Source organism: Heterodontus francisci, chromosome 2 (assembly GCF_036365525.1).
Source record: "Heterodontus francisci isolate sHetFra1 chromosome 2, sHetFra1.hap1, whole genome shotgun sequence".
In the NCBI taxonomy this organism is placed as follows: Eukaryota; Metazoa; Chordata; class Chondrichthyes; order Heterodontiformes; family Heterodontidae; genus Heterodontus; species Heterodontus francisci.
In genome coordinates, this window is record NC_090372.1 from 206,530,599 (window position 1) to 206,814,608 (window position 284,010).

At 44.0% G+C, this 284,010-nt stretch overlaps 3 protein-coding genes across 4 annotated transcripts; 1 reads left to right on the forward strand and 2 right to left on the reverse strand.

Moving 5' to 3' along the window:
• The first annotated feature begins 3,378 nt into the window (after positions 1-3,378).
• Positions 3,379-112,593, forward strand: LOC137350534 (WD repeat-containing protein 48). Its single transcript, XM_068015197.1, has 19 exons — positions 3,379-3,452; positions 27,844-27,984; positions 39,773-39,851; positions 42,463-42,545; positions 43,585-43,714; positions 50,025-50,113; positions 50,607-50,708; positions 52,406-52,630; positions 54,772-54,846; positions 57,037-57,139; positions 66,981-67,078; positions 69,968-70,075; positions 74,113-74,209; positions 103,359-103,454; positions 105,829-105,934; positions 106,271-106,358; positions 107,028-107,104; positions 110,031-110,223; positions 111,257-112,593. The coding sequence occupies exons 1-19, from the start codon at positions 3,405-3,407 to the stop codon at positions 111,350-111,352; spliced, it is 2,034 nt and encodes a 677-aa protein (XP_067871298.1). The 5' UTR covers positions 3,379-3,404; the 3' UTR covers positions 111,353-112,593.
• An 11,294-nt stretch (positions 112,594-123,887) lies between these two features.
• On the reverse strand, positions 123,888-228,725 carry LOC137380242 (uncharacterized). Of its 2 annotated transcripts, none has more exons than XM_068052097.1 (11): positions 228,487-228,725; positions 181,657-181,795; positions 172,211-172,364; positions 166,886-167,120; positions 166,651-166,739; positions 164,306-164,604; positions 152,937-153,098; positions 150,582-150,718; positions 148,256-148,362; positions 138,261-138,533; positions 123,888-124,106 (listed from the first exon to the last, which is right to left on the reverse strand). In XM_068052097.1, exons 1-11 carry the CDS (start codon positions 228,593-228,595, stop codon positions 124,080-124,082), a joined length of 1,731 nt encoding a protein of 576 aa, XP_067908198.1. In that variant the 5' UTR covers positions 228,596-228,725; the 3' UTR covers positions 123,888-124,079. The 2 variants fall into 2 exon arrangements, with proteins under 2 accessions (XP_067908198.1, XP_067908188.1); XM_068052087.1 differs by having other exon boundaries at positions 138,130-138,533.
• Positions 228,726-245,832: 17,107 nt separating this feature from the next.
• LOC137350545 (Golgi reassembly-stacking protein 1-like) lies at positions 245,833-280,851 on the reverse strand. The gene is given in 10 exon segments (XM_068015207.1): positions 245,833-249,430; positions 249,432-249,664; positions 250,368-250,526; positions 251,491-251,620; positions 255,951-256,140; positions 260,620-260,750; positions 263,543-263,629; positions 264,941-265,144; positions 269,794-269,874; positions 280,728-280,851. Coding segments are annotated over 10 exon segments (1,308 nt in total). The 5' UTR covers positions 280,776-280,851; the 3' UTR covers positions 245,833-249,385.
• Between the last annotated feature and the right edge of the window lie 3,159 nt (positions 280,852-284,010).

Sequence of the window (284,010 nt, forward strand, 5' to 3'; positions counted from 1 at the left end):
GTTAGTAAATGCAAGGTAATGATGCTTTAATCTATGTGGAACTGTCTACGATTCCTTAACAAAATGCACGCTGCATTTGCAGTTTTCAAAACTGTTAGGGAAGATCTAGTAAAAATTGATTATGTTTCAATTACCATGTTAGAAACAGTCATTCACTGATTTTTTTCATTGTGAATTGGATTAAAGGACACGTTTTACAAGTATGTTAAAGATCAATAACTACGATGTGAATCATGTACTATGCAGTCTGAGGCAGATAACCTGAGTGGCCAAAGTCATTTGAAAGTTGTTTGTATCATATAATTACATCATGTTAAAAATGCACTTTTGCTAACAGGTAAGAGAATTGGCTTGGACATAAATTGGTTAGTCTGGAGTACAATCTTATAGATAGTGACTGAATTAGAATTAGAATTAGAATTAGAATTAGAACATTACAGCGCAGTACAGGCCCTTCGGCCCTCGATGTTGCACCGACCTGTGAAACCATCTGACCTACACTATTCCATTTTCATCCATATGTCTATCCAATGACCACTTAAATGCCCTTAAAGTTGGCGAGTCTACTACTGTTGCAGGCAGGGCGTTCCACGCCCCTACTACTCTCGGAGTAAAGAAACTTCCTCTGACATCTGTCCTATATCTATCACCCCTCAACTTAAAGCTATGTCCCCTCGAATATTTTGTAACTGAATAGTACATGCAGTAACAACCGCTCAACCTTTTGCAGAAAAGCATTTTGATAATAATTATCTTGTCAAAGCTGAATCAGAATCGACAGTGAGAGTGAGAGTGATGTAGACATACGTGAATTTAAGAGAATCACTTTATTGGAGGAACTGAAGGGCGCACTTTATTTGTAATTGTGTTTATCTAATTTTGTCACTAGCTTTGATGAGTAAATGACATTTTGTCCATGAGAGGTTCTGTTGTTTCTGTATTTTAGAATCCAGGACCTAGTTTAACAGCCTGCCAAGATGAATAAACTAGTCTTGGCTCCCTACCATTAATCTCTCTGTCCCTTCCTGATCCACTCTGCTTTTCTGTTTTACATAACTCTTCTGAAGTGCTACCTGCTCCATCCTATATAATTCTCCTGATTTGGAAATCACTGCCCTTTTGTTGGTGGCTGTGTCTTTAGACACAAATTACTAGCTGGTGGAGAAGTTGCATAAACAATGACCATCATGGGTTAAATTGTCTCGTGACAATAGCACTGTGAGAAATGGTCTGTCTTCCTATTGCTGATGTTTCAACTGCCTCTCCTCAATAACCACAATAACAATCCTCTCCTTGAGTTCCATGCTTTATTGGATGAATTTGCACTCCTGACACAGTGTAAATCCACAGAGAGCATCCGATAAGGTCCATCTCTGTGATATGGTGTAGCTAGCTCTATTCCGTCTTCAAAAGTAATTTGCAATGGTATTGCATATCATTTTGCTTGCTAGCTAGCTAATACAGTTGTGCTGGTCTCCATTGATGTTAGTATATTTAGCTACTTTATCTATAGGGAGAAATGAGTCTTAAATCGGACTGTGTTTTGATGGCATTAGATTGGAATATACACTTTATATGCAGATTAATTGTCCCCATGTAGACCTTGCCAACGCATTCGACACTGTGAGCAAAGATGGACTTTGGAAAATCCTGGCAAAACTTCGATGCCCACCCAGGTTCCTAGCAATGGGGAGGCAGTTTCATGAAAATCAGTACAAACAAGTCAAGCAAAACAGTGACCTCTCAAGTCCCTTCCGTATCTCCAATGGCGTGAAGCAGGAATGTGTGCTCGCCCCAACCATATTCACCATCTTTTTCAGCATGATGCTGCAGCAAGCAACGGAAGATCTTAAGGAGCGAGATTATGTTCAGACTGAGGGAGGCCTTTTCAACCTCAGGCGTCTTCAGGCTCACACAAAGACACAAGAAAAACTCATCCGTGAACTTCTTTTCGCCGATGACTGTGCTCTCCTGGCCCACAGTCAGTCAGACCTGCAACGTATAACAACACATTTTTCCGAGGCGGCATAACTCTTCGGACTAAATCAGTCCTGCATCAGTCTGCACTCCAAGAAGAATACAGACCACTAAGCATTGTCATCGAGGGAACCGAGCTGAATGCCATCAAGTAATTTACTTATTTGGGGAGCATCATCTCGTTTGATGCCACCATAGACAAGGAAGTGGACAATTGACTCTCAAAAGCAAACAGTACATTCGGCAGACTCTACAAACGTGTGTGGAGCAACCACAGCCTCAGAGCATGGACCAAACTCAAAGTGTACAAAGCCATCGTCCTCACCACCCTTCTGTATAGCATCGAGTCATGGGTCCTATACTGGCGTCATGTACGCCTTCTGGAGCACTTCCATCAGTGCTGCCTCTGCAGCATCCTCAAGATCCGCTGGCAGGACTGCATCACAACCATTGAAGTACTGGAAACAGCCAACATCACCAGCATCGAGGCCATCCTCCTGCAAAGCCAATTGCATTGGACGGATCACATTGCCCGAATGGACGACAGTCGCCTGTCCAACATTGTGTTGTATGGAGAGCTGACCACAGGTAAAAGGAACAGCGGGGCCCCTTGCAAACATTTCAAGGACTCCCTGAAGAAGTCCCTCTCTGTGTGCCACATCGACCATCGCCAGTGGGAAGCACAGGCCATAGATCGTGATGCCTGGAGATGCTACATCAGGAGGGCTACAGACACCTTTGAGACTGAGCAAAGAACCATCATGAAAGAGAAAAGGAGAAGGACAGATCCAATTGCCCCCAGCAGGGACTACACCTTGTACCCACTGCGGGAGAATCTGCCGGTCACGGATCGGCCTGACTAGCCACCAGTGGGCCTGCAACCAATACCCTTCCCAAAATCTTTGTCCGTGAAGAAATGCCAAGTGAATTGCCCCCATGTCCGTGGTTGAGTCAATAATTTTTTCAAATGTCCGTGGTGCAACATGCCTATCCCTGAGTGGGACTTCCAGGTGGGTGGAAAAATTCAGCCCACAATGTTTCAGGTCGATGAACTGGAAGAAGTGAGATATTTAACAGATGGTAAGCAAGGGCAGAGACAGGGGCTGGAGGAATGAACTCCTGGGGTAATGGTTAGACTCTCTCCTGGAGATAATCACTGCCTGGCACTTTGAGGCACAAATGTTACTTGCTAGATCTACAGTAGTCTGGAGAGACAGGAATGATTAAATGACAAAACAGATGATAGTGGAGGACCTTTCTGCATGCATCAGGTAAATCCTGGTTCTGTGTGCGCGCTCCAGGTGTTCATGTGCTGACCCCGCCCCCTCCCACCAGCCTTCTCTGATTGGTGCATTCCTCCCAGCCAGTCCCCGCCCAACCACTTCCGCCTCGTCACAGGAAGTGACGTCGTGCTGTCAACATGCAAAATGGCGGCTCATCATCGGCAGAATACCGCGGCGCGAAGGAAAGTTCAGGTAAGGATTCGCCTGCCACAGCCGGCGGCCTGGGCCTGCCTTCCACTCCCCGCTTTTGGAGGCCGTGGCGCCGGCTGCTTGGAGCTTCCGTCCGCCCCACGGGGTCTCTCTGCAGTCTGTTCAAAATTCAGTGCCTGCAGCTGCTGAAAGCAAAAGCGTCGGGGGTTCGCGGCTGGATTCCTCTCATCTATTTATATCTTTTTACATTTTAATTATCAACAAATGAAGTCAATTTTTTAAAAACTAAAATTCTTCCTCTCGATTGAATTCTTTATGACTTATTATTTGGAACCCGCGGTTCACTTGTTTAAGCTCATTCGCCATCTTCCATGTATTTTCTAATCTGTTCATTTCTGTTATAAAGTATGATAACTCTGCAGTTGTGTAACTGTCTCCTTGGTGATTTTCACATTTGTGCGGCGATAATTATGAATCGTGCCAGTCAACTTTTCCAATTTTGTCAGCAGGCTTTATCCAGTATTGTTGGGGAGTTGATGTAGAGAGGGTGGAGGCTCATGTAGTAAAGTATAAACACTGACAAAGACTGGTTGGGCTGAATGGCCTGTTTCTGTGCTGTAAATTCTAAGTGCTTACAGTTTTATATGGCATATTTGTGTAATTTCTGTAATTCATTGGCTCAAATTGCTCATACCAGTAGCCCCACCAACAATACTCCTGTAGTTACTTTATTCTGGTGTTCTACTCAATTTTATTTTCCAAAAATCTACTTTATTCATAAAATTTCATGCAGGACATAATACAACTGTTTTTTCAGTTAAGTGACCACCTTATTAAAGTTTTACACGCTGGCATTGTGATCCACTATTATCCTAATGGCACCTTGTGGTAACACCCTTTCCGTAGAAAAGCTGATTACTATGTGAAGTTCTTGAATAATTGAATGCACATGATATTAAGCCAATCGCAAACGTTGTATTCTTGTCAAGTTTTATGTGGAGGGTTGTTAGAACATGGTATTAATTGTCTCAGAAATTGATTGAAGCAAAGTGCATTGCATCTTTAAGGGAAATTTGTACTTATCTTTGAAACGGAGTAACATACATGGCAATGGGGCACAGGTGGTATACTGATTAGTTTTAAGTTTCTCTCACAAAAAGGCAGTACAACTTCATGGGCCATATATGGCCTCCTGTGCTGTAAACTTCTATGGTTCTTTTACAGCCACAAGATAGAAAGTTTGGTGAAGTTAGTGCAATGCTGTCTGGGTGACTGGTCTTCTGTGGCTGACTTCATTAAACCAAATAATGAAGAGTAACATTGTTTTTGTTTCCTTTTCTATCCACTTAACAATGGTGTGTAAAAGTAATTATATTTGTAGTGAGTTACTGGCTGCACACAATCCTCTGGGGTCCAGTGGCATTCACAAATTTTTGAGCTCTTGTCAAGCAGTTTGTGATTTTTATCTCTACTACTGAATTTGTTAGAATCCTGCAAGCTGCTTAGCTGGTCACTGTTCCACATTCAGAAAATTCACTGATTGCAAGAACAAGGAAGTCACGCTAAACCTTTCCAAATCACTTGTTTGCCCTCAGCTGGAGTATTGTACTAGACAATTCTGGACACCACACTTTAGGAGCATGTCAAGGCCTTGGAGGAGGTACTAAGACTTACGAGGATGATACCATGGATGAGGGACTCCAATTATGTGGCGAGATTAAAGAAGTTGAAATTAAAAACACAAAATGCTGGATATACTCAGCAGGTCTGGCAGCCTCTGTGAAATGAGGAATAGAGTTAATGTTTCAAGTTGGTGACCCTTTGTCAGAACTGAAGAAGGGCCATCAACTGAAAATGTGCTCTGTCAGCCAGACCTGCTGAGTATTTCCAGCATTTTCTGTTTTTTCAATTTCAGATTACCAGCATCCGCAGTACTTACGAAAAGCTAGGATTGTTCTCAGTGAGAGAAGGGACAGCTGGTATTCAAGATTATGAAGGGTTTTGATACAAGTAGTGAGAAATTGTTTCCTCTGATAGATGGATCAGTAACCAGAGGTCATAAATTTACAAAAGAACTAGAGGGGGAATGAAGTTTTGAATCAAATTCCATAGGAATTTTAAAAGGCAGTTGGACATGTACTTGAGAGCTGATTTGCAGGGAATGGGAAAAGGCTGGGATGTGCGACTAAATTGGACAGTTCTTTCAAAGAATGCTCATGACAGGCCAAATGGCCGCCTCCTGTTCTATAAGATTCTATGCTATGTTGCTGTAACATTTTTATTTATGCAGTCAGACAACTGTGGATCTGCTGATGCCACTATTCTTTCTTAGCTGTGTGCCTGAGGTTTTCATGTGGTGAGGTTTAAGTACTGCTGTCACAGCTGAAACTGAGTCTGAAACAGTTTGTGGTGTGCTTTTTATCTATTGTTAGTGACGAATACTGTATATCACTACAGAAAACAGCCTTGCAGTACCCTGCTTGTGACATTGTATCCCCTTGTGTTGTCAGTGTGCTGCTTGCACTACACAATGCAGTACTACTAATCCAGTATGCTACTGATCTTATCTGAATTATGAGAAATAAAATTACAATTTTAAACTAATTTCACACTGTGACCACTTCAACACTGTTAGACAAGAAGGCTAGCATTTGAATCAACAATATAAATGAAGACCAGTTTATAAAGCTCAGGATGTACAGATATATCTATTTTACACAGTAGTAGAGGGTATATAATTGGAAGAACAATTTAATCAATGCACCCAAGAATTCTAAGTGTATTATATTTCATTCTAAATAAGTGATTTTCCTTATTTGGTTGGTGAAGGTTAGGGTTTGAATGGAAAGATGGGTAAATTTGATGGATGTGACATTTTTGGCAAATCAACTATATAGTACAACCAAGCTGCTAGCTTGTCTCTGTGTACTAACATGGGATTATACCAAATATATCTATCTCACACAATGTCCTAACTCTTAAGTTGTACTGTGTAATTCAGAATGCAAAGGATATGTTGGAATGTTGTGTTACTGAGTTAGTATAGCTCATTGACCCTGAACTAGGGTCCAAAAAACAAAACCAAGCATAATGAGGAATTGAATCAAGCTTAAAAAGCTAAATACTCTGGTGTTGCTCGAAACAACTTGGAAAATGTATATCAGTTGCTTAAAATGATCTTTAAGCATTCGATGCACATAAAAAGGGTAATTATATTTGCATGAAGTGCATTTTTTTTGTTGTCCCAAACTCTGCAAAGTCATGGAAGGGGAAATGAGAAGTTGATGTATTGCATGGAAGTGTTATACAGAAACTCTGGAACGCTTCTGCAATATTTTTCAGGTAGTAACCCCCACCCACTGCAATCTTGGAGCTTCAGGTATTATAGGGGGGGGGGGGAGAAAGCAAAATACTGCAGATGCTGGAAATCTGAAATAAAAACAAGAAATGCTGGAAATACTCAGCTCTGGCAGCATCTGTGGAGAGTGAAGCCGAGTTAACATTTCAGGTCAGTGACCCGTCATCAGATCAGAACTTTTCAGAACAGTTCTGATGGACGGTCACTGACCTGAAATGTTAACTCTGCTTCTCTCTCCACAGATGCTGCCAGACTTGCTGAGTATTTCCAGCATTTCTTGTTTAAGCATTCAGCATAAAATAGGCTGAAATGTAATTCTTCCGAAAAGCATATTAAGGTAGAGTATGGATGACAATGGTCATGCTTCTCTGTTGTTCCCACTTATTTGTTTTTTCTCTACTTTTTAAATTCATTAAAACACACTGAGTTGAAATAGGTTAAGTTACAGACATTTTCCCTATGTTTCAGTTTTGATGCAAATGGCATTTATTTTTGCTTTGTCCTAAATAGTTTTTTTAAAAACCCTCAAAATGGTAGTTGCTTGAGTCCCAAGGTTTAGCTGCAGGAAGACTGGATGTCAGGCAAACAGTTTGATAACACAACCAGTGGATGGGTCAAGTGAGGTAGTGGAGTGGTAGAGTTAAGTGTCATTAGCACACAACTGAAGTGGAACCCAATGGATTTGGACAGTATTGGCAAAAGGCAGCATGTCGATAAAGAGGAGACTAAGGATGAATGCTTGGGGACATCTAGAGGTGATGGGCTGGGACGAGAAGCCATTGCTAGAGATGGTCGAGCTATGATGGAATAATTAAGAGTGGAAACAAGTAAAGGCAGTTCTATGGATCTGGACAATGGATAAGTGTTGGGGAAAGGGCTCCTCATTGGAGATAATCAAACAGGGGCAAGACAGGTGGGTATGGAGCTGGTAGGACCCAACATGTTCAAGGACATTGGGGAGGAAAGAGGATTGAAATGTGACAGTTAGTAAGGATAGGAGTCAAAAGCAAGTTTATTTTTTGAAGAGGGGCTGATGATGCCAGTTTTGACAGGGGTGCAGTCTTTGAGGAGACCAACCATTCACAATAACTGCTAAAGTGAGGGGTAGGAAGGAAATTTGGGGGTTTGGTGAGAATGAATCAAGAGAGGTGGGTCTCCTGAATGAAATGAGGTTGGAAAGAAGATGGATGAGAAATTGGAGCAATTGAGACCAGTTGTTCAGCTGCTGCTTCTGCTCCCTCCTTTTTTGGCCCTGCATCCACATTTTTCTCTTGTATCTTCGAATTTTTCTTCCCACACATGCACTCATCTCGTCCATAAATCCACATGCTGCTCCCTTGACCTCTTCTCGTTAATCTGTGGCTGGCATGCTGGCTGATATTGTAAATGGTTTCCTCTCCTTGTACAAAGAACAAAGAGCAGTACAGCGCAGGAACGGGTCATTCGGCCCTCCAAGCCTGCGCCGATCTTGATGCCTGCCTAAACTAAAACCTTCTGCACTTCCGGGGACCGTATCCCTCTATTCCCATCCTATTCATGTATTTGTCAAGATGCCTCTTAAATGTCGCTATTGTACTGTCAACCTTCCTTTCATAACCATCATTATTGTGTCTCCTCAAAAAAACCTGCCCATCTCCAACCTTCCTCTAAATTCTGAAACATATCACTTCTCATCTGTGGCCAGCTTTCCAACAACTCCATGTTTAAATCTCTCATCATGTTTCTGTTCCTGTCACAGGATTGAAACAGCTCTAATCAAAGTCACAAATGACATTCCCTGTGATCACCACAGCTGTTAAGTCCAATTATCCATCATTTTGAAAGTTCCAAGCTAATTCATAATTGTCTGTACAGTTTTCAGCATGTCTGTTTCACTGTTAACCTTGCCTGTTATATATCTCTAGAGGTCTGCTGTTGGTACTTTGGTGAACGGTGCATTACTGTAGATATCCCCAAAGGTTTTGACAGAAACTGGCACTGTAAATACTAGATTCAGATATGCCCTATCTCCAAACTATGTACATAGCTTTCCATCCTCATCTTAAAATTGCTCCATCTGCTCAGTTAATGTTTTATCCTGCTTTTCTCCCCCCACCTTTTAAGCTAGGTTCATTATGCTATTTTCCCATTCTGTTGCTTTTTCAAATCAATTACTTTTTTTTCCATTCAACTACCACACTATCCACTCTGTTCTCCAGCATCATTCAGATTGCCTGTATGAATGGAAAAATTGCCAACATTTATGTTCTCTTGTGCACTTCAGTGGAACCCTGAAAGTCATATTTTTTAAGACTATTTGTTTCTGTCTTTCGGATCTAGCCATCAGCTGCACCTAATGCTTTCGATGGCTTTCGACTAGGCCCATTCACTTGTAGATATTCTTGGTTTTAGTCTCTTTAACCTGCCGCACCATCTTTATTTCTAAGGCTGCCACTAAGAAGCTTGGTTCCCTTTTTCTGTGACAAACACTTTTTAGCCTTCTCAACTTTTAACACGCTAAACCCAAGGCCCTACAAGACTTGCATATTGTACCTACATTTAGAGAGGCTCCTTTTGTACCCCTTGCACACTCTTGGCTGGGTTGCAGCAAAAGCTTGTTTAATGGAATACCCCACTTTCACCCCACCATCTGAATTCTCTTACTACTTTCTTGCATTTTTTTAACATTTGCTGTGCTCAATGTTTCTTTGAGCTTTCTTGGTCCTTCTAAATTCCAAATGTGCGGCAGTCACATTCTTCCCCTTCCCTCTGTCCTGCTGCATTGAAATCAAGACTCGTCAAATCATCCATTACTTATTACCTCCTAGGAACTTTTTTCTCCCTGTAGCTTTCCTTCTTGAAATCTTAAGGTTTTTAAAAACACAAACTTGGCATCATCTAACTGCTAATTTCTGATTTATCAAGTCTTCTCACTTTTTTTTTTGAACCAGTGCAGATGTTCTGCACTAAGTCTGTTGGCCTTTTGCCTTGTTCTCAATTTAAAGGATAACCAGTATTGTATTGAATAAAAAGTGCCCCCACTACTTCAGTTTTGTTATTTCTTTCCTAAAAATGCCTCCCACATTATGGAGGAAGAGTTGATTTGAATATTATCCAAGTTTTGCTTTAATGCATGTTGGAATAGTGCGTTTATAATCTATGAAAAGTTCACTACCAAGGAACTAAAAGCTTTTAGTAGCTCCATGGCCAATAAAAATTATGGATATACCTGCATTTGACTTGGCAGACAATTCACATTATTAGTGAACAAATTGGTCTTGGGTGGTTTGCAAGGCATTTGGTGTTTCATTGAGCTGATGCATAATATCTCAGTGGTTGTCAATATCCAGAATAAATGTGTAAGCTATTCCATATGTTGCAGATCTCCGTTTTAACATCTGTACCTGCTTTGAGAGTTCAGACAAAGCAGAGATCAAAATATGCATAATTTAAACATGGGTGAGTCCAAAACTTTGTTCACTGGTATCTGCCAATCTATAATGTTGAAAGGCCAACAGTTCTGTTGGATAATAAAAAATTTAAATGTGGTCCAGTGGACTACCTAGTGGTTTTTTAGACTTTCTAATCTTTGAAGTTTTAAGCAGTTTGCTTTGAAATATAGCTGCAACTGATTGATTAGAAATGATGAGAGCACTTCAAAAAGGTAGCCTTGCACTATTTTGATTTCAATCAATTCAAACCGATTAACTGCCTTGAGCTGCAGATTCTGCCAGTGCAGTGTGAAAACTGTTAAATTAGTGCAGGCCCTTCCATTTCGAAAAACTTGATTGTTGTGGAAGCATTCTGTATTCATTTAAAAAAAAATTGTTTTAAAAGTGGCGAGTGCTGAGAATGTGGAACTCGGTGCGACATGGAGTGGTTGAGGTGAATTTAACGGGAAGCTAGATAAGTGCAAGAAGGAAAACCGAACAGGAGGGTATGTTAATAGGGTGAGATGAAGTGAGGTGGAAGGCCTGTTACTGCGCTGAAAATTTAATCTAATGTCATAGTTATTACGGCAGAGAAGGAGGTTATTTGGCCCATCGCATCTATGCCAGCTCTCCAGTGCAATCCAGTCAGTCCCATTTCCCCCAGTCTATCCCCATTGCCCTGCAAGTTTATTTCCCTCAAGTGCCCATCCAATTTCCTTTGGGTATCATTGATTGTCTCCACTTCCAGCACACTCATAAGCAGCAAATGCCAAGTCATTACAACTCCTTCCTCATATCCCTCTGGCATCTCTTGCCCAAAACCTTATCTCTGTGTACTCTAGTCCTTATACAATGCAAGTATAAAAATAACTTACACTGCATGCACCTGTACAAACATTTCTTGGGTATGTGTAAAGGCATTCTGCATTTTGCTTCAATACTGTGGAGACCAATGTTTTGAGTCTTGAGCCAGCTGCCATAACCAAAGCTTCTCAGTGCAAAAATACTTGTATTTAGAAGGATACAATTATTCAAGAGATCAGTCTTCCAGTTATTGAAAGGATGCAAATTAATCCTATCAGAATGTAAAGTATATCAATAAAAATAAACAAGTGATTATTGGAGATTTACTTCCTAAATGTGAAGGGCAGGTGAGTTGAATTAGTATCAGTGCAACGTGTTTTTATATCCCATAATTGTGTCCTGAGCTGTGTATGATCTACATCACATTAATATATTTGAATGGTTTTTCGGCTGATTTGTAAACATTATGCCACTAAATGGTTCGGATTTTGTTTTCAGCGACAAAGGAGCAGCTTTTGCTGTTCACCTCGAGTATAGTTGCCCACAAATTTTTCGCAAGCTTGTCAGCTGAGACCTACAATGTCTGTTTCAGTGTGATGCCTTCTACAGAGGATCTGTGGTGTCTCTGAACAGGGCATGCAGCAGCCAGGCTTTTCAATCAATCAGACTGCAGTATCCTCACTGAAACACGCAGAGACAAAAGTAGGAAATACAAATTGTATTTAAACCATGTATAGGAAGTGAAATAAAGATTGGGAAATACAGTTGGGATTGAGAGAGAGATAAGACAAACAGAAAAGTTAATTATTAAATCTGCAATATTAATTTCCTTGAAGGAATGAGACTGCATATGTAAAATTAATTTTTCAGAGCCAGAGAGGTTGTTGAGAAGTAATTATCCTTTATTACACCATCTCTTACTCCAAAATGAACCAGTCCTAACTTTTTCAGCCATTTTTGTGGGTAAGTACCCAAAATGTATGCCATTAATGATTTCACTGCCAAATCTATTGGCGAGGACAATAGCAGTGCACCCTGTGTAGAAGTGGGAATCTCTGATCTTCTAACTTTAACCGCACACGGAGACAGCAAATGTTGCTGTCCGACTTAATTTGAAATAACAGCAAACACTGATAGCTTTGTCTTTATTACAGAAAAATCCAGGCCGTTATCTTCTGGTGGGGTGGTTACCCTGTGGAGAACAGTTAAGTGCTCCATTAATATGAAGTGCTTTCTAAAGCAGTGCTTGGATGGCACTTCTCAGTGAGGAAAAAATAATGGCACCCTTTAAGAATAGGATGATTTATTAAAGATTAAATCATTTTAAAAGTAAAAATGGGAAATGGAAGGATTCAGAGCAAGCAACAACAATCCAAGCAACAACATTGAAAGATTTGAAAACAAAAGCAATTGATGGTCTAGATTTCCCCTCTTGTCTGCAGATTGCCTTAGAGAGCAGCAGCTGAAGGTATGGTAGTTTGTACAACTAGCTGGCACTTGTTTTCTTAAACAAAAGACAAAGACTTTCTTGCCCATTTCTTTCCTTCGACTCTAACCAGAAAACTAGGTTCTGCTGTCGGCTTTTAAAATAAAAACCTTTGCACAACAAGGCAGTTTCTTGCATTGCTAAGATATCATTCAGTTTTTTAAAAAAACTCCCCTCCGTCCTGAGTTGAATAGTATGATTTTGTATTTTAAAAAAAAAGTAACTTTTCTCAAGTTTATGTTCTTGACAACAACTGGAAATCCTTTTAAATTTACAGCAAAGTATCTGCTTCAATGAAAAGTATCAAAAAAAAGAATGTGATTAACAGCAAAGTTGTATTTTCAGTTCCAGCATGGATATGCTGGGAGGTGAATACCACAGGATATTTCCGAATGATGCTCTGTGCTAACTTGTTGCACAGGCTTACATTTATGTATGTTAATTTTGCTAAGTTACTTTAATATTCCAAACTTATGCTGAGGATTGATGGCCTAACAGAAAGATTGTTGTAAATATTTCTGCAGAGAATATATATATTTACTTGCAGTTAAAACTGTTTACATAAGTTTAGAATTGCCTGGCATGTGCATTGTGAAGCGTTGTTCCCCTGTACTTCCCAAATATATACAGCATTTAGATACACATCTTTAGAGTAGTCAGAGGGAAGGGAAAATACTGTAAAAGCACTTGGGTAATATATGATCTAGTGGCAGAGCTAATAGGTGTTCAATGAACAAAGACTTTTTTTATTTATATAGTGTCTTCCATGATCTCAAGATGACCTCGCACTTTCTAGCCACTTGTAGTGTGGTCACTGTTGTAATGTAGGAAAACATAGCAAGCAGCCAAATTGTGCGCAGCAAGGTCCCATAAACAACAATGTGATAATGACCAGATAATCTGTTTTAGTGGTGTTGGTTGAGGGAATAAAAACTGGCCAGGACACCGGGACAAATCCCCTTGCTGTTCTAAATAGTACCGTCTGATCTGTTATGAGCACTTGAGAGGGCAAATGGGTTCTTGGTTTAACATCTCATCCGAAAGATGGCACCTCCAACAGTGCAGCATTCCCTCAGTACTGTACTAGAGTGTCAGCCTAGATTTTGTGCCCTAGAGGTAAGCAAGTGCTATAAGGTACTGAAATTTTGTCGCAGTCCAAATTAAAGTGGGTGGGGTGGAATGCTAGTGGTTTCAACATTGCTTTCATTTTTGGCACTCAATTAGGAGTACTTGGTATGGGGTACTTGGTTTCCACACTAAGATACAGCAAAAGCCTGTGACCACCAGCTATGTGTCTGAATTTCCAAATTCAGGAGAGTTCCCTCCATCCTCCCTGTCTCCCCAGTGGCCTTGTATAAATGAGATTTGCAGTAAATGCCAGATTATGGGCAGGGTATAATGTTGGAACCAGCAGGAGCTTGGCATAAAACTTTCAAGGACTAGATAGGAAGTTGCATAGTCAGTCTCAGCTGGATTCGCACCCAGGTCCCAGAGGTGAAAAGGCTCTGTTCTTGATCATTGCATCTCCCCAGCCTTCCCTTTTTTTTTTTAATATAGAATCTGCCACTGATAGTGTAAAGAGGTGCATTGACCGTATAGCAGAACACCCTATCCTCCTGCCTTAACGTTTAAAATATTACATGAAGAGTAGCATTGTAATGCAGCATTAAAGTTTTTGAATAGTTTTTGGAGTCGCGCAATAGAATCAGTGAAGTGCCATCTTAGTTCGTCCATCTGGAAAGGCCCTATGATTCTCTTTTTCACCCCACTGATCACAATATCCAATTGTTAAATAAAACTATAATTTTTCTTTGCACTATGTAAACTGCATGTGGTGATCATTGTGTGAAGAACTTCCTGGTGTTCTGTCACTGGCGGTCAAAATGCATAAATGGTCAAAACGTCCAAACTTAATTTGGAGACATCAAACTTGGCATCAGTTCCTTGGTATGGCTAGAATGCATTTTAGTTTCGTGATACTAGATTTGAAACTCCAGCTACTTTAAATACTTTATATCAAGTGTCTCAGCAATGACAGATTGTACAATTAATACCCTTAGTAAATGTTACTACTGTATAAACTTTTACTAATTACTGATAAAATACTGTCAACGCTATTGAATAATGGGGGAATGGTCTAAATTTAACAACTGATTCCTGAATCTAGTATTCTCATTTGTATTTATTTTCAAACTTAAAAATCCTTTTAAGCATTTTTACCCCATTTTAGGTTCCTCATTTTTCTGCCCTCTTTTAAGCACCCCGAAATGCACGATTGCCCAGCTAAACAGGCAGCCAAGCAACTTCCTTCCAGGGCTCTCTGGTGCACTGGGCTTGTTTATTTTTCCATCTGCTCTCGTGTAACCCCCAGAAACACAGCAGAAGTGGGAGGTCATAATGCCCTGTGGAAAAACAAGCAGGGAGCTGCTATCACTAGAGCAAGATAAATCAAAACACTTAGCAAGCGCATGATGGTTGCAGAACTGCACTTTTGTCATTGGCCGCACTTTTCACATAAGGTAAAGCACCTTAATTAGCTGCTAGGACTTGACCATTCCTGCTCTGTTGCAAATCTTCCAAACCTCACTGGCAAACCCTACATCTTTCTTTTCATTTCTTAACATTTTTCTTTTCTTTGATTAAAGTTAATGACCTTATTATCTTCAGTAATTATAGAAACCTTTAATATCGACATTGATTCCGATTTTTAACAATTGTTTCGCATTAGAAAATACTTGAGTATTGACAGATTTTTAAAAAAAGTGAAAGCCCTTATTCTAATCCTGGTACCAAAAATGTTGCGATCTATAATGCTTGAGAAATCCTTAAATAGTTAAATACAGATTCTTCTGTGTTTAGTATTGCCTTCATAAAACTAATTTAATGTCTGTTGAGCAGTAAATTTAGGTTATTTCTCAAGTCTTGATCTGAGAAAAGATTGCTGTCATCCATGTGGCACCTTTTCAGGGCATTCCAAAGGAGTACTTTTGAAGTGTAGTCACTATAGGAAACGCCACAGCCAATTTGTGTACAACCAGCTCCCACAAACAGCAGTGTGATAACCGGATAACCTCACTTAGTGAAGTTGGTTGAGCGACTAATATTGAGCAGACACCGGAATCCCCTACTCTTCGAAATAGTTGCATGGGATCTTTTACATCCACTTGATAAACCAAGGTCCTGTCACCTTCAACAATGCAGCACACTCTCTGTACTGGCACTGGAATGTCAGCCAAGATTTTTGTGCTCAAGTCCTGGAGCGGGCTTGAATCTACAACCTTCTGACTCCGAGGCAAGAGACTTACCGACTGAGCCACGGATGCATGATCCTAATACTCACTCAAATTTTTAGCAAAAACCTACCTTTCATGTGCAGTACAAGTTGAATTTGCAGGGTTGGTTGTTAGAAATGCTGCCGATCCCACACAACGAACACCGACCCGTCGTTGCAAAAGAGGGGACCTTTTGATTCGATTCTGTGCTTGGTGTTAGCCTGCTTGTACCTTTTTTTCTACTCTGTGCTGCCTGTTTATTGTCAGGCACTGGATTGGCATTGGTATGCTGCCTCAATGTCTGTGTAGCATGAAGTTGGCAGCATTGTGTTGACATTTCCATGTAACAATTTCAGGTTGTGATTTTTTGTTTTCGTTTTAATATTGTCCTTTCCTTCCTGTAAGATCTGTGTTGCTTCTGGCTAAGCCTGATTATCTTGGTCTCAGTAGGATTTCAGTGAAGTATGTGAATTTTTTTTTTTGTTGGCAATTTGAACTGTGGAACACATCTCTGGATGCATTTTCCCTTTCCAACTTGATTTGTGCCTGGAAGGTGCATCTTGAACTGTATAACTACCGGTGATGGAGGTGGTGTGGACAGTTTGAGCTGATGAATTAAGTTAAGCGCAAAAGGTATTTTGGGACAAAGTAACAACCTCCCTCCCCACCCCAAAAGAGTTCCCCACTCCGTCCTGCAATCGCTGCTTTCTCTTCCCTGTTCCCTGCGGCGCCTGTCTGCTCGCCGTACCCCCCCGAGCGACTACTTGCCGCTCCATCCAGCCTTTTGCTCCCGACTGCTTGTTGCTCCGTCATGCCATTTGCTTCCAACTACTCGTTGCTTGTTCCCCGCCTTGCCGCTTTCCTGCCTCGCCACTCGCTTCCCATAACCATCGCTCAGGGCTTGGTCACGTCATTACATGCAGACATTATGTGGTGACATCTGCATACGCATGCACTGACTCATACTGGCTAGTGTTTGGATGCACTGATTACATCAGCGATCCTTCTGCACATGCTCTGTGTTGTCAGGAGGCACTTCGTTTTATATAGCAAAAAAAGCAGTGGTCCGAGCACTGACCCTTGGAGAACAGTACTGTCTACCATCCTCCTGTCTGAAGAACTGGTGAGTTTCATGCTGCAGCATTCACAGCTCTAACATTTATGCCACTAAAGTGTAAGGCAATGACCTTCTCCAATAAGAGCGAATCTAACCATCTCTCCATGACATTCAATGGCATTACTATTACTGAATCCCCTACATCAACATCCTGGGGGTGACGCTTGATCAGAAACTTAACTGGACCAGCCAAATTGTGGCTACAAGAGCAGGTCAAAGGCTGTGAATGCTGCGGCAAGTAACTCATCACCTGACTCCCCAAAGCCATCTACAGGGCCTAAGTCAGGAGTGTGATGGAATACACTCTACTTGCCTGGATGAGTGCACCCCCAACAAAACAAGAAGCTGGACATCATCCAAGACAAAGCAGCCTGCTTGATCAGCACTCCTTCCGCACCGGCGTACAGTGGCAGCAGCATATATTGTCCACAAGCTAAAGGCCAGCTCGGGTCTGCGAATGAGCCTGACACAACTACATCTGATTTGGCCCGAATCCTTTAATTTTGTCCCGTGCCCGGCCCGACCCGACTCGACCAGCAGTTAATCTAACTTCCGTTTTTCACTTTGTTGCTTATCTGCACAAGCTTAAAAAAAACCTGTAACTGAACAACCTTTCGAGTCCAAAAACTACATTTAACATTGGAGCCATGTGCCGGAGCTGGTAGAGCGTGTCCGACCCGAGCCCGAATGCAGGACCCAGAAGAGCGACCTGACCCGAACTCAACACGTCGTCGGGTCCTGTCTGGTTTGGGTCGGGTAGCTATGCTCTACTACAAGCTAAGGCTCCTTCGATAGCATCTTGCAAATGTGCGACTCTACTACCTAGAAGGACAAGGGCAGCAGGTGCATGGGAACACCACCCCCTGCAAGTTCCCCTCCAAGTCACCGCCATCCTGAGTTGAAATTATATCATTATTCCTTCATTGTCGCTGGGTCAAAATCCTGGAACTCCATTACCTAACAGCACTCGGTGCACCTACACTACATGGACTGCAGCAGTTTAAGGCAGTGGCTCACCACCACTTTCTCGAGGGCAATTGGGAATGGAGAATAAATGCTGGCCTTGCCCGCAATGCTCAATCGCTTGAAGGAAAAAAAAAAGTCGAGGGATGTTGGAATAAGAAAAAAACCTGACTTTCAGCAGATTTTGAGTTGGCATGCAGTAACATCATAAATGCAATGTCATGTCAAAGCCCTCAAATTGTGTGGTGGCTATTGCGATCGACACTGCAGAACCCCTTATGACCAATTCGTTGGAAATGTGATTATGGGAAAGTTAAAAGTCTTGGACCCAATTTTCTGCAGCATGTTGATCTAGGGAGGAAATGACCCCATTATATTTTAGCCATGCAAGAAATGGGAAAGCTTCCATTCTTAAAAAAAAAAAAATCACTCATGGTGGTAGCTGTTTCATGAACTATATATTGAAGCCTAGAATATATAGGTTCAAAAGTGACCCTCCACATTTCAGAGAGCAGTGGGAGAAGTTTGTGTTTTCACTTGCTTTGATGATAATTATGGTCGGGGATCATGGACATTGTCGTGACGATTGTATAGTTAGTTTCTGGTGTCTTATGCATTTGTACCTACAGAAAATCAGTGATCAAGGGTTTTGTTTGAATTGAATATGAATCGTCCACAAATGCACCATTCTGATTGGGAGGTAAAAGCTGAAACTATACACTTATGTTCCTAAAGCTATGCATTAGAAATGTGGGGGAAGCAAATCATTTACCAGCTCACCACAGAAAGATATGTCCTTTTTTTAAGCACATGTACCCTTTCAACTATATGACAACTCTTAACTACTGACAATCTCTGGCACTGGAAATTAGTAAAAGTGTGGAGTCTTGTTCCTTTAAGCATTAATTGATGGAGGGTTTTTTAAAGTCAATTTTTTTTTTCACTTTTCCTTTTTCTTCCCTGTCTCTAAATCCAATCTTTCCCCCTCTGTTTCTCTTGTGCCTGATTTGACATTGAATTCACACTCTAATTTACATTTCTTTCTCAGTTCTTGCAGTGTTAATTTCACAATCCTTCAATCTGATTGGTTAAGGAGATATACAGTTGCTTGCTCTGTATGCCCGGTTTCCCTCACTGCAGCGATGTCAGCTCACTTCCAGCAATTTGCCATGCTAAAGCTTTAAAAACCTAAACATGCAAGTAAAAGTCTAATGGCAGATGTCATTAGATGTCCGGCTACACCAAATTATGGCCCCATGTTTTTCCAGACCCCACCACCCCTTGTTTCATGGCTAAAATTCGAACCAGCTGATTTTCTCTCAATGCCTACAATCCATTGCACCCTACTGCACCTCCCTTCTAAGTACCTGAACTAGATGTGTAGTGTGAGGATTTTTTTTTTTTGGTTGTCACTACACCTTCTCCCGGCACTGTTCCACACAGGCTCTGGCTCAAGAGTTGAAGACCTTCAAATGTTCAGGACTGCATGGCTGTGGTAATAGAGGGCATTCTAGGAGATGTTTTATCGTTTGGGATGCTTCTCCACAGTCACAATTGGCAGAATTTGGTTGACCGTATCCCCACTTCTGCATGAGGTGTAGTGTTGTAGAAGGATGCACAGGCTAAACAAAGCTTGCCTGGGACCACAACATGAATGCTACATCAGTGGACCCCAGTACCTGTTAACCAGTGCAAAATGAGTTTGTCTTTGTTCAGTTTTGTCAGACACTTTGCTTAAATTAGTTTTTTTTTAAAAATCAGCATGATATAATTTTATTGGATAATTGTGAATTGGTTTCTACTTTGGAGAAACAATTGTTATTTAATTTGTTAGTTTCAGGAGCAACCCATTTAATTTGTTTTTAATGTCTTCCACAGCACCATTTTTTTTTTTTTTGAAAGTGCAATTTGTATTTATCAACCTAGTAATGCAGCAGGTAATTTCAGCCTCTCCGTTTAGCAGATGGGTGATTACTTGCTCTTTTGCATTGTTACCCTTTCCTAGTAATGTTTGTCAACTGACATCCTTATTACTTAAAATTTCAACCTGCAGGCCATCAGCACCTTTATAAGTACTAGAAACTATTTTCCTGTAACTAGTTGTGTTTTGAATCCCTGCCATAAACTAAGGCTGGACAGCTTTCACAGAATGCCCACTCATTGCTCTGGACATATGTGTCAACTGTAGTGGTTTGTACACTCTGGCTCTGCATTTGAACAATTTCGCTTCGGTATTTACCGAAGAGAACAAGTAGACATAACATTGTATGATGAGCTGAGTAATGAGATGTGTCTTTCAAATAAAAATGAATAAACTAGTCAAACTCAGAGGATGAAGCCCCTGGGTGGGATGGATTGCAACCATGCATTTTAAAAGAATCTAGGGGAGAGATAGTAGAGGCATTACTACACATATTTAATAATTTCATTAAAAGAAAAGGTGTAGTATTAGAGGACAAGTGGATAGCTAATGTAATTCCTATATTTAAGAAGGGGCCAGAACATGCCCAGGGAAATATAGACCAGTTAGCTTAACATTAGTGGCAGGAAAAAATAATGAAATTCCGACAAAAGGAAGGAACGAAAGAATATCTAGAAAAGAAAAATACAATAACGCTTAGCATGGATTTCAAAAGGGAAACTCTTGCTTAACCAGTCTTATTAAAAAAATTTTTATTCATTCATGGGATGTGGGCGTCACCAGCCAGGTCAGCATTTATTGCCCATCCTTAATTGCCCTAACTGGCTTGCTGGGCCATTTCAGAGGGCATGTAAGAGTCAACCACATTGCTGTGGGTCTGGAGTCGCATGTAGGCCAGACCAGGTAAGGACAGCAGATTTCCTTCCCTGAAGGACATTAGTGAACCAGATGGGTTTTTACAACAATCGACAATGGTTTCATGGCCATCATTAGACTAGCTTTTTTAAATTCCAGATTTATTAATTGAATTCAAATTCCACCTTCTGCTGTGGTGGGATTTGAACCTATGTCCCCAGAGCAATACCCTGGGTCTCTGGGTTACTAGTCCAGTGACAATACCAGTACGCCACCACCTCCCCCCCTATTGAGGAGATAAGAGAGAAAACAATGGGAATGCAGTAGGGCGGCGCAGTGGTTAGCACTGCAGCCTCATAGCTCCAGCGACCCAGGTTCGGTTCTGGGTACGGCCTGTGCGGAGTTTGCTAGTTTTCCCTGTGACCGTGCGGGTGCTCCGGTTTTCTCCCACAGCCAAAGACTTGCAGGTTGATGGGTAAATTGGTCATTGTAAATTGCCCCTAGTGTAGGTAGGTGGTAGGAGAATTGAGGAAAGGTGGGGATGTGGTAGGGGACATGGGATTAATGTAGGATTAGTATAAATGGATGGTTGGTCGGCACACTCGGTGGGCCGAAGGGCCTGATTCAATGCTATATCACTCTATGACAAATGACTACTCCCTAATTTCCTATTTGATTTCACCCTTCCACTTCCTACGCTGCTCTCTACTTTCTGTAGTATTGACTTCTCCATGTTGGACATACACTTTCCTTTTCTGCCTTATCTTGTCTTGTAAGCTCCTTGATTTCCATGGGGCTCTAGATTTGGCTGTCCCACCCTTTTTCTTTGTGTGAACATGTTTACTCTGAACCCCTTCAATCTCTCCTTTGCCTCCCACTGATTTGCCTTCAAGTAGCTGTTTCCCATTCACTTTTGCTAAATCACTCCTCAGCTTAGTAAAATTGGCCTTTCCCCAATTGGGAACTCTAACTCCTGTTCTATCCTTGTCCTTTTACATAATTGTTAAAACTGACTGAATTATGATCCCCGCCACCAAAATACTCTCCCACTGCCACTCCTTCCAGCTTCCCAGCTTTATTTCCTAAAACTAAGTCCAAACTCTCTCTCGTTGGACTTGCTACATACTGGCCAAAAGTGTTCTCCTGAATGCACCTCAAGAATTCTGCTCCCTCAATTCCTTTCACATTAAAACTATCCCAGTTAATATTGGGGTAGTTAAAAATCCCGTACTATTACTGTCCTAATGTTTTTGCTCTTGAAGATTTGCCTACGTATCTGCTCTTCTATCTCCCTCTGACTGTTTGCGGGTCTATAGTACACTCCCAGCAGTGTGATTGCGTCCTTTTTTTTGTTCTTTTACCTGATCCATATGGCTTCATTTGATCCTTCCCAACACATCATCTCGTCTCACAGATGTAATTCTTTCTTCGACCAAAATTGCCACCCCACCTCCTTTCTTATCCTCCTCCCTATCGCGTCTGAAAATTCTGTAACCAGGAATGTTGAGCTGCCATTCCTGTCCCCCCTCAAGCCATGTTTGTCATAGCTATGATATCATACTGCCACGTGTCTATCTGCGCTCTCCTCTCATCTGCTTTATTTGCTCCATTCCTTGCATTGAAGTAGATGCCCTTGAGCACTGCCAAACTTTTGTTTTCAATTTTCTAACCTTTGTTTCCTCTGCCTTCCAGACTCGTCCACTAATTGTTTGCCTTCCTTTTTCATTTCTGATTTTGTCCCAACTGAGTCTACCTTCAGGTCCCTATCCCCCTGTCAAACTAGTTTAAACCCTGCCCAACAGTACTAGCAAAACGTCCCACAAGGAACTCTGTCCTGGCTCTGTTTAGGTGTAACCCATCCGGTCCCATCTCCCCCACAGCTGGTGCCAGAGTCCCAAGACTCTAAAGTCCTCCCTCCTGCACCAAATTTCCAGCCACGCATTCTTCTGTCTTTTCTTCCTATTCCTGTACTCGCATGCAGCAATGGTAGTAATCCGGAGATTACTATTTTTGAGGCCCTGCTTGCTAATTTTTTGGCTAGCTCAGTAAACTCTGCAGAACCGCATCCCTCTTTCTACATATGTCTTTGGTACCAAATGTGGACCACAACTGCTGGCCACCCTCCCCACTCAGGATGCTCTGCAGCTGCTCAGTGACATCCTTGACCTGGCACCAGGGTTGCGATGATGGATTTAGATGAGGAATGATGGAAGGAGGCTCGAGTGGCACATAAATGCCAGCATGGATCAGTTGGGCACAATGACCTGTTTCTGTGTTGTATATCCTATGTAGTCTTATGTAAAAATACAAAAGTCAAAATTTTAAGATGGCACATTTTAGCAGTCATGAAGCAATATTGAAGTTTTTAGTAGTAGACGGTGATTTCCTATGTTTATTTCAAGTTCAGTTACTCCTATGTCTATTCCAAACCCGGGTATCATTTTTTTGTTTCTGTAAACCTGACTGGGGAAAAATGAACATGCGGTGAACTGCACAAACCAAATGCAATTGTTTCCCTGAAAATTGCAAATAATTCAATGCACCTGTAGTGGTTAAATCCAACAGTGAAGCTGTAAAACTGCAAGTTTCACTCCTGAATTGACTCTTGAGGTTAATCAGTTTTTTTGCTCTTGGATGCTTAACTGCTTAGATCAGGTGTTGGGAGTAAGAGTAAAGAGAAAAAAAGGAAGACTTGCGTTTATGTAACATGTTTCACAACCACTGGACATCTCAGCGCTTTACAGCCAATGAAGTACTTTTGAAGTGTAGTCGTATGAAATGTGGCAGCCAATCAGCGCACAGCAAGCTCCCACAATCAGCAATGTAATAATGACCAGATAATCTGTTTTTGTGATGTTGATTGAGGGAGAAATATTGGCCAGGACACTGGGGAGAACGCCTTGCTGTTCAAAGTAGTGCCATGGGATCGTGTGTGTGCGTGCATGCCTCGGCGGCCTCCAGCACTGTAATGGGAGGGTCCACACCATCATGCCCAGCCCGTGGCATCAGCATGCTCCTTTGTCAGTGCCACTATCAGCGTTTACAAGCATAGTACGGCACTACAGAAGGCCATTAGGCCCATTGAGACTGTGCCAGCTCTTTCAAACAAACATCTATTGTCCCACTTCCCTGCTCTTTGTCCCATATCCCTGCAATTATTTTCACCCTCATGTGGATCCAATTCCCTTTTAAAGACTACTGTAATCCTCTATATCCTCTCCCACACTCTCCAGTCTTCACATTATGACTAGGTGATTTGGCCACTTTGTCCCATCATTAGCAGAGCTGCTTTGAACCTGCTGTCCCTCTCTAAATCCCCCTCTCCCCTATTTTTATCTTTTTAAATGTTTCTCACCTCAATTTCAACCAACCTTTTAGTTGCCTCTCCTGACTTGTCCATTATGGCTCACTATACATTCCTTTCTTTTATGTTTTCTCCTGTCTTAAGCATATTGGCACGTTTTGTATGTTAAATTTTATAACAAGTAGTCATTATTCACACATTCCTCACACTGAAGAGTGCCTGCAGAGTCTCATCGACAGGTTTGCGGATGCCTGCAATGAATTTGGCCTAACCATCAGCCTCAAGAAAATGAATATCATGGGGCAGGACGTCAGAAATCCTCCATCCATCAATATTGGCGACCACGCTCTGGAAGTGGTTCAAGAGTTCACCTACCTAGGCTCAACTATCACCAGTAACCTGTCTTTAGATGCAGAAATCAACAAGCGCATGGGAAAGGCTTCCACTGCTATGTCCAGACTGGCCAAGAGAGTGTGGGAAAATGGCGCACTGACACGGCACACAAGTCAGAGTGTATCAAGCCTGTGTCCTCAGCACCTTGCTCTATGGCAGCGAGGCCTGGACAACGTATGTCAGCCAAGAGTGACGTCTCAATTCATTCCATCTTCCCTGCCTCCGGAGAATACTTGGCATCAGGTGGCAGGACCGTATCTCCAACACAGAAGTCCTCGAGGTGGCCAACATCCCCAGCTTATACACACTACTGGGTCAGCGGCGCTTGAGATGGCTTGGCCATGTGAGCTGCATGGAAGATGGCAGGATCCCCAAAGACGCATTGTAAAGCGAGCTCGCCACTGGTATCAGACCCACCGACCGTCCATGTCTCCGCTATAAAGACGTCTGCAAACGCGACATGAAATCCTGTGACATTGATCACAAGTCGTGGGAGTCAGTTGCCAGCGTTCGCCAGAGCTGGCGGGCAGCCATAAAGGCGGGGCTAAAGTGTGGCGAGTCGAAGCGACTTAGCAGTTGGCAGGAAAAAAGACAGAGGTGCAAGGAGAGAGCCAACTGTGGAGCAGCCCCGACAAACACATTTTTCTGCAGCACCAGTGGAAGAGCCTGTCACTCTAGAATTGGCCTTTATAGCCACTCCAGTCGCTGCTCCACACACCACTGACCACCTCCAGGCGCTTACCCATTGTCTCTCGAGATAAGGAGGCCAAAGAAGAAGTCATTGTTGAATAAATAATGAAGTTTATCGCTACTTTTGCTGGGAATATTTCTCATAATCATTTGCCATGTCTGTAGTTACTTAGATGTTCAGCTTGATGTATGCTGAGTGTAGAAGCTGCTAGGTTTTACATAGTTAAGTTCCAGCATTGCATACTTGAGCTTCAAAAAGCCTTGCCTGATCCTAGTAAGAGAGAAGAAAAGAATTTACATTTATATAGCAGCTTTCATGAGCTCTAGAAGTTCCAAAGCACTTGAGTCAATTGAGCAGCTTTGAGATGTGGTCACTGTTGTAATGTAGGAAAACATGACAATTGATTTTACACAGCCAGTTCCCACAGACAGTAACAAGAAAAATAACCAGATTATCTGTTTTACTATTGGTTGAGGAATATTAGCCAAGGCACTGGAGAACTCCTCTACTCTTTGAATAATGCCGTGGGATGTTTTACATCCACCTGAGAGGACAGACGGGGCTTCCCTTTAACATCTCATCCGAAACACTACACCTCCGGCAGTGCATCACGCTCTTGGCACTGCACTGGAGTCTCAGCCTGGGTTATGCGCTTAAGTCTTCAGACTGAAAGTTAAATTTATGACCTTCTGACTTGGTAGGCTAGTCCAGAAGGTTCGAATATGTGGGATCCAAGGTGAGCTAGCAAATTGGATACAAAATAGGCGTGGTGATAGGAGACAGAGGGTGGTCATGGAGGGTTGTTTTTCAGATTGGAGGCTGGTGACCAGTGGTGTGCCGCAGGGCCCTCTGTTTGTCATATTAATGACTTGGATGTGAATGTAAAGGGCGTGATTAGTAAGTTTGCAGATTACACCAAAATTGGTGGTATAGTGGACAGTGAAGAAAGTTGTCTAAGGTTACAACAGGATATAAATCAACTGGGAAAGTGGGCAAGTGGAATTTAATGCAGACAAGTGTGAACTGATGCATTTTGGGAAGTTAAACCAGGGCAGGGCGTGTACAGTGAATGGCAGGGCCCTGGGGAGTGTTCTTGAGCAGAGACCTTGGGGTGCAAGTACATAGTTCCCTGCAAGTGACAACCCAGGTAGACTGTGGTGAAGAAGGCGTATGGCATGCTTGCCTTCATCCGCCGAGGCACTGAGTACAAGAGTTGGGACATCATGTTACAGTTGTACATAATGTTGGTTAGGCTGCATTCGGAGTACTGTGTGCAATTCTGGTCGCTGCACTACAGGAAAGATGTGATTAAGCTAGAGAGGGTGCAGAAAAGATTCACAAGGATAAAAGCAAAATACTGCGGATGCTGGAAATCTGAAACAAAAACAAGAAATGCTGGATTCACTCAGCAGGTCTGGCAGCATCTGTGGAAACAAGGATGTTGCCTGGTTTGGAGGGCTTCAGTTATAAAGAGATTGGATAGGCTGGGTCTGTTTTGCCTGGGGCGAAGGAGGCTGAGTGGGGACATGAGAGAGGTACATAACATTGAGAGGCATAGATAAGGTAGATAGCCAGTGTCTGTTTCCCATGGTAGGGGTGACTAAAACTAGAGGGCATAGATTTAAGGTGAGAGGGAGGAGGTTTAAAGGGTATCAAAGGGGTAAATTTTTCACACAAAGAATAGTGGGTATCTGGAATGAGCTGCCTGAGGAGGTGGCGGAGGCAGGAGCAGTAGCGACATTTAAGAGGCATCTGGACATATACTTCAATGAGCAAGGCATAGAGGGATATGGAATTAATGTAGGCAGGTGAGATTAGTATAGATGGGCATTGTGGTCGGCATGGACACTGGGCTGAAGGCCCTGTTTCTGTGCTGTACGACTGAGTCTATGACTTGGCCCAGGTTATTATCACTGAGCCAAGGTGGGCACCAAATATGTCCCACTTCAAGTTGTTCATTTTACTATGCTGCTGTCAAAGTTGGAGTTATGATCTGCAGTCTGTTGCCAGACTTTGCTCTGTTCCTCTGTTTTGCTCAAAATGGATTTTACGACCTTCGATGGTCTCTCCTAAAACGATCAATGTTTAAACAACATTTAAACCAAAGTACAGCATTGAAGATCTAGTCTGGAGTAAATGCCATGAATGTTGCATGGCATAGATTCCATCCTCCAGTCATCATTCTTTCAGAATGCTGTTACAGTTGAAATATTTTATTTTCTAGCAGAGCTGTGTACTTGGCGCACCAAAAGGTTTTTTTAACAGGCAGTGCAATTTTACAATGTACTCTTAGTTTTTGTTGGCGGTATAAAATATTGCTTAGGTACCAATAGCCAACTTTGTGCAACAATTGGTGGTTGGAAAGGTTAGTATTCAATCATGGATCAAAGCTTAAGTAACTAGTGGGGAAGTATCAACCTTAACCCACTGCCTGTAAGCCAGAATTTTAGAAACTTTTATCCTCCTTTTGAGATTTCAGGAGGTTCCAGTGAGTTTTACTAAGTTAAATGCAGTGTGTAGATACAAATTATTTTTGTTGAGCTGTGTGAATCATATTTGCTCCTCAGTTCCAGTGCCTGGCCTGGTTTGACAGAAACTGACATAAGATTGAATTTGCTGAATATTTAATGTCATTCAACAAATGATCAAAATGGGAGAGGGGGTTCTGACAAGTAACCTACTTTAGCTCGTGCATGAAGAAATTAAAACAACACTGGTTGCTGCAGCTTTAATTCACCACAAAAAATTATATTCCTATAAATAGTCATTACAAAATTCAGCCTGCATGTCATATTTCTTGTCTTTTATCGTGTTGTGATGTGACTGTGGTAATGTTATTGGCTGACATTTTTACTTCAGGTGTCATACGTTGTTCGAGATGAAGTCGAGAAATATAATCGGAATGGTGTTAATGCACTTCAACTAGATTCCACATTGAACAGACTGTTTACAGCTGGTCGAGATTCGATTATCAGGATATGGAGTGTCAACCAGCTCAAGGTAAGAAATTTGATCTAGAATCTTTGTCTTTGTAAGACTCCTACTGTGTACAATCAGAAATTTCTGTATATTTCAGAATCTACACTGGGAAAATGTTGGGGACCCATTCAGTGATGCAAATTGTTGGTCATCTATAAATAGAGCTCCCACCAATCTCTCCTGTACCAAGATGCAAAACACCTGAAGAGGTTATAATTCTGAAATTATAAGCCTTCAGTCTTTCTGAATCTATAGTTTGATTTATGAGCTCAGAATTTTGTGGAAAATTCATCTTCAGGGATAATTGTATCTTTCGAAAGCTGCCAAAAGACGTCTGGTCACTGAGGCTTGATGAAACACTCTGTCTTTTCATGATCTTAGTTATGGAGACAGAAGTATAGTGGTTATTGTCCTGGTTAGCAATCCATAGGTCAAATTCCACATTGAAATTGAATTCAGTAAATCACAGATCATTTATAGGCTAACGCCGGGGGGAGCCATTGACCATAAAAGCTGTTGAATTGTCGTACCAGCCTGAAGGGTTCACTATTTCTGTAGATTTATTGTTCCCTAAGCAACCCAACAATTTGTTGCTCTCTGTTCCAGCCCCCTCCACCCACCCCGCACCCAAAACAACCTGACCACAGAGCCATTCTAGTTCTGTCTACAGCGGACTCTTCATCCTTAAACCAACTCGCATCCCTAACCCAAGGAGAGGAGAATCTTGCAGTGTTGCTTGCACTGTCATAGTGGCCAGAAAATTCCTCACATCTGGTATTTCACTGCCGATACTTCACCAGTGGGAACCTCGTTTGCATATGTAAACCTGATTTCTGCTGCGCTTCCAGACAAGTAATGCCAGTGAAGTGGGAGCAGATCCGAGGAATTTTCTGGCCACTAAGTTCTAATCATGTGATTGTACTCATAAGGGTGAGAGCAGAATTAAAACAGCTAAAATGACCAAAATGCTGAAGTATTCTTGGTTACCTGTTGTATCTGCATTAACATTGTGCACAAATACCATCTCTTGGGAGAGGACGTTACACGGGACATGAATCTCCAAAACAAAACTCAGCAAAACAAAAGGTTTAGGAATCTGTTAGGTAAATGACTGACACCTGCTTGCTGCTGCTTCAAAGTAGAAGTGATTGTGGGTGAGGGATTGCAAGTACAAACCCTTGCACGCACTCTCCTTCCAATAGGTTGAGTTGATGCTCTTACAAAGTATTTGGCCCAACAGGTGCAAGCCAGTGTTTATTCTCCACACAAACTCTGCCCACCCTTCTTCATCTATCTCCAGGAGCATATCCTTCTATTCCTTTCTTCCTCATGTTTATCTAGCTTCCCCTTAAATGCATCTGTGCTATTCTTCTCAACCACTCCTTGTAGCGTGTCCACTTCTTCTACTCTGTGGGTGGAGAGGTTTCTCCTGAATTCCCTTTTAGATTTATTGGTGACTATCTTGTATTTATAGCCCATTGTTCTGGATTCTCCCACAAATGGAAACATCTTCTCTACGTCTACTCGATCAAACCCTTTTGTAACATTAAAGACCTCCTATCGGGTCACCCCTTACTCCCTTTTGTATATAGAGAAAAGAACCCCAACCTGTTCAACCTTTCCTGATAGGTATAACCTCTCAGTCCTGGTATCATTCCAAAAAATCTGATTTGTACCTTCTCCAGTGACTGCAGATCATCTGTCTAATTTTTATTATTTGTTCGGGGTATCTGGGCATCCCTGGCTATGCCAGCATTTATTGCCCATCCCTAATTGCCCTTGCGAAGATGGTGGTGAGCTGCCTTCTTGAACAGCTGCAGTCCTTGGGGTATAGGTACATCCACAGTGCTGTGTGGGGGGGGGGGGGGCGGTGGAGTTTCAGGATTTTGATCCAGCGACAGTGAAGAAACGGCGATATAGTTCCAAGTCAGGATTGTGTGCGCCTTGGAGGAGAACTTGCAGGTAGTGTTTCCATGCATTTGCTGCCCTTGTCCTAGGTGGTTAGAGGTCATAGGTTTGGAAGGTGCTGTCGAAGGAGCCTTGTTGAGTTGCTGCAGTGCATCTTGTAGATGCTGCCACTGTGTGTCGGTGGTGGTGGGAGTGAATGTTGAAGGTGGTGGATGGGGTGGCAATCAAGTGGGCTGCTTTGTCCTGGATGGTGTCAAGCATCTTGAGTGTTGGAGCTGCACCAATCCAGGCAAGTGGAGAGTATTCCTTCACACAGTATTGAAGAGTCAGGAGATGAGTTACTTGCCGTAGAATTCCCAGCCTCTGACCTGCTCTTGTAGCCACAGCATTTAAGTGGCTGGTCCAGTTCAGTTTTTGGTCAGTGGTGACCCCTGGATGTTAGTGGGGGATTCAGTGATGGTAATGCCATTGAATGTCAAGCGAGATGGTTAGGTTCTCTTGCTTGAGATGGCCATTGCCTGGCACTTGTGTGGTGAGAATGTTACTTGCCACTTTTCAGCCCAAGCCTGGATGTTGTCCAGGCCTTACTGCATATGGGCACGGGCTGTTTCAGTATTTGAGGAGTCGCGAATGGTGCTGAACATTGTGCAATCATCAGCGAACATCCCCTCTTCTGACCTTTATGGAGGGAAGGTCATTGATGAAGCAGCTGAAGATGGTTGGGCCTAGGACAGTAATGTCCTGGGACTGAGATGATTGACCTCCAACAACCACAACCATCTTCCTTTGTACTAGGTGTGACTCCCAACAGGCAGTGTTTCCCCCTGGTTCCTATTGACTCCAATTTTGCTAGGGCTCCTTGATGCCATACTTAGTTAAATGCTGCCTTGATGTCCAGGGCAGTCACTCTCACCTCACCTATGGAGTTCACCCCTTTTGTCCATGTTTGAACCAAAGCTGCGATGAGCTGGAACCTGGCAGAACCCAAACTGAGGGTCAGTGAGCAGGTTATTGCTGAGCAAGTGCCACTTGATAGCACGGTTGACTACCTCTTCCATCACTTTGATAATCAGGAGTCGACTGATAAGGTGGTAATTGATCGGGTTGGATTTGTCCTGCTTTTTGTGCGCAGCACGTACCTGAGCGATTTTCCACATTGCCAGGTAGATGCCAGTGTTGTAGTTATACTGGAACAGCTTGGCTAGGGGTGCAGCTAGTTCTGGAGCACATGTCTTCAGTACTATTGCTGGAATGTTATCAGGGCCAAAAGGCTTTGCAGTATCCAGTGCCGTTAGCTGTGTCTTGGTATCATTTGCAGTGAATGCGATTGGCTGAAGATTGGAATCGGTGTTGCTGGGGACCTCAGGAGGAGGCCGAGATGGATCATCCACTCGGCACTTCTAGCTGAAGATCGATGCAAATGGTTCAGCCTTGTCTTTTGCACTGATGTGCTGGGCTCCCCTATTGAGGACAGGGATATTTATGGAACAACCTCCTCCTGTCAGTTGTTTAATTGTCCACCATTCAATACTGGATGGGGCAGGACTGCAGAGCTTTGATCTGATCTGTTGGTTGTGGGATCGCTTAGCCCTGTCTATTGCATGCTGCTTCTGCTGTTTGTCATGCAAGTAGTCCTGTATTGTAGCTTCACCAGGCTATTATCTCATTTTTAGGTATGCCTGGTGCTGCTCCTGGCATGCCCTCTTGCTGCTCCTTGCACTCTTCATTGAACCAGGGTTGTTCCCCCGGCTTGGTGGTGGTAGTAGTAGAGTGGGAGATATGCCGGGATATGAGGTTAGAGATTGTGGTTGAATACAATTCTTCTGCTGATGGCCCACAGTGCATCATGGATACTCAGTTTTGAGTTGCTGAATCTGTTCGAAATATATCCTGTTTAGTACGGTGATAATGCCACACACACCCTGGTGGGTGCCCTCTGTGTGAACAACAGACTTCGTCTCCGCAAGGACTGTGCGGTGGTCACTCCTACTAATACTGTCATGGACAGATGCATCTGCGACCGGTAGATTGGTGAGGACGTGGTCAAGTAGGTTTTTCCCTCCTGTTGGTTCCCTCAGCACCTGCCGCAGACCGAGTCTAGCAGCTGTGTCCTTTAGGACTCAACCAGCTCAGTCAGTAGTGGTGCTCACAAGCCACTCTTGGTGATGGACATTGAAGTCCCCCACCCAGAATGCATTTTGTGCCCTTTCCACCCTCCGTGCTTCTTCCAGTTGGTGTTCAACATGGAGAAGCACTACTTCATCAGTTGAAGGGGGGTGCGGTCGGTGGTTTCCTTGCCCATGTTTGATCTGATGCCATGAGATGTCATGGGGTCCAGTCAATGTTGACTTCCAGGGCAACTCCCTCCCAACTATATGCCATTGTGCTGCCACCTCTGGACCTGTAGTGCTGGTGGGACAGGGCATACCCAGATATGGTGATGGTGGTGTCTGGGACATTGTTTGCGAGGTATGATTCTAGGAGTTTGACTGTGTCAGACTGTTACTTGACTAGTCTGGGGGACAGCTCTCCCAATTTTGGCACAAGCACCCAGATGTTAGCAAGGAGGACTTTGCAGGGTTGACAGGGCTGTGTTTGCTGTTGTTTCTGGTGCCTAGGTTGATGTTGGGTAGTCTGTCCCATTTCATTCTTGGACTTTGTAGCAGCTTGCTACAACTGAGTGGCTTGCTAGGCCATTTCAGGGGGTGTTTAAGAGTGAACCACATCGCTGTGGGTCTGGAGTCACATGTAGGTCAGACCAGGTAAGGATGGCAGATTTCCTTTCCTAAAGGACATTAGTGAACCAGATGGGTTATAATATGGAGACCAGAACTTTTCACAGTACTCAGCAACTCACTCTGGTACTATACAAGTTAAACATAATTTCTCAGTTTTCAATGCTATTCCTCTGGAAATGAACCCCAGTGCTTTGTGTGTTTTTTAATGGCCTTATTGACCTGCATCGCTACTTCTATGATTTGTGCATATGTAGTTCCAGATCCCCATATTCCTGTATCTCAGGCACTTATTTTCTAAAGACTGTGGCCTCTTTATTCTTCAACCACAATGTACTATCTCGCACTTATCTATATTGAAGTTCATTAATGCACTACACCACATGAAGTTTCATCAGACTGTGCAAATAATTGGGAGAAGCTGTCACTTCTTTAAACATTACGTGTGAATAACCGCGTAGGAATTGGATTTCTGTTTGTTACATATGCCCTCTGCTATTCATGATCTGTACTTGAATTGGAAAGAGCACAATTGATCTTTCTAAAAAGAAATACTGTTTTTCTTCCTCCTCCACCCCCTCAGCACTGTTCCAGGCTACTGAGTCCTGTTATTGGTAATAGAGTTGGAAATGTCAAGAGATCTTCAGGAATAAGTACTGAGAATTATCGAAATTTATAATGCAGAAAATGTCATTGTGGATTTATCAAGAAATTGAAATGATAATGGGTCATTTGGTCCATCAAACTCACTCCTCCCATAACCCATTCATAACTGTATCAATCATAAACCCACTTGGCCCCCAAGAAATCTTGTATTCCATTCCAGCCTCCATGTGATCTACCTGTTAACACTTTATTTCTACTGCCAGTCTGACACCATAATTGAAGAATGAAAATAATTTAATCTTACAGCACAGGAGGCTATTCGACCTGTTGTATCCGAGCCGGCTCTTTGAAATAGCTGTCCAATTTAGTCCCACATTCCAGCCTTTTCCCAAATTACCCTAAAACTCAGTCCTCAAGTGCCTGTCCAGTTGTTTGAAAGTTCCTATAACATCTGCTTCCACCACCATGTAGTATATTCCAGATTTTTCCAACCCTGTGTGTGAGAGGGGTGGGGGAGAGTCTCCTCATTTCCCCTCTACTACTTTGGCTAATTATTTTAAATCTGACCTCCATTTACCAACCCACTTGCCAGAGGAAACAGAGCAAGTAGGGAGACCGTTATAATTTTGAATATTTCTGTTCGGTTTCCCCTTAACCTCGTCTGCTCTAAGGAGAGCAATTATAGCTTCTCCAGTCTCTCCACATAAGTGAAGTCCCTCGTCCCTGGTATAATTCTGGTAAACTGCCAAAATGCCCTTTCCAAGACCTTGACATCCTTTCTAAAGTATGGTGCCCAGAATTTTGCACCACCCTCCAGCTGAGGTCTAACCAGAGATTTGTAATGGTTTAGCATGACTTGCATGTTTTTCTATTGTGTCCCTATTCAGAACTATCCAAGTATTCCATGTGCTTTTTTAATCATATCATGTTACCTTGCCACCTTCAAAAGTTTGTGAATGTGCACACTCGGGTCCCTCTACCCTGCACCCTTCTCAAAATAATACCATTTAAATTATACTGCCTCCATGTGTTTATCCCAGAGTTCATCACTGTACAGATTTGGTCCATGTAGCCAAGGAAGGCTATACTTGTCTCAGAAGAGGTACAGCGAAGGTTCCCCGGATTGATTCCTGGGATGAAAGGGTTGTTGTATGAGGAGAGATTAAGCAGAATGGGCCGATATTCCCTAGAATTTAGAAGAATAAGAGGTGATCTCATTGACGTGTGAGATTCTGAGAGCACTTGACAGGATGGATGTTGAGAGACAGTTTCCCCTGCCTGGAGAGTCTAGAACTAAGTAACATAGATCAGTACTAAGGGATTAGTACTGAGATGAGAAATTTCTTCAGAAGGTTGTGAATCTTTGGAATTCTCTACCCCAGAGGGCTGTGGATGCTCAATTGTTGAGTGTATTCAAGGCTGAGATTGATAGATTTTTGGACTCTTCAGAAAATCTAGGGATATTGGGATAGAGTGGGAAGGTGGAGCTGAAGTTGAAGATCAGCCATGATCTTATTAAATGGTGGAGCAGACGTGAGGGTTTTTTTTTTCATATTGGGAGCAGATGTAGGTCATTTGGTCCCTCTAGCCTGCTCTGCGATTCAATCAGATCATGGCTGACCTGTTTGTCTCGAATTCCACACACCCATCTACCCCCGATAACCTTTGATTTCCTTTCCTAACAAGAATCTATCTATCCCCGTCTTAAAATTATTCAATGACCCTGCCTTCACCAACTTCTGAGGCAGAATTCCAAAGTCGCACAAGCTGCAGAGAAAACTTCTCCTCATCTCTGTCCTAAAAGTGCAACCCCTAATTTTCAAACAGTGCCCCCTAGTTCTGGACTCCCCCGCAACAGCAAACACCCTTTCCACATCCACCTTGTCAAGGCACTTCAGGATCTTATATACTTCAATCAAGTCTCCCCTCTTCTAAATTCCAGTGAGAACAAGCCCAGTCTGTCCAGCCTTTCTTCATAAGACAACCTGCTCATTCCAGGTATCAATCTAGTAAACCTCCTCTGAACTGCCTCCAACGCATTTACGTCCTTCCTTAAATAAGGAGACCAAAACTGCACGCCGTATTCGAGAGTGGTTCTACCGATGCCCTGTATAACTGAATCATAACATCCTTTTATTTTCAGTTCTTCCTGTAATAAAGGTAGATGTACTGCAGCAACACACCAAGGCTCCTTAGACCGCACCTTCCAAACCCACGACCTCTACCAACTAGAAGTACAAGGGCAGCAAATGAATGGGAACACCACCGTTTGCAAGTTCCCCTCCAAGTCACACACCATCCTGACTTGGAAGTATACTGCCGTTCCTTAACTGTCGCTGGGTCAAAATCTTGGAACCCCCTAACAGCAAAGTGGATGTACCTACCTCGCATAGACTGCAGCGGTTCAAGAAAGCACCTCACCACCAACTTCTCAAGGGCAATTAGGGATGGGCAATAAATGCTGGCCTAGCCAGCGACGCCCACATCCCTGAATGAATTAAAACAAAAAAAATTCCATTAGCCTTCAACTAACTGTCAACTCCGGCTCTATTTCTAGTGTTTTTATGTTCACGCTTATCCATATCAGATTGCATTGGCCATTCTGCCAGTCTGTTCATGACCTCCTGAAGTCTGCTACTATCCTGTTTGCTATTCACTACTTTAAGTTTTGTGTCATCTGCACACTTCATATTTGTGCTCTCTGTACCCAAGTCCAGATCATTTATATATAAATCAAGAGAACTAGTAGTCCCAATACTATCCCTGGCGAGCCCCATTGTGTACTTCTGTTGTCAGAAAAGCATCCATTCACCACTACTGTCCTACCCCTTAGCCAGATATGTACCTAAGTTGCCACTGTCCTTTTAATACCATGTGCTTTTATTTTCCAAATACGTCTGTTATGTGGTATTTTATCAAATGCTTTTTGAAAGTCTATGATGTATCTATACATCACCTCCATTACTTTCATCAACCCTCTCATTTCATTAACTCAATCAGGTTGGTCAGACACTATTTGCCTTTAAGTCTGTGGATGTCCCTTATTAACCTTCGCTTCTCCAACTGAGAATTAATTTTGTCCTTGAGAATGGTGTTTAGTACTTTTCCTATCATGGACACAAGAACACAGTGGTGCAGTGATTAGCACCGTAGCCTCACAGCTCCAGCGACCCGGGTTTGGTTCTGGGTATTGCCTGTGTGGAGTTTGCAAGTTCTCCCTGTGACCGCGTGGGTTTCCTCCGGGTGCTCCGGTTTCCTCTCACGTGCCAAAGACTTGTGGGTTGATAGGTAAATTGGCCATTGTAAAAAAAAAAAAAAAAATTGCCCCTAGTGTAGGTAGGTGGTAGGAGAATTGAGGGAAGCTGGGGATGTGAGGGAAAATGGGATTAATGTAGGATTAGTATAAATGGGTGGTTGATGGTCGGCGTGGACTCATTGGGCCGAAGGGTCTGTTGCAGTGCTGTATCTCTCTATGACTCTAACACAAAAAATAGGAGCAGAGGTAGACCATGTGGCCCATCGTGCCTGCTCTGCCATTCAATACTGGCTTCAATTCCACTTTCCTGCCTGCTCCCCATATCCCTTGATTCCCTGCATGACCAAAAATCTATCTATCCCAGCCTTAAATGTATTTGATGGAGCATCTACAACCCTCTGGTATAGAGAATTCCAAAGATTCACAACCCTTTGAGTATAGTAATTTCTCCTAATCTCAATCCTGAATGATCGGCCCCTTATCCTGAGACTGTGCCCCTGCGTTCGAGATTTCTCGACCAGTGAAAACAATCTCTCAGCTTCTACCTTTATCAAGCCCTTTCAGAATCTTGTATGTCTCATAACACAAGACTGATTAGCTTTTTTGTAATCCTCAAGTCCTCTGGCACCACTCTCATATCCAAGGAGGATTGAAAAATTGTGGTTAGAACTTCTACCATCTGCACCATTGCTTCCCTCAGCAACTGAAGCTGCCTCCCGTCTGGACAGGGTAACTTGTTAACTTTCAGTGAAGCCAGCTTATTTAGTCCCTCCTTTCTATCTACTTTTATCTTATTAAATATCTTTGCTCCCCCTCCTCTACTGTGACATTAACCTCATCCTCTTTTGTGAAGACAGTTGCAGCATACTCATTCAGTACCTCAGTCATTCCCCACGCCTCCACAAAAAATTCCTTTTCTGTCTCTAATCAGCCTCACCATTCCTTTTAATTTGTCGGCTGTGCCTAAGTTGATAGCACTGTTACCTCTGAGTCAGAAGGTTGTGGGAAGTCACACTCCAGGGACTTGAACATAAAAATTCAGGCTGACATTCCAGGGCTGTCTTTTGGATGAGTTGTTAAATCTGCTTTCTCGGGTGGTCATAAAAGAGGCCATGGCATTATTTTGAAGAGCAAGGGTGTTCTCCCCAGTATCCTGGCCCATAGCTATACCTCATTCAACATCACAAAAAACAGATAATATGGTCATTATCATATTGCTGTTTGTGGGAACATGCTGTGTGAAATTGTTTGCTGCATTTCCCTATATTACAATAGTTCAAAAGTACTTAATTGCCTGCAAAGTGCTTTGAACTGTCTTGAGGTTGTAAAAGGCACTTTTATATATCTTTCACTTTTTATGTTTGTTTGTAAAAGATTTTTTTGCATTCCCTTTTGTTACCTGCTGACCTTGTCTCGTTCTCTTTGCCCTTGCTAAATCTTTTTTCAACTTCCCCTAGTATGCTTTGTATTCTGTCTGTTTTCGATTTGTATTCTGTACCTAGTATTTATCATAAACATTTTGTTTTCTTGTTTTATTTTTAATCTCTACTTCCTTTGACATCCAGAGAGCTCTAGTGTTGGGTGCCTCATCTTACCTCATTATGGGAACGTGATTTGTTTGTACCCAAACTATCTCTGGCTTGAAAGCCTGCCATTATGCATTTACACTTCCTTTGTTTCTTGTCTACCTGTGCTATTCCTTTTCAAATCACCTGAAATTGGCTGTCTTCCAGTTGGATATTTTTACCTTTTTTTTTATTTTCCTTTGTCCCATTCCATAACTAAAACTCAATTACATTATCACTCTTACTCAGATGTTCTGCCACTGAACCACATTCAACTTACCTACACAGAAGTAGATTTAGCACTGCTTCCTCCTTTGCTCGGCTTGAAATATATTATTTAAGGAAGTTCTCAAGTACAGATTTTAGGAATTCTGAACCATTCTTGTCCTTTACTCTTTTTTGTTTTCCCCAGTCTAAATTGGAGTAATTGAAGTTCCCTACTTTTTTTTTTACACTTCTCTGAAATTTGCTTACAGCTTTGCTCCTTTATCCTCACTACAGCTCCTAGTTTGTTCCTTAACTCTAATCAAATAGATTCATTCTTTCAGCTCTCAAGTATATCATCCCTCTTGTAGAACTGTAATATTCTTGATCACTGTGGCCACCTCTTGGCTCTTTCCCTTCTCTGTCTGTCCTAAATATGTTGTAACCAGGGATATTTAATTCCCAATCCTGCCCATTCTGGTAGTACCTGAATTATATTGTTTAGCACCAAATCAGATTCTCAGAATGTAGAACTTAAGCGCAGGAGGAGGTCATTGGCCTTCGAGCCTGCTCTGCCATTTGATAACATCATGGCTGATCTGGTTGTGGTTTTAACTCCACTTTCCTGTCTGCCCCCATAACCCTTGAATCCCTTGTCTGTCAAAAATCTGTCTAACTCAGCCTTGAATAAATTCAATGACCCAGCCTCCACTACTTTTCTGGGAAGAGAATTCCACCAGACTAACGACCCTCTGAGGAAAAAAAAATTCTCCTCTGTCTTATAAGGGAGGCCTCTTGTTCATAAACTATGTCCCCTAGTTCTAGTCTCCCCCACAAGAGAAAACATCCTTCCTTCCATCCACTCTGTCAAGTCTCTTCAGGATCTTATATGTTTCAATAAGATCACCTCTCATTCTTCTTAACTCCAACGTGTATAGGCCCAACCTGTTCAACCTTTCTTCATAAGATAAGCCCTTAATCCCCAGAATGAGTCGAGCGAACCTTCTCTGAACTGCTAATGCAGTTATATCCTTTTTCAAATGAGACCAAAACTGTACACAGTACTCCAGATGTGGTCTCACCAATGCCCTGTACAGCTGCAGTAAAACTTCCCTAATTTTATATTTGATCCCCCTTTCAATAAATGCCAACATGCCATTTGCCAGGAGAGCTCAGCATGAATGTGTTTTATGTAAGCTCAAAGCTCTGCTCCCAGCCAGTCATTTTTAAATATATGAATAGAATGAGGAATTGTCCAGACTGTAAACTGAAGTCATTGTTTTAAATGTTTCCAAATATTTCCAAAATGCTTCTAAGGAAACCCCTACAGATTTTTAAAATATGACCATCCATTGCCTAGACCTAGGTTAATTTCACTTCTCTCAACACAAGAGAGTTGCACTCCATGTAGTATCAAACCCAAGCAGTTTGAGACTGCTCTTCTTGAGGATCTTCATTCTGGAACAGATTATGATTCAACTTTGAAGTTGCGCTGCCTGTTTAATGTCAGTCTAATTTCTGTTTTTCTTTTTCAGCAAGATCCTTATATTGCCTCCATGGAGCACCATACTGACTGGGTGAATGATGTGGTATTGTGCTGTAATGGAAAGACCTGTGAGTAATTCAGCTTTACTTCATTGAATCAGGGTCTTATACACTGAAATGTTTAACAATAGAATCATAACGCCCAGTCTGGTTCCCGATGCACACGTGCTCAAGCAGCTGAGCAGCTTATTAGTGATGCCGTGTGATTATTGTTTTATCCAGTTTACACCAGGGTGTAGGTGGACCTTGTGGCAATACTGTTATCAATCTCTAGCATTCATGCTCCTGACAAAGTGCTTCCCCCACCAAAATCAGTCAGAATTGTTTTAGTGATGTCTTGCTCACTTGTGTTTTTTATTAATTCTATAAGGCCAGCATTCATTGTCCATTCCTGTTTCCCCCTAAGAAGGTGGTGATGGCTAGTCTTGAACTGCTGCAGTCCATGTAGTGAAGGTACCTCCACAGTGCTGTTAAATATGGATTTTGACTGGCAACCTTGAAGGAACAGCAATATATGTCCAAGTTGGGATTCTGTGCGACTTGGAGGGTATCTGGGAAGTGGTGATCCCATGTATCATCTGCCCTTGTCCATCTGGGTGGTGAAGATAGTGTTTGGGAGGTTCTGTCAAAGAAGGTTTGGAGAGTTGTTGCAGTGTATTCTGTAGGTAGTACACACTGTAGTCACAGTGTGTTGGTGGTGGAGGGAGTGGATGTTTAAGGTGGTGAATAGGCTTTCGATTAAACAAACTACTTTGTTCTGGGTGGTGTCTAGCTTTTCACTCTGATAGTTGTAGTGACAACAACACTTGAGTGCAAATATTCCATCACACTCCTGACTTGTGCTTCAAAATTTGCTGATACCACACTTGGAATGTGACAAACTGTGAGGATGGTATCAATTGACTGCAATTGAACATAAATAAGACAGCAGAATGGGCAGCCAAATAGCATATGGAATTTAATAGAGAAGTGTGAGGTAATTCTTTTTGGCAGAAAGGATGGGAAGAGGCAATACGTACTTAATGGCACAGTTCTAGAGAGAATGCAGGAACCGAGGGACATGGGTGTTTGGGATCTCTGAAGGTGGTAGGGCATGTGAGTGTAGTTAGCAAAGCATGAGATCTTGGGCTTCATAAATAGAGATATTGAGTATAAAAACAGTGAAGTTAATGCTGAACCTTTACAAAGCTCTGGTTAGGTCCCAACTAAAGTATTGCATCCAATTCTGGTCACTACACTTTAGGAAAGATGTGAGGGTCCTTGAGAGGGTGCAGAGGATATTTACCAAAATGGTTCCAGGTATGAGTGAATCTAGCTACATGGTTAGGCTGGAGAAGCTGGGGTTATTCTCCTTGAAGCAAAGGAAGTTGAGAGGAGATGTGCAAGATGAAAGGTTTAATAAGCTAGACAAAGAAAAGCTCTTATTAGCTGATGGTACAAGGGCGAGGGGACATAGATTTAAGGTTTTGGGCAAGATATAGAGGGTAAAATGAGGAAGAACTTTTTGACGCAGCCAGTGGTCATGACCTGGAACTTGCTGCCGACAAGGATAGTGGAAGCATAGACAATTAATGACTTCAAAAATAAATGGCACTTGAGGGAAATAAAATTGCAGGACTACAAGGGTAGAGTGGAGGAATGAGACTGACTGGATTGCTCTACAGAGAGTCAGCATGGACTCAATGGGCCAAATAGCTACGTTCTATACCGTCATGATTCTGACTCATAGCTGGTGGGGTGACTTTGGGGGATCAGGAGTTGAGCCACTTGCAGAATACCAATCCAGTAGCCCTATTGATGGTCCATTTCAGTTGCTGGTCAGTGGCAACTCCAGTGTGTTGTTGGAGGAATTCAATGTTGAATGTCATCATTTTTCTGGACGTAAACCCTTTTTTCTCTATTGTCTTTATCTCATCCTTTATTGTTGAGGTGATGTGAGTGTGACTGCCCTTGACATCTAGGCAGCACTTGACCGAGTATGGTATCAAGGAGCCCTAGCAAAACTAGAGTCAGTGGGAATCGGAGAAAACTCTTTGGTTGGAGTCATACCTAGCACGAAGGAAGTTGGTTGTGGTTGTTTGAGGCCAATCATCTCCGCTCCAGGATATCACTGTTGGAGTTCCTCAGAGCAGTGTCCTAGGTCCAACCATCTTCAGCTCCTTCATCAGTAACCACCTCTCCATCATAAGATCAAAAGTGAGGATGTTACTGCTGACTGAGTAGTGCTCAGTACCATTTGCAACAAATCTGATACTGAAGCAGCCTGTGCCCACATGCAGTGAGACCTGAACAGGAATCTGGCTTGGGCAGATATCTGGCAAGTAACATTTGCCCTATTACCTTTCTTACTCTCATTGACCCTTCCTGACCCACTCTGCTTATTTTTACCTTGACATTTCTCTTGCTTTTGAATTTGCACTTTTCTGAATCCTTCCACCCTCCCTTTATTAGCTTTAAACTAATTCTGGTGCAGTAAGTCTACTCTCTAGTCCTAGAGGGTGACTACTAACCTGGAAGTGTAACAAGATCATACAGTACCCTGATGAATCTTTGGTTCTAGTGAGAGTTTACTTAGCGGAATGGTATTATATGGTTTATATGAGATCCACTTATGTAGTGATTCTATACTAAAGTTATATGCAGACATCTGCAGTGTTCACAATTACTTTTTATTTTGTAGTGATATCGGCTTCATCTGACACTACAGTGAAAGTGTGGAACGCTCATAAAGGATTTTGCATGTCTACGTTACGAACTCATAAGGTAACATTTTTGTAATGGAGCAGACTGCATGTTGCTGAGGAGACTATTTTTTGTGACAATATTAATGCTTTTATAAAGTTTTTTCCCCCCTTAAATGGTGAACACTGTTCTAAATTAGTCTTTGATGTGAAGTGACCTATTGGGTAAAACAATTAATGAAGACATCTTTCCTCATGCTCCAAATTATGCATATGTTCTAGAACATCTTGCCTCAGTTTTGAGAATGTAAGAATAAAATTAGCCTATATGTCAAAAGCTAGAATTATTCATTTTATAACCAGTTAATTTGAAGAATGAAAATTTAAATCCCTTGCTTTTAGTAAATGAGAGCTAAATTCACTGAAGTAACTAACCACCTTTGTAGTTAACTGAGATGCTTGAGGGGATGTATCACAGGAAATATTTCATCTGTAAAAACATCATGGCTTAGTCGGCATCAGTTTTGTCTCCTAAGTCGGAGCTTGTGGGTTCAAACACCATTCAAGCAGGATTTGGATGTATACTCATGCAGTGCAATACTGAAGGAGTGCTGCATTGTTACAGTTGTTTGTTCATTGGATAAGGTATCAAACCCAATTTTTCTGTTTGCTTGTTCTGTAGCTCAGGTGCACCTTATGGAGCTCCCTCATCGAATTGAATCTAAATACTTGTAACCCAAGAGTGTTTAGCGAATGTCCTACTGAAATTGATTTTAATAATTTAAGATTTGTGCAATAAATGTGCTTTGGGCTAGTTGTAATATAGAAATAGTAAACTTCCATCTATAACATTTTTCCTGTTGTGGAGCTGAGCCATGCAAACCAAGGAGGAGGAGAATCTGTCTGCTTTCTAACTCAATTTCTAGCTCAAAACCATTGCTAAGAAAGTGCACTTGTTTAATGAGGACAGTGTCACACTCAGTGATACACTCAATGCTGGATGCTCACTGTCTAGTTGCACGTGTGGAAATGAAATAAAATTGCAATGTACGTTAATGGCTTTAGAGAGGAGGGAGAAAATTGGGTGAAAATGAATGATTGCACTTTTTCTTTTTGTGTAGGATTATGTGAAGGCATTGGCTTATGCGAAAGATAAAGAGTTGGTGGCTTCAGCTGGGCTGGACAGACAGATTTTCCTCTGGGATGTAAATACTCTTACAGCACTGACTGCCTCAAACAACACTGTCACCAGTAAGTCCCTGATTTAAAATGGAAAGGGTGGAAAATACATATGGAGCCTTTATCATAATGGAGTAAATGCTTGGGAGATTTATAAAGGCATCGTGATTTGTTTTGTGCTTTTTAATTTGTTAATGGGGTGTTGACAATACTGGCAAAGATACATCTTGTGACTACAATTACCCTGAAAAAATGATTGAACTGAGGCTTGCTGGGTCATTTCAGAAGGCACATAGTAAGGAACTGGACTCGTAGGCCAGACTGGATAAAGCTTGACAGGCTACCTTCCTTGAAGTGCGTTAGTGAACTAGTTGTGTTTTCAGGACAATTAGGTGGCTTTAATTTTCTGATGCAGGATCAGAATGAAGTATGCAGTGCATTGTTGTCACAAGATTCTGGTAAAACTTAATGGGCTTGCAGAATTTTCATACTGTGTCCAGTTGAATTACAAAAAAAAAAAGTTGGTTTGTATTTTCTTCTAAGATAGGGATGGGTTAATATGGGGTAATTTGAGTTTATTTAACACCAGAATGAAGTGGTTCTAGTGGGAGCATTTGAGGTGTTCAATTCTAGTGTTATGGGGGAATGGGTATATTTGAGTGTATCTTCATCCATAATGTTGGAATTGAAAAGGTGCATGGCAGACTGTCTGGGAGCTCAAATATTGTCAAAGTAAAAGAAGGATGAAAGTTGCTGGCTTCAACACTTTCTCACAATTAGTTATGCCCAAGAAGTGTAACTTTTAGCAAAGAACATTGGTAGCAATGTGCTAAATCTAATGACAACGCAGGTAGAAAAATCAGTGGCAGGAGTGTAGCTTTTTTTGTTCTCTGGTAAGTATTAATTTATATAGTCTGCAAACACTTTTTTTGTACTGTAATTATACCTTTTTATTGGTCTAAAGTATTATTGCAACTCTCTTGTAAGAATGTTTTGAATCTTTTGATCTCTGCACAAGCTGTACTGCAGGTTATCCAGGGTTCAAACCTTGACAAAATTAACTAAGAATGAAAACCACTGTTTGTAAGGCTTTCTTATAACAATTGGGTTTGAGGTCATGTCCATATCATTGGAAATGTATATCATTTTGGTGTGGGGAACTAGCAAAAAATATAGAGCTGCATTTGCTCTCCCCCCATGCACCCTATACTTTATGGAATCGAACATCTTTCAAGTGTATTGATTAAGAAGTGAAGACTTCACAGAATCTCAATTGTTACAGCGCAGAAGGTGGCCATTTGACCCATCGTGTCCGCACCGGCGCTCTGAAAGAGCTGCTCCCTCAGTTTCATTCTCCTGCCTTCTCATAACCCTCCACATTCTTCCATTTCAAATAACTGTTCTAATTCCCTTTTGAATCTTCAATTGAACCTGCCTCCTCCATGTTCTCAGGCAGCACATTCCAGACCTTAACTACTCGCTGCGTGAAAAAGTTTTTCCTCATGTCACTTTTGCTTCTCTTACCAAATACTTTAAATCTATGCCCTCTCCTTCTCGATGCTTTCACGTTTGAACAATTTCTCTCTATATCTACTCTGTCCAGACCCCTCATGATTTTGAATACCTCTATCAAATCACCCCTCAGCCGCCTCCTCTTCAAGGAAAATAGTCCTAACTTCTCCAATCTATCTTCATAACTGAAATGCCTCATCCCTGGAACCATTCTCGTGGATCTTTTCTGTACTCTGTCCAATGCCGTCACGTCTTTCCTCAAGTCCGGCTCCCAGAACTGGATGCAATACTCTAGCTGAGGCCAAACGAGAGTCTTGTACAATTTCAGCATAACTTCTTTGCTCTTGTACTCTCTGCCCCTATTAATAAAGCCCAGGATACTGTATGCTTTGTTAACCGCTCTCTCAACCTGTCCTGCCACCTTCAATGACCTATGCACATAAACACCTAGATCCCTCTGCTCCTGCACCCTTTTAGAATTCTACCCTTTATTTTATATTGTCTCTCCATGTTCTTCCTACCAAAATGAATCGCTTCACATTTCTCTGCATTGAATTTCATCTGCTGCCTGTCTGCCTATTCCACCAACTTGCCTATGTCCTTTTGAAGTTCTACACTATCCTCCTCACAGTTCACAATGCTTCCAAGTTTCGCACCATCTGTAAACTTTGAAATTGTGCCCTGTACACCAAGTCTAGGTCATTGGAAAAGCAAGGGTCCCAACACTGATCCCTGGGGAACTCTACTACAAACCTTCCTCCAGCCTAAAAAACATCCATTAACCACTACTTTGTTTCCTGTCACTCAGCTAATTTCGTATCCATGTTGCTACCGTCCCTTTTATTCCATGAGCTACAAGTTTGCTCACAAGTCTGTTGTATGGCACTGTATGAAATGCCTTTTGAAAGTCCATTTACAGCACATCAACAGCATTGCCCTCATCAGCCCTCTGTTACCTCCTCAAAAAACTCCAGGTTAGTTAAACATGATTTTTCCCTTAAGAAATCCATGCTGGCTTTCCTTACTTAACTCGCATTTGTCCACGTGACTATTGATTTTGACCATAATAATTTTTTCTAGCAGTTTTCCCACCACCAAAGTTAAACTGGCCTATAGTTTCTGGGCTTATATTTGAACAAAGAACAGTACAGCACAGGAACAGGCCATTCGGCCCTCCAAGCCTGCGCCGATCTTGATGCCTGCCGAAACTAACACCTTCTGCACTTCCGGGGCCCATATCCCTCTATTCCTTTCCTATTCATATATTTGTCAAGATGTCTCTTTAAACGTCGCTATCGTATCTGCTTCCACCACCTCCCCTGGCAGCAAGTTCCAGGCACTCACCACCCTCTGCAAAAAAAAAAAACAAAAAAACCTGCCTCGCACATCCCCTCTAAACTTTGCCCCTCGCACCTTAAACCTATGTCCCCTAGTAACTGACTCTTCCACCCTGGGAAAAAGCTTCTGACTATCCACTCTGTCCATGCCGCTCATAACTTTGTAAACCTCTATCATGTCGCCCCTCCACCTCCGTCCTTCCAGTGAAAACAATCCGAGTTTATCCAACCTCTCCTCATAGCTAATGCCCTCCAGACCAGGCAACATCCTGGTAAACCTCCTCTGTACCCTCTCCAATGCCTTCACATCCTTCTGGTAGTGTGGCGACCAGAATTGCACGCAATATTCTAAGTGTGGACTAACTAAGGTTCTGTACAGCTGCAACATGACTTGCCAATTTTTATACTCTATGCCCCAACCGATGAAGGCAAGCATGCCGTATGCCTTCTTGACTACCTTATCCACCTGCGTTGCCACTTTCAGTGACCTGTGGACCTGTACGCTCATATCTCTCTGCCTGTCAATACTCCTAAGGGTTCTGCCATTTACTGTATACCTCCCACATGCATTAGACCTTTCAAAATGCATTACCTCACATTTGTCCGGATTAAACTCCATCTGCCATTTCTCCGCCCAAGTCTCCAGCCGATCTGTATCCTCTGACAATCCTCATCATTATCCGCAACTCCACCAACCTTTGTGTCGTCCGCAAACTTACTAATCAGACCAGCTACATTTTCCTCCAAATCATTTATATATACTACAAGCAGCAAAGGTCCCAGCACTGATCCCTGCGGAACACCACTAGTCACATCCCTCCATTCAGAAAAATACCCATCCACTGTTACCCTCTGTCTTCTGTGACTGAGCCAGTTCTGTATCCATCTTGCCAGCTCACCTCTGATCCCGTGTGACTTCACCTTTTGCACCAGTCTGCCATGCGGGACCTCGTCAAAGGCTTTACTAAAGTCCATATAGACAACATCCACTGCCCTTCCTTCATCAATCATCTTCGTCACTTCCTCAAAAAACTCAATCAAATTAGTAAGGCACGACCTCCCCTTCACAAAACCATGCTGTCTCTCGCTAATAAGTTTTTGTTTCCAAATGGGAGTAAATCCTGTCCCGAAGAATCCTCTGATAATTTCCCTACCACTGACATAAGGCTCACCGGCCTATAATTTCCTGGATTATCCTTACCACCCTTCTTAAATAAAGGAACAACATTGGCTATTCTCCAGTCCTCTGGGACCTCACCTGTAGCCAATGAGGATGCAAAGATTTCTGTCAAGGCCCCAGCAATTTCTTCCCTTGCCTCCCTCCAGTATTCTAGGGTAGATCCCATCAGGTCCTGGGGACGTATCTACCTTAATGCTTTGCAAGACACCCAACACCTCCTTTTTGATAATGAGATGACTGAGACTATCTGCACTCGCTTCCCTAGGCTCATCATCCACCAAGCCCTTCTCCTTGGTGAATACTGATGCAAAGTACTCATTTAGTACCTCACCCATTTCCTCTGGCTCCACGTATAGATTCCCATCTCTGTCTTTGAGTGGGCCAACCCTTTCCCTGGTTACCCTCTTGCTCTTTATATATGTATAAAAAGCCTTGGGATTTTCCTTAATCCTGTTTGCCGATGACTTTTCATGACCCCTTTTAGCCCTCCTAACTCCTTGCTTAAGTTCCTTCCTACTGTCTTTATATTCCTCAAGTGCTTCATCTGTTCCTAGCCTTCCAGCCCTTACAAATGCTTCCTTTTTCTTTTTGACTAGGCTTACAATATCCCGTGTTATCCAAGCTTCCTGAAACTTGCCAAACTTTCCAAGACTCCCACATGTCAGATGTTGATTTACCCTCAAACAGCCAACCTAATCTAAATTCTTCAGTTCCTGCCTAATATTGGTATAATTAGCCTTCCCCCAATTTAGCACCTTCACCCGAGGACTACTCTTATCCTTATCCACAAGTACCTTAAAACTTATGGAATTATGGTCACTGCTCCCAAAATGCTCCCCCACTGAAACTTCGACCACCTGGCTGGGCACATTCCCCAATACCAGATCCAGAATGGCCCCATCCCTAGTTGGACAATCTACATACTGTTTCAAGAAGCCCTCCTGGATGCTTCTCTCAAATTCTGCCCCATCCAAGCACTAAGTGAGTCCCAGTCAATATTGGGGAAGTTAAAATCACTCACCACTACAACCCTGTTACCTTTTACATCTCCAAACTCTGTCTACATATCTGCTCCTCTACCTCCCGCTGGCTGTTGGGAGGCCTGTAGTAAACCCCCAACATCGTGACTGCACCCTTCCTATTCCTGAGCTCCACCCATATTGCCTTGCTGCATGACCTCTCTGAGGTGTCCTCCCGCAGTACAGCTGTGATATTCTCCTTAACCAGTAATGCAACTCCCCCACCCCTTTTACATCCCCCTCTATCCCGCCTGAAGCTTCTAAAGCCTGGAACATTTAGCTGCCAATCCTGCCCTTCCCTCAACCAAGTCTCTGTAATAGCAACAACATCATATTTCCAAGTACTAATCCAAGCTCTAAGTTCATCTGCCTTGCCTGTTATACTTCTCGCATTGAAACAAATGCACTTCAGACCACCAGTCCCGCTGTGCTCAGCGACACCTCCCTGCCTGCTCTTCCTCTTAGTCCTACTGGCCTTATTTACTATGTCCTCCTCATTTACTTCACTAACTATCCTACTGCTCTGGTTCCCACCCCCCTGCCACACAAGTTTAAACCCTCCCGAGTGACGCTAGCAAACCTTGCAGCCAGAATATCAGTGCCCTTCCAGTTTAGATGCAACCCGTCCTCCTTGTACAGGTCCCATCTGTCCCTGAAAAGAGCCCAATGGTCCAGATATCTGAAACCCTCCCTTCTACACCAGCTGCTCAGCCACTTGCTTAGCTACACTATCTTCCTATTTCTAGCCTCACTGGCACGTGGCACAGGGAGTAATCCAGAGATTACAACCCTAGAGGTCCTGTTTTTTAACTTACTACCTAACTCCCCCTGCAGGACCTCATCACTTTTCCTGCCTATGTCTTTGGTACCGATGTATACCACAACCTCTGCTGTTCACCCTCCCCCTTCAGAATGCCCTCTGTCCGTTCAGAGACATCCTTGACCCTGGCACCAGGGAGGCAATATACTGTCCTGGAGTCTCTTTCACATCCACAGAAGCGCCTATCTGTGCCCCTGACTATAGAGTCCCCTATAACTATTGCTCTTCTGCGCTTTGTCCCTCCCTGTTGAACAACAGTGCCAGCCGTGGTGCCACTGCTCTGGCTGCTGCTGTTTTCCCCTGATAGGCCATCCCCCCCGACAGTATCCAAAACTGTATACTTGTTGGAGAGGGGGATTTGCACCCTTTTTTGAACAAGGATGTAACACTTGCAATTCTCCAGTCCTCTGGCACCACCCTCAAGTCTAAGGAAGACTGAAAAATTAATTTCGGTGCCTCTGACTTTGCTCAGAAAAACTACTTTTACTAGTATATACTTTTTTTGTAACAACAGCATCATCATTGAGTGGAAACAAAGACTCCATTTATAGCCTTGCAATGAACCAGATGGGAACAGTAATTGTTTCTGGATCTACTGAAAAGGTAAGATAAGTTATGATGATCGCTGTGCTTGATTGGTTCCTGTAATCAAAAGACACCTATTCAGTTTTGATGACCTATTTTCAGAAGTGTTTGATTTACTTCAACTGTTAAACAGTACTTGGACTTATTATATGTGCTTTATGACTAACTACAATATTTTTGGATGCTTCCATATAATTGCAGCTTAGAAAAGCAATTTATGTATTACGTTTCTCAATTTAAAAGGTTGTACAAATGTCCTGATTAGGAAAATTACATTTTGCAGTTGAATTATTTGCCAAATACAAAGGAACTAGTGACCAAGATCAGTTTCTTTAAATTTGTTTAATCTACTGTATAGTTTCTAAGAATTTTCACGATGTAACTTTTTTCTAATTGATTTTGACGGGTAGTTGACAAATGGTATTAGAAGAGGGATCTTGCCTGTTTAATAGCAAGTGCTGTTAGTCCCAACATACCTAAAGTAGTATGAGGTGTTGGTTGTAATTAACAGGTTCTGAGAGTGTGGGATCCCAGGACGTGTGCAAAGCTGATGAAACTTAAAGGTCACACAGATAATGTGAAAGCTCTACTGTTGAACCGAGATGGCACACAGGTATTTCACATTTCTTACTACTAATCTAGAGAGGTCATTTTGTATTGTTATACATGTCAGCCTTGGTTGAGGGTGCTATATAAATTCAAGTTCTTCCCTCTTTTGTTTTTGTGTCTATCTATTTCTTGCTTTTAACTCTTCCTCTTGCCACTCTCTTGCTCACTTTGACCTCACTTGCTTGTTCTTGCCTTGCTTTCTCTCGCCCCTCTTTCTTTTAATATCAAGTTACATAAAATTGCCTCATTTTTGAATCCATTGTCATAAAATGAATAGGATTCAGGTTTTGGAGGTAATGGATGTTGTATTTCACCAAGGCATCTGTTTAATTGGTGGCAATAGAATTCAGAAGAATCAGTTACCTTGGCCCTCTCCCCAATAACTGTTTCTGGTACATAGTTTGCAAATTGTCCTGAAGTTTCAATTTTTTTCCAATCTATTTTACTCCAGTTTTTTTCCTTTTTGTGTTTTTAGACTACTCTTGTATTTGAACCTAATCCCCTCTATCACAGTGGTTTTCCATGCCTTGGTAATACACAGAACCCTTTGCAGATTATTTCAACTACTAATCTGATCCCTTGTCTTCAGATGGTAACAGAAGAATATTGCTCTAGACTTTATCTTGGACTCTAATTACCGTCCCAAGTTAATAGTGGAACAAGTGAATAAAAGCATATTTTACTGTAGTCATCTTGGTTAGCTCATTGCATAGTTTAAGAAAATATAATTTGCAACTGTTGTGCTAAACTATGATTCAAGTAATTTCCTTACCTTGGGGATCTTTTCCTTTATAGTCTATTTAATTTTCCTCAAGATTTAGGCAGAGATCCTGATTTAGGAGAGACTCAAACAAAAGTCACTGGAGCTCAGTGTATTTAAATAACTGTTTAATAACTGTTCTTGAATTCAATCTGAAAAATATAAACAAACACATTGGTCAAGTTGCTTGTTTTTTGAACTGAATAGCTTGGTTCCTCCTGTGGAGACCTGTCTTAAGATAACCGCACTAATGTTGCAATAATTGTAACATAATGAGCTGGCACATTCTGAGTGAACCTAATCTCTTGAGTGTCATCAAATTAAAATAGCCAATACCAAGCTAAATCTTTGACGAGTTGCTTTATTTTTTTGTCACAGTGGCAGAACTGAGAACAGCTCAGAGAGCATTGAGATTTCCTGTGCTACTGAAGCATATTCTTTCACTAAGTTACTGATCTTCGCCATACTGTTGTGGCAGGTTGCCAAGCAAAGGCCGAATGTTCCACTGACAAAGTTGAGGAGTTGGGGAAAAAAAACTTATACAAAATTGCTTTTGAGCTTTTTTTTTAAAAAAAGTAGAATTTTAACATAGGAAGTATTTTTTTCCTGTGTTAAGAGTGAACTGTCACCTTGTATATGAAATATATTCTAACTGCATTGAAAACTGGCTTGATGGCAGAGAGGCAAGAAGTTAGAAATTTTACCTGAGCGACACACTTGATTTGAGCAGGATGGAAGAAAGAGAAATGGATGTACTCCTTTTTATGCCAACTCAGTTTGCAGTACTCGGGGTGGGGGTTGGGGGAGGGGGTGAGAGAGACAGAGTCTTTCCAGATCAACCCACTACGATTGCCTTATTGTCCTTAATCCTAAATAGATTTGTACATATTTTGAAGCTTGGTGCAGTTGACAACCTATTTTTCCATTTTTATCTCCATTAGTGTTTATCTGGTAGTTCTGATGGAACCATTCGCCTTTGGTCCTTGGGACAACAGAGGTGCATAGCAACATATAGGGTCCATGACGAAGGAGTTTGGGCGCTGCAAGTCAATGAAGCTTTTACTCACGTCTACTCAGGAGGACGAGACCGAAAAATCTACTGCACAGACCTCCGGAATCCAGATATTAGAGTTTTGATCTGTGAGGAAAAAGCACCAGTTCTCAAGGTACAGCCATAAAAATTGGGCGCAACTTTTTGTTTCAAATCTTTTACATAAAATATATTCAGAGCTACAAACAGACCAAAGGTGAAGCTGTGAGAATAGCAAACAGGGTATTAGTAATTTTTTTTTAAAAAAGCGGTACCCTCTGAACTAACAAATAGAAGCAAAGTAGTCAGTCAGCAGATAGGAAGCTGAAACCCTATGGACATCAGTGCAACAGTATCATGTGACATGAAGCTCTCTCTGCCTTCAGGTCATCACATGTCACTTGCAAAGCATTGTAGAATGATGAATGGATGTGAAAAAGGCTATTCAGGAAGAATCCAATTTCAGCGAGGCAACCCAAGCAGTATTTAAGGATAAAAAGAAGAAACCAATCTGAAATGTACATGAAATACATCAACTACTTATTAATATAGCACCTTTAACATATTAAAACATCCCAAGGTGCTTCACAGGAGCATTCCAATTGTAAATGCTGCTCAGTGAAGGGAGGCAGAACTTCCTCGTAGTGAATTTAAACCATATATGACCCTTTTGCGATTAATTTGACAGCTTTTTTTTATTGGCTCACCAATCTTTTTTTTTCCCTTTGCTGTTCCTCTCCTGAAGACATTGTCTGATTCTGTAGCTGTAAATGGCCATGTTTCCATCCTGTGCAGAAGTTGCTGGTAAATGGCTCAGCTATGGGAGGAAAGCACGGCTGGGCCCAGCCCTGGCCCCACCAGCTGTGCATGTATTTGGTTTAACCAGGATGGAAATAAATGAGCGGTGTTTGTCACCATCCTTCGGCTGACTTAATTTGTATACACAACCGTCTACTCCTTCATCTGCACCCCCCCCCCCCCCCCCCATAATAACTGGGAGAGGGGGAAAAAAGTTGTAGTCAGTTCAGAATTTCTTTGTCAAAAACTGCTCTGACCCCTTGTGGGTGATCAGGTGTCCAGGAAGTTCTAGAACTAGCACATTATTTTCTGATTAGTTTGCCTCTGCTGCGAAAAGCTAATTTTTCAGAAATCCACAAAGCTCCTTCTTGAAAGATTTCACCACCCTCTAGAATCCTGTTTGAGGAAAATAAAACTCCCCCTCCAATTTTTGTTTGTGAGGTTGGGCCCTAGTTCTGTTTGAATCCATCACTCCAAACGTACAATGTGTTTACATGATATTCCTGTCCTTAATAACAAAATAACTGGGTCAGATCGCCTCTAAATCTCTGCCTCTCTCTGAAAGGAATATTTGAATTCAGGAAAGATAATTCCAATTGCCGCAGGCAGTACAGCTGCGGCTGAGATCCGTATCATTCTGAACGGACCAGTTTCTTCTGTGTGGCTCAAGTATTTATGTCCTCTTTCTTGTTGCTGTAGATATACAGCAACATTATGATTTTATGTTCAGGTGGTTAGATATTCTGTGATCTGTTCTGGTTGACCACAGTCACCCAGCTACTTTTGGTCCATACCAGTGCCCAAAATACACAGCCATTGCTGATGTCAAAGCACTGATCTTGCTCCCCTGTTTGTGCTTGCCAATTTCTGGACCAGGTTGACCTTTGACTTCACCTTCTCTGCCACCTCCAAGTATTTGTGGAAGGTTAGCGTGCAATCCAGCTTCAGTCCAAGATAGGTTAGAGTGCAGTCATGTTGCAAGGTATTGCTGCAGAAGGTCACTTTCATGTTTGCCACTGAGTGATGAGGATAGTCATGATATGAAATGCTTCTTGAATTCCTTTTTACAAAGGTGAGCTAAATCCATTTCAACGAGATGCCATCATATTAGTTTGTACAGAATTTGATGTACTGTAATATAAATCCTGTTCTATGTTCTAAGTCCTGGATTGCGAGAGATTTGAGCATTCACTGAATCTTTTATCCCTTAAGAATGTCTTTTCAAAATCAATGTATCCACATATTGTGTTGCTAGGCTTGCCCAAAAGCCATATGTCACATAGGGGATTAACTTAAAATCGGGAACAGTGTGGTTCAAATCAGCTTTAAAATTTTCATCTGCCTGAGTGTTGCTTTCATTTCTGCAAGAAATTCCCAGCATGTTGGCTCTGTCTTGCTCTTGATTGATCTTTTGTTCTGTTAGTATTAAGTAAACTTGTTCCACCTTTTAATTTCTCTGCATTTTAACTTAATTGGCAGATGGAGATTGATCGATCAGCTGACCCAGCTCCAGCTATTTGGGTGGCCACCACAAAATCGTCAGTAAATAAATGGGTAAATATGTTTATGCTTGTGCAGTCTACAGTGTACTTATTTAATGCCATAGCCCGATCTGTTAGTTGCTTTGTATACTTGCATCATATTTGCTAGTTGTGAATGTTGAATAGTTCAGTTTATTACCGTATTGATGCACCAATAGTCTAAACCACAAACGTGAGCACATTTTCTTGCCCATCCCTCTTTTCCTCACTCCCCCTGCTCCTTAGTCTGAAATAATAATTTTAAACAGCATTGGCCAAATGGTCTTTTCCTATTGGTTTCTACCTTGTGAAAAGCCCCAACTCAAACTGATTATCTTCCTTTTAAGAGAAAAAAATGCATTGCAACATAGCCAACATATAGCTGCAACCTTGAACAGTCTTTTTTTTTCCCGCTATGTTTCAATTATTACCGGCTAAGGAATTTACGGTTTAATCAGCGTGCTCATTTGTCTTTAACAAAAACCTGCAATCTAAGCTTTAAAAGTTTTCGTTTTTAAAAGAAAAATCCTCCTTCAGGTCCTTTTCTGTTTCCTGGATTTGGAACAGTTTCACAAACTGCGGTGGGGTGGGGGGAGGGGGCTATGTTGGTGGAAAAATAAGCTGGCATTAGTCTGCTTGTCTTTCCACCCAACGTGGGATTTTTAATTACTTCAGCCTTAAATTGTCCTTCTCGGTTGGCTATTTTAAAATAGGTGGTTGCGGGGGAAGGAGAGGAGAAAATATTTTGTCAAATCTTTGCAGATATCCTAACGTGCTGTGTGTGTCGTGATGTTTTTGCATGTACAGATACACATATCTACTTTAAAACCTACTCTGTTGTCTTTTGGCACTAAGAACAGTGGGACAACTGAAGAGACAACCAGGCATCTTCAGTGGAAAGTGGACAGAAGTTGCGGTCTTAAATAGCTCCCTACTGTCAGTATTTTACGATGAAAGGCCTCTCTTAAAATATTGAGTTTTGTTAACTCCAAACAGTTTAAATGTTTCCATAGAAGAAATGGAAGCCCAGTGTTTTTTTTTTTCCTGTGATGTGATTTTAAGTTTGCGGTGTAGGCATTGTAGCAACAGCACTCCTACCTCAGATTTACAAATGTGTTATGGATTTATATTTTAAACGGTGCATTGCTGCTGTAGCATCATGACACTGAGACAGTAACAAAATAGGCAGCCGAGCAGTTTATCATCAAAAGTTTATTCAACGAGATAAACATTTTATAATTAATTCTTTAAGGTCCTAGGAGGTCTGGACATTCTCCTCTTTCTGCACCACCACCCTTCGCCCCCCCCCCCCCCCCCAACACTGCACCCCCTACCATAGCAGCTATGATCCTTCAGCCAAAGGACTAGGTAAGCAAAATCCAGCTAATGGCCTTAACTCTTACAATTAGGTGAGCAGAAAGCACTTGTCTACCCAAGTCAATGCAATTATTAGGAACTGAGATAACCATCTTTGCCTTGACAATTTTTGTTGAGAACTGATGTAACTTATGAATTTAATGTTTTTTTTGGATTAATAAGCTTGGGACTTAAACAAATCTGTTCGTGCTTCTATATTTTACTTGTAAAAGAGAAATATTGAAGGGCATCGTGAGCAAGCAAGGAAGTCTAGGTGGCACAGGAGAAAGCTCCACACAGACTACAGTTCTTGATACAACACAGAAGGAGGCCATTCCACCCAATTATGCCTCTGCTAGCTCCCCAACTACTTCCCAACTCTTGCCCATTGTCCTGCAAAATTTTTCTCTTCAGATATTTATCCAATTCTCTTCACCTATTGAATCTGATTCCACCACCCTTTTATGCATGCCAGATCAATTTTTTTCTCCTGTTGCCTCTAGTTCTTTTGCCCGTTAACTTAAAACTGTGTTCTCTAGTTACCAACCATTCTTCCACTGGAAACTGTTTCTCCTTGCTTACTCTATCAAATCAGTTCATGATTTTGAAAACCTCCATCAAATATTCCCTTAATCCAATGCAATGCAGAGAAGGTTAAGGGATATAACCTAATATAGTCAGGGAAGCATTAAAACATGGAAAATCACTTGAACCATTGCTCTTTTTCCCCCCCCCCCCCCACCCAAAACATCAGCTTTGATGTAGCTAGGCCTATATATTTGCAATTTTAAAATGTTCCCATACGTGATGAAAATATGTGTATTCTGTGTGGATGTGACAGCTAAAGTTTTGATAATTTGTTTTGCAGTCAATGAAGGGTATTCAGAATTTCAGGGCATCTGGTGATTATGATAATGATTGCAGTGCGCCCTTAATTCCACTTTGCACACAGCCAGAACAAGTAATTAAAGGTACGTATCACTTACCTAGCATTGTATTTATTTGCTAGAAAATGGAATAATGATGTGCGGTGCTATTTCTTAGGACATTCATTGGCCCAGTTAGTCTGGGTGAGGTTCCTGAAGCCAGTCCAGTACATTTCCCTGCAGAACTCTGGGCAGTGACTGAAAGTCTGTGGGCATTTCCACAGTGGCACACTATCACAGCCAAACCAATCCTATTATGCCTAGGTGGCCAAGTAGCAAAAGCAGAAAGAGGTAGAAACAGTCAGCAGCAGATTAGGGACTGGCAGCAACTGGGATTTTCCCACAGATGCTGCCTCATGTGCTGAGTATTTCCAGTTTATCCTTGTTTTGCTTTCAGCTTTCTAGCATCTAAATTTGGGGCGGCGCAGTGGTTAGCACTGCAGCCTCACAACTCCAGCGACCCAGGTTCGGTTCTGGGTACTGCCTGTGCGGAGTTTGCAAGTTCTCCCTGTGACCGCGTGGGTTTCCGCCGGGTACTCCAGTTTCCTCCCACAGCCAACGACTTGCAGGTTGATAGGTAAATTGGCCATTGTAAATTGCCCCTATGTAGGTAGGTGGTAGGAGAATGGTGGGGATGTGATGGGGAATATGGGATTAACGTAGGATTAGTATCAATGGGTGGTTGATGGCCAGCACAGACTCAGTGGGTCGAAGGGCCTGTTTCAGTGCTGTATCTCTCTGACTAAAGTCTTGCATTTATATATTGCCTTTCATGACCCAAAGCACTTTACAGCCAATAAAGTACCTTTGAAGTATAGTCACTGTTGTATTATAGGAAACATGGCAGCCAATTCATGCACAAGCTCCCACAAACAGCAATGTGATAATGACCAGATAATGGGATTTTTTACGTCCACCTGAGAAGGGCAAATGGGGCCTCCATTTAACGTCTCATTCAAAAGACAGCACTCCCTCAGCACTGCACTGGAGTGTCAGCCTAGATTTCTATGCTCAAATCCTTTTTTTAAAAGATACCCTTAGTGTTTTGTTTTGCATGTCATCCTCTCTTCCCCCTCTTCACCATGGGGAGACGAAGGTATGGAAATTAAAGTAGTAATAAAAAGACTTCAGATTAATCAAAAGGAAATTAAGTCCCAGGAAATCCGATTTAGGAAATGGTATTTTTTCAGTTTATTATGACAATAGCTTTAGCTGGAAATTATGCCCATTCGTAACTTGCTGGTGTATTTTTATCATGTTATACATATTATCCATTTTATTTAACGAGAAGATGAGCATTAAGATATTTTAGACATACCTGGGTAAAAGAATTGTTTATCTATTGTGAATTGTATCCAGGTGTTTTCAGTGTAAGTTAATGATTTGTTGCATTTCAAGTAGAAAATCTATTCAGTAATTCAAAAGCAAAGGTTTTTGAGATATTCTGAGCAACTTTTGTTTTCTGGTGTGTGTGAAAAGAGGTGGTATCTAATCTCAAAGCATTATAGCGATGGAGTTGAATTTAAAAATAATCTGAAAGGAAAAATCTTGGGTCAGTGCCACTCTGACTGTGACTTGGAGCTATTTAAGCCTCTATCTGTGGTGTTCAGCAGACCTGCTGATCTATGCCTTTGGGCCTCCATTTACCAGATACCTCACTCAGATGTTGACCAAGCTGAGATTCAGTACTATGCAGCAATGGCATATTAGGAGATATTCATAGAATCATAGAAAGTTTAAGGTCACAGCAAGTGGCCACTTGGTCCATCGTGTCTGTGCTGGCCGAAAAACGATCCACCTATTCTAATCCCACCTTCCAGCATTTGGCCCGTAGCCCTGCAGATTACGGCACTTGAGGTGCATATCCAGACTCCTTTTGAATGAGTTGAGGGTTTCTGCCTCAGCTACCCTTTCAGGCAATGAATTTCAGACCCCCAGCACCCTCTGGGTGAAAATGTTTTTCCTCATCTCCCCTCTAATGTTTCAACCAATCACTTTAAATCTATGCCCCCTCGTCACTGACCTCTCTGCTAAGGTGAATAGGCCTTTCACCTCCACTATCCAGGTCCCTCAATTTTGTACATTTCAATCTGATCTCCACTCAGTCTTTGTTCCAAGGTGAACAACCCCAGCCTATCCAATGTTTCCACATAACTGCATTTTTCCAGTCCTGGCAACATCCTCGTAAATTCCTCTGTATCCTCTCTAGTGCAATTACATCCTTTCTGTAATGAGATGACCAGAACTGCACACAGTACTCAAGTTGTGGCCTAACCATTGAGTTATACAGTTCCAGCATAGCCTCCCTGCTCATGTATTCTATACCTCGGCTAATAAAGGAAAGGATTCCACATGCTTTCTTAACCATCTTATTGACCTGTCCTGTTACCTTCAGGGATCTGTGGTCATTCACTCCAAGGTCCCTCACTTCCTCTACACTTTTCAGTATTTTCCCATTTATCGTGTATTCCTTTGCCTTGTTTGACCTCCCCAAATGCATCACCTCTCACTTCTCCAAGTTGAATTCCATTTGCCACTTTTCTGCCCATCTGACCAGACCATCAATATCTTCTTGCAGCCTACAGCTATCCTCGCAGTCGACCACACGGCCAATCTTTGTGTCGTCTGCAAAGTTCATGATCATGTGCCCTACATTAACGTCCAGATCATAAACATATATCTCAAAAGGCAGGGGACCCAGTACTGAGCCCTGAGGAACACCACTGGAAACAGCTCTCCAATTGCGAAACACCGTCAACAATTGTCCTTTGTTTCCTGCTGCTAATTTTGTATCTGCCTTGCTGCATTTCCTTGGATCCTGTGGGATTTTATTTTTTTAACCAGTCTGCCATGTGGGATCTTGTCAAAAGCCTTGCAAAAATCCATGTAGTCCACATCAACTGCACTACTCCCATCTATCTTCCTTGTTACTACTTCAAAAAATTGTATCAAGTTGGTCAAACAAGATCTTCCCTTAACAACTCCATGCTGACTATCCTTGATTAACCTATGCCTTTCTAAGTGACAGTTTATCCTGTGTCTCAGAATAGATTCCAATAATTTGCCCACTACTGAGGTTAGACTGATGGGCCTGTAATTATTCAGTCTATCCCTCGCTCCCTTTTTAAACAGAGGTACAACGTAAGCAGTTTTCCAATCCTCTGGCACCGCACCTGTATCCAGTGAGGACTGATTCTGTGGTCAGAGGGCTATTCGAATGTCGTGCAGTAAATGAAGGGCCCTTATTAAAGTGGCATTTAATTACGGTGCTACAGTTTTGATTTGTGTTGATGCCTGGCCTCCTCTTAGCAACTACACATTATTATTGAAATCATAAGTTTTTGTGGTGATTCACAGGGACAAATCAATATTCAGTCACTCTGATGTGTATTGTTGTAACATTCCTGAGGGTGACTGTTGAACAAGACACTGATTTGGGGTGGTGCCCCTTGACGGAAGCTTTTTTTAAAGTTCCCTTGTTTTGATGAGGTGCATTTTCGTAGACTCCAGTTGGACTTTTGCTTTCTCGCCCAAGTGCCTCGATGCTGAGTATTTTCTGGTTGATCGCCCACAGTGGGCACAACTGTTGTGTCCTCACTCAACGCCTGTGCATATATGCTTCCACCAAGGTTTGCTACTTTGAGCAGAGTTGCTATCTCTGATTACTGTCATTGGAAATACTAAACTTGACAATAGCATTGCCCTCTCCAATTCAATGGCATTGAGGTCAATTTTATTACTACGGTTGCCTTGGCTGAATTCAGCCATCTCAGCTCAAACTGGGGACCAAACCCAGAACTGTTGATCTGTATAGCTCAACTACTCGATGGATAAAATCACCAAGCCAGATGGGGAATGGTATCAACAAATGGTAAACAAAGCTGTTCTACGATGCTTTAAAATAGCTTGGAATAACTTGCAATGAGTACCATGTTGTCTGAATGCTGTAGGTATGTGCACAAAGTTTTCTGTTAATCTAATTGAAACATGTAGTTGTGGTGCTTGCTGTCATTTTTTTTTTAAAGCAAAACTGGGGAAGCTTGTAGCTGTACTGAAATTCACTCAAAACAATTGTTTAATCCAAATTTAGTTTGTGTTTCTTCTGTGGAGATGGAAACGCTGCAAACCTCAGGTCCCCTATCTGCACTAATTCAACTTTAGTTGGCTTATAATGAAGCAGAATTGATGTTTGCTGTTGAACTCTGATAGTATGCTTTTTTTCTCCCAGCCTTTGCTGTTTTGAAGAAAATATCTACCATAAGGTTTGGCTCTTTTGAGAGGTCAAGTTCAGCACTTTCAAACAGAAAATTATCTTGATCTCAAAATTATCTGTTATGGTTTGGGCTTTCTCCCAATTGTTTTGTTTTCTCAGTGAAGAGGCAGTTTCCATACATAGAGGGGGGAATTTTATGCAAGAGCTGCATTTGTGGCGAGCAGGGTGCTTTAATTAAGCTTGAGCTGATATTTCAATTTCCTGATGTCAGTTTATTTTCTTGACATCAAGTCAGTGCCATATCAGCGTTCACCCTGTCCTGTGGCAAATTCAAGCTTTCTATACATTTGCATAGCATGAATACTCATTATCTTATCGTTACTTCAAATTAAGCCCTACCTGACACCTTAAGTCAGCGGTGCACAGGAATCTTATGGCACTGTGTTCATTTAAAGGTGCTGTGCACTAGTTGGCTTTTTGCAGTTGTGTCTGATGTCAGTGGTTTTATTTCTTGGCCTTCCTTGTGCCAAAGAGTTCAACATTGGAATAGATGTTTGGCTCCAGGCTCGAGACCAGCAAGGGCGATTCTGTTGTGGTGGTGGTGGGGAAGGCATAGGGGGTGGGGTACAGGTTGGATAGTTAGGTGGGTGGAGGTGTGGGAGAGGGTATGGTAGAGTTCAGGGTGTGTACTAGGTGTTTTCTTTGCTGCTAGGTGGTGGAGGGGTTGGTGATGGAGCGATGAGTAAAGGAAAGTTGGAATTTGTTGGGGTGCAAGGGGGAAAAAAAGGATGAGATAGGGTGATATTAATATAGCTTGACTCATTTTTCTTAAGTCTGTGCAAAGGGAAAGAGAGAATGCAGGCTGGTCAGCATCCATGCTTGCAGTGCGGAATGCTTTATAGCCCTAATGGTACTTTGCAGAGTGCTGGAAAACTCCACCAATGGGACGCTGTCCCCACCACATGATTGCATGTCTTCAGTGTCTGCTACTAGAACATAAATTTAGATGTGATTGTGTGGGAGCTGGCAAAAACTGCAGAAGCAGAAATGCTGCGAGATGCATAAAATACCGCCTGTAGTCTTTTAAAAACCAAAACTGCATCCTTAACCATGTCTGAAGTGGGACCATATGCCCAGGGACATTCAATTATATTATATCGCACTAGAAATCAATCAGAATCACTGCCATTTTCTGCTGTCTGCTCCAAAAGCCAGTAAATATCGCATTGCTGGACTTGTACTCAGGATAACAGATTTATGTACAAATTTGATATTACACAGAGGCAGAAAGGCACAACAAGAATACTGATGGTGCAAATACTTAGAAATGTCACCAGCTGAAAACTGAATTGTAATGCAGACCTGCACCTGTCAAGAATGAGGCATATTAATTTTGTCATATGCACATTGATTTTAAATTGTTGCTGGAGTGAAGAAAGGACTTGTTTTTAAAAGAAAAATCACCAGACACTTGGCTGGAAAAACATTTGCATAATAACCGTGCTTGGAGAGACAAAGGACTATTCCTTGGTCCACTTAACCCAAAGTGGGCTGTGATCACCAGACGTTGAAGGTGAGGACGCTCACATTCCTGGATGACTGCTAAGATGGCAGAATCCACAAACAGAAGAGGTCAAACCAGCTAGTCACATGACTAACCTGCTGGGCAGCCTGGGGTTTTTTGAATTGTGCCACAAAGAAAGAGGCAGATATCAGTTGAAGCTGGAGCAAGGAAGCTTCCTGCTCTCGCGTGCTCTCACCCCCAAGTCCACGGAAGACCCATAAACCTCAAATGGGAAAGGACTTCGACCTCGAAACAAGTTGAAACGTGCACTGGGCCCCAAAGAATTGCAAGTCTGACCGGCAACCAAAGACTTCACAGCACACTCAAAGGACAGTAAAATAGAAACCCATCTAACCTCAAACTTTTCCCCTTTTATTATTTTCTATTTTTCAGTCTCTATCTGCGAGTGTGTTTATCGCGTATACATGCTAGCGTAGTCACGTCGCATATTCATAGTCGTTAACCAGATTAGAGTTTGATTAATAAACTTCTACCTTTCTTGTTTAAAATCTAAGCAAACCTGTCTGATTTGATTTCTTTGCCTTACAATTGGAAAGCGGTGAACAAGGATGCAGTAAGGGGGAGCTAAACATTTTTTTTTAATTAAACCCTGTTACGGTTGAACCAGGCAAAGGCTGAGAGGGAACCCTTAGAGCCCTCTCTCCTGGTCGTAACAGAATGAAACCAGAGAACCTATATTAATGTCTATATGCCAAAAGAAGTCATTCACGTTACTAGTTTTAATGTTAACATTATCTATTTTCTATAAAACTTGCTTTCTGATGCTCAGCAGTTAGAGATACTAAACTTAACCAAAGCATTGCCCGTTTTCCTCTTTGTAAGAGCACAGCGCTTGCTTCAGGTACCAAACAATAACAACTTGCATTTATATAGCAGCACCTTTTACTGTATTAAAATGTCCCAAAGCATTTCATGGGAGCATTATCAAACAATATTTGACAGGGTGAAGAATAAGGCAATATTAGGGCAGATGACAAAAAGCTTGGTCGAAGAAGTAGATTTTCAGGAGCACCTTAAAGGTGGAGAGGTTTAGGGAGTGAATTCCAGTGTTTAGGACCTATGCAGCTGAAGGCACAGCCATCAATAGCAGAGCAATTAAAATTGGGGGTGCACAAGAGACCAGAATTGGAGGAATATCAAGATCACCAGAGGGTTGTTCGAGGTCATATCGATAGGAAGGGGCGAGGCCATGGAGGGACATGAAAACAAGATGAGAATTTTAAAATTGAGGTATTGCTGGACTGGGAGTCAATATTGGCCAGCAGTCACAGGGGTGATGGGTGAATGGGACTTGATGCAAGTTAGGATTCAGACAGCAGAGTTTTGGGTCAGCACATGTTTATGTAGGTTGAAGGATTGGAGGCCAGCCAGGAGTGCATTGGAATAGTCACGTCTAGAGGTAACAGAGGCATCAATGAGAGTTTCAGCAGCAGATGAACTGAAGCAGGGGTGGAGTCAGGTGATGATACGGACGTGGAAGTAGATGGTCGTGGGAGTGGTCGAAAATTCATCTTGGGATCAAATATGACACTAAATTGACCCTAGTATAGGTAGGTGGTAGGGGAATTGTCGGGATGTGAGAGGGTAATGGGATTGATGTAGGATTAGTACAAATGGGTGGTTGATAGTCGGCACAGACTTGGGCCGAAGGGCCTGTTTCAGTGCTGTATCTCTAAATAAAAATTAAAAATAAAATAAAGTTGCAAATGTCCTGGTTCAGCCTCAGGCAGTTGCGAGGGAGAAGGGTGGAGTCAGTGGCAAGGAAATAGTTTGTGATGGGGACAATGGCTTAGATCTTCCAATATTTAGTGGGAGGAAGTGATTGCTCATTCAGGACTAGATGCCAGACAAGAAGTGACAATCAGACAGTGGAAGGGTTGAGCCAGGTGATGGTGAGTGTAAGTGCAAAACCTATATTTCGGATGATGTCGTCAAGAGGCAGCATGTAGATGAGAAATAGGAGGGGGCCAAGGATAGATTTTTGGTGGGGGGCACCAGAGATATTAGTGTAGAGGCCAGAAGAGAAGCCATTGCAGGTGATTCTATGGCTATGACTGGACAGATAAGAGTGGAACCAGGCAAGGACAGTCCCACCCTGCGGAATGACCAGCATCTAGTTCCTCTTGTGAATTTCCCTGGGTATAACTCCGATGAAATCAGGCAAGCATCCATAGAAAAGCAGCAGGGATGTTCTTTAAAATTGCTTGGGCTTATTGGCCACGGTCAGACCACAACATCTTTCTATACAGCCTGTATTTGCCCAATAATACATATTTTGCCTCTATATTTTATAAGTACAGAGGCAACCCATTCTTTGCGTTCGGATTCAGTCCTATGATGACAGCATTGAACTGGATGAAGCTGCTACGTTTTATGCGGGAGTGCAACCTCCTACACCATTATAAAGATATGGCCAAACTATTGGTCTTCTATAAATCATGACCAAAGCAATATTATAAGAATTGTTAATGTTTAAACCAGCACCTCTATGCCAGAAGCTGGTGTATCTCGCCAATTTGCATCATGAAAAACCCACATGGAACATTAGCTCTGAAATTTTACATGCTACCTCCTTTGCTTTAGAACCCGCTCCCAGATGTTGCATGTAATTCCGGCCCTTTTGCATACAAATTTAAATGCTGATTTAGTTTTCACCTGCAAAGTGTAAGTTTGGCAACATTTACATGGCCAAAGAGAAGCTCCTGGGCTTGCTTGTTGCTATTGCAGCAGAAATTTACTGGGTCTTTTTTGCTCTTAGCAAGTACCAAGATCTAATTTAAGCGACACCTCCCCTCCTTGCCTTCAGTTGTGCTGTTATACCATTTATTATGCCAAGGAGAGAGGCACCTATAAAAAGGGGTGAGTGATGGGGGAGAGAGTGACCAAATTTCTATCGTGTCTAAGGTTTTTAATTAACTTGTATCTTTGAAGATTAATCTTCTAACTCAGTGTTTGGCCAAGGTTCACTGTTTCGGAACATAAATTATGGAGGATGTTGGAGGGCCAGTCATATCCAACTTGACGACAGTTGACATGGTATGGCTGACTTTGTTAATCTTTAATGTACCATAGAAAAGATAACTTTCAATTTCCTTCCTGCCTTGATGTAAAATTGATTCGGTTGCATCCATTGTGCAAGCATGTGAGAGTTTTGGCTGTAAAAGCTTATCCGATCACTCAATTTTGCTCTTGTGTGTAAATAGACAAATAAAACTCTTTACTAAGGATGCTGGCAATTATAGGCTAGCATGGTCTTTCTCGTCTTGACTGGTGTGGCTATAGGGTTGTTGCAGTTGACTGCAACGCTCCTGGGGTGGGGGAGGAGGGTCTTTGATTGCTGTCCGCTGAACTTAACTGAGATTATGTGTACACGTCTGTAGACCGGATGATAGCCTAGATGTCCTATATCCCTGGAGAAGAGCCCACTATCCTATCCCTGCCTGGACTTGCAGTTAAAGAATTACCACTTTGGGGTGTTGCTGCCATCTATGGATGTTCTTCCCCAGGATTGAGAAGAGGAGAAAATTGGAGAGAAACTTTAAAATAAAAAAGGCTTGTTATAATATAAAATGTATTGATCAAAAATTGGATGGATGTTGGATTAATAAGTGAAAGAAAAGAAAATAGTGAGGTGTGGTGGGGGTGGGGGGGAAATTGAGTAAAATAAGTTTCAGGTTTTGTATGATTTACATTCCAGCAATGACATGTTTTCAGCATTGCACATTATGGGTTGCAAATTGCACAGAAGAATAAACCGATGCAAGAATAGTGGAACTTCCCTGATCTACCAGCAGTCTAAAGGCTAAGTTATCCACTCTTGAAAAATGTCTGCACACCTACAAATCATTTTTCCCAAATATTTATCTTTGCAAGTACAAATTAACAAACCGAGGCCTTAGTAAGTAGTCTGGATGGAAATGCTTGTAAAAGGAGACTTGTGTGGAGCTGTTGGGCTGAATCACTTTTTTCTGTGCTGTTAATGCTGTGTTATACTCCTAGTCTCTTCCACCCCTCCACCACAATGTTTAAAAAATATACTATAATTACAAAATTCATTCTCATCTGTGAAATATTTTTATATCCTCTAGGGGGTGCTAGTATCATCCAGTGTCACATACTGAATGATAAGAGACACATCGTGACCAAAGATACGAACAGCATTGTGGCATTTTGGGATGTGCTGAAGGTGAGTCAGATTTAAGTTGGGGTTTTGCTTAGAGGGTATTTACAGCCTCATGGCTTTACCTGAAGAACAGATTATGAATAAACCTTCCCTCCTGCCCATCGCTATCAAATGCAATGGGAAAGCAGTTTGGTGTGTATTGACCTGATTTGTCCAGTTTGTCTGATATTGGTGAACAACATGAATTGTTTCAGTGTGGGAATGAACATTAAGGGAATTCCTTGGCTCCCTTTTGAACAGGTTACCAATGTAGCTTTGAATGCTTTTGGTTTGGGTTTACCAAATAGTCTGCTAGAGTGCTCAGTATTTGCATTCTCTACCAATGATGTTTTCAAAGCTTTCACTTTTACATATGGCAGATGTGGAATCTTGCTGTCTGAATTTTTGTTCTGATTTTGGGGGGTGAAGGGGAATTAATAATTTTTTTATTTCTTAGCATATGAGCATCGCTGGCAAGGCCAGCATTTGTTGCCCTTGAGAATATCTGTGTCTGCTTTGGTGACTTGATCTGTGAAACATGGCTGAGGAGTTACTGACATATATTAACTGGATATAAAAGCAGTTTACCCACTTTTTTTAAAAGACTATTTTTGCGGAAACTGTTCCCTCACACATTCCGTGCTCCAAACTTGTTGAGCTAGTTGTTCCCGAGTGACATCGCTAGCTTTTGTCATTTGAACATAAGTATTCAGGTCATAGAAAGGCAGGTTAAGTTATGTTTAATCATAGTTTGAGAGGTCTTTTAAAATTCCTCTGCTTCACTCGCCACCCCCACATCTGCCCCCCCCCCACCCTCCAACAGTGTCCTTTTGGACTAATAGCCAGGGATTGTCCAAGAAAAGCAACATTAAATGATGCACTCATTGCAGTGAATGCATTTTAAAGAAGCTCAGTTTCAAACAGGCTGGAGATTTTTGTGGTGGTATGGTGTGACTCATCTCAAATTGGCAGTGTATTGGCTGTGACTGGAGTGATATTCAGTTTTATTTTGTAGGAAAATGGTATTAGATTAGATTAGAGATACAGCACTGAAACAGGCCCTTCGGCCCACCGAGTCTGTGCCGAACATCAACCACCCATTTAGACTAATCCTACACTAATCCCATATTCCCACCAAACATCCCCACCTGTCCCTATATTTCCCTACCACCTACCTATACTAGTGACAATTTATAATGGCCAATTTACCTATCAACCTGCAAGTCTTTTGGCTTGTGGGAGGAAACCGGAGCACCCGGAGAAAACCCACGCAGACACAGGGAGAACTTGCAAACTCCACACAGGCAGTACCCGGAATCGAACCCGGGTCCCTGGAGCTGTGAGGCTGCAGCGCTAACCACTGCGCCACTGTGCCGCCCTGATATGTACATCTATATCATCTGAATTGGGACCACTTTGCTATTTATATATAAGTTGTAAACAATAGCTCAGTATTGATTGATGTAGTGTTGTATACTGGGCTCCTGTGGAACATAAACACTGGCATAGACCAGTTGGGCCAAAGGGCCTGTTTGTGCTGCAAACTCTATATAAAATGCACATCACTGCATACTACTGGACAATCCGAATGGCATTGCAAATTTTCATTCAGTTTCAAAGATTTGTTATACAAAAAATATAGATTGAGGATATGTCTAATTTTCACTCAATTCAAATGATCCTGGACGAGGCCAGTGGTTTTCCATTTTTACAACAAAGTTGATGGAATGCAGTCCCCAAAGCAATGGCTAAAACTCCTGGAATCACATGCAATAGAAATGAACTTGACTTATTCAGTTCCCATAAACCAATGACACCACCACCACCACCTACCGAGAGCAGCATTCTTCAAGACATCTGTTTCATCAATTGCATTGTCCTCTGTGCTACAGCTTTCTCTTAAATTTAGGGCATTGCCAAAGATACACACTCCACATGAAGGTAAAACTAAAGCTTGGTAGAATCGAGGGAGCCAGTGTTTAACTATAATGCATTGCCTGTTGACAGAAAGACCAATGTCTGCTTTTTCCCAGAGAACATGAGCGTTTCTTCATACAGAATTAATAATTATAGTCCATGGAAAAAAAAAATGTATTCAATTATCAGCAGCCTCTGACCAACAAGCAATGGCTTTGGGATAAGGTGGGACAGTGAATTACTTTTACAGCTCTACAGTTCTGTGGAAGAATTAATGGACATTCGAGAAAGCGACAATTTCATAATACAGAGCACATTGGCAAATCAGATACCACTTTCCATTACAGTCAGATATTTAAATAAAACTTGCCTTGCACGACCATCGGACATCCCAAGAGACTTTACAGCCAATTAAGTATTGTAGTCACTGTTGCAATGCAGGAAACATGGCAGCCAATTTGTGCACAGCAAGCTCCCACAAACAGCAAGGTGATAATGACAAGATAATCTGTTTTTGTGATGTTGATTGAGGGATAAATATTGGCCAGGACACCAGGAATGAGTCCTCTGCTCTTCGAGAGAGTGCCCACCAGAGAGGGAAGATGGGGTCTCGGTCTAACGCCTCATTTGAAAGATTGCATGGAGTGTCATATAGTGTCACTCTTGCTCTGTAAAGCATGACCTGGCAGTTGGTTTCAGTTTCTCCCTTGGAACATATTGCTTGAAAATGCTCCCATTTTGTGGAAATTCCATTGTCGCACATAATCCAGTTGCTGAATTTTGGGCAGTTCTGCCCTCTCTCTTTACACAAAGTGGGACCCTAAGATCTGGTACTAATCATCAAAGGGGGAAAAAAGTCCTTTTCTGAATGATTTTGACCCATAATTTAGAAAAAGAACAACAATGATTCAACACAGTGTGACTCCCAGTGACTGCAGTAGCTGGTCCATTAAATAGATATTAAAATGCTTCAACAGCTCATACATTCTCTGACAGGCTTGCAAGGTGGAAGACCTTGGAAAAGTAGAATTTGAAGAAGAAATCAAGAAACGGTTCAAAATGGTGTACGTGCCAAACTGGTTCTCCGTGGACCTGAAAACTGGGGTAAGTTTTGATCTTGTGTTTTTTTTTTTAGCTGTGACAAAATCCTGTGATTTTTCATCATTTCTTCACATGATGAGCCATCACTAGTTGCCCTGTGAAGGTGCTGGGCCTTCTGGAGCTGTTACAATCCTGGGACTTTCACAGTGGTGTTGGGTAGGGAAGTCGGGATTTTGTCCAGCTGAGATGAAGGAATGATGTATGTCCAAGTTCGTATGGAGCCTTTAAGAAGTGATCTTGGAAAAGATATAACTAAATGTTTGCGTATTAACTGTAATGCTGTCAGAATGAGTATTATGCAGAGGTGATGTGGCTCCCATCTCTGAGGGCGGTTTTCTCCACATGATTGTTTGAGTCGCATTATCCTTGCTGCTGAAGTATTGCGTAACTTTTAGAGCACTACTTTGCACCCAGGCACATTTGTGCACATGAAGGCTAAAAAAAAATGCTTATTTTGTTTACCAACGTCTATCAGCGTTTCTTGTAGTAAAAATAGTTTAGTCTCTTTGACTTTTCTTCATAACTTAATCCAGTAAGACCTGGAGTGCTCTGGGCCACTCTTTCATGAATCGTTCCTTATTCGTCTTTAGAGAGTTTGGCTGACTGACCTACTGCAAATTTCCACTATTTATATTTCAGATTACCAGAATTCAGGGTTACTTCCCGTGCCCTCACCCCATATGAAATTAATGACCGCACAGGATATCTGCTTGAAAATCAGTTTCTAATTTGTACTGGTTGAATTGCTGAAATGTGGGAAGGTTATGTATGATTTTGTATTTGTTGCTCTGGTCCATTCTTCTCGTCTTCTCAGCTGGATGCGTGGAGTGGCATTGCAGGTCTGCAGCAAAGAATCTCATAGGTGAGAGCGATTATAGAACAAAGAACAGTACAGCACAGGAACAGGCCATTCAGCCCTCCAAGCCTGCGCCGATCTTGATGCCTGCCTAAACTAAAACCTTCTGCATTTCCGGGGTCCGTATCCCTCTGTTCCCATCCTATTCATGTATTTGTCAAGATGCCTCTTAAACGTCACTATCGTACCTGCTTCCACCACCTCCCCCGGCAACAAGTTCCAGGCACTCACCACCTTCTGTGTAAAGAACTTGCCTCGCACATCCCCTCTAAACTTTGCCCCTCTCACCTTAAACCTATGTCCCCTAGTAACTGACTCTTCCACCCTGGGAAAAAGCTTCTGACTATCCACTCTGTCCATGCCACTTATAACTTTGTAAACCTCTATCATGTCGCCCTTCCACCTCCGTCGTTCCAGTATTATAGAAAAAGGGGGAATAAAATAATTCAAAGTTTGCGCCCAGAAGTGGGTCGTTCATTTAGTAGAGAAATAAATGTTTTTGACTTTAGGAATCGAGTAATTGTAAAACCATAAATTGCCTTTGACTGAAATGGCCTAGCATTCCTGAAGACGTTGAAGCCACCATATAATTTTGGCCTTCGAACTGTTCGTTATGATAGGGTCATCTGTGTATTTTGTTTGAAAGAATTTGAGTTGATATTAATAACTTTAATGTAGGGTGTCCATTTGAAGGGTGCAGCAGTGGCAGCTCATTTACTTTGTAAGTGAATCCAAGAGCATGACACTTCAAATTCAGTTTGGCAAAAAGTTGGCTTAAGAAGACTGCATTCTTATTTTTTTGAAAGTTGGAACGTTTCATACACCTTTCTTTATGCCAATGCTAAAGCTGTATTGCTAATTTTCAAAATGTATTCTTTTCTAATGTCACTTTTTAGCAGTTTTTCTTCAGTTTTTTTTGCTAACTGCACTAGTTTTCCAGGAGAACTAATTGATTACATTTTCTGAAATAGGTAATTGCTCGCCAGCTCTCTCTTCAGTTGCATTGACTGACAGGACTTTTATTTGTGCCTCATGCCTGTGTTCTGAATTGCAATTTCCTTAGAAAAAAGATCTGTTTGTTTAGGAGCCTGCAAATATCTGGATTGTAGTGGTCCCAGAACACTAAGTTTGTAGATAACCTATTTCCCTGGTGACTAATTGTTTACTGAAATGCTAGTTGTACATTTTAATGCATTAGGTTCAGTAGCAATGACATAGTGAGTTTATTATGTGAGAAGAAAATGTAAGAAAGAATTCACTGAGGATAAATTACACAAGTAAATCTATCCAGTACGTTATTAAGCAGTCAAATGTGAAAGAGCTTATCTGTAAACTAATTCAAATATGCATATTGGGGAGGTGGTGGCATAGTGGTAATGTCACTGGGCTAGTAATCCAGAGCCCAGGCTAATGCTCTGGGGACCTGGTTCGAATCCCACCATGGCAGATGGTGAAATTTGAATTCAATTAATCTGGAGCTGAAAAGCTAGTTTAGTGGTGACCATGAAACCATTGTTGATTGTTGTTTAAACCCATCTGTTTCACTATGCCTTTAAGGAATGAAATGCAGTCCTTACCTGGTCTGGCCTAGATCCACAGCAATGTGGTTGACTCTTAAATGTCCTCTGAAATGGCCCAGCAAACCACTCAGTTCAAGGGCAGTTGGAGATGGGCAATAAAGCTGGCCTAGCCAGCGATGCCCACATCCCACAAAACTAATTTTAAAAAATTCTTGTAACTTTATTACATTATAATGATTATACTAAAATTAGAAATTTCATGTCCTTTCATGTCTATTTGCTCATTTTCTCATTTGTAGAAATAAAACCACCAAATCTCCTCCCAGCCACGCAGCATTGATTTTAACCTCTTGGTTACTAATTGATTGTTACTAATGCTCTTTCTGTCATCTAGTGGCCATGTTTGATACTACACTTGAGTTACTTCCTCAAGAATTGAAGCTTTCTTTTTTAAATTTGAGACTGACTCCATGTTGAACCTTTTTTATCAGTCCTACTGCCAGTCGCTCAGTTAGACTTTGACCTGGGACCCAACCCACAAGAGAACCCTTCACCCACATCTGACCTGGGACCCATCAATTTTGTTATGTCCAACTATGTAGCCTTCATCTTGGCCTCAGCCTGTGCTTTCTACCCAATCCAACACCTCCAACTCGACTCCAGTGTAGAGAAAAGTGGAACAGTAGGACTGATTGCAAGCAGTCATCTACATGAGGTGTCTCTCCACTTGCCTGGATGAATGCGGCTCCGGCAACACTCGAAGCTCGATGCCATCCAAGACAAAGCAGCACTCTTGATTGGCACACCATCCAGCACCTTCAACATTCACTCCCTCCACCAACACACACTGGCAACAGTATGTACCACCTACAAGATTCACTGCAGCAGCTCGCTAAGCCTCTTTCGACAGTACCTTTCAAGCCTATAGCCTCTACCACCTAGAAGGACAAGGGCAGCAGACACATGGGAACCCCAACAGGTTCCCCTCCGAGTTCCAGACTATCCTCACTTGGAGCTATATCGCCGTTCCTTTACTGTCGTTGGGACAAAAACGTGGAACTCTCTCCTTAACTGCACTATGGGTGCACCTAAATGAAATGGACTGCAACAGTTCAAGAAGGCAGCTTACCATCACCATCTGAAAGTCAATTAGCAATGGGCAACAAATGCTGGCCTTGCCAGTGGTGCTCACATCCCAACAAATTTAAAAAAAAGATAACTTAATCAGATCATGCAGGTTAGGAGTGTCACTGGATTTCGAAAGAGCATTTTCAAACTTTGTAACTCGTCTCAGTTTCTCTGATATTTGTTTTTAATTTGCTTAGCAGCTCTATTCAGTTTTCAGTTGATGTTTCGGGGCTGTATTCAATGTAGATGATCACTAACATGTGCCAAGTTCTTGGGTTGTGATAAAGTTCACACGACAAGATTAATGACTATGACGTCATTACTTTTAAGTTTATTGAGAAGTAGCGTGCAATGGCTTACCAAGAAATCCTGTGGCCATGGAACATTATTAAGAAAAAATGCCTAGACAGGAGATAACAAGTGAGAATGAAGTTTGGTTATCGGCGCTTCTCTGATAGCGGTTAAGCTGTGGAGTTTTCCATTCGCCCAATTAGTCGTGTCTAAATTTGTGTTTGTGTTCTGTTTCTTTCTGGTAGATGTTGACAATTACTTTAGACGAGAGTGACTGTTTTGCTGCCTGGGTGTCGGCAAAGGATGCTGGATTTAGCAGTCCAGATGGATCTGACCCAAAACGTAAGTGGCTAATGGTAAGGCTGAACTTAGGGTAATGTACAGTACCACTTTATCTCCAGTCTTTGACAGTCAGGATAACAGCTGGCTCTGGGTTTCTGCAAAGTGGACATTGGGATGGTAAGCCAATCTGCAGAGAGGAGTAGAATCGCAGGAGAAAACTATAACTTGATATTGTAACACTCATTCCAACAGTATTGCATTGCATAAAGTGGAGACAACTATTTTTGAAAACCTTTTCTTTACAAGACCATTTGGTCCAAACGACTCATCCCATTAGGCCCACGTAATGCCTCAGCCCATATCTTTCCTCCATGGAACCTGCAGTTTGGAACTTAATGAAACAAAACTGCAAATGTCTTAAGTTCCTGTTGAGGGGGTGCTGACACTGCTTAAGTTTTATGTCCAGTCTTTGGGAGTCTGAGCTGATAAACATATTTTAAAGTGTAATGCAATGAATAGTATGTCTGTATTCTTCTTGCAGTACTGATTTTGATTAAATTTCTTTCCTCGCTGTTCTCGAACGCACTTTAATTTTCTTGGCCAACCTCTCATTTGAAGCTGATGGATGCTCCGTTCTATCTGAAGCCTCTAGTTTTTTGCTGGTAATTATTAGTGTCATTGAAACAGAGGCTGCTGATGAATACAAAGTCATACCTCTTGCTGCTACCAGCAACTTGTATTCAACCTTGCAGATTTTGTTTTCTAGTAACGGCCTGCTATGTTTAATTTGAGCTACTTTCACCATGACTGCTTAAAAGGGCAAAGAAATAATTAACTGACCAGGCTGTCCGATCTGACCAAGTTCCAAGTTGCTCTTTACATAGGTAAATGCGCAAACTTGGGTGGAGTTTAGTTCAGAAGAGGGAAGGAAGAAAATTTAGTTTTCATTATTTTACACAAAGTGGTAAAGATGTACAACAGACTGCTGGAGAGGCAGTGGAGGTGGCTATCCCCAAATGTTGAGGGGGACTAGACAGATAATTAGCAAAGGAAGTCTTTGAGCAGCGTGACAGGAGTAGGTTTTTAAAAAAATTTTAGGAGTGGCCAGATGGGCTGAAATGATCTGTCACTTTGCTTATTTTAATGAGCTTCCAAAAGAATCTGCTCTGTTGGAAGTCTTTTTTGCCATTCCGTATATATTTCCATCCTCTTTCAAGAACATAATTTACACTTGAGTCACTTCAAAATTAGTAGCTATTTGCTATTCCAGAAGTGTGATCTCTAAGCACTCCATAAATCCCAGCATCTGTTAGAGCTGGTGTAGACGGAATGATACCTGTGTGTACAATTGAAAGCAACACTGCCCTACAATTCCCAATAACTTGGATGATGGTTCATGCTGATGAGTAGCTTGAAGTGTGGTGCATTATATACTAAATGAAGTATGCTGATTGAATAATTTAAATTTCCCTTTTGGTTATTTTCAGCGATAAAACTGCATCGTTTTGGTGCTTCATTAACCTAGAGGCAAAATATACTGGCTTGGAGGGCTGAAACCAAAATGAAGAACTGGGTTTGCATAGGGATTACAATTTCTTTTTAATGACTTTTAAGTATGCCAAACCTTTCCATTTTAATCTCTTGTTCTTTGAATTATCAGTGTGCCATTCGTGCTAACTACTGCAATCCTATCTGTAGACTGTAGTCCTTGTTCAGTAACAAATGCATTGTTGCAGTTATCTTTCCCTTTTGTTGTTTTTAACACCAAACAGTGCTATGATTTTATTTACAATTAACTTAAGTCATAGAGTCATAGTTATACAGCACAAAAACAGGCCCTTCAGCCCATCGTGTCCGTGCTGGCCATCAAGCACCTATCTATTCCAGTCCCATTTTCCAGCACTTGGCCCATAGCCTTGTATGCTGTGGTGTTTCAAGTGGTCATCTAAATATTGAGGATACCTGCCTCTACCACCCCTCCAGGCAGTGTGTTCCAGATTCCAACCACCCTCTGGGTGAAATTTTTCTTCCTCAAATCCCTTCTAAACCTTCTGCCCCTTACCTTAAATCTATGCCCCCTGGTTATTGACACCTCCGCTAAGGGAAAACGTTTCTTCCTATTTACTCTATGCCCCCTCATAATTTTGTATACCTCAATCAGGTCCCTTCTCTGCTCCTGAAGAAAACAGCCCTAGCCTATCTAGTCTCTCTTCATAGCTGAAATGCTCCAGCCCAGGTAACATCCTAGTTAATCTTCTCTGCATCCTCTCCAGTGCAATCACATCCTTTCTATAGTGTGGTGACCAGAACTGTACACAGTACTCCAGCTGTGGCCTAACTAGCATTTTATACAGCTCCATCATAACCTCCCTGCTCTTATATTCTATGCTTTGGCTAACAAAGGCAAGTATCCCATATGCCTTCTTAACCACCTTATCTATCTGTGCTGCTGACTTCAGTGATCTATGGACAAGTATGCCAAGGTCCCTCTGACCCCCTGTACTTCCTAGGGTCCTACCATCCCTTGTATTTTCTTTTGCCTTGTTAGTCCTCCAAAAATGCATCACCTCACACTTCTCAGGATTAAATTCCATCTGCCACTGCTCTGCCCACCTTACCAACCCATCTATATCGTCCTGTAATCTAAGGCTTTCCTCCGTATTGTTTACGACACCACCAATTTTTGTGTCATCTGCAAACTTACTGATCATACCTCCTGTATTCACATCTAAATCATTAATGTACACTACAAACAGCAAAGGTCCCAGCACCAATCCCTGCGGTATACCACTGGTCACAGGTTTCCAATTGCAAAAACAACCCTCGACCATCACCCTCTGCCTCCTGCCACTAAGCCAATTTTGGATCCTATTTGCCAAATTGCCCTGGATCCCATGGGCTCTTACCACCTTAACCAATCTCCCATGCGGGACCTTATCAAAAGCCTTACTGAAGTCCATGTGGACTATGTCAACTACTTTACCCTCATGTACACACCTAGTCACCTCCTCGAAAAATTCAATCAGATTTGTTAGACACTATCTCCCCCTGACAAAGACTATCCCTGATTAATCCCTGCCTCTCCAAGTGGAGATTAATCTTGTCCCTCAGAATTTTTTCCAATATTTTCCCACTGATGTTAGACTCACTGGTTTATCCCTACTAACCTTTTTGAATAATGGTACCACATTCACTGTCCTCCAGTCCTCTGGCACCTCTCCTGTGGCCCGAGAGGATTTGAAAACTTGTGGCAGAGCCCCTGCAATCTCCTCCCTTGCCTCACATAGCATCCTGGGATAAATCTCATCTGGGCCTGGAGATTTATCCACTTTTTTAAACCTGCTAATACCACCTCCTTTTCAATGCTAATTTGTTCAAGTATATCACAATCCCCCTCCCTGATCTCTACACCTACATCGTCCTTCTCCATAGTAAACACAGATGAAAAGTAATCATTCAAAACCTCAGCTATGTCCTCCGGCTCCTCATACAGATTGCCACTTCGGTCCCTAATGGGCCCTACTCTTTCCCTGGTTTTCCTCTTGCCCTTAATATACTTATAAAACGTCTTCGGATTTTCCTTTATCTTGTCCGCCAGTGTTTTTTCATGCCCTCTCTTTGCTCTCCTAATTACTTTAAGTACCTCCCTATGCTTTCTGTACTCCTCTAGGGCCTCCACTGTTTTCAGCACTCTGAATCTGCCATAAGCCTTTTTTTTTTGCCTTATCAAATCCTCAATATCCCTTGACATCCAGGGTTCCCTTCCCCTTAATGGGAACATGTTGGCCCCGAACTCTCACTATTTCCTTTTTGAATGACTCGCACTGGTGTGATGTAGACTTTCCTACAAGTAGCTGCTCCCAGTCCACTTTGGCCAGATCCTGTTTTATCCTATTGAAATTGGCCTTCCCTCAATTCAGTACCTTTATTTTGGGTCCATCTTTGTCCTTTTTTATAACTACCTTAAATCTTAGCGTTTTGGTCACTATCCCTGAAATGCTCCCCCACTGACACTTGTACCACTTGTCTGGCTTCATTCCCTAAAATTAGGTCCGCTACCGCCCCTTCTCTTGCAGGACTTTCTACATGCTGGGTCAAAAAGCTCTCCTGGATGCAAATTAAGAATTCTGCCCCCTTTAAGCCTTTTGCACTAAGACTATCCCAGTTAATATTGGGGAAGTTGAAATCCCCTAGTATTACCCTATTATTTTTACACCTCTCTGAGGTTTGTCTACATATCTGCTCCTCTGTCTCTCCCTGACCCAATGGAGGCCTGTAGTAGACTCCTAGTAAAGTGATTGCCCCTTTTTTTAAGTTCTACCCATATGGCCTCATTTGAGGAACCTTCTAAGATATCATCCCTCCTTACTGCAGTAATTGACTCCTTGATCAATAGTGCAATGCCATCTCCTCTTTTACACCCCCTTTCTTCCCCCTCCACCCTGGTCACACCTGAAGATTCTATACTCTGGGATTTTGAGCTTCCAGTCCTGCCCTTCCCTCACCCATGTCTCTGTGATAGCAATAGTATCATAATCCCATGTGTTAATCAATGCCCTCAATTGATCTGCCTTACTTGTAAGACTCCTTGCGGTAAAATAGATACAATCCAACCTTGCATTATTCACTTGTGCCTTAACAGGTCTATATTTGCTCTGCCTTTCAGACTGACTTAGTTTCTCTTCTATATTTAACTGTGCATCACCCCCTACTGTGCCTCCACTCTGTATCCCACCCCCTGCCAAATGAGTTACAATGACCTCCCCCCGCATCCCCCCTCAGAAACCAACAGCACTAGCAAACCTACCTGCAAGGATGTTGGTCCCGTTCCAGTTCATGTGCAACCCGTCCGACTTGTACAGGTCCCACCTTCGCCAGAAACAAACTCAGTGATCCAGGAAACTAAAGCCTTCCTTCCTGCACCATCTCTTCAGCCACGCATTTATCTGCTCTATCTTCCTATTCCTATACTCACCATCACGTGGCACTGGGAATAATCCAGAGGTTACAACCTTTGAGGTCCTGCTTTTTAATCTGCTACCACCTCCCTAAATTCTTGTTGCAGGACCTCATCCCTCTTTCTACCTATGTCGTTGGTACCAATGTGAACCACAACCTCTGGCTATTCACCCTTCCCCTTCAGAATGTCCTGCGGCCGCTCCGTGAGATCCTTGACCCTAGCACCAGGGAGGCAACACACCATCCTGGACTTGTGTTTGCGACCACAGAAATGCCTATTTGTACCCCTTATGATAGAATCCCCTATCACTATAGCTCTCCCACTCTTTCCTCCCCTCCTGTGCAGCTGAAATACCCGTGGTGCCACAGACTTGGCTCTTGTTGCATTCCCCTGAGAAGCCATCTCCCTCAACAGTATCCAAAGTGGAACATCTGTTAGAGTGGGAGATGGACCCAGGGGACTCCTGCACTACCTGCCTAGTTGTTCTACTCTGCCTGGTGGTCACCTATTCCCTTTCTGCCTGAGCAGTCTTTACCTGCGATGTAACCACCTCCCAGTGCATGCTATCCATGATGACCTCAGCCTCGCGGATGCACCACAGTGTCCCCAGCTGCTGCTCCAGATCCGAAACGCGGATTTCGAGTAGCAGCTGGAGACGCTTACTGCACACGTGTTCGCCCTGGACATTGTAAGTGTCCCTGACTTCCCACATTGTACAGGAGGAGCACTCCACGCTGCCGAGCTGCCCTGCCATGACTTACCCTTAATTTACTCCTTTAAATTTCTCAAATTAGAGATTATTTATACTAGGGACCTAGATTTGCTTAAAAAAAAACTTGCTGTATTTAAAAAAAACTGTGGACCTTACCTTTCTCTTTTTACTTTAGTTACTAACCCAGCTATTTAGAGTTATTCCCTAACAGCAGTTACTCACCAACCAATCACCTTGCAGCTTTCCTGTGACATCACTCCTCACTTTGTTTTCAAACACTCTCTCCCCTGGTCTCTTTATGCTCCGGCTCCGCTCTCTCTGTTTCCCGCTTCGCTGAGTGGCAAGCCTGAATGCTATTATTCTGTGGGTGTGGGTCCTACATAAAAATAAGATACATGTTATCTTATGCAGAGAAAAATAATTGGTAAATGCTAGCAGCTGTAATAAGATCAGGAAACAGCAACTTGTATTTATATAGCTCTGTAATAAAAGGTCCCAAGCGCTTCACTTGACAGTCATAAAGCAAAATTTGGCACCAAGCCACATAAGGCATTATCAGCTGTATAATTATTTAAATGGAGAGAGATCACAGAACTCTTCGGTACAGAGGGATCTGGGTATCATGGAACATGAGTCACAAAAAGTTAGTATGCAGGTACAGGAAGTGATCAGGAAGGCAACTGTAATGTTTATCGCAAGGGGAATGGAATATAAAAGTTGGGAAGTTTTGCTACAATTGTACAGGGCATTAGTGAGACCACATCTGGAGTACTGCATACTGTTTTGGCCTCGAGAGGATGTAATTGCATTAGAAGCATTTCAGAGAAAGTTCACTTGACTGATTCCAGGGATGAAGGGGTTATTTTATGAGGAAAGGTGAAGCCTGTATCCATTGGAGTTTAGCAGAATGAGTGGTAATATTGAAACATATGATCTTGAGGGGACTTGATGGGTGAATGCTCAGAGGATGTTTCTCCCTTATGGGAGCGACTGCAACTAAGGGACACAGTTTAAAAATAAGGGGTCCCATTTAAGACAGAGGTGAGGAGAAATTTTTTCTGAGGGTCGTTAATCTGTGGAATTCTCACAGGAAAGTAGAGCTGAGACCGCAATCAGATCAGCCACGATCTTATCAAATGGCAGAGTGGACTCGAGGGGCCAAATGGCCTATTCCTGCTCCTAATTCATATGTATTAGGGCAGATGCCAAAAGCTTGGTTACAAGTAGGGTAGATTTTAAGGAGCCTCTTAAAGGAGGAAAGAGGCATAGCATAGTGGAGAGGGTTTAGGGAGGGAACTCCAGAGCTTAGGGTCCAGGCAGCTTAAGGTGTGGCCACCAATCGTTGACCAATTAAAATCAGGGATGCTGAAGAGTCCTGAATTAGAGGAGCACAGATATGAGGATTGTGGGTCTGGAGGAGATTCTGGAGATGAGGAGGAGTGAGGCTATGGAGGGATTGGAAAATAAGGATGAGAATTTTAAAAGAGGTGTTACTTAAACGGGAGCCAATGTAGGTCAGCCAGCGCGAGGATAATGCGTGAAGAGGACGTTATGCGTGTAGGGACGTTGGCAGCAATGTTTAGGGTGACCTCAAGCTGAGGGAGACCAGCCAGGAGTGTGCTGAAATAGTAAAGTCAGGAGGTTGCAAAGTCTGGAGATCTGAATGAGGGTTTCAGCAGCAGATGAGCGGAGACAGGTGGAGTCAGGCGATATCATGCAGGTGGAAATTGACGGTCTTAGTGATAGTGTGGATGGAAACTCATCTCTGCGTCAAGTATGACAGCAAGGTTGTGCACTGTCTGGTTCAGCTTCAAACAGTTGCCCAGGAGAGGGATGGAGTTTGTAGGGAGACTAAAGACAATGGCTTTAGTCTACTCAATATTTAACTGGAGGAAATTGCTGCTGATCCAGTGCTGGATGTCAGGCAAGTAGTACAATAATTTAGCAATAGTGGAGAAGTCGCGAGGTGGTGAAGTGGAGCTGGGTGTACTTGTGAAAACTGACACTGTGTCGCCGAGGGGCAGCATATAGATGAGAAATAATAGTGGGGGGGGGGGGGGGGTCTAAGGTTAGATCCTTGGGGAATGGGGGGTTGGGAATGCCAGAGGTGCAGGAGTGGGAAGAGAAGCCATTGCAGGTAATACTTTGGCTGCAATTAGATTGGAACCGAGGGAGTGTAGTCCCACCCAGCTGGATGACGGAGAGGCATTGAAGGAGAATGGTGTGATCAACCATGTCAATGGCTGCAGCCAAATTGCAAAGGACAAGGAAGGCTAGTTTACCTTTGTCACAGTCACATAGGATGTCATTGATGACTTTGAGAACCTTTTCGGTACTGTAGCAGGGGTGGATTGAGGGATTCAAACATGAAATTCTGGGAAAGATGGGCACGGATATGGGAGGCCACAGCATGTTTAAGGACTTTGGAGGGAAAAGGGTGGTTACAGATGGGGCAGTAGTTTGCAAGGTTGCTGGGATCAGTGGTTGGCTTTTTGAGGAGAGGGGTGGTAGATTTGAAGGAGGGAGCAGAGTACCTGAGGAGAGAGAAGTTAATATCCGCTAACATAGGGGTTTTGGAAAGGAAGTTGGGTGGTCACCAGTTTAGTGGGAACAGGGTCGAGGGAGCAGGAGGTGGGTCTCCTAGGCAAATTGAACTCGGAGCATGAGGGCATATAGAAGTAAAACTAAAGAACAATGCAAGTTCAGGGCTAGGGCAGGGGGAAGCTTCAAGAGGAAGTTTGACCCATTGGGCTCGGTGAAGGGAGGAAAGTGGCAACTCATCAGAGCGTCTCAATCTTAGTGACAAACAAGTCCATGAGCTTCTCGCACTTATTGTTGGAAGTGGAGGAGACAGAGGACAGGAGTTAAGATGGTTTGTAGTATGTAAAAGAAGCTGGGAAATGTTGAAATGACACCAGGTGACTGGATGAAGTGAGAGGAATTTCCATTGCACTGAAATACTCAGAGGGCAAGGCCAGCATTTATTGCCCAATCCTAGTTGCTCTCGAAGGTGGTGGTGGGCTGCTGCCTTGTTCATGGCACCACAGAGTAAAAGCATGGGTTTGTACTTGTGATTTCTCCTCTTGTCTTCCCTCTCTACCACTTATCAATTCTCAAGCTCAGCCAGGCCACTCTGAAGCCATGTTTACAGTCAAACGAGAGGCAATCCAAGGGCAAGAAGTCACTGGCCTGATTGTATGTGGACTTGTTTTGGAGTGGGACTGGATATTGCCAATGGATGGTCGATGCATGTTTAGGGGAGGCACTGGAGAAAGAAGAGGCAAAATTGGCTTTTAAATAGAGGAGTTCATTTACTGGGTTTCTTGAACTGTTGAGTATTCCCTGCTGCTTTAATTAGGGATAAAATATTGTGATGTAAGACTGACAGCAGAAATGTCTTACTAAAATTATTGTGGCTGTTTTGTAGACAAATTGCTATTTTCCTGTAATTGATTTTGGACAGCATGTATGGGTTAAACTGACCTGACACATTTGATTAATCATTTCCGAATAAATCCACCACCTCTAATAGCTCACCAAAAAGCGCTCTCTGCCGCATTTAGTGTGACATTTTCTTCAAGCAGTAAATATAGATTTTTGTCATAGATTTTTTTTAAAAGAGCAATACTCAAATGGTCACTGTCAGCCTATTACAGGAAGCCAATTAATCATAGAATAGAAAGAGCTACAATGATGTGCATAAGGGTTGAAAAGCTGATTTTACCGTTGTGATGGCTCTTTTTAACTGATTTCAAAGAGAAAAATTATTCTTTTTATTAAAAAAAGTTACTCAAATGTCAGTCTTTTCTTTTTGGGCCTCCTTATCTCGAGAGACAATGGATACGCGCCTGGAGGTGGTCAGTGGTTTGTGAAGCAGCGCCTGGAGTGGCTATAAAGGCCAATTCTGGAGTGACAGGCTCTTCCACAGGTGCTGCAGAGAAATTTGTTTGTTGGGGCTGTTGCACAGTTGGCTCTCCCCTTGCGCCTCTGTCTTTTTTCCTGCCAACTACTAAGTCTCTTCGACTCGCCACAATTTAGCCCTGTCTTTATGGCTGCCCGCCAGCTCTGGCGAATGCTGGCAACTGACTCCCACGACTTGTGATCAATGTCACACGATTTCATGTCGCGTTTGCAGACGTCTTTATAACGGAGACGTGGACGGCCGGTGGGTCTGATACCAGTGGCGAGCTCGCTGTACAATGTGTCTTTGGGGATCCTGCCATCTTCCATGCGGCTCACATGGCCAAGCCATCTCAAGCGCCGCTGACTCAGTAGTGTGTATAAGCTGGGGATGTTGGCCGCTTCAAGGACTTCTGTGTTGGAGATATAGTCCTGCCACCTGATGCCAAGTATTCTCCGAAGGCAGCGAAGATGGAATGAATTGAGACGTCGCTCTTGGCTGGCATACGTTGTCCAGGCCTCGCTGCCGTAGAGCAAGGTACTGAGGACACAGGCCTGATACACTCGGACTTTTGTGTTCCGTGTCAGTGCGCCATTTTCCCACACTCTCTTGGCCAGTCTGAACATAGCAGTGGAAGCCTTACCCATGCGCTTGTTGATTTCTGCATCTAGAGACAGGTTACTGGTGATAGTTGAGCCTAGGTAGGTGAACTCTTGAACCACTTCCAGAGCGTGGTCGCCAATATTGATGGATGGAGCATTTCTGACATCCTGCCCCATGATGTTCGTTTTCTTGAGGCTGATGGTTAGGCCAAATTCATTGCAGGCAGACGCAAACCTGTCGATGAGACTCTGCAGGCATTCTTCAGTGTGAGATGTTAAAGCAGCATCGTCAGCAAAGAGGAGTTCTCTGATGAGGACTTTCCGTACTTTGGACTTCGCTCTTAGACGGGCAAGGTTGAACAACCTGCCCCCTGATCTTGTGTGGAGGAAAATTCCTTCTTCAGAGGATTTGAACGCATGTGAAAGCAGCAGGGAGAAGAAAATCCCAAAAAGTGTGGGTGCGAGAACACAGCCCTGTTTCACACCACTCAGGATAGGAAAGGGCTCTGATGAGGAGCCACCATGTTGAATTGTGCCTTTCATATTGTCATGGAATGAGGTGATGATACTTAGTAGCTTTGGTGGACATCCGATCTTTTCTAGTAGTCTGAAGAGACCACGTCTGCTGACGAGGTCAAAGGCTTTGGTGAGATCAATGAAAGCAATGTAGAGGGGCATCTGTTGTTCACGGCATTTCTCCTGTATCTGACGAAGGGAGAACAGCATGTCAATAGTCGATCTCTCTGCACGAAAGCCACACTGTGCCTCAGGGTAGACGTGCTCGGCCAGCTTCTGGAGCCTGTTCAGAGCGACTCGAGCAAAGACTTTCCCCACTATGCTGAGCAGGGAGATTCCACGGTAGTTGTTGCAGTCACCAAATGTCAGTGCATTGATGAAAAGTGCTAAAACCAGAGCCTGAAAGATTATATTTTTGGGACTAAACAAGGGACTTAATTGTAATATTCAAAAGATCTTTTGTCAATTTTGTTTCGTGCAAGTAGTACTTTATGGTTTGGTCAGTATGTTATTTAAAATCTGGAAAGTGCCAGTCTCCTTTTTATAATGTGAATTCCAAGTTTCTGTTATGCTGCTTGCTTCATTTATTTCTGGTTTTTGAATGATTTTGTTTTCTTCCTACCCTCTTGTACTCTTCTCAGACAGCAACTTTTTTTTCGGCCTGTTCATCTTTGTGTCGCACTCCCTAAATGATTGACATTCAACGGCATTACCATCGCTGAATCCCCCACTATCAACATACTAGGGGCCACCATTGACCAGAAACTGAACTGGAATAGCCACATAAATACCGTGGCTACAAGAGCAGGTCAGAGGCTGGGAATCCTGAGGCGAGTAACTCGCCTCCTGACTCCCCAAAGCCTGTCCACCATCTACAAGGCACAAGTCAGGAGTGTGATGGAATACTCTCCACTTGCCTGGATGGGTGCAGCTCCAACAACACTGAAAAGAAGCTCGACACTATCCAGGACAAAGCCGCCCGCTTGATTGACATCTACAAGCATTCACTCCCTCCACCAGCAAAGCACAGTGGCAGCAGTGTGTACCATCTACAAGATGCACTGCAGCAATGCACCAAGGCTCCTTAGACAGCACCTTCCAAACCCGCGACCTCTACCAACTAGAAGGGCAAGGGCAGCAAACACATGGGAACACCACCACCTGCAAGTTCCCCTCCAAGTCACACACCATCCTGACTTGGAACTATATCGCCGTTTCTTCACTGTCGCTGGGTCAAAATCCTGGAACTCCCTTCCTAACAGCACTGTGGGTGTGCCTACCCCAAATGAACTGCAGCGGTTCAAGAAGGCAGCTCACCACCACCTTCTCAAGGGCAATTAGGGATGGGTGATGAATGCTGGCCTAGCCAGTGACACCCGCATCCCTGAATGAATCAATAAAAAAAAAAAATTTAGTCTTTGATTAAATCTAATATTTTAGAGGTGGAGAGAGGAAGAAACAAGTTAACTACAGACCTGTCAGTTCAACATTTATGGGAAGATTGCTGGAATCTGGAGTGACTGAGCAATTGGACAAGTATGAGCTGATCAAAAAGAGTCAACATGAATTTGTGATGGATATGTCTTGTCTATCTAATCTAGTTGAAATGTTTTGAGGTCACTGCCATGTTGGATAGAGGACAGTCTGTGGTTGTATCTGTACGGACTTTTAATAAGGAATTTGATGAGGTTCCAAGCAAGATTATTAGCAAAAAATAGAGTGCATGGAATATGAGGTAACCTTATGACAAAAACAAGAAATGCTGGAAAAACTCAGCAGGTCTGGCAGCATCTGTGGAGAAGCAGAGTTAATGTTTCAGGTCAGTGACCCTTCAGAACTGGTAATTATTAGAAATGTCAAAGGTTATAAGCAAGTAAAGCGGGGGTGGGGCAAGAGATAACAAAGGAGGTGTAGATAGGACAAGATCACAGAATAGCTGACCAGAAGGTTGTGGAGCAAAGGCAAACAATATGTTAATGGTGTGTTGAAAGACAAAGCATTACTACAGATAGGGTGCTAACGGACTGAAAATTGAACAGCCGCAAGTACAAACATGAAAAAAAAAAGTGGGTAAGCAAACTGAACAAACTAAGATGAAATAAAATAAACACAAAAAACAGTGGCGCAGTGGTTAGCACCGCAGCCTCACAGCTCCAGGGACCCGGGTTCGATTCTGGGTACTGCCTGTGCGGAGTTTGCAAGTTCTCCCTGTGTCTGCATGGGTTTTTGCCGGGTGCTCCGGTTTCCTCCCACATCCAAAGACTTGCAGGTGATAGGTAAATTGGCCGTTGTAAATTGCCCCTAGTGTAGGTAGGTGATGGGGAATATGGGATTACTGTAGGGTTAGTATAAGTGGATGGTTGTTGGGCGGCACAGACTCGGTGGGCCAAAGGGTCTGTTTCAGTGCTGTATCTCTAAATAAAAATAAAATGGGGGGCCCGTCCTGCTCCAGCATGATTGAACTCAATGTTCAGTCCGGCAGACTGTAGTGTGCCTAATCGCTAAATGAGATGCTGTTCCTCGAGCTTGCGTTGATGTTCACTGGAACACTGCAGCAATCCCAAGACACAGATGTGAGCATGAGAGCAGGGGGGGTGTGTTGAAATGGCAAGCAACCGAAAGCTCGGGGTTCTGCTTGCAGACTGAGCGGAGGTATTCCGCAAAGCAATCACCCAGTCTGCATTTGGTCTCCCCAATGTAGAGGAGACCGCATTGTGAGCAGCAAATACAGTATACTACATTGAAAGAAGTACAAGTAAATCGCTGCTTCACCTGAAAGGAGTGTTTGGGGCCTGGGATAGTGAGGAGAGAGGAGGTAAATGTGTTGCAGGGGAAGGTTCCATGGGAAGGGGATGAGGTGGTGGGGGTAATGGAGGAGTGGACCAGGGTGTCACGGAGGGAACGATCCCTTCAGAAAGCTGACTGGAAGGGAGGGGAAGATGCGTTTGGTAGTGGCATCACGCTGGAGGTAGCGGAAATGGCGGAGGATGATCCTTTGGATATGGAGGCTGATGGGGTAGCAAGTGAGGGCAAGGGGAACCTTGTCACAGTTTTGGGAGGGAGGGGAAGGGGTTTCTCTGATTTCTCAATTTCTCTGCCCCCCTCACTCACTCTACCCTGTCCCCCTCTGAACTTGAGGCACCCCGTTCCCTCAGGTCTAAGCCCGACATGGTTGTCAAACCTGCAGACAAGGGTGGTGCTGTTGTTGTATGGCATACTGACGTCTGCCTTGCAGAGGCTCAGCGCCAACTCTGACGCTACTTTCTACCTCCCTCTGGACCATGACCCCACCACTGAACATCAAGCTACTGTCCACAGGACTGTCATTGACCTCCTCTCCCCTGGAGATCTTCCCCCTACAGCTTCCAACCTCATAGTCCCACAAGCCCGGACAGCCCGCTTCTACCTCCTTCCCAAAATCCACAAACAGGACTGTCCTGGCAGACCCATTGTGTCAGCCTGCTCCTGCCCCACTGAACTTATTTCTTCCTATCTTGACTCTATCTTTTCTCTGCTGGTTCAGTCTCTTCCCACCTACATCCAGCATTGAGTTCAATCATTTCAGAGCATGACGGGGCCCCCCATTTTACTTTTATTTTTAGTTTTTTTTTTTGTTTTATTTTATTTCATCTCAGTTTGCTTACCCACTTTTTTCATGTTTGTACTTGCGGCTGTTCAATTTTCAGTCCGTTAACACCCTATCTGCACTAATGATTTGTCTTTCAACACACCATTAACATTGTTTGCTTTTGCTCTACAACCTTCTGGTCAGCTATTCTGTGACCTTGCCCTATCTACACCTCATTGTTTGTTATCTCTTGCCCCACCCCTACTTTTCTTGCTTATAACCTTTGACATTTCTAATATTTACCAGTTCTGAAGAAGGGTCACTGACCTGAAGTGTTAACTCTGCTTCTCTCTTCACAGATGCTGCCAGACCTGCTGAGTATTTCCAGCATTTCTTGTTTTTATTTCAGATTTCCAGCATCCAGTATTTTGCTTTTAATTTAACTTTGGCAAAAGTTGGAAATTGGTTGAGCGGTTAGCAACAGAGATGGGGTAAAAGTTATGTACTCTGGTGCAATGTTGACAAGTGGTATTCCCCAGGGATCTGTCCCAGGGTCTTAGCTTTTCACTATATGTATATTAATATTTGAATAAATGTATAGAGTTGTATATCCGATTTTTGCTGTGATGACACTGTTAGGCACATTAAATTATGTAGATTGGAATGGGAAGTAAGTGGGCAAAGCTATGACTGATGGAATTCAATATGGGAAAGTATGAGGTCATCCACTTTGAATCTGAAGACAAATCATTATATTTGCTTAATGGGAGACAAGAAACTGTGGAGCAAAGGGATTTGGGTGACAGGGTACACACATCACTGAAAGCTACTTGCACAGGTATGAAAAGTAATTACAAAGGTTATTGGAATGCTGACCTTAAAATGGAGTGTCTCCTGACAACACAACCAAGTGCCAATATCATCACTCTGATCCAAACTGTGCACATGCGTGGAACTCATTCATCTTTGCACACGCGCAAAATGTACCCAAAGTTTGCCAGCTTGCCAGTGCTAATACGTCATCGTGCAAAGGGATGTCTGCCCCCAGCGCAAGTTTTGGAAAACAGCCTCAGTCGCCACTTCTCTTCCTGCTCCCACCCACCATTCTGTCCGGCGCCCACCTGCTCACTGCTCCATTTCGCCGCTCCTTCCTGCCTTGCTTGGATTAATACCTGGGAGTATGATATTGCTATTACTGAGACTTGGTTGAAGGAAGGGCACGATTGGCAACTAAATATCCCAGGATTTCGATGCGGGATAGAGAGGGAGGTAAAAGGGGTGGAGGAGTTGCATTACTGGTCAAAGAGGATATCACAGCTGTGCTGAAGGAGGGCACTATGGAGGATTCGAGCAGTGAGGCAATATGGGCAGAACTCAGAAATAGGAAGGGTGCGGTAACAATGTTGGGGCTGTACTACAGGCCTCCCAACAGCGAGCGTGAGGTAGAGGTACAAATATGTAAACAGATTATGGAAAGATGTAGGAGCAACAGGGTGGTGGTGATAGGAGATTTTAATTTTCCCAACATTGACTGGGATTCACTTAGTGTTAGAGGTCTAGACGGAGCAGAATTTGTAAGGAAAACCCTCCTGGATGCTCTAGAGCAGTATGTAAATAGTCCAACTCGGGAAGGGGCCCGGCCAGGTGGTTGAAGTTTCGGTAGGGGACTACTTTGGGAATAGTGATCACAATTCCGTAAGTTTTAGAATACTCGTGGACAAAGACGAGAGTGGTCCTAAAGGAAGAGTGCTAAATTGGGGGAAGGCCAACTATACCAAAATTCGGCAGGAGCTGGGGAATGTAAATTGGGAGCAGCTGTTTGAAGGTAAATCCGCATTTGATATGTGGGAGGCTTTTAAAGAGAGGTTGATTAGCGTGCAGGAGAGACATGTTCCTGTGAAAATGAGGGATAGAAATGGCAAGATTAGGGAACCATGGATGACAGATGAAATTGTGAAACTAGCTAAGAGGAAAAAGGAAGCATACATAAGGTCTAGGCGGCTGAAGAAAGACGAAGCTTTGGAAGAATATCGGGAATGTAGGACCAATCTGAAACGAGGAATTAAGAGGCTAAAAGGGGTCATGAAATATCTTTAGCAAACAGGGGTAAGGAAAATCCCAAAGCCTTTTATTCATATATAAGGAGCAAGAGGGTAACTAGAGAAAGGATTGGCCCACTCGAGGACAAAGGAGGAAAATTATGCGTGGAGTCAGAGAAAATGGGTGAGATTCTAAACGAGTACTTTGCATCGGTATTCACCGAGGAGAGGGACATGACGGATATTGAGGTTAGAGGTAGATGTTTGATTACTCTAGGTCAAGTCGGCATAAGGAGGGAGGAAGTGTTGGGTATTCTAAAAGGCATTAAGGTGGACAAGTCCCCAGGTCCGGATGGGATCTATCCCAGGTTACTGAGGGAAGCGAGAGAGGAAATAGCTGGGGCCTTAACAGATATCTTTGCCGCATCCTTAAACACTGGTGAGGTCCCGGAGGACTGGAGAATTGCTAATGTTGTCCCCTTGTTTAAGAAGGGTAGCAGGGATAATCCAGGTAATTATAGACCGGTGAGCCTGACGTCAGTGGTAGCGAAGCTACTGGAGAAGATACTGAGGGATAGGATCTATTCCCATTTGGAAGAAAATGGGCTTATCAGTGATAGGCAACATGGTTTTGTGCAGGGAAGGTCATGTCTTACCAACTTAATAGAATTCTTTGAGTAAGTGACAAAGTTGATTGATGAGGGAAGGGCTGTAGATGTCATATACATGGACTTCAGTAAGGCGTTTGATAAGGTTCCCCACGGTAGGCTGATGGAGCAAGTGAAGTCGCATGGGGTCCAGGGTGTACTAGCTAGATGGATAAAGAACTGGCTGTTCTTTGGGTGTTCAGGTCCATTGTTGCCTGAAGGTGGCAACGCAGGTCAATAGAGTGGTCAAGAAGGTATACGGCATGCTTTCCTTCATCGGACGGGGTATTGAGTACAAGAGTTGGCAGGTCATGTTACAGTTGTATAAGACTTTGGTTCGGCCACATTTGGAATACTGCGTGCAGTTCTGGTCGCCACATTACCAAAAGGATGTGAATGCTTTGGAGAGGGTGCAGAGGAGGTTCACCAGGATGTTGCCTGGTATGGAGGGCGCTAGCTATGAAGAGGGGTTGAGTAGATTAGGATTATTTTCATTAGAAAGACGGAGGTTGGGGGGGACCTGATTGAGGTGTACAAAATCATGAGAGGTATAGACAGGGTGGATAACGAGAAGCTTTTTCCCAGAGTGGGGGATTCAAATACTAGGGGTCACGAGTTCAAAGTGAGAGGGGAAAAGTTTAGGGGGGATATGCGTGGAAAGTTCTTTACGCAGAGGGTGGTGGGTGCCTGGAACGCGTTGCCAGCGGAGGTGGTAGACGCGGGCACGATAGCGTCTTTTAAGATGTATCTAGACAGATACATGAATGGGCAGGAAGCAAAGAGGTACAGACCCTTAGAAAATAGGCGACAGGTTTAGATAGAGTATTTGGATCGGCGTAGGCTTGGAGGGCCGAAGGGCCTGTTCCTGTGCTGTAATGTTCTTTGTTCTTGCCGCTAGCACCCTATTCACTTTTTCCCCCCCCCCTCCCCCCCCAACCCACCACTTCTCCGGGCGGCGAGCAAGCGGCGGGAGGGTACAGCAACCAGTTGGGTGCGGGAGAATGGCGGGATGGAGCGGCAAGCAGTCTGGAGCAGCGGGAGAGAGCTACGAGAAGGAGGAAGCAGAAAACTGAATGCAGCGATTGCTGGAGGGAGCAGGAAACGAGTGGGTACCGTTGGGGGGTGGTGGAGGTGGTGATTGTGGCCAGTGAGAGGTTTTGTGTTAAATTGAGGTTATTACTGGCAGCTGCCTGAGATGTTGCTGACAGTGATGTGTCTTCTCGATAAGGCTGCATTTGCACATGTGCCAGTACTGACGCCACTTAGTGGTTGCGTTGTCAGCAAACGCAGCCTTCTTAAGAAGGTTCGAATACAATGGGGTCAAAGTTACACTTCAGTTGTACAGATCCTTGGCCAAACCCTAGAGTCCTCCATTCATTTCTGGGAATCACCTCTCAGGAAGGTTATATTGCGCTTGGAGGGGGCGCAGTGCAATGATGTGGGGATTTAAAAGGTTAAATTGAAGTTACATAAACTTGGGTTGTATTCTCCTGAGTTTAAAAGGTTGAGATATTAAGAATTTGATAGAGCAGGTACTAAGAAGCTTTGCTTAGGGAATTCAGAACATGGAGGCATAATCAGAAAAGTAAAGCTGGGCTATTCAGGAGTGAAATCTCACTTTCCCACACACTGTCTGATGGGAATATGGCATTCTAGCCCCCAAAATACTTTGGATGCTGAACTTGATAGAATTTTGTCAGGTAAGGGTATCGAGGGATATGGATTAAAGGAAGCTAAATGAAGTGGAGGTATAGATCAGCCTTTATCTAATTAAATGGTAATGGAACAGGCTCAAGGGGGCTGAATGGCCTACTCCTGTTACTCTTTTTCTACATATTTGATTACCTAATCTGGTATTGATTGACTAAGTTCCAACCTCCCTTCGCCAGCATGTTCTATTGGAACCAGCTCAATGCCGAAGAGACCTGCCTACAATTATTGGCTTCAAGCAATCAACAGTTTGTACGAAAACTGTACACTTAGTTTGAAGGCTTTCCACCTGATTGAATTATGTATTCCCCAGCTCCCTGAAGCACTTAGGACCGATCAATCTCTCAATTCTGTTGTGCATGCGGGCATTTCAGAGCTGTGCTGTCAGTTTGAGGAGAACTCCCTCCAAATAACCTTTAGAAAATATACAATAGCAGAATACTATTAAATTCCAAATTAGCAATTAGCTTTTTGTTACCAGCAGGGTATGCCTGTGACATTCAACGTGTGAAGACTGAAAGTGTTGCTGCAGAATAAGAAAGTTATGGTTTTTTGTAAGAATGGTGAAAATGAAATATTATTCAGTCACACCTGGATACATTTATTTCTGATCTTTAACATTGCAGAAAGTTATTTTCTAAATGAAATACTGTGAAATTTTTTTTGCAGCCATATTTTCTTTTTACTCACCATCCCTGAAGGGGTTGACTTCTTGTTCTGTTATATGGTTATACCTCACCCAAATGCATTTCCTCCTTCGAGACTCTAAATGTTGGAGTGTTGATGGACTTTTCCACAGTGGAGGGCATCATAACTGAGCACGGTCCTGTCCGCATCTCACATCTCACACGTGAGCTTTTCATCAGGAATGACTGGATAGTGATCAGGGTGGGCAACTCTAGGACCTCCTCGTCTTTTACTCTACCCTGTACCGTCTGCCAGCTAAGGTTTCTGAGAATTCTGAAGAAGTCATATCCAACTCAAAACGTCAAATCTTTCTATCTCCACAGATGCTGCCAGACCTGCTGAGTATTTCCAGCACTTCTTTATTTCAGATTTCCAGCATATGCAGTATTTTGCTTTTATATTAAGGTGTCTGACCGGTGCTGTGCTTCATTTTGTAGTGAGTGAATCAGGAACCCGAAGCCTAACCATTACCTGTCCCTTGTTTTTGAGTGATACTGTAGTGCTCGTCACAGTGCTTAATGCTGAATGCAAGGATATGCTGTTTTCTAATGGGTGTTTTTCTGGTGCAGATTTGAAGGGTAATTGTGTATGTTTGACTCTGTGGTTCGTTTAAGAAAACGGTACACAGTATTGTAGATTGAGCAACTTCCAGGCTATATGATGCATCAGTTTCTTTTAACTCATACCCTTTAGGCTGACATCAGACTAGTGTGAAGTGCAGCTGGCAGCCTGAAATTATACTGCTGGCTGCATGCCATTCTGCATTGCACTCTTCCCAGTTAGAAGGAAACTTTGCATGAACATCTTGTATACACATGGGCTCCCCAAGCACATAATTTGAGCATGGAGGTGGGTGCATCCTGACATGAGAAAGATGTATCCTACTCCTGCTCCTAATTCGTATGTTCGTGTAAGTAACTACTGGTTTCAGAAGTCCGATCAACCTGACTCCTAACTTGTGCTGCAGCTTTTCCATCAGTGCCATCTGCAACTAGTTCACATTAACAAGAAAATGTCTGTGTAATAGCTGCATTAGTTATAAATGGCTTAATGCTAAGTGTGGAGAAGCAAATCTGATTTGCTTTCTGTTGGGTTTAAGTTCAGAAATTCACCGACAATGCCAGTCTGTTTGAAAAATAATTGATACTTCTGGCTGAATGCAAGCATTTCATTGTTTGACCTAAAGTTAATTACCTAAAATATTTTTTTTTTTTTTGGTTGGGCTATTTCTGCAGATTAATTTTTTTAAAAGTTTCTCCTTTCCCTTTTCAAGTGTTGGCAGTATGCTGCTACAGGGATCTAATGAACTAACAAAGGCAGAAACTGTAAACCTGCCAGTGAAACAAGTGAGATTTTTAAAATTATTCATTCTCTGGTTGTGGGCATTGCAGTTATGGATGACATTTATTGCCCATCTCTAGTTGCCCTGAGAGTCTACATGAAATGCTCCTCTTTATAGAAATTTTCTGCAACTGAGTGGCTTGCTAGGCTATGTCGGAGGGTAGTTTTGATTCAGCCGCATGGTGTTGGAACGGAGTCATATAAAGATCAGACTGATGAGGACAAGAAGTTTCCTTCCTTTCCTAAAGAACATTTGTAAAGCAGTGGGTTTTTAATTACAATCAGGCATTTTCATGGTCACTTTTTTTTTTTACTGACTTTTTTTTTTGCATAACATTTCAAATTCTCAAACTTCTGTGGGAATTGAACGCAGGTTCTCTGGATTATTAGTTCAGTAACCTAGCAGACACTACAATTCCATTGCCTTTTTTATATTATGGCAGCCGAGTTCCTACTGCACATCACTAGTTATTTATTCTCAAAGTTTGCCTCAAAAGATTAAATAGCAGTTATAACCTGAAATTTTTAAATGATGCTCATAATAGAAACAAAAATCTAATTTCATTATACATATCAGACGTGAAGGTGAGAGAATTTTTCACACAAAGGGTTTAGAATACAGATTGCATTATCACAAGTAGTTATTCTTTTGGGCCTCCTTATCTCGAGAGACAATGGATACGCGCCTGGAGGTGGTCAGTGGTTTGTGAAGCAGCGCCTGGAGTGGCTATAAAGGCCAATTCTGGAGTAACAGGCTCTTCCACAGGTGCTGCAGAGAAATTTGTTTGTTGGGGCTGTTGCACAGTTGGCTCTCCCCTTGCGCCTCTGTCTTTTTTCCTGCCAACTACTAAGTCTCTTCGACTCGCCACAATTTAGCCCTGTCTTTATGGCTGCCCGCCAGCTCTGGCGAATGCTGGCAACTGACTCCCACGACTTGTGATCAATGTCACACGATTTCATGTCGCGTTTGCAGACGTCTTTATAACGGAGACATGGACGGCCGGTGGGTCTGATACCAGTGGCGAGCTCGCTGTACAATGTGTCTTTGGGGATCCTGCCATCTTCCATGCGGCTCACATGGCCAAGCCATCTCAAGCGCCGCTGACTCAGTAGTGTGTATAAGCTGGGGATGTTGGCCGCTTCAAGGACTTCTGTGTTGGAGATATAGTCCTGCCACCTGATGCCAAGTATTCTCCGAAGGCAGCGAAGATGGAATGAATTGAGACGTCGCTCTTGGCTGGCATACGTTGTCCAGGCCTCGCTGCCGTAGAGCAAGGTACTGAGGACACAGGCCTGATACACTCGGACTTTTGTGTTCCGTGTCAGTGCGCCATTTTCCCACACTCTCTTGGCCAGTCTGAACATAGCAGTGGAAGCCTTACCCATGCGCTTGTTGATTTCTGCATCTAGAGACAGGTTACTGGTGATAGTTGAGCCTAGGTAGGTGAACTCTTGAACCACTTCCAGAGCGTGGTCGCCAATATTGATGGATGGAGCATTTCTGACATCCTGCCCCATGATGTTCGTTTTCTTGAGGCTGATGGTTAGGCCAAATTCATTGCAGGCAGACGCAAACCTGTCGATGAGACTCTGCAGGCATTCTTCAGTGTGAGATGTTAAAGCAGCATCGTCAGCAAAGAGGAGTTCTCTGATGAGGACTTTCCGTACTTTGGACTTCGCTCTTAGACGGGCAAGGTTGAACAACCTGCCCCCTGATCTTGTGTGGAGGAAAATTCCTTCTTCAGAGGATTTGAACGCATGTGAAAGCAGCAGGGAGAAGAAAATCCCAAAAAGTGTGGGTGCGAGAACACAGCCCTGTTTCACACCACTCAGGATAGGAAAGGGCTCTGATGAGGAGCCACCATGTTGAATTGTGCCTTTCATATTGTCATGGAATGAGGTGATGATACTTAGTAGCTTTGGTGGACATCCGATCTTTTCTAGTAGTCTGAAGAGACCACGTCTGCTGACGAGGTCAAAGGCTTTGGTGAGATCAATGAAAGCAATGTAGAGGGGCATCTGCTGTTCACGGCATTTCTCCTGTATCTGACGAAGGGAGAACAGCATGTCAATAGTCGATCTCTCTGCACGAAAGCCACACTGCCTCAGGGTAGACGCGCTCGGCCAGCTTCTGGAGCCTGTTCAGAGCGACTCGAGCAAAGACTTTCCCCACTATGCTGAGCAGGGAGATTCCACGGTAGTTGTTGCAGTCACCGCGGTCACCTTTGTTTTTATAGAGGGTGATGATGTTGGCATCGCGCATGTCCTGGGGTACTGCTCCCTCGTCCCAGCACAGGCATAGCAGTTCATGTAGTGCTGAGAGTATAGCAGGCTTGGCACTCTTGATTATTTCAGGGGTAATGCTGTCCTTCCCAGGGGCTTTTCCGCTGGCTAGGGAATCAATGGCATCACTGAGTTCCGATTTGGTTGGCTGTATGTCCAGCTCATCCATGACTGGTAGAGGCTGGGCTGCATTGAGGGCAGTCTCAGTGACAGCATTCTCCCTGGAGTACAGTTCTAGGTAGTGCTCAACCCAGCGGTCCATCTGTTTGCGTTGGTCAGTGATTATGTCCCCCGATTTAGATTTGAGGGGGGTGATCTTCTTGATGGTTGGCCCAAGAGCTCTCTTCATGCCATCATACATTCCTCTGATGTTTCCGGTGTCTGAGGCCAGCTGAATATGACTGCATAGGTGTTGCCAGTAGTCGTTTGCGCAACGCCTAGCTGTTCTTTGTGCAGTACTTCTGGCTGCTTTAAGTGCTGCGGATGTTAAATCGCTGGGGGCTTTCTTGTAGTTCAAAAGTGCAATGCGCTTAGCGGCTATGACAGGTTCCAGCTCTTCATTATGAGATTGAAACCAGTCTGCATTTCTCTTCGCACTTTTGCCGTAGGTGGTCAAAGCTGACTCATAGATGGCGTCTCTGATGTGGGCCCACTTGGTCTCAGCATCCCCTGTGGGAGTGTTTTGAAGGGCTGTTACAAGTGAATTTAGAAATTTTTGTAACAGCTGTGGGTGAGAAATTCTGCTCGTGTTGATGCGCGGGTGGCCCTTCTGCTTGGAATGATGCAACTTCTTTGGTCTGAGTCTAACCTTGCTGCACACCAGGGAGTGGTCGGTGTCGCAGTCCGCACTGTGGAAGCTGCGTGTGATTTGAACACTGTTTAAGGCGGCTCGCCTTGTGACAATGAGGTCTAGCTGGTGCCAACGACGTGATCTTGGGTGCCTCCATGAAACCTGGTGACAGGGTTTAGTGTGAAAGAACGAGTTGGTGATGCAGAGGTTATGATAGGTACACAACTCAAGCAGTCTCTGCCCGTTCTCATTCATCCTTCCAACGCCATAGCGCCCAAGGCAGGAGGGCCATGAGTCATGGTCGGCCCCAACCCTGGCATTAAAGTCCCCCAGCAGGAATAGGTGTTCGGTGTTGGGGATGCTGCTAATGATGTTATGGAGTTGTTCATAGAACTGGTCTTTAGCTTCAGGTGCGGAACAGAGTGTTGGAGCATAGATGCTGAGTAGGTGTACTGGACCAGAGGTGGTGAGCAGTCGGATGGACAGTATGCGTTCCGAGCCATTTGAGGGAGGCTCTATCATGCTGAGCAAGGAGTTTCTGATGGCGAAGCCCACGCCATGCTGTCTTGGTTCTTCAGGATCCCTGCCCTGCCAGAAGAAGGTGTAGTCTTGCTCTGCTAGAGAGCCACTCGCGGGGAGGCGAGTCTCCTGAAGTGCTGCAATGTCCACATTGAGTCTACTGAGCTCGTTGTTAATGATGGCGGTCTTCCGAGAATCGTTGATTTGTGTAAGGTCTTCCGACAGGCCAGGACACACACTTCTGACGTTCCAGCTTGCAAAGCGAAGGGCTGGTACCTTCTTTCCTTTTTTCATGTTGTTTGGTGCGGTGTATCAGTCCACCTTTCGGGCAATGACCCTGAGCTCCAAGCACCCATTGAAGCAGGCAGACTGTGGCGGGACAGAACCTTATTGACCGGGGGCTGCCCGGTTTGAGGCGGGCGGTAGCTGTCCAGTGAGGTGCAATGACCTCTCCCACCGACAAAGGCAACCCGTGGCGCCCAGTTTCTACACCAATTTATCTGGACTTATAACCCGTAACTGCTGCCTTCCGTGTTGTTTCAGTCGCTGTGAGGCAACTATGGAGTGACCTCTCCATGGCGCATGCCTGGGCAAATTTATGGAGGTTGAGAGTTGCCCAGTCGTCAAAACCCCCCTCTCGGCCTTTCTGGTGGGGTCCAAAGGAGTGCAGGACACGACGTTTGGCACCAGTATGGCTGCAGGAACTGCCGGAAACATGCCAAAGGTGACACATGACCGCCTACGGGGTTCCGCTCCGGATTTTCTGTTAGGGTTTATTCCCTTAGCCTTGGTCTCTCCCGAGACGCCCACAAGGCAGTGGGGTTGTTGGGGCCCCTACACAGGTGTAGGATGGTGCCGGTGGGAGGAGGGGATGCAAGGGGGAGGGGTAGAGGGAGGAGGGGGGGGTGCAGGGGAAGGGGGTGCGGGGTGAAGATGGTGCGAGGGGGGGGCGGGCTGGGACGGGGTTGTGAGGGGGTGAGCTGAGAGGGTGGAGCAGGGAAGGGGAGGGGGGGTGGAATCTGGTGCCGGTAATAAGCCATTTCCTCAGTGCCCACCATCGACGTCCGGAAAGCTCATCCACGTCCTTCGGGAGGTGAAGCATCATTTGGCAGACTTAGAGGTGATTACATTTGCGAAGGGTTTTTTTTTTGCAGTGGTTTAAATAAAGGCATGCAGCATTGCCGACAGTGCGCTGCAGATGCTCTCCGAGCCATCTCCCGCGGGCGCTTTGAAGTTGCGGCCGGGGGGGCCGTTCGTGGATGTTTTGGGTGTTCGGGGCACCTTTTCACAGGACTTCTCTCGGGTCCCGCAGCTCCTTCTTCACCTCAATGGACTTACCGCATGCCGTGGCTGCAGACACTCTGGACTGTGAAGACAGCAGGATCGGAGATTAAAGTATCGGCAGCTGTTCTCGTCAGTTTCATCCGGATCAATTTCATTGAGAAAACAAAGAGCAGGTGTGGCTGGGGGAGGGCAGTGGGCCCAGGTAACATACACTGAACTAACTGTTAACTTTTAGATAGGGCTAAAATGAACTGATTTAAAGAGCCAGGGGAATTTAAACAGTTTAAGAGGGCAGATTGGGGGAGAAAACGTTAGGGATGGGAGCAGATGGCCATGGATAGAGTTGAACAGCAAGGGAGCTTCCTAGGGAGCTTCCAGCCCAGGAGCCATCTTGAAACCAAGTTATTAAGGGAATTAGAAATATATTGAAGGGTATGAGAAAAGAGCATGGAAATAGGATTAAAGTAAATAGCTGCAATGTGGAACTCAGTCATACAGGCTGCTCAAACACTACAACTTCAATGATTCTGTGCAAATGGAAATGTAACATGTCATTTCACCTGCATGTGTCATTGCTGAAGATAATACAAGCCTGTCCAATTTCTGCCCTTCCAAGCAAAAAAAATAGCAAAAATGTTCTCGCTATTGAGCCATCCCAGTAGAAATTACTATATTGCTATAGGTATTTTCACAGCTTTTTAACACCCAGCAGCTATATATTTAATGAAAACAAAACGTTGGAAATACTCAACAGGTCTGGCAGCATCTGTGGAGAGAGAAAATTAACATTTCATGTCTGTGACCTTTCATCAGAGCTGGCAAAAGCTAGAAATGTAATCAGCTTTGAGCAAGTGTAAGTGGGGGGCGGGGGGGGGGGAAGAACAACAAAAAGGAAAGTGCGTGATAGGGCAGAGGGCAGTAGAGGTTAAATGACAGATGTTACGTAACAAAGGCAAAAGGAGTGCGAATAGTTGTGATAAAAGACAAGTCGAGAGAGTGTTAATAACAGAATAATGAACAGTTCTGTCCAAAAGCAAAAACCTGAAAAACAAGTTAATTTAATATTGTTAATTTTTAAAAAATTAACAAGTCAGTCATGCTCTGAAATTGTTGAACTCGATGAGTCCAGAAAGCTGTAGAGTGCCTAATCAGAAGATGAGGTGCTGTTACCCGAGCTTGCATTGAGGTTCACTGGAACACAGCAGCAGGCCAAGGATAGAGAATTGCGGTTGTGAATTAAAATGGCAAGCAACTAGAAGCTTGGGGTCATGCTTGTAGACTGAGCAGAGGTATTCAGCAAAGCAGTCACCCAAATCTGTTTTGACTCCAGTGTAGAGGAGACCGCATTGTGAGCAGTGAATACAGTATACTAAATTGAAAGAAGTACAATAAATCGCTACTTCACCTGGAAGGAGTGTTTGGGGCCTTGGATGGTGAGGAAAGAGGAGGTAAAAGGGCAGGTATTACACCTCCTGTGATTGCACGGGAAGGGGTTGAGGTGTCGGGTGATGGAGCAGTGGACCAGGGTGTCGCAGAGGGAATGATCCCTTCCCAGTGCTGACGGGAGGGGAAAATGTGTTTGGTGGAATCACTCTGGAGGTGGTGGAAATGGCGGAGGATGATTCTTTGGATGTGGAGGCTGGTGGGGTGGAAAGTGAGGGCGAGGAGAACACTGTCGTGGTTCTGGGATGGAGGGGAAGGGGTGAGGGCAGAAGTGTGGGAAATGGGTCGGACACGGTTGAGGGCCCTGTTAACCACAATGGGAGGAATCCTCGGTTGAGGAAAAAGAAAAACAAATCAGAAGTGCTGTTGTGGAAGGTAGCATCATCAGAGCAGATGCGTCAGAGACTGGGAGAATGGAATGGAGTCATTACAGGAGGCAGGGTGTGAGTAAGTGTAGTCGAGGTAGCTGTGGGAGTCGGTGTATAGCCTATCCCCAGAGATAGAAACAGAAGTTGAGGAAGGGAAGTCGGAGATGGACCACGTGAAGATGAGAAAAGAGTGAAAATTGGAAGCAAAGTTGAAGTTTTCCAGTTTGGGACGAGAGCCCGAAACAGCACTGATACAGTCATCAATGTACCGGAAAAAGAGTTAGTTAAAAGTTATAAAGTTAAGAGTTATATCTTTACTTTGAGCAGGAGGAGGTTCATGTGACACTTGGGCCGAATGGCCTGTTCCTATGCTGTGCTGTGGATATTGGGCATTTGTTTTCAAAGTAGCTGGAGATGTACTTCACCTTGATTTCTTTTAAATTATGAGAAAGTTTTCAATATTTCTAAAAGAGAGCATATTTAAACTGTAGGGCAGACACAGACCTGCTGGGGAAAGCAGAGTTTTATTGCCTGCTCGTCGGATATGAAAATTAAGTTCTTGCTGTGAAACCTAATGTCGTACTACAAAAAATAATCATGGCAATTGAGTCACCTCAGAAGCTAAATTGCTGGAGGCGTGTGTGCATTTGGCATTGGCAATTCAATCTCAGCAAATTAATTGGAATGCAAGTGAGTCAGCTTTTCATCAGTGAGTTGGATGAAGGAACAGAGAGTTGTGTATCCAAGTTTACAGATAACACTGCATACGCACAGCAAGTTGTGAATCAGCAAGTTATAAAGGGTCACAGACAATCTAAGTGGCCAGATCTATGGCAGGTAAAATTCAATGTGGGGAAGTCTGTAGTCATCTCAATCAAGGAAAGACCAATGGAAATATCTTAATAGTGAGAGGCTAGGAATTATGAGGTAGCAAAGGAATTTGAGTGTCCGTTGTCACACATCACTAAAAGCTAGTGCACACAAAAAGTAATCAAAAAGGCTAATAATTATTTGGCTTTCTTGCAAAGGGGTTGGAATACAAAAGTGAGACATGATGCTTCAGTTGTACAGAGCCTTGGTCAGACCCCATCTGTGTTTAATGTTAGGCACCAGACATTAAGAAAGATTAAATTGGATTTGGAAGGAGTATATTGCAGATTCTCCAGAATTATATCATGTCTTAAAATGTGAAATTATAAGCAATATTTGCATAAACATGGCTAGTATTTCCTTGTTTAAACTGTTGAAGGGTGATCTGAAAGAAGTCCCTAAAATAATAAAGGGATTTGATGAGTTAAATGCTGAGAAACTATTCTCCCTGGTGTGGGAATCCAAACGAGAAAACTAGAAATTATAAAATAATAAAATTAGAATGCAGCCATTTAGAAGTGAAATCAGGAAGCACTTTTCACTCTCCCGAAAGGCTGTATATGCCTGCTGTACAGGGCACCTGAAGTTTTCAAGACCTGAGATTGTAAGATTCTTCTTGGATAAGGGTATCAAGGTGTATGGATTAGAGATGGGTAAATGGAGTTGAGATGCAGATCAGGCATTGAATGGCGGAATAGCTTCAAGAGGCAGAATGGTCTACTTAGCCTATGAATCTTTTCCAGCAATTTATGCAAGGGAAAAGTATGTGTCTTTAAGATGCTGTGAAAATTGTCAATGTTATGGAAACCAGCTAAATGAACCAGAATAGGCTTTTCAGGTCCAGTACATTCCTGATTTTTGATTACGGTTTAAATATCTCATTTATTCTTGGACTTTAAAAGCAGCCAGATATTTCTCTTTTTACTAGCTGTTTTCATTTTGATTAAATTGACTGCTTCCATGTTACAGTTAACCTTGGAGGACTGTTGCTTCAGGCTTTGTTGGAATATTGGCCAAGAACACATATCATTCCTATGGATGAAGAGGAAAACGAAATGAATATGGGTCAGTATTTCAGATCCGAATTGGTTGTGTTAAAAGCAGATGAATGTAGCAATTGTTCAAAAGTTGAAGAAATTGATGTAGCAAATTTGTCCTGTCCTACATGATGGCAAAACATTATACAAGTCTAAGTCCTTAAGGTTATTTTTCTCCTTGCTCCTTCTTGGACTCCCTAAAGTGCACATCATTTGCAGCCAAGGGTGTGAATTAATCATGTAGCTCTTTACCGTTGGAAAATTAGCTTCTAGCACTCTGTCGATCAATCTACTCTCCAGTAAAGGGGAAGTACCTGTTGGGAACCTCCCAAAAACAAAATGGCTATACTGATAACTCAACACATGAGGCAAACACATAGTCTACTGCTCTTTGATATAATAGTGTGTTGCCATTTCGTTGTAAGTGCATCCAGTTTAAATTTTAAAAAGTTGTGCCACTATCTTAATTGAAAATCTGCATCAAGAAAAGGGATGGTGCTAAACAAGAGTTCAATTGAATGTCGTCTGTGGTGAAGTTTCAGTCCACCTGCCTCCTTTGTAGTTGGCTATTCTTTCCCAGCCAAATTCTGTGACTTTTATCTTACTGCAGCACATGCATAAATTGGAAACTTGAGATTAAAAGGTAATATTGCAATTGGAGGCAGATTATTGCAGGCTAGGAAGAGAGAACTTGCATTTATATGGTTGAAACAAATGAGGCTATAATACAGTTCACAGGGATAGAGCACATGGTTTTACGGCATTAACTACATGTAGGAAGGCATCTTATAGTATTTTACATCAAGGAGGAAGAAAGCACTGACTGAGCAGGAATAGTAAACAGGGAAAAGTTAGAGAGGGGGATAGAAGCCATGGTTGAACTGTTTGAGCTTGAGCAAGACTTTGAAAGTTGTTAGGAAGTAAATGTAAAGGCCAAGCTGCTGATAACCCTTCCTTCAAAAGTAGAAATGGGAGCAGAAAAAATAAGGGAAAAAGAAGCAAGCCTTTACTTTTGTGTTCTTAACCCATGGAAAAGTTACCCTATAGTTAATAGTCCAAGGTGATAAATGGAAACTTTTTTTTACACTTGTAGATGGATCTGGTAGTCTGTATTTGTCCAGCATTGTGATTTGTACCAGTCATTATTTCTTTTCTTGGGTGTTTCTGCTTCGCAAGTTGCCCACAACAGCCTTGTATGGAGTTCCAGCGAAGGAAAAAAAACATTACTTTATGTTAAAATTGTTCTTTTGAGTGGAGTTGACTTCTGCAAAATTGTCCGAGTGCAGTAATTGACTGAGCACTTAGTCCTACTCATCAGGGACTAATTGGTTCTTTCTGGTAATGCTATATGTTCAAACTTGAATGACCTCGTAAGGTGCTGTTAGTTCATGATGTCGGTGGGATTAATGAATCTGGCCACCAATTTTTCAAAGTTGAAAGACATGTGGCTTGAACAGCAACATAAAATGCAGTGGATAGCAATATTAGATTCCATTATACAATACCAAAGATTTAAGGGCAGTAAACAAAATGGCAGCAAACCAGCTCCTGTTTAGTAATATGCTTACTGTTATCCCCTTTGTTATAGTTCTCTAGACAGATATTAAACCTTTGGAAGTTCTACCATTCTATGTTTTATTCAACGGTTCCCACAAAAAGCAATAGATGCTAGCTTAATCATTTTAGATCTGAGATTGATAGATTTTTCCAAGCCGAGGGATAGTATTGGGCTTCAGATCAGCCATAATCTCATTGAATAGTGGAACAGGATCCAGGGGCTGAATGGACTATTCCTGTTCCTACATGTGAAAGCTTAACACTCTCGTACTACATTCATGCATGTGCATGATTACTGTTTTGCAGTTGTTAACTCAGTTGTCTGAGCCTTTAGCGTTCTTGGTTGATAGTAGGTTTGACTCTAGGCTTTTTGATACAGTATTTGAGTTGAAAGGCTGGTATGGTTAAGACAAATGATGTCAGTGGGGAAGTCCAAAGCTAGGTATCATAAATGTAAGAGTCACTTATACATCCAATAAGGAATTCAGGAGAAACTTCTTTATCTGCGGTGTGTGGAACTTTCTACCACGTGGAGTAATTGAGATGAAGAGCATGAATGCATTTAAGGGGAAACTAGATAAGCACGAGGAAGAAAAGAATAGATGGGTATACTGGAAGGAGGATTAATACTGATATCGACCAGTTGGGCTGAATGGCCTGCTTCTGTGTTGTAATTCTGTTTTATAAATCATTTTTTAATCAGAGGATGAGGAATTCGTTTAGGCTGTTGAATTGTCTCTCAATTGTGACAGTTATTTAAATGGTGAAAGAACTATGTAAACCAAATGAGCAACTTTCAAAATTTATTTTGTTTCAGAAAATTGAGATTTTTTATTTTATTTCAGTTAATGGCGACCAAGAGAACCGAATACAGAAAGGCAATGGGTATTTCCAGGTGCCGCCACACACTCCAGTCATTTTTGGTGAGGCCGGCGGTCGGACTCTCTTCAGGTATTGTCTACAATTAAATATTCTAATATTCCTGTGGCCAATAGCAATATAAACTACACAGGTTTCAATGTCTTCTTACATTGCAACTGCTAACAAACCCAGAAGAAATTTTAAATGTTAATTATGGCAGTGAAACTGGAGAGGACTAAACTAACCTTTGCTTGTGCTATAGCTTCAAATCAGTTGGCACAACCGTCTTGTTTCTGTTGCCCAAATTCGTATATGATCTATTTTCAAAGCTGTCGTCAACACTGCTTTTTCCCTTTGTCTTTTCGCTATCCCATTCCTAAATCATTGAGCAAAAACAGCAGCACTTTATGAAATTCTTCTTTGCAGGCTTTTGTGTCGGGATGCAGGGGGAGAAACCGAATCCATGCTTCTGAATGAAACTGTGCCTCAGTGGGTTATAGACATTACTGTAGACGTAAGTAACCTACTTGATTCAGTTCTCCCACCAGCACAGAAATGCTCTTAATATCTCAGAACTCCAAATAAGTGATGCAGCATATTTGTTTGATCTTCTCAATGGGTTTTGAGGCAAATTGTGCTGTAGCAGGGTTGCTTAAGCTAAGCTCCAGCAGCTCAACCTAGACTGGGATCATATCGGTAGGGGGAGATGGTGTAATGGTAATATCACTGAACTAGTAATTCAGAGGCCCAGGCTTATGTATTCTGTTCCCTCTCAAAGACAGTATCATCCTTCCTGTGATTAGATAACCAGAATGGTGTATAGCTCGTATGTTAATGCAATCACTTGTAACTTGCTTTCTTCCCCCCCCCCCCCCCCTTCATTCAAGTAATTTTAAAAAAACTTAAGTGATGCCATGCTTTCATTTTCCATTTTTAAAAATAGGATGATGCAGAAACTCTTGCATCGCAGCCTAGATAATATGGAAAATCTGAATTTTGAATGGGAATCCTGGACAGTAGAGGAATGCTACTTTTTTAAACACAATTAAATCAGCCCAATAAATAATTCTTATAGGACATCTTGACTTTTTTCCCTTTTGAGTTTCTTGCTCCAGGTTTCTTTGTGGTTGCGGTGGCTGTGGATTTTATGTGCCACTCTTATTTTTTTCACTCTCTTCTGCAGAAAAACATGCCCAAGTTCAACAAAATTCCATTCTACCTCCAGCCTCATTCTTCTTCAGGAGCAAAGACACTTAAGAAGTAAGTAGGCCTATTTAAAGAGCTCTTTAGAACAGTATTCATTTCCCCTAAGCAGATAATTTGCCCCTGCTTTAAAGCTGAGAACAACTGCCTCTTAGTCTTCACCTTTTGGATCTTTTGTTCTTTGGACCTCAGTTAGATCAGAGGGAATATGCAAATGAGGGTTTAAGACTGTTGGGTTGCACATTAACCATTGTGCTTGTTATCAAAGGGGTGAATTTTGTAAAGTAATACTGTACTGATTGAAAATCTGGTATTGTATAAAAACTTGCTGAATTTGATCCTATTTTATTTAGTCTTTCAGTATTTAATGTGACTATTATAAAATGGCTGGAAAAACTGCTTACAATAGATTAACTGTCAGTATTAACCAAGTTTTTGCTTTAAAAGTGTGTCATGTTGCTACTCTATGCTGATATCAGCAGACAGTTCGACTAAATTGGTGTCTTCAAAAAACAATACATGGCAACCAGTGCAGTGAAACCTTGAAGTATCCTTTGTTGGAAAGAACTGTCTGGGGTGCAGAATAGGCCATCAGGCATGCTCCATCCCGAGACTCTGGATGATCATTCTCTCTCTGCACTATTCCCCATCACCAGTGTCCGTTAATCTCCCATTCTAGAGGGTACCAACTTTCTTCCCTTAGCACTGTCTGATTTTGTTTTTAAAGAAAGCTATTAATACCTCTTAATTTTCAATCATCCGTGTAAAAGACCTTTGTGCAGTTTTATATATCTTGGTTGTTTATAAAATCTTTTTCACTAAAAGTCACTGCCTGTGCTGGTAGTATATGGAGTTTGTGCAACTCAAGTGCTACCACTAAAAGAACTGGAAACAAAGAGGCAAGTAAAAGCTTCTTAAACCTATTATACATCTGTGGCAATTTAGCTGTATGCTTAATATGTGTCTGAAGACTAAATTCGCAGTCCAGTTGCACAGCATGTTGTTGTGGGATAAAAGTCCTCATTCTCAGCCGTTCTATATCGAAAAGGCAGGCTGCTATTCCAGAAGGAGGAAGAGTGAGATAAGCTATACTGATCTTCTGTCTCTATTTGTGACTGCTGTCTGTAGTTAATATCCAGTTGCTGCGAGTCCAGTTTTTGACTACTTCAGCATATGCTATTGCAGTCTGCTTTCATTTACAAGAAGCCTTTGCAGGCCTGCAAAAAGAGTGTAGGAACTGGGGCAGGCCTTTTGGCTTGTTGCAACTGCATTGCTGTTTTTGTTAGCCGTGGTATCTCTTCTGTTTTAATTTCAATTTCCCTACCTTTCCCAAATACCTGTCCTTTTTAAACATCTCAGTCTGTACTAGCTGGGCTAGTAGCTTTCACATTCCCACAGCCCTGTCTGAGGATTTTATTTTTCTGGATTCACTCAAATATAAATTACATTTTTTTAAATTATGTTCTTGGGGATGTGGAGATTGCTGACAAGACCACATTTATTGCCCAATCGTGGATGCACTGAGAAGGCAGTATTGGGCTGCCTTGAACTACTGGCTGTTTTACAACTAAGTGGCTTGCTAGAGCACGTTGCAGGGGATTAAGAATCAATCAAATGCAAGTTAAATTCATGTAAAAGGCTTATAGCGGCCAATTAATATTTTAAAGCCGATATGTCAGTAACTGTTGCGGGTAAACGCAAACTGCTGATTCTGATTCCAGCGACCCAAAACAACTTGTCTGCACTCTTGTGCTATAACATTTCTCGAGTAAATTTAATACCGATCCCAAGAACAAAATGTTCTTGGTAATTGGGTTCTTTGTGCTGAGCTTACAAAATAGACAGTGTTTTGCCAAGTTCCACCTAGAAGGAGCAGCAGCAGTTTATAAATACAGTAACGTTTGTCTGTTTTTCTCTTTTGATTTGAATTCCTGAACCAGTAGTGTAGTTTAAGATTTGCAAACTGATCAGTTTAATCTGAAAGCTTCTGATAATCTTGATCTGAGTAGAAACCCTTTTGTACAGCAGTGTGGCATGTCGGCTGTATTTGTTTTCTCGCGATGCAAGCCATCCCTAGATGTCCAGAATCTGCTTCTGCATCTGCAGTGCACTTTAAATGAGTCATTATGAGAAGGAATTGTTTGTTTTGCATTGTATTATTCCGTATCTCATTTGCTATCAGAAATCTATACAATTGTTAAGCACACCTCATGACATAACTGTTGCAGTTTTTTAGAAAATCTATTAGTGAAATAAAAAAAAAAATACTGGGGCAGCAGCTGATCCCTCAGCATCTGAAAGGAAAACAGATGGGTTAAAGTTTTGAGTTGGGGTTTATTGGGCCGGGGCCTAAATTGCCCGATCTTTGTCCTTTTAGTTATGGCTCCGTTGCTATCACTATTGCTTCTAAGTCAGAAGGCTGTGGGTTCAAGTCCCACTCCAGAGACTTGAGCACAAAACATCTAGTCTGAACTGTCGGAGGTGCCATCTTTCAGATGTGACGTTAAACCGAAGTGTCTTGGGTGGGCATAAAGATCCTCGTGGCACTATTTCAAAGAAGAGCAGTGGCGTTTTCCCCAGTGTCCTGGCCAATATTTATCCCTGAATCAACATCACAGAAACCGATTATCTGTTCATTATGACCTTGTTCATGGAGGCTTGCTAAACACAAATTGGCTGCTGCATTTCCTACATTGCAACAATGACTACACTTCAAAAATACTTCATTGGCTTCAATGGTTTGGGAAGGCCTGAGGTTGTACAAATGTAAGTCTTTTTTTTCTTTTAGATGCGGACTGGTCTGCTGTGAACTTAGTGTTTTTTGTTGATTTCCAGCACCTGTGGACTCTTTTTTTTTTGCCATTATGACTCTGACCTTTTTAAATCACTTGATTTAATATTTTAAGCTCTGCCTCCCAACAGCATTCAGAGAATCACATTGCAATCATGTTTACTGACTCTCCAACTCTTAACCACTTTCCAGAGATCGTTTGTCGGCCAGTGACATGCTGCAGGTTCGAAAAGTGATGGAGCACGTTTATGAGAAGATCATCAACCTAGACAATGAATCACAAACAACCAGCTCCTCAAACAATGAGAAACCCGGGGAGCAGGACAAAGAAGAAGATATTGCTGTGCTGGCAGAGGAGAAGATTGAATTACTTTGTCAAGATCAGGTTAGCTTCATTTCTAGTCTGTACTCGGTTTGTTAATCTCAGACAAGCCAATAGATGTTCTACAACAATAAAAACAAGAAATGCTGGAACCACTCAGCAGGTCTGGCAGCATCTGTGGAAAGAGAAGCAGAGTTAACGTTTCGGGTCAGTGATCTTTCTTCGGAACTTCATCACTGACCCAAAACGTTAACTCTGCTTCTCTTTCCACAGATGTTGCCGAACCTGCTGAGTGGTTCCAGCATTTCTTGTTTTTCTTTCAGATTTCCAGTATCCGCAGTATTTTGCTTTTATTTTAGACGTTCTACAATGATCAGCATTGGCTCAGTGGGGGCACTGTTGTCTGAGTCAGACGGTCGTGAGTTTAAGACCCACTCCAGATACTTGAGCACATAATGTAGGCTGACCTACACTGCAGTACTGAGGGAGTGCTGCACTGTCTGAGGTGCTAAATTTCATTAATGAGATGTTAAATCAAGGTACCCTCCGTCCTCTTACATGGGTGCAAAAGATCCCATGATACTATTCAAAGAAGAGCAGTAGAGATCTGGTGTCCTGGCCAGTAAGAGTCCCTGAGCCAACAGCTCCATCAGAGTGCTAATTTGTCAAAGATGCTATCCTGTGGATGAGAAGTCCCATCTGTCTGCTTCTGTAGATGAGCTGGAAGTTAGAGATCCCAGGGACCAATTCATAGGGGAATATTAGCAACTTTTCCATCACCAAAAAAGGAAGAATAATTGATCAACTTGTTAATGGGATGTTGGCACAGAATGGTTACCATGCTGCTTACGTAAGTCTTTACGTGTCAGTGAATTGTTTTGAGATTTCCTTGAGCAAAGGTGTTGCATGAAAGCTGTACTGTCATTTCCTCATAAGAGGTTGTGAGCACACAACGAATGACTGAAGACCCCAGGTGATTCCATGTTGATCATCTTACCCTGTTCTGGTATTTGTGATTTACTTGGTGATTCTCACGCATGCTAGCAAAATCAAATATTTTGATTCTCAATACCTCCTTTCACACTAAAACCTGCAGGTGCTTGATCCCAACATGGACCTACGGACAGTGAAGCATTTCATCTGGAAGAGTGGAGGGGACCTGACCCTTCATTATCGGCAGAAGTCGACGTGATATTTAATCAAGAATGGCAGAGGGCTCGACTCCTCCTAGAGGCCAATACTCTCATTGTGAACTTTCCTGTCTGCGCCTAATTTCATTACCTGTACTGGGTGAAAAGAGCAGTAACAGTGCCCAATGCACCGCTATGTGTTAGACCCAGCTCACTGATCGATTTAATCCAGTATGGAGAAAAGCATCATATTATACGGAGAATTCTAATGCTGTACAATATAGGAAGATTACCGAATGTAAATGGAATTTAATCCCAGTGAACTGTCTTAATTTGAATGGACAGGGTGCAGATTATTGTAGATTAATAGTGTGGCAGAGAATACACTGCCCAGTGTACAAAGCATAGATAAATGATCCAGATAATGGACATAACCGCCTCATCAGTAGGTGTCCTTTATTTGTTTCTAACTCATTGTCTACCCAGACACGTCACTTGCATGGGCACCACACTAGCTACTGCTGTCACCTTAGTGTTTGTGATATCCATCGCTGAAAATTTCTGTGTTTCCATACATTCCAAAGTTTCCTTTTTAGATGTCATTTAAATGTCACCAATCTTGTTGACTCATTTAGAAAAAGGGGTGGGGGAATGGGATCATAAGGGAATGTGCGAAGAGCAGATTCATCGCTACTGTTGAACTCAGTGTCCCCAGATACCAGTTAAGTGTGCTTATTATTTGTGCATTGTACCCCAGATTGATTATTCTCGCTACTTGAGTTTTAGTCTGTTATTTTTACATTCAGTTAGTGGTGCTACACCTGTCAAAAGTTAATCTTTTGCTGAGTCGGGGTGGGGGAACCTTGTAGAGATACTTAAATTGGAAAGGGAACCAAGTCTGGACAGTAGGACACGAAGGCACAATTTTAGGGTTATCGGAGCAAGTTCACGACAGATGCCAGAATATATTTCTGTACATTAGAATGATCAACAGCTGGGATGGTTTGCCAGAGAATAATTTGAAGCCAAGTTAATGGACATCGTGATATTTTATGATTGTTCTAAAAGAAAGAAATCAGATGGGCTGTAGGTTGCTTTGATCCAAACCGTATCGAGAAGTTTGTTGTAAATACGATTTTTTTTATTCAGCCGACTATTAAATGACGAGATTTTTTAAAACTTTTTTTTAAACAAAAAGCTTTGAGACTTTGTAGTTGATTGCAAAACTAATCCTTTTTGGATGCTGCAGATCCAGAGTTGAATTGAAACATTTAAGGCTCAAATAAAGTAATATCCAAACCAATGTTGTACTTTCAATCTAATACACTGAAGAGACACAGAACAGACAAGATAGCCTTGGAGCTGTTAGTGATGTCTTGTCTTAGAACTTTGGTTCGTGTTTTATATTGTAATCAAAACCTTTCCAATTTGAAAAATCAAGCTACAAGTTTTCTATTAAAGTAAAGGACAATTAAGTTCATTCTGCAGAGGCAAGTTTTTGCCATTTTTAAGCAATGATCCATTTTATGCTGGTCTCATTTTGCTGGTGTCTTCCTCTACCCATTCACCTGTGCACACCAACTCATTTCGGTATTGAAATTAAAAGTTGAAACCAAGTGCCTCTCAAAAGTTTAGCTCTGGATTTAAAGGAAGTGAAATCACCATGACAATCACAGACAGCAAAAGACCTTTCATACAAAAGGACAGGGTAAGAATTCACTCTCGTGGGCAATTTCATTTCTCCCGTGTTACATAGGAATGACTGAAATCTGCTTTCGCGTTAGTCTTGTAAGGGGTATTTAGTTCTTGACCTGCAGAGCTTGTGTACTCAACAGCAACACTGGTGTAAACTTAACGGATTCGCTGAGACTGATCACTCGGAGGGCCTTTTATTTATTTTTGAGCTGGCTGTTCGAAGTGGTTGAATTGCCAATGGGGGCATGAGAGCTGTCTACCAGGAATCTGCTACCCATGTCCTTCTCGGTAGTGGAGATCGTGGGTTTGGGAGTTACTGTTGAAGGATAGTCTAGATTTTCCAAGAAGCATGCAGATAGTTTATATAAAAATTCTGAAACCTCACTGCTCCAGATTCAGGAATTATTTTACATTGCTTGATGCAAAGCAACAGGTGATAATTTCTTCCAAAAACTTCCATCTTCTCATTTCCTGTGTGAAAGGACCCCTGACAGTCCAGCTGAGTCAATTCTCACCTGCCTTTTATGTCAAAAAGTCTTCTACATAGAACATAACACAGTACAGGCCCTTCGGCCCACGATGTTGAGCCGAACCTTTAACCTACTCTAAGATCAAACTAACTACCTACCCTTCATTCTACTATCATCCATGTACCTATCCAAGAGTCGCTTAAATGCCCCTAATGTATCTGCTTCTACTACCACCGCTGGCAGTGCATTCCACGCACCCACCACTCGGTGTAAAGAACCTACCTCTGACATCTCCCCGAAACCTTCCTCCAATCACCTTAAAATTATGCCCCCTGGTGATAGCCCTTTCCACCCTGGGAAAAAGTCTCTGGCTATCCACTCCATCAATACCTCTCATCATCTTGTACCCCTCTATCAAGTCACCTCTCATCCTTCTTCGCTCCAATGAGAAAAGCCCTAGCTCCCTCAATCTTTCTTTGTAGGACATGCCCTCCAGTCCAGGCAGCATCCTGGTAAATCTCCTCTGCACCCTCTCTAAAGCTTCCACATCCTTCCTATAATGAGGCGACCAGAACTGAACACAATATTCCAAGTGTGGTCGAACCAGGGCTTTATAGAGCTGCAGCATAACCTCGTGGCTCTTAAACTCAATCCCCCTGTTAATGAAAGCCAACACACCATATGCCTTCTTAACAACCCTATCAACTTGGGTGGCAACTTTGAGCGATCTATGGACATGGACCCCAAGATCCCTCTGTTCCTCCACACGACCAAGAATCCTGTCTTTAAGCCTGTATTCCGCATTCAAATTCGACCTTCCAAAATGAATCACTTCACACTTTTCCAGGTTGAACTCCATCTGCCACTTCTCAGCCCAGCTCTGCATCCTGTCAATGTCCTGTTGCAACCTACAACAACCTTCCACACTATCCACAACTCCAGCAACCTTTGTGTCATCGGCAAACTTGCTAACCCAGCCTTCCACTTCCTCATCCAAGTCATTTATAAAAATCGCAAAGAGCAGAGGTCCCAGAACAGATCCTTGTGGAACACCACTGGTCACCGAGCTCCATGCTGAATACTTTCCATCTACTACCACCCTCTGACTTCTATGGGCCAACCAATTCTGTATCCAGACAGCCAGCTTTCCCTGAATCCCATGCCTCCTTACTTTCTGAATGAGCCTACCGTGGGGAACCTTATCAAATGCCTTGCTAAAATCCATATACACCACATCCACTGCTCTTCCTTCATCAACGTGTTTTGTCACATCTTCAAAGAATTCAATAAGGCTTGTGAGGCATGACCTGCCCCTCACAAAGCCATGCTGACTGTCTCTAATCAAACCATGCTTTTCCAAATAATCATAAATCCTGTCTCTCAGAATCCTCTCCAATAATTTGCCCACTACGGACGTAAAACTGACTGGCCTATAATCCCCAGGGTTATCCCTATTCCCTTTCTTGAACAAGGGAACAACATTTGCCAACCTCCAATCATCTGGTACTACTCCAATGGACAGTGAAGACGCAAAGATCATCGCCAAAGGCGCAGCAAGCTCTTCCCTCACTTCCCGTAATATCCTTGGGTATATCCCGTCTGGCCCCGGGGACTTATCTGTCCTCATATCATTCAAAATTTCCAGCACATCCTCCCTCTTAACCTCAACCTATTCGAGCATATCAGCCTGTTCCACGCTGTCCTCACAAACGACCAGGTCCCCCTCACTAGTGTTTAGGACACTAGAATTTAGGACCTCCCCTACCTCCTCCGACTCCAGGCACAAGTTCCCTCCACTATCCCTGATCGGCTCTACCCTCACTCTGGCCATCCTCTTGTTCCTCACATAAGTGTAGAACGCCTTGGGATTTTCCTTAATCCCTGCCGCCAAGACATTTTCATGTCCCCTTCTAGCTCTCCTAAGTCCATTCTTCAGTTCCTTCCTGGCTACCTTGTAACCCTTTAGAGCCCTGTCTGATCCTTGCTTCCTCAACCTTAAGTAAGCTTCCTTCTTCCTCTTGACTAGCTGTTCCACATCTCTTGTCATCCAAGGTTCCTTCACCCTACCATCCCTTCCCTGCCTCATCGGGACAAACCTATCCAGCAGTCGCAGCAAGTGCTCCCTAAACAACCTCCACATTTCAGTCGTGCATTTCCCTGAGAACATCTGTTCCCAATTTATGCTCCACAGTTCCTGCCTAATAGCATTGTAATTCCCCCTCCCCCAATTAAATATTTTCCCATCCCGTCTGCTCCTGTCCCTCTCCATGACTATAGTAAAGGTCAGGGAGTTGTGATCACTATCACTGAAATGCTCTCCCACCGAGAGATCTGCCACCTGGCCTGGTTCGTTGCCAAGCACCAAGTCCAACATAGTCTCCCCTCTAGTCGGCCTATCTACATATTGAGTCAGGAAACCTTCCTGGACACACCTGACAAAAACTGCTCCATCCAAACTATTTGCACCAAGGAGGTTCCAATCAATATTAGGGAAGTTGAAGTCACCCATGACAACAACCCTGTTACTTCTGCACCTTTCCAAAATCTGCCTCCCAATCTGTTCCTCCATGTCTCTGGTGCTATTGCGGTGGGGTGGTCTATAGAAAACTCCCAATAAAGTGACTGCTCCTTTCCTGTTTCTGACTTCCACCCATAATGACTCAGTAGACAAACCCTCCTCGACGACCTCCCTTTCTGCAGCTGTGATACTATCCCTGATTAACAATGCCACTCCCCCACCTCTTGTACCTCCATCCCTATTTCTTTTGAAACATCTAAACCCCGGAACATCCAACATCCATTCCTGCCCCTGTGATATCCACATCTCCATAATGGCCACAACATTGTAGCTCCAAGTACTGATCCATGCTCTAAGTTCATCACCCTTATTCCTGACACTTCTTGCGTTAAAATAGACACACTTCAACCCATCATACTGGCTGCAACTTTGCCCTGTCAACTGTCCAACCTTCCTCACAGACTCTCTGCACTCGGTATCTGCCTGTTCAACAGCAACCCCATCCACTGATCCGTGGCTCCAGTTCCCATCCCCGGTCTGCTGTCTCGGGAATATCTTTTTTGCAGTCAAGGATAGCAGAATTCCTAAGTGAGATGACTTTGGATTGTCTCAAACACTTCAGTCCAAAACACAGCATTCTCAGTCAGAGAAGCCACCTGAATGATAGGCTTGTAAAATGTAATTTTTAAAGCAGTCAGACTCGTGTAATACTTTCCAGCAGTTGACCTTGAGGCAAAGTACAAAGAGCTGTACCCTTCTCTACCTGATCTCAGTGTTTGATGCTGGCAAGTGCAAAGGATGAAAGAGTGCTCCATTTTCCAGCTAATTGAGAGCACTGAAATAAAATCACCAAATATATTGTCATTCTTTTACCAATTGCTAACTTTACATTTTTGTTAACCTTTATATTTTGTTTTATCAATTTTTAGCAGAAGTGGACTGGAGGTAGTATTTTGACTCTAGGCCATCTGAAGCAGGCTGCAGCTGCATACTCTCTGCCTACCTTCAAATTGACCCAGTTTCACAGCAGGTAGGCCGGTGACTAGATGTGTTGGGGTTGTTGTTACATTGGTCACTAGGATTGATTGTTTTTGGACTGAGGAAGCGGAGATCAGCACAGCTTATTCTGAATATTTGTTTTAATAATTGTAGCAGGCCCATTACAGCATTTTGTATTAAAAATAAAAACAAAGTGCTGGAAATACTCTTCAAGTCAGGCAGCATCTGTGGAGAGAGAAGCAGAGTTAACATTTCGGCTCTGTGACCTTTCATCAGAACTGGCTGACCTGCTGAGTATTTCCAGCACTTTGTTTTTATCCCAGTTCAGGTGAAAGGGTCACAGACCCGTAACGTTAACTCTGCTTCTCTCTCCACAGATGCTGCCTGACGTGCTGAGTATTTCCAGTACTTTCTGTTTTTATTTCAGATTTCCAGCATCTGTAGTAATTTGCTTTTATTTTGCAGCATTTTGTATGTTTAACTGTGGTGTTGGGGTGGGGGAGAAGAGAGTTTGGCAAGTTTTTTGTTTTACTTCAGTTTCCAGTAATATTCACTCCAACTGCTGTTGGCCACTATTGCAATCCCACCAGTAAGAGCAGAAGGCAGTTTGTTATTGACATTTCCAAGTAATTGTCAAGAGATTAATGGCTTTGTGAAAGGGGGATCATGTTTAACCAATTTATTGGAGTTCTTTGAAGGAGTAACGTGCCATGGATAAAGGAGAGCCCATTGATGTACTGTACTTGGATTTCCAGAAGGCATTTGACAAGGTGCCACATAAAAGGTTATTGCGCAAAGTAGGAGCTCATGGGTAACATATTAGTATGGATAGAAGATTGGCTGGCTGGCAGAAAACAGAGTATGCATAAATGGGTCCTTTTCTGATTGACAGGATGTAACGAGTGGAATCCTGCAGATGACACAAAGATAGGTAGGAACGTATGTTGTGAAGAGGACATGCGCTTGTAAGTCCGATTTCTAGACAGGTTGAGTGAGTGGGCAAAAATCTGGCAGATGGAGTATAATGTGGGAAAATGTGAAATTGTTCACTTTGGCAGGAAGAATAAAAAAGCAGAGTATTACTTAAATGGAGAACGACTGCAAAATTCCGAGGTGCAGAGGGATCTAGGTGTTCTAGTGCATGAGTCACAAAAAGTTAGTATGCAATTACAGCAAGTAATAAAGAAGGCTAATGGAATGCTATCCTTTATTACGAGAGGAATTGAAAATAAAAGTAAGGATGTTATGCTTCAGTTATACAGGGCATTGGTGAGACCACATCTCGAATACTGTGTGCAGTTTTGGTCTCCTTATTTAAGGAAGGATGTGAATGTGTTGGAGGCGGTTCACTAGATTGATACCTGGAATGAGTGGGTTGTCTTGTGAGGAAAGGTTGGACAGACTCTGCTTGTTTTCACTGGAGTTTAGAATAGTGAGGGGAGACTTGATTGAAGTATATAAGATCCTGAACGGTCTTGACAAGGTGGATATGGAAAGAATGTTTCCTCTTGTGGAGGAGTCCAGAACTAGGAGTCGCTCTTTTAGGACAGAGATGAGAAGAAATGTTTTCTCTGAAGGTTGTGCGACTTTGGAACTCTGCCTCAGAAAGTGGTGGAGGCAGAGTCATTGAATAATTTTAAGGCGGGGGTAGATAGATCTTGTTCGGCAAGGGAATCAAAGGTTATTAAGGATAGATGGGAGTGTGAAATTCGAGACACAAACAGATCTGCCATGATCTTACTGAATGGCAGAGCAGGCTAGAAGGGCCAAATGGCTTACTTCTCCTAATTCGTATGTTTTTATGAAAAATTTGTGAATGCTCAGGACTCTAAATTTTTTTAAAACAGAGAAAGCAGCAATTAAATCACTCTCTCTATCTGAAAGGGATAGGATCGATTGCAGTTTAGGGCAAGTTCCTTTTTTATCAGAGCTGGCCTGTACTGATCATTAACATGTTACTGCACACTCTTTCCCCCGCCACCCGCACTAGTTCAGATGCTGACTGAACAATGAATTTCCTGCATTTATTCTAAGTAAGAATTGAAACTATTCGATCACTGATGTAATAACAAAATGCTAGAAATGCACAGCAAATGTCAGCATCTGACATGTTTGGGTAGAGACTTTAAATCGTTACTTGAAACATCTACCTTTTTTTCCCCCTCCAGTGGAGCCAGAACGTTAATGGTGGATCATCTATACCTTCTGTGTATTTTCAGAATTTTGATTGATTTCTGATTTTCAAGGTTTTGTTTAATAAACCTCCCCTTACCAACATTTGTTTTATTTCTCCTGTAAAACTAGTACTGCCGAAGAGTTTGGCAGAGACTTGCACTATCGACCATATTTGTTACCAATACCTATTCATGCAATTAAACATCTCCAATAACTATATGTAGATGTTAATTAGTGAAACGCTAGTATAACTTGGTTTTTGCACATCATCTTCCTCTGGGAGCTATCTGGTACAAATGGGATCAGCCAAAATTATCAAAGGTCTATTTGCTTTTCCTGCTTCCTGTATTTCATACATGCTGCAGTGTTATGTCATAGGGTGAAAGCCCTTTTTCAGTGTACTGCTGCATTTATCCTACACGTCGCACCCTTTGACCTCCTCAATCTTCACCTTCCCGCCAGCCTTGCGTTACATTGCTAGCCAATTAACTCGGCTCATTAAAGCGGACTGATCCACAGCGCATTCAATTGGGAATCTGCTGGGACAGTGCAAGGCCAAAAGAGTGGCAAATGTGCAAAATTTGCACAACATGTTAAATAAATAACTGTTTAAAATGTTTTAAGATTTCTGAATTTAAAGGACTTTTTCTCGTGTGTTTTATCTGGGTGGGGGTGGGGAGGTGGTTCTCAAGTTGAAGAATTGAAAGATGCTTTCTTTGTGGCAATGTAAATTTGCAAGAGAAATTGTATTACAGAAAGCAAAGCAATCAAAGTCAAGGATCTGGTTTCCCTTTAGGTGTGGTGAGGTAGGATCACAAAAAAGAGCAGTCTGACTCGTCTAGCCACATTTTTGGATTATTTATAGATTCAGAATCCACATCAAGGGGAAGAGTTTTCACTTTTTTCCAACAGAAGCTATGTATCAGTGTAGATCAGTGTATGTTAATATGAGGATCTGGAGACTTCACCAAGACAGTTCGACAGTTTGAATAAGACACCAAATATCATTGCAATAGTAAAAATCTGTTTACTGGGTAGCAGTCTTGTAATGTGGCTCCATTCTAAGTGTAGCACACTCACCACTCCAAGGAGGTTGTGAATTCATTTCATGGTGCATAATCTGGAATGGCACTCCAGTGCAGTATGAAGGGAGTGCTGCAGTGTCAGTGATCCTTCAGAAGAGATGTTAAGCCAAGAGCTCAAAAGATTCTGTGACTGTTCAAAGAAAAGCAAGGTGTTCTGTGTGTCCTGGCCAACAAATTGGCTGGTCACTCTTGTTCCTGTTGATGGGAGTTTTCTTTGTGCAGAAATCCCAAGGCCAATCAGGGAAAAAATAAATCTCTTTGGTATATTGTAAGTAAGGCCACAGTTTTTCCATTTTTGATGTAGAGAGACAGAGCTGCAAAGTTCCATCCCCAAATCCTTTGTAACCAGTTGCTGGAAGCCCCCGGTCCTGATTGAGTACTAGAGGATTTTGTTTTTCAGTTTTCTAACTTGTGTCTCAGGCTACACTTTCATACATGGTTTATTATGGTTGGATTTATAACATTCCTGACTTTACCAAGATCTGCAAAGTATGAGCTGGTTTAAACCCAGTCTGTATGAAGAGGTTGTATGGTAATTGATGAACTAGATGTCGTAGACTTTGACTTAAAAGAGCATATTTTAATTAGCATAATCTTGCCTTGTACGTATTAGATCAGTGATACTTATATATTGGTTACAATCCAAAAGCAAGCCCTTGGGAGATTTTTTCTTGGAAGAGAGACTGCAAATTCTATATTGCCTCATAAAGCTGCGTTCATTTGTCATTGGTACCTGATAATGAACAAGCACTGTAGTTAATATTTTTATAAGCTTTTTAAAAAGTGTTGTTTGACCGGAACCAGGTACCTTCAGGAACCTGTTCAACATGCCCAATATCCTAGAATCATAGTTATACAGCACAGAAACAGGCCCTTCGGCCCATTATATCTGTGCTGGCCTTCAAGCAGCTAGCCTTGTATGCTATGGCGTTTCAAGTGCTCATCTAAATACTTAAATGTTGAGGGTTCCTGCCTCTACCACCCCTTCAGTCAGTGTGTTCCAGATTCTAACCACCCTCTGGCTGAAAAAACTTTTCCTCAAATCCCCACTAAACCTCCTGCTCCTTACCTTAAATCTACGCCCCTTGGTTATTTATCCCTCTACTAAGGGAAAAAGTTTCTTCCTATCAATGCCTCTCAATTTTGTTTACCTCAATCAGGTCCCCCCTCAGCCTTCTCTGCTCTTAGGAAAACAACCCTAGCCTATCCAGTATCTCTTCATAGCTGAAATGCTCCAGCCCAGGCAACATCCTGGTGAATCTCCTCTGCACCCTCTCCAGTGCAATCACATCCTTCCTATAGAGTGGTGACCAGAACAGTATTCCAGCTGTGGCCTAACTAGCATTTTATATGGCCCTATCATAAACTCCCTGCTCTTACTTTCCTTTATTAGCCAAGGCATATATCCCATATGCCTTCTTACCTGTCTTCCTAACCACCTTACCTACCTGTGCTAATGCCTTCAGTGATCTGTGAACAAGTACACCAAAGTCCCCCTGACCCTCTGTACTTCCTAGGGTCCTACCATCCCTTGTATATTCCTTTGACTTGTTAGTCCTCTCAAAATGCATCACCTCTCAATTCTCAGGATTAAATTCAATTTGCCACTGCTCCACCCATCTTACCAGCCCATCTATATCATACTGTAATCGAAGGCTTTCCTCCTCACTATTTACGACACCACCAATTTTTGTCTCACCTGCGAAGTTACTGATCATACCTCCTATATTCTCGTCTACTTCATTAATGTACGCTACAAACAGCAAGGGTCTTAGCACCGATCCCTGTGGTACACCACTGGTCACAAGCCTCCACTCGCAAAAACGACCCTCGACCATTACCCTCTGCGCCAATTTTGGATCTAATTTGCCAAATTGCCCTGGATCCCATGGGCTCTTACCACCTTAACCAATCTCCCATGCGGGACCTTATCAAAAATGTGGAAGGGAAACTTTTTTTTTCTAATTTCAAACCTTGCTTTGGAATTTTACAGCTGGTGAAGGGTTCATCTGTAAATGAGATTTCCCTCTTTACGTAGAATTTAAAAAACTGTTTATAACCCTAATTAACAAATATTGAAGTATTTCAGTGGTTATAAAGTGCTTTGTGATATTGAGGTCATGAAAAGCTCTATATGAATATTTTCTAATAACTGTTTATGAATATAGGTTTTTTAATATTCAGCCCTATCAGAGGAAGTAAAACCGCATGGAGCTGCAGCAAATGGGGAGAATCTAACTACCGGAGTATCTCAGGAATCATTATGGTTTGTTAATCAAAGTACAGGAAAAAAACAAAGCATGCGGAATAACTAGGAACAAGTGGACCAAATCCATACGGATCTGGATCAATTGGAGTGGAGGCTGGTGTGAGGTGGTTGTTGGTGAATAAATGCCAGATAAGAACATAAAAAGAGTAGGCCATTCAGCCCTTTGAGCCTGCTCGACCATTCAATGAGATCATGCTGATCATCTACCTCAGCACTATTTTCCTACACTATCCCTGTATGCCTTGATGTGTTTAATATGTAGAAATCTATCAATCTCCATCTTAGACATTCTCAACGACAGCCTCCACAGCCCTCAGGCAGAGAATTGCAAAGATTCACCACCCTTTGAGTGAAGAACTTGCTCCTCAATTCAGTCCAAAATGGACTGCCCCTTATTCTGAAACGCTGTCTTCTGGTTCTAGAATCCCCAGCCATTGGAAACATCCCTCCCTGCATCTACCCTGTTGAGCCCTGTATGTTTGAATGAGATCACCTCTCATTCTTCTATCCTTCACGGAATAAAGGTCCGGTCTATTTAATTTTTCATCGTGGGACAATTCCTCTATCCCAGGAATTAGTTTGGTGAACCTTCATTGCACTCCCTCTATGGCAAGTATATCTTTCATTAGGTAAAGAGACCAAAACTGTACACGATACACCAGGTGCAGTATCACCAAGGCTCCATATAAGACATCTTTACTCCATACTCTCATCCTCTTATAATAAAGGCCAACATATCATTTGCCTAATTGCTTGCTGTACCTTCATGTTGGCTACCAGTGACTCATGTACAAGGACACCCAAGTCTCTTTGAAGTCTCTTTGAAATCCGTTAGTGTTCAAAAATCTACTGATCTCAGTCTTGAATAGACTCATTAACTGTGTCCAGTGGCTTCAGGGATAGAGAATTTCAAAAATTCACCAATCATCTGAGTAGTGAAATTTCTCCTCGTCTCAGTCCTAAGTGGCTGCACCATTTAGGAATGGAAGGCCGGGTATAAGGAATGATCAGCAATCTTAAAATGCTTTGCTGCTCAGCTGCAGTACTGGACATTCATCTGACATCCCACAGTATGCCCGTGCTCTGAAAGCAGGAAGTTGTTCAGTTTACCAGACATGGTACAATGGAGCCAAAATGGCCAGACCAATTTACTGCTACAGAGTTAGAGCATTACTGACTCGGGATGTGGCGCCACTTGTATATCAATGCAGAGCAGTGCCGTGAACAAGTTTAGTGCGGCTTTAGCGTAAATCACTGCTGCACCGGTATCGAAATGCGCGGAAGTTCAGTCTGATTTCAGTGCAGGTTTTATTTAGTAGAGGTTTATACCAGTAGTATTAAATGCTACAGTAAACTGAGACTGTGGCTATCAGAGCTACCCAGTTCTGGATTATAGCAGTCAATGCACCTTCACTAATGCTACTTGCAAGGCCCTCAACCAGTAAGTTCAATGTCTGCAAGGTGCAAGTCTCAGTTTCAGTGCTGCTCACGAAGCAAGACCAGTGATATGCTGTGGAAAAACTGTGATGCCAAGAATCTTCTGCTCTAGGAAAAGATCCTCCTGACTGCTTTCCTCTGTTAGTGTCGGTTCTCCATCGTCAGCGCCTGTAGGAAGAACAAGACCAATGGTAAAACTGGCAGTGCTTTTCAGTACCTCCCAGCAACTAATGCACTGTTTAAAATGCACTTCCATCAGTCTCCATCTGATCCAGGGAATGGTGCTGACCACTTGCTTCCCATGCCTTTTTCTTTCAGATGCCCTACCTTGTGTAACGTACAATGGTACACCCAAGAGATCTGGCAAGCAGCCCACATCCACGCTTGACTAAATATTGCTGTGTTAATGATGATGGTTAATTCTCCCTCTCCCCTCCAAACACAAAACAGCTCAGCCAGACACCCGTGGGCTGTAATTTCAAGTTTCACAATGACAGCGTGTAAGGAAAGGAAGGAAAACATATACAAAAACAAAATACTGCGGATACTGGAAATCTGAAATAAAAACAAAATGCTGGAAATACTCAGCAGGTCAGGCAGCAGCTGTGGAGAGAGAGAGAAACAGTGTTAACGTTTCAGGTCTGTGACTGTTCAACAGAACTGGGAAAGGTTAGAAATGCAGTAGATTTTGAACAAGTAAGAGAGCTAGTGTTCTCTTTCCTTTGACAGAAAGGTTGCAAGTGTGACCCTGAACTTCCAGTCGGCTGTCATTTTAATCCTCCACCTTGCCCCCTACTCTGACACCTCAGATTCCTGCCATTCACACCTCTAGACACATCTTCGGTTTCTTTACTTGTCACATTACCACTCCCATCGGCCTTGCACCATGAAATCTTTTATCATTTAGGGTTGAATTTTCAGCCACTGGTGGGGTCGGGATTGGAAGCAGTGGGGCCTGAAAATACCAGCACTGGCCTGTGTGCAAGTTTCCAAGCTTTGTTCACCAGGGTGGGGTGGAGGTTGGGCTCTTGATCGCACCACATCCCCCATTAAGGCTAATTAAAGTGCTTGTAGAGCTCATTAAGAGTTTGTTAATGGAGTGGACAGGCTACATCCGTTGTCTGGGGAAGACCAGGTGAAAGGAGACTGGTGCAGTCATGGTCGCTCCAGAGAATTACCCCGGAGCCATAAGTTTCAGTGGCGCACAGGGGTACACGGGACATTGGAAGACAGGTACCCCTGGAGCTGTGAAAGTGTCAGGCAGAGAGGCCTGTCCGTGCTCGGGTAATGTAGAGGATCGTTGCCCTGCTGGCATCATGGGTGCAGAACAGGAGGCAAGGCTGCGAAGATAACTGGACAACCAGCTGAGCACAGGGAAGGCAATGGGGGGGGGGGGGGGGGCAAGACTCTTGGATTTTGGGCCTAGTGATGATGAGGGGCAACACCATCCACTGAAAGGGTGGAGCCACGGGCACCAGAAGGGCAGGAAAAAGGAATCATAGAATTGTAGCAATGCAGAAGGAGGCCATTCGGCCCGTTGTCAGTACCAGCTCTCCAAACGAGCAATTCACCTAATGCCATTTCCCCCGCCTTCTCTCCATAACCCTGCACATTGTTCCTTTTCATATAACTGTCTAATTCCCTTTTGAATGCTTCAATTGAACTTGCTTCCAACGCACTCTCAGGCAGTGCATTTCAGGCCTTAACTAGTCACTGCATGAAAAAGTTATTCCTCATGTCACTTTTGCTTCTTTTACCAAGCACTTTAAATCTGTGCCCTCTCGTTCTCGATCCTTTCATGAGTGGGAACAGTTTTTCCCTATCCACTCTGTCCAGACCCCTCATGATTTTGAATACCTCTATCAAATCTCCCCTCATCCTTCTCTTCAAGGAAAACAGTCTCAATTTCTCCAATCTATCTTCATAACTGAAGTTCCTAATCCCTGGCATCATTCTCGTGAATCTTTTCTGCACCCTCTCTAACCCCTTCACATCCTTCCTAAAGTGCAGTGGCCAGAACTGGACACAATACTTCAGCTGAGGCCAAACTACTGTCTTATGCATAACCACCTTGCTCTTGTACTCTATGCCCCTATTAATAAAACTCAGGATACTGTAGGCTTTATTGACTGCGCTCTCAACTGCTCCTACACCCCCTTTAGAATTGTACCCTTATTCTATATTGTCTCTCCATGTTCTTCCTACCAAAATGTATCACTTCACATTTCTCCACATTGAACTTCATCTGCCACCTGTCCATCCATTCCATCAACTTGTCTATGTCCTTTTGAAGTTCTACACTTCACAATGCTTCCAAGTTTCGTACCATCCACAAACTTTGAAATTGTGCCCTGTACACCAAGGTGTACGTCATTAATATAAATCAGGAAAAGCAAGGGTCCCAACACTGATCCCTGGGGAACTCCACTACAAACCTTCCTCCAGCCCGAAAAACATCCATGAACCACTACTCTTTGCTTTCTGTCACTCAGCCAATTCCGTATCCATGTTGCTACTGTCCCATTTATTCCATGAACTATAAGTTCTCAAAAGTCTGTTGTGTGGCACTGTATCAAATGCCTTTTGGAAGTCCATGTACACCAAATCAACTGCATTGCCCTCATCAACCCTCTGTTGCCTCCTAGAAAAAAACTCCAGCAATTTAGTTAAACATGATTTTTCCTTAAGAAACCCATGCTGGCTTTCTTTAATTAACCTGCATTTGTCCATGTGACAATTAATTTTATCCTGAATTAATCTTTCCAGAAATTTCACCACCACCGAAGTTAAACTGATTGGCCTGTAATGCTGGGCTTATCTTTACGCCCTTTTTTGAACAAGGGTGTAATATTTGCAATTCTCCAGTCCTCTGGCACCACTTGCCAGTCGAAGGAAGACTGAAAAATTATGGCCAGTGCCTCTGCAATTTCTACTCTCACTTCCCTCAGCATCCTTATATGCATCTCATCTGGTCCTGGTGCTTTATCCACTTTTAAGTACGGACAGCCTATCTAATACATCCTCCTTATCAATTTTACACCCTTTTGTGTCTGAATTACCTCCTCTTTCACCATTGCCTGGGTTTCCCCTTCTTCCTTGGTAAAGACTGATGCAAAGTATTCATTTAATACCTCAGCTATGCCCTCTGCCTCCAAGTGCAAATCCCCTTGTTGGTCCCTAATCAGTCCCACTCCTCCTTTTACCACCCTTTTACTATTCATGTGTCTATAGAAAACTTTGGGATTCCCTTTTATGTTAGCTGCCAGTCTCTGTTCATACTCTCTCTTTGCTTCTCTTATTTGCTTTTTTACTTCCCCTCTGAACCTTCTATATTCAGCCTGATTCTCAATAGTATTCTCTACCTGGCATCTGTTATAAGCTCACTTTTACCTCTTCATCTTAATCTCTACCTCTTTTGTCATCCGGGGGCTCTGGATTTATTTACCCTACTTTTCCCCTTCACAGGAACATACCTTGACTGTGCCCAAACTATCTCTTCTTTGAAGCTCATTGTTCAGCTACCGTTTTTCCTGCCATCCTTTTACTCCAATTTATTCATAGGAACATAGGAGCAGGAGTAGGCCATTCAGCTTATCGAGCCTGCTCCGCCATTCAATACGATCATGGCTGATCAACCACTTCAATGCCTTTTTCCCACTCTATCCTCATATGCCTTTATGTCATTGGTATTTAGAAATCTGCTAATCTCTGCTTTAAACATACTCAATGACTGAGCTTCCACAGCCCCCTAGGGAAGAGAATTCCAAAGATTCACAACCCTCTGAATAAAGAAATTTCTCCTCATCTCTGCCCTAAGTGGCTTCCCCCTTATTTTGAAATTGTGTCCCCTGTCTCTAAACTCTCCAATCCCCCACCTGTTCTCCGCCATGGAATTTGGCTTTCCCCCAGTTAATTATTCTTACTCTGGATTGTTCCTTGTCCTTTTTTCTTGTCAGCCTAAACCTTATGATGCAATGATCACTATCCCCTAAATGTTCTCCTACTGACACTTGATCCATTTAACCCACCTCATTCCCAAGAAGCAGGTCTAGCAGTTCCTCCTTTCTCGTTGGACTGGAAACATACAGCTGAAGAAAATTTTCCTGAACAAACTCTAGGAACTCCCCCCTCACTGCCCTTTACACTACTACTATCCCAATCTATGTTTGAATAATTAAAGTCCCCCATTATAACTACCCTATAATTTTTGCACCTCTCTGTAATTTCCTTACAAATATGTGCTTCTACATCCTTTTGACTACTTGGTGGCCTTTAGACAACACCGGGCAATGTAACTGCACCTTTTCTGTTCCTTAGCTCTAGCCAAATAGATTCTGTCCTCGACCCCTCTGGGAATCCATTTTCTCCAGCACTGCAATGCTCTCCTTAATCAATACCACCACCCCGCCCCCCTTTTTCCCCTTTCCTATCTTTCGTGAACACCTTGTATCCAGGAATATTTAATACCCAGTCTTGCCCTTCTTTGAGCCAGGTCTCTGTTATAGTCACAACATCATATTTCCACATGTCTCTCTGCGCCTGTAACTCACCAATCTTATTAACAACACTCCGTGCGTTCACATACATGCATATTAACCCTGATTTAGACTTTCTCCCTTAATCTGACCCCACCTAATAACTTACTATTCTCTACTCTAGTGCTATCTATCTCTGCTAGTATTATGTGCACCTTGGTATTCCTCTCTGGCATTTCCTCCTGGTTCCCACACCCCACCAAGTTAGTTTAAACCCTTCCCAATAGCACAAGCAAATCACCCTGCAAGGAAATTTGTCCCAGCTCTGTTCAGAAGCAACCCATCCAGCCTGTACAAATGCCACCTTCTCCAGAACTGGTCCCAGTGTCCCAGGAATCGAAAGCCCTCCCTCCTGCACCATCTTTCCAGCCATGCATTCATCTGCATTATCCTCCTATTTTTATATCACTTGCATGTGGGTACTGGGAGTAATCCGGAGATTACTACTTTTGAGGTCCTGCTTGCTAATTTCTTACCTAGCACACTAAACTCTTTCTGCAGGATCACATCCCTCTTCCTACCTATGTTATTGGTACCAATGTGGACCACGTCTGCTGGTTGTTCATCCTCCCCCTTCAGGGGTGCTCTGCAGCCATTTAGTGACCTCCTTGACCCTGGCACCAGGGAGGCAACACACCATCCTGGATTCACATGTGCAGCCACAACAACGCCTGTCTGTTCCCCTGACTATCACGTCTCCTATCACTATGGCTCTTCCAGTATTCTTTGTGCCCACCTGTGTGGCTAAGCCAGCTGTGGCTCTGGCTGCACTCCACAGATAAACCATCACTTTCCTCAGTATTCAGAACTGAATACCAGTTGGAGAGTGAGACATATTCAGGGGTCTCCTGCACTAGCTGCCTGTTTCTTCATGACTGGTCACCCATTCCCTCTCTCCCTGCATACCGCTAAGCTGTGGGGTGACCACATCTATAAATGTGCTATCCACGAAGCTCCCAATCTCCGGAGCTCAAGCTGCTGCAACTGATGCCACTTCTTGCACATATGGTTATCCAGGAAACGAGAAGCATCCTGGAGTTCCACTTGCACAGTATGTGCACTCTAGAGGTTGGAGCAGCCCTGCCATTCCTTTATCTGTTAGTTAATAACCCTGCTACTACTAATAAAATCAAAAAAAAAGAATCAGATGGGCAAAGGTAGCCTGGATGAGGAGTTCATAGAAAGTTTTCGGGATAGTTTCTTAGAACAGCATGTTCTAGAGCCAACCAGAGAGCAAATGTGAAATTGTCCACTTCGGCAGGAAGAATAAAAAAGAAGCATATTATCTAAATGGTGAGAGACTGCAGAGCTCTGAGACACAGAGGGATCTGGGTGTCCTCGTGCATGAATTTCAAAAGGTTACCATGCAGGTACAGCACATAATTAGGAAAGTTAATAGAATGATATGATTTATTGCGAGGGGAATTGAATACAAAAGTAGGGAGGTTATGGTTCAGCTATACAGGGCATTGGTGAGACCACATCTGGAATACTGTGCACAGTATTGGTCTCCTTATTTAAGGAAGGATGTAAATGCGTTGGAAGCAGTTCAAAGAATGTTTTCTAGACTGATAGCTGTAATGGACGTGTTGTCTTCTGAGGAAAGGTTGGACAGGCTAGGCTTGTATCAGCTGGAGTTTAGAAGAGTAAGAGGCGACTTGATTGAAACGTATAAGATTCTGATGGGTCTTGGCAGGGTGGATGTGGAAAGGATGTTTCCTATTGTGGGAGAATTTAGAACTAGGGGTCACTGTTTAAAAATATGGTGTCGCCCATTTAAGACAGAGATTAGGAGAAATTTTTTCTCTCAGGGTCGTGAGTCTTTGGAATTCTCTTCCTCAAAAGGTGGTGGAAGCAGAGCCTTTGAATATTTTTAAGGCAGAGGTAGATAGATTCTTGATTAGCAAGGGGGTGGAAGGTTATTGGAGGTAGGTGGGAATGTGGAGTTGAGGGTACAATCAGATTAACCATGATCTTGTTGAATGATGGGGCAGGCTCGAGGGGCTGAGTGGCCTATTCCTGCTCCTAATTCATATGTTCGTATGTAATAAACCTTTACCAATACTAATAACCTTACTAATATTGAGAAACCGCACTAATGTTAATAGACCTTAATAATATTGATAAACCCTACTAATACTTAATGCATCTTATTAGTATTAATAAACTTACCTTAAAAAAAAAAGACACACCAGTTTATTTCCTAGTTTAGATAACTAGGAAAAACTCACCAGCCAATCACCTATCTGCTTCCCTGTGATGTCACTCTTCAATTTTTGTTTTCTCTCTTTCTGAACGCCGGCTCTGAACCACCAGACCGGCGGTGGTTAGACCCACTCTGCTCCCGCTGTTTCCCACCGCGCTCTCAGGGAACTCTCTCTCTCTCTCTCTCCTGGGCTCTTTATGTCCTGCTCTACTCCCGCTATTTCCCGCTCTCCATGAACTGAATAAGGGGCTGGAAGGACGTGGAGGTCATACCCTCTGCATAGGATCTACCTGGTGAAGGAGCTACCTGGAAATGACAGAGACCCAGTGCCACAGTGGACTGTGACTCACCAGACAGATAATCACAGACATCTGTGCCCTCGCCACTGAAGACCTCTCACTTCGCTGAACTGCTCGCCTTGCCCTGCCTGGTTGTTGGCATCTTTCCATCTATGAAAGATGATGGACATGCAGCAAGCAATCCGTTTAGGTGGAGTGTCTTCTCTCAGTGCACCTTTACTGATGGCTATGAATTTAGGGCATTCATGTCATGCTTGCAAGCATCCTTGAAGCAGAGCCTTGGGCGCCTCACTGGTTGTCTGGCCCCGGCTATCTCACCATACAGAAGGTCCTTGTATATGTGACTGTCTTCCATCCTGCGGACGTGTCCGATCCACCAAAGCTGCCTCTGTTTGATTAGTTCCAACACACTTGTCAGGAGCCATCAAAATCATTGTGGCCTTGAACTTCTCCGCTTCGGGCTCCTTCCAAGGATCAGCTGCAGACCTTGGTGGCATCTCACAAACCAATGCACAGTACTGTATCTTGCAGGTCACTGATGCCCTTTTGCCAACATTAAATTCATTTCATGACAGATGAGGCCTTGCAGAGGGTATTGGACTTGGCCGCTCTCACTGGATTCCCCCAAGTGCAGTGCATCCTTGATTGTGCCCATGTGGCCATCAAGGCACCGAGATATAGACCAGTCAGATTCATCAACAGGCATAGCTTCCACTCCCTCCAACGTTCAGTTGATCTCCAAGCATAAGAGCTTCCTCGATGTGCGTACTCGCTTTCCTGGCAGCTGCCATGACTCCTTCATCCTCCACCAGTCCAGATCTTCACTCCATCCCCAAAGTCTGTTCATGGTTCCTCGGGGACAAGGGATATCCCTTGAAGCCATGGCTACTCACCCCTCAGACAAAAGCAATACAACCAATGCCACCTGCTCACTAAGACGGCCATTGGGCTTCTGAAGATGCAATTCTGGTGCCTGGATTGGTTGGGTGGTGCCCTCCAATACACAGCTGCAAGGGTCTCAGTCAATATGGTGGTCTGCTGTGCCCTTCTTAACGTGGCCTTCCAGAGAGGTGTGGACCTTGGGGATGGTAAGGCCCTGGAACCACATAGCTCATCAGAGGAAGTGGAGGCTGAGGGGGAGGATGGCGGCTGCGCGGAGAGCAAAGATATCATCAGGATGCCATGAATGTCAGTGATCATTTAATTCAGGAACATTTCAGCTGTGGCCCTCTGACCAGGATAAAGCACATGCTATGGATATCAGCCTGAGGCACTTCTGCGAACACATCCATGGAAGATGCAGCCTGAAAAATCTAATCATTTACCACCAATGAAGGGTGAACAGATGCCCAGAGGCTTTGCCCTCACCGTGAAAGAACCCTTGATTTCCTTCACTGACTCATACCACTTTCCTTGTCATGTCAGAAATAAAGTAAGTCTCAGACATGTATCTTAATGTGTCATTAATGTGCCCTTGGCAGGCGCACTGGATGCCTGGAGGGGACACCAGCTGGGGTGCAACTAGCATCCGTCCCAGGTATCTCTACACCACCAGCGCCACTGATCGCTCCAGGCTACACATTGTGACATGCATCCTGGACAGGCCAGTGCGCTGCTCCTGCTTCCACTCTGAGTGATGCCACATATGGATCTCCTTGAGGTTGGTCACTTTCTCAATGGAGGAGCTCGTGCACTCATAGCCCTGAGCCAAGATGATGTGCATGAGCTGGATAGACTCCTCCATCATTTGGCCCCTGACAGTGCTGCTTTTGTCTCCTGCTGCTGCTCTTGGGCTGCTGCTTGGGAGGGAAAGTGTCTAAGATCTTGACAGCAGTCCTTGGAGAGCAGAAGCCTCTGCAGTGCTGAGGCTTCCCAACGGAAATCCGTTTTAGGATGCTGTCAGACACAGTGGTGTGCAATGCATCCCCTCAATGAGCGCATTTCCTTCTGCAATCACCATCAGTGGTAGTGTCACTAGACTGGTAACCCAGAACCCCAGGTTTATGCTCTGGAGACATGGGTTTGAATCCCACCATGGCAGATGGTGGAATTTGAATTCAATTAATAAATCTGGAATTAAAAGCTAGTCTAGTGGTGACCATGAAACTATTGTCTATTGTTGTAAAAACCCATCTGGTTCACCAATACACTTTAGGGAAGGAAATCTGCCGTCCTTGGGTCTGGCCTACACATGACTCCAGCCACACAGCAATGAGGTTGACTCTTAAATGCCCTCTGAAATAGCCTAGCAAGTCACTCAGTTGTATCTAACCACTACAAAGTCTCAGAAAAGAAATGAAATCGGATAGACCATCCGGCATCAAACTAGGCACCAGAAACAACGAAGAAAAACCCAGCCCAGTCAACCTTGCAAAGTCCTCCTTACTAACAGCTGGGGGCTTGTGCCAAAGTTGGGAGAGCTGTCCCACAGACTAGTCAAGCAACAGCCTGACACAGTCATACTCATGGAATCATACCTTGCAAACAATGTCCCAGACACCACCATCACCATCCCCTGGGTTTGTCCTCTTCCTCTTCCACCAGCAGAACAGACTCACCAGAGGTGGCAGCACAGTGGTATACAGTCGGAAGGGAGTCACTCTGGGAGTCATCAACATTGACTCCGGACCCCATGCAGTCTCATGGCATCAGGTCAAATATGGGCAAGGCAACCTCCTGCTAATTGCCACCTATCGCCCCCACCTCAGCTGATGAATCAGTGCTTCTCCATGTTGGACCCCAATTGGAAGAACCATTGAGGGTAGCAAGGGCACAGAATTTACTCTGGGTGGGGGACTTCAATGTCCATCACCAAGAATGGCTCGGTAGCACCACTACTGACCGAGCTGGCCGATTCCTAAAGGACACAGCAGCTAGACTGGCTCTGCGGCAGGTGGTTAGGGAACCAACGAGAGGGAAAAAACCTCCTTGACCTCGTCTTCACCAACCTACCTGTTGCAGATGCATCTGTCCATGACAGTATTGGTAGGAGTGACCACTGCACAGTCCTTGTGGAGACAAAGTCCCATCTTCACATTGAGGGTACCCTCCATCATGCTGTGTGGGATAGATTTCAAACAGATCTAGCAACTCAAAACTGGGCATCCATGAGGCGCTGTGGGCCATCAGCAGCAGCAGAATTGTATTCAACCACAGTCTGTACACTCATGGCCCGGCATATCCCCTGCTCTACCATTACCATCAAGCCAGGAGACCAACCCTGGTTCAATGAAGAGTGTAGGAGGGCATGCCAGCAGCAGCACCAGGCATACCTAAAAATGAGGTGTCAGTCTGGTGAACCTACAACAGAGGACTACTTGCATGCCAAACAGTGGAAGTAGCATGCGATAGACAGGGTTAAGCGATCCCTAAGCCAACGGATCAGATCTAAGCTCTGCAGTCTTGACACATCCAGTCCTGAATGCTGGTGGACAATTAAACAACTGACTGGAGGAGGTGGCTCCACAAATATCCCCATCCTCAACAACAGGGGAGCCCAACACATCAGTGCAAAAGATAAGGCTGAAGCATTTGCATCCATCTTCAGCCAGAAATGCTGAGTGGATGATCCATCTTGGCCTCCTCCTGAGGTCCCCAGCATCACAGATGCCAGTCTTCAGCCAATACAATTCACTCCACTTGATACCAAGAGAAGGCTAAAGGCACTGGATACTGCAAGGGCTATGGGCCCTGACAACATTCCGGCAAGAGTACTGAAGACTTGTGCTCCAGAACTAGCCGCGCCCCTAGCCAAGTTGTTCCAGTACAGCTACAACACTGGCATCTACCTAGAAAGGTGGAAATTTGCCCAGGTATGTCCTGTAAACAAAAAGTAGGAGAAATCCAACCCGCCCGATCAGTCTAATCCTGATCATCAGCAAAGTGATGGAAAGGGTCGTCGACAGTGCTATCAAGCGGCACTTGCTCAGCAATAACCTGCTCACTGATTCTCAGTTTGGATTCCACCAGGGCCACTCAGCTCCTGACCTCATTACAGCCTTAGTCCAAACATGGACAAGAGTTGAACTCCAGAGGTGAGATGAGAGTGGCTGCCCTTGACATCAAGGTAGCACTTGACCGACTATGGCATCAAGGAGCCCTAGCAAAACTGGAGTCAGTGGGAATCGGGGGAAAAACTCTCTGCTGGTTGGAGTCATACCTAGCACAAAGGAAGATGGTTGTGGTTGTTGGAGGTCAATCATTTCATTCCCAGGACATCACTGCAGGAGTTCCTCAGGGCAGTGTCTGAGGCCCAACCATCTTCAGCTGCTTCATCGCCTTCTCTCCATCATAAAGTCAGAAGTGGGGATGTTCTCTCATAATTGCACATTGTTCATCATTTGCGACTTCTCAGATACTGAAGCAGCCCATGTCCAAATGCAGCAAGACCTGGACAACATCCAGGCTTGGGCTGATATGTGGCAAGTAACATTTGCACCACACAAGTGCCAAGCAATGGCTATCTCAAACAAGAGCAATTTAACCACCTCCCCTTGACGTTCAATGCCACTACCATCACTGAATCCCCCCACTAACAACATCCTGGGGGTCAGCATTGACCAGAAACTGAACTGGACCAGTCACAAAAATGCTGTGGCTACAAGTGTGGGTCAGAGGCTGGGAATTCTGCGACAAGTAACTCACTTCTTGTCTCCCCACTGCCATTTATAAGGCACAAGTCAGGAGTGTGATGGAGTACTCTCCACTTGCCTGGATGGGGGCAGCTCCAACAACACTCAGGAAGCTCAATATCATCCAGGACAAAGCAGCCTGCTTTATTGGCATCCCATTCAGCACCTTCAACATTCACACCCTTCACTACCGACATACAGTGGCAGCAGTGTGTACCGTCTACAAGATACACTGCAGCAACTCACCAAGGCTCATTCAACAACACATTCAAAACCCACAACCTCTACCACCTAGAATGACAGGGGCAGCAGATACATGGGAGCACCATCACCTGCAAGTTCCCCACCATCCTGACTTGTGACTATGTCACCATTCCCTTCACTTTCGCTGGGTCAAAATTCTGGAACTCCCTTCCTAACAGCACTGTTGATGTACCTACATCCCAGGGACTGCAGCGGTTCAAGAAGGCAGCTCACCAGCACCTTCTCAAGGGCAATTAGGGATGGGCAATAAATGCTGGCCTGGCCAGCGACGCCCACATCCCAGAAACAAATTTTTAAAAATCTCCACCATTATTGCCCATTTCATCAGGGCCGACATCCTCCTGGTCTGTGATCCTGGCTATTTCCATTGCTCAATCTGTCATGGGCGTTACCACATGAAATCAGGGGACACCACCTCCTGTTTGGGCCCTCTCCCTCATTGTGTGCCTGTTTCTCCTGCATGGACAAAAGAGAGCGAGATAAGCCACTACTGTGTATGACCAATGCCAGCTGCTCGTAGTCATTAGCAGCTGCATGTCTCAGTGGTGACAGGTCCTCAGCTGCACGATGCCTCTGAGCCATTTTGAAGGGCCATTTTGAAGGGCCATTAAGTGTTCAGGGGCAGCATGCTCCCTAAGGCTCCCCAGCTGGTGCGTCTGATCGAGGATGAATACTCAAAGGCCTGTCCCGATGGTTGGGGATGTCACTCACCCTGCCAGAGTGTGTGAGGCCACTGAACCATTTCTGGCACTAGATCCAGGATTTACGTGTTATGCTCGTGCTCACAATCACTGCTATGTCCGGCCAGCCCTGCTTCATTTGTGCGGCCTCCTCCTCCTGCCCTCTGGGAAGAGGACTTACCCCTTCTCTCTCATGGCCTCCAACATTGCCTCTGGGTCTGCATCAGAGAACTGAGGGGCGGCCCTGCCCCAGGTTCCAGGTGTCAGGCTGTCATAAGACATCTTGATTTCAACAGCCGTCACAGTAATGATGACCATAGTCTGTTTAAATCAGGCCAGCACTTTAGAAGTCCCCCCCATTACATTCGTGGTTGCTAATTGGACAGCAAACCCATCTTGATATCAATTAAAGGGTCACCCCTGTGCATCATTGCTGTTTTCCACCCCGGGGCAGGTTCAGGACCTGGAAATCATTCTGGCTTGCATTAGCTGCTCCCAATGCAAAAATTCAGCCCTTAATCTCTCCTGCCCTCCACCCTATGACACACCTTTCCTTTCGTTTTTCTTCCCACCCTCCTTGTTTCACTTGTTCATAACCCATTTCTAATTTTTCCCAGCTCTGATGAAAGGTCACAGACCTGTAACGTTAACTCTGTTTCTCTCTCTACAGATTCTACCAGACCTGCTGAATATCTCAGAATTTTCTGTTTTTATTAAGGAAAATATTTGTACTTTAGACTCAATTAGTAGCATTCATCTCTAGCAGGCGGTTGGGGGGGGGTTCAAGTGCCATACCAGTACCTGAGTGCATAATCTAGACTAACACTCTACCAGAGAAAAGAGCAGATGCTGCCAGACCTGCTGAGTATTTCCAGCACTTTTTGGTTTTATTTCAGATTCCAACATCTTCAGTATTTTGCTTTTATTTTACTCCATTAGAGAGGTTTTGTCTGCCTACCAGGCCAATATACTGTGTCAGCTGTGCCTCAGTGGATTATTCATCAACCAGCACCTAAAAAATAATGATTTATTTTAAATTTTTAAATTTTATTTAGAGATACAGCACTGAAACAGGCCCTTCGGCCCACCGAGTCTGTGCCGACCATCAACCACCCATTTATACTAATCCTACATTAATCCCATATTCCTACCACATCCCCTCAATTCCCCTACCACCTACCTACACTAGGGGCAATTTACAATGGCCAATTTACCTATCAACCTGCAAGTCTTTGGCTGTGGGAGGAAACCGGAGCACCCGGCGAAAATCCATGCGGTCACAGGGAGAACTTACAAACTCTGCACAGCGGATCTTTCTATCTGCCACGTTTCCTACACTGACTACGCTTCAAAAGCACATCATTGGTTGTGAAGCACTTTGTGACATCCTGAGGTTACAAGAAACAAGTCTCTCTTTTTATACAAAGAAAAGCAGGGAGTTTTCCAGTGTTCTGGCCAACATTCTTCCTTCAATCACCACCAAACCACTCCTCCAAAATTCTAGATGAATTGACCATGGTGGGTGGCAAAGTTGTAACATTTACTAAGGGAGGTTTAGAAGAACCATTGAACCCACCTCAAAACTTTCCTGGGGCTCGATCTGTTTGGTGCATGAACTGGTCTGTACTGGGTGAAGTCAGGAGGTAGACTTGCGGTGATAGTGGAAGCCCGGTAGCTAATTTTTGGCTGCAGGGAGGAGACTGTTACCTTCTCTGTCCTCTCATTACTGTCGCTCCATTCTTCCTGAGAGGGGATCACACTCGTGTCGGATATCCTCGAGGAGGTAGATGCTCCTGACTTCCTCAGAACTCTCTTGGTTGTGTTAAGGTTCTTGGGTGCAAACTGCTTCTTCTTCCTGGAGTTAGTTTGATGGCTGTGTTCTGCTCTGGTCCCAGAATTGTTGGTCAAAGCTGAGAGGGATCCAAGGGAGTGCCAATGTTCCATTGAACCCAGGGTTGGAGCTGAGATGGATTTCTTTGGCTGTAACAGAGTAAAGTTTAAACGGGTTTAATTTTTTTCTCTCTAGCAAAGTGCCAACACAAACATATAGGGGTAGTAGTTATTTTACTGGACTAGTAATCCAGAGACATGAGTTCAAATCCCACCAAGGCATATGCGATATGTAAATTCAATTAATTAATTAAGTAAATCTGGAATTAAAAAGCTAGTCTCAATAATGGTGATCGTGAAACTACCAAGGGCAGGCAAATGGATACACCACCATCTCCAAGTCACACACCATCCTGACTTAAAATATATATCGTCGCTGGGTCAAAATTTAAGGCCAAATACAATAAGTTGAGAGGGGAAGTGAAGGCAAAGACAGAATATGAAAATAGAATGTCAGTCAACATGAAAGGCAACCCAAAAATCTTCATCTGGCATGCAAATAGTAAGTGGATAGTATGAGGTGGGATGGGGCCTATTAGGGACAAAGAGGGTGATATATGCTTACAGGTGCAGGCAAGGCTAGAATACTTAATTAGTACTTTGTATTGGTATTTACTAAGGAAGAGGATGCTAACAAAATATAGATGGAAGCAAAGATGATCGAGGTAATGGATGGGGTGAAAATTGAAAGGAAGGATGTAATGGAAAGGCTGGCTATGCTTAGAGTGGATAAGTCGCCTGGTCTGGATGGCTTGCATCCCAGGTTGCTCAAGGAATTGTGAGTGGAGATAGTGGAAGAGTTTTTCATAATCTTCCAATCCTCCCTTCAAGTGATGGCAGGGACTGTGATATATTTCAGTTTCAGTATGTAGGAGCTGGTGGACATCAGTGTGATCCATGGCAAACACGTCTGCAGTAAGTGTCTGCGGCTTGAGGAGCTTCGGCTCAGTGAGTTGGAGGCCGAGCGACTAACACTGCGATGCATCAGGGAGGGGAAAAGTTACCTGGACACTGTTCCAGAGGGCAGTCACACCACATAGGATGGGTTTTTTGATTTGGTCAGTGGTCAGGGACAGGATGGTGTGATTGTGAGTGAGGCAGGTAAGGGGATTCAGAAGGCAGAAGTGGAGGAGCCTCAGCTCTTGCAATTGGCCAACAGGTTTGAGGTTCTTTCAGCTTGTACGGATGAGAGTGAGGGCTGTAGGGTGGATGAGCAAACTGACCATGGCACCGTGATACAGGAAGCCATTCAAGTGGGGTGAGCAAATAGGAATGTAGTGGTAGTAGGCGACAGTACAGTCAGGGGGATAGACACTGCAGCCAAGAGCAAGAGTCCAGAAGGCTGTGTTGCCTGCCCGGTGCCAGGAATCAGGACATCTGCTCAGGTCTGGAGAGGAACTTGCAGTGGAAAGGAGAGGATCTAGTTGTCATGGTCTACGTGGGTACCGATGGCATAGATAGGACTAGGAAAGAGGTTCTGCATAGAAAGTATGAACAGCTAGGGGCTTAATTAAAAAGAAGAACCTCAAAGGTAATAATCTCTGGGTTATGACTGAGCCACAAGCAAATTGTGGTGTAAGGTAAATAAGATTAGACAGTTAAATGTATGGCTCAAAGATTAGTGGTGGGAGAAATGGGTTTCAATTCATGGGGCACTGGCACCAGTACTGGAGGAAGTGAGAGCTGTACCGTTGGGATGGTCTACATCTGAACCGTGCTGGGATCAGTGTTCTGGTGAGTCGTATAACTAGGGCAGTAGAGAGAGCTTTAAACTAAATGGTGGGGGCGAGGGATCAAGTGAAGGAAGATGTGATAGTTTAAAGAGAGAGAAGACAAGACAGCAAGATAGCAATAAGGATAATGATAATATGGGTGTGGCAGGAAGGGACAGTGTGTACAAACTCACGAGTGAGCCAGCAGATAAGATTAGAGGTTGTGAACTAACAGAGTGGGGGGAGGGTTCAGGAGAGGGGAGATTTAGAAATCCAAAGAGAAAGGACAAGGCATTGGAACAGTATAGCGTTGGACAAACAGAATGGGACAGGAAGGGACCAAGAGTTTAACAGAAATTGTACATCAGCAAATAAGGTAATTGAAGGGAATAGAAGCAAAAAATGAAATTAGAGGTTCTTTATCTGAATGCGCAAAGCATCGGCAATAAGATAGATGAACTAGTGGCACAAATAGAGGTAAATGATTTAGATCTAATCACCATTGCAAAGACATGGTTACAAGGTGATCAAGGTTGGGAAATAAATATTCCAGGGTACACAATATTTTGGAAAGACAGACAGAATAGCAAAGGAGGAGGGATAGCACTGATGGTAAAGGATGACACAAGGGCATTAGTGAGAAAGGATCTGGCCTCAGAAGGTCATGAAGTAGAATCAGTATGGGTAGAAATAAGGAATAGCAAGAATCAGAAAACACTGCTGGGAGTAGTATATACCATTGGACAGAGCATTAAACGAGAAATTATTGCAACTTGTAACAAAGGCATTGTAATAATTGTGGGGGACTTTAATCTTCATATAGACTGGGACAATCAAATTGGCAGGAGTGGTCTAGAAGATGCGTTTGTAGTATGTTTTCAGGACAGTTTCTTGAAGCAGTACGTTGTGGTGCTAACTAGGGATAAAACTAGATCTACTATTGTGTAATGAAGCAGGGTTAATTAGCACTGGCATAGTAAAAGATTCACTGGGAAACAATGATCATAATACCATTGAATTCCATGTTAAGTTTAAAACTGACATTCTCCAATCACAAACAAGAATCTTAAGCTTAAGCCAATTATGATGGCATGAGGGGAGAGCTGGCTAAGGTAAATTGGTTAAATAGACTAAAAGATATGGTAGTAAATGAACAGTGGCAAACCTTTAAAGAAACAATTCAAAATGTTCAACAAAAATACATTCCTTTGAAAAACAAAAAGTCAGCAAGAAAGACCCATCCGTGGCTCACTCAGGAAGTTAAGGATAGTATTAGATTAAAAGAAGAGGCTTACAATGTTGCAAAAAAAGGGGAACAGGTCTGAGGATTGGGAGTGTTTTAGGAACCAGCAAAGGGCTAATGCTCTGGAGACATGGGTTCAAATCTCAACACGGCAGATGGTGATATCTGAATTCAATTAATAAATCTGGAATTAAAAGTTAGTCTAATTGTGACCATGAAACCATTGTCAATTGTTGTAAAAACCCATCTGGCTCATTAGTGTCCTTTACAGAAGGAAATCTGCTGTCCTTACCTGATCTGGCCTACATGTGACTCCAAACCCACAATGTTGTTAACTCTTAAACGGCCTCTGAAATGGCCTAGCAAGCCACCCAAACTGCTACAAAGTCTAAAGAAATGAAACCAGATGGACCACCCAGCATTAATTAATCAAGGGCAATTAGGGATGGGCAATAAATGCTGACCTAGCCAGTGACACCCACATCCCACAAAACGAATAAAAAAAAGTTGATAAAAAAGGGGGAAAAAATGAGTAAACTAGCCAGGAATATAAAAACAGATTGTAAGAGTTTTTTTATAGGTATATCAAAAGGAAGAGAGTAGCTAAAGTAAACATTGGTCCCTTAGAAGCAGAGACAGGAGAAATTATCATGGGGAATGAGGAAATGGCAGAGGCATTGAACAAATATTTTGAGTCCGTCTTCACAGTAGAAAACACAAGTTCCATACCAGAACTAGGTAGTAACCTAGGGGCTAAAAAGAGTGACGAAATTAAGGAAATTCATATCAGCAGAGAAAAAGTATTGGAGAAACTTAAGGGACTAAAATCTGACAAATCACCAGGACCTGATAGCCTATACCCTAGGGTTCTAAAAGAGATAACTGCAGAGGTAGTGGCTGTGCCAGCTATGATTTTCCAAAATTCCTGAGATTCGGGAACATGTCCTATCAGATTGGAAGTTGGCAAATGTTACACCACTTTTCAAGAAAGGAAGGAGAGAGAAAATGGGGAACTACAGGCCAGTTAGCATCACATCAGTTGTTGGAGAAATGCTGGAATCTAATAAGAAAGTTGAGTATTGCTGAAAACAGACATTTTATTGAAGCTTTTCGTCTTGCACTCATCAGGACAATATGAGAAGAGAGTGCTGATTTGTTGGCAAGTGAACTCCGATTGGTAGTGGAGACTGCACCAGTTTATGGTGACTGACAGTTAACTGCCAAGCTTTGTTTTAAATTTAAACCAGGCAGCTTGACTCTGATTGGTCAAGGCATTGCCCTGAGGAACGAACCAGTAAATGGCTGTCACTTATATAATATAAAATAAAAACAAGAAATGCTGGAACCACTCAGCAGGTCTGGCAGCATCTGCGAAAAGAGAAGCAGAGTTAACGTTTCGGGTCAGTGACCTTTCTTCGGAGTTCCGAAGAAGGGTCACTGACCCGAAACGTTAACTCTGCTTCTCTTTTCACAGATGCTGCCAGACCTGCTGAGTGATTCCAGCATTTCTTGTTTTTATTTCAGATTTCCAGCATCCGCAGTATTTTGCTTTTATTATAATGGCTGTTACTTATTTACTTTAGCTGAAACAGGTGCAATGTGTGTACATGTTCTTTCTGTCTGCAAAGAACAGAGCCCTGTGTATTAATAATTCCAGTATGCTCAAATGCGCCACACTGCGAGCCCGACTATCTTAAATTGGTTGTCCGCATAATTCTTAGCACACTGAGGATTATTTAGAAAATGTTGTCCAATCGCGGAATGACATCTAATGTTGGCCACTGTATTTTGAGTTTTGCAGGCACGGGCTGGATGAGTATGGTCTGTACCTTGCCCATTGCAAACAGTAGAAGGGACATGTTGTTTGATACTATCTGCCAGTCTTTGGGATGTACGGCAAATATACCTAGCAACACTGGCATTGAAATTCATATATCACATTACTCATTTGTGTGATAGGCAAAACGTCTTTTTGGCTTGATGGCAGCATCCTGTTAGAAAACGTCACACGTGTTGCTACTGCATAGTAGCAGTGTGAAACAGCAAGATAAGGGCTGATGGAGTTGGGGGTAATATATTAGCATGCATAGAAGATTGGTTAATGGACAGGAAGCAACGAGTGGGCATAAACAGGACATTTTCAAGTTGGCGGGCAGTAAATAGTGAGGTGTCACAAGGATCAGTGCTGGAGCCTATTTACAATCTATTTACAATCTATATTAATGACTTAGTTAAAGAGACAGAGAGTAATGTATCTAAGTTTGTTGATGATACAAAGGTACATGGAAAGTTAAGCTGTGGGGAGGATGCAGAGAGGTTGAGAAGAGATATAGACAGGTTAAGTGAGTGGGCAACAAGATGGCAGACGGAGTATAATGTAGGGAAGTGTGAAGTTATTCACTTTGGTCTTATGAATAGGAAAGCAGAATATTTTTTAAAAGGTGAGTAACTTGTAAGTGTTGATGTTCAAAGAGACTTGGGTATGCTTGTACAAGGAACGCAGAAAGTTAACATGCAGGTACACAAGCAATTAGGAAGGCAAATGGCATGTTGGCCTTTATTGCAAGGGGATTGGAGTACAGGAATAAGGAAGTCTTGCTACAATTGTACAGGGTTTTGGTGAGAACACATCTAGAGTGCTGTATGCAGTTTTGGTCTCCACATTTAAGAAAGGATATACTTGCATTGGAGGCAGTACAGTGAAGGTACACTAGATTGGTCCCTGGGATAAGGGGCTTTTTCTATGGTGAGAGGCTAAGTAAATTGAGCCTGTATTCTATGGAGTTTGGAAGGATGAGAGGGGATCTCATTGAAACAAAAGATGCTCAAGGGCTGGATAGGGTAGACACAGAGATTATTTCCACTGGTCGGGTAATCTAGAACATGGGGGCGCAGTCTCAGGATAAGGGGTCAATCATTTAGGACCGAGATGAAGAGAAATTACTACACTCAAAGGATTGTGAATCTTTGGCATTCTCTACCTCAGAGGGTTGTGGATGCTCCAGTGTTGAATTTATTTAAGGCTGGGATAGATAGACTTTTGGTCTCTCAGGGAATCAAGGGTGCGGGAAAGTGGAGTTGAATCCTAAGTTCAGCTATGATCGTTTTGAATGGGCGTAGGCTCGATGGGCCGTATGGTCTACTCCTGCTCCTATTTCTTGTGTTCTTGTGGGTGTAAGGACATTCGCAGTAACGGTCAGTTTAACATCTATGGTAAGGTTTAAGAAACAATAATCAGGGAAAAAAAATCAACAGGCACTTGGAGAGGTTTGAGTTAATTAAGGAGAGCCAGCACAGATTTGTAAAAGGCAGATTGTGCTTGATGAATCTAATCGATTTTTTGATGAAGTACCAGAGAAGGTTGATGATGGGAAAGCAATGGGATATTATCTATATGGATTTCAAGAAAGCATTTGACAAAGTGCCACATAAAAGGCTGGTTAACAAAATTCAGGCCCCTGGAATAGGGGGGTGTCAGTCGAAGCTTGGATAAGATTGGTTCGCTAATGTCCTTTTAGGGAAGGAAATCTGCTCTCCTTACCTGGTCCGGCCTACATGTGACTCCAGACCCACAGCAATGTGGTTGACTCTTAAATGCCCTCTGAAATGGCCTAGCAAGCCACTCAGTTGCATCAAACTGCTACAAAATCTGAAATAAAGAAACCAAATGGACCACCCACTGGAAACGACAATGACAAACCCAGCTCTGCTCCTTACTGACATCTGGGGGCTTGTACCAAAATTGCAAGAGGTGTCCTAGAGAATAGTCAAGCAACAGCCTGACATAGTCATAATCATGCAACTATACCTTGTAAACAATGTCCCAGACATTCCATCATAATCCCTGGGTATGTCTTGTCGCACCAGCAGGACAGTCACCAGAGGTGGTGGTGCAGTGGTATACAGTCATGAGGGAGTTGCCCTGGGATGATTGCACAATGCTCAGCACCATACACAACTCCTCAGATACAGAAGCAACCTATGTCCAGATGCAGCAAGACCTGGACAACATTCTACTTGGGCTGATAAGTGGCAAGTAACATTCACACCACACAAGTGCCAGGCAATGACCATCTTGAACAAGAAAGAATCTAACCATCTGCCCTTGATGTTCAATGGCATTTTCATCACTGAATTAACATTCTGGGGGTTACCATTAACCAGAAACTGAACTGGGCCAGCCACATAAATACTGTGGCTATAAATCTGCAGCACGTAACTGACTTTCTGTCTCCCCAGTGCTCGTCCACCATCCACAAGGCACAAATCAGGAGTGTGATGAAATACTCTTCACTTGCCTGGATGGGTGCAGCTCCAACGTCACTCAAGAAGCTCGACACCATCCAGGACAAAGCGGCGCACTTGATTGGCACTCATTCTCCACTTTCAACATTCACTTCCTTCACCACCGGCGCACAGTGGCAGCAGTGTGTACCATCTACAAGATACACTGCAGCAACTCACCAAGGCTCCTTCAACAGCACCTTCCAAACCTGCGACCTCCACCACCTAGAAGAATAGGGCACCCTATACATGGGAACCCCACCCCACCAAGTTCCTCTCCAACCTATACACCATCCTGACTTGGAACTATATCGCTGTTCTTTCACTGTCACTGGATCAAAATCCTGGAACTCCCTTCCTAACAGCACTGTTGGTGTACCTACACCCCAAGGACTGCAGCGATTCAAGAAGGCAGCTCACCACCACCTTCTCAAGGGCAATTAGGGATAGGCAATAAATGCTGGCCTAACCAGCGGCGCCCACATCCCATGAACAAATATTTTAAAAATATTGGCTTAAGGACAGAAAACAGGAAAACAGTGAGTCATGGTGAATGGTTGTTTTTTGTACTGGAGGATGGTAGACAGTGGTGTTCCCTCAGGGTCAGTGCTAGGACTGCTGCTTTTCTTGATATATATAAATGACTTGGATATTGGAATACAGTCAAATTTCAAAATTTGCCGATGATATCAAATTTGGAGATGTGGCAGACAGTGAGGATGATACCAATTGACTGCAACAGGATGGGCACACAAGTGATAGATGGAATTTAATGCAGAGAAGTGTGAGGTGATGCGTTTTGGCAGAAGGGATATGGAGAAGCAAAACAGACTAAATGGCATAGTGCTTAAGAGTGTACGGGGACAGAGGGACCTGGGAATGCGTATGCACAGATCTTTGAAGGTGCCAGGATATACTGAGAGAGTGGTTAGGAAAGCATGGGGGATCTTGGGGGCGTCATAAATAGAAGTATTGAATACCAAAGCAGTGAAGTTATGCTAAATCTGTTTAAAGCTCTGGTTAGGCCACAACTAGAGTACTGTGTCCAGTTCTGGTCACCACACCTCAGGAAGGATGTAAGGGTCCTTGAGAGGGTGCAGAGGAGATTTACCAGAATGGTTCCAGGAATGAGGGATTTTAGCTACAGGTTAGGTTGGAAAAGCTGGGGTTGTTCTCCCTGGAGCAAAGGAAATGAAGAGGAGATTTGATAGAGGTGTACAAGATTATGACAGGTTTAGATAGGTAGACAAAGAAAAGCTGTTCCCATTAGCTAATGATACAAGGACGAGGGGGCACAGATTGAAGGTTTTGAGCAAGAGATGCAAGGGGTATGTGAGGAAGAATTTTTTTACACCACAAGTGGTAATGACCTGGAACTCGCTGCTTCAGAGGGTGGTAGAAGGGGAAATGATAAAAGATTTCAAAAGGAAATTGGATGGGCACGTGAGGGAAAGAAACTTGCAGAACTACGTGGATCGAGCGGGAGAATGAGACTGACTGGATTGCTCTAGAGAGCCAGCATGGACTTGATGGGCCGAATGTCCTCCTTCTGTACAGTAATGACTTTATAAAACCTGGAACTCCCTTGCTAACAGCACTGTGGAAATGCCTTCACCACATGGACTGCAGCAGTTCAATAAGACAGCCCACCACCACCTTCTCAAGGCAAATGAATAAAACAGAAATAAAGCAATTGTAAATCATTGCTCTCTGCCCAATCACTGTGGTGCTGAATGTAGTGACAATGATCCTTGGTCTGTATTGAATCAGCTGCTCTCAGTTTGGACGGCAGTAATGTTACAAAAAAAGGCCTCAGCATCTCTGGGAAGGGAAGAGGAAAAATAAGGTACTTGTTCTTGATTGCTATCCTGTAAGGCCTTCCCCACGAAGGGCTCAATGGTCAGATAGCCTCCCATCACTCACCATCATGGCCTACAGCTGAAAAGTGCCCAGAAGGTTGAGTCTCTTGGATGAGATGTTAAGGCCCTTATGCCCTCTCAAGTGGACCTAAAAGATCCCATTAAAGCATTTCAAAGAAGGGCAGGGGACTTCTCCCCGATGTCCTGGCCAATATTTATCCCGAAATCAACATCATTAAAACAGGTTATCTCATTACAGTTTGTGGGACCATTCCATATGCAAATTGGCTGCTGTGTTTCATGCATTGGAACAGTAGCTACACATCAAAAGCACTTTGTTGGCTGTAAAGCACCTTGGGACATTCTGAGGGCATGAAAGGTGCTGTATGAGTGAGGGACCTATGCGCCTCTGACTTTGGCCTCTTTTGTGGTTGTTCCTCCCCACCTCTCCCACTGAACCTTTCATGGCCAAGACTTTATCCACATGTTAGAACACTCTCCCCTAGGTCTCTTCCCACACACTGACTATCTCCTGCTACCAAAGTTTTCCCAAAACAATTCTCGTGCAGCATGCCTTTGGTTATCTTTTCTCCCAACTGTTCCATCCCCAATGACTTTGGTCTCTGTGAATGGCTGTATTACATTAAAGACACTCTATGCAAGTTATGTTGTTAAATAGTTAACTCTTGATGCTCTTATTTCTTCCCATCTTACCTTTTTATTTATAACATAAAATATCTCGTGCACTGGAACAAAAATGGCAAAGTTCTCGTAACACTGGAAGTATCTCTTTCCTTCAAACGTGCCATCATGCTGTCCACCTGCAATCCGCACAGATATTGAGAAACTTAACAACAGACACTATAACTGAGCATTCTGCATGCATTGTCGATTTCATTACAACTGTTGGGGGAGAAATGGTTCATTCTGGCTCAACATGCTACCAATTCCACTCGGAGGTGTGGTAATCAAACTATTATCCTGGCTTAATTTGGAGCCAGCAACCCTCTTGGCCTGAGCTCCATATGTCTCTAGGTCCCCATTCACACCCTACTCGGCCATGGAACCTGATACTCGGTGCTCTTAGAGTCATATATGGAATGAAAGGAGGCCATTATCCCTGAAAGTTGCTACCCAGGTTAATAGGGCTGTTAAGAAGGCATATGGTGTGTTAGCTTTAATTAGTAGAGGGATCGAGTTTCAGAGCCACGAGGTCATGCTGCAGCTGTACAAAACTCTGGTGAGACCGCACCTGGAGTATTGCGTGCAGTTCTGGTCACCGCATTATAGGAAGGATGTGGAAGCTTTGGAAAGGGTGCAGAGGAGATTTACTAGGATGTAGCCTGGTATGCAGGGAAGGTCTTACGAGGAAAGGCTGAGGGACTTGAGGTTGTTTTCGTTGGAGAGAAGGAGGAGGAGAGGTGACTTAATAGAGACATATAAGATAATCAGAGGGTTAGATAGGGTGGATAGTGAGAGTCTTTTTCCTCGGATGGTGATGGCAAACACGAGGGGACATAGCTTTAAGTTGAGGGGTGATAGATATAGGACAGATGTTAGAGGTAGTTTCTTTACTCAGAGAGTAGTAGGGGCGTGGAACGCCCTGCCTGCAACAGTAGTAGACTTGCCAACTTTAAGGGCATTTAAGTGGTCATTGGATAGACATATGGATGAAAATGGAATAGTGTAGGTCAGATGGTTTCACAGGTCGGCGCAACATCGAGGGCCGAAGGGCCTGTACTGCGCTGTAATGTTCTAATTCTAATTCTAATTTGGCCCATCGAGTCCATGCTGGCTCTTCACGGAGCTATTCAGTCAGTCCCACTCCCCCGCTCGATCCTTGTATCCCTGCAAGTCTATCTCTTCTCTCTCCTTTTCTTGCTCTCGAGCAAAAAAAAGACAAGCAGATACAGTGAGGAGGCATGTCGATCCCTAACTGGAAGGACACTATTAAAACAGCATTAGAATCATACAGCACAGGAGGAGGCCATTCAGCCCATCATGTCTGTACAAACTCTTTGAAAGAGCTAACCTATCAGTCCCTCTCCTCTGCTCTTTCCCCATAGCCCAACAAATTTTTCCCCTTCAAGTATTTACCCAATTCCCTTTTGAAAGTTACAATCCAATCTGCTTCCGCCACCCTTTCAGGCAATGCATTCCAGGTCACAACAACTTGCTGTGTAAAATAAATTCTCATCTCCCCTTTTGCCAATTATTTTAAATCTGTGTCCTCTGGTTACCAACCCTCCTGCCAGTGGAAACAGTTTCTCCCCTTTTACTCTATCAAATCCTTCATCATTTTGAGCACCTCTATTAAATCTCCTCTTAACCTTCTTTGTTCTAAGGAGAACTATATCAGCTTCTCTAATCTCACTGCATTGTGCAGTCCCTCATCCATAAGTAGCACCATTGGTCTACAGTTTTCTTTTTACTTCTCCTACAGTGGGGATTTGCCTAGACTCCAGTTGGTAGCTGCCTGCAATGGCACAGTTGAAATTGGGAGCTCAGACACAGAAACAGTCTGGCAAGAACCAGTTGGTAGATGAGGAGTATTTTACTTAAGCAGCGAGTTGCTATGATCTGGAATGCACTGCCTGAAAGGATGGATGAAAGAGCGATGCTAGTGAGTGAAAAAGATGGATTGGCAAAGACGATTTCTCCACATGGTGAGTTCTCAATCTCAAGTGTGACACTGTAGAGAGGCTTAGAGTGGAGGCCAGGCACTTCCTCGCAGGAAAGGATGGCTCACTAGATTTGGTGTCTCTGAAGTGCATTCTTGTACCTCCTTATATACAGTCTGTTCACACGCGGTGCTAACAGCAAGCTAATTGCAAGTTGGCCATCTGTCCTCTCAGGTGTTGTATGCTGTCTGGTGCAGAGAGACCACAACAGAGGAATGGAGAAATAGAAATGAACTTAAATATAAAAAAACAGATTAGAAGAATTAATCACGTGCATTGGGAGATGACCTAACAGATGTCACTTTAAGTACAGATTCAAGAGATTACATTCATACATTTAGTGAAGCTACTGGACTTACTTGGCTCATCCAGTTCAACTCCTACAAAGACTGCATTGGCCATTCCTGAACTGTCCAAATGGCCAATGTAACGAGCAGTGCCTGATCTGTTGCCATTTACAATCACATAATCGTTTACATTAATGGGAAGTTTCTGTCTGTAGAAGGATCAGAAGGAAAGGTTATCCCAAAGAGTGCCAACCCACTCAGCAGAATGTTTTTTTAACCATAAAAAATGTCACAGCACGAGAAGGCCATTCAGCCCATCAGTTTGCTTCACCATCCAGGAACAGGAGTAGGTCGGCTCATTCTCTTTTTCTATCCCACATTTCTTTGCTGAGTTCAGGAACTGATTGAATTTCTCTTTGAATACTTTGGGACAAATGCACTGAGCTGACTGAGCAAGCAGCCCCCGTAATGGGCCAATTAAGCCAGTACCTCCTGCGCTGACAGGCATTCTCAATAATTCTATTCCCTGGTTTTCCTGTCTAGCTTTCATACTGCTTCATTAAAACACTTTTATGTTTGACACAATGTAAGCTCATGCACCCGAGCTCCAATCTCAAAACAGCACCAGTGCGACATTTCCACACCTGCCATCTATGTGGGGTCTCTGAGCAAGATGGTCAGTGGCAAACATAGTGGTAAATTTTCTGCTGTAGACTAGCACCAAAGCTGAGACTATCCAAACTCATTTCACCACGTAGCAGAGTGAGGTCTCTAAGTTAGATTCCAACCCGATCCCAGAGGTGAAAGGAGAGTGTGCTAACCCACTGCATTACCCAATGTGGAGAGGATGCTCATTCAGCCTTACCTGGGTCACCAGCTGGAATTGCTATTTTTATCCCTTTAGTCCCAGCACAGAAACAATGGGCCAAATGGCCTCATTCTGCAACATAAATCTTTCTATGTTTTAGTTTGCGTTAGCAGCACTGAAAGCTTTGCTTATTCTACAAGTGCTTTGTTCGGTAAACCTTGCCAATGATGGCATACCATCTGCATGTGCCATCGCTGTGAGGTTAACCAAAATTCTGCTGTTTGTGTTCTAACTCGCACCAAATCCCACTCACCCATCATCCCTAAGCTCACTGACCTACATTGGCTCCCACTCCCATTTAAGCAACACCTCGATTTTATAATTCTGATCCTGGTTTTCAAATCCCTCCATGGCCTCACCCCTCCCCATCTCTTTAATCTCCTCATCCCCACCACTCTCTGAGATACCTGCGCTCCTCTAATTCTGACCTTTAGCAATTCCCCAATTTTAAAACCTCCATCATTGGTGCCTGTACCTTCAGTTACCTATGCCCTAAGCTCTTGAATTCCCTCGCTACACCTCTCCACCTCTCTTTCATCCTTTAAGACCCTCCTTAAAAGCTATCTCGTCGACCAATCTTTTGGTCATCTGACCTAATATCTCCTTATCTGACTCAGTGTCATATTTTGTTTTACAACACCTCTGTGAAGTACCTTGGAACATTTTATTACATTAAAGGCACTTTATAAAAACACGTTGCTCTTGATGTTGACATAAGGAACACACAAGCCTAGAAATTTGTTGACGTCCCGCCCAGGCGTGATGAAGGCACCTAAACGTCCAATACAATGCAGTGAATGGAAAACAAAATTGGGCAGAGTGTAAAGTGGGTTTCCAATCCAATCCGATCCAGTCTGGTCAGTTTCCTGCTGGTCGCTTACGTTGGTTATTGTCCCCGCAGGAGTCACGATTAATATCTGTATACTCTATCATAACCATGGGCCTTTCCTTAACTCTCCAGAGTATTCCCCAATGAATCAATGTAATATTTTCCAGCTATCCTTGTGGCTTCCCTGATTGAGCAGCCAATTCCATTCCAATTACTGGCAGCTCGTTGCTGCAGAACCAGACCGATTAGGAACTGCATTAAAACTGCCAAAGTTCACTCAATGCAAGACCCTGGACAGCCAGCAGAGGGGGAGACATTACATCAAATATACAGCACAGAAACAGGCCATTTGGCCCAACCAGTTCTTCATATTATTAATCGCAAAATGTAGGCAATGCTGGCAGGCAACATTTATGGCCCATCCCTAGATGCACTGAGAAGGCGTCATGGGCTCCATTTTGCATCCCTTGGGATGTCGGTGCTTCCACCAGGATTTGACCCAGTGACCAATGTACTCCACAAGCAACCAGTCAAAAGGAGGTAAGTATAAGGAAGCAGGATGGCATGACCTACTTTCTCGATGAGAGACAGCCTAGCCACTACTGAATACCTCCCTATAATGACATGGCTGAGGTTGGAAAGCCATTGCATAGGGAGTCACATCCATCCACTTACTGGCACAATACGTTTTTAACCCACAATTAACCCATGAGATTGGACAAAAACTCACCTCTGCAAGTGTAGCAATGATTTGATCTCTTTTTCATGGCCATTGCGGCCACTTGTCAGTTTGTATTTGCTAAAGAAGGAAATACAGCTGGAGCACTGGCAGCCGACCATCGGGAAAGGGAAGACGGAACAACTTAAAGTGGCATCGATCAGAAAATCTGGACTAAGGGAGAAGAGAAGAAAACCACACTCAGCAACAATTAAGTAAAATTACACATTACCAAACATCAGAGGCCATCGCAATCCTACTTACCGTAAATCATCATGCCCGGGATTATCTTTGATCCAGGTACAGCAAACCTGTGACCAATGTCCACTGACCCAATGTTACTATGCCTACATCTTTTCAGTCATTTTTTTTCTCATTTACATCTCACTCTAATACATTACATTGCCAGTACATGTCCAGCAAATCTATGCTTCACCTTCCTTCTCCTTTCATTGCTATAGATTCTTCCCTTCAAGGTCATTCATTTCCCTCTTCTCATTCATTTCTCCTTCATTGCCTTCCATCCTCCCCTCCTTGATCTTCCCTCTTCATTGTCATCCATCCACCATTGGTTAGACATTAGTCGTGGCACAATGGGTAGTACTCTTACCTCTGAATCAGAAGGTTGTGATTTTAAGCCTCCCTCTAGAGACTTAAGCACAAAACCTAGGCTGACATTTCCAATGCTACACTGTTGGAGGTGCTGTCTTTTGGATGCAGACGTTAAACTGAGGTCCTGTCTGTCCCCCTCAGGTGGATATAAAAGATCCCATGGCACTATTTCAAAAAATACCAAGAGAGTTCTCCCTGGTGTCTGGCTCAGTATTTATCCCACAACCAACATCATGGAAAAACAGATTATCAGGTGGTTTATTTTCATGTTTGGACTTGCTGCTGTTCAACCTTCAGTCCGTTAACACCCTATTTGTACTAATTCTTTGTCTTTCAACACACAATTAACATATTGTTTGCCTTTGCTCCATGACCTTTTGGTCAGCTATGTGGCCTTGTCCAATCTACATCTTCTCCTTTGTTATCTCTTGCCCCACCCCTGCCTCACTTGCTTATAACCTTTGACATTTCTAATATTTGCTAGTTCCGAAGAAGGGTCACTGACCCGAAACGTTAACTCTGCTTCTCTTTCCACAGATGCTGCCAGACCTGCTGAGTGGTTCCAGCATTTCTTGTTTTTATCAGGTCATTATTTCATTGCTGTTTGTGGGAGCTTGCTATGTGCAAATTGGCTGCAGTGTTTTCCTACATTACAACAATGTACTGGCTGTGAAGCACGTTGGGATATCCTGAGGCTGTGAAAGGTGGTATAAAAATGCGAGTTCTTTCTATCCCTCTTCTCTTCATTGTACTTAAACACACAATTAGCTGAGCGTGTCTCCTTCAAACAAACTGTTTAACCAATAACTCCAGACTGTTGCCTCCTTGAGACTGTGTTCATGCAAAATGATGTTCTGGAGACCTTATTATCTTGCCATGCCAAGAGCCCCTGACAGATGTTCAGCTCCAGTGATCAGGATCTAATGTCTCAGTCCTGGAGTGTGATTGATAGTATCTCTTTACAAATACACAGTCTGTTGATTCTGCCAGAGAAACTGGCACACACCCATCAGTTTTTTTAAAAAGAAATCTCTATTACCTATCCTATTCAGTTTTAAAATAGAAAAGGGAACACAGTCACATCTTAAGATACCAACAGTTCACAGGATTTTCGTTAGTTACACCTGCAAAATACACGTAGCAATCCCAGATTTCCAGGGTACCGAAGGATTGCATCAGCCTGGCAACCAGTCACTCAGTCAACCAATAATAGAAACTGCACTGACAGAGACCAACTGGGGAGCTATTCTTCCCACTCACCCACCTTGTGATCAATCGGCATGGTAACAGTCTGATACCACTACCTAAGTGCCCATTCTTTATACAAAAGCTTGGGGTAGTGAGGACCCCTCAAGAAACACTTCATCACGCTGACACAGATCCTATTCTCAACGAGTCTACACACACACACACACATATATATATAAATTTAGATCAGCTGACATGAAATTTGCTGGGTCAGAAGATAAACAGAGGCCCCAATTTTATTCCCTCCCATCATTCCCCACCCACCCGCACCACCCCAACCCCCCACCACCGCCCCACCACCCCCTGGCAGTCTTCCGTGAGATGATGGTTTCTGCCTTGGTGGTGAACTCTGTTAAACATCACCTGGTGTGGCTCAGGAGCCCCACTGTGGCATGGCAGTATCTGCTGCACTTGCTGCAGGTGAAGGCAGTGGGAGTGGGTTGAGAAGATGCATTGAGAGGATTTTGGCCTCTGTTTTCTCTGGGCCCTTCTTCTCAGCTAGCCGAGCTTTTCATTTCTCCTCGTCTCCTCCGAACAGTCAGCCTCCAGAGGTCCTAGCCAATGCCATCTGTCTCCCAGTTATCTGTGCCAATGTCTGCCATCGTCATTTCTCACTTCTAGGTGTCCTTGCAGCGGAGGTCTAGCAGTTGGACATCTAGCAGTTGGTGACCCAGTGGCCAGTTCATCGGACAGAAGGTCTTTGGGTATGTGGCACCCAGCTTGGTGAAAACCCATCCATCTAGGAGCAGTTAAAATGAGGCCAATCACTTACACTCTTCCAACCCTGCTGCCTTCCCACTATGTCCCAATCTTAAACTGATCTTTCAAGTAGGCAAGCAGAACGCCTGGAGGAAAGGCTGGGTTGGGAAGAGGGGGGGGGGGGGGGGTAAGAGGTGGAGAGGATGGTCCTTCTTTAAATATGCGGATTGGATCCGATGATTCCCCCACCCTATCCCAGCCAGAGCCCCACCAGATTCAACTTTCCTCCAGATTCTTGCTAAACACCCCTGCCCTCATTACTTGTAGACCTCCCCTCCAACACAGTCTGCCAGGTTTGTCTCTACGGCCCTTCCTGACGCCAAAACTCAGCTCCTACCCGCCAGCCAGGTAGTGGATGGGGCCGGGTTACGGCAGGACTCCTGGAACATTTATGGAAATGGGACCCAGTAAGTCGAGCTTTGGCAATCTTGGATTCCCCACTTAGGGAGCTCACGAGGAACCACAGCTGCCCACCCCCTCCCCTTTAAAATTGGGAGCAGAGAATTTGCACATTCTGAACTGTGCCCAATATGTTCACTGGTGCGGAACCTTTTTACCTCAGCAGTCACAAAGATAAATACAGACAGCCCATCTAGATGATCATTCCATAGAAACCTGTGACCTCCCCAAGCACAGCATCGCTTAAACGACTCCAGAGTATTTTGTCTCAGGACACTGATCACTCTTTATGTGGAGGCCTGACCTCAGTCCTGAACTTTATTTGTTCCTACCTACCTTCCTTGTGAAATAGTCATCTTCTAACTTGGATTCAACCTCTCTACTCTAAATTACAATCACTACTATGGTTCAACACATACGTCTGCTTCCACAATTTCATTTTTACAACCAGCGTGATGTTAATAACCACAATAACACGTACAAATACTTTTATAGGCTTAATTAACACTACGTTTTAAATATTTTGAGAGGACAATCGGCATAGCGCTGTGATTTTACCAGGATTTAACAGCAAGTCTGCTTTAAATGTAACTGTTACAACCGAGGTGGGAGGAGTGCATTGTCTTTCTCTAGTTCCACTTCTCCACAGATCACAACATATATTTAACTGTTTACCCAGTTACCGATACAGTCAATCGTAGAATCCACTCTTTATCCCAGAATAAAATACACCAACCAGATTTTTTTAATAAACAACAAAATTATCAGTTTATTATAAAACGAGACTTATCCAGTAATGAAGCAAAGCATTAATACACAAATTGAAATATGAAAGTTCCCTTTTTAAATACCCAACACACACACCCACTCACACATACTGGTTAAAGAAAAAGAAAGAATTCTGTCTCTGCAGAGGTCTTTTGCAATTAAAAAAAAGACAAAAAAGAATACTTTGGCCAAATATTTGCTAATTCTTGAAGAAAAAGGATGAGATATGTTGTGCCCCATACAGTCTGGCATCTGAGTACACGTAGACGGGTTACTCGGATCTTTTCTGGAGCAGTTCTTTTTAGGTGGCATTGAAAAGTAATCTGGCAGGCTTTCCAGATGCTTCTCAGGAGAAATGCAGCACCAGGGGCCTTAACTGTCACACACTGGATTCAGAGTTTTTTCAAAGAGTTAGAGAAGGAGGAGCTGGATGTTTTTCAGCAGGCTACAAGCCTAACTGCTTTCAACACAGTCCACACCCCAACTGAACCAAAAGAATATCCCAAAAGAGAAACTTCCTGACCACCATAAATCTTGACAGGCAGCAGGATTGCACTGTCTTTTCTAGTTCCACATCTCCACAGGGCACAACATATATTTAAACGTTTACCTAGTTACAAATACGGTCAATCATAGACTCTATTTTTATCCCAGAATAAAATACACCAACCAGCTTTCTTTAATAAACAACAAAATTATCAGTTTATTATAAAACAAGACTTAACCAGTAATGAAGCAAAGCATTAACACAGAGACTGAAATATGAAAGTTCCCTTTTTACCTTAGTCCTTCACACACACACACACACACATACACACAGTCACCGGTTAACCACAAAAATAGAGATTTTTCTCTTTAGAGCTCTGTTACAATAAAAAGACAAAGAAGAATATTTTTGCCAAATACTTGCTAATTCTTGAAGAAAAAAAAAAGATATGGAAAGATGTCAGTTGTCCCTTTTTGGTTTGGCGTTCCAAATGCGCGTAGATGGCTGTCACTGGGATCTTCCTAGAACAGTTCATTTCTGGCAACATTGAGGATCAGTTTGGCAGGCTTTCCAGAAGAAATGCAGCAACAGGGGTTTCTGGCAGGACTTTCAGGAGGAATGCAATATCAATTTCTCTATTTTTTACACTAGCTTGTAAGAAATTCTCAAAGAGATGGAAAAGCTGGCAGGCTTTTCAGAGATTTTTTTTATTCAGTCATGGGATGTGGGCGTCGCTGGCCAGGCCAGCATTTATTGCCCACCTCTAGTTGCCCTTGAGAAGGTGGTGATGAGCTGCCTTCAGTCCATATGGGGTAGGTACACCCACAGTGCTGTTAGGAAGGGAGTTCCAGGATTTTGACCCAGTGACAGTGAAGGAACGGCGATATAGTTCCAAGTCAGGATGGTGTGTGACTTGGAAGGAACTTGCAAGTGGTGGTGTTCCAATACATTTGCTGCCCTTGTCCTTCTAATTGGTGGAGGTCGTGGGTTTGGAAGGTGCTGTCTAAGGAGCCTTGGTGCGTTACTGCAGTGCATCTTGTGGATGGTGCACACTGCTGCCACTGTGTGTCGGTGGTGCAGGGAGTGAATGTTTGTGGATGGGGTGCCAATCAAGTGGGCTGCTTTGTCCTGGATGGTGTCGAGCTTCTTGAGTGTTGTTGGAGCTGCACCCATCCAGGCAAGTGGAGAGTATTCCATCACACTCCTGACTTGTGCCTTGTAGATGGTGGACAGGCTCTGGGGAGTCAGGAGGTGAGTTACTCGCCGCAGGATTCCTAGCCTCTGACCTGCTCTTGTAGCCACAGTATTTATATGGCTACTTCAGTTCAGTTTCTGGTCAATGATAGCCCCTAGGATGTTGATAGTGGGGAATTCAGCGATGGTAATGCCATTGAATGTCAAGAGGAGATGGTTAGATTCTCTCTTGTTGGAGATGGTCATTGCCTGGCACTTGTGTGGCACGACTGTTACTTGCCACTTATCAGCCCAAGCCTGGATATTGTCCAGGTCTTGCTGCATTTCTACACAGACTGCTTCAGTATCTGAGGAGTCACGAATGGTGCTGAACATTGTGCAATCATCAGCGAACATCCCCACTTCTGAGCTGATGATTGGAAAAGGCTGAACAGGGGTTTTGTCCTTGGCAGGTTGATTCTTAAACTCCTTTCAAAACACTGTCCACACCCCAACTCTGTCCAAAGCTAAACCAAAAACAATCTGAAGAGTCAAGCCTGTTGAGCCCTATAAATCTTGATCTGTCACTTCTCTGTAAACATCTCCCCTTAGTCCAGAAAACCCCTGCTGGGTATTTATCTGAAGTCAGGTGACTTCCAGTAAGGTATGTTTACCAACCAAGTCCCCTCAGTGTCCTTTCAATGACCCCAGTGAAAAAAAATCCATGGAACCCTTTTCATTTCTCCCAAATAAAACAATGTCCATAATTCTAAAATACATGAATCCTCAAAAAGAAGTGACAAAAATTTTGAAGCACCATCATAACAATATACACAGTTAATCACTATATGAAAAATCTCCTGTTTACAGATTATGCAAAAATAAGAGGTAGGCAATTACTGTTACATTGCAACAGTGACTACACTTCATAAGTATCTCTTTGGCTGTAAAATGCTTTTGGACATCCTGAGGTTATGAATAATAAGGTACTACATAAATGCAAGTCATCCTTTATTCTTTCTAATGAGGAACTATGCAACCAGAGTCACATCTTTTAGTTAATTTGGGCCAATAAGCGGTAGATACTGTTTGATGTATATGGGTATAAAATAATTCGTTTGGAAGAACAATAGGTTGGAGAAGATGGGTTTGTTCTCCTTGGAGCTAAGGATATTGAGGGGAGATTTGATAGAGGTGTACTAGATTATGCCAGGTTTGGATAGGGTAGACAAAGAAAAGCTATTCCCATTAGTTGATGGGACAAGGGGTAGGGGACACAGGTTTAAGGTTTTGGGCAAGGGATGCAAGGGGCATGTGAGGGAGAACGTTTTACGCAGCAAGTGGATGGAAGTGGAGACCATGAATAATTTCAAAAGGAAATTGAATGGACACTTTAAGGAAATAAACTTACCAGGCTACAGCGATAGAGCGGGCCAATTGGACCAATTGTATTGCCCTACAGAGAGCTGGCATGGACTCAATGGGCCAAATGGCCTCTTACTGTACTATTATGACTGACTAAATTGCCAGTCAAATACTTAGCAGTCGTAAAGAAAACACAATGGGCAGAATTCAACCTTAAAGAGGCTCTACTGCCATATCAGGCTGGTCCAACTGGTCACATCAGGCACCAATTTAAACAATGAAGTGCTTTTAAAGTGTAGCCTCCGTTGCAATGAAGGGAAAAGCAGCAGCCAACTTGTGCATTGCCTATGATTTTCCACCCATTTTAATCATTAAATCATGGCAGGTCAAGACACAATTTCCTACCAGCAGCATGATCTCAATACATTGCCCCTGGAATGTGTGTGAGTATAGAGATCTTAATCACCTTTGGAGATTGTAAGATAATCCAAAAAGAAATTAAAAACACTCAAAGGGAGGAGATAGTTCTTCTGGACTCTACAAGTGTGCAGGAAAATCATCTCCAGGACACTCCTGTGACTCATTGTGGACTACAATGTTCTGAACAAGTCATATCTCAAGTACTGACTAATGCTCCGCTCACCAGAATGTTTTGGACCATTCTAGCCCACGAAACCTTTCAGACAAAAGTAATAATGCGACTGCTTGATGTTACAGAGAAAAGAACTAATGAAGAATAACTAGATAAGCTACGACTCTTCACCGTCTTATGTACCTTATGTAGGTACATAAGACACAATGCGATAGAGAAAATGAGCCTGAAACAAAGGGCTGGATTTTATAAGTTCGCCGCCGAGATCAGGGGTGAGCTTCAAAAATGGCGCTATTCGGCATGGCAGCTCATATAAATGACCGGGGCGGACCGTCCCTACCCCCCAATGACAGGGAGGGAGCAGGCAGTCCGTCCCCGGCAACTGAGTCAGGCGCCACTGCACAGGTGTCGACGCCATTTTTAAAGGGCTTCAAGCCCTACATTACAATTTAAATTTTTACGGATACAGTGCTTTTAAAAAATGAAATAAATTTCTCCTGACTCTCTCCCACACCCCCCCAATAACCATGGAAATAATAACCTGCCCTCTCCCCCAACAAAACACTTAGCTTGTGCTCCCGACCTCACCCCACCCCACAAAGTTCATCAACTTTAAACTTTACACGTTCCCACCACCCCCTAGACCAATGAAATTAGTTTTATCCCGCTACCTCCACTCCCGCACTGAGAAACTTACCTGCTCCCCCCACCCCACCAGTGTTCCGCCTTAGATCACCAGACGGAGATCCGAAGGCACGTGAGTGCCAGCCACCAGCACCAATATGGCACCACAGCAGACAGTGAGAGCAGGCAAATAATTAATTCATTTATTTTACTAAATTTATTTTACTAAATGGACAAAAGAGCTAAACTCAAGAGGTGAGGTGTGAGTGACTGCCCTTGACATCAAGGCAGCATTTGACTGAGTATGGCATCAAGGAGACCTAGAAAAACTGGAGTCAATGGGAATTGGGGGAACAACTCGCAGCTTGGTTGGAGTCAGACCTAACACAAAGGAAGATGGTTGTGGTTGTTGGAGGTCAATCATCTGAGCTCCAGGACATCACTGCCGGAGTTCCTCAGGGTAGAGTCCTAGGCCCAACCGTCTTCAGCTGCTTCATCAATGACCTTCCTTCAATCATAAGGTCAGAAGTGGGGATGTTCACTGATGATTGCACAATGTTCAGCACCATTCGTGACTCCTCAGATACTGAAGCAGTCCGTGTAGAAATGCAGCGAGACCTGGACAATATCCAGGCTTGGGCTGATAAGTGGCAAGTAACAGTCGCGCCACACGAGTGCCAGGCAATGACCATCTCCAACAAGTGAGAATCCAACCATCTCCCCTTGACATTCAATGGCATTACCATCGCTGAATCCCCCACTATCAACATCCTGGGAGGTTACCATTGACCAGAAACTGAATTGGAGTAGCCATATAAATACCATGGCTACAAGAACAGATCAGAGGTTAGGAATCCTGTGGTGAGTAACTCACCTCCTGGCTCCCCAATGCCTGTCCACCATCTACAAGGCACAAGTCAGGACTGTGATGGAATACTCTCCATTTGCCTGGATGGATTAGATTAGATTAGAGATACAGCACTGAAACAGGCCCTTCGGCCCACCGAGTCTGTGCCGACCATCAACCCCCCATTTATACTAATCCTACACTAATCCCATATTCCTACCAAACATCCCCACCTGTCCCTATACTTCCCTACCACCTACCTATACTAGTGACAATTTATAATGGCCAATTTACCTATCAACCTGCAAGTCTTTTGGCATGTGGGAGGAAACCGGAGCACCCGGAGAAAACCCACGCAGACACAGGGAGAACTTGCAAACTCCACACAGGCAGTACCCAGAATCGAACCCGGGTCCCTGGAGCTGTGAGGCTGCAGTGCTAACCACTGCGCCACTGTGCCGCTCCAACAACATTCAGGAAGCTCGACACCATCCAGGACAAAGCAACCCGCTTGATTGGCACCCCATCCTCAAACATTCACTCCCTCCACCATCGACGCACAGTGGCAGCAGTGTGTACCATCTACAAGATTCACTGCAGCAACTCACCAAGGCTCCTTAAACAGCACCTTCCAAACCTGTGACCTCTACCAACTAGAAGGACAAGGGCAGCAAATGCAAGGGAATGCCACTACCTGCAAGTTGCCCTCCAAGTCACATACCATCCTGACTTGGAACTATATCACCGTTCCTTCACTGTCACTGGGTCAAAATCCTGGAACTCCCTTCCTAACAGCACTGTGGGTGTACCTACCTCACATGGACTGCAGCGGTTCACGAAGGCAGCTCACCACCACCTTCTCAAGGGCAATTGGGGATGGGAAATAAATGCTGGCATAGCTAGTGATGCCCACATCCCATGAATGAATAAAAAAAATTAACATATTTAAATTTTGGTCCTGTCAACGAGCGATGGGGGGGCCGCCACGAAGTCTCGCCGCCACCAGCAATATCGGGCCGCGCCTTACCGGCGTTGAGGCCCATGGCGGGAGTCTGCCGGAGGCATTTTCCAGCTCCACCCCCCGCCACATCCCCTGGCGTCATAAAATCCAGCCCAATACTTTTAGATATACCAAGGAGGTAAGACAAGAGGGCAAGGGTTCAGAGATGTCAAAGGCAGACATCAGCAAGTGTTTCTACCATCATTTCAGCATCTCAATCATCCTTCCTGCCAATTTATTCCAGCTGTTAATCACTTTCTGTCAAAAGAAAGTTTGTATTCTGGAAGGATGAAGGACCTTCTTCTGAACCGATCCTGAATATTGTTACGATCGAGGTGGGAGGAGTGCACTGTCTTTTCTACTTCCACTTCTCCACAGGTCACAACAGATATTTAAATGTTTACCCAGTTACCAATACGGTCCATCATAGACTCTTCATCCCAGAAGAAAATATACCAAGCAGGTTTCTTTAATAAACAACAAAATTATCAGTTTATTACAAAACAAGAACTTGCCAGTAACGAATCAAAGCATTAACACACAGAGTGAAATATGAAAGTTCCCGTTTAGCTTACACACACACACACACACGTTAACAGTAAAATAGAAATGTTCTCTTTAGAGTTGTTACCAACAAAAAGACAAAAAAAAATACTTTGACCAAATACTTGACAATCCTTGAAGGAAAAAAGACAAGATATGGAAAGATGTCAGTTATCCCTCTTTGGTTTGGAATCCCAAAGATACGTAGATGGCTGTCATTGGGATCTTCCTAGAACAGTTCTTTTTCAACGACATTGAGGATCAGTTTGGCAGGCGTTCCAGGAGAAATGAGGCAACAGGGGTGTCTGGCAGGTGTTTCAGGAGGAATGCAGCAACAATTTCTCTATTTCTTACACTAGCTTCTAAGAGCTTCTCAAAGAGATGGAAAAGCTGGCAGGCTTTTCAAAGAGATGGAAAAGGCTGAGCTGGGGTTTTGCCCTCGGCAGTTGGATTTTTAAACTCCTTTCAAAACACTGTCCACACCCCAACTCACAGTCCAAAGCTAAACCAAAAACAATCTCAAGAGTCAAGCCTCTTGACCCCTATAAATCTTGACCTGTCACTTCTCTGTAATCATCTCCCCTTAGCCCAGAAAGCTGGTTATTTATCTGAAGACAGGTGACTTCCAGTACGGGTTGTTTACAAACCAAGTCCAAAAGACCTTCCGATGACCCCAGTGAAAAAAAATCCACAGAATCCTGTTCAGTTTTCCTAAATAAAACAATGTCCATAATTCTAAAATACATGAGTCCTAAAAAAACTAACAAAAAATAGAGAAGCGCAGTCATAACAACATATCCAGCAAAGGCACGATGACTCTCTGTCTGTGCTGTATCATTCTGTGATTCATTCTGTACAGCACTGCCGTATATATTTTCTATATCTTACAAATAAAAATGTTTGAGCATCAATGAGCCAAGTGCACGAATGGACGAAACTAAACTACACTTCTCCCTCCACCTACCTTCTTGCCTTTGTTGCGTTGTCATGGGATGTAGGTTGTAACTGTCCCTCCTTTGTTGGGAGTGTGCAATTTATTAAGAGTTTCCTCTGCCTCCCCTGGTCTGTTGTATTTGTCTCCTCTTTGAAGCGTCGTTCTTCCCTGTGACTGGCTCGCCCTGTGTCCTGACGTGAGGCCTGACTGACACATCGGCAAGCTGTGGTGATTGGTTCAGCGTCACATGGCCTAGAGTCACCTCTTCGCCCTGTGCCATTTTCATGGTGCATATATTCCATTGACAGAATCTCCTGTGGCTGTTGCTTCTGAAAAATCAAAGATTACATCAAGTAAGTTTATGGGTTTTCCTTGTAGTGTATAGTTATCCCCTGGTACAGGAATGGAGGCATGAGAGAGAGAAGGAAAGTGGGAGAGTAAGAGAAAGGGAGGAAGAGAAAGAGAGAGTGAAAGAGAAAGTCCTTTTGAACGTAGTCACTGTGGTAATGTAGAAACTGCCATTAGCCAATGGGAGGGGTGGGAAGACTGGAATATATGTTTTCCCACCCAAAAATGTTTTCTGGATTGTTTTATGTCCCCCACTCCCCATCTTCTGCTCCGAAAGCCGGAACTATTCTACATTCTCCCCTAAAACCTTTATAGGTGGTTGGACCTCTGCTCTCCAGCACCCTATCTAAGAGGACAGGATATGCCAGGGTTGTTTTCTCTGGAACAGAAGCAGCTGAGGGGAGATTTAATTGAGGTGTATAAAATTTTGAGGGGCCTAGATAGATTAATCCTTAGCAGAGAGGTCAATAACCAGGCAACATGGACTTAAAGTAATTGGCAGAAGGTTTAGAGGGGAGTTGACAAGATATTTTTTCACCCAGATGGTAGTGGGAGTCTGGAACCCACTACTCAAAAGGGCAGAAGAGGCAAAGACCCTAAAAACAGTTTTAAAAATTCTTGGATATGCACTTGAGGTGCTGTAAGCTACAGGGCTACGGACCAAGAGCTGGAAAGTGAGATTAGGCTGGATAGCTCTTTTTCAACTGGCACAGACATGATGGGTCAAAAGGCCTCCTTTTGTGTCGTAAGTTTTCTATATTTTCTATTGATGTGTGACCCTTGGTAAGGAGTATGCGGAGGGTAATACATGTGCATGTGGTTCCATAGACACATGCACTTTTAGCAGCGTTTGTTAGATGTATTTCAGAAACAAGACCCCTAAGCAATTTTCTCTTGACCAATCCAGGGTACTGCAGTCAAGTATAATGGACACAACCAACACACCCTTCTTAAGAATAGCTAAGGACAGGCCCAGGGATTGTATTATGCAAATTAAATTAAATCATGGCTAATCTGTACCTCAATTCCATTTACACACCTTGGTTCCATACCCTTAACATTAAAAATCACTCAAGTTCTGAAATTTCCAACTGACCCCCAGCCACAAAAATATAACAGGAACCAAGTCACGTGAATTGAAAAATAATTTCTGCATGTGTTGATCTTATTCCCGCTCTTTCATACTAATCAGAAAAGATGTTTCCTTTTGGTAACTAACATTGAGGGGTAATTTTTGCCTTCACCACCTTTCAGAAGTTATGTCACAAAATCCCAAAATGCATTAATAATGTAGATATGACAGGTAGATGAGGAAAAGCTATTTCCAGAACAGTGGGGAGGGGATAACCTTAAAATTAGAGCTAAACCATTCCGGGGTGATGTCAGGAAGCACTTCTTCACACAAAGGGTAGTGAAAATCTAGAACTGGACGTCAATTGACAATTTCAAAACCAAGATCAGCAGAGTTTTGTTAGGCAAGGGTATTAAGGATTATAGACCAAGGCAGGTAAATGGAGTGAAGATCCAGACCAACCATGATCTAACTGAATAGCAGACCAGAATCAAAGGGCTAAATAGCCGACTCCTGTTCTTATGCCCCTTTGACACTTTGCCTGGCCGTGTGGTAATATTTGTAGGAGACCGCGTACAACCCAATTTGAAAACCAATAGGTATTGTCAAAAAAAAAGCATAATTATTCTAAAAGTATTTATTGATGTTTATAAAAGAACCACCTGGAGTTTTTTATTCTGATGGAAACCATCAGTTCGGGTCTGCTTCCCTCCTGCACTGGTTTCATTGTAGAAGGGGATTTCTGGAATATTGTCCTATTAGTTTAATCTGAAGCTGACCTGCAGCACCCCCCACCCCCCCCCCAAACCCCAAGCCGCACCCCAACTGCAAGAAGAAATGCTGCTGGCAAAGTTTTTTTTTAACTGATGTGTAGATGTTGGGAGAGTACTTTTACATCTTCCCCTTTGTTTGTTGGACAATGTGCATTGACAAAAAAAAGCATCCTGCTGATTACCTCACTCTGTCTTAGACGACTGCGTAGAAGTTCAATCTGATGCCAAGCGTTCCCCAAATCTTCCGTCAGTCTGGAATTTAATAGCAACGCTGAAAAGGAAAAGATGTAAAATCAGCCAAAGAAGCCACAGACAGCTCATTTATTCACACCATTTAAAAAGAAATCAATCCCACTAATAGCTGTTCCAAAAAAATAGACTGTGTGTGTCCATTAACATTGCTGCTCTTGTACATACTTTCCATTAGCTGCTCCTCGCACCTTTTCTGCATTAGGAGCTTGGGACATTCCACTTGGACCTCTCGGGATACCGTGGACTTATGCCTATGGACTGGCTGCAGTGGTGACTCCACATTCTGCGGTGTGGAGACAGGTTTGGCCAGCACTTCCTGATCCAGCTTGTGGTGAGCTTCCCTAGGTGATACCTGGATCATAATCTGTTCTGCCTCTTTACAACTTATCGGTTCTGTTGTCTGCATAGAGAGGGAGAGAAAAAAACACACATATACAATTTAAAATAATGCAAATTTTGGCAGTGAATTTAAATTTATAGACTACTGCCTTATCTTATGTTCCACATTCTGCTCACCTAACCCCAATCCCTTCCACACTCCAGAAACAAGGGAAAATGTTCCACCTGCTGAATAAGAAATGTTTATATGGAGCAACTGGGAAAATTCAGCTGCAAGCATTACAGCTCAATCAATGTAGTCAGGGAGGTGGCCACACGACAGCCTCTGCAGAGTAAAGCAGTTCTGCCCTGCAGTTGATGGTACCCAAAGAGATCAACAACAATCATGGCGGCACAGTGGCGCAGTGATTAGCACTGCAGCCTCACAGCTCCAGAGACCCGGGTTCGATTCTGGGTACTGCCTGTGTGGAGTTTGCAAGTTCTCCCTGTGATCGCGTGGGTTTTCGCCAGGTGCTCCGGTTTCCTCCCACAGCCAAAGACTTGCAGGTGATAGGTAAATTGGCCATTGTAAATTGCCCCTATTGTAGGTAGATGGTAGGGAATATGGGATTACTGTAGGGTTAGTATAAATGGGTGGTTGTTGGGCAGCACAGACTCGGTGGGCCGAAGGGCCTGCTTCAGTGCTGCATCTCTAAATAAATAAAAAACAACATAACATTTATACAACACCTTTGATGTAGTAAAACATCCCAAGCCACTTCACAGCAGCGTCATCAAGTGAAATTAGACACCGAGCCATGTAAAAAGATACTAGAATTGGTGACCAAAAGCTTGGTTTTAAGGAGCATCTTAAAGGAGAGACAGGCAGCATAGTTTAGGGAAGTTATACCAAAATTTAGGACCGAGGCAGCTGAAGGCACAACCACCAATGGTGAAATGATGGAAATCAGAGGTTGGCGAGAGGCCCGAAATGGATTGCAGAGATCTTGGAGCGATTAAAGGGTGTATCAATTTTGTCTGCAAAATTAAAAGAAAATCAAATCTAAAGCTGGCGTTATAAATCAATTCTCCTTTAACTTTCCACACAAAGTGTTGTCTCTTGTGTTTGTGACAATCTGGCTGGATCAGTCACCCCCAACTCCTGGGCCTCAAAACCCCCTGTTATTTCCATCTCTTCCCAGGAATACTGACTCACAGTTGCATGAGAACCAGGGCTGTTTGTCATGTGTGGTCCTGACCAGTTAGTGTTGGCAGGCTAGTTAACTGTGGCAGGAATCACAGCCAGTCATTACCTTGTTCTCACCCATCCCTCACACACATAGGGCTGGATTTTACTAGCCCCTCGATGTCGAGGGTCATGACCGGGGGGCCCATAAAATACTTGCAGGAACGTCCCGCCATGACCTCCAACGCCTAATCATTCGCATATTGTAACGAATGCAAATAAATGGTAAACAACGTACCTAGACCGGGCGTCCGTCCAACGCCAATATTCCAGCCTGTGGCCGGAAATGACACGTCTTCCGATCCCGGTTTGGGGATTCAAGGCGAGACACTGATGGAGAGGGGTGAGGAGTTTAATTTTTAGATGGGGGGGGGGCAGGGGGTGAGCGGGAAAAACACCTTTTATTGGCTATGGGGATGGTGGGAAAGGGTTGAAGGGCAAATGTGACGAGGTTGGGGGTTAAAGTTCGGGGTGGGAATAAAATAAATTTTCTACATATATGCCAATAAAAAAACATGGGGGTGAGCTGGGGTTGGGAAAGGGCCTCCATCTATAATTATTTTAAAAATTAAAATGCACAATAACGCGACTTTAAAAATTTAATTATTTCCTAAGGGCTTTAAGTCCTTTAAAAAAAGGCTCTGGTGCGTGCGTGGTGGGGCTGGTCGCCATTGCTGGGGACGGAGGGACAAATGACTAATGCCACAGGCAACTGGACACCATGTAATTGAAACGAGGCCTTTTTGTCCCCTTGCTCTCTAACTAGTTATGGTGTTTAGTAATGAGGCGGCTGAGGCTGTGTTTAAAAAAAAATTGTTCTTGTATTAAGTAAAATGTTGGCACCTCATCAGGGACAGCCAGTTTGGTTGGAATCCTTCATCTGCCTAATCCACACTGCCATCACCAATTAAAGAGCTGATTGTGCCCTGTGAAGCTTATCTTATTTATAATTAATATAATGCCCCAGGCAAGAGCCCTGCCTGGGGATCGGTAACATCAGACCAAACCAGAGGAGCAATGGGAAATAAAGGGGTCAGCCATGGCACAGTGGTAGCACCCTTGCTTCTGATTTAGAAGGTTGTGGGTTTCAGTCCCAGCCTTAAGACTTGAGCCCATAATCTAGGCAGACACTCCAGTGCAGGACTGAGGCAGCATCTGTGGAGAGAGAATCAGCGTTAACGTTTCAGGTCTTTGACCTTTCATCAGAACTGGCAAATGAAGGGTCATTCACCTGAAACGTTAACTCTGTTTCTCCTCCACAGCTGCTGCTAGACCTGCTCAGTATTTCCAGCATCTATTTCCAGCTGCGTTGAATATCTCATCCTAAAGTATGAGGCAGTACTGCACTGTCGGAGGTGCCATCTTTAGGATGAGATATTCAACGCAGCCTCTGTCTGTCCTCTCAGGTAGAAGTGGCACTATTTTGAGAAAGCCTGGCCAATATTTATCCCTAAACCAACATCACTAAGACAGGTTGTTGACTCACTTGCTGGGTGCTATTGGTTCCACATTTCCTATAGTAACTGCAGTTCAAAAATACAGCATTGGCTGTGAAACGCTTTGGGACATTCTGAGGTCATGAAAGGCACTTTATAAATGCATGTCCTTTCTTTCCTAATCATTTCCTATTTTGACTGAGGGTTATTATCAGCTTTCTTCTAATCAGTGACACCAGGCAAAGTGGGGTTGAGATCAAGTACTTGGCGGAGCAGTGGATTAAACCTGCTCCTTGGTGCTCATATTTCTACGCCAAAGTCCCACAACACTGTCACAAAAGCTAAATACTGCAGATGCTGGAAATCTGAAATATAAACAGAAAATGCTGGAAATACTGAGCAGGTCTGGCAGCAGCTGTGGAGGAGAAACAGAGTTAACGTTTCAGGTCAATGACCCTTCATTTGCCAGTTCTGATGAAAGGTCACTTTCCCAGTATTCCCAGCATTTCTTGTTTTTATTTATTCTAGTCTCCCAATGCTGTGTGTTCCACTCCTGGACAGAAAGCAGAGCACTGGGAGTAACATCTAACTGGACATACAATCATGACTACTTTCAGGCCATCAGATACCTGGGGAAGGACTGTCCAGATCAGCAAATGTACAGATCTCAGTCTCTCTACTGCCAATAAAATGGTAAGCACACAACCAATGAAATTTCCATTCTCACCAGAATTATACTGCCCCCTGAAGAGTCTATTGCCAACCAAAAAATACACTTTCCGGGATTTTAACCAGGCAGCGGGGGTCTCGACCACCGGCAAGAGTCCCGCGTCGCCTCCTCTGGGGAAGGCCCACCAGATCAAGTGCCAATTAGGCACTTAAGTGGACAGCGCAGGCCTTCCCATGGATCAAGGACCCTGGCAACAGAAGTCCCGCCTGCTGAGAACTGCTGGCCAATCAGAGGCCGGCAGCTCCATAACTGTGCAGCACCACCGCGGAGGTGGTGGCTGCTGCCGGTACAGCGCCCACCCAAGACCCTGGAACCGGTCACAGGTCTCAGCGAGAGGGGTTTCGCGGGGTGGGGGTCGCAGGGGGACAACAAGGGCAGGGGAGTGACTCTCAGCAGGTTCCCCCCCCCCCACTCCCCCAATGTCAGGTCCCTCGTTCAGGCTTCTTAAGGGCAATTAGGGATGGGCAATAAATGCTGGCCTAGCCAGCGAGGCCCACATCCCATGAATGAATAAAAAAAAGGCAGCAAGTGCCTTTTAACGAGGCCGGCAAGCAACCCGCAATGGGTTTACTTGGCATGCTCCCTCTACGGCGACAGGCCCACCTGCCACTGGGCTAATTCCAGAGGCGGTAGGGTGAGACCCTTAATAGGGAATTAATTCCCCACTAAAGGGCCTCAACTGGTGGCGGGGCTGGAAGGCCGTGCACAGGGGAAGTGGCGGGGGCCCTCCCTCAGCCACCATCGCACCTGATTATATGCTCTCCCCACCTCCAAACCGATGCGGGGGAAGAGCATAAAACTCCCCCCATGCTGTCTGGATGAGCCTCATCATCCCCAACACAGCAGTGTCATCTTACTTACCTCACAGCTCTCCTGCTACTGCACAGCTATATGGGTAGCATAGTGGTTATGTTACTGGACTAATCTTCTACAGAACATGAGTTCAAATCTCACCATAATAATTCAAGACATGATGTGTAGTGTGCTTAGCAGGAACAGGTGACTTTAAGTCTAGGGTTCCAGCAGTGGGGATTTTCCTCACCTTGTGTTTGTGTCCCTTGTAGCCTAATTGATAGAGACTGATTGCTATGGACAACCCCATTACTGTTGTATCCTGTGAGTACCAGGATGGTAAAAGGTGAACTCAATGGTCTTTTATTCGCCTGGCTATTCCTACATTCCAATGACAGTTTGGAGAATTTGAATTCAGTTTTTTAAAAATTCTGGAAATAGAAATCTGGTATCACTATAACATTACTACGAAGCTGTTGGATTGACATAAAAACCCAACTGGTTCAAGGGTGTCCTTTAAGGAATGAACCTGCCATCCTTACCCAGCCTGGCTCTAGTCCCATAGCAACATGGTTGACTCTCTTAACCGCCCTTCGAAGTGGCCTAGCAAGCCACTCAATGGTATAAAACCTTTACAAAGAATAAAACAGACGGACTCCAGTGCTTCTCAAAGGAGGCCACCACTACCTTCCCAGGGTAACTAGGAAATGGACAATAAATAACAGCCTTGCCAATGATGCCCACATCCCGACAATGGTAAAAAAAAAAAATCATTACTGTAAGGTGAATGCAGCAGAATTGTTAGCAGATTCAGGAATATTTCAGGTGTAATGGATATTCAGAGATCTTACTCTGCTCACTTCGCCTTCAACTTCCGATCCCACATTAATCAGCTTTTTGTTAGACCAGCGATAAGCTGCTGAGTCCCAGGTTGGAGATCCATTTTAAGTTTACAGGAAGCTTCCTACCTGTGAGGCAGACTGGGCACTTGAAGAAGGGATTGGGCTGCCGAGGATGCTGGAGTTGGTTTGAGTGCTGGCTGAGGACTGATTGCAACGTGCCCGTGACATGCTGAGCAAGCGATGGATCTCCAGTTGCTGAGCTTTGATGGTTCGTTCTAATCTGGAAAGAAGAGTTATCAATTATTCATTTCACTTTACACCATCAAAATTTTTATTGCAAGCACAATATAAAAACCTTAAGTCTAGTTTTTAAATCAGGTAAGTTTCCTCATTTGCTGCGTGTTAGCAGCATTGTAAACAAATCGGGAGGCATTCTTATAGTTCTAGTGACATCGTAAATAAGTTGCAACAAAATAAAATGTTTAAAATTTTGCTGGAAACAATGATTTGATGGAATATTCTGAAACATTTACAACAGCACAGCGATCAATCTACCTGAGCAAGTACAATGGCAGCACACAGCAACTTGAGAAATGCTTCCAGAATTTTTTCAGCAGTAACACACACTGACCAAAAAGAATCTTTTTCAGCACTTACAACAACAACACCACAGTGACCAGAGGGAATCTTCTGGAAAACTTGCAATAATGGCACAAATAATTTAGGGGGAGTCTCCCAGAACATCTGGGACAACAACACACAGCGACTGCAGACCTTGCTGAAATCACATTGTAACAGAAACCACGATGCGCCACGGGCTGGCAGTTCCCTCCGCAACCCCCTTCCCCCCATCACGCTACTTCTGCGATTAAGATCAGAGGTTCGTTCCCAGAAAACGGTCAGCTTGTTTCGATCTGCAATGGGCTCAGAACAGATGTTATGGGATGTTTTTCTACACTGAAGGTGCCATATAAATGCAAGTTGTTGTTGTTGTTTACAAATAATCAATAAAGATGGGTGTGTTGCCCACCCTGGTGCCAGGGTGAAGCCTATGTCCAAGCGGCTGGTAAGGAACTTGGAAAATGAGGGTGTAGGGGAGTAGTGGGGGAAGTAACAGTTGTTATGATTCACACTGCAACAAACAACCAATTAAATAGGTTATAAGGACTGGGGGGGCGGGGAGGTCAATTCTAAGTCGTATAAGGCCAGATCTAGAATCTCTGCCAGGAACTGGTTCTTTTCCCAGCAAGTAGTGGACCTCTGCAACAGGCTTCCAGCTGATGCATGGACACCAATTCACTGAATTCCTTCAGCAAGAACTGGTCCTTTCTCGGCAGGAGCAGAGATTACCTTGTGCAAGATTTAGATACGGCAAAGAATTATTGGGGCCACAGTAATCCCCTAGACCAGTTTTGATTACTTAAAGAGGTGGGAGAGGAACTTCCCAGATCTTTCCCTCCCCCAAATCGGCCTGGGTTTTTAATCTGGTTTTTCACCTGCCCGACGAGATCATATGGCTTTGGGTGGGGCGGGAAGTGTATGTGTTCTGATACACAAGGTATCACAGTTACTTGGGACAGGCTAGATGGAGCAGACGGTCTTTTCTTGTCCGTAAGTGTTTGTATATTAAACAAAATCCTATTCAGATCACTATAGCTCAGTAAGTAGCTGAGCTATAGAGGTCAGCCCATTCCCCCTTCAATCCCTGGCCTGTGTTAAGTTGTCTGACCTCACTCAGGGTGGTGCCATTAAGAACCTAAGAAATAGGAGCAGGAGCCATTCGGCCCCTCGAGCTTGCTCCATCATTCAATAACAGCTTGACCTATCTTCTACCTTAACTTCACTTTCCCACCCTGTCTGCATATCTTTCGGTGTCCAAAAAATTCCCTTTCTGTGACTTCAGTAATCCTGGATTATGGGAGGGGGATAATTGGGCTAGATTTGGCTCTCTTGATTGCTATCCTGAGGGAGAATAGTACATGGTGTATGTCGACGAGATTGGCTAAGTTATGATGCCACTACAGAGGAATAGCCTGCTTACACCAATGCCCAGGCTCATTTGGGCATAGAAAAATAAATAAAAACACAAGGAAGAAACAAGAGCGGAGCCTCATATTTAGCAGGAGGGTGACAGTTTAGAGTTAACCAATTCATACGGTGTGGTGCTAAAATATATAGAATGCCCAGCTAAGGGAGGCAGCTGGGAGCTGACTGTATCAGTAAATACAAGAGAGACTTGGGCAAGTTACCAGCGGAAAGATTTGATAGGGAGCGGTATGAGACACATCGTGGGATATAATATTTTCCACGCACTGGGTCTGATCTGATGGGCTACAGTGATTTTTTCCATTCCCATCCACTGTTAATGAGGTTAGTGATGAGAATCACAAATGTCAAAACTCTAAGCTCGACCACCTCGAAATTAGATGTCTCGATTTAATATTATATACACTCCCACTTTTCTTACACATACCTCGATTGATCGAGGAGCGGCACTGCTGGTATCTATGGAGACAGCAGTGGGCTCAGCCGAAATGTTCTCCCAACCGAGGAGGAGAACAAGATTCCGGGAATTACTAAGTCCTTGATATAAAGGTTTGATGACAGCTTACTTGAAATTTTAAAAAAATCCTTACTTAACTTTCCGCTTCAATGAAGGGCACTAATAAGTTCTGTCTTTCAAGCATTCTCCCCTAGATGGCTGCAAGTTTACAGCAGAAAGGCCTCCCTCAAATGCAAAGGAAGAATCTGCATTTATATAACGCCTTTTATGACCTCAGGATGTCTCAAAGTGCTTTACAGCCAGTGGAGTACTTTTTGAGGCGTAGTCACTATTGTAATGTAGGAAGTGGATTACCAGGTGAATGGATCACCTGCTGTTGCACTGAGCTATACAGACTAAGAAGGTCCCAAAGTGCCTCCAAATATCCAAGTGACAACATGAATTCGACAATTGGCTGATCAGTGTTCCTGAGCTGGGAGCAGCAAAGAAAGAAATGATCAGTTGAGAAACCTGCTGACACATGAAGGTCATTGCCTGTGGAACTGCACACCATCTTCAGTTTGGGGAGGTGGTGGCGTAGTGGTAATATTACTGAACAAGTAATCTAGTGCCCAGGCTAATGCTCTGGGTACATGGGTTCAAATCCCACCACATCAGATAGTGAAGTCTGAATTCAATTATTAAATCTGGAATTAAAAACTAGTCTAATGATGACCATAAAACCATTACTGATTGTTGTAAAAAAAACATATGGTTCACTAATGTCTTTTAGGGAAGGAAATCTGCTGTCTTTACCTGGTCTGGCCTAAATGTGACTCCAGATCCACAGCAATGTGGTTGACTCTTAAAAAATGTCCTCTGAAATAGCCTAGCAAGCCACTCAGTTCAAGGGCAATAAATGCTGGCCTTGCCAGTGATGCCCACATCCCACAATGAAATGAATAATAAAGTCAGCGTCATTAGGAAATGAGAGGGGGACAAAGAGAAAGATTCAAAACGAGCCAAATTCCATGTGTTTTGGGAAAGGAAGCTTCTCAAGTCGTAGGCACTTGTGTTTGAACCTGCCACCCGCCCAACCCAACCTCTTCCCTGTCCAACACAGCTATGAAAGACCGATGGAATTTTTCTCCAATAACTGCGAACAATGCAAAAGATTCACTCAAGTCTGGATATGCTTCACAACGAGCCTCCTTTGGATGAAGAAATAAGCCAACGCAAAAAGGAAAAGTCAAGATCAATACTCCTCCCAAAGAACAAGCCAACCCAACAACTACCCTAGACAATGATACAAAATACCCCAATGTTCCAGCCTAGCTTCTTGCACACTTCCCTCCTCTCCATGACCACCACCACCAGAACACCTAAATTATTGGCTAGTCCTCAGCGAGAGTATTGTGTCCAATTCTGGGCACCCTGTTTTAGAAAGGATGTCAAGGCCTTGGAGAGGATGCAGAGGAGATTTACAAGAATAGTACCAAGGATGAGGGACTTCAGTTACGAGGAGAGACTAGAGAAACAGGCATTTACCCCCTAGAGAAATGTTGTTGTAAGAAAAGAAGGTGAAGGGGAGATTTAATGGAGGTATTTAAGAATATGATGGGTTTTGACAGAGCAGATACGGAGAAACTGTTTTCTCTAGATGTAGGGTCTCTAACCAGAGGACACACATTTAAAGTAATAGGCAAAAAAGCCAGGGGCAGATGCAAAGAAATTTTTTTACCCAGTGAGTTATGATGGTAAGGAGTGAGATGCCCGACAGTGTGGTGGAAGCAGATTCTATAGTAACTTCCAAATGGGAATTGGATATGTACTTAAAAAAGAAAAATTTGCAGAGCTATCAGGGAAAGAGCAGGGGAGCGGGATTAGTTGAACAGCTTTTTAGAAGAGCCAGCTCAGACAAGATGGGCTGAATGGCCTCCTACCTGTGCCATATCATTCCATGATCTTCAACAAGTGCAGCAGTACAAATGGTCACAACTGTGCCAACAGACTGAATGTATTCATCATGTTACTACAAAACAGCAAGTCCTTCAACATGAAAACAGGTGTAAAACTAAGAAAAACAAGAACTTAGCTGAAAATCAACAGTTAGAAAAAGATCTTTGGAAGCCACAGGAATGCAATTCCAACATGGGAAATGTCACTTTGAAAGAATGCTGGGAAGGATCCAACAGACTGCAAAGAAGCAAATGCATTTCCCAAATTCAAGAAGGGCGGAGGGCAAGCTACAAATGCATAATCATCACCTCAATATTTGAAAAATTAATGGAATGAATAACCGAAAGCAAAATGATTTACATTGTATTACACAGCATTTACAGCACAGAAACAGACCCTTATCTAACTTCCCCTTAAATGCATCTATGCTGTTCACCTTAATTACTCCTTGTGGTAGTGAGTTTCACATTCTAATCACTCTGCGTTAATATGTTTCTCCTGAATTCCTTATTAGGCTTATTGGTGACTATCTTATGTTTATGGCCCCTAGTTTTGGGCTGCCCTCAAGTGGAAACATCTCCAGTCAAGCCCTTCACAATTTTGAAGACCGCTATTAGACCATCCCTCAGCCTTCTCCTTTCTAGAGAAAAATACCTGCATGATTCAACACAAAGCTAGCTGGGAATGTAAACTGTGAGAAGAATACAGAGAGGCTGCAAAGAGATATAGACAGGTTAAGTGAGTGGGCAACAAGGTGGCAGATGGAGTATAATGTGGGGACGTGTGAGCTTATGCACTTTGGTAGGAAGAATAGAAAAGCAGAATTTTTTTTAAAAGGCATGAAACTTCTAAATGTTGATGTTCAGATAGACTTAGATGTACTCGTACAAGGAACACAAGAAGTTAGCACACAGGTACAGCAAGCAATTAGGAAGGCAAATGGCATGCTGGCAAGGGGATTGGAGTACAAGAATAAGGATGTCTTGCTGCAATTATACAGGGCTTTGGTGAGACCACACCTGGAGTACAGTGTGCAGTTTTGGTCTCCATATCTAAGGAAGGATAGACCTGCCTTGGAGGCAGTGCAGCGAAGGTTCACTAGATTGGTCCCTGGGATGAGAGGGTTGTCCTATGATGAGAGGCTGAGTAAATTGGGCCTATATTCGCTGGAGTTTAGAAGAATGAGAGGTGATCTTATTGAAATATACAAGATTCTGAAGGAGCTTAACAGGGTAGCCAGGTTGTTTCCCCTGGCTCGGGAATCTAGAACACGGGCACAGTTTCAGGATAAGGGGGGGGGGTGTGATTATTTAGGACTGAGATGAGGAGAAATTACTCAAAAGATTGTGAATCTTTGGAATTCTCAACCCCAGCAGGTTGCGGATGCTCCATCGTTGAATACATTTAAGGCTGGGATAGATTTTTGGTCTCTCGGGGAATCAAGGGATAAGGTTAGTGGGCGGGAAAGTGGAATTGAGGCAGTAGATCAGCCATGATTGTATTGAATGGTGGAGCAGGCTCGAGGGGCTGTATGATCTATTCCTGCTCCTATTTCTTACGTTCCTACGATAATAGACTATTAAATGACAAGCAACAGAGCTGTAGAAGTAGATCTCTCAGACTTTTTTAAAGCAGATAATATTCCAAATTGGTGCTGGAAATCCATGTGGCATAGTTTACCGAGACTTCCAAAACAGTCTTTAATAAATTACTCACTTAATAGACTCCTTTTCAAACTAAGGTCAGTGGGTATCACAGGCAGGACATGATCATGATTTATTAACTAGTTAAGGGGAAGGGCACAGAACAAAACTAGATTGAAATGAGGGAGGCATTGAATGGGTACGCCAATGATCTATGCAGGATATTAACTATTCCTGACATACATAAATGAGTTGGAATCACAGTATCAGTGTAAGGTAGTAACATTCACTTCTACACTTGCTAGGGAGAAGGGTGGCTGTGGAGATAAACAAGACCATACAATTATATTGCAATAAGGTTTTCACATGAACAGATCAGTGGTGCCTGGCCAAAGGAAAATAATAAATGTCTAAGTAGAAGCCTTGTGTACTCCATGGTTTTGCCAAGGGGGAAATCAAAAAAAGACCCAGGACCATTTCCTCTGTGACCCCTTGAATCACTCCTCTATCACCTCCAACACCCACCCCCCTCCCACAGCACCTTCCCGTGCAAGCATAGGAGTTGCAACACCTGCCCTTCCCACCATCCAGGGTCCCAAACACTCTTTCCAGATTCAACACTTGTACTTCTGCTATACTGTATTTGCTGCTCACGATGCGTTTGGGAGACCAAACACTGATTGGGTGATGGCTTTGTGGAACACCTCCATCAGTGGGATAGAAAATGTAATCCCAGAGCAATACGCTCAGATTTGCAAAGACAGCTGGGTAAGCCGGTAAAGGTTCCAAGTCATGAAGACCAAATTTAAGACAGGTATCAGGAGGTATTTCTTTACATAGCAGGGGGTGAATGACTGGAAAACATAATCGAGATCAAGACACCGGAATCACTAAAGAAAAACAGAGACCCTGTAATGGGGAGATGATAGGGGAGATGTTCCAGAAGGTGGGGAACAAGATGGCTTGACGAACGTTTTGTGACGTGATAATCGTCCCCAAATTGCCGATTTAACTATCGTCATAACTACTGTTAATTCAATGTACTCTGCAAAATCTAACACCAGTACTGAAGACGGGAACACCACTTCAGGAACATGCAGTGCTCATTAAGAAGCTTTTATAGGATCATGCCACTGAAGGTTCTCTTCATCAGCAGATATAGTCTCTCTGCTACTGAATATACATCATTTTTATATGAGTCTTTCATCAAGCAATCATTCAAGCTCACGTTGGTCGACATGCGGCCTGGAATGATTTTGGGTTCCTAATGTCATTCACTCACAGATGGAGGCTACACGTGACTTTACCTGAAAACCATCAACTAAGGGTTGAATTCATGTGACACGTCCTCTGGAATTCAGGCTAGCATCTCACCGAGGTCATGCTTCTCTATCAAATCTGAACAACTCTTTATAAATCTTTACCAACTCAAAAAGAAAAGTTAATTATTTGGAGTTAAATATTAACAAAGGGAGCCTGGTGTTACACTGTTACTAGTCGCATTGCATTGCCTTTGCTCTTCACAGTGTCCTCAACTGTCCCATCCCCCAAATTAGCACAGTTGCCACCTGAGGTACGCAGTTTTAGCAAGGTTCAGTTTTGATCCCTGGTCTGTGCTGTCTTAGCTGATATCAGTTGGGCCCCTTAGTGTCCCCAGGCTAGCCCACAGGGGGAATTAAAATGGGGGGAAAAACATCAGCCAGGGTTTCCTGTTCCCAGTTGCTATCAATGACACCCTGTGGAAATTTAATGTACTTGTATTCATAGAATCATGGAAACTTACAGCACAGAAGGCAGCCATTATTGTAGAGTATTATTGAGCACGAATAGTACTGCCCCACATTTCTCCCCTTTCTCCCAGTTAAACAGCCCACAAAGGCTATTATATAAATTATATAATACGTGGACATGATTTATACCTCATTAAAATCCCTTTAACCAGTTACTAAATCGTATCCACAAAAGACTGCACTGTCTGAAAGAATAGTAGAAGCAGATTCAATGATAACTTTCAAAAGAGAATTGGGTAAATACTTGAAGGGGAAAAACATTGCAGGGCTATGGGGAAAAGGGCAAACATTTGAAAGACTTGCATTTCTTTGGCACATTTCAGGACCACAAGATGTCCCAAAGCACTTTACAGCCAATGAAGTACTTTTGAAGTGTAATCACTGTTGTGAATTAGTAAACAGGGCAGCCAGTTTGTAACAAACAACAATATGATGCTGACCAGATAATCTGTTTTTGTGATGTTGGTTGAGGAGTAAAATATTGGCCGGGACACTGGGGAGAACTCCCCTGCTTCAAAATAATGCTATGGAATCTTTGTGGGCAAATGGGGCTTCAGTTTAATATCTCATTTGAAAGACAGCACCTCTTCCTCAATACTGGGCTAGAGTGTCAGCCTTGATTGTTTTTTTCCCCCCTTTCTACTCATGTCCTCTAGAGTGAGATTGAAACCTTCTGGAGTCAAAGACAAGAGTGGTAACAACTGAGCCATGGCTGACACCTAGCTTGACTAATCTTCTTGGCATTTCTTCGCGGACGAAGATTTTGGGAAGGTTGTAGTCATCAGTTGCAGGCCCGCTGGTGGGCTAGTCAGGCCAATCCGTGACGGCAGCTTCTCCCACAGCGGGTACAAGTGAAGGTGTGGTCGCTGCTGGGGGCAAATGGATCTATCCGTCTCCTCCTTTTCTCTTTCATGCTGGTTCTTTGCTCAGTCTCAAAGGTGTCTGTAGCCCTCCTGATGTAGCATCTTCAGGCATCACAATCAATGGCCTGTGCTTCCCACTGGCAATGCTCAATGCGGCACACAGAGAGGGACAGTTCTTTCAAAGTGCCGGTATAGGTATAATGAACTGATTTTTAAAAATTCGCTCCTGGGATATGGGCATCGCTGGCAAAGCCAGCATTTATTGCCCACCCCTAATGGTCCTTGAGAAGGTGGTGGTGAGCCACCATCTTGAACTGCTGCAGTCCATGTGGTGTAGGTACATCCACAGGGCTGTTAGGAAGAGAGTTTCAGAATTTTGACCCAGTGACAGTGAAGGAACAGTGATGTAGTTCCAAGTCAGGATGGTGTATGACTTAGAGGGAAACTTGCAGATTGCGGTGCTCCCATGTGACTGTAGTCCAAACCTTTCTGAGGCAACTCTGAAAGCAAGGGAAGGTGCATAATGTATATTTCTTGATCTGTCGTAAATAGTCAACAAGTTCAGTAAGAGAGCTGAATGCAGCTAAGCTGAGAAGTCTAGGTGAATGGTAAAGAAACAGGTCTTTAGATTTCTAATGTATTCTGAATGATTACAACAACTGACAGCTCAAAGAAAAAGTGTTGTTCACACAAACAAGGTAGCAAAATCTGACCACTATTAAAGTTTGGAGAGAGGTTCTGAATAAAAATCCTAATTTAAAATGCCAATGTAAGTACAATATTTCGGGGGTAAAATTCACCCCACTGTAACAGCCTGTCTTCTGCCACTACTCACCTCCACTTGATCTTCAGGAGATTGGCAACATCAGCACAGAGTGGGACAACACCCTTTCGGGAACTTCTGATAACAAAAGCCACTGCTTTTGATGCAATTTCTTTATCTTCGTCCCCACCGTCTATTTCCGAACCACTTCCTGGAAGAACAAATTTTAGGAACAGGAAGGAGTTTAGTAACAATCCAGTTAGTTCAGTCTTGAACAGGAAACAGAATCATGAAGTTACAAATCCCAGCAGGGGAAAAGAGGTTTCAAATCTTGTCACCTGCTCAGAGTTGAGTCCAAAATGTTCCAAAAGATATGATTTTCAAAAGATAAATAAAGACTTGCATTTATGTGGCGCCTTTCAGAACCTAAGAACGTCCCAAAGTGCTTTACAACCGATGAAGTACTTTTGAAGTGTAGTCACTGTTGTAACGTAGGAAATGCAGCATCCAATTTGAACACAGCAAGCTCCACCAGCAGTGATGGGCAGATAATCTGTGTTAGTGATGTTGGTTGAGGGATAAATATTGCTAAGGACACCAGGAAGAACACCCCTGTTCTTGTTCAAAATAGTGCTTTGGAATTGTTTATGTCCACCTGAGAAGGCAGGTTTAACATCTCATCCAAAAGGCAGCACCTCCAATAGTGCACTGCAAGTGTCAACCTTGACTCTTGTGCTCAAGTCCTGGAGTAGGAGTCAAGCCCACAAGCTTCTAACTCAGAGGCAAGAATGCAACTAACTGAGCCACAGCTGACACCAAGTCTGCAACTGTGCTAGCACTGAGTTAAGCTTTTTATTAAATTCATTCATGGGCTGTGTGTATCGCTGGCAAAGCCAGCATTGATTGGCCATCCCTAATTACTCTCAAGATGGTGGTAGTGAAACGCCTTCTTGAATCCCTGCAGTCCATGTGGTTTAGATACACTCACAGTGCTGTTAGGTGGGAGTCATAGAGAATCATTTACGGCATAGGAGGACATTCAGTCCATTGAGTCCATGCTGGCTCTCCATACAGCAATCCAGTCAGTCCCATTCCCCCACTCGATACCAATATCCCAACAAGTTTATTTCCTTCAAGTGCCCATCCAATTTCCATTTGAAATCATTCATTGTCTCCGCTTCCACCACCCTTGTGGGCAGCGAGTTCTTGGTCATTACCACTCGCTGTAAAAAAGTTCTTCCTCACAGTCCCCCTGCATCTAATTGCAGAATTTTTGATCTCCCAAGTATTAAGTTGATTTAGTGAATGGCGTAGGAAGGTGTGCACCTTTTCACTGTCGGAAATCTTCCTGATCCTTTTCTTTCCCTTCCCTTCCAAACCAGACTATCTCCCTTTTACATAAACGGGGAGTTTGGGTTCGGTAATTATCAAGCATTTGTGTCAAATCTCCAGGAGCCAGAATCTATTCTTAAAAATTTTACATCTGGTCAGTTCATGGTCTCATTTTTCCCATTTAGCTTTGAATGTTGCTTCACTCATTATAGTTGTAGACAGTTCAAGCCGACCACTCTGTAATGTGTGATTTTGCAGCAATTTTAAACTTGCTGTTCCATGATTTTACATGGAAATAGAAGTGAATAAAGTCAAGCTGTAGTGGTTCAGTGGACTCTTTTGCTCTGGCAGCATCTCTTGCTCAAAACCTTAAATTTGTGTCCCTTAGTCCTTCTCCATCACTTAATGAGAACAGCTTTTCCTTGTCGAACTTATTTAAGCCCTTTATAATCTTATACAGCTCTATCAAATCTCCCCTTAATGTCCTTTGCTCTAGGGAGAACAACACCAGCTTTTCCAGGATTTTGACCCAGCGATGATGAAGGAATGATGAAGCAATTCCCTATTGAAAACCACGATTGACCCTGTCTCCTCCACACACTCAGGCAGTGCATCTGTCTCCTCCACACACTCAGGCAGTGCATCTGTCTCCTCCACACACTCAGGCACTGCATCTGTCTCCTCCACACACTCAGGCAGTGCATCTGTCTCCTCCACACACTCAGGCAGTGCATGTCTCTCCTCCACACACTCAGGCACTGCATCTGTCTTCACCACACACTCAGGAAGTGCATCTGTCTTCTCCACACACTCAGGAAGTGCATCTGTCTCCTCCACACACTCAGGCAGTGAATCTGTCTCCTCCACACACTCAGGCAGTGCATCTGTCTCCTCCACACACTCAGGCAGTGCATCTGTCTCCTCCACACACTCAGGCAGTGCATCTGTCTCCTCCACACACTCAGGCACTGCATCTGTCTCCTCCACACACTCAGGCAGTGCATCTGTCTCCTCCACACACTCAGGCAGTGCATCTGTCTCCTCCACACACTCAGGCAGTGCATCTGTCTCCTCCACACACTCAGGCAGTGCATCTGTCTCCTCCACACACTCAGGCAGTACATCTGTCTCCTCCACACACTCAGGCAGTGCATCTGTCTCCTCCACACACTCAGGCACTGCATCTCTCTCCTCCACACACTCAGGCACTGCATCTCTCTCCTCCACACACTCAGGCACTTCATCTGTCTCCTCCACACACTCAGGCACTGCATCTGTCTTCTCCACACACTCAGGCACTGCATCAGGGGGCTGCTGGGTAAGTAAAACTCTATATATTTGGGCCGTTTAAAATAATTTGCCTTTCATTGCAGCAGCTTTTTCGGGAGCAGAGAGTGCGAGCGAGTGAGCAGCTGGTAAGGTCAGTTTAAAGTAAACTTAATTTCTTTTTGTTTTCGGCGGAGACCGGGGGCTGCTGGGTAAGTAAAACCCTATGTATTTGGGCCGTTTCTGAACCTGAGACACTACACCTGTAGTGTCTCCCACCCGCCCTCCTCCTCTAACCAAAAAAAAAAAGGACTCGGTGGTGTGTAGATAAGGTAAGGCTTTTTCTATTTCTCTTTTTTTAATCGTGTGATCGGTAAAAAACTTTTCGTTCCTTTTTCATTTAACTAAGTTTAAGCTTAAGATTAAAAATGGCAGGAGATCTCAGACCCGTGAGATGCTCCTCTTGCTCAATGTGGGAGCTCAGGGACATGGCTGATGTCCCTGACTCCTTCACGTGCAGGAAGTGTGTCCAGCTGCAGCTCTTGTTAGACCGCATGACTGCTCTGGAGCTGCGGATAGACTCACTTTGGAGCATCCGCGATGCTGAGGAGGTCGTGGATAGCACGTTTAGCGAATTGGTCACACCGCAGATTAGGATTGCTGAGGGAGAAAGGGAATGGGTGACCAAAAGGCAGAGAAAGAGCAGGAAGGCAGCGCAGGTGTCCCCTGCGGTCATCTCCCTCCACAACAAGTATACCGTTTTGGATACTGTTGAGGGAGATGGCTCACCAGGGGAAGGCAGCAGTAGCCAGGTTCATGACACCGTGGCTGGCTCTGCTGTTCAGAAGGGCGGGAAAAAGAGCGGAAGGGCTATAGTCATAGGGGATTCGATTGTAAGGGGAGTAGATAGGCGGTTCTGTGGTCGAAAACGAGACTCCCGAATGGTATGTTGCCTCCCAGGTGCACGGGTCAGGGATGTCTCAGATCGGCTGCAGAACATTCTGAAGGGGGAGGGTCAACAGCCAGTTGTCGTTGTGCACATAGGCACCAATGATATAGGTAAAAAACGGGATGAGGTCCTACAAGCAGAATTTAGGGAGTTAGGAGCCAAGTTAAAAAGTAGGACCTCAGAGGTAGTAATCTCAGGATTGCTACCAGTGCCACGTGATAGTCAGAGTAGAAATTAAAGAATAGTCAGGATGAATGCGTGGCTTGAGAGATGGTGCAGGAGGGAGGGGTTCAGATTTTTGGGACATTGGGACCGGTTCTGGGGGAGGTGGGACTATTACAAATTGGACGGTCTACACCTGGGCCGGACTGGAACCAATGTCCTTGGGGGTGCTTTTGCTAACGCTGTTGGGGAGGGTTTAAACTAATGTGGCAGGGGGATGGGAACCAAATGAGGTCAGTAGAGAGTAAGGATGTAGTAACTAAAGCCTGTAAGGAACTAGATAATGAAGTCAGCGTGACTAAGGGAAAGAGTAGGCAGGGAGCAGATGATGAAAGCAAAGGGACTGGTGGTCTGAGGTATATTTGTTTTAATGGAAGAAGTGTAGTAGGTAAGGCAGATGAACTTAGGGCTTGGATTAGTACCTGGGAGTATGATGTTATTGCTATTACTGAGACTTGGTTGAGGGAAGGGCATGATTGGCAACTAAATATCCCAGGATATCGATGCTTCAGGCGGGATAGAGAGGGAGGTAAAAGGGGTGGAGGAGTTGCATTACTGGTCAAAGAGGATATCACAGCTGTGCTGAAGGAAGGCACTATGGAGGACACGAGCTGTGAGGCAATATGGGAAGAACTCAGAAATAGGAAGGGTGCGGTAACAATGTTGGGGCTGTACTACAGGCCTCCCAACAGCGAGCGTGAGATAGAGGTACAAATATGTAAACAGATTATGGAAAGATGTAGGAGCAACAGGGTGGTGGTGATAGGAGATTTTAATTTTCCCAACATTGACTGGGATTCACTTAGTGTTAGAGGTCTAGATGGAGCAGAATTTGTAAGGAGCATCCAGGAGGGTTTTCTAGAGCAGTATGTAAATAGTCCAACTCGGGAAGGGGCCATACTGGACCTGGTGTTGGGGAATGAGCCGGGCCAGGTGGTTGACGTTTCAGTAGGGGACTACTTTGGGAATAGTGATCACAATTCCGTAAGTTTTAGAATACTCATGGACAAAGACGAGAGTGGTCCTAAAGGAAGAGTGCTAAATTGGGGGAAGGCCAACCATACCAAAATTCGGCAGGAGCTGGGGAATGTAGATTGGGAGCAGCTGTTTGAAGGGAAATCCACATTTGATATGTGGGAGGCTTTTAAAGAGAGGTTGATTAGCGTACAGGAGAGACATGTTCTTGTGAAAATGAGGGGTAGAAATGGCAAGATTAGGGAACCATGGATGACAGGTGAAATTGTGAGACTAGCTAAGAGGAAAAAGGAAGCATACATAAGGTCTAGGCGGCTGAAGAAAGACGAAGCTTTGAAAGAATATCGGGATTGTAGGCACAATCTGAAACGAGGAATTAAGAGGGCTAAAAGGGGTCATGAAATATCTTTAGCAAACAGGGTTAAGGAAAATCCCAAAGCCTTTTATTCATATATAAGGAGCAAGAGGGTAACTAGAGAAAGGATTGGCCCACTCAAGGACAAAGGAGGAAAGTTATGCGTGGAGCCAGAGAAAATGGGTGAGATTCTAAACGAGTACTTTGCATCGGTATTCACCGAGGAGAGGGACATGACGGATGTTGAGGTTAGGGACAGATGTTTGATTACTCTAGGTCAAGTCGGCATAAGGAGGGAGGAGGTGTTGGGTATTCTAAAAGGCATTAAGGTGGAAAAGTCCCCAGGTCCGGATGGAATCTATCCCAGGTTACTTTGGGAAGCGAGAGAGGAAATAGCTGGGGCCTTAACAGATATCTTTGCAACATCCTTAAACACGGGTGAGGTCCCGGAGGACTGGAAAATTGCTAATATTGTCCCCTTGTTTAAGAAGGGTAGCAGGGATAATCCAGGTAATTATAGACCGGTGAGCCTGACGTCAGTGGTAGGGAAGCTGCTGGAGAAGATACTGAGGGATAGGATCTATTCCCATTTGGAAGAAAATGGGCTCATCAGTGATAGGCAACATGGTTTTGTGCAGGGAAGGTCATGTCTTACCAACTTAATAGAATTCTTTGAGGAAGTGACAAAGTTGATTGATGAGGGAAGGGCTGTAGATGTCATATACATGGACTTCAGTAAGGCCTTTGATAAGGTTCCCCATGGTAGGCTGATGGAGAAAGTGAAGGCGCATGGGGGCCAAGGTGTACTAGCTAGATGGATAAAGAACTGGCTGGGCAACAGGAGACAGAGAGTAGCAGTGGAAGGGAGTTTCTCAAAATGGAGACGTGTGACCAGTGGTGTTCCACAGGGATCCGTGCTGGGACCACTGTTGTTTGTGATATACATTAATGATTTGGAGGAAAGTATAGGTGGTCTGATTAGCAAGTTTGCAGACGACACTGAGATTGGTGGAGTAGCAGATAGTGAAGGGGAATGTCAGAGAATACAGCAGAATATAGATAGACTGGAGAGTTGGGCAGAGAAATGGCAGATGGAGTTCAATCAGGGCAAATGCGAGGTGATGCATTTTGGAAGATCCAATTCAAGAGTGAACTATACAGTAAATGGAAAAGTCCTGGGGAAAATTGATGTACAGAGAGATTTGGGTGTTCAGGTCCATTGTTCCCTGAAGGTGGCAACGCAGGTCAATAGAGTGGTCAAGAAGGCATACGGCATGCTTTCCTTCATCGGACGGGGTATTGAGTACAAGGGTTGGCAGGTCATGTTACAGTTGTATAAGAATTTGGTTCGGCCACATTTGGAATACTGCGTGCAGTTCTGGTCGCCACATTACCAAAAGGATGTGGATGCTTTTGCGAGGGTGCAGAGGAGATTCACCAGGATGTTGCCTGGTATGGAGGGCGCTAGCTATGAAGAGAGGTTGAGTAGATTAGGATTATTTTCATTAGAAAGACGGAAGTTGAGGGGGGACCTGATTGAGGTGTACAAAATCATGAGAGGTATAGACAGGGTGGATAGCAAGAAGCTTTTTCCCCAGAGTGGGGGATTCAATTACAAGGGGACACGAGTTCAAAGTGAAAGGGGAAAAGTTTAGGGGGGATATGCGTGGAAAGTTCTTTACGCAGAGGGTGGTGGGTGCATGGAACGCTTTGCCAGCGGAGGTGGTAGACGCGTGCACGATAGCGTCTTTTAAGATGTATCTAGACAGATACATGAATGAACAGGAAGTAAAGAGATACAGACCCTTAGAAAATAGGCGACAGGTTTAGATAGAGGATTTGGATCAGCGTAGGCTTGGAGGGCCGAAGGGCCTGCTCCTGTGCTGTAATTTTCTTTGTTCTTTTTGTTCTTTGTTCACACACTCAGGCACTGCATGTCTCTCCTCCACACACTCAGCCAGTGCATCTGTCTCCTCCACACACTCAGCCAGTGCATCTGTCTCCTCCACACACTCAGGCACTGCATCTCTCTCCTCCACACACTCAGGCACTGCTTCTCTCTCCTCCACACACTCAGGCACTGCTTCTCTCTCCTCCACACACTCAGGCACTGCATCTCTCTCCTCCGCACACTCAGGCACTGCATCTGTCTCCTCCGCACACTCAGGCACTGCATCTGTCTCCTCCGCACACTCAGGCAGTGCATCTGTCTCCTCCACACACTCAGGCACTGCATCTCTCTCCTCCACACACTCAGGCACTGCATCTGTCTCCTCCACACACTCAGGCACTGCATCTGTCTCCTCCACACACTCAGGCACTGCATCGGTCTCCTCCACACACTCAGGCACTGCATCTGTCTCCTCCACACACTCAGGCACTGCATCTCTCTCCTCCACACACTCAGGCACTGCATCTCTCTCCTCCACACACTCAGGCACTGCATCTGTCTCCTCCACACACTCAGGCACTGCATCTGTCTCCTCCACACACTCAGGCACTGCATCTGTCTCCTCCACACACTCAGGCACTGCATCTCTCTCCTCCACACACTCAGGCACTGCATCTCTCTCCTCCACACACTCAGGCACTGCATCTGTCTCCTCCACACACTCAGGCACTGCATCTGTCTCCTCCACACACTCAGGCAGTGCATCTGTCTCCTCCACACACTCAAGCACTGCATCTGTCTCCTCCGCACACTCAGGCAGTGCATCTGTCTCCTCCGCACACTCAGGCAGTGCATCTGTCTCCTCCACACACTCAAGCACTGCATCTCTCTCCTCCACACACTCAGGCACTGCATCTCTCTCCTCCACACACTCAGGCACTGCATCTGTCTCCTCCGCACACTCAGGCACTGCATCTGTCTCCTCCGCACACTCAGGCACTGCATCTGTCTCCTCCGCACACTCAGGCACTGCATCTGTCTCCTCCGCACACACAGGCACTGCATCTGTCTCCTCCGCACACTCAGGCACTGCATCTCTCTCCTCCGCACACTCAGGCACTGCATCTCTCTCCTCCGCACACTCAGGCACTGCATCTGTCTCCTCCGCACACTCAGGCACTGCATCTGTCTCCTCCGCACACTCAGGCACTGCATCTGTCTCCTCCGCACACTCAGGCACTGCATCTGTCTCCTCCACACACTCAGGCACTGCATCTGTCTCCTCCACACACTCAGGCACTGCATCTGTCTCCTCCACACACTCAGGCACTGCATCTGTCTCCTCCACACACTCAGGCACTGCATCTGTCTCCTCCACACACTCAGGCACTGCATCTGTCTCCTCCACACACTCAGGCACTGCATCTGTCTCCTCCACACACTCAGGCACTGCATCTGTCTCCTCCACACACTCAGGCACTGCATCTGTCTCCTCCACACACTCAGGCACTGCATCTGTCTCCTCCACACACTCAGGCACTGCATCTGTCTCCTCCACACACTCAGGCACTGCATCTCTCTCCTCCACACACTCAGGCACTGCATCTGTCTCCTCCACACACTCAGGCACTGCATCTGTCTCCTCCACACACTCAGGCACTGCATCTCTCTCCTCCACACACTCAGGCACTGCATCTGTCTCCTCCACACACTCAGGCACTGCATCTGTCTCCTCCACACACTCAGGCACTGCATCTCTCTCCTCCACACACTCAGGCACTGCATCTGTCTCCTCCACACACTCAGGCACTGCATCTGTCTCCTCCACACACTCAGGCACTGCATCTGTCTCCTCCACACACTCAGGCACTGCATCTGTCTCCTCCACACACTCAGGCACTGCATCTCTCTCCTCCACACACTCAGGCACTGCATCTGTCTCCTCCACACACTCAGGCACTGCATCTGTCTCCTCCGCACACTCAGGCACTGCATCTCTCTCCTCCACACACTCAGCCACTGCATCTCTCTCCTCCGCACACTCAGGCACTGCATCGGTCTCCTCCACACACTCAGGCACTGCATCGGTCTCCTCCACACACTCAGGCACTGCATCGGTCTCCTCCACACACTCAGGCACTGCATCTCTCTCCTCCACACACTCAGGCACTGCATCTCTCTCCTCCACACACTCAGGCACTGCATCTGTCTCCTCCACACACTCAGGCACTGCATCTGTCTCCTCCACACACTCAGGCACTGCTTCTCTCTCCTCCACACACTCAGGCACTGCATCTCTCTCCTCCACACACTCAGGCACTGCATCTCTCTCTGCCACACACTCAGGCACTGCATCTGTCTCCTCCGCACACTCAGGCACTGCATCTGTCTCCTCCGCACACTCAGGCACTGCATCTGTCTCCTCCGCACACTCAGGCACTGCATCTCTCTCCTCCACACACTCAGGCACTGCATCTGTCTCCTCCGCACACTCAGGCACTGCATCGGTCTCCTCCGCACACTCAGGCACTGCATCGGTCTCCTCCACACACTCAGGCACTGCATCGGTCTCCTCCACACACTCAGGCACTGCATCGGTCTCCTCCACACACTCAGGCACTGCATCTCTCTCCTCCACACACTCAGGCACTGCATCTCTCTCCTCCACACACTCAGGCACTGCATCTCTCTCCTCCACACACTCAAGCACTGCATCTGTCTCCTCCGCACACTCAGGCACTGCATCTGTCTCCTCCACACACTCAGGCAATGCATCGGTCTCCTCCACACACTCAGGCACTGCATCTCTCTCCTCCACACACTCAGGCACTGCATCTCTCTCCTCCACACACTCAGGCACTGCATCTGTCTCCTCCACACACTCAGGCAGTGCATTCCAGATACTTACCTCGCTGCATGAAGGCGTTTTCCTCATGTCTTCTTTTATTCTTTTGTCAACTACCTTAAATCTGTGTTCTCTGTTTCTAGACCCTTTCGCCATTGGGAAGTTTCTCCCTACCTACTCTGCCCAGACCCCTCATGATTTTGAACACTGCTATCAAATCTCGTCTTAACCTTCTCTTCTCTAAGGAGAACAGCCCCAGGTTCTCCATCCTATCCACAAAACTGAAGTTCCTCATCCGTGGAACCATTCTTGTGAATCTATTCTGCATCCTCCCTTGAGATCTTCACATCTTTCCTGAAGTGTGGAGCCCAGAATTGAACACAATTCTCCAGTTGAGGCCGATCCAGTATTTTATAAAGGTTCATCATAGCTTCCTTGCTTTTGCACTCTATGCCTCTATTTATAAAGCCCAGGATTCCGTATGTTTTATTAACCGCTTTCTCAAACTGCCCTGCCACCTTCAGTGATTTGTGCACATATACCCCTACATCTCTCTGATCCTCGTTAGAATTGTATCCTTTATTTTCTATTGCTTCTCATTGTTCTTCCTCCAAAAATGTATCACTTCGTACTTCTCTGCGTTAAATTTCATCTGTCACATGTTCATCCATTCCATCAATTTGTCTATGTCCTCTTGAAGTCTATCATTATCCTCTCACATTTCACTACGCTTCCAAGTTTTGTGTCATCTTCAGATTTTGAAATTTTGCCCTGAACATCCAAGTCTAAATCATTCATATAGATCAAGAAAAGCAGTGCTCCAACTAGTTCCATTGAGGCGCTGTGTGCATCAGGCAACCCATCCTATATTGCCCATTTTGCGCCACCACCCGTGATGAATTCCTACGCCTAACAATACAACTCTCCCTCAGTGCTGCACTAAAGAGTCAGCGTGGGTTATGTGTTCTGCGGAAAGTAACTCATCTCCTGTCTCCCCAAAGCCTGTCCACCATCTACAAGGCACAAGTCAGGAGTGTGATGGAATACTCTCCACTTGCCTGGATGGGTGCAGCTCCAGGAACACTCAAGAAGCTCGACACCATCCAGGACAAAGCAGCCCGCTTGATTGGCACCCCAACGACAAACATTCACTCCCTCCACCACCGACGCACAGTGGCAGCAGTGGGTCAGCTGAGTAACTCATTTAAGCTAATTTCACCCAGTAACATTTTTAAATAAAATCAAATAAAAATTAATCAGACGTAAGGAAACAATTTTTTTGAAACACTGGGATGCTTTTCAACAATATTTAAATACCCAACACTGTCCAGCAGTTTGATTTCTCAGCAGGGTGCTGAATCTGATAGCAGAGCAACATAAAAAAAACCTTCCAATTTTTGAGTTTGGAAGCAATTTACTGACGTCAGTAAAATAATAAAAACAAGATTAGCACATGTAGGTCAGCAACTTAACTCTTTCTTTAAACAGGAACTATCACAAGTTGCTGCAGTGTTGCATTAATTTTCACATGTTGTGCTTTATTTTTTTTAAATGGACAATTAAAAAGTTATTATCTTTTGAGAAACATAAGTCAAGATTGAAAAGCAGAAACGATGCAGTATTTTAGGAATGAGTGATGAGTGACATCAAGTATTACGTTAGCTCGGTTTCCTTCTCTGCAGATGCTGCCCGGCTAGCTGAGTATTAACTGCATTTTCTGTTTTTATTTTGTGCTTTTAAAGTTTGTACATTGTAAGAGGGAGAAGTTCCAAGGTGTAATTGGCCATTATAAATTGCCCCTAGTATAGGTAGGTGGTAGGGAAATATAGGGACAGGTGGGGATGTGGTAGGAATATGGGATTAGTGTAGGATTAGTATATATGGGTGGTTGATGGTCGAAAAAAAAATTCTTTTTAGGGCGGCACAGTGGCGCAGTGGTTAGCACTGCAGCCTCACAGCTCCAGGGACCCGGGTTCGATTCTGGGTACTGCCTGTGTGGAGTTTGCAAGTTCTCCCTGTGTCTGCGTGGGTTTTCTCCGGGTGCTCCGGTTTCCTCCCACAAGCCAAAAGACTTGCAGGTTGGTAGGTAAATTGACCATTATAAATTGTCACTAGTATAGGTAGGTGGTAGGGAAATATAGGGACAGGTGGGGATGTTTGGTAGGAATATGGGATTAGTGTAGGATTAGTATAAATGGGTGGTTGATGGTCGGCACAGACTTGGTGGGCCAAAGGGCCTGTTTCAGTGCTGTATCTCTAATCTAATCTAATTATGTTATTCACACTGAGCTCAAGTAACTCCTGCACAAGCCAGGAATTGGCCCTGCGATCTTTGTCATCTGTATGGATCAGTACCATACTCGTATATCTAACCACCAAGCCACAGCTTTCCATACCTTCAATTTATCCCCAATCAAGATCTCCTGATCTCTTCCATTTTCCACACATATTATTTACATTCCATTTAAATAATAGTGTCTTCTTGGACCTCTTCACTTCAACATTTAACATTGAAACTGCCTATTTAAACATATAGAATGGAAATTTTGGGTGTAAACAGTTACGTGTAACAAGCTAATTACAGGTGGTTGTATAGAATGAGTATTTGAAGTTTCTCTCCCAACACCATTACCGCCTTGTATATTAAAAAAAATACTGCATATAGTGACTCCACAAGTCCCAGAATGGAGATGATTGGGTAAATTCCCCCATGAATCAGCCCCTCTCGCCTCTTTTAAACTGACAAGTTTCCCAAGGTCCAGGAAACACTTGGTTAAACAAAATGACTTAAAATGACGGCATGCAGCCTCATTATAATATTTAAATCACCAACCCGCTTCCCAAGAGTGGGTTGGTCAACCTCCCCTCATCCCACCTTTGATAAAACCGGATTGTTCCAGATTTTCTTGTATTTTAACTTCGGACACGACCCCAATCCAACCATTTTGGGAGTTAAGATTCAGCCCATAAACTCTTTGCTGTGAAACAGACTCTGTCTGCCATACCTCCTGTCTGCTTTCAGATGAGATAGGGAGGGGAATAAAAAAGGTGGGGGTTTCACAATATTGAGTAAAGAAATAATTATAGCTGTGAGGAGAAATGATATGCTAGAAGGATCATCAAATGAAGCCATACGAGTTAAACTGAAGAACAAAAATGGGGCAATCGCATTATGGGGATTGTATTATACACCCCAAACAGTAAGAGGGAGCTGGACGAGCAAATATGTCGGCAAGTCTCTGAGAAGTGCAAAACAATAGGGCAGTAAAAGTGGAGGATTTCAACTATCCTAATATTAACTCGGATAGAATTAATTTGAAAGGCACAGAGAGAGCAGATTTCTTAAAATGCAATCAGGAGAACTTTTTTATTCTTTCATGGGATGTGGGCGTCACTGGCCAGGCCAGCATTTATTGCCCATCCCTAATTGCCCTCGAGAAGGTGGTGGTGAGCTGCCGCCTTGAACTGCAGCAGTCCATGTGGTGTAGGTATACCCACCATGCTGTTAGGAAGGGAGTTCCAGGTTTTTGACACAGTGACAATGATATGGTTCCAAGTCGGGATGGTGTGTGGCGTGGAGGGGAACTTGCAGGTGGTGATGTTCCAATGCATTTGCTACCCTTGTCCTTCTAGGTGGGAGAGGTTGTGGGTTTGGAAGGTGCTGTCAAAGGAGGCTTGGTGAGTTGCTACAGTGCATCTTGTAGATGGTACACACTGCTGCCACTGTGCACTGGTGTGGAGGGAGTGAATGTGGCAGATGGGGTGCCGATCAAACGGGCTGCTTTGTTCTGGATGGTATCAAGCTTTCTGAGTGTTGTTTTAGCCAGTACATAGCAAGCCCAACAAGAGAGAGGGGCAGTTCTAGGCAGGTGGAAGGAGCACTTCAAGTGATCATAATTCAGTTAGATTTAGGGTAGTATGGAAAAGGACAAAGATAGACCAGAAATAAAAGTTCTCAACTGAGGAAAAGCCAATTTTACCACGCTGAGATGCGGTTTAGCTAAAGTGGACTGGAAAAAGTTACCTGAAGGTAAATCAATGCCTGATCAGTGGGAGGCATTCAAGGAAGAGATAATGAGAGTTCAGAGCAAGTACATTCCCTTAAAGAAAAAGAATGGGATTAACAAATCCAGAGCCCCCAGGATGTCAAGGGGCTTAAAGAGGAAACGAAAGAAAGGGAAGCTTATGACAGAGAGGGGGCTCTGAAAACCTACAGAGGAGTATAAAAAGTATAGAAATGAAATTAAAAGGGAAATTAAGAAAGCAAAGAGAGGGCATGCAAAAATATTGGAAAAAATGTTGAGACAGAATAAATCTTCATTTAGAAAGACATGGATTAATCAAAAACAGTCAGCACAGATTTGTTAAGGGAAGGTCATGTCTGACTAATATGATTGAATTTTTTTGAGGGGGTAACAAGGAGGGTCCATGAGGGTAGTGCATTTCATGTAGTATATGTGGATTTTAGAAAGGCTTTGGATAAGGTCCCACATGGCTGACATGGTCACGAAAGTAAAGGGGCAAGTTGAATCCAAAATTTGTTCAGAGTCAGGAGGCAAAGGGTAATGGTCGATGGGTATTTTGGTGACTGGAAGGCTGTTTCCAGTGGGGTTACAGAGGGCTCAGTACTAGGTCCCTAGCTTTTTGCGATATATATCAATGATTTGGACTTGAATGTAGGGTGCATGATTAAGAAGTTTACAGACCGTACAAAAATTGGTCGTACGGTTGATAACGAAGAAGAAAGCTGTAGACTTCAGGAAAATATTAATGGACTGGTCAGGTGGGCAGAACAGTGGCAAATGGAGCTCAATCTGGAAAAGTGTGAGGTAATGCATTTGGGGAAGGCTAACAAGGCAAGGGATTGTACAATAAATGGTAGGATACTGAGAAGTGTAGAGGAACAGAGGGACCTTGGAGTGCATGACCACAGACCCCTGAAGGTGGCTGGACATGTAGATAAGGTGGTCAAGAAGGCATATGGGATACTTGCCTTTAGTAGCTGAGGCACAGAATATAAGAGTTGGGAGGTTATGCTGGAACTGTATAAAACACTAGTATTGCATGCAGTTCTGATCACTGCACCATAGGAAAGATGTGATTGCACTAGAGAGAGTACAGAGGAGATTTATGAGGATGTTGCCTGGACTGGAGAATTTTAGTTATGAGGAAAGATTGGATATGCTAGGGTTGTTTTCTTTGGAACAGAGGAGGCTGAGCAGAGGCTTAATTGAAGTGTATAAAATTATAAGGGGTCTGGATAGAGTGGATTAGAAAGGCCCTTTTCCCCTTGGTGAGAGGTCCATAATCAGGGGGCATAAATTTAGGGTAAGAGGTAGGAGGTTTAGAGGGGATTTGAGGGGAAATGTTTTCACCCAGGGGGTGGTGGAGATCTGGAACTCACTGCCTAAAAGGGTGGTCGAGGCAGAAACCCTCATAACATTTAAAAAGTACTTGGATATTCACTTGAAGTGTCGTAACCAACAAGGCTACAGACCAAGAGCTGGAAAGTGGGATTGGGCTAGATGGCTGCTTGTCAGCCAGCGCAGACACGATGGGCCAAATGGCCTCCTTACATGCTGTATTTATGATTCGATGTAAGCTCCACTCCCCCCCACCCACTTCCAACTCATTGGCTGACACAGAAGTGTCAATACTCACTCCAATAAAATTACCCAACCATGGGCTACATCAGGATCAATTCCTGCTATATTTGAGGAAATAAAACGCAATTTGCAGAACAAAGAATGTCACCTTTTCTCAGTTCCAATGGATGGAACTGTGGGGAGTGATTCTGGTTTGCAGTCTGAGATGTTATTGAATGAGGGGGTAGGCTTGAGGGGCTGAATGGCCTACTCCTGCTCCTATTTCTTATGTTCTTATGTTCATCATCTCCTGGATGTAACATACAGGAAATTTTTCAGGAGTGGTGCCATCTGTCGTTACCAACACCACTTCCAGAATGTTCCACTGGGAATACGCCCCCAAGATATTTACAGGCACATGGTAATTAGATGCAAATAACAGGAACTTATCATTTTCATCTTAATAATGTTAAAGAAAGAAAGGACTTGCATTTATATAGCGCCTTTCACAGCCACAGTACAGCCCAAAGTGCATTAAATGAAGTACTTTTGAAGTGTAGCCACTCTTATAGTAAAAATGGCAGTCAATTTACGCACAGCAAGCTCCCACAAACAGAAATGCGATAATCATCAGATAATCTGTTTTTGTGATGTTGATTGAGGGATAAATATTGACGACAACACCAGGGATTAGTCCCCTGCTTTTTTTCGAAATAGTGCCGTGGGATCTTTCATGTCCACCTGAGAGGGCAGACGGGGCCTCATATACACACACTCCAATATATCCCCCATATACACACATTCCAATATAACCCCCATATACATTCACTCCAAAATAACAGCCCCTGTATACACACACTCCATTCTAACCCCCTCTCATGTACACACACTCCAATATAACCCCCCCCATATATACACACACTCCAAAATAACCGCCCCTGTATACACACACTCCAATATATCCCCCATATACACACACTCCAATATAACCCCCATATACATTCACTCCAAAATAACAGCCCCTGTATACACACACTCCATTCTAACCCCCTCTCATGTACACACACTCCAATATAACCCCCCCCCCATATATACACACACTCCAAAATAACCGCCCCTGTATACACACACTCCAATATATCCCCCATATACACACACTCCAATATAACCCCCACATGTACACACAGTCCAATATAACTGCCCCTACATGCACAAAGTCCAATATAACCCCCCATACACAAACACTCCAATATATCCCCCATAATCACACACTCCAAAATAACTGCCCCTGTATACACACACTCCATTATAACCCCCCATATATGCACAGTCCAATATAACCTCCCATATGCACACAATCCAATATATTCCCCATATACACACAATCCAATATATCCCCCATATACACACAATCCAATATATCCCCCATATATACACACTCCAAAATAACCACCCCTGTATACACACAAACCAATATAACCCCCACATGTACCACACACTCCGATATAACTGCCCCTATATACACACAGTCCAATATAACCCCCCATACACACATACTCCAATATATCCCCAATATACATACACTCTCTCTGGAGAGAGAGGATGTCCCAGAGGGGTCAAGGACAGAATCTATTTGGCTGGGGCTGAGGAACAAAAAAGATGCAATTACATTGTTCGGTGTAGTCTATAGGCCACCAACCAGAAGAAAAGATGTAGAGGAACAATTTTGCAAGGAAATTACAGAGAAGTGCAAGCATTCTTGAGTGGTTATAATGGGGGACTTTAATTATCCGAATGTAGATAGGGATAGTAGTGTAAAGGGCAGAGAGGGGCAAGAGTTCCTAGAGGGTGTTCAAGAAAATTTTCTACAGCAGTATATTCCAGTCCAATGAGAAAGGAGACACTGCAAACCTGGTTCTTGGGAATGAGGTGGGCCAAGTGGATCAAATGTCAGTAGGGGAACATTTAGGGGTCAGTGATCATTGTATCATAAGGTTTAGGTTGGCTATAGAAAAGGACAAAGAACAATCCAGAGTAAGAATAATTAATTGGGGGAAAGCCAATGTCAATGGGGTAAGAATGGATCTGGGCTGAATAAATTGGAATCAAAGGCTGGCAGGCAAAGCGGTAACTGAACAATGAGCAGCCCTTAAAGAAGAGATAGTTCGGGCACAGTCAAGGTATATTCCAGAAAGGGGAAAGGTAGGGCAAACAAATACAGAGCTCACTGGATGACGAAAGAGATAGAGATTAGATGAAGAAGAAAAAATGTGCTGATGACAGGTGGATAATACAAACAAGAACCAGGCTGAATATAGAAGGTTCAGAGGGGAAGTGAAAAAGCAAATAAGAGAAGCAAAGAGAGAGTACGAAAAGAGATTGGCAGCTAAAATAAAAGGGAATCATTAGTTTTCTATAGGCATATAAACAGTAAAAAGGTGGTAAAAGGAGGAGATGGGCTGATTAGAGACCAAAAAGGGGATTTATGCATGAAGGCAGGGGGCATGGCTGAGCTATTAATGAATACTTTGTATCTGTCTTTGCCAAGGAAGAAGATGCTGCACAGGCCATGGTGAAAGAGGAGGTAATTCAGACACTTGAAGATTTAAAAACTGATAAGGAGGAGGTATTGGAGAGGCTGTCTGTATTTAAAGTTGATAAAGCACCAGGACTGGATGAGATGTATCCAAGGATACTGAAAGGAAGCGAGAGTGGAAATTGCAAAGGCACTGGCCATAATTTTCCAGTCTTCCTTACATTCAGGGGTGGTGCCAAAGGACTAGAGGATTGCAAAATTACACCCTTGTTCAAAAAAGGGTGTAAAGATAAGCCCAGCAACTACAGGCCAGTCAGTTTAACCTAAGTGGTGAGGAAGTTTCTAGAAATAATAATTTGAGACAAAATTAATTGTCACTTGGGCAAATGCGGGTTAATTAGGGAAAGCCAGGATGCATTTGTGAAGGGAAAATTTTGTTTAACTAACTTGTTGCAGTTTTTTGATGAGGTAACAGAGAAGGTTGATCAGGGTAATGCTGTTGATGTGGTGTACATGGATGTCCAAAAAGCATTTGATAAAGTGCCTCACAACAGACTTGTGAGCAAAGTTATAGCTCATGAAATAGACAGGACAATAGCAAAATGCTTACGAAATTGGCTGAGTGACAGGAAACAGAGAGTAGTGGTTAATTGATGTTTTTCGGGCTAAAGGAATGTTTTTAGTGAAGTTCCCCCAGGGTCGGTGTTGGGACCCTTGCTCTTCCTGATATATATTAATGATCTAGATCTTGATGTACAGAGCACAATTTCAGAACTTGCAGATTATACAAAACTTGGAAACATTGTGAAATGTGAGGAGGACAGTGTAGAACTTCAAAAGGACATAGACAAGTTGGTGGAATGGGCGGATGATTGGCCAATGAAATTTAATGCAGTAAAGTGTGAAGTGATTCATTTTGGTCAGAAGAATATGGAGAGACAATATAAAATAAAGGATACAATTCTAAAATGGGTGCAGTAACAGAGGGACCTGGGTATATATGTGCATATATAAGCTGAGTGTCTCATTTTTCGACCGGCACAGACACGATGGGCCAAGTGATCTCTTTCTGTACCATAAACTTTCGATGATTCTATTAATAGGGGCATAGAGTACAAAAGCAAGGAGGTTATGTTAAACATGAATAGAACGCTGGTTCGGCCTCAACTGGAGTATTGTGTCCAGTTCTGGGCACCACACTTTAAGAAAGATGTGAAGGTATTACAGAGAGTGCAGAAAAGATTCATGAGAATGGTTCCAGGGATGAGGAAATTCAGTTATGAGGATAAATTGCAGACGTTGTTCTGATCTCTTTGGAGAAGAGAAGGCTGAAAGAAGATTTGATAGAGCTATTCAAAATCATGAGCGGCCTGGACAGAGTAGATAGAGAGAAACTGTTTCCATTGGTGGAAGGATCGAGAACAAGAGGGCACAGATTTAACATAATTGGCGAAAGAAGCAATGGTGACCTGAGGAAAAGCTTTTTACGCTGCGAGTGGTTAAGGTCTGGAATGCACTGCCTGAGAGTGTGGTGGAGGCAGATTCAATCGAGGCATTCAAAAGGGAATTGGATAATTATCTGAAAAGGAAGAATGTGCAGGGTTACAGGGAGAAGGCACTGGGTAAATTGATGTTTCGGAGAGCTGGTGTGCTGTAACAATTCCGTAATTCTGTGATTCTGAATATAATCCCCTCATATACTCACTCTCCCATATAACCACCCCCATATACATGCACTCCAATATAACCGCCTCCATTTATATACACGCCAATATAAGTGAAGACTGAGGGGTGGCCTAACAAAGCTCTTTCAAATTATGAAGGGATTTGATACGTAAGATGTCTCCACTTAGTGTCGGGGGTGGTGGGTGTTCAAAACTAGGGGACATTAGATAGTCACTAATAAATCCAATAAGCAATTCAAGAAAAAGATATTGACCCTGTTTAAATGTGAAACACACCATCACATGGAGTAGTCGAAGCAAATAGCATTGATGTGTTTAAGAGGAAGCTAGATAAACACATGAGGGAGAAAGGGCCAGAAGGATATGCTAATAGGGTTAAATGATGCAGTGTTAGGAGGAAGCTTGTGTGGGGTATAAAGACCGGCATTGGATCATAGAATGGTTACTGCACAGAAGGAGGCCTTTTGGCCCATCGTGTCCATGCTGGCTCTCTTCAAGAGCAACTCAGCTAGTCCCACTCGCCTGCTTTTTCCCCATAGCACTGCAAATCTTTTCTCTTCACTTAATTATCCAATTCCCTTGTGAAAGCTATGATTGAATCTGCCTCCACCACACTCTCAGGATGTGGATTCCAGATCCTAACCACTCACTGCACAGAAAACGTTTTTCCTCACGTCGCCTCTGGTTCTTTTGTCAATCACCTTAAATCAGTGTCCTCTGGTTCTCGACCCCTCCAAGTCATCAGGGGCGGCGGCCACCCCGGCCATGCTAATGAGCCGCCGCCTTTGGAATCGCCGTGGTTCCGCGACATGGGCCCCAGCGCATGCGGGCCGCCAATTTTTCCGCCCGCCGCCTATTTTGGCGGTGGGCTTTTAAAATGCAGCCCTATGTCTCCGCAATTTCCGCATGGACCTGCTGGGTCAAAGGGCCTGTTTCTCTGTTGCATGTTCTATTTAATTCCACATAATAACTGCCCTCATTTAAATACACTCTAATGTAACTGTCCAGACAAATCAATACAATGGTGAAAAGAGCAAGACAGAGGCTGGACACTCTGTGATGGGTGCCTCAACCACTGACCCTCTCGAAGCTGTCCACCATCTACATGCCTCAAGTCAGGAGTCTTGAATGGATTCAGCTGCCACAACACTCATCCAGGACAGAACAGTGAGCTTGATTGATGTCCCCATCACCGAGTTCAATCTCCAGCCCTTCCATCACTGTTGTAGTGTTGAAGTATGTACAGGCTACAAGATACACTGCAGTAACACTCCCAAGTAACTTTATCAGCACCTCCCTCCCTTGCCACCTCTATCACCAAGAGCAGCAATGTTGTAGGAATACCAATAACCCAAAGCTGCCCTCCAAGTCATACACCATCCTTGTCATTGATTGTCACAACAACAACATATATTTATATAGAACCTTTAACATAATAAAACATCCCAAGGTGCTTCACAGGAGCATTATAAAACAAAATATTACACCAAGCCACATACGGAGATATTGGGTGAGATGACCAAAAGCTTGGTCGAAGAGGTAGGTGTTTCTTCTTTGGCCTCCTTGTCTCGAGAGACAATGGGTAAGTGCCTAGAGGTGGTCAGTGGTTTGTGGGGCAGCGCCTGGAGTGGCTATAAAGGCCAATTCTAGAGTGACAGACTCTTCCACAGGTGCTGCAGATAAAATTGGTTGTCGGAGCTGTTACACAGTTGGCTCTCCCCTTGCGCTTCTGTCCTTTTTCCTGCCAATTGCTAAGTCTCTTCGACTCGCCACACTTTAGCCCCGCCTTTATGGCCGTCCGCCAGCTCTGGCGATCGCTGGCAACTGACTCCCACGACTTGTGGTCAATGTCACAGGACTTCATGTTGCGTTTGCAGACGTCTTTAAAGCAGAGACATGGACGGCCGGTGGGTCTGATACCAGTGGCGAGCTCGCTGTACAATGTGTCTTTGGGGATCCTGCCATCTTCCACGCGGCTCACATGGCAAAGCCATCACAAGCGCCACTGGCTCAGTAGGGTGTATATGCTGGTGATGTTGGCCGCCTCAAGGTCTACTGCGTTGGAGATACAGTCCTGCCATCTGATGCCAAGGATTCTCCAGAGACAGCAAAGATGGAATGAATTGAGACGTCGCTCTTGGCTGACATACGTTGCCCCGGCCTCGCTGCCGTACAGCAAGGTACTGAGGACACAGGCTTGAAACACTCGGACTTTTGTGTTCTGTGTCAGTGCGCCATTTTCCCACACTCTCTTGGCCAGTCTGGACATAGCAGCAGATGCCTTTCCCACTCACTTGCTGATTTATTTTAAGGTGTTTAAGGAGTGTCTTAAAGGAGCAAAGTGAGGAAGAGAGCCGGAGAGTGAAGGGAGGGAATTTCAGAGCTTAGGGCCTAGGAAGCTGAAGGCATTGACAACAATGGTGGAGCGATTAAAATTGGGGATGTGCAAGAATTAAATGAGTGCAGATATCTCGGAGAGTTGTGGGGCTGGAGGAGATTACAGAGATAGGTAGGGGTGAGGCTATCGACGGATTTGAAAACAAGGATGAGAATTTTAAAATCGAGGTGATGCTAACCAGAAGTCAATGTACATAAGCGAGCACAGGGTGATAGGTGAACAAGACTTGGTGCAAGTTAAGACAGGAGCAGCAGAGTTTTGGATGACCTCAAGTTTACAGAGACTAGAACGTGGGAGACCTGCTAGGAGTGCATTGGAATAGTCAAGTTTTGAGGTACCAAAAACATGAATGAGGGTTTCAGCAGCAGATGAGCTGAGACAGGGGCAATGTTACGGAGGTGGAAATAAGCAGTCTTAGTGGTGGTGCAAATGTGGTTGGAACCTCATGTCGGGGTCAAATATGACACCAAGGGGGGAATTTTATGCTCTCACCTGTGGCGGGTTTGTAGGCATGGAGAGCATAAAATCGGGTGGGATGGTGGCAGACGGCGTGTCCCCGCCACCTTCCCGACTCTGCCAAAATTAAGCCAAGGGTGGGAAAACCTGTGAATGGCCTTCCCGTCCCACCGCCAATTGAGATCCTTAACTGGGTAACTGATGCCCAATTGAGGCCCTCATCCCTCTGCTGCCGAATTAGCCGTGTGGTGGGCGGCCCTGTCACCTCATGGGAAGCACGGCATGCGGGCTGCTTTTCAGCTCCGGGCCTGGGGGGGTGGTTGGGGGGAGGTGTCCCTCATTAAAAGGCACTTTGTGCCTGACCAAGGGACCCAGCATCAGGAAGGGGAGCCCACTGAGAGCCATTTCCCTACCCTTGCTAATGACTCGCCCCTACACCACCCTCCACCACGAGACCCCTCCCATGCTGACCTACCTGTGGCCTGGGTCTAGCAACTCTCCTGGGCCTCTGGTAGGTGCTCCTCCGCGGTGGCACTGCTCAGTTGAAGAGCTTTCTGCCTCTGACTGGCCTGCAGCTCTCCGAGGGTGGGACTTCAGTCACTGGGGACCTTGATCCCATGGAAGGCCCGCCGTTGTCCACTTAAGTGCCTGATTGGCACCAGATTCATCGGGTCTTCCACAGCAGAGGCGACGCGGGGCTCTTGGCATTGTTTTTTCCAGACGTCAAGACCCCCGTCACCTGCATAAAATCCCAGCCGAGGATTTCAAACAAACTGGTTCAATCTAAAACTGTTACCAGGGAGAGAGAGGGATGGGGTCGGTCGTTAGGGAATGGAATTCTGAGCAGGAACTGAAAACAATGGCTTCAGTCTTCCTAATAATTAATTGAAGGAAATTTCTGCTCATCCAGGATGTCAGATAAGGAATATGATAATTTAGCAACAGTGGAGGAGTCGGGAGAGGTGGTCCAAGGTAGAGTTGGGTGTCATCAGTGTACATGTGAAAACTATCGCTGTGCTTTTAGATGATGTCACCGAGGGGAGCATGTAGATGAGAAGTAGGACAGGCCAACGATAGATCATTGGGGTCACTTGACATAATGGTATGGGAGTGGGAAGAGAAGGCATTGCAGGTGATACTCTGGCTATGATTAGATAGATAAGAATGGAATCAGGTGAGAGCAGTCCCACCCAACTGGACGACAGTGGAGAGGCGTTGGAGGAAGATGGTGTGGTCAACTGTGTCAAAGAATGCGGACAGGTCAAGAAGAATGATGACGTTGTCTTACCTTTGTCATACTCGCATAGCATGTCATTTGTAACATTTGCCGTGTCCGAACTTTGGCTGGGGTATAAACCTGATTTGAGGGATTCAAACATGGAATTCTGGGAAAGATGGGCATAGACTTGGGAGGCGACAACACATTCAAGGACTTTGGAAAGGAAAAGGAAGTTGGAGATGGGGCAATAGTTCACAAGGATGGTGGGGTCAAGGGTTTTTTTTTGAGCAGAGGGGCGATAAAGGCAAATTTAAAGGAGAAAGGGACAACACCTGAAGAGAGAGAACCGTTGACAATATTGGCTAACATGGGGACCAGGAGGGAAAGTTGGGTAATCAGCAGTTTAGCGAGAATTAAAGGCTTGCTACCCGACCTAAAACCGACGGGACCCGACAACATGTGTCAGGTTCGCACTTCCGGGTCCGGCATTTGGGCTCGGGTCGGGTAGGGCCGGATCGGACATGCCCTATCACCACCTCAGGTAAGTGACTCTAATGTTAATTTACTTTTTGGACTTTAAAGGTGGTTTTGCTAGTTATTTTAAGCTTCTGCAGGTAAGGAACAAAGTGAAAAACAGAAAGGCAAGTTAACTGATGGTCAGGCCGGGTCGGGTCGGCCGCGGGAAAAAATGGAAGGACTCGGGCTGGGTCGGGCTTGGGGTCGGATGGGGTTCTAGAAACATAGAAAAATAAGAGCAGGAGTAGGCCATTCGACCCTTTGAGCCTGCACCTCCATTCAATACGATCATGGCAGATCATCCAAACTCAGTACGCTGTTTCCGCTTGCTCCCCATATCCCTTGATCCCTTTAGCCCCAAGAACTATATCTAACACTTTCTCTGTCGGGCTTGGATCAGGTCTCATTTGCAGACCCGAGCAGGCCTTTAGCGAGAATAGGGTCGAGGGTGCAGAAGGTGGATCTCATGGACAAGATGAGCTCGAAGAAGAAACGAGGGGAGATAGGAGAGAAACTAGAGAAAGATGCAAGTTCAGGGCTAGGGCAGCAGAGAGCATTACAGGTGATTTGGTCAGGTGGACCAGTGGAAGGGAGGGAGGCAACAAAGGTAGCTGATCGGATGGTCTCAATCTTAGTGACAAAGAAGTCTATGAGCTCCTCGCACTTATTGTTGGAGGTGAGGGTGGGAGATACAGGGGTTTAAGAAGACGGTTTGCAGTAGAGAAAAGCCAGGAGTTGCTGTTGCATTCTGGGCTGATTCTGGAATAGTGAGCAGTTTTAGCAGATGGGTGTAGGACCCAATAATGCTTTATGTGCTCCAGCAAGATCTGGTGCTGGATGGTGAAACCAGTTGTCAGACATATTCTTTCTTAAGCCCCTTGGACTTAGAGAATGGAATTCCCTACCTAGCACTATTGTGGGAAAACCATATACATGTATCTTGATATAATTGTCCACATAGATATACATTCTTCTTAAAATTGCCCCCCTACACACTCCACATAGAACATTTCCTTCATAGATATACACTCTGATATAAATTTTCCCCAACAGTGTGCATAAATCCTGCTTTTCTGCTGCCTCTGTACTACTTCCTTACACAGGCAATAACATGAAAGGGTTAACACCAGCTTCCGAAAATCCTTTCACACCTCACTGTGGTCTTTTGTGCAAGTTCCTGCCATTCACAAGCCGTCATCGCCCTACAGAGCTGTTGATAGATAGAGTCTCGGCTATTCACACCGTCTTCTGTTTATCCTGTACCAGCACCACCTTCCCACAATACACTGATCTCTGAGGACAGAGCTACAGATCTCACAAGTTTAATGACAATTTCCATCACAATGCAGAACTAGTTGAGCCAGTGGAAGGCAATAGCTTGTTCCAGTGTTTTTTTTCTTTTCTGCTGTCCATTTGTCAGGGCTTACCACCAGTCATCAATAATAATAGAACAATACTGCATTATATGGCACCTATACTGTGTGTATCTTTGTATCCATAAACTTGAACTCATCCAAAGCTCTGCAGCCTGTATCCTAACTCTCACCAAGTCCCGGTCACCCAGGAGCCCAGTGCTCACTGATCTACAAAGAACAAAGAAAATTACAGCACAGGAACAGGCCCTTCGGCCCTCCAAGCCTGCGCCGATCCAGATTCTCTATCTAAACCTGTCGCCTATTTTCTAATGACTGAAGGCACTGGATACTGCAAAGGCTATGGGCCCTGACAATATTCTGGCAATAGGACTAAAGACCTGTGCTCCAGATCTTGCCACACCCCTAACCAAGCTGTTCCAGACAAGCTCCAACTCTGGCATCTACCCGGCAATGTGGAATATTGCACTGGCATTTCCTGTACACAAAAAGCAGGACAAGTCCAACCCAGTCAAATACCCCCACCATCAGTCTACTCTCAATCATCAGTAAAGTGATGGAAGGGGTCATCGACAGTGCTATCAAGCAGTACTTGCTTAGCAAGAACCTGTTCACTGACACTTAGTTTGGGTTCCACCTGGGCCACTCAGCTCCAAACCTCATTACAACCTTGGTTCAAACATGGACAAAAGAGCTGAACTCAAGAAGTGAGGTGAGAATGACTGCCCTCGACATCAAGGCAGTATTTGATCGAGTATGGCCGAGCCCGAGCAAAACTGAAGTCAATGGGAATCAGCGGGAAAACTCTCCGCTGGATGGAATCATAGATAGTGCAAAGGAAGATGGTTGTGGTTGTTGGAGGTCAATCATCTCAACTAGGACATCACTGCAGGAGTTCCTCAGGGTAGTGTCCTAGGCCCAACTATCTTCAGCTGCTTCATCAACGACCTTCCTTCAATCATAAGGTCAGAAGTGAGAATGTTCACTGATGATTGCACAATGTTCAGCACCATTCGCGACTCCTCAGATACTGAAGCAGTGAGTGTAGAAATGCAGCAAGACCTAGACAATATCCAGGCTTGGGCTGTTAAGTGGCAAGCAACACTCGCACCACACAAGTGCCAGGCAATGACCATCTCCAACAAGTGAAAATCTAACCATTACCCCTTGACATTCCAAGCATTACGATCGCTGAAGCCTCCACTATCAACATCCTGGGCGGTTACCATTGACCAGAAACTTAATTAGAGTAGCCATATCAATACCGTGGCTACAAGAGCAGGTCAGAGGCTAGGAATCCTGTGGCAAGCACCTCACTTCCTGGCTCCCCAAAGCCTGTCCACCACCTCTAAGGCACAAGTCAGGAGTGTGATGGAATACTCTCCACTTACCTGGTTGGGTGCAGCTCCAACAATACTCAAGAAGCTCGACACCATCCAGGACAAAGCAGCCCACTTGATTGGCACCCCATCCACAAACATTCACTCCCTCCACCACCGACGCACAGTGGCAGCAGTGTGTACCATCTACAAGATGCACTGCAGCAACACACCAAGGCTCCTTAGACAGCACCTTCCAAACCTGCAATCTCTACCAACTAGAAGGACAAAGGCAGCAAATGCCTGGGAACACCACCACCTGCAAGTTCCCCTCCAAGACACACACTATCCTGACTTGGAACTATATCGCCGTTCCTTCACTGTCACTGGGTCAAAATCCTGGAACTCCCTTCCTAAGAGCACTGTGGGTATACCTACCCCACATGGACTGCAGCGGTTCAAGAAGGCAGCGCACCACCATCTTCTCAAGGGCAATTGGGGATGGGCAATAAATGCTGGCCTAGCCAGCGATGCCCACTTCACATGAATGAATAAATAAAATAAAAAGTCAGGTGTGTGATGGAATACTCTCCACTTGTCTGGATGGGTGCAGCTCCAAGAAGATCCACTCCATCCAAGACAAACCCACTTGATAGGCACTCCATCCGGCACCTTAAGGATTTACTCCCTCCTAGACCAGCACACAGTGGCAGAAATGTGTACCATCTACAGAATGCACTGCAGCAATTCGCCACAGCTTCTTTGAAAGCATCTTCCAAACCCACGACCTCTGCTACCTAGGAGGACAAGGGCAGCAGGTGCATGGGAACACCACCATCTGCAAGTTCCCCTCAAAGCCACACCCCACCCTGACTCGGAAATATATCACCTTCATTCACTATCGCTGGGTCAAAATCCAGTAACAGTACATCACATGGACTGCAACGGTTTAAGAAGGCAGCTCACCACCACCTTCTCGAGGGCAATTAGGGATGGTCAAGAAACGTTGGCCTTGCCAGCACTCACATCTCATGAACGAATAAAAAATCTAAGATCATTTAACAAACAAGTGGATGCTGTGATCTGCGGGAAGGGAACTATCGAGTCATTCTGGAAGGATGATCTAAGACAGGCTGAACGTCTTTCCTCAGAAATATTTATCTTGGGTATTTAAGATTTTACACTTCAAACGCAATTTTTACATTTTACAGATATTTCAATTCACAGAAAAACTGAAGATCTGAGTTTTCACATACCTGCAACGTAGCACAAATGCCGAGCTTTGGGATGGTTCGCACCAATCCAAACTCAGAGATTAGAAGGAACAGCAGTCCTGGAGCGAAGAGCAAAATGTTCATCTTTACCAAAACAGCTAAAGAAACATCTACATTAGCTCCCAGTCCGGTAATGCCTCAGTTTTAATATTTCCATCCATGTTTTCAGATCTATCCATGGCCTTGCCCCTCCCTATCTCTGTATCTACCTTCAGCCCCCACAACCCTTTGCGATCTCTGCACTCCTCCAATTCTGGACTCTTGCTCATCCCCGATTTCCTTTGCTAGACCTGTGGCAGTCGTGCCTTCAACTGTCTAGGCCCTAAACGCTGCAATTCCCTGTTTAAATCTCTCTGCATCTCTACTTTCTCTCAACAACTTGCATTTATACAGCGCCTTTAACTTCATAAACCATCTTAAGGTGCTTTACAAGCCTCATGAAACAAAATATGATACTAAGGAGATATTAGGCCAGGTGAACGAAAGCTCAGTCACTTGTCCTAATATCAGTCTTAAATTTTTGTTGATAACGTTCCCGTGAAGCGCCTTGGAACTTTTTATTACCTTAAAGGCATGATATAAATGCAAGTTGTTGTTATTGTACATGCCTTAACATACACAATTAACTCCTTCTTAAAAATGCAGCAGCAACTATAACCTAAGCTGAGGTTGCCAACCCTCCAGGATTGACCTGGAGTCTCCAGGGATTAAAGATTAAACTTCTGGACACTGCTGTGAGCAACTACTGGGCAGAAAATCATAATGACATGAAAAGAATTTTCTTTAGAACATTTTATTGGTTATAAAAATGTTGGACATGTGGAAAAAAGCCTGTTTGGCAGAATGAGGCAGTGGGAGGTGGGAGGCAATATGATGAAACCTCCAGGAGTCAGCAGCATAAGAACATAAGAATTAGGAGCAGGAGCAGGCCACATGACTCTCTCCAGCCTGCTCCGCCATTCAATAAGATCATGGCTGATCTCATTGTGGTCTTAACTCCACTTTCCTGACAGCCCTTTACTCCCTTGTAGATCAAAAATCTGTCTAATTCAGCCTTGAATATGTTCAATGACCCAGCCTCTCTGGGGGAAGAGAATTCCAAAGATTAATGACAATCTGAGAGCAGAAATTATTCCTCATCTCCGTCTTAAAAGGGAGATCCCTTATTTTGAAACTATGCTCCCGGTTCTAGATTTCCCCACGAGGAGAAACATCATCTCAGCATCTACCCTGCCAAGCCCCCTCAGAATCTTATACGTTTCAATAAGATCAGCTCTCACTCTTCTGAACTCCAAAGAGTATAGGCCCAACCTGCTCAACTTTTCCTCATAAGACAAACCCCTCATCCCAGGAATCAGCCGAGTGAATCGTCTCTGAACTGCTTCCAATGCAGGTATAACCCTTCTTAAGTAAGGAGACCAAAACTCTATGCAGTACCAACCCCCTTGCAATAAATGTCAACATTCCATTTGCTTTCCTAATTACTTGCCGTACCTGCATGCTAACTTTTTGTGATTCCTGTAATAGGACACCCAGATCCCTTTCTACCACAACATTCGGCAGTCTCTCCAGGTAAATAATATTCCGCTTTTCTATTCTTCTCACCAAAGTGGACAACCTCACATTTTCCTACATTATACCCCATCTGCCAAATTTTTGACCACTCACGTAACCGATCTAAATCCCTTTTCAGACTCTTTGTGTTCTCCTCACAACTCTAATCTAAACAAACATGGCTGCTATTCTACCAGCAACAACCCACAAGAGATGAATTTTTTAAAATTTGTTTTTGTAGGATGTGGGCGTCACTGGCTAGGCCAGCATTTATTGCCCATCCCTAATTGCCCTTGAAAAGTTAGTGGTGAGCCGTCTTCTTGAACTGCTGCAGTCCTTGGGGTGTAGGTGCACCCACAGTGCTGTTAGGAAACAAGTTCCAGGATTTTGACCCAGCGACAGTGAAGGAACGGCGATATAGTTCCAAGTCAGGATGGTGTGTGGCTTAGGGGGAACTTGCAGGTGGTTCCCATGCATCTGCTGCCCTTGTCCTTCTAGGTGGTAGAGGTCGCAGGTTTGCAAGGTGCTGTCGAAGGAGCCTTGGTGAGTTGCTGCAGTGCATCTTGTAGATGCTACACACTGCTGCCACTGTGCATTGGTGGTGGAGGGTGTGAATGTTTGTGGATGGGGTGCCAACCAAATGGGCTTCTTTGTCCTGGATGGTGTCGAGCTTCTTGAATGTTGTTGGAGTTGCACCCATCCAGGCAAGTGGAGAGTATTCCATCTCACTCCAGTTAGTCTGTTGTTTGGATCGACTGTGAGGGGTGCACACAAGTAACCTGGAATCACTATCCCTCCTCAAGATTTACTTTTGTTTCACGGAGCAAATTAAACAAACCCCGAGACTGATCCAGTAGTATTCCAGTTAACAGCTGTCTGGCATGTTAACAGAAACACCACAAAGGTCATACATCAGAGCAGGCCATACCCTAACTGAAAATGGCAACTGTCATATCCCTAATGGCACAACCATAACCCACCAGGTACTAACATGCTGGGTATCCACAATACACAATGTAGCCACTGCTGCAACCCTAGTAAATCAGCAAAACTCACTCACTCCCACAATGTACAAGGAATATTGTCCCATGTAGCCACTATACAGACAGGCAGGTGTAGAAACAGGCAGAGAGACATAAAGTAATTATATTTATATTGTGCCTTTCATGATCTAAAGACATCCTAAAACTCTTTTCAGCCAACAAAGTACTTGCAAAGTGCAGTCGTTGTTGTAATGGAAGGAATAGAGTCATTGGGCTGAATTTTGTTCTATTGTCGGAGGTGGGTTCATGAGCGTGCGGGGATGGCTGGAGAATTGTTGCGAAGCCGTCCCCACAGAACCCGGCGCCGTAATGCTGTTTGCCAATTTTGTCAGGGAGGTACCGCGGTGGCATTGATGCCCTGACGCGACAGCATCATCATTTAAATGTTATAAATACTGCTTTAAATAAACTTGAATCTCATTCCTCGCAATCCAATGAATGCAGAGTTACCCCCCATTCACACACAGGCCCCTTGCAGAGTTACCCCCCATTCACACACAGGCCCCTTGCAGAGTTATCCCCATTCACACAGAGGCCCCTTGCAGAGTTACCCCCTATTCACACACAGGCCCCTTCCAGAGTTATCCCCATTCACACACAGGCCCCTTGCAGAGTTATCCCCATTCACACACAGGCCCCTTGCAGAGTTACCCCCCATTCACACACAGGCCCCTTGCAGAGTTACCCCCCATTCACACACAGGCCCCTTGCAGAGTTACCCCCCATTCACACACAGGCCCCTTGCAGAGTTACCCCCCATTCACACACAGGCCCCTTGCACAGATATCCCCATTCACACACAGGCCCCTTGCAGAGTTATCCCCCCATTCACACACAGGCCCCTTGCAGAGTTACCCCCCATTCACACACAGGCCCCTTGCAGAGTTATCCCTCAATTTTGTGCATGACTTGTGGCACTCAGTCTCTTGACTTTCAACTGCAGGCGTCACCGAGGCGAGAGTCCGCGCTGCCATGAAAGGGAAGGTAACTTCATTGGAGTTTTTCTTTAAGTGGGCTTTGCAGTGGCCATTGCTGGTGTCTGGATGAGGGGGCGGGGGTGGGGTGCAAAGCTGCAAGGGGCCTGTGTGCGAATGAGGGGTAACTCTGCAAGGGGCCTGTGTGTGAATGGGGGGTAACTCTGCAAGGGGCCTGTGTGTGAACGGGGATAACTCTGCAAGGGGCCTGTGTGTGAATGGGGGGTAACTCTGCACGGGTCCTGTGTGTGAATGGGGACAACTCTGCAAGGGGCCTGTGTGTGAATGGGGATAACTCTGCAAGGGGCCTGTGTGTGAATGGGGATAACTCTGCAAGGGGCCTGTGTGTGAATGGGGATAACTCTGCAAGGGGCCAGTGTGTGAATGGGGGGTAACTCTGCAAGGGGCCTGTGTGTGAATGGGGGGTAACTCTGCAAGGGGCCTGTGTGTGAATGGGGGGCAACTCTGCAAGGGGCCTGTGTGTGAATGGGGGGTAACTCTGCAAGGGGCCTGTGTGTGAATGGGGATAACTCTGCAAGGGGCCTGTGTGTGAATGGGGGGTAACTCTGCACGGGTCCTGTGTGTGAATGGGGATAACTCTGCAAGGGGTCTGTGTGTGAATGGGGATAACTCTGCAAGGGGCCTGTGTGTGAATGGGGATAACTCTGCAAGGGGTCTGTGTGTGAATGGGGGGTAACTCTGCAAGGGGCCTGTGTGTGAATGGGGATAACTCTGCAAGGGGCCTGTGTGTGAATGGGGATAACTCTGCATGGGGCCTGTGTGTGAATGGGGGGTAACTCTGCACGGGTCCTGTGTGTGAATGGGGATAACTCTGCAAGGGGCCTGTGTGTGAATGGGGATAACTCTGCAAGGGGTCTGTGTGTGAATGGGGGGTAACTCTGCAAGGGGCCTGTGTGTGAATGGGGATAACTCTGCAAGGGGCCTGTGTGTGAAATGGAGGGTAACTCTGCAAGGGGCCTGTGTGTGAATGGGGATAACTCTGCAAGGGGTCTGTGTGTGAATGGGGGGTAACTCTGCAAGGGGCCTGTGTGTGAATGGGGATAACTCTGCAAGGGGCCTGTGTGTGAATAGGGGGTAACTCTGCAAGGGGCCTGTGTGTGAATAGGGGGTAACTCTGCAAGGGGCCTGTGTGTGAATGGGGGGTAACTTTGCAAGGGGCCTGTGTGTGAATGGGGGGTAACTCTGCAAGGGGCCTGTGTGTGAATGGGGGGTAACTCTGCAAGGGGCCTGTGTGTGAATGGGGATAACTCTGCAAGGGGCCTGTGTGTGAATGGGGATAACTCTGCAAGGGGTCTGTGTGTGAATGGGGATAACTCTGCAAGGGGCCTGTGTGTGAATAGGGGGTAACTCTGCAAGGGGTCCGTGTGTGAATGGGAATAACTCTGCAAGGGGCCTGTGTGTGAATGGGGATAACTCTGCAAGGGGCCTGTGTGTGAAAAGGGGGTAACTCTGCAAGGGGCCTGTGTGTGAATGGGGATAACTCTGCAAGGGGCCTGTGTGTGAATAGGGGGTAACTCTGCAAGGGGTCCGTGTGTGAACGGGAATAACTCTGCAAGGGGCCTGTGTGTGAATAGGGGGTAACTCTGCAAGGGGTCTGTGTGTGAATGGGGATAACTCTGCAAGGGGTCTGTGTGTGAATGGGGATAACTCTGCAAGGGGCCTGTGTGTGAATGAGGATAACTCTGCAAGGGGCCTGTGTGTGAATAGGGGGTAACTCTGCAAGGGGCCTGTGTGTGAATGGGGGGTAATTCTGCAAGGGGTCTGTGTGTGAATGGGGATAACTCTGCAAGGGGCCTGTGTGTGAATGGGGGGTAGCTCTGCAAGGGGCCCGTGTCTGAATGGGGGGTAACTCTGCAAGGGGCCTGTGTGTGAATGGGGGGTAACTCTGCAAGGGGCCTGTGTGTGAATAGGGGGTAACTCTGCAAGTGGCCCGTGTGTGAATGGGTAGTAACTCTGCAAGGGGCCTGTGCGTGAATGGGGGGTAACTCTGCAAGGGGCCTGATGTGAATGGGGGGTAACTCTGCAAGAGGCCTGATGTGAATGGGGATAACTCTGCAAGGGGCCTGTGTGTGAATGGGGGGTAACTCTGCAAGGGGCCTGATGTGAATGGGGGGTAACTCTGCAAGGGGCCTGTGTGTGAATGGGGGGTAACTCTGCAAGGGGCCTGTGTGTGAATGGGGGGAGGGGCCACTCTTGCTCTGACATCTGACGGTCTGAATAATGTCCGGGGTGGGGGTGGGGGGTGCTCTCCGCCTGTTGGATGACAGATTTATTGCAAACCACAGAGGTGCTAATTTAATAAGTTGCTGCTCAATGCTCGAAGAGACTAAATGCAGGGCTGCCAGCATCTGCTCCAACATCAGGTGATGCCATGAATGGCGTCTCCATTGCCCCCCTGCTACGTTAATGGGGTGGGGGTGGGGGCGGGGAGGGTGTTATGGCCACCTCCACTATGCAAAATGGCCAACCCCCGCATAATCGTGGCGGCAGAGCCGCTAACGTCACAGACGGGACTGCTGCCATTTTACACACCCGCCACCACTCCCAGCGGCAAATCATAAAATCTAGCCCATAGAGTCATTTACAGCATTGGAGCATCCACTGCATTCCCTTCATCAACCTTCTCTGTTACTTCATCAAAAAATGCAACTATAAATGTGGAAGGCAATAGCAAGATTCCTGACAGCAATGTCTTAATGGCCAGATAATCTGTTTAATGAGGGATCAATATTGGACTAGAACTCCCCAGCTCTTCTTAAAAAATAGTTCTGTGGAATCTTTTATGACCACCTGAGAGAGCAGACAGGGACTCGGTTTAATGTCTTACCCGAAAGATGGCAACTCTAACAGTGCAGCACTCCTTCAGTACTGCACTGGAGTATCAGCTTAGATCACATGGTCAGTCCACTTAAACACACCCACCTACTGACTCAGGGGCAAGAGAGCTACCAACAGAGTTACAGGCAAAACATCTATTCTACCCCTCCTGCCTTTTCTCTCTATCGTTCCTTGTTGCTCTCTTTATCTTCACCTTAATTTCAATTTACATTGCTACTTCTTTTATAATCCAAATGTAGCCATTTCCTACGTTCCAGTCTCGTGCTGGGCCCTGCATCTCCCTAAATGTGAGGCTTGACTGCTTGAGGAAGTGTTCCTAATTGGCTGTTTTTGTAGTCAGTCTGGACCTGCTGGCACTTCTCAAGTTACCAGGCCTGGCTTGGCTATCTTCTACAGTCACCGAGAGGCTAACCACACCTGACAAGGGAAGCAGAAGCAGCATAACAACAGCAACTTTAATTTATATAGCACCTTTGACCTAGTAAAATGTCCCAAGGTGTATCACAGGAGGTTTAGGAAATAAAATTTGACAAAGAGATATGTGACCAAAGCAGGTGACCAAAGCTTGGTCAAAGAGATAGGTTTTAAGGTGTGTCAGAAGAGCAGAGAGAGATAGAAAGGTGGAGAGATGAGGGAGGGCATTCCAGAGCTTACGGCCTAGACAACTGAAGGCACGGCTGCCAATGGTGGAACAATTAAAATCAGGGGTGCAAAGAGGCCAGAATTGGAAGAGCGCAGGGATCTTGGAGGGTTGTGAGACTGGAGGTAGATACAGAAATAGGGTGGGGCGAGGCCATGGAGGGATTTGAACACAAGGGGCTGGATTTTAAAGGCTCTCCAACACCAGGAACGGTGGTGGTGGGGGGGAATGAAAATAGCAACGGATGAGGCCCACCAACAACGTTGGCAGGCCCCGTCCCGATCTCGGCGGCAAGGCCTCATGGTGGCCACCTTGCCGCTCGGCGACGGGACCCACATTATAATATTCAAATTACAGGCCGCAGTGATTCTGCCAGCACGTTGAGATCTTCATTTTGGCGGCGGCTTTGCTGTGCCTTCAAATCCCCATTCAGGGAAACGAGGCGCGACACCTGTGAGGAGGGGGGAGGAGCTGATTTTCTCCGTGTGGGAGGGAGGGAGCGGGGCTAAAACACTTCGGATTGGTTGGGGGGATGATGGGAGGGGGTAAAGGACAAAGGTTCCGAACTTTTAACGGTAGGTATTCCAGGGAAAAGGGCAGGAATGATGTGTAATGCCATTGGAGGCGGAGTGGGAGAGGGCATGGAAAGCTTATTTTATTCATTCTTATAAACATTAAAGTCACTGTTACTTTAAAATTTAAATGTTCATTGAAGGCTGTCAGCCCTTTAAAAATGGCGCCGGATGCCTTTACCAGGGATGGCTTGCCCGCCTCCTCCACGTCATGCTAATGAGCCGCTGTCCGTGACGTTGGCCCTGTGTGTGCAGGCTGCAAATTTTTCCGCCCGCCATCTATTTCAGCGGCAGCCCAAGGATGAAAATTTTTAAATTGAGGTGTTTCTGGACAGGTAGCCAATGTAGGACAGCGTGCACAGGAGTGATGGGTGATCAGGACTTGATGAAAGCTAGAATATGGGCAGGAAAGTTTTGAATGAGCTCATTTACAGAGGGTAGTAGGTAGGAGGCTGCCAGGAGAGCATTGGAATAGTCGAATCTGTAGATGGCAAAGGCATAAATGAGGGTTTCAGCAGCAGATGGGCAGAGGCAGGGGAGGAGTCAATGTCATGGAGGTGGAAGTTAACGGAGAGCAGATAGGCTTGGAAGTTCAGCTCAGGGTCAAATAAGTGACCAAACCAAAAAAATTCAAAATGGCTACTTCTGTGCTGTAGCCTTTCTATGATTCTATAAGGAAGATAATTAATTGTCTTGAGAGATAAAACATGGCCCATGTGATCTCCTGAACTAGTTTCAATCATCTGAAAAGGTTGGAGAGGAGTTTTCCAGAGAATATTTTGGCCTTATTGACACTGAGTGTTTTCTCTTTCTTTGCATCTCATAGGAGATTAGATGACTGGTGGTGGGGTGTGGGTTGAGAGGAGGGAGGAAGAGGGAGGAGAGGAGGTTATGGGGAGATCAGTGTGTAGTCAGGATGCTCCAACCATCACGAAATGTAGGGCAGGCTTGATGTATTAGCTTGTCTTTTCCGGCCTGCCAATTTTGTTATTTCTTCAAGAAAGGAGGGGAGAAAACTGATGAAGGAAAAAGAGAAAAGAACAAATAAAAATGCCTTTCGTGCTTAGAATTGACATTTAACTTGATCTACTCCTGGGCCTGCCAAAGATCTAAACTCAAGTTAACTGTAGCCTTACAAGCTTGCCAAGCGAATCCTGGGCTCTTGCTTCTGGGCACTGATCCATATTTAATAGGGCAGATCACTGCACATTGTGCACATTTAGTGTTACAGCAATGCACACAATCACTGGAGCCGAACCAGCAGGCACTTCATCTTCAGGTGTTGGGGCCAGTAGGTAATCTCACACCGGCAGTGGCACAATGTATGAAGCCAACTTCTTTCAACACTCATTTTCAAAGTTTGAAGGAGTTCTCAGGGGCTCAGCCTTTAGAATTCTAGTGTTAACAAAGGACCAACAAGTTGGCAATCAGCCCATCAAGCTTCTCTATGTTCCCCGTTCTGGTTAGCAGAGTATTCTCTGCATGTGCACATTTCTGCTTTTCCCCAACTTCACACTGGGAATATAAGAGCAGCTGGAAGTACAGGAGCAACCTGTACAGTGAACTGAGCACATTATATAGAACACTGGGCCCAAATTCTGTAGCTCAGTGGGTAGCACTTGACCCTCTGAATCAGAAGGTTGTGGGTTCAAGTTGCACTCTAGAGACTTGAACGCAAAATCTAGGCAGGCACTCCCTAGCACAGTGCTGAGGGAGTGCTGTACTGTTGGAGGAGACACCCTGTGAATGAGATGTTAAACCAAAGCCCCGTCTGTCCTCTCAAGTGGACGTAAAGCATTCCATGATACTATTGCGAAGAAAAGGAATTGAGTTCTCCCCAGTGTACTGACCAATACTTATCCTTCAAACAACATCACTAAAAACAGCTTACCTAGTCATTGATCACGTTGTGGGAGCTTGCTGTGTGCAAACTGGCTGCTGCATTTCCTAGATTACAACAGTGACTTAGAAGTCCTTAATTGGCTGGAATGTGCTTTGGTCGTGAAAGGTGCTATATAAATACAAGTCATTCTTTTTCACTTTTTGCCCATGCACTTCCAGGAAACGTCGGTGAATTTGAGTAGCACAAAAATTCTTAACTTACATAGGAATTGATGGGCGATAAAAGATTAAGGTCCATGTAGTTTGCCTTCTACCATCCAAATTGTTGACTAATCATAGCAACCAATCTCTATCAATTAGTCTGCAACAGACACAGACATGATGAAAGGAACACCCCCAGTGGTGGCGAGCTTTCGGAACCAATGGTCTAAAGTCACCTTTTTCCTCCCACGCATGCCTGGCCAATATTTATCCCTCAACCAACGCATAAAACAGATTATCTGGTTATTATCTCACTGATGTTTGTGGGATCTTGCTGTGTGAAAATTGGCTGCCATATTTCCTACATTACAATAGTGGCTACATTTCAAAAGTATTGCATTGGCTGGAAAGTGCTTTGGGATGTCCCGCAGTCACGTAAGGCAGCTTATAAATGCAAGTCTTTTCACACTTGTAGTTTCTCTCTAACTGGTTAAGATAATTAAAAGATATAATAGGGTACATAGGGAGAAATTGTTTCCTTTGATGGGGGAGTCCAGAACAAGGGGGCGTAGCCTGAAAATCAGAGCCAAGCCGTTCAGGGGTGATGTCAGGAAGCACTTCTTCACACAAAAGATAGTAGAAATCTGGAACTCTCTATCCTGAAAATCTGTTGGGGCTGGGGATCAAGTGAAAATTTCAAAGCTGTGATTGATAGATTCTTGTTCGATAAGGGTAATGGAGTCAAAGCGGGTAGACGGAGTTAAGATACAGATCACACATTGTTTAACTGAATGGGGCTGAATGGCCTACTTGTGTTCCTATTTACCCTGTCAAATCCTTGAATCATCTTAAACACCTCAATTAGATCTCCCCTTAATGCTCAATACTCGAGGGAATACGAGACTCATCTATGTAACCTAGCCTCATAATTTAACCCTTTTATCTCCAGGGTCATTCTGGTGAATCTGTGCTGCTCCCCCTCCAAGGCCAACATATCCTGGCTGAGGTGCGGTGCCCAGAACTGAACACAGTGCTGCAGATGCTGTCTAAGCGGAGCTCTGTACCTCTGTAACATAACTTCGACCCCTTTGTATTCCAGCCCCCTTCAGATGAAAGCTGACATTCAATTAGCTTTTCAAAAATTTTTTTTGTAGCTGTGGTTGTTCCCTAGCTACCAACTCCATCCGTCTCCTTGGCAACTGCCTGAGGCTGAACCAGACCATTCACAAACTTCATGTTGTATCTGGCCCCGAGAAGAGCTTCTGACCATATGTTCATGCCACCACCTGGACCACCCATTTCAACCTCCTCTACCCCTACAACCTTCAGAGATGTCGCCACTCCTCCAACCCTCGCCTCTTGTGCATCCCTAATTCTAAGCGCTCCACCATTGGCGGCCATGCCTTTAGCTACCTAGACCCTAGTCTCTGGAATTCCCTCCCTAAACCTTTTCACCTCACCACCTCTCTGTCCTCCTATAAAGCTGCTGTGAAGTGCCTTGGGATGTTTTACTGTGTTAAAGGTGCTATATAAATGCAACTTGTTGGTGATTTCTGTATTTGAACCCCTAAATCTCTCTGCTGCTCCACAGTTCCTAGCTTCTCAACATTTAGATCAATCTTTATTACATTAAGAATTACAGCATCTCCCTTTCTACAGCCAAACATTTCTACTACTCCAGGTTATCCTGAGACTCATGCTCTATTGTAAACATGAAAGTTAAACACTCAGCACAGTATTTAAGCAAAGTGCAGATCAGTTATTTCCTCTACTGTGTAGTGTGTGAATATTGGCAGCTTGAGTTGGCACTGTGCTACCCCTTGGTGATTGTGCTTTGTTGCAGATACATGACATTTCCAATACCGTCCTTTCAGCGATTCTTTCAAAGGAGTGAGTGGCTAGCATCAGGGTTGCCTTGCAGTTTCCCTGTGATCCTGATACCCCAAGATCTCCCTGGGCAGTACAATACAAGCAAACTGAATGCTCGGCCGCCACAGTCAAGATATTGGTCTTAAGCTACCTCCTTCTGTGTCTGGAGCATCAGGCATTCCTGAGAAGCGTAGGGGTGGCCAACAGTCCCCTTAAATGTCTACCTTCTCTCGTTTTCTCCTGACAGAATGATAGAAGAACTGGAAGATTATACCCATCAGGAAAGATTGAACAGGGTAGGCCTAGAAAAGGGAAGGCCGAGGGGTGACCTGGCAGAGATCTTCAAGATTATGAAAGGGTTTGCTAGGATAGGCATTGAGAAGATGTTTCACTTGCAGGAGAGTCCAAAATGAGAGGTCATAAATATAAGATAGTCACTAATAAATTCAATAGGGAATTTAGGAGAAACTTATTTAACCAGAGAATGGTGAGAATGTGGAACTCGCTAGCGCAGGGAGCAGTGGAGGATAACAGTATAGATACATTTAAGGGAAAGCTAGATAAGCAGGTGAGAGTTGAAAGGAATAAAAGGATATGTTGATGGGGTTAGAGGAAGAGGGGTGGGGGGAGACTCATGTGGAGCATAAACACTAGCATGGTCCTGTTGGGACAAATGGTCTGTTTCTCTGCTGTAAATACTTTATAACTTTGTAATAGAAAGGTATGCAGCTCCTGACCAATCAAACTAGCATTTCTCAGTTGGTACTTTTCCTACATTACAACAATGACTACACTTCAGAAGTACTTCATTGGCTGTAAAGCACTTTAGGGATCCCAAAGTTGCGAAAGACGCCATATAAAGTGAGTTCTTTCTTTAAAATCGACAAGAATTGTCTTCCCGCAGCGATTTCATTGGAGCTCACAGCTGATTGAAAAATTTAATGTTACTCCTTTCCCACTTCCTGAACCACCATGTGAACGAGAATTCCCACATTAGCCGTCCACAGCCTGTAAAACACCACGAGCGCAAGTAAACCAGCAGGAATAAATGCTCCCAGAAACTATTAGCAACCCACAATTTCTGAATGAATACTGCATCAACACCAATTTCTAGGTTCATGTGAGGAGAAGGAATGAAAGAGAAAAAGAAAAAGGAAAGAAGAGAAAGACTTACATTTATATAGCGCCTTATAGAACTTCAGGACATCCCAAAGAGCATTACAGCCAATTAAGTACATTTGAAGTGTAATCACTGCTGTAGGAAATGCGGCAACCAATTTGCACACAGCAAGCTCCCACAAACTGCAATGAGATAATAACCAAATAATCTGTTTTTGTGGTGTTGATTGAAGGATAAATATTGGCCATGAAACCAGGGAGAACTCCCCTGCATTTCTTCAAAATAGTGCCATGTGGTCCTTTTATAACTTTTATAAGGAGGGGGCTTTGATTTAACGCCTGAAGACGGGGCAAAAAGTTTGGCCAGGACACCAGGAAAGGTCCTGGCTATTGTTCAAAATGGGATCTTTAATATCCATCAGACAAGTTTAACGTCTCATTTGAACTGCTAAACTGAGGCCACAATGGCTATTTCTAAAACAAAAGCAAAATACTGCAGAAGCTGGAAATCTGAAATAAAAACAAAAAATGCTGGAAACGCTTTAGCAGCCTTAAACTCTGTTTCTCTCTCCACAGATGCTTCCTGACCTGCTGAGTGTTCCAGCATTTTCTGTTTTAATTTATGGCTTTTTCTAAAGTGCTTGTAGCTGGAGTGGAAAGAAGAACCACTTGCTACAGAACAAACATCTTATTAGAAAATTCCCTACAGCAACAAACAAATTTCCTAAACATTAATCATCTGCTCACAACCATGACAACAGTTGATTCAATAAACATGGACACCATGTACGATGTCATTACTTTTTACGGCAGCATGTTGTCACTTCATGTTGTGTTAATCTGTGAACAAGTCTGCCATTTTTATCAATGCACATTAATTGTCCAAAACCTACTGAAGCAAACATTAATGCCCTTAGTGTCATGTATTAGCTAAACCAACACAAATCAGGGTATAAAATCTGACATCACCATGGTCTGTAAACTGGAGATGGTCAATTGAAACATTTTTAATCATAATTTTATGTTTATGACATAAACTGAAAGAGATCAAATGGCCACTAAATATGGCACTTACTCAACAGACTGACACCAATTTCATAATGCACACTTTGTTTGCAATGAATATCTAAAGGATGATTGGCACATCCTTTATTTATTAGTTTCATACAATCATGAAAAATTGTCAATAAAAAATGACTTTTGGTTCTTCATGTCATTAGCAACAAGCTTGAACTGCCTTTCAAGAGACACATATAAATTTTTTTACAGTGAAAGTGCAGTGATCCTAATCACATTATAAGAGACTGGCTCACAATTTATCGCCATCATATTTATAGATAGGGCAGAATTTCCCAAAGGCTCAGTATGTTAGTGATATAGTCATGAGAAGACTAAGACTCACGGGCCAGGGAAACTCCTACATTCAATCACTGCTCTTTACTGTGTTAGTTGATCTTAGCCAAGTCAGCAGTAGCAATGCTATGGCTGATCTTAGTATTCCCAAGCCAGGGAAACGGGAATTTAAAAAAATGAACGGTCTAGAATTTCCATTCTTGATTATTATAACCCAGAGCCCCAGATGTATTGCTCTGGAGACATGGGTTCAAATCCCACCAAGGCAGAAGGTGGAATTTGAATTCAATTAATAAATCTGGTATTAAAAGCTAGTCTACTGATGACCATGAAACCATTGTCGATTGTTGTAAAAATCCATCTGGTTCACTAATACCCTTTTGGGAAGGAAATCTGCCGTCCTTACCTGGTCTGGCCTACATATGACTCCAGACACACAGCAATGTGGTTGACTCTTAAATGCCCTCTGAAATGGCCTAGCAAGCCACTCAGTTGTATCAAACTGCCATAAAGTCTCAGAAAAGGAATGAAACCAGACGGACCACCCGGCATCGACCTAGGCACCGGAAGCGACAATGGCAAACCCAGCCCTGTCAACCCTGCAAAGTCCTCCTTACTAACATCTGGGGGCTTGTGCCAAAATTGGGAGAGCTGTCCCCCAGACTAGTCAAGGAACAGCTCGACATAGTCATACTCACAGAATCATACCTTGCAGACAATATCCCAGACACCACCATCACCATCCCCTAGGTACCTCCTAACCCACCAACAGTACAGACCCAGCAGAGGTGGCGGCACAGTGGTATACAGTCGGGAGGGAGTTGCTCTGGGAGTCCTCAACAATGACTCCAGACCCGATGACGTCTCATGGCATCAGATCGAACATGGGCAAGGAAACCTCCTGCTGATTACCATCTACCACCCCCGTTCGGCTGATGAATCTGTGCTTCTCCATGTTGAAAACCAATTGGAAGAAGCATTGAGGGTAGCAAGGGCACAAAATGTACTCTGGGTAGGGACTTCAATGTTCATCACCAAGAATGGCTCGGTAGCACCACTACTGACCAAGCTGACCGAATCCTAAAGGACATAGCTGCCAGACTGGGTCTGCAGCAGGTGGTGAGGGAAAATCGTACTTGACTTTGTCCTCACCAATCTACCTGTTGCAGATGCATCGGTCCATGACTGTGTTGGTAGGAGTTACTACCGCACAGTCCTTGTGGAGACAAAGTCCCATTGTCACATTGAGGGTACCCACCATCATGTTGTGTGGCACTACCACCATGCTAAATGGGATAGATTTTGATCAGATCTAGCAATTCAAAACTGGGCATTCATGAGGTGCTGTGGGCCATCAGCAGCAGCAGAATTGTGTAACCTCATGGCACGGCATATCCCCCACTCTACCATTACCATCAAGCCGGGGGACCAACCTTGGTTCAATGAAGAGTGTAGGAGGGCATGCCAGGAGCAGCACCAGGCATACCTCAAAATGAGATGTCAGCCTGGTGAAGCTCCAACACAGGACTACTTGCATGCCAAACAGCGGAAAAAGCATGCGATAGACAGAGCTAAGCGATTCCATAACCAACGGATCAGATCTAAGCTCTGCAGTCCTGCCACATCCAGTCGTGACTGGTGGTGGACAATTAAACAACTGACTGGAGGAGGTGGCTCCACAAATATCCCTATCCTTAATGATGGGGGAGCCCAGCACATCAGTGCAAAAGACAAGGCTGAAGCATTTGCAACAATCATCAGCCAGAAGTGCCGAGTTGATGATCCATCTCGGCCTCCTCCTGAGTTCCCCAGCATCACAGATGCCAGTCTTCAGCCAATCCAATTCACTCCATGTGATATCAAGAAAAGGCTGAAGGCACTGGATACTGCAAAGGCTATGGGCCCTGACAACATTCCAGCAATAGTACTGAAGACTTGTGCTCCAGAACTAGCTGCGCCCCTAGCCAAGCCGTTCCAGTACAGCTACAACACTGGCATCTACTTGGCATTGTGGAAAATTGCCCAGGTACGCCCTATGCACAAAAAACAGGACAAATCTAACCCTGCCAATTACTGCCCTATCAGTCAACTCCCAATCTTCAGCAAAGTGATGGAAGGGGTCGTCAACAGTGCTATCAAGCGGCACTGGCTCAGCAATAACCTGCTCACTGTTGCTCGGTTTGGGTTCCACCAGGGCCACTCAGCTCCTGACCTCATTACAGCCTTGGTCCAGACACGGACAAAAGAGCTGAACTCCAGAGATGAGGTGAGAGTGACTGCCCATGACATCAAGGCAGCATTTGACCGAGTATGGCATCAAGGAGCCCTAGCAAAACTGGAGTCAATGGGAATCAGGGGGAAAACCCTCTGCAGGTTGGAGTCATACCTAGCGCAAAGGAAGATGGCTGTGGTTGTTGGAGGTCAATCATCTGAGCTCTAGGACATCACTGCAGGAGTTCCTCAGGGTAGTGTCCTAGGCCCAACCAACTTCAGCTGCTTCATCAATGACCTTCCTTCTATCATAAGGTCAGAAGTGGGGATGTTTGCTGATGATTGCACAATGTTCAGCACCATTCGTGACTCCTCAAATACTGAAGCAGTCCGTGTAGAAATGCAGCAAGACCTGGACAATATCCAGGCTTGGGCTGATAAATGGCAAGTAACATTTGTGCCACACAAGTACCAGGCAATGACCATCTCCAACAAGAGAGAATCTAACCATCTCCCCTTGACATTCAATGGCATTACCATTGCTGAATCCCCCACTATCAACATTTTAGGGGCTACCATTGACCAGAAACTGAACTGGAGTAGCCATATAAATACCGTGCCAGGCAATGACCATCTCAAACAAAAGAGAAACTAACCATTTTACCTTGACATTCAATGGCATTATGATCGCTGAATCCCCCACTATCAACATCCTGGGGGGCGGGGGGGGGGCACCATTGACCAGAAACTGAACTGAACCAACCATTTAAATGCTGTGGCTACAAGAGCAGGTCAGAGGCTGGGAATTCTGTGGTGACTAACTCACCTCCTGTCTCCCCAATGCTTGTCCACCATCAACAAGGCACAAGTCAGGAGTGTGAAGGAATACTCTCCACTTGCCTGGATGGGTGCAGCTCCAACAACACTCAAGAAGCTCAATATCATCCAGGACAAAGCAGCCCACTTGATTGGCATCCCATCTACAAACATTCACTCCCTCCACCAGCAAAGCACAGTGGCAACAGTGTGTACCATCTACAAGATGCACTGCAGCAGCTCACCAAGGTTCCTTCGACAGCACCTTCCAAACCCGCAACCTCTACCAGCTAGAAGGACAAGGGCAGCAAGTGCATAGGAACACCACCTCCTGCAAGTTCCCCTCCAAGCCGCACACCATCCTGACTTGGAACTATATCGCTGTTCCTTCACTGTCACTGGATCAAAATCCTGGAACTCCCTTCCTAACAGCACTGTGGGTGTACCTACCCCACATGGACTGCAGCGGTTCAAGAATGCAGCTTCTCAAGGGCAATTAGGAATGGGCAGTAAATGCAGGTCTAACCAGCGATGCCCACATCCCAGAAACAAATAAAAAAAATTCTGCATTTGTGCGAGATTGAACAGGTTGAGGAAAAGAATTGGATTCAAATCTGACAACGTCCACAATCAAACAATCTACTGGCACTTACTTCCTCAGCTCACCATAAAGAGTGGGCACTTGACTGAGGTACCTGGCACCCGTAGGAACTAAGAGAGGAAGCTAGAAAATTGGAGTTTGTTGAAAATAATGATATGTAGTACGTAATATCATTGAAACAAAATCAGTGAACATCTTAATCAACTTCGCAATGCCAAGTGAAAAGCAATATTTTCATTGCAGTGTTCACCGCAATAATGACTTGTCAGCGATGGGATAAATACTTTTGGAGCCAATCAATCTACAAATAAACTAGGGTTTAAATCAGTTCAGTCAAGCATGTATGGTAAAGTCAGAAGAATAAGGCTGTCCCTTAGTAAAACTACACCTCGCCACCCATCAATCTACACACCTGTTGAAATGACAGTCAACACTCCCAAACAATACTTGTTAGATTATAAGCCAAAAGTCCCCAAACAAAATATTAAAACTAACTATCCTGGGAACTTTTGCTAACGTTCTATAGCAAGAGAGAAAGAGTGACGAAGGCTCCTTGATGGTTCAGCAACCTTATTCGGTAACTAAGTCATCAGATCAGGATGATCCCAGGTCCTATTCTCAGCTCTGTGCAGAGGCAGGGAGGTGTTACAATTGGCTCCAGCACACCAAAGAAATTTGGGGAGGGAGGGTGTGGGGGGGGGGGGGGGGGAGATAATGGTGCCCCTAAATTGATATTCAGCAACTCCTGATGGTAAACGTGTGCTGGGTGATGCCAGGATCAGGATTGGGGTCTGCCTTGGGGATCCGGGTGGGATACCTGCCAATAATACTGACAGGCATGGCAAGGAATAACAGGCACCCCAAGCAAGAGTACTTGAGGGCACTTGAGAGCAAATCATTCATACCCCAGCAAAGTCAAAGAGTAAAAACTGAAGAAAGAAAGGATAATTGGAGAGAAAATACACTCTCAAAAGAGTATAGTGCACCCAAGGTAAGGAAACCAAACTAGCACCGAGTAAGAGAGGCAAAGTTTCTGGTGAAGCTGTTCCTACCGATGTTTAACGCCGATAAAGTGCTGCTGTTGTCCCACGATCGCATCCAAGAATTGGAGCCGGCACTTTCACTGAGAGATGGGCTGTTGTCGCCTCCGCTGCTTTCCATGCCCTCTCACAAACAAGCGTGTGAGCCCCGGGGAGGGGAGCGGCTGCGCAGGAAGGTTAAATACCCGCCGCTGCCTTCAGGGTGAGTGAGGATGAGCAAAGTTTGTAGAGATAAGCGTCAGCCATGTTTGTTGATCTGATGCGATGCGATGTGGTGGCGGATATGAAGAGCAGAGCAGAGCTGGGAGTGACGCGCTGAAGCTTGGCACACCCTGCAGGCGGCGAACACACCTGAGACACCTTCCCCAGCAGAGCCCGAGACAAGGCAGAGCAGCCAAACCAAACCAAGTCAAGCAGGCACGACTAAGGGAGGCTCGGTACAAATGTTTTGTATCTGTCCTCACAGTGTAAGACACAAATTACATATCAATTATTAAGGGTAACCAAGGGGCTGATAAGAGTAAGGAACTTAGAGCAATTAATATCAGACGAGAGAAAGTGTTGGACAAATTAGAACAAATTCTCAGGATCTGATGGCCCACCCAAGTGTTTTAAAAGAGGAAGCTGCAGAGATAGTGGATGCACTGGTTATAATTTTCCATCATTCCCTAGAGGCTGGAACGGTCCCAGCTGATGGGGAGGCGGTGGCATAGTGGTATTATCACAGGACTAGGGACCCAGGGTATTGATCTGGAGACATGGGCTTGAATTTAATTAATAAAATTTGGAATTAAAAGCTAGTCTAACGTTGGTCATGAAACCATTGTCGATTGTTGTAAAAACCCATCTGGTTCACTAATGTCCTTTAGGGAAGGAAATCTGCTGTCCTTACCTGGTCTGGCCTACATGTGACTCCAGGCCCACAGCAATGTGGTTAACTCTTACATGCCCTCTGAAATGGCCTAGCAAGCCATTCAGTTGTACCTAACTGCTACAAAGTCAATAAAAAGGAATGAAACCGGACGGACCACCCGGCATCGACCTAGGCACTGGAAACGACAACGGCAAACCCAGCCCTGTTGACCCTGCAAAGTCTTCCTTACTAACATCTGGGGGCTTGTGCCAAAGTTGGGAGAGCTGTCCCACAGACTAGTCAAGCAACAGCCTGACATAGTCATACTCACAGAATCATACCTAACAGACAATGTCCCCGACACTACAATCACTATCCCCGTGTATGTCCTGCTGGTGGGACAGGACAGACCCAGCAGAGGTGGTGGCACAGTGGTCGACAGTAGGGAGGGAGTTGCCCTGGGATTCCTCAACATTGACTCCGGAACCCATGAAGTCTCATGGCATCAGGTCAAACATGGGCAAGATAACCTCCTACTGATTACCACCTACCGCCCTCCCTCAGCTGATGACTCAGTACTCCTCCATGTTGAACACCATTTGGAGGAAGCACTGAAGGTGGCAAGGGCACAAAATGTACTCTGGGTGGGGAACTTCAATGTCCATCACCAAGAGCGGCTCGGTAGCACCACTACTGACCGAGCTGGCCGAGTCCTAAAGGACATAGCTGCTACACTGGGTCTGCGGCAGGTGGTGGGGGAACCAACACGAGGGAAAAACATACTTGACCTTGTCCTCACCAATCTGCCTGCTGCAGATGCTTCTGTCCATGACTGTATTGGTAGGAGTGACCACCGCACAGTCCTTGTGGAGATGAAGTCCCGCCATCACATTGAGGATACCGTCCATCGTGTTGTGTGGCACTATCACCGTGCTAAATGGGATAGATTTCGAACAGATCTAGCAATGCAAAACTGGGCATCCATGAGGCACTGTGGGCCATCAGCAGCAGCAGAATTGTACTCAACCACAAGCTGTAACCTCATGGCCCGGCATATCCCCCACTCTACCATTACCATCAAGCCAGGAGACCAACCCTGGTTCAATCAAGAGTGCAGGAGGGCATGCCAGGAGCAGCATCAGGCATACCTCAAAATGAGGTGTCAACCTGGTGAAGCTACAACCCAGGACTACTTGCATGCCAAACTGCATAAGCAGCATGCAATAGACAGAGCTAAGCGATCCCATAACCAACGGATCAGATCTAAGCTCTGCAGTCTTGCCACATCCAGTCGTGAATGGTGGTGGACAATTAAACAACTAACTGGAGGAGGTGGCTCCACAAATATCCCCATCCTCAATGATGAGGGAGCTCAGCACATCAGTGTGAAAGATAAGGCTGAAGCATTTGCAACAATCTTCAGCCAGAAGTGCCGAGTTGATGATCCATCTCGGCCCCCTCCTGAGGTCCCCAGCATTACAGATGCCAGACTTCACCCAATTCGATTCACTCCGCGTGATATCAAGAAACGACTGAAGACACTGGATACTGCAAAGGCTATGGGTCCTGACAATATTCCAGCAATAGTACTGAAGATCTGTGCTCTAGAACTTGCCGGACCCCTAGCCAAGCTGTTCCAGTATAGCTACAACACTGGCATCTACCAGGCAATGTGGAAACTTGCCCAGGTATGTCCTGTACACAAAAAGCAGGACAAGTCCAACCCAGCCAGTTACCACCCCATCAGTCTACTCTCAATCATCAGTAAAGTGATGGAAGGTGTCATCAGCAGTGCCATCAAGCAGCACTTGCTTAGCAATAACCTGCTCAGTGACACTCAGTTTGGGTTCCGCCAGGGCCACTCAGCTCCTGACCTCATTACAGCCTTGGTTCAAACATGGACAAAAGAGCTGAACTCAAGAGGTGAGGTGAGAGTGACTGCCCTTGACATCAAGGCAGCATTTGACGGAGTATGGCATCAAGGAGCCCTAGCAAAACTGGAGTCAATGGGAATCAGGGGGAAAACCCTCTGCAGGTTGGAGTCATACCTAGCGGAAAGGAAGATGGCTTTGGTTGTTGGAGGTCAATCATCTGAGCTCTAGGACATCACTGCAGGAGTTCCTCAGGGTAGTGTCCTAGGCCCAACCAACTTCAGCTGCTTCATCAATGACCTTCCTTCTATCATAAGATCAGAAGTGGGGATGTTTGCTGATGATTGCACAATGTTCAGCACCATTCGTGACTCCTCAAATACTGAAGCAGTCCGTGTAGAAATGCAGCAAGACCTGGACAATATCCAGGCTTGGGCTGATAAATGGCAAGTAACATTTGTGCCACACAAGTGCCAGGCAATGACCATCTCCAACAAGAGAGAATCTAACCATCTCCCCTTGACATTCAATGGCATTACCATTGCTGAATCCCCCACTATCAACATCTTAGGGGCTACCATTGACCAGAAACTGAACTGGAGTAGCCATATAAATACCGTGCCAGGCAATGACCGTGGCTACAAGAGCAGGTCAGAGGCTAGGAATCCTGCAGCGAGTAACTCACCTACTGACTCCCCAATGCCTGTCCACCATCTACATGCACAAGTCAGGAGTGTGATGGAATACTCTCCACTTGCCTGGATGGGTGCAACTCCAACAACACTCAAGAAGCTCGACACCATCCAGGACAAAGCAGCCCGCTTGATTGACAAGAGCAGGTCAGAGGCTAGGAATCCTGTGGCGAGTAACTCACCTCCTGACTCCCCAATGCCTGTCCACCATCTACAAGGCACAAGTCAGGAATGTGATGGAATACTCTCCATTTGCCTGGATGGGTGCAGCTCCAACAACATTCAAGAAGCTCGACACCATCCAGGACAAAGCAGCCCGCTTGATTGGCACACCATCTACAAACGTTCACTCCCTCCACCACCGACGCACAGTGGCAGCAGTGTGTACCATCTACAAGGTGCACTGCAGCAACTCACCAAGGCTCCTTAGACAGCACCTTCCAAACCCGCGACCTCTACCACCTCGAAGGAGAAGAGCAGCAGATGCATGGGAACATCACCACCTGCAAGTTCCCGTCCAAGTCACACACCATCCTGACTTGGAACTATGTCGCCCGCCGTTCCTTCACTGTCGCTGGGTCAAAATCCTGGAACTCCCTTCCTAACAGCACTGTGGGTGTACCTACCTCACATGGACTGCAGCGGTTCAAGAAGGCAGATCACCACCACCTTCTCAAGGGCAATTAGGGATGGGCAATAAATGCTGGCATAGCCAGTGATACCCACATCCCATGAATGAATAAAAAAAAGATTGGAAGTTAGCAAATGTAACACTGCTATTCAAGAAAGGAGGTAGAGAGAAAACGGGGAACTACAGGCCAGTTAGTCTAACATCAGTCATTGGGAAGATGCTGGAAACTATTATTAACAAAGTCTTAAAAAATCCTAGTAAATCATAGTCTGATCAAAGTCATCATGGTTTTCCAAAGAGAAAGACAAATTTTGCGGAAGTAACTAATAGGGTAGATAAAGGGGAACCAGCAAATGTAGTAAACCGAGATTTCCAAAAGGCATTCGATAAGGTGGCACATAAAAGATTAATACACGATAAGGGCTCACGGAGTTGGGGGTAGTATGTTAGCCTGGATAGAAGCTTGGCTAACGGACAGGAATCAAAGAGTAGGGATAAACAGGGCATTTTCAAGTTGGCATGCTGTGACTAGTGGAGTGCCCCAAGGATCGGTGCTTGGGCCTTAGCTATTTACACTCTATATTAATGACTTAGATGAAGAGACAGAGAGTAATGTATCTAAGTTTGCTGATGATACAAAGGTAGGTGGAAATGTAAGTTATGAGGAGGACACAAGGAGGCTGCAAAGAGATATAGACAGGTTAAGTGAGTAGGCAACAAGGTGGCAGTTGGAGTATAATGTGGGAAAGTGTGAAGTTATTCACTTTGTCGGAAGACTAGAAAAGCAGAATATTTTTTAAAAGGCATGAAACTTGTAAATGTTGATGTACTCGTACAAGGAACACAGAAAGTTAGCATGTCGGTACAGCAAGCAATTAGGAAGGTAATGGCATGTTGGCCTTTTTTGCAAGGAGATTGGAGTACAGGAATAAGGAAGTCTTGCTACAATTTTACAGGAGTTTGTGAGACCACACCTGGAGTACTGTGTGCAGTTTTGGTCTGCATATCTGAGGAAGGATATACTTGCTTTGGAGGTGGTACAGCGAAGGTTCACTAGATTGGTCCCTGGGATGAGAGGCTGAGTAAATTAGGCCTATACTCTCTGGAGTTTAGAAGAATGAGAGGTGATCTCATTGAAACATACCCGTTTCTGAAGGAACCTGACAGGGTAGACAGCGAGAGATTGTATACCCTGGCTGGGAAATCTAGAAAACAGAGGCACAGTCTCAGGATAAGGGGACAATCATTTAGGACTGAGATAAAGAGAAATGTCTTCACTCAGAAGGTTGTAAATCTTTGGAATTCTCTAGCCTAGAGGGTTGTGGATAAACAAAGAACAAAGATAATTACAGCACAGGAACAGGCCCTTCGGCCCTCCAAGCCTGCGCCGATCCAGATCCTCTCTCTAAACATGTCGCCTATTTTCTAAGGTTCTGTATCTCTTTTCTTCCTGCCCATTCATGTATCTGTCTAGATACATCTTAAAAGACTCCATCGTGCCCGCATCTACCACCTCCGCTGGCAATGCGTTCCAGGTGCCCACCACCCTCTGCGTAAAGAACTTTCCACGCATATCCCCCCTAAACTTTTCCCCTTTCACTTTGAACTCGTGTCCTCTAGTAATTGAAACCCCCACTCTGGGAAAAAGCCTCTTGCTATCCACCCTGTCTATACCTCTCATGATTTTGTACACCTCAATCAGGTCCCCCCTCAACCTCCGTCTTTCTAATGAAAATAATCCTAATCTACTCAACCTCTCTTCATAGCTAGCGCCCTCCATACCAGGCAACATCCTGGTGAACCTCCTCTGCACCCTCTCCAAAGCATCCACATCCTTTTGATAATGTGGCGACCAGAACTGCACGCAGTATTCCAAATGTGGCCGAACCAAAGTCCTATACAACTGTAACATGACCTGCCAACTCTTGTACTCAATGCCCCGTCCGATGAAGGAAAGCATGCCGTATGCCTTCTTGACCACTCTATTTACCTGCGTTGCCACCTTCAGGGAACAGTGGACCTGAACACCCAAATCTCTCTGGACATCAATTTTCCCCAGGACTTTTCCATTTACTGTATAGTTCACTCTTGAATTGGATCTTCCAAAATGCATCACCTCGCATTTGCCCTGATTGAACTCCATCTGCCATTTCTCTGCCCAACTCTCCAATCTATCTATATTCTGCTGTATTCTCTGACAGTCCCCTTCACTATCTGCTACTCCACCAATCTTAGTGTCGTCTGCAAACTTGCTAATCAGTCCACCTATACTTTCCTCCAAATCATTAATGTATATCACAAACAACAGTGGTCCCAGCACGGATCCCTGTGGAACACCACTGGTCACACGTCTCCATTTTGAGAAACTCCCTTCTACTGCTACTCTCTGTCTCCTGTTGCCCAGCCAGTTCTTTATCCATCTAGCTAGTACACCTTGGACCCCAAGCGCCTTCACTTTCTCCATCAGCCTGCCATGGGGAACCTTATCAAACGCCTTACTGAAGTCCATGTATATGACATCGACAGCCCTTCCCTCATCAATCAACTTTGTCACTTCCTCAAAGAATTCTATTAAGTTGGTAAGACATGACCTTCCCTGCACAAAACCATGTTGCCTATCACTGATGAGCCCATTTTCTTCCAAATGGGAATAGATCCTATCCCTCAGTATCTTCTCCAGCAGCTTCCCTACCACTGACGTCAGGCTCACCGGTCTATAATTACCTGGATTATCCCTGCTACCCTTCTTAAACAAGGGGACAACATTAGCAATTCTCCAGTCCTCCGGGACCTCACCCGTGTTTAAGGATGCTGCAAAGATATCTGTTAAGGCCCCAGCTATTTCCCCTCTCGCTTCCCTCAGTAACCTGGGATAGATCCCATCCGGACCTGGGGACTTGTCCACCTTAATGCCCTTTAGAATACCCAACACTTCCTCCCTCCTTATGCCGACTTGACCTAGAGTAATCAAACATCTGTTCCTAACCTCAACATCCGTCATGTCCCTCTCCTCGGTGAATACCGATGCAAAGTACTCGTTTAGAATCTCACCCATTTTCTCTGAGTCCAAGCATAACATTCCTCCTTTGTCCTTTAGTGGGCCAATCCTTTCTCTAGTTACCCTCTTTCTCCTTATATATGAATAAAAGGCTTTGGGATTTTCCTTAACCCTGTTTGCTAAAGATATTTCATGACCCCTTTTAGCCCTCTTAATTCCTCGTTTCAGATTGGTCCTACATTCCCGATATTCTTTCAAAGCTTCGTCTTTCATCAGCTGCCTAGACCTTATGTATGCTTCCTTTTTCCTCTTAGCTATTCTCACAATTTCACCTGTCATCCATGGTTCCCGAATCTTGCCATTTCTATCCCTCATTTTCACAGGAACATGTCTCTCCTGCACGCTAATCAACCTCTCTTTAAAAGCCTCCCACATATCACATGTGGATTTACCTTCAAACAGCTGCTCCCAATCTACATTTCCCAGCTCCGCCGAATTTTGGTATAGTTGGCCTTCCCCCAATTTAGCACTCTTCCTTTAGGACCACTCTCGTCTTTGTCCATGAGTATTTTAAAGCTTACGGAATTGTGATCACTATTCCCAAAGTAGTCCCCTACTGAAACTTCAACAACCTGGCCGGGCTCATTCCCCAACACCAGGTCCAGTATGGCCCCTTCCCGAGTTGGACTATTTACATACTGCTCTAGAAAACCCTCCTGGATGCTCCTTACAAATTCTGCTCCATCTGGACCTCTAACACTAAGCGAATCCCAGTCAATGTTGGGAAAATTAAAATCTCCTATCACCACCACCCTGTTGCTCCTACATCTTTCCATAATCTGTTTACATATTTGTACCTCTATCTCACGCTCGCTGTTGGGAGGCCTGTAGTACAGCCCCAACATTGTTACCGCACCCTTCCTATTTCTGAGTTCTGTCCATATTGCCTCACTGCTCGAGTCCTCCATAATGCCCTCCTTCAGCACAGCTGTGATATCCTCTTTGACCAGTAATGCAACTCCTCCACCCCTTTACCTCCCTCTCTATCCCGCCTGAAGCATCGATATCCTGGGATATTTAGTTGCCAATCATGCCCTTCCCTCAACCAAGTCTCAGTAATAGCAATAACATCATACTCCCAGGTACTAATCCAAGCCCTAAGTTCATCTGCCTTACCTACTGCACTTCTTGCATTAAAACAAATGCACCTCAGACCACCAGTCCCTTTATATTCATCATCTGCTCCCTGCCTGCTCTTCCCCTTAGTCACACTGACTTCATTATCTAGTTCCTTACAGGCTTTTGTTACTACCTCCTTACTGTCAACTGACCTCAATTGGTTCCCGTCCCCCTGCCACATTAGTTTAAACCCTCCCCAACAGCGTTAGCAAAAGCACCTCCAAGGACATTGGTTCCAGTCCTGCCCAGGTGTAGACCGTCCAATTTGTAATAGTCCCACCTCCCCCAGAACCGGTCCCAATGTCCCAAAAATCTGAACCCCTCCTTCCTGCACCATCTCTCAAGCCACGCATTCATCCTGACTATTCTTTCATTTTTACTCTGACTATCACGTGGCACTGGTAGTAATCCTGAGATTACTACCTCTGAGGTCCTACTTTTTAACTTGGCTCCTTACTCCATAAACTCTGCTTGTAGGACCTCATCCCGTTTTTTACCTATATCATTAGTGCCTATGTGCACAATGACAACTGGCTGTTCACCCTCCCCCTTTAGAATGTTCTGCAGCCGATCTGAGACATCCCTGACCCGTGCACCTGGGAGGCAACATACCATTCGGGAGCCTCGTTTTCGACCACAGAACCGCCTATCTACTCCCCTTACAATCGAATCCCCTACGACTATAGCCCTTCCACTCTTTTTCCCGCCCTTCTGAACAGCAGAGCCAGCCACGGTGCCATGGACCTGGCTACTGCTGCCTTCCCTTGGTGAGCCATCTCCCTCAACAGTATCCAAAACGGTATACTTGTTTTGGAGGGAGAGGACCGCAGGGGACTCCTGCGCTGCCTTCCTGCTCTTTCTCTGCCTTTTGGTCACCCATTCCCTTTCTCCCTCAGCAATCCTAATCTGCGGTGTGACCAATTCACTAAACGTGCTATCCACGACCTCCTCAGCATCGCGCATGCTCCAAAGTGAGTCCATCCGCAGCTCGAGAGCCGTCATGCGGTCTAACAAGAGCTGCAGTTGGACACACTTCCTGCACGTGAAGGATTCAGGGACATCAGCCATGTCCCTGAGCTCCCACATTGAGCAAGAGGAGCATGACACGGGTCTGAGATCTCCTGCCATTTTTAATCTTAAGCTTAACTTAGTTAAATGAAAAAGGAACGAAAAGTTTTTACCAATCACAATAAAACCAGAGAAATCGAAAAAGCCTTACTTTATAAACACCCCACCGAGTCCTTTTTTTTTGGTTAGAGGAGGAGGGCGGGTGGGAGACACGACAAGTGTGGTGTCTCGGGTTCAGAAACCGCCCAAATATATAGGGTTTTACTTACCCAGCAGCCCCCTGGCCTCCGCCGAAAAACAAAAGGAAATTAAATTTACTTTCAAACTGACCTTCCCAGCTGCTCACTCGCTCACACTCTGCTCCCGAAAAAGCTGCTGCAATGAAAGGAAAGTTATTTTAAACCGCCCAAATATATAGTGTTTTACTTACCCAGCAGCCCCCTGGCCTCCGCCGAAAAACAAAAGGAAATTAAATTTACTTTCAAACTGACCTTCCCAGCTGCTCACTCGCTCACACTCTGCTCCCGAAAAAGCTGCTGCAATGAAAGGAAAGTTATTTTAAACCGCCCAAATATATAGTGTTTTACTTACCCAGCAGCCCCCTGGCCTCCGCCGAAAAACAAAAGGAAATTAAATTTACTTTCAAACTGACCTTCCCAGCTGCTCACTCGCTCACACTCTGCTCCCGAAAAAGCTGCTGCAATGAAAGGAAAGTTATTTTAAACCGCCCAAATATATAGTGTTTTACTTACCCAGCAGCCCCCTGGCCTCCGCCGAAAAACAAAAGGAAATTAAATTTACTTTCAAACTGACCTTCCCAGCTGCTCACTCGCTCACACTCTGCTCCCGAAAAAGCTGCTGCAATGAAAGGAAAGTTATTTTAAACCGCCCAAATATATAGTGTTTTACTTACCCAGCAGCCCCCTGGCCTCCGCCGAAAAACAAAAGGAAATTAAATTTACTTTCAAACTGACCTTCCCAGCTGCTCACTCGCTCACACTCTGCTCCCGAAAAAGCTGCTGCAATGCAAGCGAAGATGGAATGAATTGAGACGTCGCTCTTGGCTGACATACGTTGTCCAGGCCTCGCTGCCATAGAGCAAGGTACTGAGGACACAGGCTTGATACACTCAGACTTTTGTGTTTTAACGTAGTTAATTGTATGTGAATTGGTTTGAGGTGTTTCTAAGAAACATGATAGTGCACTTTCTAAATGCATTTCTTCCAAGTCTTTTATAACCCCTGTGTTCTGGACACTCATTACCAAACCTGGCAATAAAAAAGAATGACTTTCATGTTACTGGCTATGCAAGCTTCCTTAGATATGTGGAAAGATTGTCAGATGTATTCTTCACAGACATTACTTCCAAATGCTTTCTGTAGCCTTGGGAATTGTCCTCGCACATCAATTTCCCCACTCCAACCCTTACATCACAGCATAGTCAACATAAGGAGGGTGGCTCATTCAACATAAAGGTTAAAATAATTCCAGAATATATTCTATTATTAATGGGTGTGAATAATATACTGGGGAAAGTAGACTTCTGATGACAATTGTACCCTAGAAATATAACCAGAAGGACATACGGAGGGTGGCTCATTCAGCCTTTTTCTGTGACACCAGATGGTCCAAAGCCCATACAGTTTAATCCACATCTATTTTCAATCTTCATCTGGAATATATGGAAGCTGGTGCTATGTCCTTCATTCCTTTCAGGACTGCACAGCATTAGAGAACTTCTGGTCCAACATACTGTAGGCTTTACAAGGGTGGTTCACCTCTGAGAAAGAACTTGCTTTTTATATAACACCTTATCACAATTCACATACAATTAACTACTTTAAAACACAAAAGTCTGAGTGTATCAAGCCTGTGTCCTCAGTACCTTGCTCTATGGCAGCGAGGCCTGGACAACGTATGTCAGCCAAGAGCGACGTCTCAATTCATTCCATCTTCGCTGCCTCCGGAGAATACTTGGCATCAGGTGGCAGGACCGTATCTCCAACACAGAAGTCCTCGAGGCGGCCAACATCCCCAGCTTATACACACTACTGAGTCAGCGGCGCTTGAGATGGCTTGGCCATGTGAGCCGCATGGAAGATGGCAGGATCCCCAAAGACACATTGTACAGCGAGCTCGCCACTGGTATCAGACCCACCGGCCGTCCATGTCTCCACTTTAAAGACGTCTGCAAACGCAACATGAAGTCCTGTGACATTGATCACAAGTCGTGGGAGTCAGTTGCCAGCGTTCGCCAGAGCTGGCGGGTAGCCATAAAGGCGGGGCTAAAGTGTGGCAAGTCGAAGAGACTTAGCAGTTGGCAGGAAAAAAGACAGAGGTGCAAGGGGAGAGCCAACTGTGAAACAGCCCCGACAAACAAATTTTTCTGCAGCACCTGTGGAAGAGCCTGTCACTCTAGAATTGGCCTTTATAGCCACTCCAGGTGCTGCTCCACACACCACTGACCACCTCCAGGCGCTTACCCATTGTCTCTCGAGATAAGGAGGCCAAAGAAAAAAAAAATGCTGTAACTGTTGGAGACAAAATTAGCCAGGATGGTGCACTGTAGAATGGGCAGTAGTACTGTGGAGAATAGGATCTTCATTTAAAATTGTATCCTCTTCTTGAGAATTAACTTTCAGCAACAAACACCTTCCAAGGAAGTGACTAGGTGTGTAGATGAGCAGTTGACATAGTCTACATGGACATCAGTAAGGTTTTTGATAAGGTCCCGCATGGGAGATTGGTCAAGAAGGTAAGAGCCCAGGGGATCCAGGGCAATTTGGCAAATTGGATCCAAAATTGGCTTAGTGGCGGGAGGCAGAGGGTGATGGTCGAGGGTTGTTTTTGCGATTGGAAGCCTGTGACTAGTGGTGTACCACAGGGATGGTGCTGGGACCTTTGCAGTTTGTAATGTACATTAATGATTTAGACGAGAATATAGGAGGTATGATCAATAAGCTCGCAGATGACACGAAAATTTGGTGGTGTCGTAAATAGCGAGGAGTAAAGCCTTAGATTTCTTTTCTTTTTCTTTTGGGCCTCCTTATCTCGAGAGTCAATGGATACGCGCCTGGAGGTGGTCAGTGGTTTGTGAAGCAGTGCCTGGAGTGGCTATAAAGGCCAATTCTAGAGTGACAGGCTCTTCCACAGGTGCTGCAGAGAAATTTGTTTGTCGGGGCTGTTGCACAGTTGGCTCTCCCCTTGCGCCTCTGTCTTTTTTCCTGCCAACTACTAAGTCTCTTCGACTCGCCACATTTTAGCCCTGTCTTTATGGCTGCCCGCCAGCTCTGGCGAACACTGGCAACTGACTCCCACTGTGATCAATGTCACAGGATTTCATGTCGCGTTTGCAGACGTCTTTAAAGTGGAGACATGGACGGCCGGTGGGTCTGATGCCAGTGGCGAACTCGCTGTACAATGTGTCTTTGGGGATCCTGCCATCTTCCATGCGGCTCACATGGCCAAGCCATCTCAAGCGCCACTGACTCAGTAGGGTGTACAAGCTGGGGATGTTGGCCGCCTCGAGGACTTCTGTGTTGGAGATACGGTCCTGCCACCTGATGCCAAGTATTCTCCGGAGGCAGCGAAGATGGAATGAATTGAGACGTCGCTCTTGGCTGACATATGTTGTCCAGGCCTCGCTGCCATAGAGCAAGGTACTGAGGACACAGGCCTGATACACTCGGACTTTTGTGTTCCGTGTCAGTGCGCCATTTTCCCATACTCTCTTGGCCAGTCTGGACAGAGCAGTGGAAGCCTTACCCATGCGCTTGTTGATTTCTGCATCTAGAGACAGGTTACTGGTGATAGTTGAGCCTAGGTAGGTGAACTCTTGAACCACTTCCAGAGCGTGGTCGCCAATATTGATGGATGGAGCATTTCTGACGTCCTGCCCCATGATGTTCGTTTTCTTGAGGCTGATGGTTAGGCCAAATTCATTGCAGGCAGCCGCAAACCTGTCGATGAGACTCTGCAGGCACTCTTCAGTGTGAGATGTTAAAGCAGCATCGTCAGCAAAGAGGAGTTCCCTGTTGAGGACTTTCCGTACTTTGGACTTCGCTGTTAGACGGGCAAGGTTGAACAACTTGCCCCCTGATCTTGTGTGGAGGAAAATTCCTTCTTCAGAGGACTTGAACGCATGTGAAAGCAGCAGGGAGAAGAAAATCCCAAAAAGTGTGGGTGCGAGAACACAGCCCTGTTTCACACCACTCAGGATAGGAAAGGGCTCTGATGATGAGCCACCATGTTGAATTGTGCCTTTCATATTGTCATGGAATGAGGTGATGATACTTAGTAGCTTTGGTGGGCATCCGATCTTTTCTAGTAGTCTGAAGAGACCACGTCAGATTAAAGGACAATATAGATGGGCTGGTAAGATGGGCAGAGCAGTGGCAAATGGAATTTAATCCTGAGAAGTGTGACGTGATGCATTTTGGGAGGACTAACAAGTTGAGGGAATATGCAATGGATGGTAGGACCATAGGATGTACAGAGGGTCAGAAGGACCTTGGTGTACTTGTCCATAGATCACTGAAGGCAGCAGCACAGGTAGATAAGGTGGTTAGGAAGGCATATGGGATACTTGCCTTTATTAGCTGAGGCATAGAATATAAGAGCAGGGAGGTTATGACGGAGCTGTACAAAACGCTAGTTAGGCCACAGCTGGAGGACTGTGTACAGTTCTGGTCACCACACTATAGGAAGGATGTGATTACACTGGAGAGGGTGCAGAGGAGATTCACCAGGATATTGCCTGGGCTGGAGCATTTCAGCTATGAAGAAAGGCTGAATAGGCTAGGGTTGTTTTCCTTAGAGCAGAGAAGGCTGAGGGGAGACCTGATTGAGGTGTACAAAATTATGAGGGGCATTGATAGGATAGATAGGAAGAAACTTTTTCCCTTAGCAGAGGTGTCAATAATCAGGGGGCACAGATTAAGGCAAGGGGCAGGAGGTTTAGAGGGGATTTGAGGATAGATTTTTCACCCAGAGGGTGGTTGGAATCTAGAACACACTGCCTGAAGGGGTGGTAGAGGCAGGAACCTTCACAACATTTAAGAAGTATTTAGATGAGTGCTTGAAACGCCATAGCATACAAGGCTACGGGCCAAGTGCTGGAAAACGGGATTAGAATAGATAGGCTTGATGGCCAGTATAGACATGGTGGGCCGAAGGCCCTGTTTCTGTGCTGTGCAACTCTATGACTTTCCCGGTTTTGGCCAGCTGTTGCTGTGTAGTGCCCAGAATTGGTAAAACAAGCAAAGAAAGTGTTGCTGCCTTTCCCAATAACTTTAATTTGTGAAACAACAACTTACATTTATATAGCAACTTTAACATAAAAGTTACTGAGTCACTTCACTGGAGCATTATAAAACAAAGTATGAAACCGAGCCACAAAAGGAAATATTAGGTCAGATGACTAAAAGCTTGGTCGAATAGGTAGGACACCAAGGTTGCAAACAGACTGGCTTAATCTCAGACTGTTGCCAGGGAGAGGGATGGAGTCGGTAGCTCGGTAACAGAGTTAGGAGTGGGGAGCGAAAACAATGGCTTCAGTCTTCCCAATATTTAATTGGAGGGAATTTCTGCTCATCCAGTACTGGATGTCAGATAAGCAGTCTGATAATTTAGCAACAGTGGAGGAGTCAAGAGAAGTGGTGGTGATGTAAAGCAAGTGTCGCCAGCGTACATGTGAAAACTAATGCTGTGCTTTTGGATGATGTCGCCGAGGGAAAGCATGTAGATTAGAAATAGAAAGGGACCAAGGATAGATCCTAGGAGGGCACCAGAGGTAACGGTGCAGGAGCAGGAAGAGAAGCCATTGCAAGTGATTCTCTGGCTATGATTGCATAAGGGAACCAGGTGAGAGCAGTCCCATCCAGCTGGACGACAGTGGAGAAGCTTTGGAGAAGGATGGTGCGATCAACTGTGTCAAAGGCTACAGACAGGTCTAGATGGATGAGAAAGGAATGTTTACCTTTGTCACAGACACAAAGGGTGTTGTGACTTTGATAAGAGCTGTTTTGGTACTGTGGCAGGAGCGGAAACCTGATTGGAGGGATTCAAATATAGAGTTCCAGGAAAGATGGAAACATTTGTGAAACATCATTTTCTGCTATGGCAGTATTGAAGGTCCCATCTGGAAGTGTAAAATGATTTACGGGTGTCATTATCAAATATCACGATAAACACTCCGCTGTGAGAAGCAGGCAGCCCCATCTCACTGATATCTATCCTAATATCTTACAATGCTCAGTGTCAAATTTTATTTGATAACGCTCCTGTGAAGCGCCTTGAGACATTTTACTATTCTAAAGCTGCTATAGAATGCTTCTGTGCTATCTGTAATAAAATCATAAACCTGTTATTTACAGTGGGCTTTGCAATTTTCCGGGCTACCACCTCAGTGCTGTACTGAGGGGGTGCTGCACTGTCAGTAGGTTCCATCTTCCAGATGGGACATTAAACCTGAGGTTGTGAAAGGTGCTATGTAAATGCAAGTCTTTTTATTTTCATATAACTTGAAAGTACTTTGACATTATGGAGGTGGTGTCAGCTTCTGAGGTGCATAAGTGTCTGCATTAGCAGCAATCATGGGGATCCAGATGTGCCAGAATAACCACCTCAGCCTACGACCATCTCTCAATCAGTTCAGTGCCTCAATACGCCTATATCGTTAATGTATATTGGTATCAGGATCCAATCGAGCAGTTAGATATTGAGCTCCCGCCACTTCCCCCCCACCCAAACATATCTTGGGGCCTAAACGCAGAACTCCCTTCATTGATGAATTGGTCACATCTCCCATCCTCTACTCTGAGCAAAAGTGGCAGGTAGTTTTATTATACAATTATAACTTCTATGGAAAATTAGTTTCAAATTACTCCGCAGTTTGATTGCTTATAAAAGTTGGCATTGAATTTCCATGGTTTTGTCCTCCTCCACGTCCCACTACGCTACAAACCACACTCCATCTGAGTGCAAGGAAGAGATTAAACTGCACCTTTATCTCTACCAATGTCACTTTGGAACTAGCAACCATGCAGTATGCAGCCCAGGCCCATTCTCCCACTTTGCATCTTTGTCTCTTCATCCCTCCCCATCCAATGATCTGCTCAACATTTTTTAAAAATTCCATCATGGGAAGTGGGCTTCACTGGCAAGGCCAGTATTTATTGCCCATCCCCAATTGCCCCTAAGATGGTGGTTAAGTCACCATCTTGAACCGCTACAGCTCATGTGCTGAAAGTATGCTCACTGTGCTGTTAGGGAGGGAGTTCCAGGATTTTTACCCAGCGACAATGAAGACACAGCAATAATTGTTGATAATTTTTTAAAAACTTATGCATCCTTACTTTAGCATAGTTTACAGAATCTAAGTTGCACTCAAATATTGCATAGTGTAGTGATCATGACTGCTCCAAATGTCAGTTAGGTGTTACATGGAGATCAGATAGCATTTAATGACCGCATTCTTTCTCAGAAAACTCCAGAGCATGTTTTATATTACTAAGTAGAGTTTATTTCTTGCCCAATGTTCTATCCCCATAGAACTACAAAAATTCATAGCAAAGGAAGATTCATCATGTAGTTGTCCACTTTCCACTAGAAAAATCCCAAACATCCCATTGACCTGTATCTTTCTCTGCTTCAAATTTACTTTTCCTTTAAAAATACTCAAGAATTCGTTGTTTATGCATGTGAATGGTAGTGGCTTCTGCTGATGATGCTTAGGCCCATCATTATGGTAAAGCTTGGTGTTCATCTGCTTTCCATGAAGTTGTAATGAAGTCTGGGAAATTTGAAATATGGCCTTTCTCAATGTAGCCAAGAGTTCCTTGACTCAATAAACTATCAACTGGAATTGCTTTTACAAAGTGAATGCATCTCGTGAAGCAACTCGCATATTCAGAGTGAATGCCATTAGTGGTGCAAGCAAGACGCCAATTCAGCTGCCTGAATATCTCAAGCCTGTATTACTTTACTGAAAGACCAGTCTCTGGGAACAACCTCTCCATGTCAGTGAACTAGAGTCTGAACTCAAACTAGAATGATTAAAAGTGATGCACCCAAATTAAATACTTTAATGTTTTAAGAAAAAACATTACATACACCATTCATTGGCCCATCTTCCAACATACAACCATATAATTTTCAAAAAATAAATTCCCTTTGTCAACGTTCACCTTTTCATAAGCTTCTCATGACCCATCAAAATTACATTTATGTACAGATTATATATGAAAAGTATCACCTATCTATATGAAAACACTTTATTTAAGATGTGTAAATTGGACTGGACCTCAATTCTACAAAATAAACCTGGTGCTGCAGCTCTTCACACTATTAAAAGGGCTCTACACACTGAATGGTAGTCAGTGGCACATGTTTTTTTGAGGGCCAGATAGCCATATCTTAGTTTTTATTCTGCAACCATGTGGAAAGCTGCAACTTAGTAAAACACTGAAGATACAGGCGTGACAAAATTCTTCTCAACATGAAGCTGTATTGAACGAATTTAAAGTCACAGGTGGGCCTAGTATGCCAGCATGGTTTCACCTGTTGACTCAATGTGACGACTAAAATTCACATTTAAGAACCAGATAATCGGGAAATATACAACTGAAGAACAAGCATTTTAGGAAACGTGCATTTTATGCATTTAAAAAAAAACTTACTTGATATAAAAGTAACATCTGTTAATACCTTCAAAATGTTAGAAAACAGGCATTCAGCATCTTGAAGAGGATGATGGTCAACACATTTTGGGTGTAACCGTGATGATCAAGCACCTTCTGCATTTCCAACTTTAGCAAGTTTTCCTATTAATTGCATAATTGTACACCTTGGCACTGGCCTTTCACCAAGCCCATGGGAAAACACAGTAAGCACATGTAGTTGTGTGCTCAAAAAGAGGCACAACTAACCACAAGATAACGGGGACATGTGCGAGCGTGGTAAGTGATAAAACTGGCCAAGGGCAGTCTTAATACAAACTTCAGAAAGTAAGTACGAGTTATCTCAGCACCTTTGTAAGGTACAAAGTATGTCATCCTTCGAGCTCTGTCATGAGATTCCATTTTGACTACACATGTATTCCGACAGTTAGGTGTGTGGCTTGTCCATGATGCATTTGATGTGCAACAGTGTTTATTCAAAACGTTATTCCCCCAGCAACACAAACATGACTTTTATTAAAATTCCCCCCTATTTAAGGGCTATTGCTTAATCAATATCCCTAACTTGAGTGCCAAATAGACCAAATAAGGTCCACTGACATAAGTAGAGATTAGGAAGGAAAAAATCCTACTTAAAAGGAAACATTACATAGAAATTGTGCAAACAGAAAAATTACCAGCATCATAACCTGATTAAAGCATTAGCCACTAAGGATCACACCCATTATTACATTTTCAGTCATCCATTCGTTACCTTGTATGCCGCTAGGAAAAGCAATAAAAAAAATCTTCCAAACCCTTCATTAACTGACAAGTACCAGATAGCATACCAAGTTACAGTATACGCTGATGCCTTTGTGCTTTGCTATGCACCTGCAAAGCAGTATTATAACTCAGTGTTTCAACTAGTGAAACTGCTACATAAGGCATGTTTTATAGTGTTAGATTGTACAAAATTAACTCTGCAAAAACTAAATTATCTCTATTATTTATGTTTATGCTAGTTAAACAATTGGTAGTCATCAATGTTGCCTGCAAATAAACACTGTTTTGAACAGGCTAAAAAAGAGGCAGAAGACTCTTTAGTCTTTGGCTTAAATGGACCAGAATGCAGCAGAATGAGTGGCGTGGTGGCAATATGTGAAAAAAATTCCTATTCTTGATGATTTGGTGACGCTTGTTGGAAACTACATGCATGAAGACATCAGGTGAACACAGAATTGGGCGTGACTATGATTCCCGCCAAGCTCAGATAGCTTACGGACACTTGCGCAATGACTGGCCAGTCCCTTAAGGAACTATACCTCAGTAAGAGTCAGTGTCTTCAGAAAAGGGGAGGAGTCATACAGCACAGGAGGAGGCCATTTAACCCTTTGAGCCTGTGCTGGCTCTCCATGGAAAAAAGCAGAAAATGTTTCCAGAAAGTAAGGTAACTATTGTTGCATAGATTTGAGATTTCTCAACCGACAGTAGAGGAAAGTCTGTACAAAATCAATTGTTTGCCATTTTCTTTGCAGCCTTTAAGGTGGCAACCAGCTAACAGTTTGATGATGTAGTCAATGAAAAATAAGAGATAACATATGCACATAAAGCTGAGTGACACAGAACTGGGATGCAAAACACAGAAGTATAAATGAGGGTTATTAATTTACAGGTTTTCTTTCCAGCAACTCCACAACAATCAGCAAATTGTATGTGCGTGCACATAAAGGAGAGACAGACAGACAGCGCGATCCCCATGAAGCTATTTTAGCTGCACTAGCTCGGGGCACCTGGGGAGTGAGGAGTTGTTGTGTCATTGATCCAGGATCAATGGATGTTGATTTTCTACACATCTGAGTTTTTCTTTTTCACTAATAGCTTAGGTTCAAGGTTCCTAGTCCCTTGCAACAACCCAGAGCTGCATTTTTATTTATGGGAAGGGGGAAAAAAAGTTGCAAACCCGAGATACTGAGTTCATTAAGAAAAATCACTGAAACCCCAGAACTGTGGATGAAAGCTAGTACCCTAATACCAACTTACACTTTGCATGCTTCAACTCACTACCTGCATGCATGTACAGTTGCTTACCCATCACCTCACTCTGCAATTCCAGTCCAATATTAGATGCAAAAAAACATTTCCAAATGGTAACTTTTTAAAATATTTGTTAATGGGATGTGAGCATTGCTGGCAAGGCCAGCATATATTGCCCATCCCTAATTGCCCTTAAGAATCATTGACATTATTTCAATCTGAGCAATATGATATTGAACTGCCTGCACTCGCATTTAGTTTATATGTGGCAGAATAAAAGCGAGTGACTTAATACAAAGGGTTCAAATGAAGTCATACAATTTGATTGCAAAGCTCCTGAAGTCCTTCAATCTTTGAGATAGTGTCTATTGTTTCAAACTCCCATTCCACCCAGGAGTCTGACAGTACTAATCTTGTGTTGGCACAGTAGTGTTGTACACTCAGAAAAATACACCCAAAAAGATGCTTAAAATATATTTTGGTTGGAATCTAATTAAAATCTTATAGCTTTCCCAAAACATCAATTTGAACCTTCCAACCACCCTCTTCATGAAGGTCAGGCTGTATTAATTCTTTATTTTTCAAGAATTACTATATAATTATATTTTATAAAGGTAGGCCTGTCATCAGAACTTTAGCAGCCAGCTGATACAATCGTGAAAATATTATCACTGAAATACCTCCTTACTGCTTCCACTATCCAGCTGAATAGGTAACAACAGATAACCTGTAATGTGACAAAAACTATAAAACAGTCAGCGTAATGTTACCTTCAGACAAGGAGCAAAGAAACCTCAACATACAACTGCTTGCATTTCATAAGACATTTATCAATGGAGTTAGATAAATTAAAAGTAAACTCAGATAAAGCTTTCGGACACGAGGGGAATCTCACTCGCTGCTGCTTGCCGTCTCCGTGCTCTCTTCAACCCAACAATCCTTTTGCTTTGTTTGTCACGGAGGAATCACAGAAGGTTGTTTTCGTCTTGCGGCGGGCGCTCTTTGAGATCCTCTGGTGACGACTCCGTGTAGTCAATATCCATGTGCCCCGCTGGTGATGCTTCAGTGGAGGTGGGAGGTGACGGGGCAGTCAAGTCAGAGATTGAGGAAAGATCCTGATCCAGGCCTTGCTCCGCTGATGAAGCAGCATGCAGCACAGTACTGACAGAATTTAGATCCTCAGACACAGCTGCATTAGCCTGGTCTATTTAAAAAAAGGCACACATTCACATAAACATTCATTGTAAGTCAGTCATATAAATTCACTCCTTACAGATGGAATTAATGTTCTGCATTGAATTCTTCATCTTCCCTGCATTAGATTTGTTTAAAAGCAACCAATGAGTAGCTAATACCTTTTCAATCATAACCGCTGGAAACTTGATGCAATTTGATAGACAGCTAGATTGAAGAACTAGGGAGCAGTAAATTTGTGGAATTATTCTGCTAGGCACTGCAACTGGCGCCTCATGTCTGCCAGATTTAAAATATAGTTTAGGAAACAAAAACAAAAAAAACTACATTTTATAAACACTCCCTGTGCATATCATGGACTGTCATTATAATTACAAAGTAGAGTAAAACTGTTCACTCAAAATTAGGAATTAAATTTTGATGACTTTTGAAAAATCATTTTGCAGCAAATAGTATACATAGAAATTTTTAAAAAGATCATTTGATCATTTTCGTGACTCTTGCTGGGAAGTGGAGAGAGCAGGATCAGGTCGATGATAACTGTGATCACTCTGGGTGAATAGCCTGCCAATACTCGCTGCATGGACCCGCACATGAAGAACAGCCACCTAGATGAGACACCATAGGGCAGCCAGTGCCTGTGGAAGCATGGTCCAGCAGGAGGGGAGAAAATCGAGGGAACGCAATAAAGAGTTGACTGCCGCTACACTTACCAGAGTGGAGATCAACTTCTTCATTGGTGAGGACTCCATCCGTTCCAGTATTTCTCTCGGTCGTGTTAAAGGTAGACGAGGAGGATGAGGACACCGATATATTCAATACCTTGGACAAGTCAGGAGTTTCAGGAATGTCTGTGGATCCAGGTGGAAAACCTGTTTGAGTATAAAAGACAAATTAAATCATGTCTCTTATCTGCACCTGCTGAGAACTCTATACAGTGCAACATAACTGCAGCCACACAACCTTGTTTTAACTGAAAGCCTTTGAAATTCTATTCACAAGCCCTTCTACAATTTTTAGAAACAAACCCCTCAAAAAACAAGTGCTAAAATGTGTAGCATTAGCATGCACAATCATTTTGGTTATCAGCCAGATGGTCTGACTTACAGAATCTCATCACCATCTCCAAACCAAGCTAAAACACCACAGAATTCAAAGAGAACTTTTACTTCATTTTCTTCAGAACTTCAGTAAGCACGATGGCTTGAAAAAGTTATTCAAAATGGTCAGGGCATTATGTACAGTGTGTTACAGTTTTATTTTAGTCATCTATAAAAATTATCTGCACAATCTTAATGGTGGTTCTAAATTTGAAAATTTCTGTCGGTCCCAATCAGACACTGCATGGAACACGCCACTTGAGAAATCATAGATGTGGATCTTACGTTCCCAATGAGCTGTGCTGCCTTTCTGAAGTCAGCAATCACCGATGATTTTTTTTCTAAATGACACACAGCATATTAAGAGTTCTGGATAGTGCAGGACCGGAATAAACATTGTAGCCCACCTAATTGGTCCTAAAATCCAATACCCTCAATACCAAAGCTCCAATGTCTATACCACAGGAAATTACATTAAAATAATCTAAAACATAATACTTTCATTGTACCATCATGCCTAGACATCCATGAACATTTAGTAGACAACAGTGCACAACCTCAAGATTGCCCTAATGGTGATCCTCGTGAAGTGTTCAATTCCAACATGACCAGCTGTGAACCTATTTTGTTACATGTTAAAGCGTCATTGCAGAGAACCTTAATGGCTACCAGACAGCTGTTTCTTCGGTTTTAAATATTCAAGTGCAACAAAAAGAATGTAAAAATGTCCAGGTACCTGGGTCCATGACACGTTGAATAGGGGGAGGGAGAAGCGAGCTTTCCATTGTCAGGTTTGCCAGTCCCTGCTCCAAATCTGGACTCTCACTCCTTCCGTCAGTTGGCGAGCTGGGAGCTACTAAAGGTGCCTGGTGAATAAGCACAAACATATGTTGCAGGGTGATTTCAACCTGTATTTAATAGTGAGCACTACCTTTGGCAGGTCAAACTGGAGATACTGCAAATGAATAATTTTTCAAAGCTGCTACAATAATCCTGAGTTTTTTTTTTATAAAAGAAAAATTGAAAATTGGACTATTTTGGAGTATAGTAAGAATGTACTTTTCCCAGATTGGGTTTATTGATTGATCTGGTAATGTAGCCAAATTAAGCAGTACGAAAATGTGTCTAATTTAAAGTAACCATAAATATTGAACTTCCCTATGACTCAGTTCATCGACCTCAAACATTAACATTATTCCTCTCTCCACAGGTGCTGCCTGGCCTGCTGAATGTTTTTATTTCCAATCATTCAATTGGTGAAGTCACACATAACTAATGCTACAAAGACCAGAAGGTTTCACACATTGACTACTGAATTGAGTATTGATCTGTGCTACATTAGCTGATCTCGGCTGAATGCTGGAATGGATGCTGCAACTGGCCTCAGTATTACTGGGGTGTGGGGGGGGAATGGTTACGGCACAGGTGGTGGCCATCTGGCCCATCCTGGCTCCCTGCAAGAGCAACTCACCTGGTTCAGCTCCCCCGCCTTTTCCCCATAGCCCTGCAATTTTTTTGTCTTCAGATGATTAACCAGTTCTTTTTTGAAGGCCTCGAATGAATCTGCCTACACCACACCTTTAGGTGAACAAGCAGGAGACGGCAGCATGTCACTAAACTAGTAATCCAGAGAGCTAGGATAATGCCCAAAGAGATATGGATTCAAATTCCACCAAGACAGCTGGTGGAATTGAATTCAATTAATCAATAAATTCAATTGATTAATAAAAAAATCTGGAATTGAAAGCTAGTCTCCGTAATGGTGCCATGAAACCATCACCGATTGTCATAAAAATCCATCCGGTTCACGAATATCCTTTGGAGAAGGAAATCTGCCAGTCTTATCTGGTCTGGCCTACATGTGACTCCAGACCCACAGCAATGTGCTTGACTCTGAAATGGCCATTCAGTTCAAGGGTAATTAGGAATGGGCAACAAATGCTGGCCTTGCCAGCAATGCCCACATCCCATGACAGAATACTAAAAAAGGCAGTGCCTTCCAGATCCTAATCATTTGCTGTGTAAAAAAAAAGTTCCCTCATGTTGCTGTTGCTTCTCTTGCCCTCAGATCCTTCGGCCAATGAGAACAGTTTGCCCTATCTACTCTGTCCAGATTCCTCATGACTTTGAACACCTCTATCAAATCTCTTATTAATCTTCTCTTCAAGCAGAACAGAATACTCTATCCACGTAACTGAAATTCCTCATCCCTGGAACCATTCTCGTGAATCTTTTCCACACCTTCCCTAATGTCTTAACATCCTTCCAGAAGTATGGTGCCCAGAACTGGACACGATACTCCAGTAAAGGCCAAACCAGTGTTTTATACAGGTTTATCATTAACTTCTTTGTTTTTGTATCCTATGCACCTATTTAAAAGGCCCAGCATTCCATACGCTTTATTAACCATTTTATAAACCTGCCCTGCCACCTTCAATGATTCGTGCATGTATCCCCTAGGTCCCTCTGCTCCTGCATCCCCTTTAGAATTGTACCCTTTAACTTATATTGCAACTCCTCATTCTTTCTACAAAAATAAATCACTTCAAACTTTTCTGCGTTAAATTTAAGCTGCCACTTGTCCGCCCATTCCACCAGCCTATGTCCTCTTGAGGATTATCATTATCCTCCTCACAGTTTACAATACTCCCAAGTTTTGTGTCATCTGCAAATTTTGAAATTATGCCCTGTACACCTAAGTCTAGGTCATTAATATATATCATGAAAAGTGGGGGACCCAACACTGACCCCTGGGAACCCCACTATATACCTTTCTCCAGTCTGAAAAACAACTATTCATACCTAATCCGTTTTCTGTCCCTCGGCCAATTTTGTACCCATGGTCAAATCGCCTGCCAGCAATCACTGTCTGAACTCACACACGAATAATGGTGACTTGGGCAAGGTGCTAGAGGACAGGAGAACCAGCACAAGTTTCTTAACTGCAAATCATGTTTGACTAACTTGATTTGAGTTTTTTGGTGAGGTAGCAAAGAGGATGGATGAGGGCTGTGCAGCTGGTGTTGTGTATATGGACTTTAAAAATTAATTGAAGTACCATACAATAGGCTAGTTAGCAGAATTGAATCCAGTGGATAAAAGGGGCATTAACATAGGAACATAGGAAATAGAAGGAGTAGGCCATTTGTCCCCTTGAACCTGCTCCGCCATTCAACTAGATCAATCAAGGCTGATCTAACTCAACACCATTTTCCCGCACTATCCCCCACATCCCTTGATATCTTTTAATATCTAGAAATCTATTGATCTCGGTCTTGAATATACTCAATGACTGAGCCTCCACAGCCCCCTACAGTAGAGAATTCCAAAGATTCACCACCCTCTGAGTGAAGAAATTCCTCATTTCAGTCCTAAATGGCCTACTTTTTATTCAGAGATTGTCATTAGCAGCATGGATATAAAATCAGCTAAGAGATAAAATCAGAGTTCTGGTGAATGGCTGTTTCTGGAATGGAGGGAGGTATACAGTGGTATTCCCCAGGGTTCAGTACTAGGACTACTGCTGTTTTTGATGTACTTTAATGACTTGGACTTGCAGGTACAGGAAAACAATTTCAAAATCTGCAGGTGACACAAAAGTTGTAAATGTAGCAGGCAGTGAGGTAGATATCAATATTCCTTAGGATAAGCTGGTAGAATGAGCAGACAGGTGGCAGATGAAATTAAACGTAGAAAAGTGCGAGGTGATACATTTTGATGGGAAGAATGAAGAAAAACAATACAAGCTAAACTGGCGGTGTTAGTGCACAAATCTTTGAAGATGGCAGGACAGGTTAACAAGTCACTTAATAAAGCATATGAGATCCTGGATTTAAAAAATAGAGGCAGACATACAAAAGTTTATGCTGAACCTATAAAACACTAGTTCAGCCCCAGCTGGAATACTGTGTCCAGTTCTGGGCACCACACTTTAGGAAGGACGCAAAGGCTTTTGAGAGGCTACAGAAGAGATTTACTGGAATGGTTCCAGGGATGAGGGACTACATGGAGAGACTAGAGAAGCTGGGGTTGTTCTCCTAAGAGCAGAGAAGACCAAGAGGAGATTCACTAGAGGTGTTAAAATTACAAAAAGTTTAAATAAAAGAGTAAATAAAGAAAAACTGCTTCCAATAGTTGAAGGGCGTTAACTAGGGGACACAGAGTTAAGGTGATTGGCAAAAGAATCACAGCCGACATGAGGAAAAACTTTTGTATGCAACGAGTGGTTCGAATTTTGAATGCACGGATAGGGTGGTGGGAACAGATTTAATAGTAGCTTTCAAAAGGAAACTGGATAAATACTTGCAGGAGAAAAAATTGCAGGGATATGGGAGAAGAGCCAGGGGGTGGGACTAACTATATTGCTCTTTGAAAAAGTTGTCACAGACTCGATGGACCCAATGGCCTCCTTCTGTGCTGTACTGTTCTATGATTTTATGAACTGGAACCTGTGAAAAACATAATCCAGCAAGAAGTTGGCACCTTCAACAGAGGAAAGGAGGGGAGAGGATGAACAAAAAGTAAAACTGCAATATAAAGCATTTTTTCCTAAAGTTAACAAACTGCATATAAAGTGTATCTAGTTTAGATTGTGTGTATCTGGTAAAATTATGAGCTTTATACCAATATGTATCTAATAAATTTATACATTTGATACAAATGTGTTACTGGTGAGTTTCTAAGCTTCATATATTTATGTATCTGGTGAAGTTATACAGTGTATCTGGTAAGACTCACTGTAATCATTTACAATGGTCAAGCTTTTGGCTCCCCCAGCTGTTTTTAAACAAGTACTGTATGGAATTTAAAAGTCAACGGCACTTTTCACATTTTTATACTGAACAGCAAGCTTCTTGTTCCATCAAAGTTAAGGGGAAAATGCAGAGTCATAGATTTTGTTTTTTAAAGAAAGGATCTGTTTACGCCAGTAATTTCTTATAAACACATTAAGAACTCAGGGAGCAGAGCAGCAGCGAAGGATGTGCTTAGTTTCCCATCAAGGATGAGCAGATGCTAACAGAAGCAAACTGAATCGTCCTGCAGCACATCAGAGTGTAAAAAAAAATCTGAAATAGCATGAAGAAATATTTTGATAGCAAATGACCGAGAATTGGGTTGACTGATAAATGCGTTAATTGTGCAGAGTTTTGTTTTAAGATTGGGGTCAGTTTGCCTCGCGAACTAGTGGTTACCCACCTCCGTGTATCCCTTTTCTGGGTTCTGCGGTGGGGTGCTTTCCACGGGTAGGGTGCTTTCCACGGGTAGGGTGCTTGCCACAGGTGGTGTGCTTGCTACAGGCGGTGCTGGAATCTCAACCTTTTTCTTAGTTACTGCAGGACGAAAGGGGATTCTGTGCAAATAGCCAAAGCCGATGCCACAACCCAAGCTGAAAATGAGAAACATGCAAGGTGAACATGGTGGAACCTTTCTAAAATTAGCACAATACACATATTAACGAGGCTGTATAGAGTGACACCACAAGTCCCAGCCAGAATGGAGATGATTGAATAATTCTCCCGTCAATACTCCCGGAGACGACACTGCTGGAAGTGACTGGGATTGATTTGATTTTACACGCTCCATTTTGCTGGAGAAATAACCCTGCTGTTCACTGTAGTTTCAGTCTTGAGTTTGGAAACTAAATTAAAACCACACATCCTACTCTGCCTCTTAATTCATTGGCTGACACAGTAGTATATATTCACTCTGATTTTATTCGTTCTTTTCTGTGGGATGTGGGCATCGCTGGCTAGGCCAGCATTTATTGCCCATCCTTGAACTGAGTGGCTTGCTAGACCATTTCAAAGGACATTTTAAGAGTCAACCACATTGCTGTGGGTCTGGAGTCACATGTAGGCCAGACCAGGTAAGGACGGCAGATTTCCTTCCCTAAAGGACATTAGTGAACTAGATGGGTTTGTACAACAATCGACAATGGTTTCATGGTCATAATTAGACTAGCTTTTTAATTCCAGATTTATTAATTGAATTCAAATTTCTCCATCAATTCAAACTTCACTCTGATACTAAACAGGTTCTGTCTTCATGAAAAAGGCAGTTGGGAAATCTGATCAATTACAAGCGCAGCACTTGTTGGCACAATTAGCAATGTAACAGCTGATCAGCTGCACGTGACTTGCATGGTTTGCATCAAAAAGAATCTTCTGGCTCACCTCCCAGGTTTCTCAAGCTCTCCTTCAGGTACCAACTCTTAGCTGGGGTACCATTATATCGGTTCTGCCAGTGCAGTCCTCCAGTACCTCAACCACATGACCTCTATTCATGAGAGGTCACTCATCAGCAAAGGTCAGCAGGTTCTCCAACCATGGGCCTCATCCGACCAAAGTTCGTTACTGTTCATCTGGCCTCAACACTCAGGCATATTCCAGCAGAGTTAAGGGTAACTAGACAATGATTAGGAACAGCAACCCTGGTCAAATGTTTCTTCCCAGCTGTGGCTCAGTGCTACATCTGAATGAGGTGGTCATCGATTCAAGCCTCACTCTAGGGTGACGATGGCAAACAGCTTGAGTCATTCAATTGAGGCAAATAGCCCAGAAGCAGTTTCTTTCGTTCTACAATGGCCCCAAAAGACTGTCTTTTTTTGGTCTCGGTCTTACACAAGGTGCTGAGGTCAGAGGTTATCTGTGACTAACTTGTATTGTTACAACTGACTGGCCGACCAGTTGAGGAAAATGCATGATAACATATTGGCTCAAATCTTGCTGGAAAAAATAATGCTGAGTTCACGACACATGCCGTTAGTATTGCACAAATTGGCCAGAAAAAGTTCAGGTGAAGAAATAAGCCACAATTTGTGAATCGCTAGAACCTTGTTGGTCAATTTATGCCACTCCGTCATTTACCTCAATTTGCATCTTGGTCTCAACCTGCCTGTTATTTTTAAGAACTTGCTGGATTTGCAAATTAAATTTGAATACTCTCGGCTCACAGTCCAGTGCGGACTGATGGTGTTGTCGTCTTTTGGATAAGACAGTAAACAAAGGCCCGTCTGCTCTCTCAGATGGGCGTAAAATACCCCAGGGGCATTTTCAAGGATGAACAGGGAGTCCTCGTCAATATCACTCAACCAACACCAAAAAAAAAAATAACCTGGTCATTTGCTTTCATCGTGGGAGATTGCTGTACATAACTGGCTGCTGTATTTTCCGCATTACAACAGTGTTCCTTTAAATAGAGGATCCCACCATCGAGACAGTAGCAAAGAAATCTGAACGTGAAAATTATTTGGAAGCTTAAACCCACTTTCCTCTTACCAGATGTCACCTGACCTGCTGAGTATTTCCAGCATTTTCCATTTTATTTATGAACATTCATTTAAACTGTCTCATTATTAAAATGTTTTGTTTACAGGAACTGGTAGTGGCCACACTGTGTTAGAAGTGTGGTAGTGCAACTGATGGTGCTCACAGTGTTCAAAATTCAATTTAACTGGGTAAATGAAGTTAAATAGATCACATAATTTTTGAATTGAGGTAGTAGCTAAGCAATTAGAGTGAATTCCTGAGTGAATCAGGTAGGTTCTTGTCGGTATAGAAGTACGTGCTAGCCAGAGGCTTCTTGGATTTGAGCAAGCATGCGCTTGTCCCTCCTGTTGTTGAAATCATGGCTTACACTATCACTAACATGAGAGAAAAGATGATAAACAAAGTGTTGGAAACACTCAGCAGGTTAGGCAGCATCTCTGGAAAGAGAAACAGAGCTAATGTTTCAGGTCTCAGAGGGAAAAAAGTGATGGTGGAAGCAGTAAAATTAAAATGGTTGCTGAGCGTCCCGCTGCCTCTGACACCTGGTTGCTGGAGGACTCTTTTTAAAAATAAACTTTGGAAGGGTTCAGACAATCACTCTAACTTTGCCACAACATTTGTTAAAGGCTAGTTCTGCCTCTTTGGTCTACCAGCAAAGTAAGCAGAGACTAGGAACTTCAAAGGGGCAAATCTGGTGATGTTAATAGCTTGCTCAAAAGCAGTCCATTTCAGTCACTGACAGTGAACAATGGGGTAGATACATTGCAAGCACACTGAAGACCTGGCACACACAAGATTCCCAGATAGTGTGCTTTAACATAAAGCAACAGAATTTGAGTATTGCTGAAAATAGAGATATGTTGTCGAAGAATTTCGTCTTGTACTCATCAGGACAATCTGCAAGAATACCAATGTAAGGGAATAAGAACAATTTTATACTGCATGAGAAGAGTGCTGATTGGTTGGCAAGTGAACTCTGATTGGTAGAGGTGTTGCCATGGAGAATGCACCAGTTTACAGTGACTGACAGTTAACTGCCAAGCTTTGTTTCAAATTTAAGCCAGGCAGCTTGACTCTGGCCAAGGCATTGCCCTGAGGAATGAACCAGCGGAATGGCTGTCACTTATTTTGTTTAGCTGAAACTAACACAATGTTTGTACGCGCTCTTTCTGTCTGCAAAGAACAGGGCCCTGTGTATTAATATATGTAGCTTCCAGTACGTGCAAATGCGCCACACTGCGAACCCTAATGACCATCTTAAATTGGTTGTCAGCGTAATTCTTAGCAAATGTTGTCCAATCGCGGAATCACATCTAATGTTGGACACTGTGGGTTGAATTTTACAAGCTGAGGCTGGTTGGGTACAGCCTGTACCTTGCCCGTTGCGAACTAGTTGAGAAATCTGTTAAGGGGTTCTCTACCACGATCTACCGCAAACCTACCTTCACTGGTCAATACATGTGTTGGGATTCTTACAGTTCCATGCACTGTAAGATTGGCCTTATCAGCAACCTCAAATAGGGCTCGAGCCATCTGCTCACCATGCAAGCTTGATGCTGAAACAGGGCGAATCAAAGATATCCTGCGTGACAATGGCTACTGTGATCAGATCATTTCGCGCTGTATATCACGCAAACTTATGAATGGGCCCAAGGCCGTCATTTTCAGTCCTGAAAAGTGCCCAGTCTACCTCAAATTACCCTGGAAGGGCAATGTATCCCAAAATATTGAGCAACAGGCTCATAGTAGCAGTTGCATGGTGCTACTATGCAGTAGCAACACGTGTGGTATTCGCCACTAAAAGGATGCTGCCGTCAAGCCAAAAAGACGTCCTGCCTATTGCACAAATGAGTAATGTGATATATGAATTTCAACGCCAGTGTGATGCTGTGTATACAGGCCGCACATCCCAAAGACCGGCGGATCCTATCAAACAACATGTCCCTTCCGCTGTTCGTAATAGGCAAGGTACACGTTGTACCCAACCAGCCTGTGCTTGCAAAACTCAAAACACAGTGTCCAACATTAGATATGATTCCGCGATTGGACAACATTTGCTAAATAATTCTCAGTGTGCTAAGAATTGCGCTGACAACCAACTTAAGATTGGCAGTAGAGCTCGCAGTGTGGCACATTTGCGCGCACTGGAAGACAAAAAGAACATGTACAAACATTGTGCCTGTTTCAGCTAAAAACAAGTAACAGCCATTCGCTGGTTCATTCCTCATGGCAATGCCTAGACCAATCAGAGTCAAGCTGCCTGGTTTAAATTTGAAACAAAGCTTGGCAGTTAACTGTCAGTCACCGTAAACTGGTGCATTCTTCATGGCAATGCCTCTACCAATCAGAATTCATTTGCCTAATAATCAGCACTTTCTTCTCATACAGTAAAAAATTGTTTTCCCTTACATTGGTATACTTGCGGATTGTCCTGATGAGTGCAAGACGAAAAGCTTCGACAACATGTCTTTATTTTCAGCAATATTCAAGTTCTGTACTACCAAATAACAATAAAGCAACAGCTTATAGGAACATAGGGACAGGAGTAGGCAATTCAACCCATAAATAAATTTACATAATAATCAAACAGCACATACCTTCCTTCCCCTCCCCAGGCTCCATTGGGTGTAACCATCACTTCTCTAATGGTATCTGTCTCACTGTTATAAACCATCAGCCTCACGGGTTTTCCTTCAAAGGCCTCAATCAGGTTGAAAAAATCTTCAGACTAGTTATGGAAAAATACAGACTGTTTTTTAAAAAGGTTTTCCACTTCTTCCCATCATTTTTTTGCACAAAAACCTCAATCAATTTGATGCAGGTGCAATTTAACCAACAATTTTGTTTTCCCCACACAGATCAATTAAGACAAATTAATTATTTTGGTAGCTCAGTCGAGTAGATGTGTTGCCCAGTGTAAAGCTGTTGCATGCTGAAGAACAGAATTTTTTATTTATTCATTCACGGGATGTGGACACCGCTAGCAAGGCTGGGGTTTATTGCCCATCCCCAAGTTGCCATCGAGAAAACGGTGAGCCGCCTCTTTGAGCCACCGCAGTCCATGTGATGTAGGTACTCCTATAGTGCTGAGGGAGTAAGTTCCAGGATTTTGACACAGCAAATAATTCAACACTTCCTACACCTGGAGGACTCTTGGAGAAGGTATCACCAAGGTCTTTGGGGCTCTGCAAATCTACAGCCACAGGAATTGCTGCAGAAGTCAGTACCAGACACAAAAGCTGTTGCTCCCTCACACCCCAGCCATTTTTGTCTTCCTCACCAAGGTAAGTCAGGCAAAGCAACTAGATTTTAAGTAGTAAAGTCTGTAAACTGCTAAATAATGAATTCTCAGCAGCGAACAGTAAGATGCCTTTTAAACATGACAACTAAATGAAAGACATACTGCAGAATCTAGATTCCAAGTCTCTCAGAATTTGACTAGATTTGTTGCAGAAAACAGCCTCAGAGATGTCACAGAATTCCAGGGCCTCAGATGTATGGTGGCTACATAGTTGAATTTTCTCTCTAGTCTGGCTCAATAGCAGCTTAGAAATTTCTGCTGGCGATATTAACAGATGAACACTTGATAAGTTTGGTATTAACATCGGCACTAGAACAGTAGGCATATGAATGTTATATGAACATGTTAAGTGTTAATTCACTAATATCAGCAAAGACAATTTCAAGGCAAACATGACTTAACCACAGTGACCCAAGATCAACAACACACCCTGACCCCGACAAAACTACCCTCATCAGAGTTTCAAAATTTGAAGGTGACACAAAACTCGTAAGTATTGTGAACTGTGAGGAGCATAGTGATAAAACTTCAAGAGGACGTAGGCAAGCTGGTGGAACAGGCGGACATGTGGCAGATGAAATTTAATGCACAGAAGTACGAAGTGATTCATTTTGGTAGGAAGAATAAGAGGCAGTATAAAATAGGGGGTACAACTCTAGAGGGGATGCAGGAGCAGAGAGACTTGGGGGTATGTGTGCACAAATCATTGAAGGTTGCAGGGCAAGTTGAGAAGATGGTTAAAAAGGCATACGGGACCCTGGGCTATATAAATAGTGGCATAGAGTACAAAAGCAAGGAGGTTTTGGTAAACCTTTATAAAACATTGTTTAGCCCCAACTAGAGTATTGCGTCCAGTTCTGGACACCACACTTTAGGAAGGCTGTGAAAACATGAGAGAGGGTTTAGAAAAGATTTACAAGAACGGTTCCAGGGATGAGGGATTTAAGTTAAATGGACAGATTGGAGAAGCTGGGGAGGGGAGATTTGAGAGAGGTGTTCAAAATCATTTGGGGTCTGGACAGAGAAGATAGGGAGAAACTGTTCCCATTGGCAAAAGGATCGAGAACCAGAGGACATTAATTTAAGGTGATTGGCAAAAGAACCAAAGGTGACTTGAGGAACAACATTTTTACTCATCGAGTGGTTAGTATCTGCAATGCACTGCCCGAGAGTGTGGTGAAGGCAGATTCAACTGTAGCTTTCAAGAAAGGACTGGATAATTATCTGGAGAAAAAAATTGCAGGACTACAGGGAAACGATACAGTAGTGGGATTAGCTGAGTTGCTCTTGCAGAGAACTGGCATGGACAGGACAGGCTGAATGGCCTCCTTCTGTGTTATAACCATTCTTCGAGTGCTATTGTCAACCATGTGCTAAATTATAGGCAATCACATGCCTTATGCTGAGCCTCACTAGCATCTGAGTTCAGACCTCCCCCAATTAGATCAATGCCAATACACCATGTCAATATCTTGGGTTGCATTTTTACATTTCAATATTAGTCAGGGCCCAACTTGACCCAGAGGGGAAGTGGAAGAAAATTGTCTGGTGGAGCAGCCTCTAATAAAGTGCATAAGAATCCAGTCTGGTTTACAGCTCACTCAAGGAATCCGTTGGAAACTCTCCAACTGCCCCAGGCCATTTATAATTTAGGTGTCAGATGCAGCTCGGTTAATAACACTCACGCTTCTGATTCAGAATGCTGTGGATTCAAGTACCACTCCAGAAACTTAAGCACGTAATCTAGGCTGACACTTCAGCGCAGTAATGAGCGAGTGCTGCACTGTCGGAGGTGCTGTCTTTCGGATGACATGTTAAACTGAGACCCTGCTTTCCCTCTCAGGTGGGCATAAAAGATCCCATGGCATTATTTTTAAAAGTAGCAGGAAATTTTCCCAGTATCCAATCTATTATTTATCCCTCAGCCAACCTCACAAACAGACTGTCTAGTGATTTATCTCATTGTAGTTTGTGGGATCTTGCTGTGCACAAATTGGCTGCCGCATTTTTCTTCACTTCAGAAGTACTTCATTGACTCTGTTGACTGCTGCTCTGCACATACATGTATTCAGACATTTGCAGATTTGGGTCTCCAACAGAATGTTTAAGAATTCTGACCAGACAGAGGCCAAACAATGCAAGTATGTTTCTGCCTGGTTCGAACCTGAACCATAGCTACCAGCTCAGACCATGGCGTAAGCATACTGAGAGATCATTACCTCTTGCAATACTTGATCTGCACCTATAATGTAATCGGTTTGAGGCCTGAGACCTGCCAGGGCTGCCGGCGAATTTGGTTCAATATCCTGTTGGACAAGAAATGAAAAGAGTGAGGGTGGAGATCGTTGTTGATCTTGTTAGTTGACAGGTGTGACATTTAGTCACAAAGCAGCACTGAACAAAAAAAACAATTAAATATATTTTTATATATAAATATATATATTTTTTATTCATAAATGTTTTTTTGGGGGGGAGCAGTGGCGTAGTGGTAATGTCACTGGACTAGTAACCAAGAGATCCAGGCTACTGCTCTGGGGACATGGGTTCGAATCCCGCAGATGGTGAAATTTGAATTCAATTAATCCGGGAATTAAAAAGCTAGTCTAATGGTGACCATGAAACCATTGACAATTGTTGTAAAAACCCATCTGGTTCACTAGTGCCCTTTAGGGAATAAAATCTGCCATCCCCACCTGGTCTGGCCTACATGTGACTCCAGACCCACAGCAATGTGGTTGACTCTTAAAATGCCCTCTGAAATGGCCTAGCAAGCCACTCAGAACAAGGGATGAGCAATAAATGCTAACCTAGCCAGCGATGCCCACATCCCACAAAAACAAATTTAAAAAAATTCACAGAACAAGGATATAAACACAAAACAGCAAAATAACCCACAAGCAGCATCAATGATGCTTAGCTGCATATTTTATATAAGCTATTGCTCCTTTTTGTAAACCCTGTCTTTATTACACATTGCTGATAATACAGTCAAAGATTCATCCCCCAATACTGTCACAAAGGGAAACATTGATCCTCTGCCTGTACAAGTCTATTACATATCGTCAACACTGCAGGAATTTGTTAAGCATTAGCTGTTTCCCCATTTCACTGTTTTTGTTACCACTTGCATGAATGGGAATAAGAGGGCCGAGACACCTGAAGGCTCAGCCAGCAACGGTGAGGCAAAGGAATATCGGGCATGCACAAGGTCAGAATTGGAGGAATGCACAGTTCCCAGTGGGTTATAGGTCTGCAGACTGTTACAGTGATAGGGAAAGGATGAGGCCATGGAAGGATTTGAACATAAAATTAAGAATTTTAAATTACAGCTGCTGCCAGACTGGGAGCCACTGTAGGTCAGGGAGCACAGAGGTTGAAGGGCGACAGGGTCTTGGTGTGAGTTAGGCTATGGGCAGAAGAGTTTTGGGGAGATCAAGTTTAAGTGAAAGATGGGAGTCCAGTCAGGAGACCATTAGAATAGTCGATGCTCAAATAATCATTCCTTATTAATAAGTTTTTAAAATCTGTATGGTTTATACTTTTTTGCTCTAAATGCACTACCTGAAGTTCCATTTAAACAGATAATCAGGGCAGTGTTGGTTTTCATGTGTACTCACCAGCACATGCCAGATATGTTCATGTGCACCTTCAAAACTGCAGAAACGAACACTAGCTCCCAGTAGACCCTGTCCACCCCACATGTTATTTGGGACAACTTCCACCTCCCGAACCTTTGCAGCTTTCATGTTGTACACTTCCAGCTTCACTGGCTTCTCCAGATTGACAATCAGCAGGTCCTTAAAAGTGTCATTGTCCTTGTTCTAGAAAGTGAAAATAATTTTTTTAGCCACATTTTTCTTCCTTCGGGAACATAACTAAACTGGTAACATAAATCAAAAAGGCTAATGGAATGCTGGACTTTTTTTCTTCAGGACTAAAATACAAGGGGGTAGAATTCATGCTACAGCAATACAAAGCACTGATAGACCACAACTGGAGCACTGTGTGCAGTCCTGGGCACCACACCTTAGGAAGGATATACTGGCTTTGCAGGGAGTGCAATGCAATGGCGAGTCGAAGAGACTTAGCAGTTGGCAGGAAAAAAGACAGAGGCACAAGGGGAGAGCCAACTGTGTAACAGCCCCGACAATCAAATTTTTCTGCAGCACCTGTGGAAGAGCCTGTCACTCTAGAATTGGCCTTTATAGCCACTCCAGGCGCTGCTCCACACACCACTAACCACCTCCAGGCGCTTACCCATTGTCTCTCGAGATAAGGAGGCCAAAGAGAAACTGGCTTTGGAGGGAGTGCAATGTAGATTTACTTGCATAATACCTGGACTCCAAAGATTAAATTACAAGGTGAGATTTCATAAACTAGGGCTGTATTCCCTGGAATTTAGAAGATTAAGGAGTGGTTTGATTGAAGTTTTCAAGATATTTTTGGTACTGATAGGGTAGACAGAAAGAAACTATTTCCATGGGTTGGGAAGTCTATGTCACAACTTCGGTAGCCTGGCGGTGAATGATTGAGTTGGGGCCTAGTATTTATACGCTTACAAGCTTTTATTTACAGAGCACAGGTGAGTCCCCAATGAATGCCCACTATTTGAATACAATTATAATTGCAATTATTATTCAATTAGCAGTCTCAGTCTAGGAGACATAGCCTAAAAATTAGAACCAAACCTTTCAGGAGTTAAATTAGGAAACACTTCCACAGCCAAAGGGTGGTAGAAGTTTGGAACGCCCCTCTGCAAACAATAGCTGATGCTACATCAATTGTTAAGGAGATTGATAGATGTTTTGTTAACCAAGTATGTTAAGGGATATGGGGTAAAGGCAGGTAAAGGTCACAGATCAACCATGATCACACTGAATGACGCAACAGGTTTGAGGGACTTAATAGCCTCTCCTGTTCCTTTGTTCCTAGATAATAAATGCTTGTGTTCAGCTTCTGAGGGTTTTCCTAGCAACAGGAATCTGTACATTCACCTTTTTTTAAACTTTCAAAAAAAGCAAAAGGATGGAAATCTGAAATAAAATCTGAACATACTAAAGCTACAAAGGTACTCTGCCAAAATCTGTGATGGGAATAGACAGCCATCGCTTTAGAGAGGGAAAAAAAAGCTTGAAAGTCTGAAAGTTTAGGCAGCTGTTGAGATTCTGAAGCAACTGAACCCTGATTCCTCTTCAGCTCTCATGACCATCTCCCCCACCATCTCTCCTTCTATCCTCAAGTCCAATGGGCCAGACGTGCTGCATGAATAATGCTAACAGAGGCAAGGATGAAGTTGGGCTCAAAGTATCCAAGCAACACAGAGCAGCAAATAAAGCCAATAGAATGTTGAACAATATAAATGAAACAGCAAAACGCAAGCCAGAGGAAGTCATGATCAAACTGTACAATGCTCCGGTTAGCCCACACCTTAAGTACTGCCACCAAGTCTGACGTCACCAAGACTATATTCAGTTGCAAAGAACTGCCCTTGTAATGGGACTGAGCAATGTAGCTGTAAAATCCGTCTCGCAAAGACATAGGAGGTGGGTCATTGTTATCAACAATCTTTAAGTTCCAATAATGTCAATCGTGATATAAATTATATAAGATGGGAAAATGAGTTTTGACTACTAGCAGAATTTAATATTTGTTCAATGTTAAGCAGTTATAAGACAGAAAGAACTAGAGGGGAGATGAGGAGAATTTTCCTATAAAAAAACACAGCAAGTTGCCATGATCTGGAATGCACTGCCTGAAAGGGTGAAGGAAGCAGGTCCAACAGTAAATTGCAAAAAGGAATTGGATAAATACTTGAAAAAGGAAAAATCTGCAGATCTATGAGGCAGGACTGGCACAGACACAATGGGCCAGATGGCCTCCTTCTGTGCTGCATTATTCTATTCAATCAGACACAAGGCAGACATTCAAACATAGTCAGCTCTACAGTAAATTGCTACAAGGTTGGCTCTCAGTCTTAGAGGTCTCAGTCATGAGGCAAGACTGGAAAGATTTTGGCTCTTCTGCCTCCATAGGAGAGATGATCTTATGTAGGTAAACAAGAATGTAAGCTGTGTGGAAAAGATTAATCCAGGAAAGTTACTTACATTTAAATTGAAAGAGTAGGACAAAGTATCACAGGGAATGTTCTTTAACTTTGTTTGCTGTGCGTAGCCAGCTTGTTGCACTGCGCTCCCTTCAAGATTGACGTGCGGCTATGCGCGCACTTTAAAGGAAATATTCTTGTGTGCAGGCTGTTTGTTCCCTGCGCGACACATTCCAGATTGCTGGGCAGCCGTGCACCCACGCAGCTTAGAGGGAACACTGATCACAGGTTTCAACTAGTAACAGGTAAATTTAGAACCAATATCAGAAAGATCTTCAAAAAAAAAATTGATACACAATTATGAAGGTGAGAAGCCTGGAATCATTTAACTAACTGGAGTTTGCAAATGGGTGTTTTCAGGGCCACTGGATGCATGGGCTGAATAGGGCCCCTCATCTGTAACTGTCTCATGATCTTGTGAACAAGACCATAATTCAAAGCCTTTCTGCCTGGGTGAAGGTGCTCTCCCAAAAAAAGTAATCTTTATTTGTAAGGTACAATAACCACACCTTATGACAACTATATAGAAATGATCAGAGCAGGGTTTCATTACACTGAAGATAGTGCCATGTTACCAAAGGAAACCTTCCACAATAGTGTCACGTATTGAAGTGCTGTCACCAGTAATCTTCGGCGTGTAAAATTTTCATACTATGCCCACTCGAACTGTGAGAAACACACAGTAGAATGATAGCTTTTGTGTCCCCAACTATAAGAACATAAGAATTAGGAGTAGTCGTCGACCATTCAACCCTTCGAGCCTGCTCCACAATTCAATATGATCATGGCTGATCTGATTGTGGCCTTAACTCCACTTTTCTGCCTGCCCCATAACCCGACACTCTCGTCAATCAAAAATTTATCTAACTCAGCCTTGAATATATTCAATGAATCAGCCTCCACTGCTCACTGGGGAAGAGAATTCCAAACACTAACGACCCTTCAGAAAGCACCATTTTTGACAAAACAGCTGAATTCAAGAGGTGAGGTGAGAGTGACTGCCGATTTGACCAAGTGTGGCATCAAGGAGACCTAGCAAAATTGAAGTCAATGGGAACCGGGGAAAAGTTTCTGAATGGTTGGAGTCAGACCTAGCACAAAGTAAGATGGTTGTGGTTGTTGGCAGCCAAATATCTAAGCTCCAGGACATCACTACAGGAGTTCCTCAGGGTAGTGTCCTAGGCCCAACCATCTTCAGCTGCTTCAATGACCTTCCTTCAATCATAAGGTCAGAAGTGGGGATGTTCACTGATGATTGCACAATGTTCAGCACCATTCGCGACTCCTCAGATACTGAAGCAGTCTGTGTCCACTTGCAGCAAGACGTGGACAAAATTCAGACTTGGGCTGATAAATGGCAAGTAACATTTGTGCCACACGTGCCAGGCAATGACCATCTCCAACAAGAGATAATCCAACCATCTCCCCTTGAAATTCAAAGACATTACCATCGGTAAATCCCCCACTATCAGCATCCTGGGGGTTACCAATGATCAGACTTAACTGGTCCAGTCACATAAATACTATGGCTACAAGAACAGGTCAGAGGTTGGGAATTCTGCAGCGGTTAACTCACTTCCTGACTCCCCAAAGCCTGTCCACCATCTATAAGGCACATATTAGGAGTGTGATGGGATACTCTGTATTTGGCCTGGATGAGTGCAACTCCAACAACACTCAAGAAGTTTGATGCCATCCAGGACAAAGCAGTCCGCTTGATTGGCACCCCATCCACCACCTTAAACATTCACTCCCTCCACCACCGGCGTACAGTGGAAACAGTGTGTACCATGTACAAGATGCACTGCAGCAACTCACCAAGGCTCCTTCGACAGCACCTTCCAAACCCAAAACCTCTGCCACCTAGAAAGACAAGGGCAGCAGACGCATGTGAACACCATCACCTGCAAGTTCCCCTCTAAGTCACACACCATCCTGACTTGGACATATATCGCTATTTCACTGTCGCTGGGTCAAAAACCTGGAACTCCCTCCCTAACAGCACTGTGGGTGTACTTACACCAGATGGATTGCAATGGTTCAAGGTGGCGTTTCACCACCATATTCTCCAGGGCAATTAGGGATGGGTAACAAATGCTGGCCTTGCCAGGGATGCTCACATTTCATGAAATAATTTAAAAAGTGGGTGATCACTGATGATAGTAGTAGTAGGAACAACACAGAAATGCATTAAAGAGTATCACAGAAGAACTATCTTAAATAACATAAAAGCATTAGCTAAAGTGGGATTTATCCACTATGTCTAGTGACAGCATGGATAAATGGTAATTTTGCGTGTTTAAAAAGGTTTTGTAAACCCAAACTTAATTAAAACATGTCTGTGAATACCTCTTAAACAAGACTTACCAGCCTGGTATTTCCTATGGCGAGGATGAAATCAAAAAATGGCTCCAAGCCTGCAATTTGGGCTGGGGAGTTCTCTTGTATCTGCAACAAGAAAGGCAAAAACATAAAATGCCTCATCAAAACTTGAACTCAGTATTTTATTCTCGGAGATCATCTGTAACGTAGATCAGACAGTTTAAGTGTGTTACCTATAATTAGTTTCAGGCCTCTTTTTAAAAATTCATTCTCAGGACATGGGTGTCACTGGCTAGCTGCCCTCGCGAAGGTGGCGGTAAGTCGCCTTCTTCAACCACTGCAGACCTTGTGGTGACGGTATAGTTGGTTAGTGAGTTCCAGGATTGAGAGTCAGTGACAATGAAGGAATGGCTGCACTAGAAAACCTACAAGGTTCAAAACAACCTGTCAACCTGTGAGCAGACCTCCCATTTCCCCTCTATGAAGAGCTTACCTTTACTGCCTGATATCTAGTCATATACAGTCATGATCAGGGAATCATAACAGCATTAAAAAATGCCCTCTATCACTGCTAACATATGAACAACGACAGACAGGAAAAGTGTCTCTGGTCCATCCAACCCTCTCAAATGTGATACCCTGTGTAGTACAATGTACATATTCCCTACCGTGCCCAAACCATGTGATCTCCTGGAGAGGCGAAAATCCAGATTTTAAAAACAACAAAAAAATCAAGGGCTGAATTCACTAAAACTAGTCACCCTTTGTGTCTGTTTCCAATTCAAACCTTTTGCAGACTGAGCTTACTTGAGTTTAACAAGAGACCAAAACTTTGATCTCTGACCCTGCCGCAGCTCTCCAAGCCTAAATTGACTAATTTAGTTGCCAGTTCAACTGACTACCATCCTCCTCAGCGTGCGTGCGTGTGCCCTGCTGTGCTAACACGAATAAGGCCTTCCTGAGAGTCAGTGTGGGTCCCTAGGACACATTAACAAACCTCAATATCTCAAAACTAATATTAGAAACTCAGTTCTGTCAGATATCACCTTCCTGGCAACCAGCTAAAACAGAACTGCAGTGAAGAACATGAAAAAATAACAACCATCTGTTTTCCCCATTTAATAGAGCTGAGGTGTCACCTCTTTAATTGCCAATTAGGATGACTGCGCCAATCAAAAGCAACTTAGCAAAAGTGCCCGATAAACAATAAACATCAAATTATAATAAAATCAAAGAAAACATCAAAATAAATCACAATGCTAAGGGCTGAGGTTTCAGCTGGCCAAAGCCAGATATTTATAATTTCTGACAAGAACATAGAGTCGTACAGCATAGAAACAGGCCCTTCAGCCCACCGCGTCCATGCCGACCATAATGCCTATCTACACTAATCCCACCTGCCTGCATTAATTCCATATCCCTCTATGCCTTGCTCATTCAAGTACCTGTCCAGATGCCTCTTAAATGTTGCTACTGTTCCTGCCTCCACCACCTCCTCAGGCAGCTCATTCCAGAAACCCACATATTAGAAACAGTAGGAACTAATCAAGCCTGTTCTACCATCCAGTTGGATCATGACTAATCTGAATCAAATTTTTGTCTACCTGCCATGGTTCTGTATTCCTTTATACCCTAACAAAAATCACATTTTTGAAATTTTCAATTGATCTAGTCTCAACAGCTTTTTTTGAGGGGAGTTTTCTAGATTTCCACTACCCTTTACGTGAAGTGCTTTCTGACATTACCCCCAAAACGGCCTAGTTCTAATTTTAAGGTTATCGCTCCTTGTTGAGGCCAAAACATTGTATATATGTTTTCATTGTATGTTTTCAAGAAGGAGTTAGATACAGTTCTTGGATCTAAAGGAATCAAAGGATATGGGGCGAAAGCGGGAACAGGTTACTGAGTTGGATGATCAGCCATGATCATAATAAATGGCGGAGCAGGCTCGAAGGGCTGAATGGCCTACTCCTGCTCCTATTTTCTATGTTCTGATCCCCCCCCACCAGAGAAAATAGTTTCCAGCTACCCTATCAACTCCTTTAATCATCTTATACAGCCCTTAATCTTCTGTATGCAAGGGACTACAGCCCAGTCTAAGAAACCTGTCCTCATAATTTAACTCTTTTAGCCCCGGTATCATTCTGGTGGATCTACACTGCACCCCATCCAAGGTCAATATGTCCTTCCTGAGCAGTGGTGCCTAGAAATGAATGCTGTACTCATTAAAAACGAGTGGACAGGTAAGAAAAAGTGCCCTTTCAGTACATGGGCCCCGAAATCACTCTGCTCCTCCACAGTTCCTAGCTTCTCATCAATTAGACAATACTCTGATCCATCTTTCTTAGCTCTATACTCAAGGAAATACAAGCCAAGTCTGTGCCTTCTACTCTGGAGATGTTTGTGTGCAATTCTGTAATCTGCATGAATGTAAGATGCCTATTTGCTTGTACAGTTCCTTTTTGATTGCATCAAATCAGATGGTAAAACCAAAAAAACGGAACACAGCCATGCAAGTCCGAGAGACAGCACCTCATAATATTGAACCGAGAACAATACGAAATTAATTATCTCATCCTGACCTGGGACTGGAGCTGCAACAGGGCAAGTGTCACGCCCCAATCTTCCCAGTGGTACAAGAAGCATGAGAAACCATCAATTCGCGCACTCCACTAGTGCTCTTCGTGTTCTTTCTTCACCACTCTGGCCTCAAGTCAGTCAGCTACCAGTAGCAGAGGAGCTTAAAGTTCCTTCCACAGGAATCACCATCGATCCTACATCACAAGTGACTACACTTCAAAAGTACTTCATTGGCTGTAAAGCACTTTGAGACATGCAATAGTCGTGAAAAATGCTATATTATGGGCGGCACAGTGGTTAGCATCGCAGCCTCACAGCTCCAGCGACCCGGGTTCGATTCTGGGTACTGCCCGTGCGGAGTTTGCAAGTTCTCCCTGTGTCTGCGTGGGTTTCCGCCGGGTGCTCCGGTTTCCTCCCACCTCCAAAAGACTTGCAGGTTTATAGGTAAATTGGCCATTGTAAATTGCCCCTAGTGTAGGTAGGTGCTAGGAAAATGGTGGTGATGTGGTAGAAAATATGGGGGTAGTGTAAGGTTAGTATAAATGGGTGGGTGGTTGTTGGTCGGCACAGACTCGGTGGGCCGAAGGGCCTGTTTCAGTGCTGTATCTCTAAATAAAATAAAGATAAATGCAAGTCTTTTTTTTTAGGTAGCTAATTAATGTTCTATGTGTGACACTAGATAACAAATATCAGCATGCTACGCAACAACTTGTACTTATATAACTCCTTTATTGTAATAAAATGCCCCAACGTGCTTTATAGGAGCATTATAAAAGCAAATTTGACACTAATCCACATAAGGAGATATTGGGGCAGATAACCAAAAGCTTGATCAAAGACTTTTAAGCAGCATCTTAAAGGAGAAGTGGAGAGGTTGAGAGGGGGAATTCCAGAGCTTTGGACCTTGGCAATTGAAGACATGGCCACCAATGGTGGAGCAACTGGGAGTGCTCAAGAGGTAAGAATTAGAGAAGCGCAGAGATTTGAGAGTTGTGGCGCTAGAGGAAATTCCAAGGATGAGAATTTTAAAATCCAGGTGCTGCTTAACACCAATGTAGGTCAGCGAGCACAAGGGTGATGAATGAATAGGGCTTGATGCAAGTAAGGACGTGGGAAGCAGAGTGTAAATGACATCAAGTCTATGGAGGTTAGAATGTGGGAGGTTGGCCAGCAGTGTGTTGGAACGATCAAGTCTTAAGGTAACTAAGGCACAAATGAGGGTTTCAGCAGATGACCTGAGGCAGATGATGTTATGAAGGTGGACACAGGTGGTCTAAGTGATGTGGTCACAGACATGTGGTCGGAAGCTCATCTCTGGGTCAAATATGACACTAAGATTACAACTATTGAAATTTACCTAACTAACCCAGTCCTGTACCCCTCCACAATCTGCATACACATGTGGATTCCAAGCAGAATCAGGAGTGGGAACCCTGACCTATTTACTCATTCATCCAAAGTTTGAAAATAATGGCTAAAACCAAATGGAGCACCTTAGCATCACTCCATTTGAGATCAACTAAGTCAGAATGGACCATTGGTGAATCCCCCACCTAACATCCTGGGGGTTATCATTGACCAGAAACTGAACTGGACGAGCCATATAAACATTGTGGCTACAAGAGCAGGTCAGAGACTGGGAATTCTACGGCGGGTAACTCACCGCCTGACTCCCCAAAGCCTGTCCACCATCTAGAAGGCACATGTCAGGAGTGTGATGGAATACTCTCCACTTGTATGGATAAGTACAGGTCCAACAACGTTCAAGAGGCTCAACACTATCTGAGACAAAGCAGCCTGCTTGATCGGCACCCCATCCACCAACTTAAAACAAAAATATGGCACTTTCTTTGTCTCTGTGACTCAGCCCCACACAGCCTTTTCCATTTAGCATCCAAGCTGTCAGGAGAGAGTTTGGATTACATTATTGGAAGCACATAACTGGGTATAACTTGATTCGATTAAGTTTATAATCTGTATCATATATTTCTTACGTCTTCACCTCCGTCTACTCTTTCAAAAGTGTTAACTTTTAAACAGTTAATAATTTTAAAGGGATTTACCTGAAACATTAAACTGTCTTTCTCTCAGATGTTTTTTCTTTCTTTCATGGGATTTGGGCGTCGCTGGCAAGGCACTTGATGGGAAAGTATTTGTTGCCCATCCCTCGTTGCCCACAAGGTGGTGGCGGTGAGCTGCCTTCTTGAACTGCTGCAGTCCACCTGGTGTAGGTACACCCACAGCAATGTGAGGGAGGGAGCTCCAGGATTTTGGCCTAATGACAATGAAGGAATGGTGATATAGTTCCAAGTCACGACGTTGTGTGACTGAGAGGGGAATTTGTAGGTGGTGGTGCTCCCACGGGTCTGCTACCCTTGTCCTTCCAGGTGGTAGAGTTTTTGGGTTTGGAAGGTGCTGTCAAAGGAGGCTTGATGAGTTGCTGCAGTGCATCTTGTAGATGGTACACACTGCTGCCACTGTGGGCCGGTGGTGGAAGGAGTGAATGTTTAAGGTTGTGAATGGGATGCCGATCAAGTGGGCTGCTTTGTCCTGGATGGTGGCAGGCCTCCTAAGTGTTTGTGCTGCACTCATCCAGACAAGTGGAGAGTATTCCATCACACACCTGACGTGTGCCTTGTAGACAATGGACAGGCTTTGGGCAGTCAGGAGCTGAGTTACTCGCTGCAGATTTCCCAGCCTTTGATTTGTTCGTGTAGCCACAGTATTTATATGGCAGGTCCAGTTAAGTTTCTGGTCAATGGTAACTCCCAGGATGCTGATGGTGATTGTAATGCTGTTGAATGTCAAGGGAAGATGATTAAATTCTCTCTCATTGGAGGTAGTCATTGCCTGGCACTTGTGTAGCGCAAACGTTATTAGCCACTTATCAGCACAAACCAGCACGCTGGCACAGACTGCTTCAGTATCTGAGTCACGAATGGTATTGAACTATGTAATCATCAGCGAACATCCCCACCTTTGACCTTGTAATGGAGGGAAGGTCATTGATGAAGCAGAAGATGGTTGGGCCTAGGACACTACTCTGAAGAACTCCTGCAGCAATGTCCTGGTCCTCCAACAACCACCTTCCTTTGTGCTAGATACAACACTAACCAATGGAGCATTTTCTATGATTCCCATTGACTTCAATTGATGCCGTACTCAGTCAAATGCCGCCTTGATGTCAAGGGCAGTCACTCTCACCTCAGTTCTGAATTCAGTTCTTTTATTCACATTTGGACCATGGCTGTAATGAGGTCTGGAGCCAAGTGGCCCTTGCTATACTTTGCCAATATTATTTGCTTTTAAATTTGATTCAAAACCATAGATGTTTACAGTAGAAAAGGACCAATTTGACCCATTTCAACACTGAGCCCTGAGATACACCACTTTACAACCCCTCTCCACTGTCAGCAAAACCCATTTACTATTTCCAGTCGTTAACTAACTTTGTATCCACAATGCTTTATTCCCATTTAAAACATATGCCTGAATTTTTCCATAACACCCCTTGAGACACCTCTTGTGTACGGGTTACCTTCTGAAACCCATACACACAACTACCGCATTTCATCCAAAATAAAAATAAGCAATGCTGGAAATACTCAGCAGCTCTGGCAGCATCTGAGGTGAGAGAAGCAAAGTTAACGTTTCAGGTCAGTGTCCCTTCATCAGAACTGATGTACTGCATCTCATCTACCTATTCAAATCTTATTATGTTTGTTAAACACAAATTGCCTTTAAGAACTCTCCATGCTGACTGGCCTTGATTAACCTATACATCTCCAAACGTTCACTAATTTTGTCTTGAATTCTGGATTCTAAAATTTTTGCACACAATTTAAATTAAACCAACTGGTTAAAGGTTACCTGATTTAACCTTCTTTACCAAAGATGCCACATCAGCAATCCTCCAGTCTTCAGGAGTTTTCTGCATTTAAATTCTAAAATTTATCAAATATTGTAGAACCTCCCAAATCCATCCAACAACTATTTAAAATTTTGTTCTAGAAAATGTTAATTTATATTGTGAGGCAAACCCCCACCTGCCATGACTGAGGCACACATTAATTCACCACATGAACAAAAACTTAAAATTGCAAGCCCTGACTGGAAGGACATTTGCATAGTACCAGACAATGTTAAAACAATGGGGGACCCAGTAGTTGCTTCCCCAATACACGGAAGTGGTCAAACCAGCTTTCGTCACATGACTAGCTGGCTGGAATTTTTGAATTTGAACTTCCAACAAAGGATTTGAACTCAGAAGGCCGTGTGCTCATGGACTGAGAACATCTCATCTCCTCTCCTCTCTGCCTGTTTCCCTCTCTTTCCCACGGAACTGAATCTTGTGAAGACACAAACTCAAAGACACAACAGTCCCTTATGTGAACAAGGTTTAAGACGAATACAGGGCTCCAACGAAATGCAAGATCATATCTTCAATCAAGGACTACAGCGAGTTCGAGAAACAGTAACAAGATATTGCCTCAAACTGTTCTACTGCTCTTTTCTGTCCCTATTTGCATAGAGTCAGAATTATACAGCACAGAAACAGGCCCTTTGGCCCATCGTCTCTGTGCCAGCCATCAAGCACCTAACTATTCTAATCCCATTTTCCAGCACTTGGCCCGTAGCCTTGTATGCTATGGCGTTTCAAGTGCTCATCTAAATACTTCTTAAATGTTGTGAGGCTTCCTGCCTCTATCACCTCTTCAGGTAGTGCGTTCCAGATTCCAACCACCCTCTGGGTGAAAATTTTTTTCCTCAAATCCCCTCTAAACCTCCTGCCCCTTACCTTAAATCTATGCCCCCTGGTTACTGACTCCTCCGCTAAGGGAAATAAATTCTTATCTAACCTGTAAATGCCCCTCACAATTTTGTATACCTCAGTCAGGTCTCCCCTCAGGTTTCTCTGCTCTAAGGAAAACAACCCTAGCCTTTTCAGTCTCTCGTCATAGTTGAAATGCTCCAGCCCAAGCAACATCCTGGTGAATCTCCTTTGCACCCTCTCCAGTGCAATCACATCCTTCCTATAGTGTGGTGCCCAGAACTGTACACAGTACTCCAGCTGTGGCCTCACTAGCATTTTATACAGCTCCATCATAACTCCCTGCTCTTATATTCTATGCCTCGGCTAATAAAGGCAAGTATTCCATATGCCTTCCTAACCACCTTATCTACCTGTGTTGCTGCCTTCAGTGATCTATGGACAAGTACACCAAAGTCCCTCTGTACTTCCTAGGATCCTACCATCCATTGTATATTCCCTTGCCTTGTTAGTCCTCCCAAAATGCATTACCTCACACTTCTCAGGATTAAATTCCATTTGCCACTGCTCCGTCCATCTTACCAGCCCATCTATATCGTCGTGTAATCGAAGGCTTTCCTCCTCACTATTTACGACACCACCAATTTTCGTGTCATCTGCGAACTTACTGATCATACCTCCTATTTTCTTTTTCTTTTGGGCCTCCTTATCTCGAGAGACAATGGATACGCGCCTGGAGGTGGTCAGTGGTTTGTGAAGCAGCGCCTGGAGTGGCTATAAAGGCCAATTCTGGAGTGACAGGCTCTTCCACAGGTGCTGCAGAGAAATTTGTTTGCCGGGGCTGTTGCACAGTTGGCTCTCCCCTTGCGCCTCTGTCTTTTTTCCTGCCAACTACTAAGTCTCTTCGACTCGCCACAATTTAGCCCTGTCTTTATGGCTGCCCGCCAGCTCTGGCGAATGCTACCTCCTATATTCACGTCTAAATCATTAATGTACACTACAAACAGCAAGGGTCCCAGCACCGATCCCTGTGATACACCAGGCTTCCAATCGCAAAAACAACACTCGGCCATCACCCTCTGCCTCCTGCCACTAAGCCAATTTTGGATCCAATTTGCCAAATTGCCCTGGATCTCATGGGCTGTTACCTTCTTAGCCAATCTCCCATGCGGGACCTTATCAAAAGCCTTACTGAAGTCCATGTAGGCTACATCAACTGCTTTACCCTCATCCACACGCGTCACCACCTCAAAAAATTCAATCAAGTTAGTTAGATAGACACGATCTCCCCCGACAAAGCCATGCTGACCATCCCTGACTCTCCAAATGGAGATTAATCCTGTCCTTCAGAATTTTTTCCAATAGTTTCCCAACCACTGATGTTAGACTCACCAGCCTGTAATTACCTGGTTTATCCCTGCTAACCTAATTGGATAATGGTACATTTGCTGTCCTCCAATCCTCTGGTACCTCTCCTGTGGCCAGAAAGGATTTGAAAATTTGTGTCAGAACCCCTGCCATCTCCTGCCTTGCCTCACATTACAGCATGGGATACATCTCATCTGGGCCTGGGAATTTATCCACTTTTAAGCCCGCTGAAACAGCTAATACTTCCTCCCTTTCAATAATAATATGTTCAAGTATATCACAATCCCCCTCCCTGATCTCTACACCGACATCGTCCTTCTCCATTGTGAATACAGATGAAAAGTAATCATTTAAAACCTCACCTATGTCCTCCGGCTCCACACACAGATTGCCACTTTGGTCCCTAATGGGCCCTACTCTTTACCTGGTTATCCTCTTGCCCTTAATATACATATAAAACAGCTTAGGATTTTCCTTCATCGTCTGCCAGTGTTTGTACATGTCCCCTCTTCGATTTCCGAATTACTTTTTAAAAAAAAAGTACCCCCTACAGTTTCTATACTCCTCTAGTGCCTCTGCTGTTTTCAGTGCTCTGAATCTGCCATAAGCCTCCTTTTTCTCCCCCCTTATCCAATCCTCTATATCCCTTGACATCCAGGGTTCCCTTGAGTTATCGGTCCTACCCTTCACCTTAACTGGTACATGTTGGCTCTGAACTCTCACTATTTCCTCTTAGAATGACTCCCACTGGTCTGATGTAGACTTTCCTACAATTAGCTTCTCCCAGGCCACTTTGGCCAGATTCTGTTTTATCATATTGAAATCAGCCTTCCCCCAATTCAGTACCTTTATTTCCGGTCCATCTTTGTCCTTTTCCAGAACAACCTTAAATCTTAGAGTTATGGTCACTACCCCCCAAAAGCTCCCCCACTGACACTTTTACCACTTGTCCAGCTTCATTCCCTAGGATTAGGTCCAGTACTGCACCTTCGCTTATAGGACTTTCTATGTACTGGCTTAAAAAGCTCTCCTGTATGCATTTTAAGAATTCCGTCCCCTTTAAGTCTTTTGCACTAAGACTATCCCAGTTGATATTGGGGAATTTGAAATCCCCTATTATTTTTACACCTCTGAGATTTGCCTACATATCTGCTCCTCTAGCTCTCCCAGACTGTTTGGAGGCATGTAGTACACTCCCAGCCAAGTGATTGCCCCCTTGTTGGTTTTTAAGTTCTACCTATATGGCCTCATTTGAGGAACCTTCTAAGATATCATCCCTCCTTACTGCATCAATTGACTCCTTGATCAACATTGCAATGCCACCTCCTCTTTTACTCCCTCCCCTGTCACACCTAAAGATTCGATACCCTGGAATATTGAACTGCCAGTCCTGCCCCTCCCTCAACCATGTATCTGTGATAGCAATATCATTCCCATGTGCTAATCAACACTCTCAATTCATCTGCCTTATTAGTAAGACTCCTATCGCGTGAGCATGTCGCATAGCCGTAGGCGTTAACCACATTAGAGTTTAAGGTTTAATAAATTTCATCTTCTTTAGACCAAAGAGCCAAAGCTCATTTCTTTGCCTTATAATTGGAAAGTTGTGAACGAGGATTCACAGCAAGGGAGCTCAAAATACTGTTTAAAATAAAATCCTGTTACAATAAGACCAGGTAAAGACAGCAAAAGACGCTTCTCACCTGGTCGTTAACAATATTTTGGAAACTAAACAATGCATCTATAATTAGCAAATTATACAATCTATGTAGTCATCCAGGTCGATCAGATAAATGCATAAAGTATTACCGAGTTTTCTTTTGGGAATTGTTTTTTTTTCAACTTTAAGAATTTTGATGAATTTTCATTCTGGAGAGGGAAAAGGTTTAATTTTTACGAGAAAAATTATTAAAGGGAACTTAATTAAAAGTGAAACAAAACTATATATAAAAACTTTCTTAAATGTGAAAAAAAACAACGAGGACAGGTTGCAGTGTGCAGATGTTTGTAACTGGGGAAAAGCAGCAAGACCGGTCTGGGGACAGGTCAGGACCAGCTCAGCCCCTGCTGCCCTGCTAGCGGCCTCAACACACGGGTAACGATGAAAGGCCAAGCGGCCTTCGCTTTGGCTCTAGCAACACAGAGAGCAGGAGGATTGATTGACCAGAACTACCTGCCACGCCACCACCTTTCCTGCCCTGGCGGGGAGGGAGGCTGCTCACATCCCGGACAGGACCCCCCGCGCTCTCCCTTTACCCACCCCGTATACGTGGTAGCCCTCGTTGCCGCTACTCTGAGAGCCTCCCATCCTCCGGCTCTGCTCTTGCCAGCACCCCGGCTCGGTGCTGCTCACTCTTCACTGTCCTCCGATCCCTAACTGCGCCCCGACCAAAGCCCGACTCCCGCCGCAGCGCCCCCTCCCGCCCGGCTCCCGCCGCAGCGCCCCCTCCCGCCCGGCTCCCGCTGCAGCGCCCCCTCCCGCCCGGCTCCCGCCCCGCTCCCGCTGCAGCGCCCCCTCCCGCCCGGCTCCCGCCCCGCTCCCGCTGCAGCGCCCCCTCCCGCCCCGCTCCCGCCGCAGCGCCCAGCGCCCGGCTCCCGCCGCGGCATCCATTCCCCAACGGCGCTGCACTGGTACTAAAACATTTTTAAAAAATAATTCCAGTTACCACAAAGATAGGAATCGGAACTCTCTTTAAGAGGGCATCTCTAACCTCTAACCCTAAACCATAAGTCCTTAGCTTAAGAACCATAGAAAAATTACAAAACAGAAAGTGACCATTCTGCCCATCGTGTCTGCCGAGAAAACTAGCTGCCCAAAATAATCCCACCTTCCAGCACCTGGTCTGTAGCCTTGCAGGTTACAGCACTTCAAGGTTCATGTGCAGGTACCTTAACCCTCCACCTCCAGCCCATTCCCTGAAATTTAACCCCTAACCTTATCCCTGAAATTTTAACCCATAAACCCTAACCTTAATCCTACTCTTCAAACATACCAATTTGGAGCAGGAGTTGGCCACTTGGCTCCACGAGCCTGCCCTGCCATACAACAAGATCATGGCTGATCTGATTGTAACCTCAACTCCACATTCCCGCCTATTCCCGATAACCTTTCACGCCCTTCACAGAATTGATACAGCGCAAAAGAAGGCCATTTGGCCCATCATGTCCGCACTGGCTCTCGAAAAGAGCAATTCCCTCAGTTCCATTCCCCCGCCTTCTCCGCATAATCCTGCACGTTATTCCTTTTCATATAACTGTCTAATTCCCTCTAGAATGCTTCAATTGAACCTTGCTAATCAAGAATATCTACCTCTGCCTTAAAAATATTCAAAGACTGCTTCCAGTGCCTTTTGAGGAAGAGAGTTTCAAAGACTCACGACTCTCTGAGAGAAAAAAAATTCTCCTCATTTCTGTCTTAAATGGGTGACCTCTTATTTTTAAATAGTGGCCCCTAGTTCTAGATTTTCCCACAAGAAGAAACATCCTTTCCACATCCACCCTGTCAAGACGCCTCAGGATCTTATATGTTTCAATCCAGTCACCTCTTACTCTTCTAAACTCCAGCGGATACAAGCCTAGCCTGTCCAACTTTTCTTCATAAGACACCCGCCCATTCCAGGTATTAGTCTAGTGAGGCTTCTCTGAACTGCTTCCAACGCATTCACATCCTTCCTTAAATAAGGAGACCAATACTGTACACAGTACTCCAGTTGTGGTCCCACCAATGCCTGTATAACTGAAGCATAACCTCCCTACTTTTGTATTCAAGTCCCCTCGCAATAAATGATACCATTCTATTAGCTTTCCTAATTACTTGCTGGACCTGCATACTGACCTTTTGTGATTCATGCACCAGGACACCCAGATCCCTCTGCATCTCAGAGCTCTGCAATCTCTCACCATTTAGATGATATGCTTTTTTTAAATTCTTCTTGCCAAAGTGGACAATTTCACATTTTCCCACATTATATGCCATTTGCCAGATCTTTGCCCACTCACTTAACCTATCTATATCCCTTTGTAGCCTCCTTATATCCTCTTCACAACTTACTTTCCTACTGCACAGTGGCGCAGTGGTTAGCACCGCAGCCTCACAGCTCCAGCGACCCGGGTTCAATTCTGGGTACTGCCTGTGTGGACTTTGCAAGTTCTCCCTGTGTCTGCGTGGGTTTCCTCCGGGTGCTCCGGTTTCCTCCCACATGCCAAAGACTTGCAGGTTGATAGGTAAATTGGCCTAACAATTGCCCCTAGTATAGGTAGGTGTTAGGGAAATATAGGGACAGGTGGGGATGTGGTAGGAATATGGAATTAGTGTGGGATTAGTATAAATGGGTGGTTGATGGTCGGCACAGACTCGGTGGGCCGAAGGGCCTGTTTCAGTGCTGTATCTCTAAACTAAACTAAACTATCTTTGTGTCATCAGCAAATTTAGCAACCATATCTTCCGACCCTTCATCTAAGTCATTTATATAAATTGTAAAAAGCTGAGCCCCCAGCATTGTGGCACACATCTTGCCAACCAGAAAATGACCCATTTATGCCTACTCTCTGTTTCCTGTTAGCTAACCAATCCTCTATCCATGCCAATATGTTACCCCCCACACCATGAGCTTTTATTTTCTGCAATAACTTTTGATGTGGTACCTTATCAAATGCCTTCTAAAAATCTAAGTACAATACATCCACTGGTTAACTTTATCCACAGGTGGGAAGTAGGTGAGGTTTTAAATGATTACTTTTCATCTGTGTTCACTATGGAGAAGGACGATGTAGGTGTAGAGATCAGGGAGAGGGATTGTGATATACTTGAACAAATTAGCTTTGAAAGGGAGGAAGTATCAGCTATTTTAGCAGGCTTAAAAATGGATAAATTCCCAGGCCTAGATGTATCCCAGGCTGCCATGTGAGGCAAGGGAGGAGATTGCAGGGGCTCTGACACAAATTTTCAAATCCTCTCTGGCCACAGGAGAGGTACCAGAGGACTGGAGGACAGCGAATGTGGTACCATTATTCAAGAAGGGTAGTAGGGATAAACCAGGTAATTACAGGCCAGTGAGTCTAACATCAGTGGTTGGGAAACTATTGGAAAAAATTCTGAGGGACGGGATTAATCTCCATTTGGAGAGGCAGGGATTAATCAGGGATGGTCAGCATGGCTTTGTCAAGGGGAGATCATCTGAATAGCCATTCTTTGTGTGGTCCCTCACTTGCTTCCATCCTTTGCTCTGATGTGCACAGGCACCACCAATTACATATTAGCGAACCCGTCTGGTCAAAATAACAAACTGTCTTTAGAAATATAAACTCAGACTACTATCCTTTCAAAACCAGTATGTGTAAAGTATGGATGAATGGTGGGATTTCCTGCAAAAGCTCAACAATTCACTTGAATAATCTGCATAAGAAGTCACTCTAAATAGAAAAGTTAAGTGTTGCTTTCTATTCATTAAAGCTGCTACCTACCAATTAAAGTCAATAAATCGCTAGAGAATCAGATTGGGGCAGAACTGAGGGGTTTGGTTTTTAAGAGATTTTAGGACTGA

Coding starts and splice junctions, on each gene's coding strand:
- LOC137350534 (XM_068015197.1), top strand. CDS start 3,405: ATGGCGGCTCATCATCGGCAGAATACCGCGGCGCGAAGGAAAGTTCAG. Junction 103,455..105,828: donor GGAAAACGAAATGAATATGG/GTCAGTATTTCA, acceptor ATTTTATTTCAG/TTAATGGCGACCAAGAGAAC. Junction 107,105..110,030: donor GGAGCAAAGACACTTAAGAA/GTAAGTAGGCCT, acceptor ACCACTTTCCAG/AGATCGTTTGTCGGCCAGTG.
- LOC137380242 (XM_068052087.1), bottom strand. CDS start 228,595: ATGGAAAGCAGCGGAGGCGACAACAGCCCATCTCTCAGTGAAAGTGCC. Junction 150,719..152,936: donor TCATTGCTACACTTGCAGAG/GTGAGTTTTTGT, acceptor ATCCTTCTACAG/ACAGAAACTTCCCATTAATG. Junction 138,534..148,255: donor TTTATGTTATAAATAAAAAG/GTAAGATGGGAA, acceptor ACTCTGTTACAG/CCAAAGAAATCCATCTCAGC.